The sequence below is a fragment of the Triplophysa dalaica genome, chromosome 13 (assembly GCF_015846415.1).
Source record: "Triplophysa dalaica isolate WHDGS20190420 chromosome 13, ASM1584641v1, whole genome shotgun sequence".
NCBI classification, from domain to species: domain Eukaryota; kingdom Metazoa; phylum Chordata; class Actinopteri; order Cypriniformes; family Nemacheilidae; genus Triplophysa; species Triplophysa dalaica.
This window is the reverse complement of record NC_079554.1, coordinates 7,794,668-8,057,999: the sequence shown is the minus strand read 5'-3', so window position 1 is coordinate 8,057,999 and position 263,332 is coordinate 7,794,668. Positions and strand designations below refer to the sequence as shown.

Here is a 263,332-nt window from a genome sequence, read left to right as displayed (position 1 = left end):
ATCTGTATTCTAGAGTCTTCGACCTTTCCAATGATATACAGTTTGTTATGCTTCGATTAGCACGATATTGACGCAAACTACGGAACGGATGACAGTTATCAGGCTACCATAATATCATATAGTACATAGACTATTCAAAAATTTCCTGTGCAGTTCCATGTGGTAAACACATAAAAACAAAACAAAAGTTGTTGAGTTTTTGTACCAATTGAAGACTCTGCCACAGGATTGTACAGTATTCAATATTCCTACACTTTTGTGCTGTATAAAACAGAAAGTATTATTTCAATTCATAATCAGATACATTCAGATCGTGTGTCATGATTGTTGTTGTACTGCAGCAGTTCCACATGAATACTGCAGGTAATGGGGAAACAAGCCTATAGGTTAAGCTTCAGAAATATATAGTAAAGGCAACATTTTTTGTAAAAATGGAATCAGCTTCTTATCCTTTACAAAAGTAGTGCACCATATGTATGGAAAGTATAAACTCAACTTATTTAGTGAGTGGTAAAATCTTATTTTTATTATTGGATTAGCGAGGTGTCATAAATGCATCACTTTTGGCAACGGTTTCAACATGTGTTTGTACAATTGATAAAACCTGAATTGTACCAACTGAACATTGGTCAATAAAACATCAATATAAATCAATATAACATTTTTGAATTGGAGAGGACTGACTGATAATTGTTTACAATGTAAGGTTCAAACTCATGTTATGTACGGTTACCGTTGCAAAAGCCTCATTCTAAACACTGATTCACACATTATACTACTCTAGGGCTATTTATGGTTTATTTGTTCAAATGGACAAAAATCCGGTCTTGGCCAACTTCAATCCACCGTTATCAGATATGCTGTCCACACTGTGTACTGTAATGTAATCTGTGTATGTTTATCATGACTGCTCAGTTGGGTAACTCTAAGTGGAAATTGATCATTAGCTCTGAACTGATCTGAGACCTGTCCGCCCAATCAAGAGCTGCGTATTTGTGATCTCAACAGCGGCACTCGTGCATGCTGATGACCTGTTAGAGCCAGTGTTTATCTTGGCATGTTAGCCATAAAAAGTCATGAGTCATTTCCTCCCTACAGGTAATAAACACTCCCACGTCTTACTCATCAGCATGTGCTCGGTGCACACACATATACACACTCATCCAATCTTCCTTTCGCTGGAATCGTTTACGGTTTCCAGTAAAATGGGACATGCGGTTAAATTCAGGGGGAAAAGACAAGTTCTGGCAAGGCGTTTGATGGGAATTTAAAAGGGAGAGAGAGAGCATCCTTATTCTGTAAGTCATTGTGAAGGTTAATGCGCTGGAGGGCAGAGATTAACGTTAGCGGTTGGAGAGATGAGGAAAGGAATGGGTTTGGTTAAGTGCTGGGAAAGCAAGACCAGGCCTGCACTTGATGAACTGACGCTGCTATTATGATGTACAAGACCGGTGAATACAGAAGATTTTCCATAAGCAACGTCCCTTGTTCCTAATAGGTTCAGAATTCTAGGCATGGCTGAGTGTTCCATTGCGTATACTGTACCTCTGTGTGTAATACTGAAACAGGTATTTCAGGAAATTCAGGAAGAGATGAGGAAACAAATATTCCACCCAAATGGACAAATTCTGCATTCATTTATACACACCCTCGTGTCATCCTAGGGTTTTTTGAATGACTTTGTTTATTCAGAAAAACAAGCCAATATGTTGTGAATGTCTAAAAAAGCACTTAAGAAATGCTTAAAAGTCAATGTCATTCATTTACGGTGCTCCAATACTGAGGCCATACATTAACTTTGTGTGATGAAAAGGCAGACACATTGATCAAAAATCGTAACTCTCTGTTGGAGCTTTGACGCAAGTTTTCATGTCGATAAAGCTGAAATCAGCATATGGGTTCAGAAAATTAGGAATATAACGGAAAACTTTTATAAACTACTTTCATGGTGGTTATTTTGTAATTTTCGACATTGAAGGAGCTGTTTACACGACAGTTTTTCACTAAAACCAGAAAACAATTTATGCAGTTTTGTGGTATTTCAATTTACAAATTTGTCTTCGTGAATGTGATAGTTTTTACAACATTGTTGTCATTCCAAAAAAATCCTTCGTATTTTTATTACATTTTTTTGTCACATAAATTACCCAAAGGGTGATGCGGTGGTCACACTACACTTTTTGTTATTCCATTGAATTCCTTGAATGCGAATGCGGTGAACAGAGAACGCAAGCTCCAACAAAAAAATCTGTCAAAGTGTGTTTGGACCAGCGATTTCATTTCACGTGACGACGTTTGATGGTGACAAATTCAGATTGATATGCTACACCATGACAGTTGAAGGAAATGCTAATAATAATAATGCACAATGCAATTTTGTACAATACAGCTTTGAAAATAACGAAAACAACAACAACAATGCCAATGCTTTGGAATCCATGATGTGTAAATAAAATTTCTTAATAAAAAATGTTTTTATCAAGGTTTTTCTAGTGTAGAAAATAGAACAGAAATAGTGTAGAAACTTTGCATTCAGAAACTCTAGTTTTGATGGCAGAATAACATTACTGAAATTCAGCCTAAAATTAGATTTTCCACACTGAAGAAAAAGGATTTTTGTTGCTTGTCCAATTTGATTAATTTAAATAAGTTACAGTAAATTAACATCATTTTTGTAAAATAAGGTCACGACATGATTTTTTCATGTTCAGTTCTGTCTTAATCCATTCATGTTAGCACTAAAAGATGTGTGTATAATTGTTACAACTAGGCAGATGATTTATATTTCCCAGCATTCCCAGTTATTGTCTTAATTAAGTGTTGTTTTGTTTGTTTTTCAGTGAAGTGTAGCACTTGTTACTGTATCTTTAAGATTTAGAGGAGTTTGTTTAACAAACATAAATTTGCCACCTTGAACATAATGAAATTATGCTGAGTAAACATAACTTTATAAAGTGCAACCGATGTACATTTTTTCATGTTAATCCAGCAGATTTTTCTTCAGTGCATGAACCATACTGTAGAAAGCCAAAAGCTTTTGGGAACAACAGAAATAATGAAAAAACATCAAAGATGATCCTTGGGTCATGATGTCAATTCAACCCGACACTGTGCCCTGATGTGACACGCGTTGTGTCTTTCATACACATAACGGGTAGTGTTTTGTAAGTTGTTTCCGGTGGTACGACATGTCACATCCTGTCTGTTTGCCGCTTGCACATACCGGCTCGATAAGACTCCTTTGTTTTCCCCTATTTCCCAAAACGCTTCAGAACGGGCACATCCTGGATGTGGGAAAATGCCACTCTCGGTCAGAAAACCGAGTAAACACGAAAAGAGAATAGGCCGGATTGACGGTAGTTCCTAAATCCTCAGTGTTTGGAAACAACTGCTGTTTATTTGACCCAAACATATACACATATCCACACAAACAAATACCCACGCAGGAAGACACTGGCTCTTGAGGATTAAGAAACTGGTCTCATCCGATTCCACTTAACAAAGGGACTCTGTCTCACACATTCAGCGTTTCCATCACAAACACATTAACACACTGAAGCGTGCATGTGTTTGTGGACGGTGCTGTTTGGGCTCTACCTAAACTTTAAAACACAGTTAATTTCATATGAAAATAAACAGTGGCTTTTAATTTGCAATGTTTGATCACATCAAAAGCTTTCCTTGTTTGCTTCAGTTGTTTTTCCCGAGTTACGCAACCTCATAACTCACAGGTCGTTCACTCAATAACAGTCCATAGATTGATGTACAAGGTCACGTACGTCAAGAGTATGCGGTCACAACAACAAAGACGCACAAAAACACCACAGAAGCCCCGACCTCATCTCTCATTGTTATTTTATTCCCGAACAGTGCAAACACAAGTATAAAAGATCTCGATATGAAATTTACATTCACATAGAACCATCGCAATAAATACATTGCAACCCCAAAAATAGCACAAATATTACAAATCGTCAATAAAATACTCTTGTCGTTAACTCTACAATATATTTAATACGTACAATAATTTTGACCCGTATCAAATATGAAAATATCTAATCAACATGAAAATCTATTCTATGGTTTTACTGTGCACACTTTATGCATTATTAAAGTTATTAATACATCATGAATGTTCATAACAACAGTAAGTTAGGCCACTGTAGTCAAAATAGGTCATATTAAGCCATATTAAATAAAACCATTTAGCTGTTTGGCTACATTTGTTGGATAGAATCTGAAATAGTCAGTGATACGATAAGCATTTTGGCATTTGGCATTCATATTGGTTGAATAAAAAAATCTACAGATGTGAAAGTCCAATGAGCAATTGACCTAAATACGCTAAAACTTTATAATTCTGTTCATGTGGGAAATGAATCTAAATGCGGCTAATATATTTTGAAACAAAGCGTTCCTGAATATGCAGTTTTACGTAAAAATAGAAATAAGAAATAGCCCATTTGTGAGAGCCAAATGTGGTTTGGTCAGTCCATATGAGAATAAAGCTCGAAAGAAAACCAAGTGCACACAAAGTTGTGCTATAAAAGAAGACGGTTTGATATGTCGGTTGGCACATATTCAAATACACGTTCTCTTTCAGACCCTGGATTAAAAAGGCAGTCACTTTAAGAGCTTGACAAAGGCGCCAATGCTACAAAACTCCCAAAAAGCTTTTCCCTAATGTCTCACAGCACCACGCATAGAACAGGTAAGCGGATAAGCCATCAAGAAAGACGATGATTCAAAAATGACGCTTCGTATCTTCAAGGCCATTAGGTTTTGGGCTCATGCGGTGCTACTGAAGCGTGTTTCGCAACATTTCTTCACCCTTGATTTTCTTTTTGCACTAGGCATGCATTAGAAACACAAATCGGTTATTAAACAGAGCTGACGTGACAGAATTACGGCATGCTGAGAGGGACATGCAGAACGGCATGCTTGAAGCCAAACGTCACTCCCTAGGCATCATGGGAAATCTATCAAAGAGACAGTAATAGCACACAAAGTAAATGAAAAGGAGAGCTCATATTCGTTTATTCAAATGAGGCTGTAGAGCAAGACGTCTGCATGCTCTTGAACCGAGACGTTCAGATAGCAGAACCTAAGACCTATAGAGCACATGACACATCCAGCACTAAAATATCATGCATGTTCAATTGCGTGTTAAAGATTGTTGCAAGCACAGTGAGAGATGTTGCCATTAATAGGAGATTCTGAAAGCGCCACTTAGAAACCGAAATATTTGAAGTAGAGAACAAATGCCCAGCTTGGTATTCTATTCAGGAATTTGATCACATACTGGAAGCCAATGATAATAAAATCCTGCACTGCCACTCGGCTTTGATCTTCTTGAGTGATTATAACAATATTTTTCATTCCTGACAGTTTATTAAACATTGTACTAATGTGAGATTAGTTTCATGTTGTCATGTTATTACTTGATAGGATAGTCCAGACGTCAAAAAGAGCAGTGGCAAGCGATCACAAATGTTTTCTCCAAGCCCGGTGCGTACACACACATCACCTACAGGAAAACTTTGCTTATTCAACCCACGCATAGATAAACATTTACCCACGTCACAGACTCTTTCTGTAAATGATTACAAAACAGGATAGTGTTTTTCTGTAATAATAAATCATTTTGGTGTCTGATTTAGCGTCAGTGTAAATGTTTAGTATTTTTGGCAGTCTCTCTCTATCGCCCATGGATGAACGACTAAAAAATTGAAACGCTGGAAATTCCATTTGTATGGCGTTCGAAAACCGCGTCTCTGTAAACAATTTATTCAAAACAAATCTCAATATGAGTAACCCTTTTTTTGTTTAGTTTTTTCAAAAACCCAACACAACCTTCTTCTCAACATTTCTTGATCTCGCAACACTCAAACTCACGTACAAAATACAGCGCTGTTTAAAATCTATGTTTGGTCCTCACTGCCCAAATTATTCATTGCCGTGGCATCTCTTGACATTTTCAGATAACACACACACGTTGTGTCTCCTCGGCTGGTGTGAAGCTGCCTTGCAGTAGATCGCATGCTCCGGTGTAGGAGACCCTGATATCCTATTGGTCTGGGGAAGACTCATTGAAACGCACACGCATACATGCGCACACAAAAAATACACACATGCTTATTATATACTTGCGTTGGGGGGTCTCTACATGGCACATTTTAGTTTTCTCTCCTCACTCCACCAGTGCAAAGACAGAGACCTCACCATCTCTTCTCCTTTTTTTTAATCCCAGTGCTCATTATTTTCTTCTCTTATAATCTTGCTCCATTCATTCTCTCTCCGTGCACCTGATTTACTAAAGGATCGGTCACCGAAGAACCAATCTCCATGGCGATCACACCTCCATCTCCACGTCGACGGACACGGAGGGCAGATAAAGAATGCTGTTTTTCGACGTTGTGCCAACTTGCCCGAGGGTGTTACTTTTTACCCCGAAAGTGCTGACGGTGGGCGCCGACCCCAGATTCGTCCGGATGCGCTCCAGGTTCTTGGACGTGTGGTGTGTGCTTTGTGAGGCTCGGCCCTCCAGAAAGTAGGTGAGCATCTGACCTTTGCCCTTGACGCTGACCTGGCCGCGACATAGGAAGCGATAATGACCAGAGAGTAGACGGAAGACATCCTCTGTCACCTAGAATCAGAAAAAAATATTACATTTAAAATTAAATAAAAAAATGATCTGAAAAGAATAATTCGTTAACACATGCAATCGTTTTTTTCATACTAACGTGGTATAAATATTTAATGCAAATAACGCAGCATCCATTTGTTTTGTCATCCTTTGTCTGGCGTTACATTATATAATCACGCTCCTCTTATTCATGTGAAGGCTTTTAAACCACTTAAGCACAAAGAGTTGTGAAAATGGGAGAGATGTCAGATCTGCATAGAGGGACAGCACTTAAAGGGGTTGCATTCTTAAACCTGTTGCTGTGACTCCTGTCACTGATGTCAACCAAAGAACCAAAGAAAAGAGGAATTCAATGTGTTTTTTGTTTAAGTGTTTGAGAACTTCATTCAATTTCATGATAGCTGAATGGCTATAATTAATGTTAAATAAATTTTTTAAATTGATTCAAGCTATTAAAGAAATGTACAGGTTTTCGCATTCGTATGGATATTAAATGTGACCCTGGTCTTATGGGTCAATTTTTTGAAGTTAAGATTCTTTCTATTCTTTCTAATACACCTTTCTATTGATGTATTAGTTGTTAGAATAGTAAAACATCTACAAAACTCTGGATTCTGATATTGGAAAAAAAAACTAAATATTGAGGAAATTTACTTTGAAGTTGTTAATCAGGGGCACTCTGGCAGGCCACAAAAAAATAGTTTTTATATATTTAATGTAGGACAAAATATCTTCATGAAACATGATCTTTACTTAATATCCTAATGATTTTGGGCAAAAAAGAAAAATCTATAATTTTGACCCATACAATGTATTTTTCTAAAAATGTTCCCGTGGTATTTAAGAATGGTTTTGTGATCCAGGGTCACAAATGTGAAATTATTAACATTTAAAAGTATATTTAAAAACATTAATGTTACCTGCGATTAATGATGATAAGTCACAGAAAAAAATGTGTGATTAAAGATATACATTTTTTTATGATTACATCACTACAAAAACAAATTAAAATCAAATTATTATAAGAGTTTAATTATTAATAATTATTTAAAAGATTCAAATATATGTTTATTTTGAAAGTATTTAGACTTATTTTAATCTCTGAAACGATATACAATAACATAAATATAATATTCATTATGAAATACAATACAAAATACAATATAAACAAGAAACTAAATAAAAATAATACTACATAAGTGATGACAGCAAAAATAGAAGTGAAAATGTTGTAAATAGTTTTTAGAGACATTAAAATGCCAACATCTGTAGAAACACACATTTGGGGTTGTTGTACCTGTATCTTGCCCTGAACTCCAGTGCTGTCCATTCTGCTTGCAACATTTACTGTGTTTCCCCAGATGTCATACTGAGGTCTGCGAGCTCCAATAACCCCGGCAACCACAGGACCCACATTAATACCTGATCAATGAATCAACAAATTGCATAAAAAATGTACCTTAAAGGTTTTAATAACATAACGCATATTACTATACTTGAACTGCATCATGTAACATACTTCCATGTGAAACTGAATTTTCTATTTGGATTGAAAAGACCACAGTAGAAGACCTAACACAAACCATAGCAACACGTGCAACCATCAAAGACACCCTAGAATTTATCACTTTGCAGGTAAAGAACCTTTAATTTCTAAAATTATAAAGATAATACAAATATAACTAACACATTTATATATATATATGTATATAGAATAAAAACATTAAATTAAAAACGATTAAGAAAAACATTTGTCTTTTTGGAATAATGTTCACTCAAAGGTAAAATAGGGTCAAGTCTACTTGTTCTGCACATCCTCAGTGCGTTTGCACATGTCACTTGTTTGTGTAGACATTTGTATAAAAGGTAAAATAGGGTCAAGTCCCCTTGTTCTGCACATGCTCAGTGCGTTTGCACATATCACTTGTTTGTGTAACTGTACATGTCAAATACGCAACCCTGTGCAAGACGTCATACTCAGGACATCCTATAGAACTTATGAACAAGGGATGTCCGGCACAAGGTGAACACTAACAGTCTGACGCTTTTCCTCCGCTCGTACACAAGCTCACATGCGCATGCTCGCCCACACAAACCCACCGATGACAGCTTCCTATTACAAGATCACTCACCGACTCTAAGCACAAAGTCATTGTAGGACTGATAGTTGATCGCGTCCAGAACGTCAAACATTTCGATGGTGAAATCAGCAACTGTGCACATGTGTGCGGAAATGGATTTCTTCACCTATTCAGGTGTAACAGAGATCAAACGGAAAGACAAAATAAATCATAAGCACTTCAACACTCGACAAGTTGTTAATGAGCATTGACTTCCAGAAGTGAGCAACAGTTTGTGACATTTTTCAGTGGAACACAAAAGGAGATGTTTTGCTTCTCTTTACCATATAACATGGGCATGAAACATAATAAATATGACCATGATGCCGCATTACTATTACGATGAAAGGCAGAAATGTAACACTCAATTAGTCAAGAAGTCCCGCCTTCTAGTAAAAAGCACCAATCGTCAATGAATAAAGACTGATGGTTCTCTGTGAGAGGTGGGCAGAGTCTTATCAGGTGCTTGGCAACCTGTGGGCATACGCAGTAGCTGAAGCGATCTCGATCTAAGGTTTTCAGCACAATTTGAGCTTAAGAAGTTATGGTGCAGTTGATGTCACGTTTAATTGTTGTTTATTGACATTTAAGCCAGTCATTTTTGAGAAAGGCCGTCTTACCCCATTCAAGTAGATAGGACTTTAGTTTCGTATGACTAAAACAGTTGCAAACAAGACTGATGATTGCGCCGACTTCCTTAAAGGGACTTTGAAATGGCCTGGCAATAATAAGGGTCTGGCAATAATTTCAAACGTCAATAACTTTATTTTAAAGCAGACCCTTGTAAAAAATAGGATTCTATTAAATGGAACCGAGAAGGTTCATCAAAACTTCTTCTGTGTGTCAGGGAAGAACATCACAAAGGTTTGGAGTAACATGAGGACAAGTAATCTTATTGGATATACTACTTTATCGTTGTAGCCACACACAGTTATGTCACAATTCTGCACTAAAATTAATAAAATTCATGCATTATTTACTCCCTCATGTCATTCCTAAACATATATTACTTTCTTTCGTCTGCAAAACACAAAATAAGATATTTTGAAGAATGTTGGTAACCAAAGAACATAAGTCCCATCGACTTCCATTATATGGACTCAAAACCACTCAGACACTTCTCAAAATATCTATATCTATATCGATCTATTTTCTGCTCCCCCAAAGAAAGAGTCATGAAATGACATAAGGATAAATAAATGATGACAGAATTTAAACTTTAACCTGAGAGGTGTGTTTTCTATTAAGTCATCTGTGATTTGGGACAGAACTTTTGTGTACCTTGGATCCTGTAGTTGGCACGAGTCCGACTGCAGCCATGTACGTGCTGCCGATAGTTTTGATCTTCTCTATGTCTCTGTAACATTCCTTATCCATCAGCTGCCTCAGGATAAAGAGAGAAATGATAAAGAAATAAAATATAAATGAGGCCCAGAGTAGGATTAAGTTAACTTGCACGCTGAGCCAAAACATACATTTCTCAGGTTGAAAAACAAGACACTCTCACCGCATCAAAGTCGGCGATGATCTCGTTGAGCAGCCGGAGGCATTCCACACCCATGTTGTTTCCATCCAGTTCAATGTAGAAGTCATTAAAGTTCGGAATGGAGGCGAACAGGACGCCCACCTGAGAATAAGACTGATAATACAGGTCCTGGAAGAGTAAAAGAGAAGAAAAAGTCATGAGACCCTTGACCCAAGAAATAAAAAACTTTTTTTTGGTAACCCAAACAGACCTCATGTCATTAATTTAAAGAGCACTGGTAACCAAAGAACACTGGACCCCATTGACTTCCATTATATAGACACAAAACACAATTTTTGTGATGAAATTTGAGACATTTCTCAGGATATCTTATTTTGTTTTCTACAGAAGAATGAGTCATACCGTATACAGGTTTTGAATGGCATTAGTGTGAATAATTAATGAGTTTTTATTTCTGAGTGAACCATCCCTTTAATGCACAGTATGATCAGTATGACTACTTGCCTTATAGGAAGACATGCATAAATTCTACAATCTTCTGAGTCTATATTTTGTTCCTTATAAACAAAAAAATGTACATGATCAAAAATAGAATTAAATTGGCGAATGAAATTTGCATACCGGACTCTGCCCCCGGATATCTGGGTATAGAAATGAGACGGCGTACTGCATTCTTCACCTTTAGTTCTGAGGAGCCTGAGAGCCTTTCACAACTGGTGCAGCGGGGCAGCACGCGTTGTGGCAAGAAGGACACAACTTTTCGTTCCCTCCTTCAGGCACGGTGACTGGCCAGAGCGTGTCAGACGTGAGCGCTACCACGAAATTGTCCAGGGGCCAGTAATGGAGGTTCCAGAGGTCTGGCCTGGGATGCCATAATGTGCCCTTCCCCTGAGAAATCAGGTCCATCGTCAGGGGAATCGGCCAGGGGGAGCTGTCGACAGGAGAATTAGCTCCAAGAACTAAGTCTGGTTGGGCCAGTACGGCGCAACTAGTAACACTTGATGCTCCTCTTCCCTGACCTTGCACAGGGTCTGTGCAATGAGGGTCCACTGTCTGGTTCAGGTTGCCTGGGATATGTGTGGCTTGCAGGGAGCGGATCACCTGCTGACTCCCCAGGAAGAGGCCTCGGGCGAGTCGTGTTATCAACCCTGGTGGTTGAAATACGCTACGGCTGCTGTGCTGTCCGTCCGGACCAGCAAGTGCTTGTCCTGCACGAGGGTGTAGCCTCTTCAGTGCAAGTAGCACAGCGAACAACTCTAGACAATTGATATGCCAACGCAGGCGGGGGCCCGTCCATCGTCCCGACACTTCGTGCCCGTAACACACTGCATCCCAACCCTGCAGGCAGGTGTCTGTCATCACCACGATGCGCCTCGTGACCTTCCCGTGAGGGACCTCTGTCCATAGAAAGGTCACTGAAGACCAAGGGGTTAGGGTGCATCGCCATAGAGGCGTAATGACCATACGCCTACTGCCGGTTTGGAACGCTCTCCAGGGAACTTGTTTCTGTGGCCAGTTTTGAAGCGGTTTCATGTGCATCAACCCGAGGGGTATCAACCCCGCCGAGGATGCCATATGTCCCAGGAGCCTCTGAAACTGTTTTAGGGGGACTGCTGACTGCCTGAATTGTTCCAGGGAGTTCAACACTGACTAAGTGCGCTCTGTAGTCAGTTGCGCTGTCATGGAGACAGAATTGTGTTCCATACCGAGAAAGAGAATGCTCTGCACAGGGGAGAGCTTGCTCTTTTCTCGGTTGACCTGAAGTCCCAATCGAACTAGGTCCCTGTGTGTACATAACAGATCTTGCGAGTGTGCCAAGATAAGCCAGTCGTCGAGATAGTTTTGTCGTGGCGGAGGTGGATATGCTTGATAGCCTCTGTCTGCTTCTTTACTGTCGAGAACTGTTCCTTGACAGTATCACCGAACAGCCCCCCTTGCAAGATGGGTGCGTCGAGAAGGCGGAACTTCTTGGCGTCAGTCATCTGTGCAAGGTTCGGCCAGAGGTGTCTCTCCTGGACCACAAGTGTGGACATCTTTCAACCCAGGGCCAGCGCGGTCAACTTGGTTGCCAGTGAGCGAAGTCGGTGGCGGTGCGGAGTTCCAGCATAAGCACTGAGTCAGCCTTACCCTCGTGGAGCTCTCTAAACCCTCTGGCCTGATGGAACCACAGGATGGCCGTAGCGCGGAAAGAGGGGGCAGCTTGGCCCACAGCAATGTAAGCTCACAACACCAGAGATGCCGAAATCCTAAATGCTTTGGACGGTTGAGAGTGGAAAGTCCCGAAGTCGATCATGTGTGAAGGCTCCGAAGAACAAAAGGTGAATGAATGCAGCACGTCGTCTCCCTTTTATACCTGAATATCCGGGGGCAGAGTCCAGCATGCAAATTTCATAGTCAAAGTTGATAGTTTCTTAAGGGTGAACCCCATCTGTCGCTTCGACACAACGTCGAGAGACCGACAGAAAGGGAACCACACTTACAAATACATGGTATCATATTTAAAGCTTTGTAGTTTTTCGACCTTAAATTAATATCTCTAAAATTATTTCAGCAGTAGAACAACTTTTAACCCAACTTATTCTACTGCTGCTGCTACCTGAGCGGCCTCACAGCGGCAACAACCACACTCTGTAAATTCTGTGTTTTGGTCGGTACCAACAGCCCCGACCATCCCTGCTTGCGGAAGAGTGTGAGATGGTTTCCAAGCAACGTTTCTCAATTCTCCGGTTCCATAAGGTTAGTAAATAATTCTAAGTGAATTGCTCTGCCTACGAGGAAGCTTATACAGCAACATAATTTAGAACACTGGTAACAGACAATTGCACTGTGAGCAAAAGTTAATGTCGATTTAATATATGTATGCAAATGCAAATCATAACAGAGGTTATTTACAAATAAGTGCAAGACACCATAACTGACTGCATAATACATAAGTGTGAAGTTGGGAAAATTATGGGTACACTACAAATGCACACTACAAATTAAAAGGTAAACAATTGTCTTTCCAAACCGTAACTGTACTTGGGTCGATTTTAAAATACAAATAAATCATACCTATTGCGGTTATTCCAACATTTAGAATGTGGTGTACACATAAATGCAGATTCAATTTTTTAATTAAATTTTTTAATTTTTTTAATCCTTACTATTTAAAGTGTCTAGAAACTAAGTTTTTGCATTTCTATAAGTTTTGGTTACTAATTCTCTCAAATTTTTGTTCTATAACTTTGTCTTCCTAAATTAAGAAAATTATCAAACTCATTTCCCTGAAAATCAAAAACAAGTGAATGTTATTTTTTTAAGATTTAAATCAGTTAAGCATGCTGTATCAGAGATTCATATTTCAGCCACAAATAATTTTTTATTTTTAAATGAATACAATTATTGATATTATTGGTTGAACCACATGTTAAGTGGTCGTTATATGTCCTTGACCCACTTAAACATCATGACGTTATAAAACAAGCAAAGGGAAAAGTAATGTTTGTATTTTGTGATTTTTTCTCCAGATTTTACTTCCCCGCGCCACTGTTTACAAAATGATTCTTCTCTCATAAGAGGAGGCTTGCTTCAGAACTTAGGATGTCTGATTGCATCAATTCCTGAGACGGATCTTAGGCAGGAAAAGAGGCAAGCAGCATGTGTTAAACATGGAGCAAAAACAAAACGTATGAACTGTGGAGCAGCGAGTGTGATCGTAATCATCCTATTTAAATTCTCACAATGCAGCTTGGCAGTGAGATCACAAAAGGGAGTGAGACAGCGAGGCTGAGCATTTACACTACGCACAATGCTATCTCATTCACATGATCAAAACATACAGTATCATCAAAGCATCTGTGCTGACCTCTCTCCTCCTTAACAGCTGGATCACAACAACATTGCCATGAAGTGGTGACTTTGAGTATTACAACTGCAAAAATAGTTATTATTTGACCACACCAATTTAAAAATTTAATTAAAAAAGTTGTACATATTCAATAGTGAACATCATTCTACATAAAACATGCTTTAATTGTTCATATTTGTTTAACTAACTTTAATTTATGACCTTATAGAACACCATTTCTGCTGATGAAACCAAGTCTGTGGGGGAAATACTATCCAGAAAACAACCACTGCAATCTTTTCACACAGTGAATTTAATGTTTTACCGTGTGGCTGTGTGAATGATGCATCATGTGGACAATAAACACTCTTGAGGTTATACCCAGAATTTTGTGAGTTACAGTATATATAAAATCTGACCATGTTTCTTGGGTTAGACATCAGGAAGTGTTGAGCTACATGTGCAGGCAGCAGGTTAAACAGAATCCTCTTATTGTCCAACTTCACTTTCTCCATATCATTTCTATCCTCCTCAGCCTAAAACACAAACAAAAAAATCACACTTTAATAATTACTGAATGGTGGCAGCAAGATAATATACATTTAGCAATAAGTTTAAACTAGGGTGTGATTTTTCATCCCTGATTATTTGTACTAAATATAACCACTAGAGGGCGATGTTATCAGTGAAATGACTGCCACTGCTAATGCTTATGCATATGGCCCAGATTCCTTTGACTTCTAAAAAACTCTAAATTCTGTGGAATGGAATTGTGCCCACAGTCTATTGTCTTCCTGGACAACTGACAAAAATAGTCATGACTCATCTTGCACTAGATAAAGTTTTGTCCACTAAAATGCTAGTGCCAGTTTCATGCTTCTTTGCTTACTTATATAAACGTTTTAAGCACCTCCAAATTTCATGCACTACAAAAAAATATTTCTTCGTATTTTTGTTTGTTTTACAATAAAATATCTAAAACAAATAAAATTTACTGAAGAAGCAAAGTGACCAAAATATTGACTTTTGTTTTCTGAAAGAAAATATAACAATTTTATTAAAGCGACCATTCCCGTGATGCGAATTTTCAAACTTTAGTTAGTGTGTAATGTTTCTGTTAGAGCATTAACAATATCTGCAAAATGATAAAGCTCAAAGTTCAATGCCAAGCGAGATATTGTCTTTAACAGAAGTAGCTTTTCAAGGACTATAGAGAACGGCTGGAATCGGACTACAGCCCTCTACTTGCCGGGTACATGATGTCAGTATTCCGAGTGCTTTTAACAACCTCCGCCCAAAGGAATACGGCAATAAAAGGGCGAGGCCTTTCTTGAGTAGTGTTTGGTTATCAGAGATTGTAAACATTTGACTGAGCTAGGCGCTAAACTGCCTTCACTTTCATCACAGTCCTACAGCTGGCAATAAGAATTCAGATACACATTCTAAGATAACCAACAGTGAAATAACAGCTTCCATGACTTTAATATCAGCTGTGAAAGCTGTTCTGTGTAATACACTGATATTGTGTGTGTGTGTGTGCGCATACCTCTAAAACACTTCTATGACACGTCCTTTGAAATGACTCCTAGCTTGTTTCATTATCCAACTGGGGTTCAACATAAAGAGGCAAATCTAACGCTTTTGTTATTAGTGTTAATTAATATAACCGGTCTGACCTAATCGGTCCGGCGTCATTTCTCTCGCCATAGCAGGAAGAAATTCGATCTCGGTCAAAGATTGATGTTTGCACATGCACCAGCAGACCTCCGTTACACTTCGATCGATCCACATGTGTTTAACTGATGAAGTGAAGTTGACGCTATTGTTACTGTTTATTGCTAAAAGCCAAAGTTTGAATACACCTGTATTGATAGTGGCACCGACCAATCACAACAGCCTGAGAAGCGGAAGCTGGCTGATATGGTATGGGTGGGACATCTTCAGACAAACGCTCTAAGCGGAGAACCAATCATGACAGACTGGGTCAGCTTTACCAATAAGAGCATTTCGGAAGGAGGGACTTTATATAGATATAAATCAAGTCATTTTGTCAGAAGAGGGACAGCGGTGAACAACAGACTTGAAGTATGTGAAATATAAAGCGTTTTTTGAAACTAGTAACATGATCATCCATTGTTAAACACTCAAAAAACACAATCAAAGCTTCAAAAACAGCGAGTTCTTGTAATAAACAACCGAAAATATCTGTCAATGGGCAAAGAAAAATCAAGTGTCAAATTTATTTACATTTCTTACCCAATTTGCAGATTTTTCTGCATGAACTCACTTAATTTTTTTTGTCAGAAAACAATATATTAATAAGAAAGTTTATTTTAATTTATGCAAAACAAGGAATTCTTCTTACTTTATTATTGTGCAGTAATCGCTTTGAAATATCCCACCCGAACGTCAATAAGAAATACGTCATCAGAGACTTGAGTATGCTGCTGTTCTATGTGAAACTAAACGTGCTGTGCAATGAGCATATAAAACTTTGTGAATTTTCTGCTGAGTTCTGCATGTCTTAAAAATGTGCTTAAAATCTCATGCATTTATCTGAAGACTCATTCATGTACACACAAGCACTCACTTGAGTGGCCCAGAGGTAGTCCAGTCTAAGTTTTAGATCCAGTTGTCTGCAGTGGAGCACTAGAGCTCCAGAAAACAACAGCATTGCCAGAACGGGGTCGTAGCCATGTGTGTGGAAGAATCCACCGCTGCATATAACACAAACATGCACACAAATATATGAAGAAACCCCCGATTATAAGCAGATGATAAAAATAAATTGTTGTGTTGAGTTCTACTCACCCCATGGCCTCTCGATAGCCACTGGTCTCCATGACGACAGTGTGGAGGATGTTGAGAAGGAGAAGCAGGAGTATCTTGGGTAGCGATGACACACGCAGGTACAGGGCCACAGACAGCGACACCATCACACATGATAAAAATATGTACGGAGTGTATTTACACACACCGGTGCCCACGGTGGTCCCGTTGACTTTGACGACTGTCACCATGGAGACATTGGAATTCCCCTCTAATGACCACGGCACACACCCCACCTGTGTAGAGACGGTAGCACATTGACATGTACAATTTTGCAAATACATTTAAATCAGTTACATTTTTATGATTGAATGTGTAATAAGGAAGTATATAATATATGCACCTTTTAATATTGTACTAAAGTTGATATTATATTATGACATTGTCAACACTAGGGCTGTCACAGTGATGGATTTTTACTACAAAGTTATCATTTTCAAAAGAATGAGTGATAACGATATTATTGTGATATCTATTGTTTTTTATCAGTCAAATTAATATTTGATTTAGTTTATTTTGTTGTTCTTTCTCTTTTGTGGTTAATGAATCATTCCAAATATGAGATTTTGTGAATATTGGTTATTGTGGCTCTAAAGTTAAATTGTTAAATGATGCAAAACAACCACATTTCTTAAAAGAATAATATCTGGAGTATATGGTGTAAAAAGAAACTTGGTTTAATGTATTAGGGTTTAAACTTAAATTACGTTTTTTTTTATTTAGTTGTAGAGCTGTATAAAGAAGACCACACATTCACCTAAACTGAGATTACAGTAGCAAATAGGATGAATTATTATTATTCAGATCTGATTTCAAGGATGTAAATTCAAAGGAGGTACTATGATGATCAGACAATGTCTTTACAAAAAATCACAGTTCCCCCCACAGACACCCCCCTCCCTTTTACTACAGTAAACACACACTCACCACACATCCCTGGGTCACGGAGTACATGAGCAACACCAGAAACCCACACAGAACCGTTCTGATCTGCAGGGTCAGACAGTCAGGAGAGCACTAAACAGACAGATATAAAGAGAACAGAACGAGCAGTAAGATATCAGCAAAAGTGCAGAGAGTAAAGATAACAAAAAAATATGTATACATTTACTAAAGAAAATTTTATTGACACTTCTCTCTACACAACGCATGAAGCTTGGCTTAGCTAAGATGTTGTGCAATTTTTAGGGAGTGCTGCGGTTGTAAGCACTTTATGGATTGTCAAAGTGTGTTTGCTTGAGTCCTTTCTAGTGTGTTTGCTGAGTCTATTTCTATTTGTGTACATAGGGTGTTTTGGTTGGTTGCCAGGACATTGTAATGTAGTTTGAAGGGTGTGCGGGTTAATTGTAAAAGTGTTGCATGTGGTTGCTAGGGCATTTTTAAATTATTGCCAGGGTGTTGTTATGTGGTGCTAGGGGAATTTATGTGATTGCAATGCAGTTACTCTGTAGTGGTTAGGGTCTTCTGGCTGTTTACTAGGAGTCTACTACGGCATTTCTAATCTCGACTGTGTCTAGGGTGTTTGGATGTTTGCCAAGGCATGATAATGTGGTTGCCAGGGTGTGCTGCGTGGTTTTTAGTGCATTCATTTTTGGTCCATTGGGTGTTGCTATGTGCTTACCAAGCCATTTTGAGTGTTTGCTAGTGTGTGCTGGGTGGTTGTTGGCGGATTACCTATGGGTGCTGATATATGGTTGGTTGTCAAGGCATTGTAATGTGGTTGCTAAGGTGTGCTGGGTGTGTTAGCGTTTTATTATATTGTTGCAAGGGCATGTAAAATTGTTGCCAGAGCGTTGTTATGTGGCTGCTAACGTGTTGCCATTTGGTGGGTAGGGTCCTCTGAGTGTTTAAAAGGTTGTTCTCAATAGTATAAAGGTGATGTGGGTGGTTATCAGGATATTGCGCTGTGGTTGCTAGGGTGTTTTAGATGGTTACTGTGGCATAAGTATAAGCAATAATATATGCATGCTTTCCTTTGCAAGCACAAGTAAATGAATGTTGTGAATTGTTAAATGAATCAACCAAAACTAAAGGTTTTGCAAAAGCACCTGCTGCCATGAAGCCTATGAGAGCACTGCTAAATAAAGCTAATAACAGAAAAGAATGGCTTTAATATCACCTTCAGTGTGAGTGTGTGTTTAATTGTGTGTTACCTGCACATGAGTGATGTGAAGGTACATCACACTTGCCATGTGAAAGCACAGGCACAAAACCAGCAGAATTATAACCAGAAGACCTCTACAGTAAGAGAGAGAGAGAGAGAGAGAGAGAGAGAGAGATGTTATATGTTAATAACTATGCAGAGTGTGTATTGTGCGCTGCAGTGACCTGAGCCTGTGTCTGGCAAATAAAGAAAAGTGTGTGTGTTCTATGAGTGCACTGTTACATGTTGTTGAGGCAGGTTTTGTGTGTCTTTTGTGATGTACGTACTGTGGAATGATGAGAAAATAGACGACTGTGAAAAATGAAGTGAGGATGAGGGAGATAACCACAGCGCCGATGAAGGCGTCATCATACACTTGCTGATACTGTGTAAGAGAAAGAGGCAGACAGAGACAATTTGATAGATCATAGCAATTATTCAGTCAGTTGTTAAACACGTCGATGAGTGTCTACTAACAATGTTCAACATCAATGGACAATTCAGTCATCTCTTATCATTAACTAGTGTCATTTCCGCTTGTCATTCAATTTGTGTGGGGGGCATGATGGACGTGCAAATGTCAATCAAAAATGATTTGTCTTGCTTTGGCTTTATAAATAATATAAACTATTACTACACTATTAATATAAAAAAAGTTTTTAACTCTTTATTTACAGTATATTATCATGGTTGAGTAGTTATGTTAAACAAAAGATTATACATAAAAGGCATTTGAAAAGAAATATAAACAAACAGTTCATGGTAAAGTTTAAATTGCTAAAGTGAAAGTTCACTCATAAATGAAGATTCTGTCATCGTTTACCTGTATTCACCCACCCATTTCAAACTTGTAAGACTTAGTTTTCCCCCCCAAAAAAACAAAAGAAGATATTTTGAAAAATGGAGGAAACCAGCACCCCTTCACTTGCATTGGTTTCATGTTCTTCCAATAAAAGTGAATGGGTGCTGTCGCTGTTTAGTTACCAACATTCTTCAAAATATCCTCTTTTGTGTTCTGTGGAAGAAGCAAAGTCACACAGGTTTGAGAAGCCAAGAGGGTGAGTAAATGATGACATAATTTAAATTTTTCAATGAACTATAATTTCAAATTAAAAAATAATTCTACTAAACATCAACCCCTAAGACATAAAAGTTTCTCTCTTAGGTGTCGCATGCAACGCGTGTTTGTGTCATTCCAACACATCCTGTGAGAGATTTGTGTGTCAGCTTCATTAGAGTAAAAAACCAGCATCCCCCTCTTCACAAGAGCCAGATGCAATGTCATTATACTCCCACAGAGAGCAAGGAAAAGCACCGCGCTCCTGCACGCATAAGCCTGTGTGTGAGAGAGACAGAGCCATAGAGATGCTGTGCGTATGACATATATTCCCAAATCATTACTGTTGCCCCCATTCTGTTAGGGTGGGCGGACATCTCACATGAATCGGCGATTGGAGAGATCGGAGAGCGGGAGAGAAAGAGAACTAGTGAGAAAAGAAAGAGAGAGAGGGAGATGTGGGAGAGAGAGGAGGTTGAAAGTGAGGAGACAGGAGTCACGAAGCACAACAGAACAATGCGGGGGACGAGGAATTCTTCATTCCATCTCTCTCGCATTTCGCCAAGTCACTGTAGCTACACGGAGGAGAATGGGGTTAGTTGTCACACTTTCTAAACCAGTCAGTTTTTCTCAACACAAGTTTTAATGCAGTCCAAAACATGTTAATTGAAGACATATTGACCTTTTGTAACATCTGTATGAATGTTGTCACATTATATGGGGTAAGTTGTGTCAATGGATAAGCTTATTGTGGGCTTTTTTATTATTGTATTATTGTGAGCTTTTTTATTATAAATGACACGGCAAAATCCAAAGTGTGCAAACAACATATGAATCAAATTTAAGTTTCAATTGCAGAATAAAAAAAAAAAAGACTGCTAGACCACATGAGTGCACAAGCTACATTCAACATGTGACTCTACCAAGACCTTATTGGTTGTGCCCCTGTGACAACTAGCCCCAGTCTCCCTTGTTTACCCACAATCCACCAGAGTGTGTATGTGTGTACCTACTCTCTGCTCTCTCTCTATGTTCCTGTATGTAAGGGTAATGAAGTTCAGGTCCGCTGTCTCGGACTCTGTCTGGCGGGCTTCTATAAGACGGCCAATGTAACGGTTCACTCTGGTTCCGGGTGAGTTCTGCACCATGCCAGCCGAAAATGAGGTGCGATTGCGAAGCTTCTCGGAAGCTGTCCGCAGCGCTCGTCTCTAGAAACCCATAGAAAAATGAAGTGAGTACTTCCAGTATACCACATTACAAACCCTGACACATTGCACCTTTTGCTTTGCCCACAGTAAATGTTTAAAGGTACAGTTCACCCAAAAATGAAAATTCTGTCTTCATTGACTTTCTCTCAAGTTGTTTCAATTCTGTATAAGTTTTTTTGTTCTGATAAACACAGAGAAAATAGAAGATTTTGAAGAATGCTTGCAACCAACAGTTCTTGTATGGAGCCAAAATAGGGTCATATATATTTGCAACAGAAAAAATATTTGCAAACAAAACATAAGTTTTGCAAATAAAAATAGGCTACTAAGCAAAAAAATGCATCTTCGCAAGAAAAAACAAGTTTAGTAAAAACAGCAGCAATAATTTTGCAACACATTTTTTCCTTCACATCGCTCCTTTAAATCCGCGTTTCAGCCAATCGCTCCCTTGCGACACTGTTTTCTCTTTGCTCTTCACTTTTCTTTGCGCCTCGCTTTGTGTCCCTGATTTGACGTGGGGGAGGAGACAAGAGATTGGGGCGTGTACAAGCGACCTGAACCTGCCTCCCCTTACGTTACGCCATCAGCGTAAACTGCTGTGCAGATTGACGCCTGGGCCACACATAATCTGTGTGCGGTATGTATGCGGTGCGTAGAGCAACACGTATGCAGTACAGATCCGTTATGCGCCATTGTGTTTCCACACATACTACGTTACTTTTGCTTGCAAGAGTCTTAGGAGTGATTCAGTCAACAATGGTTAAGTAACTTCCCAATGTTTGGAAGATTATTCAAAAAATAAAAGGTTTATGAAACGCTATTTTCGTCATTGTGATTCTTTCTTTTGTTTAGTGCGAGTTGTTGATAAAAGAAAGGCTATCACGTTTATCTTTTGCTATGAAGGTTGCGGAGAAGAACGAGATGCAGACTTTGGGATCACTTCACTCTATGAACCAGTGCAGAAGTCAACATGGATCATATTACCACATGCTTGTCACCTGATTGTCACTATCTGCGTGCACCTTCCCGATTAAATATAAACACTGTAGGATATTTGTACGACACAACATTTTAATCCGATGTATTGTTTTTACAACTCTTGTTTTGTTTTTATTGCTTAAAAAGGTAAAATAAAAAAGGTAGTAAACTTAATTTGTATGCATTTTTGGTGAAATTATTGCATTTTTATGTCAATTCGTGTTCGTGTTTTGGCCATGATACGTGTGCTGCTGTACAGCAAAAATAGACGCGATGCATAAACAATTGCTGCACTAACGCAACTCATCTGCAACGGACGTGCCTCACTGCATACGCGTGCTGTGTGAATGATCTAATCCGTTAACATGTGCAGTAAATGATGACAGAATTTTTACATTCATAAGAAGACCATCCATCCATCCATCCATCTTCTTCCGCTTCATCCTGCGCCGGGTCACGGGGGCAGCAGTCTAAGCAGGGATGCCCAGACTTCCCTCTCCCTAGAAACTTCCTCCAGCTCTTCCGGAGGGACAACGAGGCGTTCCCAGGTCAGCCGGGAGACATAGTCCCTCCAGCGTGTCCTAGGTCTTCCCCGGGGTCTCTTCCCGGTGGGACATGCCCAGAACACCTTCCCGGGAAGGCATCAAGGGGGCATCCGGAAAAGATGCCTGAGCCACCTCAGCTGGCCCCTCTCGATGTGAAGGAGTAGCGGCTCTACTCTGAGCTCCTCCCGAGTGACCGAGCTTCTATCTCTAAGGGATCGCCCAGCCACCCTGAGGAGAAAGCTCATTTCGGCCACCTGTATCCGGGATCTTGTCCTTTCGGTCATGACCCGCAGCTCATGACCATAGGTGAGAGTAGGAACGTAGATTGACCGGTAAATCGAGAGCTTCGCCTTTCGGCTCAGCTCATTCTTCACCACGACAGACCGGTAAAGCGACCGTATTACTGCAGAAGCTACACCAATTCGTCTGTCAATCTCCCGTTCCATCCTTCCCTCACTTGTGAACAAGAGCCCCAGATACTTGAACTCCTCCACTTGAGGCAGGAACATTCCACCAACCTGAAGTGGGCAACCCACCCTTTTCCGACTGAGAACCATGGCCTCGGATTTGGAGGTGCTGATTCTCATCCCAGCCGCTTCACACCCGGCTGCAAACCGTCCCAGTGCATGCTGAAGGTCCTGGTCTGATGGTGCCAGCACGACAACATCATCCGCAAAGAGCAGAGATGAAATCGTGTGGTCCCCAAACCCGACACCCTTCGGCCCCTGACTGCGCCTAGAAATTCTGTGCATAAAAATTATGAACAGAACCGGCGACAAAGGGCAGCCCTGCCGAAGTCCAACATGCACCAGGAACAAGTCTGACTCACTGCCGGCAATGCGAACCAAGCTCCTGCTCCGGTCGAATAGGGACCGGATAGCCCTTAGCAAAGGGTCCCGAATCCCATACTCCCAGAGCACCCTCCACAAGATGCCGTGAGGGACACAGTCGAATGTCTTCTCCAAATCCACAAAACACATGTGGATTGGTTGGTCAAACTCCCATGAACCCTCCAGCACCCTGGAGAGGGTATAGAGCTGGTACAGTGTTCCAAGACCAGGACGAAAACCACACTGTTCCTCCTGAATCCGAGGTTCTTCCATCGGCCGGATTCTCCTCTCCAGTACCCTGGCATAGACTTTCCCGGGAGGCTGAGAAGTGTGATCCCCGATAGTTGGAGCACACCCTCCTGTCCCCCTTCTTAAAAAGAGGGACCACCACCCCGGTCTGACAGTCCAAAGGCACTTTCCCCAACCACCATGCGGTGCTGCAGAGGCATGTCAGCCAAGACAGCCCCACAACATCCAGAGACTTGAGGTACTCAGGACGGATCTCATCCACCCCTTGTTTCTTGACTACCTCGGTGACTTCAGCCCGGGTGATGGACGAGTCCGCCTCCGAGCCCTCAGCCTCTGCTTCCTCAATGGAAGACGTGACGGCAGGATTAAGGAGATCCTTGAAGTATTCCTTCCACCACCCGATGATATCCCCGGTCGAGGTCAACAGCTGCCCCCCTCCACTGTAAACAGAGTTGGTAGGGCACTGCTTCCCCCTCCTGAGGCGCCGGGCGGTTTGCCAGAATCTCTTCAAGGCCGACCGACAGTCCTTCTCCATGGCCCCACGGAACTCCTCCCAGGCCCGAGTTTTTGCCTCCTCAACCACCCGGGCTGCAATCCGTTTGGCCTGTCGGTACCCGTCAGCTGATTCGGGAGTCCCACAAGCCAGCCAGGACCGATAGGACTTCTTCTTCAGCTTGACGGCATCCCTTACTTCCGGTGTCCACCACCGGGTTCGGGGATTGCCGCCTTGACAGGCACTGGAGACCTTACGGCCACTCTACATCTCTACATATCTCTACAGTACAGTATATCCTTTAATTTTTTCATACAGCATAAGAAAAACGTCTTATGGTGTTGTAAAAAACAAAAACCTAAAATACTACAAAAGCATTCCATAGGACTTGTGCACTGTATTTAATTGTCACGCTAGTTTAAAAACTGAGAGATGTGAAATGCTTTCAAAATGTCTTGTAAAGCAACACCCACATTACATTCAAATCGACACAGACCAACACATACATCTACATGGTGACAGATGGGTGTTTAACACATCTCAGCATATTTCTTCACACATGCGATTGTGATAAGATGTTTAATTATGCACTGATACAAGTCATAACACACTCGCAGAGTCACACACGAAGAGAACAGTAAATATGCAGTTGTGATTGAATCTCTGCGCAATCGTCCGCTCATCTCAACGCGGTGGATTTTATCGTTTGTCATGTTAATATTACCCCTTTTAAAAACACAGTGGTGGAAACAATGCAGCAATGACAATTTATCAGCGGCAACTGGAGGGTTGCGATGTCATGACACAGTGATATTCGTGACTTAGTTCATGAATACTGATGAGGTTATGCAAGCGCTGCTTTTGATCGCAAATGATCACACACCTTATCGTCATCCTCACAGGTCATGACGTTGGAGAATGGGATCTCAGCCTTGAACATCTTTCTGCAGTGCATGAGCTGCACCAGCAGGTAACAGACGGTCTTAAACTTCATCCTCTTCGCCGGCTTTATGTCTGATAGGATTAAACCTGGAAAAATCTGCAGAGAGAAAAAGAGAAAGAGTGAGATGCACATGAGGAAAAAGAAAAACTCACTGAATGTGCGAAGATAGCTGCAGTAACCATTGTTTGATAAAAGAGGAAGTGACTGAAAGAACTCATGTGCAGAAGAAGCTTCTAATCTATTTGTAAAGATCTCCAGATGGACTCGGAGGTGTGTAAAGCCTCCTGGATTCTGCATGAATCTTTTCATCGCATTATGTTGGTCTCTTAGATCTGGGAGATTCAATTAGATGAAATGCAAAACTCTATAAAAGACATCTCTCATGGGTCTTAAGTATGGCAAAACTAAGATGAAGATGCATGCTTCTGAAAACAGTTAAAGTTTTGAGGTCATCTACAGTATATGCTATTGTACTCCTAAAGATTGACTTAATTTGACTTAAATTTAAAGAGTTAATTTCCAAAATTTACATTTACATTTCCGCATTTAACTTACATTGCTTACATTTCCGCATCCGACTTACATTGCTTTTATCCTATACATTTTACATAGGTATTTGCAATCCCATGGTATCGAACCCACAACCTTGCTTTTTTTTTTTAATTATCATGTTTTTTATTTTGCATTACAATTATTTTAATCAAACTGAATTTGTTTTGTTTTGATTTAAGCTATTATAACAAAAAAATACAGCTAACTAACACAATAAAACGCAATAAAACACAACATCTTTAAAAAAATGGAGTTATCTCACTTTGGAAACTCTTCATCTGCATTTAAAATGTACAGATTTTCTATTTCAGTAAATTGATTCTATTTTTTCTAAGAAGAAAACGTCATACAGAAACTGTGAGCCCTGTGTCCTTAAAGATGACTGGTGTGATGACGATGTGTTTGTACCTTGCGTCTGTGCGAGGGCACGATGAAGTAAGTCTCAATGGCATGTTTGCTGAGGAAAGCGTGTCTCTCGTGGCCTAAGCCCGGCTCCACCTCGTAATCTCCATTCAGACATTCCAGTGTTGCCTTGGTGATATGAACCTTCCTGTTGAAGGAGGGTCAAATAATCACACACTCACCTATCTGCTTTATATGTGACTCGTGGCTGCGAAGAAATAACATGAAGTGTGTTTGATAGGTGGTTGATAATGTGCTGAATGACTGACCCAGGCAGACCTCCCGCCTCCATCATGTTGGCCAGTGTCACGTCATTTGACCAAACATCATATTGCCACTTGCGCAGGCCCAGAACGCCACACAGCACGCGGCCCGTATGCAGACCAACACGCATGTTGAGGTTCACTTCGGTTGCCTCTGCAACAGACCTGATATCATACACACACACATTCAAAATAAGGAGAGAGTTAGTTTTTTTGATATTTTGCTTTATTTCCTGTTTGCCCATGTAGACAGACATCTATTGCTTAGATGCTGTATTACAGAAAAACGATGATTATCAACTTAATTGCCAACCAATTGTAAAAAGACATCTGGAGTGTGATGCTATAAAGTGAGTGTAGATTGTTTTAGGTCAGTTTTGTATAGATGGAACAGTCTAGATTTGTCAAAATGCTAAAAAAAAGTAATGCTTGAGCACTGTATTAAAATCTTCAATAATATTGACTTTTGACTGTTTTCATAATCGACATTGTTGAGATCTTCTCTGAAACTCTAATTAAGACAACTGGGGTCATTTGACATTTCGGTGGTTTTTCTAAGATAAATATCTTAGACTCAGGACACCTAAAGGGATATGTCCCCCAAAAATATATATTTCTCTCATCATATATTCACTCTCATGTGGTTTAAAACCTGTATACGACTCTTTGTCAGTAGAAAACAAAGAAGTTATTTTAAGAAAAGTCTCCGTAGTTTGTGTGCAGACAGTGCAAGTCGATGGGGAAAATGTTGTGTGGTCCTTTATTTTCATTAATTTTTCTGTGTTCTGCAGAAGAAGGAGAGTCATAGGTTTGGAATGGTATGAGGCGGAATAAATGATAAAAATAATCTTCATTTTTAGGTGAACGATACCTTAAAGGAAAAATTTCCTTTCGCTCTCAATTTAATCCCATTGATGCCTGAGACATAAATTAAGTCCACCAAATAAAGACTTAAGAATTGTATTTAAACAAATAACATATTCAGTTATACAATGCTGGAACGTTGGGTCTTATTTTTCTGATGTTTGATAGCGTAAAACATATGATGCATTTCTATATTTCATAAAATGCCAAAAATCTGTGCCCCCCCCTAGATCCATCTGGCCCCCCAAGTATCAGTTTAAGATATAGACAACTTCAAATGACATAAAGAACATAGGTTCAAAGCTGGTCTAGAAGAACTTCCTGTTTCAGTTCTTTAACACTACACAAACGTTTGAACAAAACACAACCAAAAGACTATTTATAACTGATTTAAAATGTTGAACAAATATCTTTAAGATTTATTGAGATAATGTGTTTAAAATTTAAAATAATAATAAATATGTATAAATAACTATTGAAACCGGAAATGCTTCTGGATCTGTGTTTACATCTTGCGAAGTGGTCTATATTTCCTTCACGAAAACCATAGTCAGGTTGTTGTTTTTGTGTTCAAAAGCTTTTTACGCTCTTCTCATCTCCCTCTGTAATGCTACTGGATCTGATGATTGAAGAGAGAGAGAGTAAGAGCGAGAGAGGGAGAGAGAGATATGGCAGGAGGAATTTCTTCTCTGTGTGCTACCAACACTAAAGCAGTTGATCTACTCTAATGTGATATAGAAAGTGAGAGTGAGACAGATATACACAGAGTTTGTAAAAACCAGAGTTTTTGTGTGACTGTGTGTGTGCATGTGTGTGCGCGTGAGTGTGTGTGAATATTCCAACACCTGTGTGAGGTGATAAGAGACTGCAGCAGTGAAAGTCGCCTTAGAATTCAGAGCAGAGAAATGAATATAGTGGGGCAGGTCTTACACACACACACATTTAGACACAAATAAAACCGCTACAGACAGAGCTAAATACAGTCTGGTAAATGACCATAGCTGACTGCTGGCCAGCTCGGTAAGTTCTGTTAAAACAAAATGATTTTTTTCGTGTAGACACTTGCGGCATGATAACTATGAGAACTCACGTGATGGTGTCGATCATGTCCAGGCCCATCTCCACACAGCAGTGAGCGTGGTCTGCTTTAGGCTGGGTCAGGCCTGACACACAGTAATAACAGTCCCCCAAGATCTTAATCCTCCTGCAGTGGTTTTCCTGTCAATCGGACAAACAGAGCGTGATGGTTTATTTTAAAAAGACATACAAAGCGGATAAAAGGTGCTGGAGTTGAGAATATTCACAGGAATTAATGTCACACGTCGACTGAGTAGAAAATACTATTTTGTCACAATATCAGATTATCACAACAAAAGTCTATTATAGTCCACCAAAACTAAAACTACTCAAACATTGCTGTTCATTAAAACAAATAAAATTTTGTCCATTTTATTACTTGAAAAAAAGAGAAGTGAGGCACTGAAATAACTGAAAATAAATGATGTAAATTATGATAATTATAATAATAATATAACAATAATAAAATAAATAATACAAATGCAAAAACAAAAACAAAATTTTCACAAAATTGAACTACAATGAACCTGAAAATATAAAAATAAAAGTTATTTAAAAAAATAAAACTAAACCATGATAAGAGATATTTTGACCAAAAGAGTTCATCATGTTTTCACAATATCTTTTGAAAAGTCTTTAAAAATAAACAAATAGGGCCATCAATCATAAGAAGCACTTTGTCTGCCTAGCTTCTGTAGATGTAGCTGTAGTGAGCTTGCTATGTTTCCTTGAACTGGACTAGTAGCTGTTTGCTAGCAAAGGACTATTGAACTTCCTGCACTGTTCTCAAGGTAAGCTGTTGTTAGCACCTAGCCAGCTAGCTGGAGTTCCACCTAGCACTTTTAGTCACTTTGAAGGGTTGAGCTAGGTGGGCTCACCTGTGGAAAAATCACTGACCCGTTAAGCAATAAGAAAGCCTTTATTTTGTAGCACTGATTTATGAGGTGGCACCGGCAGCCCTGCTCGTGTGAAGACCGACGAGGTAAAGACCTGCGGTACCAGCACGACATTGCACGACATGCTAAGTTCTTCCAGGTCTATCCTTCTTTCCCCTAGTCTCCTTGTCTTTTTGTCTTGCTACTACTATGTGTTTCCAGTAGATTCAGACTGTCCACCGTAGACACACTTACTAATGTACAAAGCGGAAAACTCAGCACCATCTTCGTTCCCTCTGCACTAGCCCTCCACAGTCTGCTAGTCTGGCTAAAGGCCTCAGGAACTGCCAGTAATCTGTTAACAAGGCAGAGTTCATTCGCCAGTTAGTCCAACCTCAATGTTCTGGCACGTACTGAAAAGAAAACACTGCTACTCTATTGGCCCTCTCCACCAACTTCACCCACACTCCTCTTCCTTCTGGGTGCGGAGGTGGAACAGGTTTGCATATTTCCGACACCTGGAAATTCACTCCTCTGTATTTTTCTTTCAGAAAAAGGGAACTCCTCATTCGAATACCATCCAATTTCCATCACTCATAAATCAAAAATATATTTGATTGTAATCTATCGCCCTCCAGGTCAACTGGGAAACTTCTTAGAAGAGCTTGACATGCTTCTGTCCTCTATCCCTGAAGACGAAAAACCCTCCCACCCACTGAGAAGCACAACATCTAAATCTAGTTTTAAATTGTAACCGCACCCTTAGTAATATTCTAGTTACTCCCCTGCATGTCTCTGACCATTTCTTTATCAAATTTAATGTAATCTCACCACCCACCCCTAACACTGTTTCTTCGCGTCGTAATCTTCATGTCCCCTCTCCCAAATGCTTTTCATCCATGGTGTCTTCCTCCCTACCCAAACCTTCAACTCATCTCTCAACACTGAGAAAAGTAAAGATAGTCTCTGTCTTGACAATGTCTGCCCTCTCATCTCTAGGCCTGCATGTGCTACACAATCCTGCCTCTGGTTTTCTGAGCCTCTTCGTGACCATCGGACCAAGCTAAGGTCTGCGGAGAGGAAGTGCTGCAAGTCCAGATACCCTGCTGATCTCTCTAAGTATCAACACATTCTTAACTCATTTGCTACTGATACATCTGCAGCCAAAATCAAGTACTGTCAAAGCAAAATCCAAACTGCATTTAACCCGCGTCAACTTTTCTAATCCTTCTCCTCTCTTCTTTGTCCCCCTCCCCCCAATATTGCATAGTCTATCCTCTGCTCAAAACATCCCAGATCTCTCTCTTACCCCTTGCTGTACTCAACTCCCTTCTTTCTCTCCTCTTTTGGAGACTGATGTTTCCAAAATTCTCCTTTTCACCCAACCTGTCCCCTCGACCTAATCCCTTCGAACCACCTACAGGCTATCTCTCGGTCTCTCCTGCCTCAACTCACACACATTATAAACACCTCCATCACCCCTGGTACTGTCCCCACCTCATTTAAACAAGCCCTGGTAACACCTTTACTCAAGAAAACAACACTCGACCGCTCATTGGTATGCAACTATCGACTAATCTCACTCCTGCCCAACCTTTCCAAGGCCCTCGAGAGGGTAGTATTTAACCAACTCTCTGCCTATATCTCACAGAATGACCTATTGGATAGTCAGCAATCCGGCTTCAAGAAAGGACAATCTACAGAGACCGATCTCCTGAAAACCTACGGCAGGCAAGGGCTTAGTCCTTGTCATCTGTCCTTATCCTGATCTCACCAGCTGAAAACTGTAGTTCCTCAGGGATCAGTTCTTGTCCTTCTCCTCTTTTCAACAAATTCCACCTCCCTTGATCGAATTATTAAGGAACAGGGGTTCTCATACAATTTTTATGTAGATGATACGCAGCTGTATTTCTCTTTTCAGCCAACTGACCCCACCATCTCTGCCCGTATCTCTGTCTCTCTTCTGGACATCCCTTCTTGTATGGAAGACCCTCACCTACAACTCAACCTTTCTAAGACAGAACTTCTTGTTATACCAGCCAACCCATAAATTAAACACCACTTCAGCATTCACCTCGTATCCTTAAGTATAACACCCACCAAGTCTGCAAGGAACCTGGGAGTGATGTTTAACGGTCAGCTGAAATTCCCATCACAGCAACCACTCGAACATGCCGGTATGTGCACTACAATATCGGGAAGATCAGCTACTAGTCCAAGCTCTGGTCATATCAAGACTGGACTAGTCAATTCTCTTTTTCCAACCAATAGAGTCAAGTCCCTGCAAATCATCCAGAATGCAACAGCACGTCTGGTTTTTTACCAGCCTAAAAGAACCCATGTAACACCCCTCTGATTTCACTCCATTGGGTGCCAGTTGCCGCCCACATGAAGTTTAAATCACTGACACTGGCTTTTAGAACGGCAACGACAAATTCACCCCTAAACTTAACTCACTGTTTCAGGTCTACATCCCCTACCGTCATCCTTGATCGGGAAATGATCAATGCCTGGTTGTTCCATCACGATGAGGCACCAAATTGCTTGCAAAAACCTTTACTTATTCGGTTGTCTTGGGGTGAACTGTCAGCCTCTGCTTAAACTGCAGTAGCTTTAACAATTTTCAAAAAACAACTCAATATATACCTGTTCTGCATTTATTTGACTAACAAATAACTGTTTATTTTTTGTGTCTAGTAAAAAAATCTTCCCAGTTGTTTATTCTTTCCCTTGCTTTCTTCAGCCGTAATCCTCCTTGTTACATGGCCTAAACTATAGGTACTAATTTAGAGTGTTGACAAAATGTTATATGCTCTCCTACTTGTAAACCACTTTGGAGAAAAGCGTCTGCAAAATGAATAAATGTAATGTAAATGCAATCATAATCATCAATAAATTTGTTTAATTTAGGTTTTCTCTTTTTTGGTCAATAAGTCACACTCAAAATACAAATGTAGGGAGGAAGAGAGAGAGAGCGAGAGCAAGATTGTAACCTTGTGACTTAAGCCAACATATTAAACATGTTCTATTATTTTATTACTTTAGATCTTATCATATGTTCAGTTTTAACCCACATAATTAATCATGTTTTTATATCATGTTTATGTCAATACCTATATATTGTGATACCAATAGCATTAAATGCTTTTGTACAGTGCTAAAAATATGCAGATAAAACCCTTACACACACTTGACACACATACATTTTCAACAAATAACAGAAAACTTGAATATTTGAAGAGTTGAAGAGTTCATTTGCAAAAAGAGAGAGAGATGTTTTAACTTTTTTTTAAATCATGTTCCTTTATTGTGCATTCCAATTAATTAATTAACAGCTAACACGATAAAACACAAAAAATTAAAAACCCAATTTTAGATTTAACGGAGTTATCTCTTTTTTGGAAATAAACTTTTCATTAATTTAATTTATGAATAATTTTCCATTTGAGGTTCTCCTTGAATGTCCCAAAGAGAGATTTTGTCCTCACTTCTGTGGACATTTTCCCCCAGGCTGCAGTTTAGCCCATAGTCTCCTACCGGTGACTCCAACCATAGTCTCCTCCTGCCAATATATTATCAGGACTAGACCACCACATTGATTCAGCAAATACAATGAGACACTTTGACAAAAGAGAGCGATAAAAAAGGGAAGTGTAAAGAAGAAAGAGAAATACTCTACTGATCGATGACACTGTTTTATTAGAGATGCTCCATCTGGCAGCACAGGACCAGAGGAGACTGTGGGAAACCCCTGTCACAGCACACACACACACACACACCATCTGTGCCAGTCCGTTCCAACTGTTGCGTGAATTTAAAACTAATTTCAAATCTGGACAAAGTTTTGCTGTGACACTGCACAGAAAGTTGTGCTCTCACTATGTCAACCCTCAAACTTTAACTTTGCTGACATAACAAATTACAATCAGAGATGAAGATCCAACTAATTTGCAGTTGCTTAACAGCAGAGACGTCAGGATGCTTCTGTACATCTGAGGTAATTGCAACAATTACAGTCAGGATTATAATTTGCATTGTGATGGGCTGCTGAAATATTTACTGATGCATTTTATTTGATTCATAACTCTTATTTCTGGTCAAGGAAAGTTAAGCAAACCCATAAGACTTGAGTATTACATTTTGTTTCACATGTTCATTTGCCTATTCAGCAATAGCGAAACTAGTAACAGTGTACAAATTGAGAAAATAATCTTAATAGTCCATAAAAAATTACCTTACAAAAAATATAAAGCATAAAAAAATATAGCAGCGAATTCAAAACTATTATTTGCAAAAACGAAATTTAGAAAATTGTTAAGAAAAATAACAGTTTATTTGAAAATCATGTCACATTCTTGCATTTAAGTTTATTGATTTCATTATCAAAGTTATTTTTCTTCTCATTGTATAGTTTTCCGTTTTTTTTAAGTTTGCATTTATTTTTATTGGCACAAAAGTTATCCCATAGTTATCAGCCACATTGTCATAAAAAACTAGCTGTTTTATCTTGCATTGATGAGATTCATTTGAACATCGCCACCAATCCAAATGTGTGTTTGAATACAAAGTCCTTATTGTAAAATATTTATAATAATTTTCCAAATCTGATTACATTTATGCATTTGTCAGATGAGCTGGAGATCCGACCCACAGTCTAGGTATACATTTTATTAGTATGTGCCTCTGCCGGCATCCAACCAATTATTCTTGCACTGCTAATGCAAGGCCAAGTGAGCCACTTTGGAGTTTTAACATGGGCCAGTAAGCAACCACCAAGCAACCACCCAGAGTACTATAACAGGCACATATCACCACTCAAGCGCCCCAGAAGAACAACCTAGCAACCATAGAAATGTGTCATAAACATGCAGAACACCCTAACAACCACATATCATTGTGTTGATAATGTGTAGAACAAATTAGCAACCACAAAATAACTTAGTAAACACAGTCAGAAAACTTTTGCAACCACACATAAATGTGCTAAAAACATGCAGAACACACTTGCAACCACATATCATTATGCTAATCATTTAGAGAACAGCTTAGCAACCACATAGAAATGTGCTAAAAACACGCAGAACACATTAGCAAACACAAAAATGAGCAAAAACATGCAGAACACCTTAGCCACCAAATATCGCTGTGCTAATTTTATGCAGAACACATTAGCAACCACACAGTAATGTAAACCCAGTCAGCACACCTTAACAAACCCATAGAAATGAGCTAAACACAATATTATTACAAAACTGACAAAATCCTCCGTGGGTTTTGGTGTAAAAGCTCCAATAGTAATGTGTACTGTTTTAAAACTTTTTGGTCTTATCCCAGCTTTAGTTTTGTATTTTGGCTCTAAATTGTTTTTACCTGTATGTAACTATCCAAGACAAAAAAAAAACACACTGAAAATGCCTGTTGAATTTAGTCCACTGATACTTTTGGCCAGTAACGTTTCAAACTCAAGAGCCTTCTGTAGAGCACAGACGTGTTCTTTGATCATCAGCCCACTAATGAAGATTATCATGATAATAATAATATCCATCATGTACGTTACTACATGTGCCCACTGACACAAGCTTTCTAATGCGCTCGACTTCACTTTCTCACGAACACAAAGGGATTACTTACTGTTGCAAGCTCATCAAATTTTCCGAAGAGCTCGTTCAGCAGTTTGACCAGCTCCTGAGCTGTGCATTGTGAGGCCAGACTGGTAAATCCAACAATGTCTGCAAACAAGATGCTGAGGAGAAAAAAGAGCATCAGGCGATTTCCGCCAGAACTTTTGCATTATAACCCTACTTTCTATGGACAGGACACAATCCAAAGTTATTTATTTTATGAGTAACATGTTTTTAAGTGAACCTTTACCGTGTTAGCTAAATCAAGTAAAAAGAATAATAGGGCCAAGTCTCTTGTCCTGTTTTCATTCAAATTGAAATGATGAAAATGGTAAGGTCACAGAGAAGCCGAGATGAACTTGAATACTATTAAATTCAGAAGATTCAAATAGACCCGCTTGGAATTCTTGCTACCTCTTAGCACTAGGCCTGGATTGACCTCATCTGCTCTGTATTTTAGACAGTTGGTCATGGTAGTAAACTGCATGCATTATCTTTCACAAATACAACAGATTTTTGGAATGGGATGTGTTTGTGTGTGTGTATGTGTGTGTACGTGGTATTGTACAAACCCTACCGGCCATCTATCTCTCACTCTGTGTCTCTGCATGTGTGGGCAGTGCGGGTTAATTGAGCAGCTCTTGAGCTGATCGCTCTTGAGCTGCTCATGTTTTGGTCGGGAGCCAGATTCAGGAGCTCGCATAGCTCCTAAGAGTCGTTGACTCTTATTGACTCATTGATTCAGTATTCAGAGTCAGATTTGAGTGCAATTGAATTGACACTGTCTGCTTGGTTTACGATAACTATTGCTGTAATGCAGTGTTGAAACTCCAGACTGGGACTCGGTCTTGAACTCGGTCTCGAGACGCTATTTTAATGTTTTTGGTCCTGTCATGGACTTGTGTGCATTTTGACTCGGTCTCGACTCGTACTCGAACATGTTCGGAATTTGACTTATGGTCGAATCCACTCGAGTCCCATCAGAAATATTAAATACATTGAAAAGACGTGCCTTTTTGGGCCAATAATGTAGCTGTTTCTACGGCTTTGCAAGCAGGCGGCTCCTGATTGTCTAAAATTGGTGTCCAGTCTGTACAAAGTAAAAACTGGTTGACATTTCAAGTGAGTTAGACTAGTTTCAATTTACGCATTGAAATAAATAAAGTCTTTGAAAGTAACTGATTTAATTGATTTGAATGCAGTAAGAAAACAAGCCACAATTGAAACAAGGTTAAAAATGGATAATTTATTATGTTCATTGCATTGAATCAGTTTCACTGCTAAATCACCATTATTGTGATCATTTTTAACTTTAGTTGAGCTCTTAGCTCTCATGTTTTAATGTTAAATTAGGTTTCCTTTAGCCAAAACTATGTATTAAATTACATTATTTGTGCCAAAGAGTTGATTACTTCGAAATGGTAATTTATACATTTTGAAATTGTTTGGATCACAGTTTAAAATTGGGTTTGTTTTATTAATGTGTCAGCTCTGTGGATCTGTAGTTTGATATACTGTGATTTTTTTGGACTTAACATATTCACATCTGCTTAACCACTTTAACACACAAAGACATCAAGAATCTGCATATGAAACTCAACAATGACAATCAACAAAAGAATATGTCATGCTGCAATACATGGTGGGGATCAACATAGTACAAAACTCATTCATGACTTCCATAATGCATTGCAGTTGATCCCTTAATCTGAATTACTTTGACGATTGTCACCATAGTTTAGGCTTATATGATGGGTGTTGATGTCAGTGTGTGTGTGTGTGTGTGTGTCAGTGAAATATGTTTGTTTATTTTCTATTAATACTCGTGCATTGACTTGCCAGAGCACTCAGACCAGTCATCAAATGATCAATAATGTTTAAAACTACTACATTTTATTACAGCCTGACAATTTCAATGAAAAAAACCCCAACTTTAGTAATAGCATCTCTGTCTTTCTAAAACTGATCTTGAAGCAATTATCATTATTTTAATGGTTGCTTTGCTATCTTACTCCATTCAAATCATTCAACTCCAAGAGACTCATTTAATTTATTTCCATGTGAAAACTGAAAGTAGTCTGATAAACTCCAGATTTGAACCAGTTTTTAGATTTTACACAGGTCCCCTGTACGTCACTATCAGATATTCAGAAAACATCATAAAGGGCCAGTAAAGGGACATCTTTTCAACATTGAAAGATTCAGTAAAGACGTCTTTTGGACATTTCTTTGGTCAGGGGAAGCTCTACTTGTAATAAAATTACCTTTAAAACACTTACTTTGGGGCCCTGTTTTACCCTCAACTAAAAATATTTTAAAACTAACATCAGTCTTAGTAAATAAAACACAGTGTATATACCATGCTATATTTAATGCACTCTATGGGCTCGGTGCCAGATTTATTGTTTCCACTAAACATTTAACCTATTCTTGAAGATTTCTGCAGGTCTTGTTCAGACCTCTTGTCCTAGGACTCGGACTTGACCCTCTCTGGACTCGTTCTTGACTCGAACTCAAACTACTCTGGACTGGGTCTTGACTCGGACTCGAACGAGCTGGTCTCGACTACAACACTGCTGTAATGTAGCCCTGCTGCATCATCCATACAACATGTGTGTGTTTTGAACATGAATCACATGATTTAGTGTGAAAATTGTTTGAACTCTCTCTCTATACCTGACGTTGTCGTGCCGTTGGATGTATATCTTGTGGAAGATTCTTTCTGGTGGCTTTAGGAAGTCCTCCTTCATCTCCATGGCAACATTCCTGGGCAGCAGGCTCATTAAGAGGCGTTCCTGTTGAATATGTCCATTACATATTGTATTTGGATAAACATAGCAACTTTCTCAATGCTGCTCTGCAGTCAAGTGTAAAGTTTACAGAATAAAACCACAGTTTCTGATTGCATGTATGGTTCCAATTAAATTGTATTATTTTAGAATAATACAGTAGCCAACTTAAGCTTCTTTAACCCTCTGGTAGACTGAAACTTGTGGCACTGGCTATGTGAACACAAAGATCAATAAAGGATGTGATTCGAAAAGACTAAATGGTCCCTAAAATGTCATTTTTTGGAATGGGAATAGAAAAAATATGATATTGTAATCATTTTAATATAAGAATATTATAATCATGTATTATAATATTATAATTCATATAATAATAATATTGATAATAATTCTTGTATAAATCATACAAAAAACTACAAATCTAAAATATATTACAAATCTTAAATATTAAAGAAACATACTACTGAACAAAATTGTATTTTATTATAGGGTAAAGTGTATTTTACAAATGTCACTAAGTACTGTATGGTCTGACTTACAGTTTTTTCTTATCCTAAACACATTTTATCAATATATTACAGGCCTTAATGCAAAATTAATCATGTACATCACAGTTAATGTTATCTTTTTTGATATTTTATTTTATTTTTGATATTTTTGATATATTAACATATATGAAAAATATATACATAGGCGTTATGAATAAAATGGTACAATTGTTTTTAAAGTGAGTGAACTTTTATTTTGTAATAAAACCATATATAGCCTAAATATTTAATTTGCCCTTCGATATTTTTTACTTGAATTTCGCTTCCCTGAATTTACTGTGAGGCTGCTATTATACACTAAAATATTGTACGATGCAATATTGTGGAAAGCTCTACAGAAATCGATTTGAATTGAATATTACATTTTATATTATGATTTTACAAAAAAAGTTATGTTTTAGGTGTTTGACCCGGAGGACTATGAGTGTGACCCCCAAATAAGAAGAATCAGCGGGTTAAAGCAGAGAATCTTAATTGTCCTACAGTATTTATCAGCCCCGCTCCTGTCCAGAAGTCTTAAGCTCCACACTTAATCAAACACACCCGATCCAACAAATAATTATTTGGATAAGCTGTTTGTGTGAGATTGGAGCTTTTCACTGCTGGACAGTGGGTCTCCAGGAGCAGGATTAATATGGCCCGGCCTGGATTATACTGAAGCTCTGTACACTCTGAGCTTCCTCTTAATTAACTTTATGAGGTGCATATTTGGATGCTTTAACAACACTATAAAGAGGTTTTCATATAGCTCATTGGTTAGAGCATGGGACTAGCATCACCAAGGTCATGGGTTTGATCCCAGGAATTGCTCGTACTCTGAAACAAATGTCTAGTATAATGCAATCTTAATTGCTTTGGATAAAATCATCTGCCAAATGCATAAAATGTCAAATGTAAGATGAACACTTGTCAGCTGCCTTACCTTTACCGTCTGACACAGCTTATCCATTTTAAATATATTTTTAATTACAATTTACGGAATTCAGGGAATAGTGCAAGACCACTTGGATTTTGCTAGTTCCCTCATTGGGTTTAGCAATTTTTCTAAAGAGCTTTTGTCGTGGGAGAGTGAGAATCTCTAAGCATTCTTCTGTGGATCTGTTAGGTTTATATTAGGGCTTTTGCGAGGCCACTGAAGTACACTTTGAGACTTTCTAAAGCCTGAAGTGCTTTGGATCATGCTAAAAGGCTAATCTTAGCTCTCCTGGGAGACTTTGGGCACTGTTGAGCAGGTTTACCGACTTTGTTTCTTTTCATTATAGTTCCTGCCAGAAGTATCTCCACAATTTGCCGATGAAATTTAGCACCTGGAATTTAGTAGCTTTGGCACACCGTTTGGGTTACGTATGTTTTGATGCTTGTTTGACCATCTTAAATCACCGAAGGACCAGCACTTGACCCTCTTAAACCAGGACATGTTCATCTTAAACCAGCACAAACCAGCATATGCTGGTTTTTTCAACAGTGAATCTGGATTAAAAATGAAAAAGTAAATGTCCGTCTAACCAGACCAAACCTTTTTCTACTGGTTCCCACAAAAAATTCACAAGAACTCATCAGAGTAGACATTGCGCTTTTTTCACTACAAGGTTTAAACCAAGGTTCTATCTCATAAACAATAGTATATTTATATATTATTTTATATTCATAAACTTCACAGTACAACACATTGATATCCAGTAAAACCAGTGGCTCTCATCCACTCAATAAAACAAGGTTAACATTGTATAGCTTACAGTTAGTTGAAAACTGTCCACTTCTGTTGACTGTAAACTATTAATGCAATGAACTCTCTGATAACTGCAAATTGGGTAATCTCTGTGCGAGATCACAGTTCCAAGCGTTGGAGTTGGTTGGCATGGCAAAGGTAAGTTTCCGTGGAAACGCATACAGTCATTGCCAAGCCATGCGTTGCTAAAAGCAGGTGATAAATGCTTTCTCGATGAGCAAACCCCAACATGCCCAGCCACCTGTGTAAAAGCCCAACTGGTCAATTTGTCGCTAGAATTTGACAGTTGAGCTGAGAGTTTGTAGCATTAGCAGCACTGCCTCAAATTGCCTTAACTTTTGCACTGCCTGTTATACTGTTTATACTTTATTAAAAGCTATGAACATGTTTAACATCGGCTTCATATTTGGATGCCTTTGCAAGTGGACAAAGTATTGTAATAACTTTCTTTCACAGTTCGTTGAGGATTGTTAGCAATTAGCATTTGTCATGCTAATCTTGACAAAGTGATAGTTGAGCTCTTGAATTTTCTGTCTAATTGCATGTAATTTCTCTTCTTATACTTTATGGGAAAATATGTAACGGTTTCAGCTACCAGTCATTAAGCAACACAGGACAACCCCCCTTAAAACAATGAATGTATTCACATTTAATTAATTCTGTGTTTTTGAAAACTAGCGGTGTAAATGCAGTATCATGCAACAGTTTCAGTTACCAGTGCATAAATGTAGTGCATAAATACACTATTCTTAATGTCAGAGAAATTGTTTGAACAAGGAAATAACAAGATACAGCAAGAATTGTCTGGCCATGTGACGCACCCTATGAGGTGAACCTCTTCATGTAAAATAAAATAACTCTTATTAGGCTACTGATATAAATGTATTTTTAATTTCATGTCTCTATCTTTATGAGTTAAAAATTACTGAATGCACCCTAAAGGACTTACTGTACACTTATTTACCTCCATACTTATGAAATCAATACATCAGCCGTGAATGTGTATTAACGTTTACATTCGCATACTCAAGTTCCACATTAAAGATCTTCTGTTTATGCTGAATTTGAAGATAACAGACTAGTTCTCGTCACCCGCTGTGCACGCATGCGTATGAGTGAGAATGTATATATGTCAGGGAGAGAGTTGTGCGCTACAGATTGGTGTGATGTATAGAGTGGGTGGTGTTACCTTCTATTCAGGGAGTTTGTCGGGTGGGAGGTAGATGAGTCATGTGCAAACAATTATAACCAATTTCAGTCGCTAAGGAACTAGGGGGAAGTGTCCTCTTTGCTTTAGTTTGTATGTGTGTGTTTTGCATCTTATGCCCGTCCACTTCAGTACTTCAGTAATTATCGACTGCAATCTACCTAGAGCTCTGCGAGGGAGATAAGTTATGCTAATTTTGCTATTTGATTCACCTTCTTTGTCAATGATGTAACCAACAATGATAGCTAAAGATGGAGGAGAAATAAAGTTTGATAGTGCAGCTGGTTTGTTCTTCGGCTGGAAGAAAAAACTTTTAAGTGAAGTCGTGCAAATGAGATAAAAAAGGTTTTCCAGAAATGCTATCCTGCAAATATAATAACAGAGAGTATGAGAATCAGTTTTGCCTGATTCAAGTCTCTTGGAAGTTGATGGGAATTCGGATTTTTTAAACATATTTAATGTAACAAATAAATCTAGGCCCTGTACATCGTTCCAGAATAAGGATTTTTTTGGATTAAACTAAAGAAAACAATCAAATCACTTTAACAGAAAACAAACTGTACAGAACGAGTAGGGAGCCATTTATGCAGGATGTTTAAAGACCCAGTGAAATAAAAAATGACAATTCAAATTTTTTCATGAAATATTGCAGTGTTTATAGTACGTAGCTTATCAATGTGGGTCATTTTCTTTTTGAAATACAAGTAGACTTTTCTGCACTTAAAATCTGAAAGTGCAGTTCCGCCCTGAAACAACCATCTCAATGACGTAAATTAGATGGCTTGGATCCATTAACTGTCAGTTTGCTGGCAGCTTCATTTCAAAATCGTTGCAACAGATGTTTTACTCCTCCAATCAATTCAGAATGAAAAATGCAAGCCACGCCCACAAATGTTCTCCTTTGAAATTCCTTTTCACTCGGAAATGTGTCAGAATTCCATTCACGGGGACTTTAAGTGCAATGAAACAGAACAGAATAAGGGTCCTGACACATGCAGTACAATGTCCTGTGAGACAGTAAGTCATCATCAAAAATACTGTCAAAATTGATTGAATGGATTGCTGTGGACTGTAGTATAGGCGTATAGGCGTATACATCAATAAAACAACCACATATTGTCTATACTGCAATGTCTATTAAATGCTTTCTTTGGATACAAAAACTGTATGGATTAATTGTCTTCTTTGTTATTATTAATAAGTAATAATCAATTGCATAATATGTATTAATTTGATTAAAAATGTAATCGATTTAATTGATTTGTCTTTTCTCCAATCTGGGTAATTTAATATTGTTTCTTGGGTAGACTAAATGTACACATTACATTTACATTTAGGCATTTGGCAGACGCTTTTATCCAAAGTGACTTACATTGCTTTTTGTCCTATACATTTTACATAGGTATTTGCAATCCCCTGGGATTGAACCCACAACCTTGCATTGTTAACGCAATGCTCTTACCACTGAGCTACAGGAAAGTAAGTAAATAAGTACACAAATTTATTTTTATTTTATATATTTTTATATGAAACTAAATACAGCATTTGTTAAAAAAGACTCGACTGGATGATATTACTATTTTAAATGCCATTGATCTAGTGCCATCTCTGTGAAAAGGGGCAGGATATTCTTTAAACATTGGACACAATGTGACATACAGGCAGGCCAATATTGTTAAGCTGAAAACTGAATTAATAAAAAAAGTTGATGGCCTACAAAGCGTTGCCTTAGAATTATAAGGTTTTATCTGACACTTTAATAAAAACGGAGTTATTTACACATTCATATTCAGTGGTGATTTTTCATCATTTTAGTACTTTCTTTGAAAACATAAAGGTACAACCTCTAACTTGGTTGTATAAGGATCTACAGTATTTGTAAGTTGCACTCTTTTTATTTGTTTTCTTATTTTAAATTGAGTTCTTAAATTAAGCTTTAAAGGGCAAATAGTCAACAATTTAATTGATGGAGACTTAAATACAATTAATTACAATTTACAATGATATTTTACAATTTACCAAAACAATTGCATAGTATTTTAGCCTAACTTATTTACTTACTTATATACAAAGCCTTTTCACCTGTCCCACTTTCTGTGAAATAAAGTCCAAGGCTGGTAGCGTTGTTTCTTAGCATGCTACGAAGACAAGTTACACCTTTTCTAGGCGTGTTCCCTAAACTATACCTTATGGGTTTATTTTCCTACGTCCCACATTGCCAGGTGCTGTCTATTGCGGTGGTGCTGAATTGATGGATATCGATCCATCGACAATCAATTACTCGCAAACTAAATCCATCCATGGATATTGTTTAATTGTGAAATGAGTGTGCAAACTCAAAATCTCATGCCCAAATGTATCAACCCGTTACACTTACTGGCATTATGGTTTACTTCAATACAGTATAGTTCACACGTTTATTGTGCTTGGACACTGGATGCGCAAGCGGCAATAAAATATAATCAACATTATTAATCGTACTTACAATATCAAGGGCAACCAGTGAAAGTATGCCATACAATAAGGTATTTTGATAGTGAAATTTAACTTATTCATTCATGACGAGAAAATTAAAAAGTAAAGGGAGTGAATGTGTGTTGCTTGCCTCTTTTTTATTTAAACGGTGTTCCATAAGACAAGCCTACCTTTGATTATACCTGTGTTTGGGAACCCCTTAAGTTCGGAAGGTTGTCCGAAATATTATCATACTTTATGTTGCTAAAGTGTCATTATTTACTCAATAAAAGCACAGAACGAGGAACACATAATCAATAGCTTTCTAAAATTATAATTGCAGCATAAATTGTAGCCAGGTTGTCACAGAATAAATGCACCAAAATGCTCTGCGGATGGCGTCGTCTTTGATTTAGCAAAAACATTTGCTGTATCGCAGTTTGACTAAACTTTATACCTCAATCTTTGTCTTTAAATATACTCAAAATTCTTTGGGTTGCCATCTGATGCACAGATAAAATAATTTAAAAGCTAATAACCACCAATGTTAAGACAATTATATTCCTTGCATGAAAACACGTCAATGTACTTGTCTTTTTAACTTTTTTTTTTATTTGTATAGACTGCGATGTGGCCACAGTGGCCACACGCGGATGAACTCTTAACAGTGATAAGGTATAGCCAAGAGCGCTCCAGACCAACCTTCCGAACGTATGACTTACAGAAGGTATACTTAACTAAGAACGTTTCGGGAAACACATATTAACGATAAGATAAAGCTTAAGGTACAACTTAAGAACGAAGTAGCGTTAAGAAGGTTTCGGGAAACGCAGCGCAGGTTCTTACCTAAAATGAAAATCTGAACTATATGTTTTAGCACTGATTTTTAAGCTTGAAGAAAAAAACATTCAAAACAGTCTAAAATATGAAATAATAGTCATAGAAAGCATTTAATGTAACTTTTTTATACATGTCAACACATAAGGTCAATTACAACACGTATTTTACGGTTTAAAACCAATTATAAGTAAAGCGTGATCTTGAAATCCATTTAATGTTTAAGATTAACTAAGAAACTTATATTTCCAAGCAGAATGTGATTTTTCAGAATTAGTACGTTCTATCTGTGTTTGACCTTTTTCAAAAATCCCCATTTACAAATCTAATAGGAATTTGATATTTTACATTTACATTTTAAAATACATTTATGCTCTCTGTCTTTCTCTTGTATGAAAGATACTTTTGCCATATTATTGCTATATGTAATGCAAAAACTTGCACAGGCTCAATATCTCAAAACTGCTCAGATTGATCCATAATTCCATGGTGATGAATAATATTATATGTGTATATGTATGTGTACCACATGAAATCACTCACTTTTAACTCCAGCTCATAACTGTTGTTCTGTGTTGTACTGTATATGTGTTTGTGTGGATGTGTGTGTGCGTGTACATCTGTATGTGTATCTGCATATGCTAGTGTTTGCAGAGAAAGCTTGACCTTTAAGCTAGTCAGAGGGGAATGAAAGCAATCTTGCAAGGTAATTACCTGTCAAACTGCAACTTTAACTTGAGGTTGAAATGAAATACCTGATTATTTCATCAAAAACAATAGCTGCTTTGTGTTCGCCTGTTGTCCTTATGTACGTTTTTGCATTTGTTGTGTGATTCTGACCTGTTTTTCGTTTTCGTCCTCTAGTTGCAGGCGCTGTTGAATGCAGTTCCGGGCCTGTAGAAATGCCTTCCTCTGGGCACGCTCAGTAAGGACTCGCACAAACACGCCCGACAGATTTACACCGAACAGCAACACCGCATTCGCTACCAGCTACAAGGGAGAGAGAGAAAGATAACTGAGTCTTTGTGTGTGAGTGAGCAGAGGTCTTGACCATCTCTGTTTATTGGACCATGGAGAAAGATTCTGACATTTAAACAGCATTGTTGACTGAATATAAACTTCCGGTGATTGAAAGTGGCATTTTGTATGGCAGAGATTGTCAACTATGAGGTCATGACCCCAACGAGATCACTAGAAATGCATGATATTGTGGATTTAGCATAATATGTATAAAGTACGTTAAATGATTGTATTAAATATGAAACATCTCTTCAAATTAAAATATATGAAATATAGGCTATCATTCAAACAACGTGGATGTGAGTTTATTGTAACGCTAAAGGATTATGCATCCAAACATTATGCCATCTACTCATCATATGTCTTTCTAACAGTGGCGTCACTTTGTTTTGAAAAATGGTGGGGACAAAAAATAATACTTTAATAAATTGTTTCTGTAATAACTCGTCCATTGCATACTATGCTTTTTGACTCCAGCTCTCACGGTAAGGGGTTCCATTTGGGGGTTGTCATTTGGGGAAGATCAGTTGGCTGTTGCGTTGCATTACACTTAAAAAACAGTTTATTCCCATGACTTAAAATTGCCACTTGTTTGTTGGTTTACACGTTTTTGTGCTTGGACACTGGATGCACTAACAAGCGCTTCGAACCCGAATGATGCATGCATTTCATACTGGCCGCGTTTCTGGAGTCGCTGCTCTTAGTCTTCCACAAAAATAGCTTGAGTGTGAGCAATGGTAGACAGTGAGAAAGCAGCGCATCCTGTGTTTTCCACGACTTTTAGATGGTAATGGTTAATTAAGCCTATGCTTAATAACATTGTTTCAAACCTGTGTCCCGTTCTGTGGAATAATACAATATTTTTGGTTTAAAATATAATATCTTCTCAGTCCTTCTGAAACCTCGGATGTCTAGTTTCGCTGTTGTTCTGGGTTTAAAAATGTTTTCAATTATTTAATACTCTGTTGAAAAGCACTTTTTAAAAACGTATTGATTAGATATTGCAAAACCCAGTGACAAACATGGGTGACTAATAATAATAATATACGGCACACAAAAAATAATAAAATATGGACATACAAGGTTTCAGAAGGACACCATGTTGCTTTTAGATAAATACATTTTTGCTTATTTCTATTCTATTATTTCTATTTCGGTCCTACCAAAAATAAACAAAAACTTTATTTTTGTGAGTGGATGGCCTGCCACAGTGCCCCTGATTAACAACTTCAAAGGCAGTTTTTTCAATATTTACAATTTTTTGCACTCTCAGATTCCAGTGTTTTAATCGGTTGTATCGCAGCCAGATATTGTCCTATTCTAACAACTCATACATCAATAGAAAGCTTATTTATTCAGCTTTAGATTATGTAAGATCTAAATTTAAGAAAATTGACCCATAAGACTGGTTTGGCTGTAAGTGTCACATATACATTTTTACAGTGCAGCATAAAAATCTCTATGGAACTTCTAACGTGAAACGTGTTTGTATGTGTCCATGTAAACCCAGAAAGATAGTCAATTTTGACCATTTTGGGTCCCCATAAGGAAAACAGCTTATAAATCAAAGTAAATGATAAAAAAAAGTTTTGTGTGAGAGTTTAGTCTAAAAGTGAGGGTTTGTGGATTACATATACAGTTTGCATCCAACATGCTTGTTTGTATGGAGTTTATGGAGCAATAGTGTCCAGGACGGAAGTGGGCATTGTGACAGGCCTCGCATTTTCTTCAAACCATGGGGATATGGTAAACACCAGCGCAAAGACGGACACAATCCTCTGCGCTAGATAATGTGCAAATCTCTCTGGCTCAGCCCCTGTGAGAGAATCAGCAATTGCTTAGCTTTTAAGAGATGCCAATTCAAACAGCAGCCTATTAAGGGCTTTGTATTGTTCATTCATAGAACCACAGAAAATTTGATTACTCAAAATTATATCTACTGGTCCACGTATTCTTTTAACAAGTCCTTTGTGAAACAAAGTTGCTGGCCTTTTGCTGAATAGCTTAAGAGGATGAAGCCTTGGCATTATTAGAAATCCTCAGCAAGGTTACAAAGCTCATAAATGAGGTTACAAGGCTAATAAACCAAGTGGCCAGTTAGGTTAATGGGTATTGGTTATTGATTGGTAATTATTGATTGTCCACAATAAAGCCTTTCAGAGTTATATGAGAGACAGATATATGACTGAGCATCTTGTGTTTCAAATATGCGGTGTTGTATCAAGGTTGTGCTATGACAGTTTGTTTGAGATGTTGTGGAAAACTCAGCTTATGAACGATGGCACTTGTGTCAAGATGCGAAGTGTTCTTGAGATTTAGAGCACGATAATGAAATACTGTATATTCAATGTACTCCTGTGATGCCCCTGCTTTAATGTGAAGTGGTGTTTTGATGTTTTTAGGTGAGGTGATTTTAATGAGTGTATGTCTATCCAATCTGCTTAAGGTCTTTGAAGCATTTGATTAGATTGTAGGCACTCCATTAATCTTTTCAATAAAATCAAGGCTCAGCAGGTCATCATATCTAGTTCTGGTCCCACAGGTTTGGTTTCTCTGACTGAAGCTTTAATTGCTGTGTGAGTCTCGTTTGTCACAAACACCATTTAACACCCAGTGAGGAGGTATGGAAGTGAACGATGGGAAAGTGTCACAGTAAATCAGTGGCATATGGTTACATGCTGAAATATGTTAGGGTGCTCATTATTTTTATATTATTTTATGTTAAATGAAACTTTTGAGCATGCTTAGAACTATAACAATGGTATCTATGGTCCGAGAATTAATTTGTTTTTTGTTCAGCTTCAAGTTATTTGTGATAATTTCCCTATTCATTGTGGTTTTTGAGTTGCTGGACATTTTGCGTTATGGATGTTAACTAAAAATGCTCAGAGAGTGTTTTTGCTACGAATATATTGAACCATTTGTTTCTATTTTACTAAACCCAAAAAACTAGACAAACTAGACAAACTAGACAAAAAAGGACACGTTTTTTGGGAGACGACAAACTTTGTTTGGATTTCTGTGCATTAAAATGCATGAACCTGAAACAATAATACACATAGAACATTAAATAAGTAACTTCATTTTTATTTTAATGTGTCCATTTATGAGGAGTATGTACCGTTGTGGATGTGACAATCCTGAAAATGGCACTCACCTGACTATTAAAATTCATACACTACAAATAAAATAAATGCTTTTACAACTTGAAGAGAGTCCTCTTATGGGTTTTTCAACCACCAAATGTTGATATATGTGCTGTTAGCATAGAAAAAAACGTTGGTAATGGTAAGGTTGACATTTTCACCCAATTACCCGGTTACATTTAATGTGGGTTTTCTAGGAGCTGTCCATTCAGTGTGGTGCTGAAACCAAATTGTCCCTCGCGCTGCTCTTCACACTACCTTTGTGCACGTGCAATGCGCGCGCGGTGCGTTTATAATCTCCATACACGACGAAAGTTTTAGTGAGATGTACAAAATTATTCAAAATACAACAGGCTTACGGAAGAAAATTTACATGACAAAACTTACCGGTGTCCACATGTGAGGTTTCCGGGACGTTACCGACGTTGCTGTCACGATGAAATGGGACGCGGCCACCAGGATGGCAAACAAAACAGCCAAGAGCGTCCTTACCGGTAGCAGAGAGTATGCAACGAACGTAACAAGCATGAGCTGCCAAACACCCTGTTCAGGTGTTGTGCTCGGCGCATCGGGCCCCTGCGCGCTCATCGTCCCTTGAGGCGCGCTGTGACCCAGCGCGAGTGGAAACGGGCAACAGAGAAGCGCGAAGGTGAAGCTGAAAAGCAGCGCGAGCCGCGCGATTTGTTGCAGCTGCGTGACCTGTAGATATTTGACGTTGGTAACGATGAAGAGTGAGGTGAAAATGACGCAATGGACCGGGTGCGAGCCCTTGGACACGGTGAAGCGTGAACCGGCTGACAGGAGCTCAACCAGCGCCAGCGCCGACGCGGCGAGGATGAGGATGGCCAGCGCTTTGAGCGTGGCGGTCTGCTCGAGCTTCAGGTTGTACTTCTGGAAGAGAGTTTCGAGCTCCTTGCAGTCAAACTCGTCTTCGCACGTGACGGCCAAGAAGCGAGTTTTCCTCCGCCGTGTGCGGACTCTGGGTAACGGAACTTCCTCCATAGCGGGGCCATTCATACAGCCAGAGCCGTGCGCGTACTCTTCACAAACACCGCATGTCCAGCACTGTTCTTGTCAACAGACAGTTTACGGTACCCGAGATGGACTCGTGGAGACTGACTCCAGCGCGAGACTGTCCTGTATCTAATCCGCAGCGCGCACCACCATCCACAGGTTGGTGACTGTCGTGTGCTGCGCGGCGATGGAAAAAGCGCAGACGGCACTTTTCCCTCTATCTCTCTCTCTCCTCCCTCCTCAAGGCGGTCTCCAAGGAACAGACCACCCGTAGCGGCGGCGTTTGTTCGGCCCCAGAAAGAGGTTAACATCGACAACGCAGAGACGGGACTCCCCTCTCCGCATCCCACAGCTGCATCTCAGCACCGCGTCCGGATCACGCCTGCGCAATATCAGCCCGAGATTGACAAACCAGGCACGTCTCGCAGTCCTCAAAAAAGATAAGACAGCTCTGACGGGGGCGCATCTTCAATGGGGGGAAAAACGGCAAGCATATAGGACAGTCTCCGCGCGCGATGGTCTTGTTTATTAAATGAGCAAACGATGCTTTGCTTTTGACGTGTGTGTGACACTACATGTGGAATGAATAAAACAGAAATAACCCGGGAGTCTTCCCCGCCGAGCTGAAGCGCGGTTATAAATAGCATTCGGATGAGAGGCGCGCATCAGTGGCCTTTTAATTAAGCGCTTTAATTCCTTCTCAAGCCTTTGTTTGGAGTGCCGTTTGAGCTCGCGCCGAGTGCCGTTACCGATCCGACGGCGGAGCAGGTGTTGCGGATTACAGAACGCATTCATCTTTTATTCCCGCGCATCTGCAGCTAAATTGATTACCGCCGGGTGCCTAAGTGGATTTTTACGTTGGAACAATGAGGTTGAGGAGGTGTGCGTGCGTTTCCAGTGATGATGACTTTCTTGTATTCGTTTGGCTGGGGTTAATTGATCCGTTAAGAGAGCAGTAGGCCCGCTTGTACCCAAAACCAAAAATAGATAACAGATAACCCAGAAAAAGTCTGAGTAACATGGATGAGTATGCATCTAAAAGAGTCTTTTAAATCAGAAGCCTATGTTAACCCTTCTGGCTTTGAGGTCGCCCCTATTGTCCACAACAAGATTTGAAGGCCTCTTCATTTACAGCTTCCTGTAAAATATACATCATCATGGAAAGATGTACATTCATTACACAAAGAAGACATTTATCTGGTTAAAATGATTGTATGGTCTTATTTTAAATAAAATTCATCTTGAGACCCCCTCGGAAGGTTGCCGGGGCCCACTAGTGGGCCCTGGCCCCTTTGCAGAAACACATTTTTTAAACGAATCTCCTTTAATATCGCATACACTTAAAAGTCACAACAATGCTGTTATGATTGTAATAATTCCTCCATCCAGTAACATCTGTATTTTATAGCTTTGTTTATTCATGACTGTTTAGTATTTATTGTGTCCAACTTCTTCATGCTCAGTAGATATCTCACATAAGATGAGCTGACATTTAACATGTGGCTGTCAAAACGATCAGCATATGTCATTGTTAGCACCTCTGAGATCCTCATAAATGTGATAATTAAAGGATCAAATCAAATCAAGGTTTACAGTAAGTGGTTCACTACTGTTTTTCTTCCTTTGCAGGCTGGAGCGTACAACATCGTGCTTCCTTCACAACAGTCACACAAAGCTCAAGCAAACACTTTCTGTCATGCTGATTAGACCTGCGGGGGGCTTAGAAGTTATTTTAGTCCATCTCTCAAAATCTTTTTCAGTTCATGTATATTTTTGGGGCGTCTTGCTTGAACGGCCTGCTTTTGATTGTGCCACAGCATGCCGTCTATGCCCTTGATGGCCAGTAGAGCTGTTCCACTGCTCATCTCATTTGTCATCATAACCATCTAAAATGACCATAGGCTTTCAACATTGTGAATTTAACCTCAAACTCATTGGTTCCTTTATTTAATCTATTTTTAACTGCTCTCAATAACTGTCACAAATTCTTTTTCAATATCTGTAACTGTATTCTGTGTATTAACTTAATAATTTAACTCTATCTATATAATGATGGGTTCTTATTATTTGATTTATTTTGTTCACTGTACTGCACTTTTTTACTCTAGTGTGGCTCATTGTTTGCTATTGTCAAAACTTGATGTTTGAGTGGATGATTTTTTAAAGTGCGTTTACATGCAGAAAATAAACGGCTTTCTATCAAAACTTAACTTAAAAAGGAACCTGTTTTCAAGTGTTTACAATCGAAACCATATTTACACAGAAGTTAGGGACTTTCCGTGACGTCATCGTTGATAGTCTGTTTAGTTATTTTAATGCAGCGGGAAAACAGTCAGAAGCTGTATTTTTATATCTCTTCTCATGTCTGCAGTACCTGCATATGCAACAATAGTTCTTCATTTTGACGTTTCTACATCAACTGCATGATTCCAGAGCGGACTTTTATACATTATTTTACAATGACTTCCATTTGGGACGATTACTACTGCGCTTTCCTACAAAACTTAGAGAAAACCAGTAAAGGCGTTTACATGCAGCGCGGAATTGGATTAATGGGCAAAAAACTACCTCTGCTGATTGTTTTTTGCTTAAGTCGTTTATATGACCTTATATATATCAGCTTAATAAGCTTAATCGGCGTTAGACTGTGCATGTAAATGTGCACAGAGATTGTCACACAGAGACGATTTGTTGCTATCATGCTTTATGGGTCAGGAAATGCACTAGTACTTTTTTAAGTACTAAAAACAAAACACTCTTGCAAAAATATTATTTGGGGTCAATATTTTGGTTGTCAGTGGGGATGTGGTCAATTGGGCCCTGTGATGAGAATCTTTCCACAGCTGAGTAATTGGGGGCTGGCTTTCGTACTTTTGATTCCGTCCCGGGCCCAGTGAATTGAAGCGTCAACCTTGCATGACACACTGCAGGATTCTGCTTTTAAAAATCTTATAATGATGAAGCTTTTAATTTGATAAAATCTTACAATTGCAGTATAACCATAAACACAGGTTTTTCTTTTACCAACAGCTGCACAAATTAAAGGAAAAGAAGGATTGATGACATTGTAGATGAATTGTCAAGTAAACAGATGTTTCTGTTGCCGTATTCGATCAGAATTTCTCTAAAACACAACAACTTTTTTTAGTTTTTAGTGCATTATTGAGGCATTTGTCTGTGATGTTAAAACACTTTCATACAGGTGAGTGAGACTCAACTAATGCTCATGTCACTGTGCCAGTCTTAACAGCAGGAGCTAAAAATGGACAGATAAGCAAAGGGGTGGAGAAAGATGCAAAAAAGGAAGAAAGGGAAGAGAGCAAAAGAGAGAGAGAGGTCCCCTGCTTCTACACCATCCTGTTGTCAAAGATTAGCTTTTTATTGATCTACCTCTCACCTGCTCCCTCTCACTCTTTAAATTTCTCCCGTGCACACAGACACGCTCTCTTTGAGTACAGCTACCTACTGGTGGCAGGAGCCGTGCATTTTTAACACCTACACGCGTATGCTAACACATTTTTCCTTTTCATCTATATGTATTCCTCTCTGCCAGGGCCTTTGTGAGTGGAGAGACTAAGAATAGCAATCAATCAGATGAACACCTCAGAACATCTGCATCCGAAGGAGCTCCTCTGTGTGTGTGTTTGTTTGTGCATGCGTGCGTGTGCATCTCAGGAGTAAGAGAGACAGCAGAGAAATGAGAACAGACAGCTTTACACGCACCAGTCTCTTTGTATTATATTTGGAATGTAACAACACACATGCACACACACACATAGACCACAAGAAAACAGATACACACACAATGACAGCTTGCATTTTGGAACCTCCATTCCGTCTCCTGGTTGGTGGGCAGGGGTTGCGTTTCCATAGTAACTGAATAAGGGAGCTCCCTAGTCCCCTCCTATGTGAAGAAATGGTCTAAGTTTATTACATGCGCACACAGATAAACATTACGTAAAATGAGAGTTGAGGTGGGTAGAGTTGCAAAGTTTTGATGTAAAAGCCTGACACAGCCACTCAGCTTTACATTAGTCGTAATGAACTAAAAGTGGCAAACGTCTTTATTTCAGTATTCTGACATATTTCAGAGTAGAATGGAATGTCTAATTAAATTGTTGGTGTGGCTTGTGTTTTTCACTGTAAATTGAATGGATGCATAAAAACGGTTGGCAGCAGTCTGACAGTCGAAGGGGAGGAGTCAACTGATGTTCTGCCCCAGCCGTCTTACTGTCGTCACAAAGAAAGGATCGCCACTAGAGGGCGGAAGTGCATTTTTATGATTTTTAAGGTCCAGTTTGTAATTTTTTGGAGGATCTTTTGATAGAAATGCAACATCATATAAATATCTATGTCTTCAGATGTGTATAAAGTCCTTAGAAAATGACGCGTTATGTATTTTATTACCTTTTATTACCTTGCCATGTGGTTTTGGCCACGGTAAATGGACAAACTGCTCTACAGAACGTGTTTCGTAAATATGTTATCTCCTTCAGCAAAGAAATGAAAATCGTGATGACATGTTTATCCTTTGTCAGTTGCCGTAGTGCATCAAAAGGGAGGAGGAAGAGTGGAGTGAGCCGTTGGCTGCAATTTCCAACCTCACCACTAGATACCGCAAAGATCTCCAAATTGTCCCTTTAATCAAAGACTTTGAGGTTGCACAAAGTAAAAAAAAATAAGCTATTGGTTTTACCAGTTGCATACACACACATCAAACTAAATGAGTCACACTTTTACAGAATGTCACAACAATTTTAAAGGCACTTTAATAAAAGGATTAGATGAACCAGAAACTTCCCACTGATTTCCTATGACCAGACACGGGTCACTTCCTGTTCTGAAGCTGCGTTTCTGGAATGAGTCACACAGCGCTTGCCCTTTACCGAAACACACAAACTCAAAGCTATGTTTCACTACAAAGACACGCAATCTTTTACAAAAACATTTCAACCCAGGTGAACTTGATTGAGGATTAGTTTCATCGGCTCTTATGCGACGGGTTTGTGTGAATTTGTACTAGCACTTTACTCCTGGGACTCATTTCACTGTGAGTGTTGATTTGTGTTATTACGGACTTGCAGTCTCAAGAGAAAAAACAGCTAATCCTATCTGCGAACATCACAAATATGACCTTTAATCTTGCACTTTAGCCACCTACAAGCCACGGCTAACTCACAACAATGACTTTGAACACCTTAACTTTGAACTTTTCCAACGGGATTTGAAGATGAAAATATTTAATCTTTGTATATCCTCTGGTGCACAGTTTGTGAACACCATTGTACACTTACTGTACTGTTATAATGATTTCTTTATGAGCATCCGTGATTGCACTCCACTTTCCCTTCGAGTGGATCTCAAAAGAGTACTGAAGGACATATTGCCAGACATCAAACAATACTTCATTAAAGTTTCATTGGGTTCATCATTTAATTGGGTTGATGTGAAATGCACATGTTTAGTGGTGATGCGTTTCAGTCAGTTCAGATGGAGGATATTCCAACTTGACATCTCTTTTAAAGCCACACCATAGGACTTCTGCTCAAGGCTCCCCCATGTGGCTGATAAGCGCAATTGTCTGTTACCAGTGTTGTAAATAATATCCCTGTTTAAGCTTCCCAGTGGACAGCGCAATTGACATAAATTTGTTGACTAAGCGGATAGAACTGGCGAAAGCAGAAACATTGTTTGGAAACCATGTCGCAGTCTTCCGCAGATAGGGATGGGCAGGGCCATGCGTACCCACCCCAACACAGAACTTACGGGGTGTGGTTGTAACTGCTGTGAGGCTGCTCAGGTAGCAGCGGCAGTAGAATTCTTCCTAGTTATTCTACCACTGAAATCATTTTAGAGATATTATTTTAAGGTTGAAAAGCTACAAAGTGTGTCTTTAAGAACTTAACGTTAAGTCGATTGTGATAAATTCACGTAATGTAAGCACGACAGTTTTGACCAGACTTCATGTTGTTTCCAAGTGGACTGTTAAAGAATGCTCCTCGCATGTCTTTCGGAACTCAACTCCTGTCAAATTTAACCAATCAGAGGATGACTTTCAATCTGCTGAAGTGTTGTATGCATCAGACATCGGCCAACAGTGTGAAAAAAAATCAACAAATCCATTCACTAGGTGTAAATTAACCTATGATTGTTTGAAATAACCCATGGTTGAGTCAAATATGGACATTATCGTTAATTCAAGTTCATTCAAGTAATTCAAGTTTCATTTGTTTATACCCAATTGAACGACCAAAAATTTTAAAGTCAATAAAAGTACCTGCGGTGGTCATGCTGTGGAATTTCGGTACCATTCATCCAAGAGTCCTTCCTATAGAAAGAGCATGCAAAGATAACTTTAAGAGGTTTAATATCAAGATACAGGTCTGTTTTAACAGATGTCATAAACTGCTTTTGAGTGGAAACAGCTCATTGCTTAATTAACTGAATGCCCGTCTGCTAATCTTCAACCTGTTTGTCATTAAATATCCATTTTGGAGTGAGCTATATTTGGAGTTCACCACGAAAAAATTGATGATTTAAGAGGAGTCATGGGAATTTGTTAAATGCTCATTAAATTTTCGGCACAGCTCACTCATTTTTTATGATCTCACTCTCTGTCGACAATAAGTGTGTCCCAATTTCATACTCTTGCGTTAATCTATGCCATTTTTAGTGTGAGTTGTGTGTTTTCACTCAGATGATGGAATATGTATAGTAAAATGTATTAAAGCTAGCACTACCATTAGGTGCATTTTTTCTATAGTGAGAGGTTTGTTTCCCATCCCATGAAAAAGAAAAATAAGAGATGAGATTTCAAATGAGAAGAGTGTGCTTAGATTTTTGTTATCCTTTTTTGACGTTTTTTATGTATTTTTTAATCAAAGAAAAACATAAACTTCTTCTATTTATTTTTTACAATAAACCTAACAACATACCTAAGAAAAATATTATATGTATGATCGATTTTATAGCAATAATCAGCTACTTTTCTTTCTTCAAACTAGACCAATGTAAATCTGTATTACAAAGAATTCATGAGTTTCCAACATGCGTTTTCAGGTTTAGGCTCATAAAGGGCTCAAACAGTTAACATGTTAAAAAAAGTTTAAAAAAGATTTTTATGGGAAATTAACTTCCAATATAAATCTACGGCCAGAATAAAGATGTATTTTTTTATTCATTATCAAATCCTTGCCAGAGAGAAAATGAATTCAGTCAAAGAAAAAAGATGCTTTCTTTCATGCATTTTTTTTTTAAACGCATTAAAGAAAACAAAGCAAAACCGTTAAAGGAAATTGTGATGTAATCCCTAAAGAAATGTAAATAAATTTAATTCCCAGATTCTCGAGGTTCACAATAAACGGACAAGTTAAAACCCATCTGCAGTGGGATTTGGGATTAGAGGTGTCCTAATGGAGTGTCTGCTTCAAGCGGGAAGAAATCGTTGACTCCAGGTTTATCTTCAATAAGTGACAACAAGCGCACATCACTGAGATGATAATGAAAAGGGCAGCTGGGGTAAATATCTGTGAAAGGGCACTTTGGCATCAACAATTTCTCATATGGATTTAACTGACGGATATCTTTACTGCTCTGACGTTTGAAGTGAGAGCAGGTGCTCTCTAAAGTTATTCACTGTACTCAGCCGAAATATATCAGCTTTGTGACAATGCAAATGAATAAGTGGAGCATTTATTTGCCTTTTTTTGTTCAGTGCTTGAAGCAGCATTTACAATGGTGTTGTGACATTACCCACGGTGCTTTGCTCTCTGCAGGGCCCTCTGAACTGATGAAGGGGTATTAGCATAATTAGCTAAATGTTAGCTCCAAGATAGAATAATGGTCCATTAGTGTGGCCGACCAACAGCGCCGGTCTCATCTAGGCAAGGGAAGGGAGTCATAACATTTTTGGGCGGATTTCCAGACAGTCTAAATAGTCAGGAACAACACAGATCTCAGTTTCACAAACCTTAAAAACATAGTAACAGTTCTCAGTTTCTTTCAAATTTCTGTGAAAAATCTGTAACTTAATTGGTATTGTGTTAGCATTACATAGGTCTTGGGTTTGATTCAGAGTAAATGCCCATAGATAAAGCATGAAAGGACCGTAAGTAGTTATGGATAAAAACATCTGCCAAATGTAAATCTAATATCTCTGAATTTTTACCGTCAATTTATTATAAGGAATCCTGAAAGGATTTGTTCAAGAGTTAGACTACACCGATCGCTCTGTGTCATAACATTCAATTTATACTGCAAACGCAACTCAGCAAAAACATTTATTATCTGTGACACTGCAGATTCACTGTTTAGACAGAACAATTTAGTACAAAGTTCTGTACCTCAGCTGAGGAGTACAAGTTTTGCTCTAAACAAAGAACTAGAATGAAATGTCAAGCTTACCAACGTAATGAAAAAAAAAGTGAAAAGAAAAACTGTTCACAGTTCTTAACCCTAATCTAGGCTAAAGAGGATAGGATGATGACATGGAAACAGTTGGGGTGGTGAAACAAAGACTGTCTATAGAGGAATTGCTGGAAAAATGCTAAAGAAGCTAAAAAGAAAAGTCAAGGAGGACAGTGGTATGGGAGAGTGATTAAAATGATCAGAGCTACTGAGATTAAGACAGTAAGAGAGCAAAAGAGAGAGAGAGAGAGAGAGAGAGAGAGAGAGAGAAACGCCATCTGCACTCTGGATGTGAAATTGGTTTTTGGTCTATAAAGTCAGAATAAACTGTGAATATAGAACATTTGTGTTAATGTGGAGCTTGAGGGTTTGAGTGTGTGTGTGCATGTGTTTGTGTGTGCCTGTGTGTGTGTGTGTGAGCTTTGGTTTTGGTTCAAAATCCCACAGGGATTCAGTAATCCGTGCACAGCTCCGAGATTTGAGTCTCTAAGCAAAGCTTTTTTCTCTATTTATAAATCTCTTAATCTGCACAAAGGACCCCGTGAGACACACAAACCCGTGCAGAAATACAGTGTGTGTGTGTGTATTTGTATGTGTAATACAACAGTTTATGAATAAGCGTTGTTTTAGCTGTTATAAACACACACACACTGGTACACATTCAAACACACACACACGCGCAAGCACATGCATACATTTTTAGTACATTTGTTACGGCCCATTAAAATGGGTGCTATATGAACATCGGTGTTAACAGGATTCCAACCACAGCCGATAGATCAACAAGGACACCAAAAATACGTTTTCACAATTTATTAAAAGGAATGTAAAAATATAAATGGAGCAATGGCTTCCGGGAGGCCCAAGGCCAAAACAATAACAAAATAAAAAATAAGCAAATGACCTGTCTGACGAAACAAAACAAAAATTCTAATGAAATAACCTAACTCCCTTAGAAAAACAAATTTTGAAGGGAGATCAAATTAAATGGCAGACAACCCCTATGCTCCAGGACCATCAGTAAGAGGTGTGAAAAAAATAGTAAACACGGAAAACAAGAAAACTTCTCAAAGTAATAGAATAAGAATAAATTATCCTAAAATTAAATTAAATACCAATTTACCAATTTACCAATCAGGCTTCTGGATGGACAGCCAATCCCTGCACACACATACAAACAAAGCAAAGCACAAGAGAAAGCAGACATTGAGAATCGTAACTCACTCCTGAATTCAATACAAAATTGGGGTCATTTGAGTCACAGGTCTTTATCAGTTGAACATCTCATGAAGTGGCATTTATCATCAATTATTCTGTGTGTGCGCTTTTGCTTGACGCTCAGTGACAGTAGCTGTTACGTTAAAGCGCGATGAAGGTGACCTTCGGAGGGGCCTTGACCTTGCAACATGTGTCCTCTCAGCTAAAGCATTAAAGGGAAAGGTAGGACTGTGATAACATCAGATTTATCAAGGCCGAAAAAATCCACGGTAACAATATTATTACAATATTATGTTAAATATTGTTTTATGAACAAATAAGGTTAGAAATCAAACAAATGTTTAATTTTGTTTATTTAGTGTTTTCTCCCCCCCAAAAAACACTCTACAATTCGAGTGTAAAAATCAGAGAATGTCTAGAATGAACATCATGCACGTTATTATTATCAGGGTTATTGGCAATAGCGATATATTGTTGGGATGCAAAATTGAAGACAGCAGAAATTACAGACGTTTTTAGTTGCAAGTAAATAAATAACGTTTTGAAAACCAAGCTTAAAAATAAAAAAAAAATGTGATTTTTTTGGAAATAATACATGTTTCATTGTGTTTTTACATACTGTATACTAAAACAAGACAAAGCTACATACTATTGTGGTTTTATTCTTGATTTTGACAGCATTTGTGTTCTGTTTACAATAATATAAATATATTTTAGCAGCATTGTGATTGTAATCCCAGCAGATACATGTTGCAGTATTTCTAGTGTCTGCTGGGAACATAAATGTAAATGTAAGTGTAATGTAGGGCTATGCTACATTCATTGCTGGCTCATTGGAAGTGTTGCCAGTGGCTTGGGTTTCTCTGTCAGTTTGCTAAGCATGAACGAGCTGTTACGATTTTCCCCCAGAACGAGATCAGGACACATTTTGATCATTCTAAGCTAAAAATAACCTTTTTTTTCAAACCCTTTGCGCATATTAGCTTATGCTATCAGCTCAATATGCGATTTGACTGTCTGACTGAACAGATTATTCATTTTACATAACCATGTCAGAAGGAGTGAGATCAGACTCATTGTCCAAGTAGGGAACAAGAGGGAGAAATTTTCACACACACAGTATCATGGTGCCACATTTTCCATTGACTTCTGTTACTGAGCTAATGATATCTGGTATTCCCTTAACCGAAACCCCTAACAATTTCATCCAGTAGCTGAAACTGTAAGATTATGTTTTTCAAAATAATGCTCCTGCTCTTTTTACAGCCTAATCCCCCAAAAAAGAGCTCTCTTCCAGATTTTCAGTGATATCTTGGTAGCTGCTGGAAACAATTTCTTTCATTTCATGCTGTGATCATCACGCGCCCCATGCATCAGCGCGGGAGCATTCCTGGAGAAATTACACAAATTGCTCAATCCTCCAGTGTGCTCCAATATCATGTTGTGTTTCTTCCTGTCAGCCGATTCCCCTCCACATTAAGCTGGAAAACAGCTTGACCTTGTGTTGACTAGAAGCAGCCCCTCCCCTGCATTCTCTCTGACCCTTCTTGATGTCTGCAACATTTTATCTGAATCCCACACACTCTCCCACTCACCAGCTGCCCTGCCCCTCACCCATACAGAATCACCAGAGAATTTCAAATGCAACCTCACTTCCCCTCATAACTGGAGGAATATAGATATCTGGGGCAGTAGTTTTTACAATAACAAGTCTCTTTTTTTGTAGAGATGTAGCTTGAAAAAAACATCCCAACACATCACAGATTTGCCTGCACAGCTTTAAACAGCACATGAGTGAACTAAGGTAATATTAATGTGCACTCACATGAAATGTTCAAACGTTTTCTCACTGGAAGTATTGCTAAATGTTTTTTATAAGGATTGGTTCATTAAACAATAACACTTTTCAATAAGATTGTATGTGTTAAATACAATATGTAACATGATCTAACAATGAATGAGCAATAGAATTGTTTTGCTTTTTTTAGCTTTTTTCTTAATGTTAGTAAATTTCAAATGCTAAAGCAACACTTTGTAGTTTTTTGACGGTAAAATAATGTCTCTAAAATGATTTCAGTGGCAGAACAACACTTAACCAGATGAATTCTAATGCCGTTGCTACCTGACCAGCCTCATAGCAGCTACAACCACACTCTGTAAGTTCTGTGTTCGGGTCGGTGCACACAGACCAGTTCATCCCCCACCTGCGGAAGAGTGCCACATAATGTCAAAAGTCTGCTTTATTGTCAATTCTGCCACATGTACAGTACATACATATAGAGGATTGAAATCGCTCAGACCCATGGCGCACACAAATAACACTAACACAGATTAAAAAGATATAAAAAGATACAGATCAATACAGATTTTTATGCAGTATATATGTAAAATATTTACAAGCAGGGATATAAAAAAAAAGATAGGAAATGGCAGACAGAGTGCAAACAAGTGAAATATACAACAGTGCCGATGTGAGGTAGTTCAAAGAGTTTATTAGTCTGTTTAAAGTGACATAAAGAGTAGGCTTTGTTTAATCTGTGAGAAGAGGCAGTTGAAGAGGGGCAGACTGATGCTGAATAAGTGTTGTTTTAATGTAAACAGTTACAACTTTTGATTTTAAAATTGCTTAAGTAAATACTGAAATTAACATGAATTACTTAATACATGAGGTAGAATTGTTTATTGATAATTCATGTTGACTAAGGCATTAATCAATAAGGAGTTTATATGCAATACAAACGTTTTTATCAGAACGTTTTTATTGTTTTTTTCTAATAGTATAGTTGTATTTTTTTAGTTATTAGTAATGAATCAAAACAACTCAACTGCAATTTGATTAAGATTAATTGAAATGCACAGTAAAAACGCATTATTTTTTAAAATAGTTACAAACACTAACAAATACTACTTTATTGTAACCAAATAAACCATTTAAAAAATAATTTCAAATTCATACACAACATCAATGTTCTGTTTCTATAAATGCTTGAATAGATCACTATGTTTTTGATCTAATTAAATGTATAAAAGTGTCACATGTGTTTATCACTTTGAAAAAAAGAAGACTTCGTGTTTCAAAATTTTCTGTTTGTATATATGTTCTATTTTGTTTCATTCTGAGTACTATATAACCTTTCGCCCAAATTCCAACAAAAAATTAGATTTTTTTGGCAGAAAAACTAGTCAAATTGCAAAAAAGAAGCTATGTTTTCAGACCTCTAATACTGAGGTCTGAGCAAAAACAATCTTCATAATTTTGAACAACACAATACTACATGTGTTTATGTTAAAATAAATGTGATTATATAATCATTATAAAATAAAATAAAATCTGCCTAATTTTGAATGGCAGCTTTCTTTCAATCTCTCACGTTTCTGTCTTTGTCTCCCCTATGGTGTGATTTTATTCGAATTGAACAGTTTTTGCTATTATACAGAAATGCTGATTAAAGGCAAATTTGAAGTGGTCTCCTATTTTTTCCAGAGCTGTATATGCACTATTTCTAAAATGACTTCACAGAAAACATGTAACTGAGAAGTTTCTTCGATGGGGAATTTGGTGGCTGACAAAAAAGCTGCAAAGCGGCATGTTTCAGTGACTGGGAGCTGCAGTGAAATGTTGAGATGCCCTCCTGCTGTTACACAGAAGCCGCATGCGGCACACATCTCTTACCGAAATCCAATGTAAGCAACATTCCATTTCAGCACAGCAGTCCGTGCCCAGAATCGCATCTATTCTTAATCCTTTGCCATTTATTCCCACACAATACTGTAAATACTTCATAAACATATCTCTGAGAAAACGTCAAAGGATGAGGTCTTTCGACAACATTGCAATCTTTTTAGGCTGTTATGAGGGCACAATATTTATACTTTTAAGAAACAAATCTTTTATATTTAGCCACAGTGAGAGCTGTAGGCAGTTCCCGACATAAAGATTGATGGAGTTGACACACTCCCACCCCCTCAAAGGACTCCTCACAAGAAGCTTAGACATTGGCAACAGCCATGTTCCCAACTACTCATTTCAACGCCTGCAAGAATATTGGGATGGGTTCAAGTTCCCAGGTTCCCTCTCCATCCAGAACCCATTTCTTTCAGGAACACAACTTCTGAGCATATCGCAAAGAATCACACTTCACCAAGAATGCCTTAATAATGTCAACAGTCTGAACAGACACGTGACTGCGCGTGGAACCTTGTGAGCCTCGATGTATTCGGCATTGAAGAAACACGACCCAGATGTCTAACGACTCTTATTGATGCCGGCCTCAGTGATGACACCATTAGGGTGTCGCAGACACAGACCAGGGCTTCACTGGAGACGTTTGTGGAGGATGTTTTAGTCTAATGACCATTGACATGTCATTCCTTTTCTGACATTCAGGTCAAGTAGAATGAATGGAGGCATGAATGAATGAGGACTGAAGAAATTGGTAATATTCTGCTACACACTCTTAAAAATAAAGGTGCCAAAAGGGTTCTTTGCAGCAATGCCATAAAACATTTCTTGTTGCCCAATTAACTTTTTAGTCAAAGGTTCTTAAAAAGACTAATTTCATTTTTACTCTATGAAAGCCTGACAAAGCTAGAAACCCTTATTTCTAAAAGTCTATGCCCTGTGTTTAGTAACATTAAGAACCAAACAAAATGATCAATCCACCTATATGTGTAAGAACACCAGAGATAAGTACATAGAAAGATAGATAAGATACATATTAGTCAATTTAAAGACAACATATTATTAACATCATTAACATTTCTTTACATTTTCAGTTGAGTTAAACACGTTGAATAGACTTCATTGGTTTATTGAATCTTCTTGGTTACAGTAGAAGTACATTTCCAATTAATTCATCCGATTTGCAGATGCATTCAATCTATACTTTTTTATCAGAAGGTTGTGATATAAGTTCTTACTTATTAGTAAGTTTATTTATTTTTTTATTTAGCCTTGTTGTTCAAGCACTGTTGAGCTTGTGCAGAGGCAGCAGCTTTTGCCAGAGGGGAACTGGAATCCCCTGGTTGGGCCTGGGTTCTCCAGGTTTTTTTTCTCGATTGGAGTTTTGGGTTCCTCGCCACCGTTTGCACACTGTTTTGCACTATTTGCCTGGCCGAGGGGGCTGCTGTAGAATTCAGAAGATTAACAAAATTAAAATGGCATATAGGAATTTATAGTCCGTTTAATATTTACATTTACATGGCAGACGCTTTTATCCAAAACGACTTATATTGCTTTATCCTATACATAGGTATTTGCAAACCCCTGGGATTGAACCCACAACCTTGCGTCGTTAACCCAATGCGCTTAACACGGAGCTACATGAAAGCTAATTGACCCGTGGTTCTCTCTCCTTTATCTTAAATGTGTTCTTTCACTGTGTGTGCGTGTGAGCGAGTGTGTTTGCGTGTGTGCGTCTATATCGATGTGTGTATGTGTGCATATTGTGTGTATATTGTGTGTGTGGAGCATTTGTATGTGTGTCTTTTCACCTTTTTCTTGTTTTTACAGGTATATGACTTTAGTTGTTTTAATTGTAGTCAATATGTCTCATGTACAGCGGTTTTGTAACAATGAAAATTGTAAAAAGCGCTTTATAAATAAAGTTGAGTAGAGTTGAGTTGATAGTGAATACCTATATAGAAAATCACACCTTCCATTTGCACTTTGTGTCTTCAGAACCTAGTATCTGCAAACAAGCTATTTTGTGTTAATTTAACTCTTCACCCAGATCTCAGTCAAACTATTTTCTTTTACTGTCGAGCCAAACTCAAGCCAGGTTTCAGCCAAACTAATCAGTCAGCTTTCTTTTGGCTGACCAGACACATGCCGGAACTCTGCCTAATGCTGTTTATCACTGTGGAAAAAACAATGCCCGAATCAAGCCAGAAGTTTCAAATACGAGCCATATTTGGCCCTGAATTGGTTGTTTTCTTGTCTGGGTCAACAGCCTTCTATACATCATCAGGCTTCTCCTCGTCCATTAAATCTAATCCTCAATTATACAGGGACCTTTGCGATTAGCCAAATTCTCAAATTGGATGAAACCATTACCGTGTGAGAGGACACACCAAAACACTATGCGATTATGTAGTCCAATGTCGTAATGTAGTGGTTAGGACTCAGGGCTGGTAACCAGAAGGTTGCTGGTTCAATTATGGCTCTACAAATGATTTAAGGCACCATTATGGTACCCATGAGTGAAAAATTTGAATTCAGGATGTTGCTTAAAAATCTTTGGTGCTGTTCAATGGCAACAAAAAATACAGATAAGATCATTAGAAATCATAAATCGTTACCAGACCAAACATACCCCACCTACCACCACCATCCCTTCCTCTGACAAGCCCAGACCAGGAAGATGCTTGGATTGGTGTGAAATCGATATTTAATGGGAACACTCGTGTCTGTGTGTGTAGGATTGGTGATGTGCGTCTCAAAGGATTTTCGAGGCTAAGCGTATGTCAGGGGAGATATTTATTGTGCATGCGCGTGTGTACGCCGTTAAGCTCAGATTGGTGTGAAATTGTGGTTTAATGGACAGGAAATGGTGTGTGTTATTTTTGGAGCAGCCCTCTCTCATCGCCTCAGAAACTAATGAGACACGGCCTCTCCAGGAGACCGAACGCACACAGACGAACAGCTATCAGTTACACGCCTCAAACCTACACACTCATTTGTCATTTAGAAACAGAGATGTACCCCCCATTTCGCTGATATATACACTGTCACCAAAACATTTTTAGTTTCAGTGTTAGTCTTGGAAATTCCAACACACAAATGAACATGGTTACACACTTGTGAATCAAATAAAAAACTTAAAGTACTGCTTAAATCTGCATTGACATGAAAAGGTGAATTCAAACAGGTAAGAAATACAGTTGTAGCAGGAAATGTCAGAAATGATAGAGAGAACTTTGAAAGAGTTTGAACCCTTTCAATTCAATTTATTTATACAGAGCTTTTCACAATGTGAATTGTTCCGAAGCAGCTTTACAGGAGCAAATCAGAAAAAAAGAAAAACACAGAAAGGTAAAACACAGCACAGCGCATGTTGTTAATAGAACAAGCAAGTTCATTCTAATAAATAATATCTAATAAATAAGTCGATAGTTGCAGTCTCCTCGTGAGCAAGCCTACACTGCCCTGCTGTGGAGGGGAACCCAAACTCCAATGATGAATAATGAAAAAAAAAAAAAAACTTGAGAAACCAGGCTCAGCCGGGAGGGCAAGATCTCGTCTTACGTGTCATAGCTGCACTCAGCGACCCCGACCAAAAGTCACCGAGCAAATATCCACAAACAAGAGGGAGGGCCCACAACCTGCGACCGAGGAAGTCCCACTGGCAGAAACTGTGGAGGTCCAACCCGGTCCCACTCCGTGTTCAACACCAGAAAACAGAGGAACAACCATGGAAAAATAGTAATGGCAGAATGTAACTTTATTCCTCTGTTGGCCGAAATCGACCACAAAACAAGACCAAACTGGACCCACACAGCCCCAGCAAATGAAACCCACCCAACCACATCCAACAAGCCCCTTAACAAACCCACCCAGAAACCTCCAATCAGGGCCACTGAATGCAGCTATAACTTCAAACTGCTGCCTTGTGATGTAAGTTTAGCATTAAATACCAAGAATTGTAACCTTTGCTTTTGTTTGGGGATGGAATTGTCAGAGCTGGGATGGTCAGATGGTCGCCTTTCTCTGGGGTGGTGATGGAATTGCCTGAGATGGAGCTGGGATGGTCAGTCAGTCCGCAGGCTCTCGCAGGAGGATGGCAGGGATTTTCAGCTGTAGCCATCGCAATTGGGGATGGGCCCATGACGTTCATCTGGGCCTGGCGGAATCTCTCCCTACCTCGGGATGGGCATCCCGAGGAGGGGGCAGAAAGAGAATAAGTAGCGTAAATTGGGAGAGTGCGTCTTACCCTCGAATAGTATCAGGAAGGCTATTCCAGAGTTTAGGTGCTACATATGAGGAAGCTCTAACCCCTTTGGTGGATTTAGTTATTCTAGGTGTTATCAAAAGTATGGCGTTTTGAGATCTTAGAGAGCGTGATGGGCTGAAAGAAAGCTATGTTATGTAGGAAGGGGCTAAACCGTTTAAAATTAGGTCATAAAGGTGACCTCATGGCAAAGGGTCCATTTAGTCAGAAACCACACATACATACACTCTCACACTAGTGTTGTAGTACTCGAGACCAGTCTCAAGACCATTTTTTGATGGTCTTGGTAATGTCTCGGCTGTCATTGGTCTCTATTGTTTATTTTATAATTATTCAATAAACCTTAAGTTAATAAAGGACTAAGGTTTTAGACACAATTATCACTCGTTTCTGTTCTATTTTGACTCCATTTGACAAATCTACAACAAATCTGAACATTTGTGCAAACCTGAGCAACACACAGCTATTTTGCTATTGATTGTATAAAAAAAGCAATGAAACTAATTAAGTCATTGAATATTTTGTTTTGTTGAAGGTCACAGAATTTATCTTTGATATTTACTGTTTTTTTTGTTTAGTTGTTGGAATTTTTACCTGCAGAGAAATTGTAGGTGGTTGTTTAAACATGGAACATAAAAGGTCCTTCACATAAATTTCTGCACAATAAATCTCCCAAGTTACTTTTATCATAATTTTATTATGACTTTACATTTTTTTGTCTCTTTTGAATTAATTTTGGGAGTGCTGGTCAAGGCAGGTCTCTGCCTGCCTTGGTCTTGTCCTGGTCTCAGTTTTGGTGGTCTTGACTCCAACACTATCTCAGACACACTCAAAGTCACTCAAACTCATCATATCTCAATAAACTAGTCCAGATGTGATGTAAATATTAATTTTAAGAATTAAATTCTGGCCAAATTGCCAATCTTCATATCAATCAGAGGGCCCAAACATTTAAAGAAATAAAGACCAATAACATGAGCGCATAAACCATTCAAAGTCTGTTCATGTGCCCTCAGTTAAAGTGCTCTATGCAGTGGGTGTGAATGGTTTGATCATGTCTTGTTTCTTCCTAAATGACCTCAGTTTCATGGACTGCCAGCGCAGGAGGCAGTGTGATGCCACATGGACCTTCAAAATGATACCTGTCGAAAAAAATGAATTACTGAACATTCGAAAATAAAAATGTACAGTATTTACATTATCCATTATTATAAAATATAGATAAATTATTGATAATGTGTTGATTCTACACATGATATCGTTATTTGTTTTAAAATTTCAATAGATATTGCGATATTGTTGTTATGGCTATATCTAATGGCCACGATAATTGTGTAATGAAAATCTGATATTGTGACACCTAAAGCAGCAGTAAAATCTGTTTTGTAAAATTCACGGTTCACTGTAGGGATATTAAAAACATAATTGGTACAATTAAAAAAAAACATGAAAATTACTTTTAACACAGTGAAACAAATCAATAGCAACAAAAACGTGAGTTTTATTTTTGTACCTTTTTAAATGTTTGCAGTAATTGTAAACATTCATTTTATCAAAAACTATATAAAAGGAATAATTATTTGCATTGCTTTAAGATTTGGCTAAAATTAATTGTATTTGTGTCAAAATAAACAACCAAAAATTGTAAAGTAGAGGAAAACTGGATATGAATGTAAACTAAGGTCATACGTGTGTTAGACCAAAACTTAAATTTAAATGAATGAATTATTTTTTGCTATTTAATCTGTTAAAAGTGTTTAATGAGTGGCATCTATGTGACTAATATTGTGTGTATTTGTATATCTTACATAAAGTTCTTAGTGGCAGGTGTGCATTCCATGTTAAATTCAGCTACAGGCACACCTCTAGCTGCCACCTGCGGAGCAAACATGGCCGCTGGGTAAACTATGGAGGAGGTGCCCACCTAGAAACAAAAAAACCACGTCATACACACGCAGAATACACTTCAATGTGACAAGTTCCTCATAAAAAGGTGTCACCAAACACCTGAGAATTGACAATATTGTTTTGCATCACATATATTTAAGCAGACATGCTTACTTTTAAGCATTGAGGGAGCACTAGGTTGAAAGCTCACAAGGTTATTAGAAGCATAGCCTTAATAGATTGATGTACAGTATATATACTCACAACTAAACAGAGATCACACTTTTCCAGCTCCTGCTCAACGCTGGTGAGAATATCAGCGTCCAGAGTTTCTCCAAACCAAACCACATGAGGCCTTAGTAAACCATTACAACCCCTCCTCTCACATCTATAAACACAGATTACAAAAGTAACGCCTCTGAACAACTCACTCATAAACATCTGCTGTCCCCTGTTGGAAAAAGGTGTTACGATTCTCAATCACATCTCTATAAAGTCTTTTTGTATTGCACTATTAGATCTGAAGTGCTTTAGTGGCAGTGAGGGACATTTACGTTGCAAAAAAATCCTTAAAACCACGTGTGGTACTATAGCAGTCCTGATTTAGTATTACATGACTATTCCCCCCCCCCACTCTCAAAACTAAACAGGCTTACAGCATGTTTACATAATAAAACAAACTAACGGTCTGCATTCCAGCTGGATGTAATTTGATTTGTTGCGGCACTGGACACAATGATTTGTAGGCAGGGGTGGGCGGTTGTTGGTGGAAGCGAGCGGTCTGGGATTAAAACATATTATTAAACACAGTTCTCTGCTCTCTGTGCTGTTGGGAAGACCTGTATTTTGAACTGTCCAAATTTGCTACTAAAATCTGATTCAGAGTCTTCACAGAATTCAGCATATATATATATATTATAATATTTCAGGAGATCTAAAAATGTCCTTCATTCACAAAGTTATACTATAAAACCCGCCTCATGTGTTTGCTATTACAAATTGTAGCTAACTGGTCATGCTTTTAGCTACTACTAATTATGTAGTGTAAACTCATGTATTTAAGACATTTTATTATTTTTGAATCAAACACAAATAACAAGTACAGACAATGCTCAGAGTTGTCTTTAGGATCCTTTTGGGGCATATTTCGGAAAGTTTAAAAAGGAAATTCACTCCCAGAAAGATTGTTCAGCATTTCCAGTCGGATTGGGAGACAGTGAGTGTTGAAATATTTGCTTGTTGTTGAGCAAAATAAACAATTGTTTAAACAGTTCCATCTTGCAGCAAAAAAATATCATGTAAATGTCCAATTTTTTAAGTTTACCATTAAGAAATAAGGATATTGAGCTTTGAATATAAATATGAAATACATTATTTTGTGTGTCAAAAATGAAACCTACAAATAAAGCGATCATTACAAACTTTCTCAAGAACACCAAAGAAGATATTTTGAAGATAGGTAAACAAACAACACTGGACCCATTAAACACTGAAAAAAATAACTTGTATAATATACTTAATAAAATCCTTGTCACAATGTGCGCAAATTTTTTTTAAGTAAAATTTGCTGCTATAATTCAAGCAAAACCTGCTAACCTCAATAAAGTAAATTCTACTTATTAAATACATTTAGTTTTATTTAGAATATCAAGTAAATGTTATTTAAGGTAAACAAAATTGCGCTCAACTAAACATGTATCTAACTCAAACTTCACAGATCACTTACTTCATATTGAAAGGTACTATTTATTACAACATGTCAAGTAACAAGAGACTAGTGGTCTCTGTACTGGCATTAGCACAGTAACTGCTCAATAAGTGAAATTACACTGACTACTAGCATGCCTCCCTATGCTTAGGCACAAGCCCCGCTCTTCTGAACAATGGTAACAACTTAAAAACCCAAACTTAAAAATAATACCAAAACTCTCCTAAATCTCAAAGATAAATCAACAAAAACAAGTCTTTCTTTTTACCGAAAAATTTAAAATGACAGTTAATCTTGAAAATTAATCTCCCAATGCAGTCAGATACAAAGCATGCTAGAACTACAGATCAACAGCCGTGGTAGTTATATCTACAAAATGTATTTATGTTTTCTCAACACAAAATAAATAAGTAAACCTAATTTGACCAATTTAAATGGGTTAAACATCATAAAATTGAGTTGGATTTACTTTAAAATTTCTTCAATAAAAATTACTCAAACAAAACAATTAAAATCTAAACAAATAAAATGAGAACATTTCATTGCCAAGCTTTTTACGTTATTTTAAATACATTTTCTACATAATTAGAGTTTGTGTAATTATAATTTGTGTATGGTCACGAAACCAAAGACACAAAGAGAGATTTCTCAAAACAGCTTTTTTTGTGTGTGTGTTTCATGACTAATGATGACAGAAGTCAGGTTCAATTAGTTTCGTAACCATCATTTATTCTATCTCCATTAAAACAGACAGCACACTCACAAACCTGGGCAGGTGCTCCACTGGTATTCTAGCATCCTTGGCAATGGGGTCAGGTTCTCTGAGTATTAAAAAAAAAAACAGAGAACAAGTTGAGAGCAGTTGTAAATATTTTAAGTGGTTATAAAAGAAAGGTGACGTGTTTGTGTTACCCTTTCCCTTCCAGGGCAGGGCAGATTGGACTTTTATGGTTGGCCTTGACCTCTCCACAGCTCATGCAACGAGTTTTAAATAAACTACCTATAGAGAAAAGTGTGTCATTAAATAAAGGGAATAAATCTAAAAGAGATAATTAATATAAGAGATAAGATAACTACAATCCATATAGCAGCAGTCTGGCTCTATGAAGCTCAATTTTGAATCTTATTGGTTCTGAGACATGTGCCCAATGCCGGCATTATGAATTTATAAGGAGGGTGTGTAATGATGTAATGATCCAAATGTCTCCTTTTCTCACCGTGGATCTCATAGACATGTTTGGAACCAGAACGATGGTGCAGCTCATCAATATTCTGAGTTATGACCACAACAGAGCGCCCCTGCTTGCTAAGACGGGACTCACACTCCGCTATAGCCAGGTGTGCTGGGTTAGGCAACTTGCTTTGCATTACCTGCATGTTGAAATTAGTTATTAGTCACAAATTTATCACCATTCATCGGATTTACATGCAATTCTAAACTATTAGAACTAGACATTATTTATCGGCATATTTTTATTAAAGGCACAGATCACCCTAAAAAAATTTTTTGAATCATAAAATCATAATTTACATAACGTAAGTGTCTATTCAAAGTCAAATAATTTTTGTGAACTACAAACAGACCTTGAAATGTGACTTTTACATCTGTTTTCCATGCAATTACAGTGAATTGTGACTGACACTGTCTAGCACTTGTTTATTTTTTAAATCATGACATATTCCTTTCATATTAAATGTCCAGTATGTCAAATGTTCGACAAGTAAATTTTGTTGTAAATAAAAAATTACTTACGTCTGTCAAACAATTAATCGCATTTAGAATAAAAGTTTGTGTTTACATAGTATATGTCTGTGTACTGTGCATATTAATTTTGTATTATAAACGCATACACATACGTAGGAAATATTTACATGTATTTATTTATACTTACCAAGATTTTTTATTATATATACATTTTATTAATTTTTATAATTTTCTTAAAGATGTGTATGTATGTGTAATTGTGTATGCTTCTATAAATACAAAATTCATGAATTTTGACAGCCCTAAAATAAATGTGATATTGGTTATTTTAGATCAGCTACGCCCCCTTGTGGTTTCTGTTTTCCTTTTGCCACCAAAAATTAACCCTGACATTTCTGAATGTTTTAAGATTCCTTTACTGCAGTTTTAGGCTGGTTAATACTATGCAAAACATGCATAAACAAGTAATCAAACTTGCAATTCTCTTCCTGTTTTTCTTTTGTTTTTATGAATATGCAAAGGAGTTGCTTAGAGAAACAAACGGCATGATTTTGTGATCCAGTTATTCCATTGTCAGTAATGTGCCAGCTACCTCACGTCTGTAATGGTAGAACTCCCACACTAAAGACGGATCTCGAGAGAAGGCACTAGGAGTAGCCAAATCCTGTCAGAGAAAAAAGACACACGCTAACTTTCACTCAGTCAGGGTTTGACGTATCATATTTCATAACAGGTGTGAGTCTCAAACTGCCATGTCTATAGAACAGCTTGAGAAGAGTGAATAATGTATATGAAATATCAGAAATTATTTCTATTGTGATGGCAATAAATAAAAATACAATAACAGTGTAAATGGTGACTTCTATTTCTCTAAAAATGTATTACAAAACTGTCAAAGATCAATACACAACCCTACACAAGGTTCTTCCCATTTCTACTTTGGAAATTATGAAATATCTTAAAGGCAACCATAAAGTGAAAATGCTGTTATCATTTACTGACCCCTCTTGTCATTTCAAACCTGTATGACTTTCGTTCTTCTGCAGAACACAAAAGAAGATATTTTGAAGAAAGTTGGTAACCGAACAACGGTGGTACCCATTGACTTGCATTGGTTTTATACAACAGACGTGAAAGGAGCCTGCCATTGTTTGGTTGTTCAGTGAGTAAATGATAAGAGAATTTTCGTTTTTGGGTGAACTATAACTTTAAATAAGAATACAAACTACAAGAGTGTAAAGGTCAAACATTTGTTACATACTATTACATTACAAGTAAATATTTTTACTTCCGTTTGTATTGTGTGTGCAATCTACACTATATTGAAAATGTCTGTGTGTATGGGTGGTCCTGGCAAACCGAACAGTGTCTCAAACTAAAAGATGTTTATTTAAAAATGTGAAATTGCAAAACGGTTTAGGGTGAGGATTAGGCGATACAATATAAAGTGCGTACTTTAGATTATAAAATTCATTCATTATTTTTAAAAGTGCCAACAAAACATGGAGACCCAGCATGTGCGTATTACCTGTGCCTGCCATTTCCTCCAGTAGCCCCCCTGTCCCCTGAAAGTTGGTACTCCGCTCTCTGCACTAACTCCAGCCCCAGTAATGATAGCAATGTTCTTTGCTTTGGCAAACTCCTTCCGAAACTCTGCTAAATCTACACAACACACTTTGTGTGAGAACATATTGTAAACCCGACAATAAACGTCCCATCCATTAACATAACAGTACATCAACCCCCAGAATATATTCATCAATATAGTGCAAGCATTTTACTTGAGCTTGGTCTGGTCATGTCAGGGGCTCTCCAGGTTAGCCTTACTGGCCGGCAAAGATGAGAGGTCAGCCCCCTACACACCAACCGCCGCAAAATCATTTGGGATAAAGCTGCTAACCAATGAAATCTAAAATACAACAAATAATAAAGACAAAATGAAACACAATTTAACTCACCAGCTGACATGTGCAGCACGAAATGGTGTAACTATATCTCTTCCTTGTACTGTGAGCAGCTGCTTTTTTACTAGAAAAAGGGGGAGCCCAAAACTGTCTGAAGGGTTGGGAATATACTTCTTTCATTCATTTTAAGGAAACAAAACAGACTTTCATAAGTATTAACAAATACTTAAAATAACATATATAAATATTTAATAATTTAACAGTTGTACGATTGCAGACTTAAGATTTAATGTAAAGAATACATTAGTTTACACTGGCATGGTGTATTATTATTATTATAATTATAAGCTGTTCTTGTCTGGCTTTTTATCCTTACTAATATTTTCATCTACCAAGGCAGTCTTAAACAATAACATCTGAATATCATGACTAGGCCTTTTGCAGGACACAAACGTTACAAATATCGGAACCTTGAAGGACATTGTAAGAGTTTTCACAGCTTTGCAATGGGTGTAACTTCGCATGCTCTCGATTGATTGAGTATGCATTATATTTAAGCGAAATTACTGTAAAAACAATGAAAAGTCTGATAAGCAATTAAAATAAACTTTGATAAACAAGGTCAAAGAGGAACAGGACAGCAGCGGTTAGTGGACAATATGCTGGTTTGTTAATCGTTCAGAACACATGAAAGGAAGCTCTCACCTGCGTGCGCCGCTTGCTCATCCAGTACGGGGCTGGTTTTAGTTGACGGGGGCAGAAAATGAATCCTGTACTTACTTCATCCACTCAGATACTGCCATGAGTCATTTAAAGACCAGTGCGATGTCAACGCTTTGGGCAAAATTGCACGTACAACTAAATGAGAAAGAAATAGCCTAGACTGCGTCAAATGTTATGAATTAAAAACTTCTTATTACACAACCACAGTTTAACTCTAGGGGGCGCTAGGCGGCCCATGAAGCGAAATATTCCGTTTTAGCGGATTCTTTTTTTAAATTTCAAAGTTTTGAATAAGCAAAAATGCATGACAAATTATGATGTAAATATATTCGATAGATATCTCAATAAAGTAAAAGCATCTTAAACAGAGAATGGCTCCAAATGAACAGCGAAGAAACGTGACAGGAACGTTTCTGTTACGTTAACGTTACTTGTTCTGCTGTGCGTCTGGAAATCATTTCTGCTTATAAAACGTCACTGAGAGGTTAGAATACCGATTGCACTTAAAATAGTTAAAAGATATATTATTAGTTTTACAACATCCGGGCCGATGACCCCGCCCCTTACAAGATTATTTTATGTTATTTGCCGTTCTATGCATTTGTTCTATTAGAGAAGTACCCTCCCTGATTCTGCGCTCATTTAAAGTGAGAGCGCCCTTTAGTGGGCCAGAGACCAAATCACATACATTTTTATGTTTGTAAATATTTATAAATGTATTGATATATTTCAGGGTCTATTACTGTACAGCACCACCGTCCGGCCAAGCCCAATTATCCCACTTTTCTTTTTTTAACATAACTTTCCACAAAACGTGATGTTGCTGATTTATTCACATTTTAAAAATGCAAATTATATTTATAGTGTATGTGTCTTATACAATTATATTTGTGAGAACATGGTGAAATAGCCTGAGCAGGACACTTTTAAAAATAAAGGGACTAAAAATGTTTTTAAAGCAATGCCACATAGAATAACAATTTTCCCAGGGCTATTCAGTCAAAAGTCCTTATAAGAACCATTTCTTTCTTACCTTTCATATAGTCTTAAAACAACGCTTTTCCAAGACAAAGAACCTTAGGTGAAACAGGGAGGTTTGTTGGACATTAAAGGTTCTTTCTGCCATTGTGTATCATCTTCAGTTTTTAGGAAAAACCTCAATACACATATGTGTAAATGGCTTACTTCTGGGGGGAAATGGTCCCAAAAGGATGTTGAAGCAGAATCGTGTCCTGATTAAACCACTTTCACAAACCTCACACTTTTTGTCCATCCATTTCTTCATAAAATGAAGGATTTTATATATTTTATCTGTGTTCTATATGTTTTATCTAAGGGTTTATATCAATTGCATTTTCTGTGTGCTTTTTCATTGTGATTATTACTTATTACGGCTTACCTAATATAACATTGCATTATTTTACTATGTTGATTAGGGTCTCAGAGTTAAGGGAGAATATTAGTGCAAAATGGTATTTTCAACAGGATGTGGGGGTTGTGTGTGTGTGTGTGTGTGTGTGTGTGTGCAGCATTCCAGGCAGGAAAGGAGGACAGGAGAGTATGCTACACATCAACGCACATACCCATATAGCGTGGGGTCTAAGAAACAAAGTTTATGTGGAAACTGGGTGGGGGAAGTGTGTTATCTTGCAGGTAGTAAAAGAAGAAGGGAGTACGAAAATATCAGATGAAGCATCACTCCATTGGACACAAAGAAAGCAGCAAATGTGGAGGCGCTCAGGGGTTGGCCACGGTCCGAAGCAAGCTGGAAGATACACCCACACATACACATATAAAAATGTTGTAAACCATTGAGGCGGGGCAGAATCTCTGAAAGACATTGTGTCTGAGATTGTCCAGCGCGCTGTTTCTGATCAATAAACTTCAACATTTGTTAGAGTTATTTGAGCTGCCTTCCTCTTCAATTTTTGACCACGCAGGACTACAAAGTCCATCAATAACCTTATGCTTACATCCTCTTGAGAAAGAGGGACAAATGTGTTAATGGCCTTGAAATATTTGGTTATTTAGGCTACCAAGTACTTATCCATTACGTCTTAAAATTAACTTTGTTTTGTAAATTAAAAGAAACACATTGATGTAAGCTCTTGCCCTTTGCATTTGGAAACACATTCTGGCATTGGAGTTATGTGAAAAAAATTACTGAAGGATAGTCTGTTTAATAATGAAATGATTGTCTTTTCATTCGATGTGCACTACGAGAATGTTTTTGTTGTTTGTGTTATTAAAAAAGCATACACTCATAAGGGAGGGTCAAATCCAGAAATTACAGCTTGCACAGCTTGCATTAGTGTTGATGTGTCATGCCCACACGTGGACATGAACAGACATGCTCTGTCACATTAGTCTGGAGTTATTATTTTTCAGAAATGTTGCTTGTATTCTCAAATTGGCAAACCACTAAAATTTGAGTCAGAAATCACTTGAAGTATAGACAGACAGAAGGAAGAGAACAGCAACTTAAACAGACTAAAGTCTGGGATTTGTCTGAAACACGCCCACAGTTACACAAAACAATAAATTGGCTCCTCCCATTACAACTTCATATGCGAACACTAGACACAGAAGCACAACTCTCTCTCTCCCCCACATAACTGTGGTATAGTTTGTTTTGTTTTCTCTGTTTTTTAGCTCAAACTGTAAAATATGGCAGAAGAAGACACTGGTATTTATGTCAACCAGGAACAGTTCAGCTGTCCCATCTGCATGGACCTTCTGCGGGACCCCGTGACCATTCCTTGTGGACACAACTACTGCTTGGACTGCATTAAACGCTTCTGGGAACAAAAGAATCAGAGGAAAGTCTGCAGCTGTCCAGAGTGTAGACAGACCTTCTCCCCGAGACCCACTCTCAACAAAAACACACTTTTCGCTGACGTTGTTGAGAAGTTGAGACATACTGGAATCCGCTCCCATGCCATGCCTGGAGATAAGATCAATGAAGGCATTTCAAAAGAAAAGCAGGAACTCATCATGTATTGTGAGGTATGTCTCTCTTCCGAACTTAACTTGACAAAGTTTATATAAAACTTCATGATTACTTTCATGTCTTAAGCAAACATGTTGTGCGTAACAGATCAGTACTTTATGTACCAGATGGCTCCAAATAACATTTTGACTCACCTAAAAGCCACACCTAAAATGTATAAATGTCATTCAATTGAAATACATAATAATAATAACAATAAATATATTTATAATAAAAATAGCTTTCAATTTACTTTAATAGCAGAAGCGCACATTTTCAAGTGTCAGTTTGTTAAAATAGCACATATAGTACAGGGATGCCGAGGTGGACTGTATTTATACACTCAAGTTCATTTTTCTATGTCCAATATTTTCAAGAGTGTTTTTATTTATTTTACTTTAGTACATTATTACGCTTATAGCATAATTTAAGGTACTTTTTACTGTTAGCACATTCAAAATGTACTTTATTACTTTTATTGAAGTAACATTTTTGAGTAAAAGTAAGAAAGTAGGCTACTATCTTTAATATTAAGTATTAAAGGTAGAAAAACATAATTTTTATGAAATGTAGTGGAGCAAAAATTATGATATGCATTATAATGTAGCAAAGTAAAAAAAAATCAAAAGTAAAAACACTGATGAAGTACAGATATTTGTAAAAGTACTTATATAGAGTAAAATATATACGATATGTAAGTTCCTCGGTTTTACTTCATTCACTGATTTAATTAATTTACTAAAACCTTAAGACCAGTTAACTTAAAGTAAAGGCTAAAGTAAATTCTAGGCAAGTAAACTGCATGTTTGATGATCTGCTATCTAATGACATATACTTTGCTGGTTGGTCACGGTACATTATGTTTTGTCATTGTGCATAATTTCATGGTTTAAAGCAAGAGCTAAAGCAATCCCAGAGAAGATGCCAGCAAATAATAAGGGAGCGAGAGGAAGAGCTGCAGCATCTGAGTCAAGCCGTTGTCATTCTCAGAGTGAGTATAGAGTCCTAATGGAGAAAAGGTTTGTTTGGAGATTCGTTACATGTAGACTTTTACAGTCCTGGATTCATCATTTCTCAAACAGAGTTCTGCCCAGTCAGCAGTTAAGGAAACAGAGAGGATCTTCAGTCAGATGATTCAGTCTATCAAGTCTTTGTGTTCTGAGCTGACAGAGATGATAAATGTAAAGGAGCAAATGGAATTAGACGAGGCACATGGATTTATGGAGAAACTGGAGCAGGAGATCGTAGAGATGAAGAGAAGAGATGCCGAATATGACCAGCTTTCACACCTTGATGATAAGAGTCAGTTTCTAAAGGTAACATTGGTTGCGGTCACATGCATAAAGTACTTTTTTTGTTTCTTGCTGAAAGAGTTTGTTTTGTCTTTTCAGAGTTACGAGCCACTGCGTGGTCTGCCACGGTTGGAGATTCCTCCTGCAGTTCTGGTCAATCCAGACTTTTCTTTTGAGTTGGTGTCGAGAAAAGCGACAGATCTGAGTGATGATATTAAAGATCTGTGCCAGAAAAAATCTGAGAAATTAGCAAAGAATGGTGAGGCGATGTCTGAATATTCCACCTGTTGCACCAAAACAGCCCAAAGGTGTTTCCGGATATACAATTTTTACTCTTTTAATTCTACTATATATGAAGAGCATAGGTGGCCAAAAGTGATGTCCAATGGATATATTTGCCTTTTACTCAAATATTTTTAATTACAAAATGTATGTTCGGTGTTGGGATAATGTTGCATAGTGTAAACTTAAGATCAGCTTTGGGAAGAATTTAAGGGAAAAAAACATATGACACATGCACAAAGCATTTTTACTCAAGGGTCAAGAGAATGACTACATAAAATTGCTACGAATAAATAAACAAACATTAATAACAGCATGGTTCAATCTAACCCAAGGGCATTTCGAAAGCAAATGTTGTACAAATTTGAAAGAAAGTTTGAAAGAAATGGATGAAACTATTAAGAATGTACTGAATGATGTATTTCTTTTTTCAAATACTCATTAATATTTGTTTTTTTAGTACAAAACCTCAAATTTATTCCCACCCCTGAGCCCAAGGTCAGAGAGCAGTTTTTGGAATGTGAGTAATACAGACATGCCATCAAATGCAATCGAATACGCAAAAGCTATAAAATGATAATAAATTACTCAATATGTTTCTCTAAATATCAGATTCAGGTCCCCTGACTCTAGACCTTAACACGGCTCACAGAAACATCAGCGTTTGCAAGGAGAGTGGCGAGATGACATTCAGCAGAACAGCTCTGTCTGTTCCTGACCACCCAGAGAGATTTGATATCTATCACCAAGTCCTGTGCAGGGAGAGCGTATCTGGCCGCTGTTACTTCGAGGCCGAGTGGAGCGGCAAAGGTCCTGTCCAAATAGCAGTGTGCTATGAGGAGATCAGCAGAAAAGGAATTGGTGGCCTATGTGAATTTGGACACAATTTCCAGTCCTGGAGTTTGGTGTGCTCTGATGACTCTTATGCATTGTGGCACAGTGGAAAAGAGACCAGGATTTCCAAAATGCAAGTGTCTCGTAGGATTGGCGTTTATGTTGATTTCCACGTGGGGATTTTGGCATTTTACAGCATCACGGACACGATGATTTTAATTCACAGAATTCAAGTTACATTTAGCCAACCACTGTATCCTGGCTTCAGGATTACCACTGGGTCAAGTTTGAAACTTTGCTATCCACTTTAATTGCAGTTAAGTATGGAGTTTAATGGAGTTCGGTTGGAAGAGCATTGCTTTGAATTATGGGGAAAACACATTCACAGAAAATGTATAGATTAAATGCACTTCAAGTCACTTTAGATAGAATCATGGCTTATGCATAAATGTAGTGTAAATGCGTGCAGTTACTTTGGAAATACAGTACAAGGGCCTTTAAAATAAGCCCTTAAACACAGAACAGTAAACCCTTCAGCCACAACAATAAAGCTGACACTATAGCATCGATGTTTGTCTTATTGCTTTAATAAACCTACATAAAGTAGTAAAAATATGTCAATAAGCACTTTTTCAATACAATTTTATTGTATCAAGCAAACGTGGTCCAGCTAGAAGATATAGAAGACTTTTTTGTATTTATACAAGACCTAGTAATGTTATTGACATATCCAGTGTTTACTTTCAGATAAGCTGCAAGGTCAGATAAGCTGCAAACATCAAGAATGTTGAATTCACATATGAATATCCTTCATTTTATTTGGGGAAACATAAACATCCCATTCCGCTAAATTCTGTTAATTGGGCAACATTATTTCAAGTAACTGAATGCCAGTTTAATAAATTATAACAGTTAACATAAACTAATAATGTATATCATAAAATGTGTTTATTAATCGTCTTTTAGATTCATTTTCGACATATACTTAAAAACTTTTAAAATATGTATACATTTGCATTAGTTAAGAAATTATGAACTAACACTGAACTGTACAAACAAAGACTATTAAATGCAATGATTTTTCATTGCTAGTTCATTCTCCCTAATGCATACAGACATATTGTAAAGTGTTACCATGAATAGTTTCACATTTCTTACACTTAATGCTCATAAAGAGATGAAATGAGAATTGCAATGGCCTTTCGTTCAGAAAGAACACCTGCTAATGTTTCTTCATCTGCTTAAATCATTCCCGGGAGGGAATCAATTTTCAGATACTGATCCCTGGTCAGTAACACAGCATTAGTCCCAAAGATGCTCATGAGACATATGTTCTTAAGCGTATGCTATAGAGTTCATTCATTTCAATGCAGACATTAAATAAACAGTAAATACAAATATTAACATGGAGTCACTGCTAGTTCATTTGCATTTATAAAACACAGTCAATCCCTACTTACAGGGACAAAACTGAAGCTTCACCAGCGACGAAACAGACAGTTTTTGTAAGCCCTATAGACAACATTTCTATGCAAGGCACTAGTAGTACTTATGATTATGAACATACACAGAAACACAGAGAACAGCAGAATATGAGTAAAGTGACAACAGACGTTCTACAGCAAGGTGTAGCTACAACATCACATAACTGCGTGTCTTGTGTGAATAAATAATATTTTATATGACTAAAACATCACCAGGTGACCCACAAATAAAGGCAGAAACATAAGACATGTGTCCCATAGTACACACCCAGTTTGTCCCGTTTACTGTTGCTTGGCAACTGCTTACCTGCAAGGGCACAGCATGCAAAGTGGTTAAACGGGATATAAACTGATTCATGTTGAATCACTAGCTAGAAAGATCATTGTGATGCACACAGAATCAGATAAAGTAGAATTTACATGCGTTTCAACACCAAACCAAATGAAATATTAAATGTTTATTTTTTAAACCATATTTATGACCGACAGCAGGACACAAAACAGGCATTCATGGTTGTGCATTGATTGTATACTCATCTCAAAATACGTCTAAAATAATGTGTGAGGCAGCTGGGCGCGAGAATCTTATAACACGCGTGACTACATTCTGAGGTGAAATTAGAAGTGCAAATTAAGCATTTAAACACACAGGAAGACGAAAGGCCATTGACTATGCAGGGAGTCACTATAAAAATGGCATCAATCTGAAGTCAATGTTACAATGTGGACACGTAATGAGAGACTGTGCGTGAACATGCTCATGTGCATTTACACCCATCAAGAAAGGGTGAGGCTCAGTAAAGGCACAGTAACAAAAAATGGTGACACTTCTAAATCCTAAAAGATAACTACAAAGTAATAAATCCATATTAGTACCAGACTATATTGTTACACTGGACCATTATGACAGAATAACTACTACAATAATTATAAATTTAGCATGCAGTGCATCCCTGTGATCTCGCTGTGAACTGACCTTTATGATAAAACATTAAATTAGTGTTTAAAAAACAACTGCATCAAATCATTGAGTAATGCATTAATATATACTGAACATACCATATAACTTGGTTGTTTTGTGATAGAAAAAAATCATCAAATATCCCCTCTGCGTTTACAATTCTTTTTTGTTTCGATTTAAGTTTCTGATATCAACTCATTTCTCATTTACAGACTATGCAGGGTGTTACATCTCCCAATGTAAAAAAATCTAGAAACAATAATTATACATAACAGACATTAAACAAACACTTAAAAGACACAAACTGTTACAACAATGACCAGATTTGTCTGTAGATAATCCAGTACCTGAGAGCAGTTCATCAATGATGGATTTTGAGTGTTTTGCATTGCATTGTGGGGAGGAGCTGGAAGGCGATCATAGTGTGGTGAGGTTCTCCGCCAGGTAATATAGACTGTATCCATTACATATGATACAGCCATAGGTTACAAAGTGAGGAAAGCAGGTGGTACAACCGTAGACGGCCACTCAAACGTTTATACTTAGGGTCTGTCTCACAAAGCTTGGCATAAGCCTCCCGATTGGACGAGAGTCCGATGTCTTGACCTAACCCACAGGCCTGCTCAATCAAGTGCATGTCTGCCATAATTTCTGAGGTCATCTGACCGAACCACTGGGCATTCACTGCAGCTACAGTCACGCAGACAAAATAAATTAAGATCTGTAAAAAAATTATAATAATTAGCATTCTCTTACCCAGTACAGAAACATCTTACGCTTCATCTGTTAACAAGGACCGTCTATTTTTTTTAAGAGGTCACATAAGTCCTCCTACTTTTGGTTCCCTAAGATATGAGTAAGCAGAAGCATCATGAGTGGGCATTATGACACTTCACAACACAATGTTCCCTACCTGGAAGGCCTCTTTGTCATCCATCAGATCGCTGGGATGGTACATGGCAAAAATAGTGAGGTTAAAGAAAGCACAGGCAGAGCCTATATGCAGGTAGTACGGGAAGAGCCGGCTCTGGATGAAGCCAAACGTGTGCCTGTTTAGATGGTTGTCCATCACAAAGCCTGAATAAAACAACATAATAAACTTGGTGAACTCAAAAGGTGTTCCAGCTCACTTTTGAGCTTTGTTTAAGAAATAATTTATGTCATGCAAACAAAACAGTCCAACATCTGAAGGGGGGATTGCATTTTTTGGCGCCACAATCTTACCTGATATAAAGGTGACCCATATCTGCATTCCCCAGAAGGTGGAAAGAAACATGAGATGGAGGAGTTTAGCAGTGACAGGAGGCTCTCGGTCTGTAGTCATTTTCACCAGCCGGGCACACTCACTTCCACAATGCTGTTTAAAGGTGTAAAAAATGACAGATTATTTTGCTACATACCTTTAGCTTTGTTATTCATGCACCACTTAAATTTGCTGCAATATTACACAGATTTTACGTCAGGCAGCTGATGTGACAGACCTTGTGTTATAAACAAAAGAGGTGGAGACGCTTTCACCTAAATAAGTAAGAGGACATACCACAATGAACCTTACAAAATTACACATAATATAAACATTGTCTGTTAAACTGTCTGTATTGTATAAGTATTATGCGTTGGGAGAAGTAACAAGGAAAAAGTAGCGTTCATTGTGCAGGCGGTGTCATACGCCATGGGCTGTCAACTTAGTAACGTTACGCCTCCAACCCCGGAGTTCAAAAATAAAAATAACCATGGTTTCCCTATCATAACCATAGTGGTATTCGTAGAAGAACTACAGGAACCACAAATGTAAGCAACATTGCAGAAACCACCGTTTAAACATAATATCTGCACTATAACTATGCCACAAAAAACATGCATATCGTGATATAAAAAGCCATGTGAACTTTCTTAATCACGCACGCGCGTATAAAACCCAAATAAACTATTTCACTTATGAAACGCATGCGTAGCGACTTTCTTTCACAACACCGGAGAATGTGTCTAATAGTTGAAATAGCAGCTATTTATACAGTACACAGCCACGCGCACGTAAGAGGTCAATGGAGTTAGCATTCCCGTCCCGTCAGGTAAAGTTACACACTGGCTGTGTTATGAAATAAGTCATATTTTACAGCTAATGCTACATCCTGTCACATGCATAGTCACAGATCTACTCACCGGAAGGTCAGCCGTGATTGTAATTCGTCAGTGCCGGTGTTGTGAAGAAACCTAACTGTGGCCCAATTCGGGAGCTGCAACCTTCTAAGCCCTTAAAAACGAAGACTTGGTCTTCAAAGCAGCCTCAAAAGTCCAAGACGCTAACTGAAATGAGACGGTCTAACGTCAGCCTCGCGGAGGATTTCCTAAATGCGTCACCTGCTGCTCCTGTTGCGTGGTGACAGCCGAGACGCAGGAGAGACGTTTCGGACTTGTTTAAACAAATAAGGAGCCTGAAAATTTACATTTTATTTTTAGAGGACATCACACGTTTATGTAGATTCAAACAGCCCAACAGTATATTAAATTAAACAACCGTAGAAATGTAAAACACAATAAAATTGGGTCGATACCAGAGTATCGATAAACTTCATGACAATACTGTTGTCGATACTTGCGTTGTTTTATCTCTGTGTATTCGGGTGTTAAATGGCGAATAAGAGGCTGTTGCTGCAGCCTGTCATTTTCCATCCCTGTGGCAAGCCGAATTAGCTTTTAATCATTCTCAGGATGTGAATTTTTGATATAAACAAGTTTTTAATTTTTACTAGTAAAAATTATCAATCTTGATATCAACAATGACGTCATCAGTCGCAGAAATGTGTATTCTTAAAATCAAATATTGAATATTTTACTAGTAAAAAACAAAAATTAACTTGTTACTAGTAAGAATGTAAATTTCTGATATCAAGAATTCAATTTTCACTTGTTGAAATGCTCAGTCTTGATATCTGTAAATGAATTTTAACATGTTGCATTTTTTATTTCTGATATCAGGGAATAGATTTCAGATATCAATAAATCTGAGAGTAATTGTAGATAACTAAAATGGCTTTCTTACTAGTAACAATCACATTATTGATTTCAAGAATTAACATTGTCACCAGTGAAAATTTTATTATTGATATCAGATATTGGCATTTTTACATGTAGTAATTTAATTCTTGATATCAAGAATAGACATTATCACTAGAGACCACACTATTAATGATATCAAAAAGGAATGTCTTTTACTAGTAGGAATTGAATTTCTAATATCAGAAATAAGATTTTTGACATGTAATAAATTCATTATTGATATCTGAAATTGAAATTAAATGGAAGTCCATTGTGATATTTAACTAGTAAAAATGCATTTACAGATATCAAGAATACAACAAAAATGAACAACAACATTTAAATGTGAAATTGACCAACCCTGCACATGCTTACAGTTTGACGAATAGGCAAATCCTGTTCAAATGTCATGTAAATTTAAACCTTCAACTGCCTAAACACAGGATAGAAGTGAGGATTTGTGATTTCATATACCGAGAGAGTAAGTTAAATGCAATAACTGAGAGCATGTGACCTGAATATTGATCTCACTTGTCAGAAGATAAAAATTACAGGGACAAAGAATCTTTATTTCAATATCGCTAGATACAAATAAAATCAGTTTTAACGAATACTAATGTAACAAACAAATCATTTGGCAGTGGAAGAACTTCAGTAGAAGGATTTAAAGTTTTCAATGTGACAGAAAATGTGGACAATTGTACATGTTTGAGAAAATGAAAACTGAAGTGAGGACTAGCACAGAGAAGTTTTTTACGTCCCACAGTGCTTCAATATCTGGTAAACTTTGCCATAACATACATTTTTCAAGAGGGTTGTGCTAGCTAGACAAACAGGACAAACTAATATTGTTTAAATATCCGTTGAGAAGAAGCCAGAGGGTAAAAATATACGTTCCCTTTCTGTCTGTCTCTCGACGTTGTGTCCAGAATGACAGATGGGGTTCGCCCTTGAGAACCAATCAACTCTGACTGCTATAGAAAAGGCCAATGAAATTTGGCGAATTCAATTCGCAAGCCGGTCTCCGTCCCCGGATGTCCGGTAAAAGGAAGCGGGCGTGAAGCATTAATTTACCTTTTGTTCTTCGGAGCCTTCCCTCATGACTACGAACAAAACGAATTCAACGAATTCTTCTTCTACATTGCCAGATCTAATACGTAGAGCAGCGGATCATCCCTACCTGCAGCGACCTTCACCTGGGCGGTTCCGGAGGTGCCGAGATTTTTTCTAAAAAGGTCCTTTTCAGGACTGAGCAATCTCCAGTACGGCATGTCCCGCTGTTCTCTTGGGTGCGGTACTCTCATCGAGGAGGGGGATGGACACGATAGCTGCGTTGAGTGTCTGGGAATCCAGCAAACTGAGGCAACTTTCGTTGACACATCTTGCCTGCACAGCGGGTAGATGGTCATACAGAAGTTGCGGTCACGGGTGGCTGTCTTCCTATGGGAACCAGCCACCATTTCGTTGCTACCCGGGCCGTGACGTCGATCCCCGCCAGTGTTAGCAGCATTAGGGATGTGGGGACCTCTGCGAACGTAAACCCGCCAGCCAACTCCACTGGACTGTGCCGGGCAACCCGACCTCACGCCCTGGCGAGGCGTAGGGTCGTACACACACGACAGCTGCCACCACTCTCAAACCGACAGTGCGTGCAGCTGTCCCGCCAGGCAGGCAAAAAGGCGGAGCCAACCTTCCCTCCGGGGACCCCCGCGACATATGGTTAGCTCCACCAGCCGACGAACACTGGCTTCAGAGTCGAGTTCCGAGCAGTGCGTGGCACACCGGCTGCAGGCGCATGGTGACGACGCACCATAACCCCCTGGTCTTCCATGACCTTAAGACGGACTAAGGCCCCTCTGGGCAGGTTACGAGGAAAGTGGTGTTGACGACGTACACCTCCTTTCACCAGCTCCAGTTAGTAAGTGCCTTCGGTGTGAGAGTGAAAAAAACATTCTGTTCTGCAGCCTCCCGCGTTGATTGGCCGGACTCGTGACTTAGTCCCAAGAAATCAGAGTGGCAGTGGGCGGGCATTACTCTACGCAACAAACTAGAGTGACTTGTTCCGACTGCTCTCACTAAATCCTTGGCTGCATGAGAGCCAAATAGTGCATTTCAAAATTAAATGACTTTATCGGCAAATCGGCTTTGAAAATGACCGATATCGATTATCGCCTAAATCCTTAATATCGGCGCCGATAATCGGTCAGTTCGATAATCGGTCGACCACTAATTTATGTAGCCTGTTTGATTTAAAAAGTCAATAATAATATACAAATAAGATGAGAAAATATATCTTCATTCTTAGCATTACAAATAACATGACAAAGTTATATTTTCATTGTAAGAGATTTTTTTGCTATAGGACACATTGATTCGTCAACTACCCAATTAAAAAATCTTATATCAGACACAGATTCTTAACCATCGGTTTTGGTCCTTTATTATTAGGATTTTTTTATTTATCAGGTAGGACATTGAAAAATGAAATTAATATCTCTGTGTGGTTTCTAAAAGCTGTATAAAACCTTTGCCATTTTTCTAAATGTATATTATTTATTATGCTGTTGTTGTTATTATTATTATTATTTTTGTACATGTACCCTTTTTCTCTTACAGTGTCCAGCAGCTCTGTAAACCAAAGCTTATTTATTCTACAAAGCTCCAGAAACAAGTTTGTACTGAACACACCATTTGCTGAACAATGTCCTCTGGTTGGTCTAAGAGACGACATTTGAGAAAAATAGTACAAGCAACAGAGTCTGACATTTTGCTAAAGTTTCAGGAGACTATCAAACAGAATCGGTCAGACCAGTGATGTTTGACCGGGTCCTTCCAACCTCCACTCTACCCACTAAAGAGATCAGACCTCTGTTCAGACCTCAGCTATCAGCAGGGGAGCCAATAAGAGTTTACCGAACCTCACGACACTTGATACAACCGGCTGTGGAGATCAAACCCCTGCCTGCAGTTGAAGAGCTGTCTCTGGCTGACAGGATCTTTCCAGAGTTGGTGGCACCAGCTGGCGGGATGCAAACACTACCATCTGTGAAAGCACCGCTGCTGGTTCATGAAAACCCAACACCGTTATCAGATGAAGTGATATATCTGACAAGTTCTGCGTCCTTTCAGCCGTCAGAGGAACAGAAACTGATGATTCAAGTAGATCATCACAGCCAAAACCTTCCACGTTCTGACTTTAATCCTACGCCGGACACCTTACTGTTTGACTCGTCTCCACAAGTCGTCCTAGTGGATATTGAAATTGAAAACGAGTATGTGAACTATACTGGAAGGATGTTCGGTCCCGGTGAGATGAAGACTTCACATCATAAAGCACTGGTGGATGGGATAAAGCATCCACCCCTGAAAGCTGGAGTGAAGTGTTGGATGGAGAATGACAGTGAGGACCAGGAGCCAGTATCTTCCATCCAAGTGTACAAGAGGCAAGACATCCCTGATATACATGACAAACCAAGGGATCGAAAGATAAAATTGTTCCATGTAAATCCTTCCTGTCGACCCAAGACAGAGACTCACCAACTGAAGTCTTGTAAGAAGAGAAATGGACCGGATGTTCTCCACGAATGGGTTGAGCAAAAGATCAGGAAGAAAGAAGAGAAGAAAAGAGAAGATGTTACTGGAAAGACAGCAGCTGCATGAGTGATACCTATACGATCCAAAACTGCAACATCTGTTGGTCAACAAGCAAAACCACTTCAATAGTTCCGTCCATGACGAGGTTTACAGACTGTTTGATCTCCTGTCTACTGCCATCATTTGACCACGACATCAGAACCCCTTGTGGATGGAATACCCTTTGTGCATAAAAAAAACCCCTTGTGCATGAAAAACGACTCTGTTAACATTAACATTTAGGCATTTGGCAGACGCTTTCATCTGAAGCGACTTACATTGCATTATCCTATACATTTTACATACGCATTTGCAAAACCCTGGGATTGAACCCACAACCTTGCAATGCTCTTACCACTGAGCTACAGGAAAGCTTTATTGTCGTAACCTCGGTTCCCTCAGAAGCGGGAAGAAACTCTTCACCTTCCCACTTTACTGAAGTCTAATTGGATAACGCCAGTAAAAATAACTGGCCAATTGTCGCAAGACATCCAACAGCATGCAAATACTGATCAGCCCTTGGCCGTATAAATACGGCGCATTGCGACAATACATGCGACTACATGAGCGTGTAAACGCACCGGGCAAGCAGAATACAGCGGCACGAGCACACTGAAAACGCTTGCCCTTTAAATGTGAACCTGTAGACATTGCAAATCTCTAATTCGATCACGAAAATCAAGATTGTGCACTTCAATCAACACTTGCGAGGGGAAATAACAACCCCCCGAATCAAAGCAGATCGCTCTCGCACAGTATTGACTACACACGCAAGTGCTTCTATATGTGCGTGCGAGCAGCGATTCTTCACGTGCGCGAGTCATTTTGACTGTGTACTAAGGGGGGCGGGACACTGCGATTTTGTGACAACAAATGCCATTGGCGCTGCTCCTTTCTGGTACTCCCGTTGTGATTGGCAGTTACTGCCGCTCAAGTCGATGACCGAACAGGAGAGATGGCAGAGAATGATTTTTTTAATTGGGGGAAATCTAGTAAGATTCTAGGATCCAGTGATTCATATTAAGTAATTGCCTATTTTACATGTTGGCCCAAATGAATGAAAACGAACGAGTGCAGAAAGGAGATACACTGGTTTAATATGAAATATTTAAAACATTTATATGAAAGCACTTACGCTCAGCATTCAGCCATATCAAATGTGGACCAGTGGTCACCTTTTTGTAGATTAGCGAATAATATAAATGAGTAAAATGTATTATAATATATATATATATACAGACGAACAGTGGCGGATTTAGCAAATTGGGGGCCCAAGGCGAAGGTGTGTATGGGGCCCCACTATCCGATCTTTAAAAGAAAAATATTTACTTCAAAATGAAGATGGACAGCAGAGTACACACAAAGTGTACCACCACACAAACTAATAGTCACGATGGATCCCAATAGAGAATAAGGTTTAACACGTCTTTGCCAAAATGCCAGGAAAACTAGCACTGTTTATTATTTTTTTAAGATCAAATCAATAAAACATTTCAAAAAATCTACAAACAACCCTGTGTACAAGATGAATTGACATTACATTTTAGATTGAACATTTCTAACATTCTAGAAACAAACCTATGTACATGATATGGTGTGTGTGCGTGCATGTGTGTGAAAGAGAGCGACAGAGAGAGAGAGAGACAGAGAGAGAGAGCGAGAGAGCGAGAGAGAGAGAGAGAGAGAGAGAGAGAGAGAGAGAGATTGTTCTCCACATCACATGCTTCTGACATAGAGAGTCCTATGTGATGTCTTCTATCAGGTCTTCACACCAACATGATGTGCAGATGTAGGAGCTGTACCTGTAAAATAATAATAATAAAAAAACATTGTTACCAACTAACAATATGGTCTATGAACAAAATGAGTGTGGGCCAATGTTTTAGTCCAATAAAAGGTCAAGTCAAATATCTTAGCTATCCAGAAGTTAGTGATGGACTTCTTCTCTTATGAAGTGAGAGGATAACAAAAAACAACAGGATTTTTTTTATCGTTAAATGATTACCATCTCTCTTTTGTGTCTCTGTCCCTTCCTTTCTCTCTTCCTCATCCCTTTGTTTCTCTTCCTCCTCATGCCTGTTTTAACTCTTTATCTCCCTTGTCTTTCATTCTCTTCCTCTCCTTCTTTTTCTGTTCTCCTGCTCTTCTATATGACTGTGTTTGAGTGCTGCGTCTTCCATCTGCTTTTGACTCTGTCCCTTTCTCTCCTCTATCTCTTCCTCCTCATGCCTGTTTTTGCTCTCTCTCTCCCTTGTCTTTCTTTCTCTTCCTCTTCTTATTTTTCTGTTCTCCTCCTGCTCTTCTTTATGACTGTGTTTGAGTGCTGAGTGTTCCATCTGCTTTTGTCTCTGTCCCTTACTCTCCTCCCCCATCTTTTCCTCCTCATGCCTTTTTTTGTCTTTCTCATCATGTTCATACCAATCTTACTCTGCGAGCCTTGGCCTCAGCAAATCTTCGAACTATGGAGTCTGTATCAACAGTTTCCACTATCTCATGTTCGATGGAAATGACAGCCAGGGATGACAGTCTATCTTGGGACATAGAGGAACGCAGATATGTTTTCAGTCGTTTCAGTGTAGAGAAACTTCTCTCACCTGATGCAACTGTAACAGGAAGAGTAAGCAAGAGCCGCAGGGCTATGCTCAGATTTGGATAAAGATCTAGGATATTCTCTTTGTATATGTAGCTAAGAACTTCCAATGGTGATGAGATGTGTGGGGGGAAAGACCTAACAGCACCTGTAATTTCCATTTTTAGGTCCCCTGCATCCACATCCTCCATTGTCTTCTCAAACCTTCGGCAGCATTCATCTAGATTGCATGCCTGTACAGTGCTTTTCATTACATCAGTGGAGTAGAGAAATCCATACAACTTAAAAAAGTTCTCCATGTATGAGAATCTCTCCCTAGTCTTGACCAGGGCAGTATCAACTAGGTGTAAGAAAAACTCTCTTCTGAAATGTTCCTCTGCAGTTGAAGTAGTCTCCTCTCTGCCCTCATAGTCAAACTGCCTTTTTGTTTTTTTCTGCCGAACGTCTGGCCAGATCATCTCTACCTCAATCTTCTCTGCAATTTCCCTGGCATCTATTTTGGCGGCATTGAATCCGTGCTCCCTGAAATCTTGGAGGAAGTCTATGACTGCAGAGATTTCCCTCTTCATGGTCTCAATGCTCACTTTGGGGCCCTGTAGGATCTTACTAACTTTGTTGATAACGTACAAGACATTGTACTACACCACACAGCTTACCATAAATGGCCATTTCTTCAGTTCCTGGCAGAGGCTTGAAGCACTGGATGCACACTCTGAATCATTCTTTTCTGTGGCGAAGTCATGTAAAGCCTCCAGGGCATTCAAAATGTCTGGAGGCTTTTACAGCCTCCACACGGCATTCCCATCTGGTGGTTGACAAGGCCTTGATGGTAAAATCCTTCACATTCTCCTGGAGAGTGGCCCACCGTTGAACAGAGCCACTAAAAAGATTGTAGAGTCTCTGTAACACACCATAGAAGTTCAGAGATATTGTGGAGGATTTGGCAGCATCCCCAATGACCAGGTTCAGTGTGTGACTTCCACACGGGACACAGAGGGCTTTGGGGTTGAGGTCAAGGATCCTTTTTTTTACCCCCTGCTTCTTTCCCTGCATATTACTGCCGTTGTCATAAGATTGACCACGGCAGTCAGAGATATCCAGGAGCAGTGTTTCCAGATGTCCAAGGAAAAGTTCGAGTAGGCCTTTGCCAGTTGTTTCCTCTGCCAAAAGAAAGCCTATAAAATGCTTGTGGATGGATACACCTTTGTAGAGCTCACAATTAACTATGCGCAGGACCACAGACAGCTGTTCATTGTGGCTGATGTCAGGTGTGCAATCCATTATGACAGCATAATATTTTGCCCTCTTCACTTTTTCAACAATGGCATCAAGAGTGCTCTTTGCCACAAGTGCTATCAATTCATTCTGGATGTGCTTACTCAAATAAGTTTCTGACAGCTCTTTTTCTTGGATTCTTCTTAAATGTTCTTTCATGAAAGGGTCAAATTTTGCCATTAGCTGTACTTGTCCTAGGAAGTTTCCATTGCCATGCTCATACAATTTCTCTGTATGCCCACGAAAAGCAAGATTTCGCTCAGCTAGATGGGTAATAATGGCAAGCAATCTTTTTAAAATATTTCTCCATCTCTCAATTTCTGCCATCATTGCATTTTGGTTCAGCTGGTCAATTGCTGTGCCTGTATGAAGTCTTTGGGTAAGTGTGTGCCAGGACTCCATATAAGATACATGTTCCGCAGACCTCTCGTGCTGTTTCAGGTGAGCTCCGAGGTTTCTCCAATTGTTAAAACCGTCTGAACTTAAATGTGTGTTCCCCTCTCCAAAAAGGCAACAACAAAAGCACATAACACAGTCCCCTGATTCACTGTCTTTTCGCTTTTTTCTTTTATCTGAGCCGCTTGGGTAAGACCGTTTCATTTTCGCGTTTATTTTTGTCATGATTCGTCTCTGTTTGTGTACAAACCCAGTCCTGTCACTCTGTGTTTATCTTTCGCGCCGCGCAGCGCGCACGGTTACGGACGAGTCCATTTCATTGTGATAGAAGGGGGTGTATGTGTGTAGTGACAGATAAACATGAAACATTTTAACTACTACTTCAAAGTTTCAACGTATTTCTTAAGAATATTAATACAATTTACCATGCTTTGAAGTGTTCATGATGATAAGGGTTTTGTTTATTTTTTATTTTAAATTTTATAAAAATAAAAAATAAGGTTGGTTCGGGGCCCACCTATTATGACCGCTGGTAGGGGGCCCCAAGCAGCCGCCTACCTATGCCTCTATGTTAAGACCGCCTCTGCAGACGAAGGAATTCCTCAGCCGGAATAGGAAGCTGACTTTCACATGCTCAAATAGCTTGGTTTTCTTAAACAATTTTAAAACAATTTATTAAAAGTTAAAGTTTTATGGTTTATTAGACATGCTACAGACTGCAGTATCAGGGTTGATGTTAAAAATCCTTGCGTCTCATATTTTAAATGCAGGAGTGTGAAAACTCAAAATAACAGAGGTAGGCTGGTGCTCAGACCTCATTAAACTAGACACGCCAATACCTTGACTGTCACGTCCAAGTATGTGAACGCGAAACATCGAAAATGTTCAATTCTATTATTATATGCTACGTTATATTATAACATATTTTACAAGTCTATATTACTGGCTACAAAAAAGGAGACCACACCTGATAGAAAAGGCAATGCACACTCGCTATGGTTTAATGCTGAGCGGAAGTGCTTCCATATAAATTGGAATATTTATTTATTTAATTACCCAGTGTTTCTAGTAATTCTCCTTACTGCACTCATTTGTTTTACTGCATTTGGGCCAACCTATAAAATATAACTTAATGGGAATTCCTTAGATCCTATTTTTCCCAACTTCCTACCATCTCTCCTGTTCTGTCATAGACTTGAGACGGCAGTAAGTGCCAATCAATGGGAAGGCCAAAAAAGAGCAGGGCCAATTGTTGTCACAAAAACTCAGTGTCCCGCCACCTCAGTTCCAAAAGTCAAAGAATGGAAGAATAGGAAGAATAGTGGAAGAATAGAGTCGCTGCATAAACTTCCTTCGAATTTCGATATTAGAATGTGGAGGTTAAAGTTCCAGATGTTCCAGCTCCTGTGGGAAAAACATGGAGCGTTTGTTCGTTTCATTTCTCCAAGGATTCCTTTGTGAACAAGGCACAGGTTGACACTGAATTTGTGGAGAGTTTAAAATGAAAAAGCAGTGCTGCCTTCAATATTGGATCCGATATGAATGGCGCATCAATCTTATGTGAGTAAAAACATTTTTGTACTGTGTGTAACTATTGTTTTGTATGAGATCGCTTGACGTGCCCTGAGCACTTTTCGCACAAGATTAGTATTACCTGGGGACCTCTTGTCATTTGTATTAATTGCAGAGGTTGTCTGTGATCTTAAGGCTCTGCGAATGCCATCTCTGTGATTTGGTGGGCTAATTTTTCTAGGTTTTAAACACTCAACACACTTTAAACACACAAAATGGATGCTGTTTTGAAGTGTTTTGTTATTATTTCGGGTGCTGCGTGATATCCATGAGTCTCCCGTTTGTTTATTTATCATGGAAACTCGTAACATATGCTTTTAAAACACTCTCACAGAAAATTGATGTCATATTCCGATCGTTTTGCTCAGAGCTTAATGAAGTCGAACACGTCGCTTTCTGAACTGTCTCTCTCCCTTACACTTTAATCAAAAGCAAGGTCGGAAGACACAATCCCTGTTTCACGGGGGCATTTAGAGAATATTTTTACCTGAAATGAACTAGGAATGTGCTCAAAAATATGTTGCCTTTTCTTCCCTGACTAGGGTTCCGCACATACAGCTGACATAAAGGAAAAATCCAATCAATTGAAGTGTTTTCCTTGTTAATTTCTATCTTTTGCGATGTCCTAACAGCTGTGAAAAACAAACATTTCATAGCCAATATACACTTGAATATAAAACTAAATAATAACAACTGTATAAAATAACAAATAAGAGCTAGGTTGTGGGTTCGATCCCAGGGGACTGCACATACCCAAGTATAAATGTATAGGTTTATGTAAGCTGTTTTGGATAAAAGCGTCTGTCAAATGCGTAAATTTAAATGCTATTGAGAATTTGACGCCAGATGACGCTGTTGCCACAACGTATAACGAATGCCTCTCACTATGAACCAAGTCAGGACACTTTTGCCTGTCAAGTGATATGTTACAACTCATCGTTTTATATTACATTTACGAAATAAAACAAGATTTTCCTGTGTTTTACAGTGTATATTCATAACTAACGTTAATAAATCAAAGCTCGTTGGTCTGCAACTTTTAGACCATCTTTAGACAGAAAAATGCAATTTTACTGGTTGTTGACCTCGGTACCAAGGGTTTTCCATTTAAAAAAAGTTTTTTCTTAAAATCATGATTTTTAACCATTTCTAACCAACAGCGCAGAATCCTTGTTGAACACTTTATTTACACATTTATTTATTTATTTAAGCATCTTACAGCGTGCGAGGTGATGCAGATAAGATCGTCATCACGATGGTGTTACACTGTATAGGGAATAAGGAGAGCGTGTGCGCGCTTGTGACACTGAGTGACAGGCGCGCAACAGTGGGCTTCACGGCAGGCGTGCTTTTCTCGGCACAACACCGGCGCTCACCTATATTGCTTTGGACGGAGCTCTATGCTTATATCGGCAGGACAGCAGAAGCGTCTCCGCTGCTCGCTGTCAGTGGTGGCTTCGGAGTTAAGCAGGCTCTTCTAAAGCCATGGCCGAAGGTGGTGAAGGGGAAGATGAAATTCAACTCTTAAGAACTGTATGTATAAACACCCTTTTTTGTTGCAAAGAAAATCTTTCGTGTCCCTCAAAATTTGTTAGCACCAGCCTCCACTGGACTGCACTTTTATAAATTACATTTACGCATTTGGCAGGCGCTTTTATATTACATTTACGAAATTTCTGGTAAATTTACATTGCAGCATCCTATATATTTGTTTCAAAGTATGCGCAATCCCCTGAGATCGAACCCACAACCTTGGCGTTGTTAGCACCATGCTCTTACTACTGCCGTAGCTCACATTATACCTACATCATCTGGAAAATGTTGACCTATTGGAATTGTTAGGGTTTCTTGCATAGATTAATAATACATATCATAGTAATTAATAACAAAACACTCAAAATTAATTTAATTCTTTAATTTTACACAACACTTCTCAACATAGGAACCCTGGTCCACAAGGGGGCGCCAGCTGACTTCCAAGGGGGCCTCAAGATGATTTAAAATTAGACAAAACAATCACTGAAATACATAAAAAAACATACATTTAAGATATTTCTTATTATTTGGCCATTTTTATAATGAATAAACATTTTCCAGTTATTTTCCAGCGCCCATCATGTGCACCTTCTACAGAGGCACCATCGAGAGCCTTCTGACTGGCTGCATCACTGTGGGGAATGTCACCAGATACGCGTCCTGCCGCAAGACCCTCCAGAGCATAGTGAGAGCAGCTGAGAAGAACATTGGTGTCTCTCCCACCCCCAGGACATTTATGGAACCGGTCTCACCCGCAAAGCCCTCTGCATTGCAGGTGATCCATCCACATGAGACACAGCTTCTTCAGGCTGCTGCCATCAGGGAGGAGACTGCAGAGTCTCCAGGCCAAGACCAGCAGACTAAAGTAGAGCTTCATCCACCAAGCAGTCAGGAAGCTAAACTACCTCCCGACCCTGCCCCCCTCTCTTGCATCATGCACCACTGAACTTTGACCTCATCCGAAGGTCCCTCCACTCCCCACCCCTAACAACATACACTTACCCGCACTAGTCACATTATGCAGTATTTTACTGCTCACTACCTCATTCAGCATCGCTCTGCCCCTCTTCAACGGCCTCTTCTGACAGGTTAAACAAAGCCTGCTCTCTATGTCACTTTAAACAGACAAATAAGGTCATTGCACTACCTGTTGTATATTTCACTAGTTTGCACTCTATCTGGCATCTTCTTTTTATTTTATTTTTAAATATCCCTGCTTCTAATAGTTTTATATTACATATATATGTATAATCTGTATTTTTTATATATATATATTGTATTCTGTGTAGTGTTATTTGTATGCACTATGCAATTTCAATCCTTTATATGTATGTACATGTGGCAGAATTAACAATAAAGCAGACTTTGACATTGATCAAGCTCTAAAATATTTTCTGGGTAGAAATGTTTTGTTTTTATGTATGTACAGTGGGGGGACCTTTGAAGAAAATATGCAGGTTTTATACAATTTCTAACCTTTCTATTCTTCTGCTTATTAAAATAATAATGTAACTTTAGCTTTGTGACTATATGCTTATTGTTAGTTCCCTCCTTTGGATAAAATAAGTACACGTATGAATGTAAAGTAAGGATAAATGTAAAATGATATGTAAACAGAAAACTAAAATTAATACGCAACCTGATAAAGATGTTAATTAAAGTTGTAAATAATCACATGAGATATTGTCACCATTCACCCTGACAGTCTCTTCACTGGGCATGATCAAACTAGTGATTTAATTAATGCTCTTCATGTCATTGGTCTGTTGCTAATGGGTGTAAATGAGCACAGCACAAGGTATTTCTCTGAAGGGTTTACTCCACTGTCGTCCCACTGCTTTGGTTAACACGTCCAGTAACAATTACCAGGTGCAACTGAAGGAAAACAAAATTAGTGGGTCTTAGAAACACCAGGGACTTGATGAGAAATTGAAATGGCAAAAGGTGTTATAAATGTGGTTTAACATTTTGTGCATTAAAGGGATACTGCACCCAAAAGTGAAAATTCGGTCATCATTTACTCACTTTCGAGTTATTCCAAATCTGTATACACTTCTTAGTTCTGATGGACACTGAGAAAGATATTTGGTAGAATGCTTATAATCAGAAAGAATTTGCACCCCATTGACTCCCATAGTGGGAAAAAATACAATGGTAGTCAAAAGTTTGCTGTCTGACATTCTTCAAAATGTCTTTTGTTTTCAACAGAACAAAGAAATGTTTACAGATTTGGAACAACTCGAAAGGGAGAAAAAGACAGAATTTTCATTTTTGGGTGAAGTATTTACACAGTATGTACATTAATGGACTTAAGTCTTTTTAGGCTGCTTGTCATATGTCATATTTGTATCTGTAAAAAGCACATATACAGTACTGTAGTAAGAGCATTTGTCCATATACAGTAATGCTAACAGCGGTGATTTCACTCTGCACAGGTTACCAACATGATAAGTGGGATGTCAAAAAGCATCTCAGTGAATATTAATAACTGTGGTTAATGTTGCCATTATGACAAGATGTTCTCATGATGCAAAGATGCCAATAATAACAACATTAAATTGACTGCTGATTATAGTCTTAATGATCAAAATGTGCCGTTGTCATGTTACAGGGAGAGACTGTGAGCTGTTAATGTTCCTGTGGACCACAGAGCCTTTCCTCGGCCTCCAGACAGACCTTTTACAGGAAAGTGGTTGTGTTCTACAGACGGTGTTTCTCACCCCATAAATCGATTCACACACAGGCATTGTAAGCAGTTCCATTAAAACAGGAGAAAAATAATGTATATTGACTTTGCTGAATTTTTTATAGTGTAAGCATTGCACAAGTCAAAGACTACATGGCAAAAACATTTAGAGTTGTTTTATTCAAAGTCACAATTCTACATTTGTAGCGATGCACATTTAAAAATCTTTTTCTTTCTGGAAAATAGGGCAAAAATATTGGTGACACATCCTGAACTACACACTTTATTGTGCAATCAAATGCTCTCTAAAATGAGAACACCAGCCGACAAGATCATGAATACACCAAATCTGCTAAAACTGAAGTCAGGAAAATAATAAAAAAGTGCCCTCCCTACATACATGTAATGTAATGTATTATTGTGTAATGTAAAGTCTCATTTTACAGAAGAAAAAGCAACAATTCTATGTTGTTATTCTAAGTGTTAGATAGGTGAAATATACAGGGATATTCTCGACAGTGAGAGCTTTAATTTGATATATGACTCCGTTTGTGTCATATAAATATGAAATTAAATAGTATTTGTATGATTTTAAAGGGTGATGGGGAGGAATTAAGACATTTTTGTGTTCTCTTATGTAACAAATGCAAAATTGATGGAACTTAAAGAAAATAAATTGAGGTTCTAAGCCTTTAATAGATACCACATGTATAGTTTTGTGCTCCACGGCTTAAAGATTTGTTGATGCAATATATTGGTGGATTTGCAGGGACTGGCAGAGTTTAAGATGGAAATGTTAAATGTACAAGCTCACTGTGTCTCACTGGCACATCATTGGTTGTTTTGTTCTTGGACCTAAATATTCTGACAATGACGATAACTAACTCAATGTCATTCCCTTACAACATTACAACGACTCAAAGCAAATTCATAGTAAATACATTCATGAACACATAAATTGTGCCTGGGACATATTGAGTATAAGTGCTTTCATTTAAGTGTTTGAGCAGACCAAGAATCCCTATGTATGGTTAAGACGTGAGGTAGGCAACATTTAAATGTAGGAAAATAGAGAGCGTTTTACTATAAATGAATGATGACAATAATTATGACAATATGTAACAATTATATAAATCATCTATTAATGAAAAATATAATTTGTTGGTTAATAATGTCTTCGACATGTTAACAATAATATGGGCCTTTATTTTTGTTTAGACCACCAAAAATATTGATATGTGCAATGGGAGTGGTATTTATTAGTTTTTCATTGTACTTTAAATTTGACTTTAAAAGGATTCAATAATTTTCTATTATTCAAATGCTCATGTTTGGGGCAGATGACACAGATTCAGTGTCGTGCAGACTTGCAGATTTTGTTATAGACTTCAGGAAATGCATCTTTACAGTTAAGTTGGTCTCTGAGTTTATGATACAATGTGCCATCGAACATCTCCCAGAATTCCTGCCGATCCATGTAAACATCAGCATACAACATCTGGAATCTAGAAACACAGACAAGTGTTACACAGGGATGTGGGTTACAATGTGCAGATACTAAGATTAAAACTAACCCATGAACGTCTCTGACAAACTTCTCCAGCTGGCGCGTGGACGCTATGGCCTCAAAGTGCTTCACTTTGGGCTCACCATATGCTCCAATATCAACATACAATTCATCTACATCTCCTTTAGGATGCACCATTCCTGGCTGGCTTGGCAGCATGAATGGACAAAGCCAAAGGGGATACACCTACAAAACATAAACCAATTACTGTGTTACAAATTAAACTCGTAGAATCAAGTTATGGGGGTGGGGGAGTTGTGTGAGGGAATCCAGGAGCCCCCATAAGGCATTAGGGATCTCCCATTAAAAGTATGGGGTTCCAATATATCTTTTAATGAAGATAATCATGACATATCCAGTTATATCTAACGAATACTAAAAGTCATGAAACAAAAGTTTACATTTAAGATATACTTTATAAATGTTTGTTGAGTTTATTTCCAAAATTAATGAATAATATTTTTTTTAATTGTGCATTCCAATGATTATAAATCAAATTGTAGTTGGATTGTTTTGATTTAAGCCATAATAACAAAAATACAGCTAAGTTACACAATAAAACAAGATAACATAATAAAAGCAGAGTTTTTAATATAAATGATAATAAAATTTTTTCATAATTTTCAAATAATGGTATATGTCAATTTAGTAATTTAAAATGATCAGCATTGTTTATAAGATTCATAGACAAGAGTTTCCATTCTTTGTTCTACATGTAAGGGATATACAACAGCTAGCCGTGCATTAAATGGATTTAATGCATGACGTGGAAACCAAGAGCCACCCGACGTGAAATGGAGGGTTGTTGCCTCTGCAAAGTGCATTAAATTACTTTAATGCACGGCAAGCTGTGGTTTATTCTGCTTATACCATGGTCATTTGTCAAGTTAAAGCTGTTATTGATGAAAATTATAAACAATCATACTTAACTTGAAATCTGAAGCTGTTGTATGCTTTTAAATGTGTGCTAAAAAATGACCTCAAATAGACTACAGCTAACAAAAAGATGTTGTGATCAATTAGAAAACGTTGTAGTGGGAAAGCCTCTTCAGGTAACATCAACCACAGAACTTGTTTAACTCATAAATCGAAATCCTCTTTTGCAAAAACCCATTAGACATTCCAGAGGGAACTCATTAGCCTTCTAGCAGACATCATGAGTGAACAGCTCTATTGAAGGCCGAAAGGTCATATAATTGATCTTGATCAGGCCTTGATCATATAATTAAAACACTACGTCATATTTATCGTGTGTTTGTGTCTCACATGTATGTCCTCATGGAAGCGCAGAATGGAGCTTTTGACGTGCTTCATGGGAACCAGCATGTCCTGAACCACATGGTGCTGCTCGTAGAGTTTGCGGATGGTCTCTCCTTGAGTGAGCTTCAACAAAGAGATCTTAGGAGGGACCATCCAGCCGAACACGTAGCGGAACAACGGATTGTTTCCGAATGGAATGATGTCCTGAAAGCCAAAGAGAACATGGAGGATCAGCTTAAAAGTGAACGTTGGAATTTGACTTAAAGAAAATGGAAGATAAAACGGGAAAAAAATCCATATTAAGTGTGAGAGATGGTAAATGTGCAGACAAATCGATATGTTTACAATTATCACTGGAAGTGCTGACAGGCAAAGTGAGGGTGTAAGCAAATCATTTGTCAAGATCAAGAGAGTCTTGTTTGTAAGACAAAGCTTGTCTCTCATCCTCCCTATTTCCATCTAAGCTTTAGCTGCATCATTTCTTGAGTAATGTCCTTTACTGGCCAATGCACAGAGCAAGGTCTTCCTGTAGCTAATGGCATAATGTAAGGCTTTAGTGTATGTATTGCCTCAAAACTGTGTGTGTGTGTTTGAGTGAAAAAGAGAAGGGTTGAAAGTGAGTGAGAGACTGTCGGATTCGAATGGACGGAATAGATATTTGTCTCTTTAGCTCTGCATTATCGCACAAGTGAACAATGCCAAAGCTAATGGATGCTATCTGTTCGACTAAATGTCTCGAACTCTGAGCCTGATAAACTTAAAATCTACGCCACCGACCAAAAGCCAATTTTAAAGTTATAATCTGCAAAGGAAAGCAGTCTAAAAATAAGTATGTTATCGATATTTTTTACTTCAAACACAAACCATGGAGGACCATTTTTGGAACATATAACATCACTGTTAAAGACCTCACAGATGTGTTAAACACAGCGATAATTCAGTATAATGTTGCCCTATAATGTTGGGTGAATATACAGTATATAAGTATTTTCTGTATATAAACATGCATTAAAATTCTGGAAAATTCCATATAAATTGCAAACGGATTCCCTGCTCTAAACTTATTTATGTGTACCTCCACACTGATCTCCACACTGTCTATACCGTCCTTATAAACATTACATTATTACAATTATTTATTAACATTAATTAAGTACAACAATATTTGGAGATGTACGATCACACTGTAAGATGCTTAACATAAATATTTTAAACACAAATATGACAAACAAGACATCAATTATTTTAATTTGTGTTGTTGAGTGCAGGTGTCCAGATTCACTTACTTGTAATTCCCAGAAGATGCTGCGGGTGTGTCTGTGGTAGTAGTGCCTAAGTGGAATGTACTCCACTGCAACACGGTTCTCACTGAGGAAGCCCTGCACGTGCCTAAAGAACCACGGCTTGTAATAGTAACCTATACAATTAGTCTAACAGACGAGGAAAAAGACAGAAAATTTGAGATTATATTTATACAATGCCATTTTATCATTAACTTTCGGATAGAATTTAATAGTGTCCAATGTTTAACTGGTCCCACCATGCCAGGCTCTGCATCGTCTGTCATGATACCGGTCATGATCACGGCCTCGTCCCGAGAGTACTGCAGTCCCTCTACAAACTGGTTCTCCTTATTGGCTGATTGCTCTGCAAACTTTTTACAGATAGCGTCCAAGCCACGAACCGGTTCATAGCGTAGCTTCACCCATTTCCGAGCTGGAATTATCCGGATCTCCGCCGCAACCAGGAAACCAAGGGTACCGCAGGACCAGGGAACCGCATAGAACAAGTCAGAGTTTTCTTTCTGTGAGCAGCACAAACATGAAAAAACTGCTAACACAACCCTAATAAAACTTCATTAAAACATCAAATATTTAAGAGATCCAAGTTTTGTGTGATAAAAGTCAAGTAATTTGCTGAAGCTCAAGGGATGATAAACCATTGTGATTCAAACATAAAATAAGATATTCATATGCATTAGCTTTTTTGTACAGTAAGAGCTCCATAAAAGCTATAGTTCACCCACAAAAAGAAAATCCTGTCATCGTTAATTTAACCTCTTGTCACTTCAGAATTGCTTGGCTTTCTTCTTTAGAACAAAAAAAAAGATATTTAAAAGATTGTTGGGTGACCGTACAATGGCGGAACCCTTTGACTTGCACTGGTTTTGTGTCAACACAAAAGTCACTGGGTAAAAATAAAACTTATTTTGTGTTCTAAAGAATAAAAAAGTCATACATGTTTGAAATGACAAGAGGGTGAGTAAATGATGACTGAATTTTCACTTTTGGGTGAAATATCCCTTTAAGATTTTTTTATTTTAATGTTCTACAAAATAAAAAAAGAGCAAACGGTTTAAGATCAAGCAATTGTTATTTATGTATTAAATATAAGTGTTTAAAAAGGCATCTGATTTGAAAAAATTAAAATAAAATGTACTTTCTAATGTTTAACAACCGACCCACCTCTGTGCAATGAACCAGACTACCATCAGCCAACACCAGATCATAGGCCACACATATGTGCTGGAACAGACCATAGATATGAGATGAAGACTCAATTCCTGTACCCATAACCAACCCACCTGAAAGAAAAGACTTCTATATTAAAAATATCACTGCAAATGTAAAGGTATTTCAGACTGAACTTATGGAAAATTGTCAAATAGCCTTCCTCTTAAAGGGGTCATATGGTGCGAATACTTGTTTTTCTGTGTATTCGGTGTGTTATTAGTTGCCCATGCATGTATTAGACATGTAAAATTGCAAAAATCAAAGTGTCGGAACAAAAGATGCATTCTATCTAAAAGCAAATGCTCATCCAGACCTGCCTGAAACGCCTAGTTTAACCACACCTCCACAAATCTACATCAGTTCATGGTAGGATTTGACTAAGACCGCCCAAATGTATAAGCAAGTTTGGTGGGTGTACCAGTCAGTACAATTGCTTTGGAACCTGATGTTCCAAATATGGTAAGAGGCGTTACATTTCTGTTACACACTTGCAGTATTGGACCAATCACTATACACTGAATAACTGGCCAATCATAGCACACCTCACTTTTCAGAGCGATGAGTTTTTTTAAAAAATCTGCGCGTTTCAGAGAGGCGAGGCAAAGAGGAGATACAAACATGAACGGTTTGTGGAAGATAGCGTTTCAAAGCGTTTTTGAACTTGAAATCCTGTATACACATCGCATTACATCTAAAACAAACTATAATATTCATTTTAACCGTGTCATTTGACCCTATTAACATTGCAAATCTGTGGATTATGTATATGCCTTTTCAAAGAAATTTCTCCTTCATTTCTTTTATTACTCTCACAGTGTCTTGACCTCATAGTTCTACAATAGACACAGTTCCTCAAAAAAAGACAATTCTGCTAATAACTATACAGTTGTGGATAGTATGTTAAGACTAAGCCATGACAACATTTTTGGATAAACTAAGGAAACATTTGCTTGAACGGAATATCAAATACCTACTATATGGTAGTGTTTCATGGCAGTGTTTTACTATTAGAATGGGCAAACAAGTAAAAAAACAAGTTAATTTTAAAAGTATTTTGATTAATGGTCAGACAAAATAAGATACAAACTAGACGCAAATATAGCTGTAGAGTAATATGTGGAATGAGTTAAAAGTCCAAAAGATGACCTTTGAATACAGATGCACGATTCCAAAGTAGACTTCTAGAAATGAAACAGTCTGTTGCATAAAGTTTCCAAGATACAGCGTTCAATACATGCAGCCAAAAATATCTCATATTGTCCAACATACTACAAACAGAACATACCTTTCTTTTGTATTAGTACTAAACATTGTGTCTCTGTAGACACAAAATGAATTCCAAGGAGTGCCTGCGTAAAACATATCTCAGTCGGTAAGCAAGCTTTTCTGAGATCTATAAACACTTTTAGCAGTAGGACCCATATCCTTCCTAATCTAATTTGCCTCAATGAAACAGGGACTATGCTCATTCATAACTCAATAAGAAGCAGCCTCTGATGCACCACACACGACATACAATATCGATCAGGAGAAAATGTTACGCTCGATTTAAAGAAAGGGAATATCTGTAAGTGCTTAGAGACATTAAACAAATCTCCAGTGAGGCTTGCAATGGTGATACAGATCCAAGATGACGGTCCTTAACTAAATAGAAACAAGTATGTGCTGTAAAGTCTCCATTAGAAATGCATCAAAATTAATGCCACATAAAACTTGTGTCGTGATCTGGTTACAAACAAAAATAACATTAGGAGTTGTGCATTGGGAACTAAACTGAGAATGACAATTCAGTTCCTCAGTCTGAATAGAATTTGAGGTACCATGAAAGTGCACTATGCTGAATTTCTTCTCAGTGATTTCTAACACTTGAATTTAAAGTAGACAATTCTTATCTTTCGCAAAATCCTAAAAATAATACTAATTTTAAACAAAAGGCAGGTGTTACATTAAAGCAATCGTTCACCCAAAAATAATTCTGTCATCATTTACTCACCCTAATGTCATTTCAGACATGTATGACTTTGTTTCTTCTGCAGAACACATACGAAGATATTTGGAAGAATGTTGTTAATTGGTCCCCATTCACTAGCATTGGTTTTGAGTTCATACGATAGAAGTGAATGGGGGCCAGGGGTGTTCGATTACTAACTTTCTCCAAAATATCTTCTTTTGTGTTCTGCGGAAGAAAGAAAGTCACAAAGCTTTGAAATGACAAAAGGGTAAATAAATGTAATTTTTTAACTTATTTTGATAGAAACAAATGAATGTGTAAATGCATGTCCAATGCATGCTGCAAAGTAACCGCTGATTTGTTTCTCTCTGAAACCCACCAACTGTGAGGTCATCAAGCTCGGGCAACACAGGCAATGTCCAGCCAATAGAGTTCAGCAGATGAGTCACCTGACCCATGTTAGCTAAGGGTTCCACACGTACCACCTGAAAAATTGTTCGAGGTCATTTAAAAGCCCCCTTTGCCAGAAATTTTACTTTTAGATAAACACTTGCATAAACAATATGCAGTTGCACAGGCCAGAAAAACGTCCACTACCTGTCGTTTTGTGTCAACTTCGAGGATGTCCATCATGTTTATCATGATGTTTTTGTGCGTCTTCTTGTATTTTCCCACTCTGAGTGACACGGTCAGCCATCCAGGACGACCCGTACACATGTGTGTCTTCCCTCCCTCTTTTTTCCATTCCCGCACCTGGAAAACAAAAGTAACTAAGTAACTTTAGATAGTAACTAAGTGACCATGTCATTGTTTTCCAAGCCTTTCAATGTATGGGTTTTTTTCTTTCTATAAAAAATGCATGATGTTTTTATAAACTGCATATTATTTCACAGAAGATGCATCAGCATGATATTAAAAAAATTCTGTACAACAATTCAGAGTATTCTGGAACTACACTTGGCATACCATTATGACTTTACGATAGCTATAATGCGTTCACTTATATAATTCATCTCCGGATTCTTTTTTTAAATGGGGACTCTTACTCTACATCCTAACTTACAATAGATTAGACTACTAAAGGCTAAAGCAATGCATGTAAAGGTTGTGCTGTTACCTGTCTCTGGATGTCTCTGACTCGCTGGTCGTGCTGCTTTGGTGCTGAGCACATCTTAAAGATGACCCACGCGCGCAGGTAATAGTAGACATCAAAGATGACGGATAAGGGGAGGAGAAAGAGGCAAACGAAGATCCATCTCTGGTGTACTATCACGTACTCCAAGCCCTTCATTTTGATCCATACCAAAAACAGAACAGCTAGCCCACCCAAATAAAACAACGGATCCATGACGAGATCAAAAGTTGTATAGTTTGTTGCTTGGCTTCGATTTTCCAAATGCTTTTGTCTGCGTTTACAACGGCGGTAAATTACAATCAAAACGCATGCATGAATACGGTCCAGTAAGCTGTCGTTTTATGCGTTTTTTGCTATCTATGCCCGCAGAATATCCCACTCGCGCGCGCGCTATTTACCGTCTCTATTTTACACACTTTTTAGGAACGTGCCCAGGTAGTACTAGAAGGACTGCCCCTAACACGCGATTGGCTAGTTGTCCGTCAATTCAGATGACGCCAGAAGTTGCGTGCTGTCTATTCGTCCAATCACAGGAAAGAAACACCGTCACACCATTGACACAGTACCATGCGTTTATTATCATACAACAGTTGAGTAATGAGGCTAGTGCCTACATAACACACATCTGTTTTTGACACCTATGATCATGATGTACATGCAACTTGCATAATATGTGCAACTATTAAACTGGTACAATAATGATGGAGTCATTCATTTATATTAGCCCCAACGAATGCATTTATTCGCTTGATAATTGAAACCTGCCAATACATGCGTTTTTAGGTGTTGGCCATGTAAAAGAAAGTAAAAAGTATATTTTCCGTACACTTTATTTGAATCATATTTTTTATGTTATGCTAATAACTATTTGGCCTACAGACGGCTCTTGGGTGGGGCGTAAACTCTGATGCTCATTATGACTGTCAGCAGGGCAGCGGCGCTCACTTGACAGCTATCAGATCATACGGACCGAACCTGATGCACATGAGCACATCGCGAAGTTCTCCGCAGGCGCTGCGATCAGGACCTCCAGCAGGCTTCATTTGTGAGGGATTGTGAAGGTCCAGTTTTTTTTTCTTGTCACCGTTATTGCCTAAATCATTGGGCAATATGAAATCATTGCCAGTATGAGTGACATCCACAGGACATGCAATTTCCCTTAGAAGCGAAGCAAAACATTTCCGTTTGAGGAACTTTACAGCTCGATGTCATCCCGAAGCCGGACGATGCGCGTTAAACCCTTGAGATAGATAGCGGCATTAGCCGCCTTATTGCACGAGACTTGCACTATGCCTTCCCTACATCAGGGCGCTATTTTTATTGGGGTGTTTTTGATAGTGACCGGTGGCTCCACCGCTTTTCTAACTTCTAACCAAAGTAAACTTCAGGCGTTCAGTATGTGCTGCGTGGTGCTCGGGGCGGTGATGCTGATATTAGGACTCTTCTGGGCTATGAATGGAAAAAGAAACCCCGTGCCGTACAACGAAGAGTTCAGCCACGACTACAGCCAAGTCCTTTTCACCCCACCACCTGGAAGCCACTTTCCTGAATCTCAGTCCGTTTTTCTGCACGGGTAAGTGGACGTGGACTAGTGATACGCACTATAATGTTAAATGTCTGTGCTGTTATAGTAATGTTTCTCATAAAACAAAATTGGCATACATAAATTATAGTCTTAGAATAGCTGTTGTCAGCATATTGCATACTTAGGGCTTAGTCTTAAAGGATTTTCCATTTTAAAAATGTTGAGGGCAGTCAACAAAATGTAATGGGGAAGGTGCCAGCACCCTAAAAGCTGTTCCCTAATAGATAACACCCATTAGATGAATAAAACATGATGTATATGTTTTTTCAAGTCAGCACAAAATTCATCATAACACGTAAAATCATTAATGGAACTGATAGGAACATCCGTGGTGATAATTTTACTTTTCCATCCATATCCCTCTGGATTTGGACCATCTCGTTTCTGCTTGCCTTTTTCCCAACCTCAGATGTCATTAAAAATCACTTAGTGGAGAAGTCTAACAACTGCGGCCACTCAGTTGCGCTCTGCTCCAGATATTTGATACTGGAAGGACCTTTTGCGCCCTCCAGTGGTAAACCACTGTTCATCAAAGTCCCATTTACACATCCCCAGCATACTTGTCATATTCAACATCCTAATGTAAATCAAAGAGATTCATCCCAACATACAAAGTATTTGACTAACCAAATAATTTTGTATTTTTAAGGACTTTGCAGAGGCGAGGCGTGTACGGTGAGGACTTGGACTATCCTCCAATGGAGCCAGCATGCTTCAGTCCTACCATTCGGGGTCGGCCGCCTCACTGGGACTTGGAACCTCCTCCACCTTATGAGGTGGCCATCAAAACAACTACAAGCTCAACACGACTGAGACGCAGCTATTCTGACACACACCTGCTGACTGAACCCCTCTTCGGGCGCTCACGGGAGATCAGTTTTGAGGTTTAACATACAAAACAAAGACCAACGATCCACAAGTTGTCGAGCAGGTGTTCTGATCTTAAACCTGGTTTCATAGCCCTATTCATGCTGAAATGTAGGATTCTGTGACTTGTCAATTTAAATGTAGTGTTAATATAAAAGTGTAGCAGCACTTTGAAAACAAGTGATTCATCTTTTTTTTAACAACGTCATTTGTGAAAAAACACATCCTAGCTTCAAGGCATTTAAATATCTTATCACTTTAACTTAAAAACATTTTTTTGTGTGTATGTATGTGTGACACAGGCCACTGGAACAGAAGCGTTTACCTCTCATAGGATGCATTTGTCCTCCACTGCCACTTTTTTTCTAAAAAAAAGGGCATGGTATTTAAACATTTGTGTTAAACACGGTTCAGAACTGAGCTAGATCAGGGACATTGAAAAGTGTTTAGTTGGTTTATTTATTTATTTATTTTGGAGACTCTCAGGGTGAAACAATGTGTTACCTTTATTGGATATTTTCATTGAAGATAAGCACACAGTCGTTACAGTCTCAAAACGAAAATCACAAGCTTGGCCGACTTAAGAGTTCTGTTCCAAAGAGACGATTTATAAATAAGGCAAATATTGTGGTGCATGATAATGGTACCCCATCTCTGCTGAGAAAACCACATAGCCACACAGTGCATTACTTTGTTTTATGGGGAACTAATGCTCTCCTTATATTGTTTGAGACGCTACAAAACATGACTTTCGCTGTGGCCACTTCCTCTGACTCAACCATTATAATGATATTCATCTTTTAACAAGGGCACTTCTGGGTAATCCATTATCACATGCTTTGACCATATATGGTATGTTTACTTCAAACTGCAGAGACAATCAATGTGATGTTTGCATCAGTTTTGTTGGCATGCTAGAATATTTATTTGAGATGTTGTACTTTGTTTTTATATATTAAAATTAAATCCTAAACTCTAATTCACTTTTCTTGTTGTTTCCCATGAGCCATTTAATCAAAAAGATTGCATAAACTGTTGCACTCCAGTATAAAGTGAAAAAAGTTGAAAGAAAAACGTGAACAAAAATCATGTTCTCTGTTATTCAAACGTTCAGTCATATACAAAACAAGTATTTTGGTCAACATGTTTTGAATTTTATAAAATCAGTATATAAAAATTGCAAATAATTTTTTTATATGACGTTATAAAAAATCTTTAATAGATTTGTGAACTTGAATAACAGTATGTGGTGTTTGTATTAGGTTTGCAGGAGACAGAATTGTAATAATGATAAACATTAACCATTTTTTACTGTTATCCACCAATATGCCAGGACTGCTTATTCACTTTTGGGTGGGGGGGGACTTGTGGTGCAATAGCTTCCCACTCCCAGATAACTTCTCATAATATTTACACTTAATGCTTTGTTAGACCTCTGATGAAGCTGTGCCAGTACAAGTAGTAGTCAAATGGTTGTCTCAGGTGCTATTGTATTGTTATAAGACAACCACAATTTGTCAATCTTTTCTCTTTTAGTCTGTGACTCCTTTATTACAAAAAGAGTTTACGGACCCCTATTAGCTTGTCACCTTTTGGCATTTCACTCAGAAGCTGTACATATAGGAAATTGAATTATGATTGGTCCCATGATAGTCGTTCTCTGTACTGAAAATGCAGTGCTGCTTGAAAGAAGGGGTTGAAAAGCAGGGTTGAAAGCAGGGGAGGTTCTAGGATTTTATTCTTTGAGGGGGACTTTGATATTTATCTAAATAATAATTATTACATTTTCTCTACTTATTTTGTATTAAACTTTCCTTAAATTAATTGAATTATTTTTTTCTTGTACCTTTGATTTTCCATCAATCCATCCATTTTCTACCGCTTATCCGAACTACCTCGGGTCACGGGGAGCCTGCGCCTATCTCAGGAGTCATCGGGCATCAAGGCAGGATACACCCTGGATGGGGTGCCAACCCATCGCAGGGCACACACACTCACTCATTCACTCACGCACTCACACCCTACGGACAATTTTTTCCAGAGGTTGTCAATCAACCTACCATGCATGTCTTTGGACCAGGGGAGGAAACCGGAGTACCCGGAGGAAACCCCCGAGGCACGGGGAGAACATGCAAACTCCACACACACAAGTCGGAAGCGGGAATCGAACCCCCAACCCTGGAGGTGTGGCGAACGTGCTAACCACTAAGCCACCGTGCCCCCACATGCACGTACAGTTGTGTTCAAAATTATTCAACCCCCAATGCTGTAAATGGTTTTAGGGAATTTAGTGTACATTTGTAATTGTATTCAGAATGAAATCCTACAAGGACTTCTTAAAGAACCATTTGCAACTAAAATGACATCAATTAGTTTTGTAATACAGTAGGAAATGTTTCTTTTGTGAATTCTTCATTGACATAATTATTCAACCCCTTAAAGACTACCACTCTGAAGAACAGAGGTTCAATGAAGTGTTTTCAATCAGGTATTGAAATAACAGTATGATATCAGGGAGCAGCAATAAAGCCTAATAAGCACCAATTAGGCAGCTTTAAAATGACTGTGATACTCAGCTCCTTCTAGACATTTACTGGTGTGGTTACAAACATGGTGAGGTCAAGAGAATGGTCCAGGAAGACAAGAGAACAGGTGATTACTCTTCACAGGAAGGGCAATGGCTATAAGAAGATTGCAAAGATGTTAAACATACCAAGAGACACCATAGGAAGCATGATTCGCAAATTCAAGGCAAAGGGCACTGTTGAAACGCTACCTGGTCGTGGCAGAAAGATGATGCTGACTTCGACTGCTGTGCGCTACCTGAAGCTTAGAGTGGAGAAAAGTCCCCGTGTGACTGCTGAGGAACTGAGAAAAGATTTGTCAGATGTGGGTACTGAAGTTTCTGCTCAGACAATACGGCGCACCCTGTGTAATGAAGGCCTCCATGCCAGAACTCCCAGGCGCACCCCCTTGCTGTCCCCAAAGAATACGAAGAGTCGACTGCAGTATGCCAAAAGTCATGTAGACAAACCACAGAAGTTTTGGGATAGTGTTCTGTGGACTGATGAAACAAAATTAGAACTGTTTGGGCCCATGGGTCAACGCTATATTTGGAGGAGGAAGAACAAGGCCTATGAAGAAAAGAACACCATGATTCGCTTCAGTACCAGGAGATATTGGATGACAATGTGATGCAGTCCGTCACAAACCTGAGGCTTGGAAGACGTTGGACCTTTCAACAGGACAATGATCCCAAGCATACCTCCAAGTCCACTAGAGCATGGTTGCAGTTTAAAGGCTGGAACATTTTGAAGTGGCCATCGCAGTCACCAGACTTAAATCCGATTGAGAACCTCTGGTGGGACTTAAAGAAAGCAGTTGCAGTGCGCAAGCCTAAGAATGTGACTGAACTGGAGGCTTTTGCCCATGATGAATGGGCGAAGATACCCGTAGATCGCTGCAAGACACTTGTGTCAAGCTATGCTTTACGTTTAAAAGCTGTTATAACTGTAAAAGGATGTTGTACTAAGTACTAAGATTGAATGTCACTTGGGGGTTGAATAAAACTGATAATGATGTGAGCTCAGAAAAGACATTTGTGGTTATTTCATTATAAATGTTATGTTATATTTGTCTGACCTACACGTGCCTCTTTGATTTAATTGTAAGCAGGATGACTGAATGATCATAATCAATGTCAAACCGACCAAAACAATCAATTTCAGTGGGGGTTGAATAATTTTGAACACAACTGTACAATCAAAATGAAAAAGTTATCGATATTGATTTTTGGGCGACTGAGTGGGTGCCTTGTGTACACGTCTACATCGGACGCGACCGGCGCGACGCGACACGACAAAAGACATTAGAAACGCATTAGTACAACATATTATAATTTTTCCCTTTTTCCGCAATGAATGCGGCGCGACAATCCCACTAGCCGTGCGTTTTGTCACGTCGCGTTCGGTGCAGACACGTGTTGGCTTGCCAGGTTTGTGCTGCTTTTATACGGTTGCCGCGGGTTATTTTAGGTGGATATATTTTGTTTAGCAGCGCTCCTTTTTTAGGATAATATGGAAAATAATTACTGCAAAGCTGTGAAGAAATTTCGTGTAATGCTTTAAGGTAGCAGTATAATGTGTGTTCTAGGTATGGGCACATTTTTAAATCATTTACGGGGTTTTTGGGATCGTTTTGATTGGCTACTGTGCTGTTTTTGTTGCGAAGATCTGGCAACCCTGAATGGAGACGTTGTCGAAAGAGGCGGATCTACTACTAGATGCAAATGCAAGCAAAAAAAAACTACTAGAAAGCCAATGTACAAATCGCATATTTCAACACATAAATGTTTTATTCGTCTTCGCGTTGAAAAGTCTAGAATGGGAGTAACATTAGAGTCCGATTCGGCACCACCACGCCCAGGCAATACGTGATTTGATTTCCCTATCGATAAAGTGCCACAAACCTCCGCCCATCTACTCCAACACTTCCTCTTCGGTTTAACAAAAACCGCAACAGATGGCAAATCTTCCCACAACTCCAAGAGACGGGAAAGGTAGCCGGGATGCTTCTTTGCAAAATCACAATGTAGTTCACGAGGACAGGAACGCCTTCACGACCCTCCACAGATGTTCAACTTCACGTTCTCTTCAGACGGGACGCGGGGGACAGCGTGGACTACTATTGTGATGGTATAACCAGAAGGGACAATATGTCTTCCAAGAACAAATGGCCGGTTTTATTCGGGCTGTTACTTGTGATAGCTGGTGTGGTGCTCATTATAATAGGCAAACCATATTTTTTTTACGTTGGCTTGGCAGTAACGTGCCTGGGGGTCTTCACTTTTACCCTTGCATTGTGCCTGGCTTGCAAACCCAGTCACGTCACAGTACCGGGTCACTGCATTCTACACCCACGAACAGGGATCTGCTACACTCCACATCAAGCCCTTGCAGTGCAAAGGTAAGGCTTAAATAAATCATCCAAATATGAACACAGCTGTACCACTTGTATGTTTTTTTGAGACTAACTGAATTCATGCAAGAGTTCAAAGCTGATGTGTAAGCATTGACCAAAACCAGACAATTATTGTTGAATTGAAAGTCAAGACCCCCAAAATCAAATTCACTCACTAAAAAGTGCTATTAGTATGAAACAGCCACGTTTTATGCTGGTTCCTTCGTTGCCAGGCCACTGCTATCTGGTTGCTAAGGTCTAAATCTTTTTCTGTGTGTTCTCTGCAGCTGATATTATGTTCTGGATGGTAACTATGGTATTTACAAGTGGTTTCTTCCTGGTTTAAAAAGCTCACACCTGTCTCGTATACTCAACCTCTGACATGGTTCAGGTGTCTCCTTTAACGTACAGCAAAGCCTATAAAACATTTTCTTGTTTCTTTTCCACAAGATGAGTTTATCACTGAAGTAAAAACCCTGAATATATTAATATATATTTTATGATTGGTAAAATATATATTAAATGAAATACTATTGTAATTAATACATGGATTGGTGGTTTTGTATAGGCTATCTTTGGCTTTCAATTTGTAAAACAAGCTGGATCAGTGGGAGCTCTGTCTCTTCTAGGTCTGCTCTCAGTTTATAAACCAAAGTGATGCAGAAGAAACAAATGTTTTGATTATAGAAGTAGGTCAAGCAGTCTGTTTCCTGTCAGTAAATTATTGCTGTTACATTTCATTTTTTTGTAGGCCTAGAGCGAAAGCAAGGATGTAAAGTTTACATTTGACTTTTCATAACAAGTGAATCTTCTCCGAATTTTTTCAGCGATTTCAGTGCATATCGAAATAAAACTCAAACATGACCAACTTTTCTGTAAATTCTCACAAGACCAGGTAATCTGTGCAGTGTTGTATTGTTCGTGTTAGGCACCAAAAAATCAAAACAGACAATTCTTCTTATTTTTTTATATACAGGGCACCAACTCACAACTTGGTCGCAACCTTTTTTTACACTAAAGCCCTTCATAATGACCTCAGTTGATAAATCGGTATGTTCATTTGTAATTCTGTCTTTTAAAATAGTCGGCTTTAGACCACTTCATATTTGCGCTTTAACACGTGCGAGCCAAATAAATCCAAAATAAATGTTGTATTTGTTATTTTATACAGTTGTTATAATTTAGTTTTATATTCAAGTTATACATTGGGTATGAAATGATCTGTCAGATATATAACCTTTATTGCCCTCTTTGTTTAATTTTGCTGCTGGCCGTCTTTATTTTTACCACATAAAATTAAATTAAATTAGCTAGTTCAAGACTATAAAGTAACTCAGAACTAAATTATTGTAAACGTACCTTACACATTGTCATAAATGAACTTTATGTACTAAATCTTACTACCCACTCCTGTTAAATGGTCTAACACGCTTGTGTTCTGATGTGTTTTGAGTTACTGATTTGATGGGTTCAGTCAGAGAGTCTCGTGAGTTCAGTGTTTGACATTTGAGTTGTTTCAACCAAATGAATCTGTTCAGATGAGTCATTACATCGCAAATCAGACATTAGAAGACACTGCACTGTTTGAGCTTAGGACATCGCAATAGATAGAAGTTAACACGGAAAACCCATCACTGGATAGGATTTTTCCATTATGTCCTACATTCACACCGAGCTGTAGTTCAGGTAAAAATATTCTCTGAATGCTTGAAACATGGATTCTGTCTAACGACCTTGGCTTTTGTTTAAAGTGTGAGGGAGAGAGACAGTTCAGAAACTGAAGGGTTCGAGTTCATGCGCAGAACAATCGGAATATGACATCAATGTTTTGAAAGCATATGGAGCAATCTAGTGCCTTTATGCCGCTCGGTCTGCGAAACACCGAATGAAGTGTACACACACTTAAGTTTGGAGATGGAGGGAGTGCACGGGCTCTCTGCTCGCTCTTTCCTGCAATCATAAGCGTGTCATTCACCACTCATTAATCACATTAAATATTAAAATAAATATTTGGTGGGCAAAAATTAGTTTTATGCACTCGCACCAATGCGACCCTACGAAATTTTAACTTGCACGTTATTAAAATAACGTGAAAAGCATTTTGGTCACAGTCTAGAGCGCTGATATATAAAATATTTAGATTAATCTGTGCAGTTTTTTTTTTTATTAATGCTCCCTCAGATCATTCAAAAATATGAACTTCCGTTTCTTGTTGGCTTTAATTCTAAAGCTCTGTTTTCTCATTCTCATTCATCTTGTCTTTATTTCTTTAGATTTGTTAAGGAATTAAGTTTATCCAAACATCTCAAGAACTTATTTAACTCCCTTGCTCGAGTTAAGAAATTTCTACTTCTGTGTTATTTCTTTATTGTTTCCTTGTGACATTTTAATGTGGGAATGAACAGCATTAGACATGTTTATAACCTTAACATATACATTTGACAGTTTTTCTTTGTATCATTTCCCATGTCAAAATTGTTAACCATTTTCAAAACATAGATAATGTTTAAAGATTTGTTAAAGCAAGCTCGTGTTTTGTTAGAGTCCATCTTTTGTCAGAGATTTGAGCAGCTTTTTCTGATTTCATGATGTATAACATTAACATAAAGCAGTCAGCATTGTACACATGCCTAGAAAGAAGGAGAAGGGAGGACTTTAAAAGATTGGCAGGGATTATTGTTTTTTTATTTTATTTTTGTAACATGCTGAAGCCATCAAATCACTGCCTAACCCTCCCCCCCATCTCCCCACCCCTTGTGTTTGCAGAGCAGAGTACAGTAGTTTAATATAGGAATGGTAAACACAGCTCACATTGCTTTGTTTTTAAACTTAAAGCTGGATACATTTTTTTAGACATCAATAAAAGAAAAAGAGTATGATAAGGAGCGGGCTTCTATAAACTTTATTAATATATTCATTCATTCTATTTTATTAATGATTATTAAAAGTGACAAATGCTTAATTGGAAGGGTAAAGTAACATTAGAGGTGCTAAAGTTCACACAAACTCAAAGCTCTAGTATTGTTCATAAGAAAAGTGCTAGGAAAGAAAAGTGGGTGAGACATTGTGAGACAAAAGAGAGAAACAGCGGTTGTCCAATAGTAATGCAGTGTTTATTGAGATGAGAAGGGGGCTGAGCACTACACCCTGAGGTACTCATATACAATGGATTCTCTTTTGAAAGGGTCTACCTTTGAGGCCGAACTCAAAAAAGTGGACAGCAGTTTCTGAAAGGGGAGAATGCAGACAGGACCACTGGGTGGTTCGCAATGCCAAAGGGTACAGACTAAATCAATAAAATGAGAGTGAAGATGCTTAGGCCAGTTTTAACAGCCAATAGCAATACAATGTCTGCTGAATGTCTACTTTTAAATCTGACTTATTGCAGGTTGTTTGATGAAATAAAAGAAATCTGGTTTATGTCTACTAAATGAGTACATGCAATGTAACAAATGGAAAACTTTCAACAACATTCAATGTGTGTCTTAAGCAAGCATTCGTGAGTCATTGCTATTTCCTATTTTCCCAGGAGGCTGGACAGGATCCGCAGAGCTGCGGAAGAGAATCACAATGAAGTCCAGACGCTCCCATCATCAGGCACTAATCAACTGAGCCTGCCTGGAACCCCCCCTCCCTGGCAAATGGAACCTCCACCATCCTACGAGACTGTTATGAAGACTACAACAGCTATTGACCAATAATAAACAACCACTACAATATCTAAGGATATGAATTGGAAGAAGCTAATGCTAAGAGAGAACTGAATCTCAACAAGTTGTATAAGGACAAGTTTCCAGGTCTACTACTTTCCCTCCCGTCATCTTCGTTCTAAAAATGAGCGACGCCTGCTTGTTACATCACAGCGAGGCACCAAATTGCTTGCAAAACCCTCTACTCATTCGGTTCCCCTGTGGTGGAATGAACTGCCAGCCTCCACCCGAACTGCAGCATCCTTCACAACTTTAAAAAAACTGCTCAAAACATACCGGTTCTGAATTTTTTTGACTAACCAAAAACTGTCTGACTCAGTATCTGCCTATCTTGTTGTTGTTTATTCTCTCCTTTGCTTACTCCAGAGAGCATGGCCTTGTAAACTAACTGTACAGTTTAATGTGTTGACAAAAGGTTCATATGCTCGCTTTGGATAAAGGCGTCTGCCAAATGAATAAATGTAAATGTAAGGATAAAGGATTTCTTTTCATGATCTTCAGGGACTGTATTGCTGTATGTCTTGAAGATTATGGTGTGCCTTCATTGACGATTCATTGTTTTGTATTTTCTCTCTCAGTAATCGTTTCACCCACATTTTCCTGGGAAGATATTACAAAATGCTGCAGAATAACATCCAGGGAATGTTTTTGGAATGCATCTGATTCAAGTTTTACATCATATTTTGCACTTTTTGCTACTTGAGTAACCTGACTGAATTTGAACACACACCGCTCGCCTTGAAAAACCCAGGGAAAACATATACTGTAGGACTATTGAATGTTTTGGTTTTGGCAGTGCCAACCATTTATCTGCATGTATATTTTAAAGGGACCGTTATCTGTCATGTATATTCTACTATTACACACTTCACATTTGTCATGATGTCTTGTTGCTGTAAACAACAGCTTTACAGTTACATCTAACAATCTTAATAGATTACGTTCTTATTAGACCCCATTTTTTTTATTTTTTATTAGTAGGATTGAGGAAATGTGCTTTTTTCCTGTATGTTCCAGACACTGTCACTTTAAAAAGCTTGCCTATAAGTTTTGTCTGTGTGGTAAGGTATCTGTATTCAATGTATCTCACTGATTTATTTAGTCTTTTTTTTTGTTCAAGTGTATTTTATACCCTCAACATATAAAGATGACACAAAACAGTTTTTATTCTATTTTTAACTAAAACTATTCATTGACCAACTATTTTTGTATATTCAGTACTGTACTTTTACATTGTATAATGTTTTTGTGCTGCCTTGAGTTTCAGTTGGCTTTAAATTCAAAAACATTTTGCACGCATAGCAGGTGCCCCAGTCATGTAGCATGCTTATTGACTGGTAGCAAAAAATATACATAATTATGAGCACCGTTTACATAGCAACCATGTTTTTTTCCCGATTTATTACCATTTGTAATACCAAACAAATACAAGCAACATGGTTAAACTGTATTTACTATAATGAAACTATGGTTAAGGTTACTGTGTTTTACCATAAATATCATAGTTAAACTATGGGTAGTATTATAATTAGTGGTGGGCATAGATTAATTTTTTTAATCTAGATTAAAATGGCTAATTTGAATTCTGCCGAAGGCATTCAGAATATGTGTGCTACCCAAATAATGACTAAAAGTAAGTCTTTGAGAACGGGTTTCTCAAGCCAGGTGGCGCATTAGACCAGGGGCTCATCTCCTGTTTCCAAAATGCATCACAAACTGCTTGAGAAAGCTGTTCTACTATGATAATTGGTGATGAAAATTTAATTATGTTCAATAAGATGAACTTGTGTTTACTTCCGCATTAGCTAAGGGATGATTTCCGTTTAGGTGGTACTTGAGACTGGAAGAGCTCCTACAGTACATTTACATTTAGTCATTTAGCAGATCTCAATACAAAGTTACTGGTTTCAACTAAAGCTAGACCAGTACCTGTTGAGAGAAAGTGTTTTTTTTAAACCAATTCCGCATTGCACAAGGTGCAAACAACCTTAGTCTTGTCGATGTTTCTATTGGGAAGATTCTTAAAAATTAATATTCCCTGAAGCAAACCCGGCGGCTTCATAGCTGCATCCATGTTAGCACGTCACTTTTGATGCGGTAATTTCACAGTAACGTGATGTTGTGTTCAGACCAAACGCGAATGGCGTGTCAAGCGCGAGTGATTTATATGTTAATGCAAAGAGGCGATAGACCTACTTGCTGCGCGAATCACGCGAATGAAGCCCTGCTTATGAGATGATGAGCCGGCTTCTGCTTCCGCGAATGACGCGAGTTGAAAAATATCGTTCTCGCCGCGTACAGTGCAGTTAAGCTGGTATACATCCGCGCTAAAATATCAAGGTGAAAGTCATCATAGCTTGCGTAGTATAGTCCCAGCTGCCAACCCAACTTTGAGAATAGATTAACGGCGACATTTTTTTTAACGCGCGATAATAGTCTCACTGCGTTAACGGCGTTAACGCCGTTAACGGCCCACCACTAATTATAATAAAATGTGTTTATTTTTATCAGGGCTTTTTTTGAGCAGATCAGAAGTTAACACATGCAAATGTTTTAAAATGAATTGTTTACAGGAATTTCAATTTATATCAAGCATGCAATTTCTAACTTATTGATTCCAGATCCAGAATTGAAATTTATTTTCGATCCCAACTCTTAACTTAAGGTTTAAATTTTCTTGTCTACTCAATCATTAAGATTCCAGTATTCTTGGAAAGAGTGTATTACGATTGCTCAAGCGAGTGCAACTTCTGCCTAGGGGAAGGTCACCTGACCAATGCCCATTACAGGTTTAATGATCCGGATCTTGGTAACCAACTGGTCCTGTGCCCTGTCAGTCACTCTTCCTTTAGAAGAAGACCTTCACCTCTAAAGGAACAGCCTTAAAGCTCCAGACTTGCACAGGTGTTGAACCTCCGAGTCTACGTCCATGGCCGAGAACCAGCCGTACCGCTATGGGCTCATCGTTTTGGGGATGGCCCTGGTGGCGTTGGGTATGTTCATGATTTCTGTAGAGGAGCCACAGGTTTTTGCCACATTCTGTGCTATGGGAGTACTGCTGATGGGAATAGGAACAATTTGGTCGCTGTGTCAGTGTTACCCCAAGGTAAGGAGGGTCAGGGGGTAATTTATGGATTACTTGTATGGTTATACGGTGTATAAGTTAACAAGTGCTTTGTTTGTATTTGTGCCTTGATGTCAACCTTACTACTGACTCTTTGGTAGATTTCTTAAACTTGTGCATGCATTGCAAGTCTAGACATTTTATCAAATTAATGGTTCTTCAAAGATTCTCATGTTCAGTAAACCGCCTTTTTCCTGTATAATGTTTCAAGATTCGTTCCTGGTTTTCTTATGGTTCTGTTGCCGTTCAACTGTAAAGCCCTAACTTGTAATTCAACCCTTTAATGCTGAAAAATGGTAGTGGAATAGGTTAAGAGTGTAAAGTGTTGCATTCTGGGCTGTCCTCTAGGTGACTCTCATACTACCGGAGAAGGAAGTGCTCTGTGCAGCTGAAAGACAAGATCCATGTGCTGTTGAAAGCTTGGATGAAAAAAGGTCTGGTTAACATCTGTTAATAAGGCATTGCAATGCTCAAAATTAATGTATTCATTAAACAACTACTCTGCAGTTTCATTTTTGTTAAGTATATGCTTTTGTTTTTAAGAATGAATGGGTTTGGTTTACTGCACCCCCTCCTCTTATCCATTCTTTCTAACTCAATTTCTCCTTGGTCTGTCATTATGTTACATAGGGTGGGGGTCTGTGCATTTTGAGAGTCCATCAAGACTCATTACTTTCTCAGTCTAAAATCACTCTCGCCGTAACTAGGTTACGCAGTTGCTTAATTGAATCTTAGAAGCCAGAAAATGTGATTATGTTCTGTAGGATAAGAATATGTTTGTAAAATTATTGATGAGAAGGAGCTGAAACTTGAAAACTCAACAGCCATTTTGTGATATAAATCTGAATACATCATTGAACATACGCAAAAATTTCAGTAAATTTCAAGCACATCACCTTGATGTCTTGGTGGCCTCCCTTACAAAAATGTTTATTCAAGTACTATTATGATACTAAAAATAAAAAGTATACTTTGAGAAATATACTTACACTAATTAGAAAAACGTTGTTAACTTGTTGTGTACTTTTTCATTTAAAGTGCTTACAACACTACAATTTTTTTTCCAGATTTATTTTCAATAATGATTTTGTATTCTTCAATAGCACCATATCGGGTCAATACATGTTTATGTTCAGTAATTCTCTTTTGCAACCATTTAAAAGCCTGCCTTATTTTTTATTTTGTAGTTCAACAGAACAAGTAAAAGCTCCCCTGGCTGGATTCTGTGATGTTGAAAAAGTAGATATATCCGCAGATCCACAACTGCAAACAGAAGATAAAAACCAACACCGTGCTATTGTTCCTCACCCATCTCAAAGGTCTTCAGACAGAACCCTGGCCTCCTCCAGCACTCCACTGCCAGAGAGCCGAACTTTTGGACCTGCTGGCACTGACAGAGAGATGTATTATGGGAAAGTGGATGATTCATGTTATACATCTGATCTGGACAGTGAATAGTTGACATGTTCCACAAATATGCTACAAAATTTGGGGGTTTTATTTTTTTCAGTATATAGTCAGTGAAGGAAGGTGCTTTGACCTCAAGAAAATGTTTTTCGTCATCCTCAGGAGGTCAAAATAAAAGAAGCAGTTTTACTTTGTATTCATTTTATTTATAAATATTTTAGGATTCTTCTATTAGTGAGCATTAAATATAATTGGATAAAATAGTAAGAGTTTGATTTTTGTAAAATATTTTTGAAAAGCCAAAATGACAAATGTTGATAATAACAATCAGATTGAGCATAAATTAAATTGGGGCTACAACTCACACCAAATATTGGTTTAGTTATTTTATATGAATTTATATGATTCAATTAAAAGAAAAATATAAATGAGATTAATAGGGTGCCAAAATATCACATTTTAACAACATGGTTATGGTGGGCAAAATAATTTACGGTAGCAATATTACGATAATGAAACTGACTGATGATATGAGTCAAATTTATATTTGTTTTTGTTTATTTTGTGTTTTGTTTTTTGTTTGGTCAAATAATTATTTGGGCATATATTTAAAAGGGCGGTGAATAGTTTACAATATTATGATTTGTGTTGAACACAATATGATTATTGTGGTATTAGCCCATAATTGTGTATTCTGACACCCCTTAATAAAGGAATAGTTCACCTCAAAATAACTCCCCATCGACATTCCATAATTTTTATTCCTACTATGGGATGTCAATGGGGGCTTTTTTAAAGTGAACTGCTCCTTCAGTGTTGAAGTCGTGTACCTTTTCATACAGGCTTCGTTTATATTTGTCATTAACATGCGATCTCTGTGATCTGAACAAGCAGATGGGATTTACAGAGCGTTTACACTTGTCTTTTCAATGTGTATGTGGACAAAATCCAGATATAGGTAAATCTTTAAAAACTTTTTTAAAAATGAGGATTGTTCTGTTGTAAGGTAAATAAAGGTGATACATTTACAGGTGATCAAATACATGCACTGGTGACCTTTAATCTTGACACCATGCGAGTATAGTGAGACATGAGCGGTTTGGAATGTGGAGCTCAGAGATCTTTGTTTTGAAAGATTCTTCACAGAAGCTATGAGACAAGAGACCATATCAGATCAAACACTAAATACAACCATATATGGTTTCATGTCTGTTTGAAAATGACTTGATTTGTAGAATTGTTTTAGTTTAGCCACTTTTAGTTTTAGTGAGGAAAAACCTGCATCTTAGAACAAAACAATCCATCTCACCCCCAAAGTCCTGTAAATTATTCTACACAAACACACTTGTAAAAGGTGCTACAAAAGGTTTTTCACAGTAATGCCATAGAAAAAGCGTTTTTGCTCTGCAAAGAGCTCTTAATGATTTCTACAAAGAACATTTTGTGAAACAGAAAGTGTCATTAAATGTAGAGAACCCCATTATAGGCAGACACAGGGATGAAGGGGTTAACAAATAATTTATTTAAACACAAGACTCTACAAACGGCAAAACAAAAACCGACAAGGGGGAAAACACGAAACCAAAACTAGCCGACACAACATCACAAAGAACATGGAAGGTAATGTATCCACAGACAAGACTAGCACGGGCTAGACACGACACGACACGACACGACACGACACGACTAAGTATGATACAAAACGATCAAGCACAGGACGATGAAACATGAGGACTATTTAAAGGGGAGACAGACAAAGGATAATTAATAAGGACCAGGTGACAGAGATCAAACACTAAGGGAAGCTAACGAGACCAAAAGGGCGAGAAACACAGACGAGACTCGGAAAGAGGGTGAGAGGAGCTCTAAGGCCCAACTTCTCTTTCCACAAAGAACCTTAGGCTATGTCATGGCTCCGCCCCAAGACCAAGAATAGACAAGACAAGATGGCGGAACCATGCCAAGAAAGGATCTTCAGATGTTAAAGGTTCTATTAGCCAAAATCCTTTTGACCTATTGATTAAATGCTTTTAAGGATTTATTCCTGTCATTACAAAACAAATTCAAAGGGGTCATATGGCGTGAATACATGTTTCTGTGTCTTTGCTGTTTTATAAGTTGCCCATGCATGTATATTTCAGATAGAAATATTTCAAAAATTAAAATGTCAGAAAATGGAATGTATTCTATCTAATGCTCATCCAGACCTGCCTGAAACGCCTTGTGTAACAACAACCCCACAAATCTACGTCAATTCAAGGTTTGATTTGACTATGACCGACCAAAGGTATATGCAAGTGCCTGTCAGTACAATTGCTTTGGAACCTGATGTTCTAAATATGGTAAGAGGCGTTTTATTTCCGTAGCACTATTGCAGTATTCGACCAATCACTACGCACTGGTTAGCTGGCCATTCATAGCTTACCTCGCATTTCAGAACGATGAGCTTGTAAAAGATCTGTGCGTTTCAGAGAGGAGAGGCAAAGAGGAGATACAAACATGCACAGTATATGGAAAAAACTGCGTTTTTGAACCTTAAATCGTGTGTACACATAGCATTTTATCTAAAACAAATGATAATATTGGCTTCAGCCGTGTCATTTGACCCCTTTAAAATTATTTCACATTTTACGGATTCATTTTATGGATGACTACTGAAGAATGAAGAAAAGCACTAGAACTTTTTTTGAGTTTGAGTTTAAAAAGTTTCCCAAGTTTCCAAAAAAGTTACATTGTCCGTCCATATTTTAGTATTGATGACTTTATCATATAGCCTATTTTTCTTTATTGTTAATTCATGTTAGGTGCACATGTTAAAAGACTACATTATGAAACAATTGAATACAACACACAATATTTCTGGAGCAACATATACACATAAAAAAGCATGAACTGTTATAATAAATAACACATATTTTTTTGAGAGTGAATAGGCTATAGCAGCATAATAATATTATTTCTTTGTTAAAACACTTCAGTGGCTAAGTTAATATCACAAAAATAAACAGCTATATTAATTTAATAAAATAAAATAAAACGTATAACTTCTAAAAATAGAACCTTTAAAATAATTTAATAATTTAAGTGATTTTCTCAATTTGACACATTAAAAAAAGATTAAAATCCAACAGTTAATTTTTCTAAAATGTACGTATATAATTTTTATGTAAAGTTTGTTTAATGAAAATAAATAAGTATTCAATTAACAAGTTATATTTTTAATAATAACTGAATTATTTTAGTTATTCAGATTTACTTAATTTTTTACATAAATTTACACAAATTAAACAGTATATTGCATTGATTTCACAGCTTTAAAACAAAAATTGTTTCACCGAATAAAATAAGTAAATCACAGTTAAACTTAAGGCCTATAGGATTTTTTTCAGCTGACCTTCAATACCGCTCTCGAGCCAACAGAGGACGATGTGAGGCCACGATAAAAGCAGCCTAAAGACGTAAGTTCAATAAATGCGCACATATGATCTCCTATTTTGTGCTATAACATAATATCAAGATGTGAATATTGCATTACAGGTAGGCTATATGTAAACACCACCACGAAAATCTGGAGACATCCATAAGCCGTTACAAAACCTTATTGTTTACAAATAGGCCTACTATATATCTACATATGTTTATAGCATGTTTATATCCGGATGCAACAATTGTACATTGCATTCAAGGTATAGCTACACGTTGCATCTAAACCAGTGTGAACCCATGGTTGATAACCGAATATAACCAGAGTCACTCAACCAAAAAAACAATAAACTCGTGTTTTACAAGTTTCATTCAATATTTAAACATCATTGCGCAGGTCTGTGGGGTTGTTCTTAAGACATTTGTGTTGGCGCGATGAACTGTAATTTGAGCCTCTTTAGGAGTATTCATTGACAAGACATCGTTCGATATAGTGAAACGTCACCAAGCCCCACCTCACTCACAGTTTCACATTTGATAAGTGAAATGAGGCTAAATTTCCCACAAAATCGTTCTGCAATAGACGCCTGCGTCATCACATCTTCCCAAAAGGGAATTTTAAACTATTGCTTTATTTTTCGTGTAAAAGGCAAAAAGTGAGCTCAGAATGAGAGCAGTTGTGACTGCTTGCTGTTTAAGTTTTCTTCTGGGTCTAGTGGCTGTGGTTGAAGGTGATGAAGACTACACTGAGGATGAAGAGATGATCTTGTCTCTCATTCTGCAGGATGACAGTCAGCCTGAAGCAGACAGCGGACCCTCTGCCCAGTTTTACAGGTGCACTAAGGTAAGTTATAAAACTTCGACGTGCCATCAAACTAAATCCATTCTAAAATCTTTAAATGCATTGTTTTGCTAAATTTGTATAATATAAATATAATCGTATTTTTAGGATTATAGGAATAGTTTTATAACCGAACAGTTACACTTTTTACTGAGGATTTTGATTTTACCGCAATATCAAATAAATTGTCAGCTTTACCTCATGTAGACCTATAAAGAAAACGATTTAAAACTTATAAATCCATGTATTTATTGACCATATCAAACCCTTCGTAAATCAAGTACCCATGTTTTACACGCAGGACGCATGGCGCATGCCAGGACAGTATATTGTGGTGATGCGGAACGGAACGCACGTAAACCAGGTGGAGCGCACCGCGCGCAGACTCCGCGCAAAAGCAGCAAAACGCGGATACCTGATCGAAATCACGCATAGCTATTCTGGAGTATTCAACGGATTTCTAGTTAAGATGAGCAGTGATGTTCTTCACATGGTAATTAAGACACCTGCTCTCATTGTTGTGTTCATAGGCCTATATTAATTCGCTGATGAGCTTGATAGCTGACAAAAAACAAAACTTGAAAAAACAATCTATTGTAAAACGGGCATCTTTCATTCCATTGTCCTGTGTTTTTGGCAGGCAGTAAAGCTGCCTCATGTGGAATACATTGAAGAGGATTCCTCTATCTTTGCTCAGAGCATCCCCTGGAACCTGGAGCGCATCACTCAAAACAAGCACCAGACTGGAAAATACTCACCACCCAGTGAGATGTCTTTCACATTGTCGAACAAGTTTATTACCCAGAAAATAGTTTTACCCTGCTTTGTACCCCAAGACTTTAAAGTTTTATACCGGAGGATTCCTTCTCCATAGAAACATATATTTTTTTTAGAAAAATCAAGATGTAAGGATTCATTTTATTGTGCTTTTTATTATTAATATTAATATTTTTGTGCCTTGTAATGTCCACTTTGTATGGAAGACATTTGTATAGGAGACAGCAGCTTAGACTTTCTGGTAAACTTTCTAAGTCTGGCATTTGATGGAAAAGAAAGTCATATCATGTCACAAATGACTGCTATTCCATTTTCTTAACAAATTATATATTTTCAGTTTTATCTCCTGTTTGGCTATCGATTTTTATTAAGCATGCTTGTGTTTGTAGATGATGGTGCACAGGTGGGGGTATTTCTCATGGACACAAGTGTTCACTTAAGTCACCGTGAGATTGAGGGCAAAGTGATGGTGACAGACTTCAACAGTGTGCCAGAGGAGGATGGGGTCAGAGTTAACAGACAGGTTAGTAAATGTACATATTTTTAGAAAATAATCTCATCATTATATGCCCAATACTTCCTTTAGTCTTCTCCCCACAGGCTAGTCAGTGTGACAGTCATGGCACACACATAGCAGGCGTGGTAAGTGGGCGGGACTCAGGTGTGGCTCAGGGTACCAGTTTAAACAGCGTTCGAGTTTTGAACTGCCAAGGGAAGGGTACCGTGTCAGGAGCTTTGGCAGGTAAACAACTAAATTAATCAAATAAATAAACCAAACAAATCAAAGCTTCTATAAATTAATGAATGTTGATAGTATTACTTTTTTTCGAACTATCTGTTAAAGTGACACAACTCTGTTTCAGGTCTGGAGTACATACAGTCATCACTGACGGCCCAGCCCATCAGCCCTGTGATTCTGCTGCTGCCGTTTGCAGGAGGATTTAGTCGAACTCTCAACACCGCATGCAGAAAAATGGTTGAATCTGGGGCTATAGTTATTGCTGCAGCGGGTAACTACAAAGATGATGCTTGCCTATATTCACCAGCCTCTGAGCCTGAGGTACAAGTCTAAATTTCTCAGTAGGTCAAATATTTTAGAAAGGCCCTTATTGTCAATATAACCCCACGCTGACATCTGTTGGTACCCTGCTGCAGGTGATAACAGTTGGGGCTATTAATTTTGATGATCAGCCAGTGAACACGGGGACGACGGGCACTAATGTGGGCCGCTGTGTGGATGTTTTTGCACCTGGTGATGACATCATCAGTGCGTCCAGCGACTGCCCAACCTGTTTCACCACCAAGAGTGGAACGTCACAGGCAGTTGCACATGTTGCTGGTTAGCTTACACAAACTACACATATTATAAATATGACATCTGATCAATATCAATTTGTTCAGGTCGTCTTATTACGCACTTATTTTTCTCATTAAAAACATTAGAATAAAAAAAACTGTAATTCACCCATTTGAGATGACTATTTATTAGCTTGTTAATGAACCGATAAAATCTGTTTTTATTTTATCTGGGCTGAGTTGAATAATTTACATTGTTTCATGGACATCACATAAGTTATTTTTGGCTTCAAAGTGCACACTTATACAATTGCAACCTTAGCAGATACAGCACATCTGCACATACATGCTGCTACATCCATGATGCTAGGATTCCAAGGTGACTGACAAAATGGCCAATGCAACTTTTCATCTAACCTGTTTAATGTCTGTTCTCAGGTATAGCAGCGGTGCTCCTCAACCTTAATCCAAACTCCAGCTCAGCTGAGGTTCTGCAACAGCTTCTCTATTATTCAGTGAAAAAGGTCATGAATCCGGAGTCTCTACCCCAGAACCACCGTCTCACTACACCCAACATGGTGGTCGCCCTGCCCGATCCAACCTCAACACTTACAGGTCAGAGGTTCCAGATGGAAAAAGTTGTGCAGAGAAATAGGGGTTAAATAGATTAATGAACTGGTATTCAAGATTATGATGATACTATAATTATCTGATTGATATAGATTTGCAATAGTGTGCTGTTCTATTTACATATTAATTGTGAATTAATTATTCAAGATCTGCAAAACTTTTTTTGTTTTTTTGAACAGTTTATCCAGTTTTCTGCAAAGAAATGGAAATATGAATAATATTTTATTTTATTTGGAATCTTTATATATTTTTGTCAATTGTTCACAGAAGGAAACAAAATGTTCATGTTCATACCCATAAATGGTGAATTAGAAAAAGATATTTGTAAAAATATTTTTTCCAGAGCTGTATACCTTATACTGGTAACCAGTAGGTTGGCTTCAATTTCTTAGATAAACAGTTCACTATAAAGCTATGAAAATTCTTTCATATTTTTTCACCATCATGCCACACCAGATATACACTCACCTAAAGGATTATTAGGAACATCATACTAATACTGTGTTTGACCCCCTTTCGCCTTCAGAACTGCCTTAATTCTACATGGCATTGATTCAACAAGGTGCTGAAAGCATTCTTCAGAAATGTTGGCCCATATTGAGAGAATAGCATCTTGCAGTTGATGGAGATTTGTGGGATGCACGAAGCTCGCGTTCCACCACATCCCAAAGATGCTCTATTGGGTTGAGATCTGGTGACTGTGGGGGCCATTTTAGTACAGTGAACTCATTGTCATGTTCAAGAAACCAATTTTAAATGATTCAAGCTTTGTGACATGGTGCATTATCCTGCTGGAAGTAGCCATCAGAGGATGGGTACATGGTGGTCATAAAGGGATGGACATGGTCAGAAACAATGCTCAGGTAGGCCGTGGCATTTAAACGATGCCCAATTGGCACTAAGGGGCCTAAAGTGTGCCAAGAAAACATCCCCCACACCATTACACCACCACCATAATTGCATTAATGAGAAATTGAACAGGTGTTCCTAATAATCCTTTAGGTGAGTGTATATGACTTGGTTTTTCATGTAAACATAAATGATTGTGTATTAAAATGCCATATTTTGAGTTTAGTCAATGATCAATTTGTCACGTATCCATCGAAACATACAAATCAGGGGCCGGATTCACAAACATGGGCTATTAGAAGCAAACTAGGATGGACCCTTCAGGGACGTACCAGCCTAGTGGTGCCTAGACTCAAACCAAACCAGTGTTTGCACATTTATACCTTACCTTGCACGGCTGAGCTGTATGTGGAAAGGCTGTGGCAAGTGGCTATTCTGCCGTTTCAGAATGTAAAGGAGAGTACAAGATCTCAGCCCAGAAGAGAGGGACAAAGATGGTGAAACCTGGTTTGTCCCCCAGCATATGGTGAGCTATAATGGAAAGAATGGTGGTGGTGTTTGATTGCTCCTTCCAGTTCAATGGCCTCAGTTTAAACAAATCACTCCTCGCTGTCCCCACCTTGGGTTCATCACTACATTACAGCGACACGTAAAAGAACACAGGCAGCCCAATGGAGAAGGGGGCTTTGAATTGAGAAAATGGTTCAGCAAAGTACCAGCTGCCGTGCAACATCTTCCAAGTGAAGAAAGATTGGATGGCAGTGAACTCTGGTTCACCCACAAACCTCATACAACAGTATGAAACAATAAACAAGGCCAATTTATGGCACCTTTAAGAAGTGTGCGTGCATCGTACAAAATCACACACCCATCTACATTCTACTTCAGTAAAATTCATCAAAGATCAGAGTCAATTCTTTGGCCACCAGGATATATGTACCATATCCTACAGTCCTGTAGTCGAGTTATAGTTCCTATCACACGTATTTGGTTGTTTTACATGTGATGTGTATTGTAAATGTTGTGTTAACTGAACGTTAAGCGAACATCTGTATATTTTTGTTTATTGTTGCAGGGGAGGCTCTGCTCTGTCGCTCCGTGTGGTCTGAGAGGTCTGGGGTCATGGGTTTTGCGACAGCTGTGGCACGCTGTCGCCGCGGTGAAGAGATGATGAGCTGTTCCAGTTTCTCACTTAAGGGAGTACGAGCTGGAGAAAGAATGGAAGTGAGTATCAGACAGAGAGAGACAAACAGTATATCCAGTTTTTGCTCATCAGAGAATATCAGAAAAGCACACAATTGCTCTCTGACAGGAGAGAGATGGAAAGAAAGAGTGTATTGCCGTCAATGGAAATGGAGGGCAAGGTGTGTACGCTGTCGCTCGCTGCTGTACAGGCCATAATGCTCAATGCCAGATGATGGAGAGTCCACAGAAAGGAGAGCGTGCAGAATGTCTCAACGCAGATCATCAGCTCACAGGTGACAAACACCTTTTACACTTCATGCAGTGGCTATGACTTAATATTATTTATACTTTTATCTGGTTGTCGTTAAACATTTCAGTCAATTTTCCCCTTATAGGCTGCAGTTTTTTCTCTTCATCCGGAGATGTATCGGACTCTGATCGATCTCTGCATGGCAGCCGGAGGGCATGTCCAGCTAGTAGGGGTGTGACGTCCTACGCCTCTTGCTGCCATGCACCCTCTTTGGAGTGTCACGTGAAAGAACATGACTCAACGGGTTTGAGCACACAGGTGACTTATTCTTACAAGAAGTTTGCTTTCTTTCATTCATACAAAATAAAAGCGTCTAACAACATTTTATCAGTTACAATTTAAGGTTTGTTTGTCAAATCTCAGGTCATCTGTTCCATTGTGCTTTCATATCTCCATGACCCCAAAGTAATAATAAATATCCCCCTACATCAAATGTTTTTGAGCCGCAAATTAACTAAATTAATTTTGTTCTTTCTGAATGTATCCATGGCTATATTAAACAGCAGATTCTCCGGATAAATATCCAACAAAACAAATGTCATTGTCTTTATCATAGGAAAACATTTATGATCAATGCAGACAAAAACATTTATCTTAGCTCGCAATGACATTTTGCTCTAGTAGTCTCTTTTTGATCCTTTGCAACATTGCTCAATGAACAGAATCAGTGATAAAGCTAGTATCTGAATTTTTTCACAATCCCATGACACGTCAACAAAAGTAGAGCCCCAAGATACCCTTCTGGCCAAAGCAATTTTCTGACCTATATCAAAGCAGGACAACTTCATCTCATAGTATAGTTGTTCCCTTATGGCACCTCTCTCTGTCTTTCAGGTGGAGGTTTCATGTGATGATTCATGGACATTAACAGGCTGTCAGGCTCTCTCACGTGGTCCTTTCATTCACGGTGCATACGGCCTGGGAAACACTTGCGTAGTTGTAACATCAGGAGGGGATAGAAGTGCTGCGTCCATCGCCACCTGCTGCAGACACCGCCCCCTCCAGCGGGCTGATGTCATCACGACCTCTGAAGAGATCTCTGACGTCTGAGGGGATATATGTATGTTTGTACCAATTTCCTTCCTGCTGTCTGGACATAACCAAAGACAATTGAAATATAATATGAGGGTGTGAGGTACAGTATATCACAAATGGGGAGAGTTAAGACAGGAGGGAATACTATATGATTATTAGTCATAATATATTCCTTTGAACTATATACAGAAATTATTGAAGCGTTCGCTGTTAAGAAGGCTGTAATACATTGCATTTTTTTAAAACTTCCATTCAACCCTGTTACTAGCATTATTGCACAAAAATATATTTTCTTGCCTAAAAGTGAAAATACTGTTTCATAAATACAAACCGACATGTTGTGGTTACAATTACACGTTTGGCAGACAATTTTACAGTTCATGCAAGGCATACATTTTATCAGTATACGTTGGCCATATTGAGCTTAATTGAGGCTAAAAAGTGTAATCTTGTTATCTATTCTAGTGTATCTTGCTTGAAAATAACAAATGATGGTTAAAAAAAACTGCATTAAGACAGTTCCAAGTCGTGGTAACATGGTTGTAACAGGGTTGAAGTTACCTGCAGATTTATTTAGCAAGACCGTTTTCTTTGTTGCATGCACCTGTAGAATTATTTTTGTAAATATGTTTGACATGATCTGTTTTATACAAAGAAACACTTCATCAATCATAAAAAAAAAACTTGAAATTTGACACAGTAACTCGACACACAAAACCACACGGCATGTGAAATGTTGCGCATTCCAGTTTTATCCGTTTATATCAAAGGTTTTCGTTGTGAAACTCTGATGTACAAATTAAAATGTGGTTATAACATGCATGAACAGATTTCTTTACACATCATACAAACTCGCAGCATGAATCAAAGAGTCACCACTTAAAAACCCCTTTCTTCAACCCTGTCCTGACACCAAGCTTAAAAACACAAGCCTGATCAAAGATCTACTGTGAGGTTGGTACAGCTTCTCCAGGTGTAGGGAAAAGTAAGGGTTAACGTATAGTTTAAGCACACCGTGTCGCTCGAGTCACCCTACGAACTCCATACGATCGAAAACCAATGCAGGCAGTTGAGCTGAAATATGTGATTATGTGCATGTGCATAATTCAGCAAATAAAATAGAGGTGCCTTGTAGGAAGGCACTGATCTGATGAATTACCCCCTCAATCTTTATTAAACCCAGTCTTCAGGCATGTTAAAAAATCTCTGATGATCCTAAAACCCAAACCACCAATGAACCACAGTCGATTTCCAGTTGATTCGTTCAAAGGCAGTTGTAAATACTGCAGTGTTTTGCTGACGTTTAAAAGACCGACACCATGACAAAGAATCAAATAATCCCGCTGTAAAAAACAGCCTAAACCAATCTGGTGGTCTCCGGTCTGATCTTTGGGTGGTCTCCCATTTTGGCCAAGCTGACCTTCTAGGTCTCCTAGACGGATCAAGCTGTTTTATTCAGCCCATAGTCTCTCACACAACTCGTGGACAGACATGCAAAGCAGCAGAGCAAGAAAGCAACAACGTGAAAGTTGATGATCAAGTGAGCGGATAAATGTGAGGTAAAGATCAGCGCGTGGTTCACACTTTCAGCAAACGCTTGTGAGATGGCGTTGAGGTCTTTCCGCTGTAAACATTAAATGTCGCTAAGTGTCCTAATCTAAACTACTGTACATACGAAATAAGCAGCAAACGTAAGCTGAATCCATTGGCCGGCTTCGAACAGAGACGCACGAGGCGCTGCGTGTGTCCATTTCCTCAGCTGAGGCATCGCTAGATTCCAACTTGCTAGTGTGTGTGTTGCTTTAGTAACGGTGAGTGAGTTCAGGCGATGCACAGCGTGTCCAAATGTTTGACTAGAGGTCAGAACACAAGCAAGTGAGGGGGAAGAGTCGAATAAAGGCACTTTACTGCACTCCGAGATCTTCCCATCACTTTCCCTTCATCCTCTTTAAACCAGCTGGTTTCGCTGTTTCACCTCTCCAAAAAAAACCCCAGCTTGACTAGGACGAGATCCAGCTTAGTTTGCTTTAAGATATTTTTTTTATTGGCGCTATCCTTACCTCGTCCTTCAACTCGTCTCGGTTTGCATTGTGCACAAAGATGCAAGCATACAAACAAAACAAAATGATTTGGCAAAATAAACCCCTGAAAAGCATCTCCATGGTCAGTTCAGAGTCCCTTGCTTATGAATTGTACTACTTAGACAAGCACCTGTACCCTTCCGGACAACCACTTCAGAGCGACGCGTAACAGACAGACATAGTGAGAGACGCTTTGTGAATGATACAAGCAATAAACTGCCGATTGTTGCACATTTTACAGCACCGCACACAATAGTGTTTCTCTGCATTTCTCATATTTCTGTGTTGAGACGGTGCTTGCATATCTCTTGGGGTGCATCTTTGTTGATCTGCCACCATAAGGTAAGTTCAGATGTTCGCTGTAATATTTCTTTCCTGCATACAGATTGTGTCGTCTTGGGCCTGGTTTCCCTGCATGCTGTTAGATTTCCACCATTGTCACCATTGTCTCAAACTGAATTCAACTATAAAGTGCATTTAAAAAAATACCAGCGAGAAAGAAAAAAAATGTGTGATTTGACTCTCAAAGGCTTGGCAAGTTCCTCTTTGAACAAATTTGAGGCACCTCTCAAACAGATCCAGAACAAAAATCAGTAAAGGATTCTTAAAAATATTATTTTACATTTGAAATTACACGTATGGAACACATCTTTACATATCTCATGAATAGTATCTACTTAATTACATTGGCAAATACACGCTGACTTGATTTCCGTTAAAACGTCCCCTCTGGCACAGTTGCATCTGTGTAAAAATTTCAAAGGTAACCCTCCGTTTTAATTATGCCCCGTTTGTCTGACAGCAACATGAACTTTCGAGACCTGAACTTTAACTTTATCCCATCAGGCTTTAACCCGATGACCTCGGGAGATAAAAACTCGAGATTTTCGTGTCTGTTTGCAACTCCAGCGAGGTGACCTGAAGAGCGAGAGCTCGGATGGGCTCCTCTGTTGCTTCTGGTTGCAGGCGCTTTAATTCCAGTCCCGAGATCAAATGCTAGTATCTGATTGTCTCTTTGGAGCCTCAACATCTTTCTGTCGGAGGGAAACGTATGTGTTTCGCTGTGTAAAAACAATCGGGAGAGTTAAGGGTCCACGTCTTCCAAATCACTTCGAGAATCCCCCAACATCATTGGCGATTCTGATCCCTGAGAGAAAGAAAGAAACAGTTAACCACTAAAAGTTTTTACAAAGTAAAAGATTACAATGTAACTTATATGGTCCATTCCTACAGAATTGGAGCAAACTGCTGTCCCAGATAAAAAAACAACTAAACATTCAAGTATTCGAATCTTAGATCCTAAAATCTATTGAAACACACTATAATATTTAAAATATCAGTTACCTTAACAGATACTGTACATAAAATTATCATTTATTGGGTACTTAAATTAAAATACATTGTTTTCCCCCATTGTTATAAAAAAAATATTTATGTTACATTTTATTTATAAACGATTACAATTTTTGTAAAAAATAACATGTCACTACCTGGCACTACCGTGTATGTTTTAGTCCATTGGTTGACACTGATTTTAGATATACCGGTCAATTTTTTATCAAGAATTATTACCGTGTCCCTGTCTCTAATAACTACAAGTAGATCTGTCTTATCATTTTGAAGTAAATGTGTTAAAAAGTCTGAAAATCAGTGTGTTACTTTAAGGAACATCATCACCAAACATCTTTTTTGCAATAAAGCAAACACTTTTGGGTGTTATCCCGGAAAATGTAGTTTTTATGTGTGTACATCTGTTCAGAACTGTGCTTGCCAACCATGTGCGGATTAGCATCTTTGAGCTATGCTCAAAAGTATTCAAAAATTGTCACTACCAAGTCATGACCGAAACGTTTCGGTAGTGACAAAGGGGAACACTTAATCCTTTATATGGGGAAATTAATAAAAGTTAGTACAGCTATGCAAATAATTAGTATTTAAGTATGTTTTAGTAGTGGTATAGAATGTGAGGTGTAGATTTTCTATTAGAAATTTACTGTCATTTGTGTATCTGCTATATGTGCTGGCTGCGTATGTGCAACATAGTTAGTTATTTGTATTAATTTAAAATGATGAAGTCTGATTCTAAGAAAATTGTATTGAGAATTGTGATCACTTCCAAAAGATAACCATCGCTACTGAAAATGTCTGAAACATGGAATGTTTTGTCAAAAATAAAGTATATCAAAGTTACAACTTAGATGTTATGATTTTAGTGTTTGGTTAAATGTATATATAAACTAATGAATCCTCAACTTTGAAAGCAGTATGAAAAATGTAAAGACTTCTACAAAGAAAAATTTGATTAAAAATACAACAAATCTCAAATTACACTTGAAATATTGTTAAAATTTAACTTATTGTCCACATTATTGATTTACATGTGAAAACATTTTATAAAAATAGTTTTTTTCTAAGTAGATTTAACCAAAATCTTAATACGCAAATATAATACATTTAATTAAATGATATATTATTGTGTTTTGGTAATGACAAAATTTGGGGAGAGGAAATTTTTTCAAAAATTTCTGAAATTACAATATGAAAATTAACTGCACAATTACTAGAAATGTGTACCTTTGAAATTATAGACTTCAAGATGTTTCCAACTCTGATTTTGCACCAATTCTGTAGAATGGCCCATATATGACCTATACCAGTTGCTATTTTTTTCTTTAATTGCTACTGCCCAATTAAAATTGGCCTCATCTCTGATATATTTAACAATAGTGTTATATTATCATATTGCTAAACAAAATGGTTCAAGATGTAATACAATTTCCCTGAAATTTACAGTCCATCTGCATTGTTGTTTTTCGTATACTAGTATATAGATGACCACAAAGCTAGAAAACATCAACCAAAAAAATCGTAACTCTTTCACCGCCATTGACGAGTTATCTCGTCATTTAAAAAAAATGGTTCTCCGTCAAAGACGAGTTATTGCGGCAATCAGTGTTTGTACTGTTTGCACTGTACGTATATGTTTTAGCGGTTTTTAATGATTGTTATGAGCGTAATCTGGGTGGAATCTTTGACAAAAAACATTAATTATCTCAGCTGTTTAATCAAAATGATGCATTTTTGAAGAAACCTACCCACATCTACGGAGTGATAATAAACGACCCAATGAAGATAGAAGAATACGGTTTCTTTTGTTTAAAAGCTGAGACTCAGTTCTTTCATTTGACATGTTGTTTGTCCATATATTCTTTACAGAAAATGTACTGTGAGCCATTAAAGTTGGGTGAAAATGTTAAAAAACGCTGGCGTAGGCTGGCAACTTTTTTTGAAAAAGGCTGGCGGGGAATGAGTCTAATGTGTCATAAATGAAAGGTGAGAGAGAGGGATACCTGGCGAAGACTTCTGTCGGAGTTCTCATTGGCTGGACTGCCATCAGAACCATTACTGCTTCCAGACTGATCCTTCTCATTGAGTAAAGCTGTAGCATAAGCCAATGTGTCCTAAACAAACACAAACATCATTCACCTAATTTAGCACATGACTGTAATGAATGTACGGTCAGCCAGACTATATGTGCAGTAACTGTACCTGTGCTGAGATGGTGCGCTGGAAGGTTTTAGCTGTGGACGTCTCATTTGACACGTTACTTTGAGGCGTCCAGTAGTGTTCAGACATCTTAAAGAGAGAAGAGGAATTTAACTAGCTGTTGTTTCAGAACAAAAGTGTGTGTGTGTGGTCACAGTCACATTGGTTTAGTTATAGTTTGTGTCCTGATGAAAACTTCCTGAATACTAAATCAATAACAAGTTTTTTTAAAGTGTCTGTTACTACGTCTGTTCACAGACCAACAATTCATTATTCCGCTTTGTACCTTCTTCTGTAGCCACTGCACAGCCCAGCTCCAATGTCCCGAGAGCTCTTTAAAATAGTCTTTAGCTGGGGAACATCTAATAGAGAAAGAGAAAAAACACTTAACACACCACAATATATCAGAAACATTATATATCAAGATTCACTTCACACCAGTGACCATATTGGTATTAAAATCAAAACCAGTCTCAGTCTGAAAAGGTGATTTTGGAGATAATATTTTCTACAGTATCTCAAAAATTTGAATGTTAATCTTATTTAGTCAAAAACACTACAGTACAGTATATAGCAACAAAAACATCCACATTCAATTTGTAAACAACTGTTTGTCTCTGTACACTGAAAATATTTCCCAGTCCAATTTGGCATGCAATGACAAAATATTGATTTGTATAATGTCCGTCTCTTATTTTATTTTAATCTTCTACACTTACTTCTGAGCCAGTGTGACCAAGAACTTGACACACTGGTAGCAACGGCTGCTGTCCACGTTGTTGCTCTGATGCATTAACGCTGTAAATTAAAAAAGCATATCAAGTGTTTACAAAATATATTCTACCATGCTGTCCTTTATAATAAGACAAGACCGACAAGAGACATGTGAGACGGTTCTTACCCAGAAGCCCCTTTTCAGTTTCAAATGCATGTTTGAGTCGCTGGGATTGCAGAGGATCCTCTATCATCTAGATGTTGAGAGAAAAATCTATGTTACATCATGTAACCCAGCAATTCCCAAACTTTTTCATTCCAGGATCCATCTAGACATGTATTATCTATCTTCAGACCCAGCAAAATATTTTGAAATGGAAATATATGGAGAAAATACACAACCTATGAGTTTTTATTTTCCTTAAATAGAATAAATGAAATTTAAGCTGCAATACCAAACTATCTAATGGTAAAATATCAAAGTTATTATTATTGCCAGTCATTAACTGGACTGAACTGCATTTTTGTGTGTCTTTCAAAAGACAACTGACTTTCCACGACCCACCTCATGCCACTGTGCGACCCACAAGAGGTTCTCGATCCACAGTTTGAAAACCCCTGATGTAACCCACCCAACAAAATAACAACACCAGCATTTAAATGGGATATATATTTTTTTAGTTTTTAAAGTACACATACTTTTACTTTTTTCACGCCTATGATGTCATGATACAACAGAAAAAAAGAATATCTCTTACCAGGATCTCCAGAAGGAGCTGAAAGACGTTCTTCAGCTCATGAGGAGGAGCTGTCTCCAGATGGTTCTACAATTCACATGAAAACAAGAGTTGTTTGTAGTTTTCCGACAGTACACATTTTAGAGGTTTAAAGGGACAGTTCACCCAAAAATTAAATGATGTCATCATTTACTCACACTCAGGTTGACCTTAACCTGTATAAATATCTTTGTTCTGCTAAACACAAAGAAAGATATTTGGAAGTATGTCAGTAACGTAAGCAGGTCTCATAGTACTGTGACAGTAGGGAAAATAAATGTATCAATAGGGGATGAGATCTGTTTGTTTACTAACATTCTTACAAACATCTTCGTTTGTGTTTAGCAGAACAAGGACATTTAAACAGATTTGGTACAATCTGAGGGTGAATAAATGATGGGTGTACTATTCCTTTAGATTGCAGTTTTTGTCAGGGTACGAACCTTGAGTAACTGCAAAACTTCCTGTGTGAAAGGCTCATTACAGAAGGAGCAATATGTTATCATCTCTATGAGGAACGACAGAGGGCCTGACAGCTCACGCATGGCAAACATCACCTGAAACATATTTGAATAAGGTGAAGAGACTGAGCGGTCAAAGAGTGAGAGAGAAAGAGAGACAGACAGTTTACCTCCATGAGATATGTCTGACCCTCAGATTTGAAGAGCAATGTGTTGATGTCTGAATCTAGAGGCAGGAGAGGAGAAGATGAAGCCACCAGTCCTGAAGAACTTTGCTTAAACACTCCTTGGGCTGAAAACAGAAACAACACCTCATGATTTCTTTGAAAATTTTGAGTTCACAAGCTGCTTAGAAGTTAATATAAATAAAGTTCTTAGAAATCGCTTAAGTAAAGTCAAGTCAAGATTATTTATATAGTGCTTTTTACAACATTCATTGTTACATAGCAGCTGTACATTAAACATATTGACTATAAGCAAAATATTAAAAGTTATAAAAGTAAAAACAAAAAAGGTGAAAACACAGAAAACAGACACACACCGATTCAACACCCCACACACACAGACGCGCACACACATGCACACACACAGATAGTGGTCATCACTGAAAAGCACATATTTAAGATAAAGTGCAGATAAACACAGGTCAAATATTAAACAGACTATAAATTCCTATATGAAATATTAATTTTAAGTAAAACTTAAAAATGATAATTCTAACTAACAAAAAAACGAACTAACACAAATATTAGACGGACAGATGTAGTGTCTTCTGGTTGAAGTGCGCAAAACCCTATTTTTCACAGTCGAAACAAAAACTAAACTCAAATCACCAGAGTGTCTGTAAACCAGCTGCTCACTATAGAAACGGCTGAACTCTGCTCTGTGTGTGTATATGAGCACAAACATCTCTGTACGTTCTTACCCTCCGTCTTCTGAGACGCGAGGTCCGTGTGGAGCACAATCAGGGCCAATGTGTTGTGAAGATGCAGGAACTCACGAGCCTGTGCAGAACTCCAGCGACGATGCTGAAAAACACAGTGTGTCGGACCGTACTGAGTGCTAAACGCTTAAATCAGAGAACATACAGAAGACAAAAACGTTTGTCACGTGTCAACATCCGGTGTCTGCAGTACCTGGTTGCTTTGTCGGTTGGATCCCAGCAGGAATACAATCATCCGGCGATAGGCTGAATGTTTCAGCAGCAGCTGACACGGCCCAGTACCCTGAAAGTAGAAAGAAGCATCAAAAATGAAAAAAAAATGATAGAAGCATCAAGAATGACAAGCATTCCTGTATTAAATATTCAGACATTAAGTGAACCACCCAGTGCACATGAGAGGCTTGATCTTCTCACCCTCTGTGCAAAGTTACTGAAGAGGCTGAAGTACTGCGAGCAGTTCTTGCAATTGTCTGGGACGTCTTTATCCAAAAGAGAGAGCAACATGTCTAACAGACAGTCCAGTCCTGGATCCTGGAAATACAGAGCGCTCTCCAGCGTCTTCTCCAGGACGGTGGCCACCACGACACGAACCTCCCGCACACTGCATTCCAACAGACAGATCCTGCAGAGAGAGAATTATAAAATACAATTAAACACATAATTAAAACATGTAGGTTTTCTTAATAAAAAGACACATTTTCTCCATAATTTTTTTTATGTTGTCATCATAACTTGTTTCTTTAAAGCTTTCCATAGTACCCATAAAACTACAATATTGATGTTCCAGAGATGTTCCATCTTTAACTTAACATCCCCACTAAATAAACTACATGCATTCCATATCAGCTTACACAATTCAATATTCGACCTATATTCTTATTTCCACAATTAACTCCAAAGTGAAACAAACATTTGAAAACTCTTGTAGTACAGCCACGGATAATTAAAACACCTTTCCAAAGGATCATTTAATAGGCATTTCTGGATGTATTGTGGCCATACCAGTCCCATATCTGTTAAGTTTCAACAAAATCAAACCTCACGAGTGGCATAAAGTCATTCAATACCAATGTGAAAGACTGAAAGCATGATAAAACACATGACAAATGATAAAAATCAAGGTTTTTACATGAAAATATATCTTTTGAACTTATACATGTATAAGGGTCAATGACGTGACATGTATTTTTTGTGTCCAAATTCATTATTTTCCTAAAAAGAATTTGAATAAATACATGTCATATATCAAATGGATCTACAATATGTCCTTTATAAGAAACCCTTTTCATTTTATTGAAATTCAATAGATTTTTTGAATTTTGGTGTTTGAAAGACCAAAAATGTCAGGTGGTGCGACTGTCCGAACATACAAACAGAGAACAAAACTGAGAAATAAATGTTAATTTTCTCAATAAAATTCTTAATAAAATATTTTGGCATGATTTTATGTTAAATTTCTTATATATGAGGGGAAAAATACTCAGTGCTAAATACATTAAATGTATATTATTTTAAATTAATATATGGTCACACCACCTGACATTTTCTGGGTGGTAAAATCAGAAATCTTGTTTAATAATGAATTAATGCTCCCTAAAATGCTGTAAACCCAATATAAATCAACACAATACATTTTTTTGGACATAAAAATACATTTTCAAACTGTTTTGCTGGAAATATTTTTTTTTTCTTCTTGAAAATCTTATTTGTCATTGACCCATAAATATTATTGTTAAATTGTTTAAAAGTGAACTTTCCCATTCTATGCAGTATCTGAGATCTGAAAAATACAGAGCATCTTTGCTATAATGACGCATTTTCATTTTCTGCAAATAAATGCAAATAGAAACAATATTTGTATTTGAAATTTGGTAGAAAATTGTTAGTAAGATGAAAGAATAAAACAAAAGTTATCATTTGACTTTAACGCATACCTATACATTTTGAACTGGTCTCTTAATTTTTTTCGTGGCTGTATTTGTTGGATATTGGCACACCTGAGCTACTTGGGAGGTTTGTGGAAACTCGTTTTGCAGAGCCAGATGTATTAATCCCATCAGTGGAAAAGTGTTAGTCAACATACGACTCCAAGTCTCCATCGATAAGGAAACAACTGCTGTGTTTATTGGAAATTTGTCAGGCCTCGATAATAAAAACAATCTGGAACATTTCCTGGCTTTGGTTGAGGTGAGGTGTGATAACCAGCCCTACCGTCCGATACGAACCGCCCAATCATGTAGCAGGGCAGTAGACCTCCCTACCACCCCATATTACCTCACCGTTCCCCTAACCGCCACCTTAAACTCTTACAATAAACAGGCCAGTTATCCATAGCATCAACACACATTAACCTTCCCAGCGGCCCACCTTTCATGTTGACACAAAGCAGTTGTACCAGTATCTCACACATGTGCTATAGATTTTCAGCTAAGTGCTGGTGGTAATATGATTATTATGAGCACCCACATAAGGACACGCACAACTGTTGGTGTTTGAGGGCTGAGCACTAGCTAAAACAAAAGTGAGTTAAAATCTGAATAACGTTGAACCGATTTACGGCTTTCCATGCAACTCACTTGTATGGACTCATAAGGATTTGGTGCTTTTGTTAGGGAACTGTATTGGACAGCTTGTTTGTGGAATACAACCGAAAAAAAGTATTTGTTTAATGATTCAGGCAAGTTAAATGTGGATCTTGATATCTTTCTTACTCACTTGATGATCTCACGGCCTTCAGGTGACACCAGGTACTGTACCATCCACTGGCACGCTTCACTGCTCTTGGACAACAGGACATCCACAGTAGCGATCCACTCCTCTGTGTCCACCCTGAGAGAGAGGAAACATGTCACACTTTTGGTATCATATGTACAGAGAAGAGAACCGATAGAGGATAGTAATTTTTATGGTCCGCATTAATTGATAAAATGGCTGAGAGTATAGTTTTAGAAAAGTAAAACAATTCAATATGTAAAAATAGTACTTCAATATAATTATTAGAGATTATTATAAGATAACAATATAAACAATGATCAATTCTGTTCAAAATAAACTATTAACAAATTAAAAACATCTTTATTAAAGTAATTGAAAAAATAGTATTTAGAATTGTATTTATTTATTTTAAATTTACAAGTTCTGAGTATCCGATTTGTAAGTCATTTTGGATCATGTGCTAAATGCCTAAATGCAAATGATCTGTGGATAAATACTGAATGATATCAAAAATTGAAAATCAAAAGTTTTTTGCAAACTATCGCAACGCTCTATTTCTTTCCACTTACGACTTCTTTAGATGAAATATTTTAAGATGAAATGATTAATCAATTAACCAAATAAAGAAAACTAGGTGACAAATGATAAAAAATGTATTAAAAACAAAGCAGCAGCTTCACACCTGAGTTTCTTTTTGGTGCGCAGGTATGTGTGGAAGAGAAACTGGACGGCGAGCTGCAGGCTGGTTTTTGCCATTGCTTGATATGATGGATGCTTTAACTTAGTCTGTGAAAAAAAATTAAATTGAAGCGCTCAGTGTTTATAAAGACAAGAAAACAGCTCACAAAAGGTGCAGTTATCGGAAAAAGAAAAGACATGGAATCTAAATAACTTACAGCATTGACAGAGGCCAGAGACATTGTGAAGCTAAAGTAATCGCTGTTGTACACGTCTCTGTTCTTCATGAACTTCAGATTTTCATCTCTCACCATCTACAAAGCCAAGAATTGGAAGATTTACATTTCTAGAACACCTTCACAATAAGAGACACGTCAGCTGAGGAGATATTGTCTTTTGATATTTTCAATGGAAACAGAAAAAGAAATCCAATTAAAAATGTGTTTTCTTTATGATGCCAAGGACCCCCAAATATGATTAACCTTTTGTGAGGACCCCCCTTTCTAAAATATATATCAATCTTAATTTTTTTCTGTGAAAAGAAATGTTCAAAATTTGTTAGATAAATAGTTAATAGGACATTATAAAGACAACAACTTGTTTCTAAACCTAAATAGTTGGCAATAATATCACAAGTCCGATAAAAGAAACTATAGTGAGAAAAACTCACTAGAAAGATGCAAATATAAACAATTCTGAAACTATCCATAGCAAAACACTGGACTTCTAGCGTTTTTTTTGCTTCATATATTTTGCAACAATCTGTGGGGTCCCCTGGGGGTCCCCTGTCCCAAATTTGAAAACCCCTGTTCTAAATGATGAACACGTCAGGTAAATAAAAGAGTAGATTCAATTTTTTAAGCTAAGGGATGACTTGACATTATGCTATATTATATAATGCTATTTTGAAAGCATTAGCACAGAACAAAAACACAAAATCTACTGAACCAAAAACATTTATTTAAGTCGATACAACTTTTTATTAACAAGCTATTAAACTGTACCTGATAAATCCTTGCAGGCATCTTCTCCACAAACAGTCCCTTCTTTTCTCCTTTCTTGACCAAGCGTGTGAGCAGGGTGAGCCGGTCGTTGTTGGCTCTGGGTGGCCGTGGAGAGGACTGGGGTGAGATCTCTGGAGAGGAAGGTGCTGACCTGAGGGGAAGCATTTAGAACATTTATGAATGTGTACGTGAAACATCCACGTAGCGGGAGATGGTGAGTAACTCACAACGACAGATCTTCTGCTTCTTGCCTCATGATGCTCACACGGCTCTTCTTGGGGAGCACCGGAGAGTTCTGGTCACTGATCCGCTGGTAGAACAGCATGTAAGCGTTCCAGTAGCGCCGCCGGACGTCTGGGTAGGGGTTAGCTAAAGTAGGCAAAGACATTGGAGCATTGAAATATAATAATTTAACAGGAACTACAGTTTGCTTTAATAGCCAACGTGGCACTGGTCGGGAAAGCTTTGTGTGTACATGTATTGAAACCTATGTTAATTTAAGGGGGAATAGAGAGATTGACTCACACTGATCATAAACTTTTGGTCTGTACTCTCCCCCAAAACACTCGTACTCCATGGTCTCATCGTTCATGTCGAACTCCTCCACAACGTTGTCATTAAACTTGTACCACCGTCCTCTTGCGCTACCCACAAAAGAAAAGGATGTTATTGCTCAGCTCATTGTGGTCACCCAAATTCCTTCAATCCCTGCCAGAATGCCCTGGATTTAAAATGCATCGTGCTGCCAAGCATCTGGGATAGTTTAAAGTTTTCATGAAAAACACATTGGCCAAGAACAGAAGCAAAGCCCCCCCCCCCCCTAGACCCATAAATACACATGTAATCACACACAAAGAGGCAAATAGACTTCCCACTTATATAAAGCCCATGTTTTAGATATCATGGTTTCTGTATATAAACTCTTTATCAAGAAAACAGATTGTGTGAAACTATAACTGTATTGTTTAAACACAAGGCATCTGGGATTTTTATTCACATGACTTATACAACATCAATGTGTGCAGATAAAAAGTAGTGATAGGTACGAGGTTTGTGTAAACCACTAACCCCAAGGTAACATTCAATACACAGCTTGTCCTCATCCTATTCTAAAGACATGGATGACGCCTCAATTTATCCTGTTTGTGGAGGTGAGGTGTGCTGTTATTTTATTAAGTATCAGACAGGTTTGTAAATTATTATAGAAGTTCATTTAGAAACAAACCAGTGCCATATCAAATGACTAGTGCACGTGTTGGATCGCTTGAACACACAACTAACTACCAACACTCCATTAAAGAAAACACACAGCAACACCCTAGCAACCACACACAACACTCTAGAAAAGAAAACAAAGGTACTCCTAACAACTACCCCAAAAAACAAGGAAAACTAAGAAACATAAAACACCCTAGTAACTTCACCAGCAAACTAAGAAAATAACGTCCTAGCAACACAACAGCAAAAACATGGCGATCCCCCAGTAAATTACTCAACATCGCAGAAAAGGAACAATTCACAGCAACACCCTAGCAACCACTCAAAACAACCCAGAAAAGAAAACACAGCAAGACGAGCTCGAGCAACCTACCAAACTCCCCCAGGAAAGAACCTTCACCCAGGAATCTACTCAACACCCCAGCAAAGAAAATAACCTAGAAACACCCTAGCAACCACCCACCTCAGCCTAGTTAAGAAAAATATCTAATCTCAAATATCTAACAGAAGTAGAAATCCCACACACAGTCCCTTACCGGCGGTCTTTAATGAATGAATAATAGTGTCCTGCGTGGGCTTGTCCGCTATGCACAACCACTCCCACCAGCTCATAATTCTCAGAGATGGTGACCTTCTTCCGAGGTGATCCGCCGGACCCGGCCTCACCCCCTCTGCCATTGTCTCCGTGATCAACGCTCGAGTCCTGACGAGCCATTCCTGACACTGTATACGGCTCCATGTTCAGCACCCAGGGAAACTTTAACCACACAGAGTAAACACAACCGGTTGTAAGTTGCAGATCTAAACTATATCCTGCATGTTGCCATAACCATCAGTTGTGAGCAGCACACAAAAAGAACATTTTATGGCATTTTAGACCAATAGACAAGGCTACCGCTAATGCTGATGGGTAAATGCTTACTCTGATCTGCTCATCGTATTTGATGGACCGGCCACTTTCCCAGTCAAAGCCGAAGCGCATGAGGTGGATGACCAGCACACTGGGCAGCGATTTTATACAGGTCCGCTTGACAGTGATTCGCTACGACACAAAAAGTGTCAGCACATGAACATATAACTGCATTTCCATATCGTTCATTGTGGAAGTTAACTATACCTTCTCTTTACACTTCTCGCAGTAATAGGCATTACTCCCGTCCAAAACCTCTCCTCTGACAAACTGATCCAGCGAGATCTCCAAACTCTGACAGGACGTCACTCCCAGATTCAAAGCCATGAAAGTCTCCTCACGCTCATACCTGCAAAGCAAACGCAAATGTCACCAAAGAACAGTAAACAATTATAGGTTCCTCCAAGAGCTTTATGCTTACCTGTGTGGGCAGTCTTTGCATATCTTCTGATCGGAGAAAATTCCCTGGAATGTGTTTTTAAAGATCTGCTCTCGGCCGATTTTCTAAAGGATCCAGAATAAACGTCAGAAACTTCTGCGTGTTCAAACATGCTTGGTGTTGAGGATATAAGAGTGATGTGAGCTTTACCTTCAGATGTTCATCAAGCTGGTCAACAAGACTGGTGAAGAACTCATAGGCGTCCTGCTGTTCACGGACGAATAGCTCTTTATTCCACATCTTAAAGATCTGTGTCAAGAAACAACAACCATCTGATGAGATAAATGTGATCGGGACAGTAGATGGGCAAAGCGGACGTATGATGTCTTCGCTCTTTTTTAAGTATTATTCATATTAAAGGTATAAACTGAAGCTTCGCTTTGAGAGGAATTTAAAAAGTCGTAGCAAAACGATGATGGATCTCACCTTCCAGAAGTTCTCCGGTATGTAGTACTGCAGTTTGCTCTCCATCAAGTGGCCAAACAGAGATTGAACCTGGCAAAACACACTCTCCTCTGGATTTTCTGTGTCATCTTCAATGGACAAGACAGCCTAAGACACGTACAAAACCGCTTGTTTGTCAAAACTCTTCATTTCAGTTCCACCACACCATACAACACTTTTTCCATCCATTCTATCCTTCTTCACTTTTTTCAAGCTTATGGTGTCACCTAGTGGAGAGCTAGTGTTGTACACTAACAGTGAAGTGCAGTGTGTACCTCAGGCAGTCCAGGCTGCATGTAGAGCTGCTGAAAGACAGCGTTCATGTAGCATGTGGCACCTCCGTTCTTCAGCCCCACAAAACCAGACACAGACCGACTGTCTACAGGTGGAAGATACTGACAACACACGCACAATTACGAAGGCATTACACAATATTGCAGAGTAATTCTTATGGGTTTATGAGGGTACTTACGTCAAACTCTTTGGTGAGGGAGGGGTCAGACTGATGGTGCATGGACAGCAGTTCTTTAGTGATGAGCTGCATGTTGGTGAGAGAGCTGTCGGACAACATGACCAGCACCTCATACGCCGCCAGACGACTGCTGACTGTACTGCACCTGACACACACACACAGACAGACAGAACATGTGTTAAACTTTACAACTTCTCTTCTTTCTTTTGATCACTTTCTTTTCATTCAATTTTGAAAACCATGTGCTCTGTACAGTCTTGTTTGTGTGTAGCTAAACTGTAATTAAGCTATTTTCTCCCGAATAAATGTATGAATATTTGCCCAAACACCTTAAGTTAAGTGCAAATTAAATGGATAAACAGACAGGGATTAATAAAGAGACAGACAGAATTAAAAAGAGAGACAGAGAATAGAGAAACAGACAGAGAGAGGCAGACAGACGGATAAAGGAATTGATAGAAAGACAGACAGAGATTAAAAGACAGAAAGAGAGATAGAAATAGAGGGGTGATCGAGAGAGGCAGACAGACAGATTTATTAAGAAATGGATAGAGACAGAAAGGGATTAAGAAAGAGACAGAAAGAATTGAACAGAGAGACAAAAAAGACAGAGAGACAAAAAAGGGATAGATAGAGAGAGAGGCAGACAGACAGATGGATAAAGAAATGGATAGAGACAGACACAATTAAACAGATTGAGTTAGAGACAGAGAAACAGACAGAATAATTAAGAGAGACAGACAGACAGAAAATAGATAGACAAACAAACAAACAAACGAACAGAAAGACGGAGAGAGATGGATATAGAGAGGCAGACAAACGGACGGATAAAGAAATAAATAGAGAGACAGACAGGGATGAATAAAAAGACATACAAAATAAATAGAGAGACAGACAGACAGACTGAAATTAGAGAGACACACAGAAAGACAGATGGATAAAGAAATGGATAGAGAGACACAGGGATCAATAAAGAGACAGACAGAGGATAGAAAGACTGACAAACAGATAGAGAGATGTATAAAGAGATAGACTTAGTCTGATAAACAGAGATGAATAGAGAGACACACAGAGATGTAAATACGTATAAATACTCTGAAACAGATAGGAAGACAGAAACAAATAAAAAAACAGACAGCTGACAGCTAGGGAGAAAGAGAGAGAGAGAGAGAGAGAGAGAGAGAAGGGTATGCAGACTGTGTGCAAATGTGTTTTTGTTTAATCTCACTTTGGGTGAAAGTCATGTATAGATGCTGTAGTGCTAGATGAGCTGTCACTGTTCAGGATGATTCGAGATGCTCTAAACAGGAAGTCGTCTAGCAGCTGCAGGATCAGAGACGGGCCTGCAGCACATAACAGATATTACATTTACATTTACGCATTTGGCAGACGCTTTTATCCAAAGCTACTTACATTTCTTTATTCTAAACATTTAACACAGGTATTTGCAATCCCCTGGGATTGAACCCACAATTTTACGTTGTTAACGCAATATTAAAAACAGTTTTATTCCACGGCTCCATGTGCACATCTTTATAAGAGTAAATAAATGTGAATCTGACCGAACTGCTCTTTCTCATTTCCGCACAGCGAAAGCAGCGTTTTGATGAGGTGTAGATGTCCGGCCAGCAGGATGTTATCTGCTTCACTGGTCTCCAACTCACTGGTCCAAGTGGGCTCGAAATTATCCAGCCAGCTGATCTCGTCCTCCAGCATGACCGCCGGGCTGATCTGAAGCTGCTCCATCTCTGACGCTGAGGAAACGAAAGATGCAACACAGCCGAGCAACACAAACAGAGATTAAAATTAAGCAAAACAAACGCTGCCTTAAAGTTACATCGATACATTAAAGACATGAAAAATCTAAATTATTTTTTATAAATCACTTTAAGGGGCTTTTTCGTGAAGTAATGTGGACACTCACTGGTCAGGTCATCCAGGAGTTGGCACCTCAGGTCAAAATACTCTGTGCACTGCGAAAGCAACCTAAAAACATAATCATCATTATATCTCAATAGATATTCATACATTTCATTTATAATTTGAGTTATTTGTGGTCCTTAGCATTTGCGTTTGTTGTGCCTGACCTTTGGTTAATGCCCCTCATGATGCTGGTGGGGGACCAGAGAGGAAGTTGGGCCGTCAGAACCACCTTAAGAAGGAAGAGGTTGGGCTTCTGGAGATCTGGGTATGCCGAAGTGTCCGACTGACTCAGGGTGTATAGCTGATCACACGCCACATGACGGATCTGTGTGTGGGTATAAGACACAACAAAAATGTAATTTCTGGTCTTTGATGTCATACGGTAGTTTAATATCACAGTTTGTAACATCGTAAGAATACAAGAGAGCTACTGACCTCACAACTGGACGACCCCAGCAGAATATCAATGATGAAATCGTTCACAGAGGGCAAAGAGTAAAACGAACCTTAAAATAAATGCACAAAATTAATTGAAGTGTATCATGGATAATGCAATGTGTGGGTCAGTCTTGTGAAAATACAGACATCTGACATCAGTTCAGCTCAAATTTGGACACATTTGACCACATTTATACTTTAGACTTTAGATAAAACTAACCTTTAACCTGTAGCCTGAAACTTACACACTTCACATTAGTTATTTCATAATTATAAAATATGTAACAAATAATTTATTTATTATGCATCTTATTGTGTGATTTCTATAGACTCTATAGATTTCTATAGACATAATTAAAAAGAGTAGAATATAGCACTAAAGCAGCAGAAGTGTTCTATGTTACTTACAGAGTTGTTGGGAGCGAAGCTGAAGGCACGTGACGAGTAAAGAAAGCGCCTCTCGTGCGATGATGGTGTCTTTGATGGACACAGACAGTTGTTTGACGCATATCCCCGCCTGTAGGGACGTGACCTCGCCTTCACTCCCAGAACTGCAGTTACTGCCTGCAACACAGATGCATGACAACATTGTGAAGGATGCAGAGGGTTAAAGGCAATACTTCAGTATCGATAAGGACCTCACCTGTGCTGCTAACCCTGCTACGTACGCCCAGCGGTAGAAGAGAATTGGTGGTCTCTCTTATTGGCTGACTGCTACCGACTAGGTCCAATCGGCCGGCGGCTGCTGCCCAGGTGAGCCGCATGAAACACGCTACCGTGGATGTGAAGTCTCCAACCTCCATTGTCTAAAATGACAGATCACTAACGTCAAGAGATCTCTCAAAAAGTTATTTTAATTAAAAAAAAGTATTGGGACTGTGACCTACCTGTATGGCGACACGGGCAGCCGGTATGATTTCCTCAACTCGTATCGAGGATCTGTCGGACATAGACACTTGGCGGTAGGAGGACTTTTCTGGAGTTCCACAGACGGAGAGTTGACGCCCGCTCTGCCGCCCGGCGTTGCGGAATGGCCGAGAAGACAGAGTATCTAGACCCTCCTTGCTCAACTCCTCATCAAGGATACTGGGCATGGCCTGCCCTACCAGCAGAAACCTAAAGGTGGCGACAAAGAGCCTGCCTCAAAATGACTTGTCAACACTAAATGTTCTTTGCGAATGTTCATATCCACAAAAACCTTGTTTTTCCTAAAAGAAAGCAGCATCCATAGAGAATGAAAAACTTTTAAATTAAAATCATAAGATGTATAACAAGACCTGGCCAACTGCAGGCAGATGGAATAGACACCCTGTCTGGTCTCATAGTCCACCTCAGAGGGGATTGAGTCTCTCTGCATGACGTTCACCACCAGACTATGTAAGGAAGAGTAAAATAACTGAATCATACACCACCAGGAAGAGGAACAGAAGGGAGTTGTGGGTAAAAAGCAGACCGCTACCTGAGACCTCCAGCTTTGAGAAAGTTCTCGCAGAAAGATTTGACACTGGTTTTTGCCATTTCATCATCGGATGTTGGCATCAGTTTGGAGCTTAACACCTGTGGGAAAGGAAAGTGGTTTGTACATGCGTGTAGAATATGTGTCAACAGCAGACACTGAACAATCATGCCGTGTGTGGTTTTATGATGAATTGTGTATTACTAGTGGTGGCACTCAATTGAATCGTACTTAATTCTAAAACTGTAGCATCGAAGAAAGAGAAGCATTATGCACCTCTAAATTATAAAGCACTCTGAATGTAGACATGCCCGGAGCGGATGAACGAAAGAGAGACTCCAGGATGGACGCTGCACTCTGCTGGTGCTGCTGTTTACTGGACAGAGATGGAGACTTTGAGGCCTGAGAACCTGAGCCGAGTGTAAACAGAGTTTTCTGTAGAGAGAGAGTGTGTCATATTAGCTATCTGGCAGATCACATTGTCCTCTGTGTCCACCGTACAAAAAACAAACACAGTCACATGATTTCTGTTATTGCTTCCAAAATGCTGAATCATTCAGATGCTCAGACTGAACTGCTTGTTTTATGCATTTTTTTGTACCATTTACCATATTATGCAGCCGGAGAAAATGCATAGGTATGCGTTTGGGAAAAATTATGTTTTTTATTCATTCTGTGAGGGTAACAAAGTTTTACCCTCAAAAACAAAGTTTTGACCAAATTCCAATAAACATTTACTTTCTATTTGCATTTATGTCCAGAAAATGAAAACTGGAGGAACAGGTCAAACTAACAGAAAAGTTGCTCTGTAAATTGTCAGATCTCAAATAGTGCAAAAGAAACAAGTTCATGTTCACTTTTAAGCATTACAACAGTAATATTTGTACATGTATTTAGGAAAAGTTCAAAAATATTTTTCTATTTGATAACCTCGACTTTTATCAAAGTTTTTGTCTTATCATGCTGTCTGTCTTTCACATTGCTGTAGGATGACTTTGTGTCACTCTAAAGGTTTTGATTTGATCCAGTGGACTGGAATGGCCACAATAAATATAGAAATGCTGATTTAAAATGAAAATGTGTCTCTTTTTTACGCGGTTTTGTATAATAAATGTAGAAAAGTAAACTAAAAAGCCATAAAATAATTTAAATCAAAGTATGAGAATTATGTAGTGACCAAAAACATCTAAACAAAAATAAATTGTTTAAAAATTCTCTGAACAAACATTAAGAGCATCAAAAACAACCTCAATATGATTTGTCCAAACATTTGACTTGAATAGGAACTAATAAAACTGACTGAAAAGTCTGAACTTCATTTGGAAGCAGATTTATACATATATCCTTTGAGTAACCAGTGCAGATTTTTAACCACTAGGCCACACCCATCAAGGCTGTTTATACAGGCCTAAGTATGGAAGTGGTGTTCAGGTGATACCTGGTGACTCCAGACGCTGGACTCTTTTGGCACAAAGTTATCGAGGGCATCCTGCACTTCCGGGTCAGTCGGGATGAGCAGCAACAACTTCCTCACACGTAAAGTTATTCTGAAAACACGTTCACACAATTGTTATTATTTAACTAAAATAACGTAGAAAACAAACAATATACATCATGATGAGGAGAAAGAGATAAAAAGATTTTCACCTGGGTTCCTCTAGGTTGGCCAGCTGATAAAGCATCTCAAAGACGTTACACACCAGTGCCATCACGACACCAGGAAGCGATTTCTCCTGCAACGACACAGCGACAATGTAGATACACATACTGTTTGTGTATTTAAGATATTGAGCACAATCAGTGTGTCCGTGTACCTGTTCGAGAGCGTACGCCGAGTTAAAGACCCCGCTGCTGCTGGAGCTTGCAGAGGCCGAGCTGTCCGCTGAGCTGCCCGATGGAGTTCCTGTTCCTGAGCTCTTCACTGTCAAACTCTGCTCATCAGAGAACCCCAGCTGGTTTAACAGCTTCTGGTCACGATTCATCGTCAGCTGAACGCAATAAAACGATACACAAAGTTCTGGTGAGTACGAAGTGTGATTTTCAATGGCCAATATTGATATGTATATGTGAGCATATGTGAAAATGCAAATATTGTGATTTTGCCCTCTTGCCATTTTATTGACAGTGGAACAAATAGGGAGAATAAGTAGTAAAAGGGTCAGAGATGAGTTTGGCACATGAACGATTGAGCTGGATGCCAGTTTGTGTTGAACTCACCATGCTATCATTGGCAAATATCTGCACATTGTCCACCGGACAGCTGAGCTGCTCTGCAATCTTCCATCTGATGCTGCCTATAGTCTCATTGCTGTGGGCCTACACACACACACAGATGCGTAAGTACATTTTTTGCATTCATATAAGGCAAAGCAAATCCCAGTCAGAGTCAACAAACACCAAGCAGATCCCTGTGTTTGTAACTATTACGTTTAGTGCACACTGGCTGGCCAGACATCATACATCAATGCATTTCAATGCTCCAAATATGGAAAATGTTTATCAAGACAGCGCTTTCTACTTACAACTTGTCATAAGTGCCTGTTTGTGTGTGTCGTGACAGCCAGAATGAAGTGTTTTGTTTTTAGCAAATATGTGCAACGCTACCTCCAAGGTGAATGTGTCTTTGGTAGATTCGTATGTGACGTGAAGTGTAACAGGATGGCCGTGGAAAGATGCTCCATGAGGTAGAATGGTCCGAGGAACTGAATACAAGTCCTGAAACAGAAAACGTGTCATGTATCTTTGTGTGTCAACCAGTGTTGGGAAAGCTACTTTGAAACTCTACACTACTTTTCATTATGTGTAGTCAATATCATTGTTAGTTTCTTACAGTTTATTTAACCAGTTATTTTTCAGAGTAGACGACCAAACTGATTTTAATGGCTTTTCATTTTAATACCCAACTAAAAGATGATAATGTTCATTTGGGTATCAGCTCTCACCTCTATTGTGATAACATAGCGTTCTGCCAACAGCAGAAGTCTCTCAATGATCACCAGCTTACTGGACCTGAGTAAAAAGATGGTTATGCATTTGGTAACTTATGACCCCAGGCACATAAAAACACAAATCTAATCCCAGTGTACTCTATACACATCTTCAACTAACATTAATTAACTAGCAATAAAAAACTACCAAAACATGTTTTTACTTTATCGGAAAAATATATTGTTCGACAAAGATGGACTTAATAGGACCGCTTCACATTTAGCGTCTTTTCCGCGGCTATATTCGTTACTTTAAATGTAGGCGCACGCAAATGTTGGCGACGCCCATGCGGTGTGCACATTTTCCTAGGGATGGAAGATGGAAATAGTTCCATTTTTTCGCAGTGCCGCATGTCATTTGAAGAAAGAGAGAGGTGCAGCTTGCGCTCTTTTCCGCATGGTTTTAGAAGCAAAATGTGAATCATGCCTTTGAGTCCAGTATGTTATAACAGACTATCTGAGGTGCATTTTGAAGCATTTAAATATTTTGTCTTGCTGTTTTTGCCAGAAACAAACTTCTCTTTCAAATGAACCAACATTTTTACAAGAATGCATTTAGCTTTTTGCATTTTGTAAATGCAATTTTAAAGACTTGCCTTTGTTGATTTTAACTGATAAATGCTTGTTTATTTGTCAGCAAAAGTCTGACAGATGGGGTGTAACGATATGCTCTGCTCACGATTCAATACGATGCACAATACTGGGTTCATGGTAACGGTTGCATCACGATATATTTGCAAAAATAAAATAATTAAAATTTTACCCTCAAACTATTTTTTGTTACATTTGTTATTTTGCTAAAGAATTGACAACATTTAAGGTTAAATTCAACCATTTTGTGTAAAATAAAATAAACTTAATAAATCTGTCATTGAAAAACAAAACTGAAATTTAACAAAATATATTTCATTTAAAAATATATTGCCATAGCTCTACGATACACATCTTAATATCTCCACGATACATACTGTCTCTTAATGTTTTTGTAATGCGATATGCTACACTTCGATATATTGTTTCAACCCTACTGACAGATGACGCAAAACACCTGTGGCACGCTGAATGTTTTGCTGATAAGCTAGCATGCATTTCTCGGTGCAGGTAACAGAGATAGCGTAAAACTATTAATTTATACTGTCAGCATCATAACAATACAAATCGGCTTAAGAATTGGCAAAGATACATTTTATGCCCAAAAATCCACTTAACAACAAAACCAGTCCTCATACCTGGATGGAGATTGTACAGATGTAGCGACTGTTGGCATAGCAGTGGCAGTCAGCATCTTGGTTGCCCGGGTAACAGCATGTGTGAGGGTCGGTCCACCCAGCGCAGAGCTAGCAGCCTGTGTGTCGTGAAGAGATTTAAATTAATCATCACAAGAAAAAAAAAAAACATGACATTTCCTATTTTAACACACACCTCCAATCTCTTATAGCAGTCAGCAATAAACTTCTTGTGTAAGGAAACGGAATCCTACGAGAAAAGAAACCGATTATTTATTATTGATAAAACATTGCAAAAATGTGAATATGTGAGAAATTGTTGGAAGGATTGACAACTGACTTTTTTCATTTTGGGGTTGAGGTTTATATAACTGTAGGTGATGATGAGCTGTATGGCTTCATTGGCGATGTCCTCATCCGGAGACTCCATCGCGATTCTCCATATGAAATCCATCCCCGCCAGATCCAACCTCTCCACACACTAACACACAGAATATATGCCATAATTCATCTTGTGTGAATAAACACATTATGACAGTACGGATGTGGACACACACATACTTCTAATAAAGCCAACAGCTTCTCATTTGACAAGCATTTACAGTAAAATGGAGCTTGGTTCTGTTCATGTATGAGAATTCCCAAGTGCACAAAGTGAGGTCCATAAGAAAAAACAACTCGAACAAACTTTGTCCGGCATACACAAGCCCAGACCTGAACCCGACTAATCACTTTTTTGATGAACTGGAACACATCACACAACACCCGTGCCCGACCACAATGATGCTCGTGTCTAAATGTGTGAAAATCACCACAGACATGTTCAGCATCCAGAGAAAAGCTTCTCAAAAGAGTGAAAACAAACTCTATATTTACATGATTTTTTTTAAATACAATCTTCAACAAACATATATTGGTGTCATTTTTGGTGTAAACATTCTTTGGTCATGTATAATAAACAGGATAACATGTAGTATCTATGCAATGAACAATTTCCACATCATTGGTGCTGTGAAGCGGCAGAGAAGATCATACCAGTTGGGTTCCCTGCCGTTTGAGACGGTGGTCACTAAGGTTCACGTTCTCAAAGAAGGTCTTGAAAAGGTTAAACCCTGAAAACCAACAACAAACTCTCAGAAAAAAAACCTCACACACACTACAGTTATAATAGGCCGTTTCTCTTTGATAGTAAAATTAGGCAAGTAAGCATAGTGAAATATGTATATTTTGGGATGAACCTCTCACCGTTCATCGTGATCTCATAAGGCTCGAGCTTAAGGATCTTCTCTTTAAAAAGCTGCTGTTGAACATCACTCTCCAGATCATGTTGTCCTTTAGTGAACCATTCGAAACACATCTAGAGACGAGAGGGATGAAAACCAAGTAAATCCACAAGTAACCAAGCATTCAATAAAGATCTGGATTTTGAAACTTGAATGTGTATGGTATAAAAAAATCTCCGGAACCTCTCGATCAAGTTCGCACACATCCATGCCAGACACCAAACATTCCCAGATCTCTTTGGCTCTATTCCAGACTAGGTACAGACTGGCCTCTTGAAGGAAGAACGCGAGGAACTTCAAGTGAGCCTCCAAATACTGAAAAAATATAAAGATGCAATTTAAATGCGTGATGATTTTTTAAAAATAATAACCAAATGTGATTCCAGACTTACTTATATATATTTTTTTACAATTCTTTTGTATTCAAATACAAATGATGTCTACATGTGATTGAAATGGATAAGTGAAGGATAGTGCAGCAAAAGCCAATAGGCTAAATTATAAGATATTTTTATTTGCATCTTTAAATGTTAAAAAAGCAATTATAAATACTGAATAGATGTTTTTTTAATAGGCAGTGTATACAAAAACTGAGATGATGGAAGTGTTGTAACCCACCTCCTGATAGGAGTATCGCCCATCCACAAGCGTGGACCCCGACAGACCATTGGATCCAGAGACGGACACGGCCAAACGATGGCAGGACACCAGTGACCCTGTGATCAACTTCACAATCTCAAAGTTTTTCTTAAGGTCCTGGATTATACTCTGATACAAAAATTGTAAGAAAAAGAATCAATCCAGGTTATTAAAACCTTCAAAATAAAAAAGCAGCAAAAATTTGTAGATTAAATAATTGTAGATTGCAAGTATTGAATTATACAATTTATTGTGATAATTGATTTACACAATATTGTTACCATGATTAATTCAAAACACTACAATAATTCTAGATAACATATCTTACAATAATGAGTATCTTACTTTCTATCAATTAATCAAGATTCAGAATAATCTAACACAACAACCAATGCAAATGGAGAGCAAGTTGAAACAAAACCTATGATGGGACGAATGTATATATTTTTTAAGCATGCTCAAAGTCCAAGTGAAATAAAAATTTACAATTCCTATTTTTTCCATGAAATATTGCAGCAATGATCATAAATAGCTTATTAATGTTGGTTATTCTGTATTTAAAATTCATATGCCCTCATGATCTTCAGTTAAAATCTGAAAAAGCACTTCCGCCCTAAATCCACTTAATGCAACAAGCCAGTCCCACGGATCTGACTCGAAACAACAAGGATTTAGTGAGAGCCAGTGACTATACCGCTTTGTCCGATCATCCCTTAACTCCTCCCCTTCAACTGTCAATCTGCTGCCAGTTATATTTCAATGGCTCTTTTTATACAGCCAATAAATTTGCGTCCCAAGTCACGCCCACAAGTCACGCAACTTCCGGTTCATTGGGACTTTAATGCAAATCAATAAATGACAGCAGCTAAGTGTGAAAGTGTTGCTATTGAGTACAGTGAATACAGCAACATAAATACAACAAAATATTATCATAATACCATTTATTGTGAGGTGAAAACTAATGCGACACATGCCCCAAGTGAAGCTCTTCTATGCATAGTAAGCACTTACCTTGTCCTGTTTCTGATAGGTCTGTTTGATAAAGGATCGAGTAATCTCATGAAGTTGTCGTAAAGCTGGAACCACCCACACAGTCTGAGGGTTACTCTGCTGAGACGACTGCAAAGCACACAAATACAATTAAAAGTAAATCATACAGTGAATTTCGACCACAATACAGACTGTTCATTCATATCTTGAGTACCCATATATAAACCCAGGCTTTGGTTAGTATCTCTAATTTCCAAAACTTTCAAATCGTCCACCAGACTGAATGTCAACCTTTTGTAAATCATATCCATATTGTTGAATTTTTACAACCCTTCCCCTTGATTTAAGTTGCAATCATCAGTTTTCAAATCACATTCTTGCGAGATTGAGAGTTATGATTGGTCAGTGACAAACTAAAGGGGTGGGTCTTCTCTTACTTTAGCCAATGAGCTCGGTTTCTTCCTGCCCCAGGTGCCAGTAAGAAAAGAGACCTGTGTCTCGCTGGGAGACTTTGAATCCTCCTGTATTTGTATCTAAAGACATAAACTTCAGTTGTATTCAGTGAGCGCCACTAAAGGTTTATATGCCAACGTAGAGACGGCACGCTGCACCCAAACCGCACCAGAGGCCGAAGCACAAAGACTAAGCAAAGTGAATCTGTGTGTGGGTGCAGGGATGAGATGCTGAAACTAGAGAGTCAAAAATATATTGCAGCAAAAGACAGAACAACACCTTTGTAGTCCCAGATCAGTTCTCAAAATAGCCCGATGCACAGACTTCAGCCGGCAAGCTCGAAAGGGTGTGTGATTTCATTTCTGCACAAGTATGTGTGTGTGTGAATTCTGTGTATGCTCTCCATAACCTTTTGAATATAGATTTTCGGGAAAGCGTGCAAGGCAGAACAGAGAGATGTGTGCGAGAATGAGAGACCCTCATTCCAATTCAGACCACGAGAAGCAAGCCAGACAGACTTTCCATTGTAAAAGAAAAAAAATGATACACTGACACAAAACTACGGCAGAAGGTCATAGAATGCTATATCATACTAATATTTGTTCATCTTAATATGAATTCACAACATATATGTATTACATACCAGGAACAAAACATATTTTACACAGTAGTATGTCAAAGTCTTAAATAATGAGGTTAGTAGTTCCTAAAAATGTTTAGTGTAACTAGGAGCTCACACTGTAGGATTCTTTGATCTCACGAGTTCAGGAGCATTATGGGAATTATGGCATCAGCTTACCTTCTTGATGTCCTCGATGCATTTGATGATGTAGTTCTCTTGACGGTTTCTTTAACGGCGTATGCGTCACTGAGGATGGTGAGATGTTCCTCAAGAGCCTGCTGTACCAGTGTAGTGGGAAGGGTGGGGAGATGGGCCAATTCCCACAATACCTCCAACACCTGACACACGACGCAATAGCAGGCACCCAAAGTATTGAAAAGAGCCGTTTTATATTGTAAGATAAGTTACCTCGTCATTACTAACTTATAACTGTTGCTATTAACTAACATTACGATAGATTAATAAGTGCTAGTAAAAACGAATTATTAGTTCTTGTTAGTTAATGCGTTTACTAATGTTAACAACTACAACAATACTGTAACAAAAAAAAACATAAAATAGAATTGTCACAATAATCAATTGATTATCTAATAATAATAATAATAATAATCTAATAAATAATCAATTGATTGTGACTATTTTATCTAAACGCAAATGAGACATGTTTTTTTATTCTAATAAGGTAATTTGTATTAAATATAGCAATGCCACAAAATGAGCATTTTTGAGTCTCTGAGCACTGTCTAGTTGGTCAAATGATGATCATTTACACATTTAAGCACATTAAAAGAAAAATACAAATGTATTGTGTAGACTTTGTTTCTAGACATACTTTGAAAATATATCTGTCACATTTTAGTCAGGCATATTATTAGCAGCTAGGCAGATAGTTTAGAGTAATGCAGTGCAACTTTCCGATGCTATACTTAAAACACACCTTTCCTGTGGTGGCCTCGGATCGAGCTTCTCTGCCAATCCGTCCAATCAGACTCAAAAGCTTTTGTCTGACACGATCGCTCTCCACCTCCCAGCTCTGAAACCATATAACACAGTCAGAAAACCGATTTTACTGTAATAATAAACCTGAAGTGTGTCATTTCTCCAGTGTTAAAATACTTTATTTACCTATCCTACCTTAAACAGAGATTATTTTGGTTGATTTTTACGAAGAGGGTAAACCCTGTGGCTCTATCAAAACCCTCATAAACCTGACAAATCAACATTGGCTAAACCAATAGCATTCGTTTGGTATGAGACCATGTGTTTGTTTCTGACCAATCGAGGGTGGGGACTGTGCTTGAAGACCTGTTTCAAAACTATTATTACTTTGCAATGTTTAGCATCACCGTTAGACCCTGAAATAACACACTTCTGCTTTAAGAAGACGACTAAGGTGATCTTACTTTCTGTATGAGGACGAAGAGGTGGCTGAGCTGATCGAAGTTGAACTTGACAGCGGCAGCAGCGATGATGGTGTGGATGTTCTCGATCACAGTGGACGACTGACCAGCCTGAATTGAGGAAAGCCACATGTTTTACAAGTCACATCGCATAGGATTGTTTGTGAAAAACGGTAAATATAAATTTAGGGGCAGATCCTCTGGCTCATAAAAAAATATATATATACAGTTGTTCATATATTAGGTTATTTATCACTTCCTAATAGAGACCCTCTTTAAATGTTTAATTTAAAATGATCCTCATGGATTATATGTTCCACACAGAGGAGCCTTTTAACCCCCATTGTGCCTTAATATTTCATTTATCTAGTAAAATATATATATTTTTCATGATACATGTGTACCAACAATTTTTGCTTTCTTTCTCAATAGTCAATAAACATTATGTTCTTCAATATAAGAAAACACAAATAATGGTACACATATCTTATCAATTATACATAGTATACTGTACATATTAAGAATTTAGTTATTTGGTATTTGTCGCCATGCAGTTCTGTTACTCTTGGCTTATGACACAAAATCTTTAAAGATCATTAGAGAATAACACAGAAGCAATGAAACGGAGGCCTTGTATAGTTATTTTAGTATGTTGGAAATTGGAAACATTGTTTTTGCAACTATGGTCTAATACTGGTATAAACATGACATCTCAGTACACTTCTAGAAAGTGGTTGTTGCCTTGTGTGTTTTCCTGCATTGTGTATTTCTCCACACAAGATTCCTCCCCGCCTCAATCTGCTTTTTGCTGACATCAAACACGCCCAGGTCAGATGGTAACATCTGATGAATATCTAGAAAACAGCTCACCTGTATTTTCCATATTTTGGAGAGTTCATCCAAGGAGAGCTTACTGCCCAACAGCTCAATGATTCCCTTTATTCTGTCACAGTACTGGGCCTGGTCAATGTTTCCTAGAAAGAAAGAGCGAAAAATGTTACCAAAGCAGAGAGGCGAAGAAAATTGTAGTATAGATTAGAAAGCAAAATAGGAAAAGAAACAAAGACATAAAAGGGAAAAAAAGGGAAAGTGTCAAAAGAGAAAATGCTGTGAGGTGGTGATCTAAAATGTAACAAAGAGACGACACAAATTTGTGGGTGAGTCGCTTACGGCACAAAGCAACAGTTTGTCTGGCTGTGAATCATTTAACACCTTGATACTACACTCAGTGTGAACACACGCAAATCTTACACTTTATTTACCAACTTAGTAGTTCGTTTGGATTTTCAAAAAAATGTTATGATTAGCCCTGAGATCCTCTTACCTTCCAAAGCTATTGAGAGCACAGAGTTTTCTACCAGCCAGTCCAGCAGTCTATCAGTGTCAATGGCATTCTTCACAGTCTTAGAAACGGTGCTTTCCTCAATGAGTTTGGTAACCTTACAGAGAACGGAGCAGTCAAATTGAGACAAGCATTAAGGGATGAATTTATACTCTTAAGCTCTACTGGACATGGACAGGAATATGAACCTCTTTAAGTGAGTTCATCTTGGCACTGAAGTGGGGGGTCTTGAGCATTCGCAGGAGGATGTCCAGCCGTAGATCATCAACCACGTTCACCAGCTCCCGTTGGAAACGCATGCAGAGGAGCTTAATAGCCGACAAGAGCTCGGGAATACTCACCAATCGCTGCGAGAAGGAAAAGAACAAACATTTAAAACTGAATTTTAATAGTTATACACTTTGGTAATTCATGTGTTGTAACCAAACAAACACTGCTAAATCATTGAAGGCATGTCATTTCTGCAGCCCTAACATTTTCACTAGGCTCACGATGCGATTCCGATTTCTAGACACGATTTTATCCACTTTTTTTAATGAGCTGCGGCAAATAAAAAATGAACAGCTAGATAAAAAATAAATAAAAAAATATCACTAGAGCGCCTAGCATCAGGTGTCTGCTCAATCACGAGCTCAGGCTCGCACATGCTTTCAGGCTCTCACTCTGCCCAACTAAACACCAAATAACAAGCAAATGGTAACGCAGACACGAGCGGAAGGAGGATCACTGCACCTTATCGATGATGTTTAATTAACAAATTTCGAGATGACCACGAGCAGATAACCCACTCGGCTGGTCCGCTTTCAGCAATCCCAGCATCTATCTTATCAGCTCAAGAGAGAACCACTACAAATAGACAAAGCAGTCTGTGTTCACACTTGACTTCTCTTTTAAAGCTGCTAGCGTGTGTTTAAAATTATAATCCCATGTAGTAAACCGTGTTTCAAAAAAATTCCTGATCGCTTTTTTAAAACGCCAGCGTCAGCGTCTTTTTCTGCATCTCAGAGTGTATTTTGAGGTTGAAAAAAGTTCAACTATTCAGAAAAACCTTTTCACAGCTAACCAATGACAGAGACCTGTCTTTCGATAACAACATGCAAGGAACGTGATTGGTCGAGAATGCTCAATCTCGAAAAGCTAGTTGAAGCATAGTATTCTATAAATGTAAGTTAACTCAATAACTTTGATTGCATCTCTATCGAGAATTTTTTATTGTAGTATTTAAATATGTGATGGATATAACGTAGACGCTCTCTGTTTATAATTAAAATAGATTTCTGTTGCGCTGCCTTTGAAGCCTGTCTCTCGAAGCTGCCTCAGCGCAAAAATGCTATCTATGAAAATTGTCGGCTGCTATTTGTAACCACAAAGCGCTCTGGATTCGGGCTGATTCCGGGCCCGGAGCCTTCTCCCCGGACATGGGGAGAGTACTCAGAGTTCGGAAGAAACCTTTTCCTGGACAGCACGCCAAATACGCATACCTTCCTGCTCATGAATGATCTATTTATGAATATCGCGCGTGTTTGAATTTGAGCGATTCGAGTGGGTGTGGCTTCAGTGCCAAAAGTCAGAACACGTATTTCAATGTCACTTTACTAGGACTTTAAAGAAATATCAGCATATCCACATTTAAGGTCTCGACCGACACATATTATAATCGATTTTCAACTGGCTCATGGTGAATCATTATAGCCTTACCAAAGAGAACTTAAAAAACAATTTGGCAGATGCAACAGGGACGTGATTATAGTACTAAGTCAGATTTTTATTCTATGACACCTTCAATAGATCCTCCAAAAAGTTAGACACGCCGCCTTTAAACAACTGCTCAATGTTTGAGAATGCTTATTGCATCTGTTTAGCACCATAAGCTTGCACAAGAAAAGTATCTTACCACTAAAAAAATTAACAAACCACCATAAAACCTAATGAAGAAATGTGTGTGGTTTATGGATGTCTTACCTTGTCTTTTAGGTCTTTTTCCTCAAGATTCTGCACATAAGTTATCATCTTATGGATGACTGGGTCCAGCATGGGCTACAAAATACAACAAAATCCATAACACGTCAAGTTTGCAGTGGCTGTGACACTGAGCCACAGTTCCAAATTCACAACTCAGTGCAGTCGAAAGTATCGTATGTGAAATAACTCTGCAGTCTTTCAGCACTGTGAAGCAATCATCAACAAATAAGGGTTTTTAATCCGACACTGCTGACATGTAGAGAGGTGTGAGGTGAGAGTAGATCCATTATGCAAACACTCACTTGCACCAGGTTGGAGTTGAGGTATTCTGCACACACACCGAGCGGCTGAACCAGAGCTGATACACACTGAGGAAGCACATACAGACAAACACGTTACTTTGATCAAAGGCTGAGCAAGCAAAAATGATTTAAAACTAAATTTGGTTAGAACGGTCCAGTTAAGGGGGGTTCACACCCCGAATTAAGCAATTTGAGCAAATAAATTACATACAAAGTAAATGCGAAGACGCGAATAGACGCAAACTCGCTGCAGGTGAAGCGAATGAAGCGAAACTGGCAGCGTGATTGCTGGGAGCGCGCGTCAATCTCGTTGTAGTTGAAAATATTTGTCATATTGTGTCACTCAAAGGAAAATAACGAACTTTTCCCGTGAGTAATGAAGAGCGTGGACAAGGTGTGAACCCAGCAAGTCCCTGTTAAATTACAGAGAATAATAAATGACTTCATTTTAAATAAGTGAACGAATAAATGACAGAATTGGTTATCCTTTAAAGGGATACTTCACCCAAAAATGAAAATGGTGACATCATCACCTTCGAGTTGTTCCAAATCTGTATACATTTCTTTGTTCTGATGAACAAAGAGAAAGATATTTGGAAGAATCCTTTTAATCAAACAGATCTTGGCCCCCATTGACTCCCATAGTATGATTTTTTTAATATAATTGTTTTGTTCTGTTCTGTTCAACACAAAGAAGACATTTTGAAGAATGTAGGACAGTTCTAGGGCACTTCTGACTTCCACTATATTTTTTCCTACTGTAGATCTGTCTGTTTATAAGCATTCTTCCTATCTTTTCTGTGTTCATCAGAACAAAGAAATTTACACAGATTTGGAACAACTCGATGGTGAGCAAATGATGACAGAATTTTCATTTTGAGGTGAAGTATCCCTTTAAAACGGATCCCTAACTACAAACTCTGGGTTTTAACAACATTTACACAACATCCTATGGGGTCTCTCTCCCTTCTTCTCTTTAGAGCTGTCCGCCAGCACAGAGACAGCACTTCTGAATCAGTCCACTGTTCAGAATCCAATGACTTCTCCATTAGAAAAAGAGTGAATGAAGTCTAGTCAGTGGAGGCGAGACTCTCTCTCTTGTTTCCTCACTATAATGACAACAACACCTCAATACAGATTAAATGGCTACTGTAGCTGAATCCCATCATGCTGTAACCGAAACAAATAACTAACAGCCTGAGCACCGGGAAGGAATTTCCCTCGCCTCCGATTTCCTGTTCCTGTGTTCAAGCTATTAATATGCAAATCCTAAATCAAAGCATCTTTTCCCTGTCGCCAGCTCTATCTCTCAGCCCTGGCACCCAGAACATGCTAATGCTCACCTTCAAAAGACATGCCGGCGGAACCGAGCACAAGGCGGCCTCACATCTCCAAGACAAGGAAGAGTTTTGTGTTTATACGCTTGCTTTAAGGGAGGAGCAGACAACCTGTTCGCTCGTTCATCCAACCATCCACCTGTCTGTCTGTCTATTTATCTAGGCTGGGTGATACTGTAATATTTCTCAGCCTTATGATAATATTTGATATTTACATTCCTATTCATGTACCTGCTCCAAAATCGCTTAAAAGTCTTTTTAGCCAATTAAAGACAATGTAAATAGTGAAACACAGTAAAATATAGCTAAAATACTAAACAATCCGGATATTTCTCATCTATTGTTTTGTGCATACTGAGGTTTCGGACATTTTTTTCATGACTCGATACTTATTGTCACGTACTATGTAGTATGGAAGTACACGATTTCGAACGCAAGGAAAGACTTGTCACTGTTTTTACTCAATAAACCACATCATTCAGGAGCATTTTTGTGACCAGTGATGCAAATTTCAACCCATCCATTTGTTCAATCTATTCATCATCATCATTAAACTCAATCACTTTTCTTGTTTTTTAAACCCTAACAACATCTGAAGGCTTGATGAGATCGTATTGGTTGATGAAGGCTGTGTTAATAATTAGCCTTGATGCTCTTGGGGTTTTTCACCTATAGGAAGGAGGCGTCTCTCATCTCTCTCTCTCTCTTCATCTCTCCATCTCACTCAGTGCAGTGTAGGATGGCCTGTGACGTTGAAAAAACACTTCCGAGCTCTTAAGCACTCCACTATAATAAAATCTCTGAACTCGTTCAACTCTCTCTATCTTTTTTTTAGTCTGAACATCTTACTCATGCTTCATGTCTTCTTAACAGTCTCTTGATCTGAAAGGACATTATAAAGCCATTCATTTTTCTGCCTTTCTTTCGGAGCTGGGGTTTGAGCTCCGAAAGTAGCTAGCTATCAGCCCATGACCGTTGTGCCCATTGTGGATTTTCTCTGTAATTAAATCATGCCGCCATTCTATGAGGACTTCATGTTAAAGTTCATGTAATGCCGTGGCCTCACCACAAGATAATTGGGTTGATTTCTCCACTTCTGAAAATCCTAGGTAAAGTCCTGATTTTCTTAAACGGTTCTACAGATGATCTTATCATATTTTCCTGTGGTGTGATGTGTCTTAAGAGTAATTGAACCTGATTCGGAAGAACATTGGAGCCGCCACAATCGCAAATTGTGAATATTCAACATGTTAATGAGCAGAAACCCCACAGGACAAAAGCACAAGAACTTTGTTGATTGTCACATGGAAAGATAGAAAATATCAAATCAGAAAGCGAGCTGACAAATGCATAACACGCATTCCAAACACTATCATTGCAATTACGAATAATATTTATAAAAAATGTCAGGTTAAGAGCTAGTGACAGACACATGGATCCGCTGTATCAAAATAGTGTGCTAATGCTATAATGTAGAACAGAATAACTGGGTTAGTGGAGCGGGTGGACCAGCAATTTTTTACCAAACAGTCTGAATATTATTTTTCAAAATGGAGAAATCATAAATTCAACAATATTTGAAAGTTGTTATAAAATGATATCTAGTGCTGTGCCACCTTAAATACTTCAGAAAATGCTGCGTGAAGAATTTCTTAAAGATAAATACTATTTGTAGAATCACATAAAAGGTCATTTGCACACATGTTTGTATTGTTTACATTGAACACATATATAATTAACATACAGTGAAATAATAAAAAAATCTGAAGTCTAAGAGATTTTGCAAGATTTCCTGTGTTTCTATTAAAATCTCTTTGTGTGTGATGTGTTTTCTTCATCACATCACGGGGCACCACACATGATAGGACCAAAACGATTAAATCTAGAATTTTTGTTGTCATGTTTGTGGTCTCTCACAGTTTTAAACTCTTATAAGATTCAAGAAATCTTTAGGTGAGGTCAAGCCTTTAAAAAAATGTTTGAAGTCTTACCCCTATCTCGATCTCTTCCTGGTTGAGCTTGCACTGAATGGCAGTGAAACCTCCCATTTCTCCAAACTGTAAATAACAGCAATATTCCATAAGACATATCAAACAAAATATATATTAGTCAGATGTGTGGTGTGCGATGGAATATAGAGGAGTCACAAAAACAATAAAATGTATTTCATTGCATTAGATTAACATTTACGCGTGTGGCAGATGCATCAAGATAGAAAACATCAAGTAGTATCTGCAAAGAAATGATGCTTGAGCTTTTCTCAGAACTACCTTCCCTCATTTTTACAAGTGTTTTGAAGGATGTAGGTCATGTTAAGTGGATGAATTAAATAACTTTCGTTCAGATTTACACAGATTGCTAATCACAAAATTGAAGTTCTTCACATTACCCAGCAAGTTTTGATGCATTCAAACACTTTATGTATTAATTTCGAACAATGTTTCTTGTACTAACATTGAAACCTAAAACTTGTTTAGAAATGATTTATGTGGAATCTTGTGGTATTTCTTCAAAATATATGTCACTTGGTTTGACATTTTGTCAAATGACCGAAAACCAAATATATTTGTAAGCGTTCTAGAGTTTGAAGGTCACTTTAACTCATGCACAGAATGTGTGAGTGTGGAAATTCTTACCCGATTCACTAAGTCCACCAACCAGCCGTGAGGCTCCTTTCCAATCAAAAAACAAAGACAAACAACCAATGGTTAATCCTGTAATACATTCATTAACACATACTTTCATCTTGCACACAAACACTAGTTCATTCTAGCAAATAATACCACAAATCATCGTGAATTTGCTCTGACTACCTTGATACATAGTTTAAAACTCCTAAAACATTTTGTTTCTATTGCCACCAAATCACAGTGGTTAACGGACCACTATCAGCTTAATAGTCAAACAGATTATTGGTAAAAAATAAGGTCATTCTGGTAGGCTTTCTTCTGCTTTGTCACTATGTTCAACCTGCAATCTACAAAACCAGTTTTTCTGAACTTTAGGCTGTATTGTTGAAACAGCACACAAACAGCACATGTTATTTCAGAATACCTTCTGGTAGCTGGAGCTTGGAGATACAGCAAACATGTTGTCCTCTCCAAACACCTCAGCCCAGTTCCTCTGACACGCCTTCATCCGATTCTTAAAGTGATACTCATTGTCAGGGTTACAAGCCTGTCAATCAACAACACAGGGAAAAAGTTATTAAAGCAATAGTTCACTCAAAAATTCTGTTTTGTTTCACGCTCGCTCATGTTGCTTCAAACACGCATGCTGTTAATTTTCCAGACAGGAAAAGTTTTTGACCGTATTTCAAAAATACGTAGGAGATCTGTTAATAAAACAATAAACGTTTTGGTGAAAAATTCTACATAAAAAATCTGTAGCTATACAGCTATAAGTTTTTTACAGTGTAAGGTACCTAATTTGACCTATACAGCATTTAATATTTTGCAAGCAAATGTGTACCATAGTAAGAACTCCCAAGAGGCCGATGGGTATGGGGTCCAGTTTGACTCTCTCAGCGACGAGTTCCACCAGCAGCATCAGCATGTTGTAAATGCCCTCATGAATCTCTGTTCCCCATTTGTGCACGGCACTTGACGTCAGCAACTACAAGACAACAAAACAACTTAATAATTACCGTTATTACACATCTTTATGTTTTTAACTCCTGCAAGTCAGTGTCATTTCTAGGGCTGTGACGGTGGTTGTGACAACCGCACCACCGGGGTGGTGAAACGCCATGACGGTGGCAAACTGCTGACGAATATAGGTGTAATAAATATGAAAGTTGCGATGACGATTGCTAATTGTAGCCTTTCAGTTATGGATGAGGCGCGCGCAGGTTTTGCCGCGATTGTGGAGAGACAACTAATTATTTGCGCTCCTGTGCACATCTTCTGAACGCGCATTTAGTGCAGCTTTACACATTTTAATCAACAATGTAAACACGTAAATTTCCCATCAACGAGTAGGAAAAAGTATCAATTTTATTGCAATCTGAATAGGGAAGCCAAGGTATGTTTAAACAGTTTGTTTCAAATGTAATTGTGAATGCCTTTAAGGATTACGCAACTGACTGAAGTCACCACTGCAACAAGAGCTTTTTTATTAAATATTTAACCTTCTTACATCATTTGAGTTTTCATTATTTACTGATGTTTATTTAAATGTTTTATATGCTGTAGTGTGCCGTCTCATTTATGGATTAGCGTGTTAAACATTGACGGATATATCATCCTCATTTATTTCAGATATCATATTTCTATTTCAAGTATCTTACTTTTTAACAATTTCAAGTATTTAAATATGTTATATATTTCTCTTCCGCTCGTTATGTGGTTGCTACACGCAAATATAATAATGTAAATATAATTTATATAAATAAGCAATATTTCTCAACCACCCCACAACCGCGGTTTATTTGTCCATTACCACAGCGGTGTAAAAACGGCACCGTCACAGCCATACCCATTTCATCAATTACATGCCTGAATATCACAACACACAAACCTTCTTGAAGGCCTCAGGCATACATCTGTCAATGAACCTCTTGCAATTCTCATCTGCATCAGCCAAGCCTAGAAAGAAAAAGGATTAAAGATGTTTCTTTTTAGGGCTGAAACGATCCCTTGAGTAACTTGAGAAATTCGAATACAAAAAATCATTGATGCACTTTTTTTGCATGAAACAATGGTGTCATCACCTCTATGCTATTGCAATTGGCTTTAGGAGGAAATTCCATTAGTATTAGTAAACACATAAATGTGCTTAAGTGAGAATCCCATCAAGTCACACACACATGCGCACGTACACATATAACATACATACACATAAGTACTCACCCATTCTGGCCAGACAGCTGGAGGCGATGAGACACTTCCCGAGAGATTCCTCTCTCTTGTATGGGATGGACCAGTGGTCAGTGAACACTCTGCTTTCCAACTCATACAGATTAGTGGTTGGAAACTCCATACTGTTCCCAGAACAGTTCCCATTTTCATCATTACTTCTCTATCAGAGAGAGAACGAAAAAAAGTTACAGAATATGATCACTCACCCTAACTTCATTTGTTCTTTTAAATGAAATGTTTAAATGCTTTGAACAGACAGAACGAAAGAGACAGGAAACCACTGGTGTTATGTGAACCTGCATACTCTATGTTCACTAACCACTGCGCCACAGCCCCAACCTTACAGCGGTCTCATTTGATTATTAAGATCCCTCCTTTTATATTATAGAATTTCTTTTATAGCTACACTAAAGGGTATTCATGGCACTTTACATCCTAATACCAACAAAAACTTTACAAAAATATCATTCAATACACAATTACTCAACAACGCTTATTATAACAGTGAAATAAAGTTGGTAACCCAACAGCAGAGGCACCCATTCACTTTTATTGTATGGACACAAAACCAATGCAAGTGAATGGGAACCGTCGCTGTTCAACAATATTCTTAAAATATCTTATTTTGTGTTCTCATACAAGAAATTCATTCAGGAGAAGGTGAGTAAATAATGATAGAATTTTTATTTTTGATTGAACTACTGTATCCCTTTAGTGAAAAAACTTCATTAGTCTAATTTATGAAATGGATTGTGGAAGATGTAATTTAACATTGAGGAAATACAAATTTTGATATTGTTGTATGTAAGAATCTACTGCCATTATAGTCCTCAAATGTCAGACATTTTCAATTTAACAGTAGTAAAACAGTCGTTTGTGCTTGAAATGCCACTACATTAAACCAACGCTACTTAATTTAACCTTCATAGAAACCCCAAAACATTATTTTGGATTACAATACAATCTTTAATACGACCACTTATTTATTCATTCTACCAAACAAAGATCAGGGTGGACGATGACCAATATATAAAATACAAGACTTAAATAAAACAATTGCAGTAGAACAAACACCAAAACATGCCAATCCATTTCACACAATATTTGCCCAAAAATCCCTTATGTTCATTTTTAATTGGCCAAAAATAAGCAAATTAATTGGGATGCCCACTTAAATTGAACAAATAGGACAAAATAAAGCTGAATGTTCCTCATTTTAAGATTTGACAAGTACAATGTGTAAAAATTTCATTTGACTTATTTACTAGGCTTGTTGTGATATTCAGTGTCACCGTTGATTCATGGTGTCCACCCACAACCCAACTACATCACTTGTCCACCGCGGCAACAACCCCCACCGGCATTTTGAATTTTTATAAATCACTTAGTTTAGTTTAAGCTGCCATTTTTTGGCTGTTTTCGAAGCTTTCATTATGTTTTTTTGCATGTTTTACAATGGATGCTCATTTTTCTAGTTTCAATAAACGCTTTATATTTAACCTAATTCAAGTCTATTGTTCACCATTGTCCCTATTCTAACAAAACGATTGGATTTTTCTGGTTTCTAAAAACTCCCTCTTTCCGGAACGCTCTTATTGGTAAAGCTGACCCAGTCTGTCATGATTGGTTCCCCCGCTTAGCGCGTGTGTCTGAAGATGTCCCACCCATACCATATCAGCGAGCTTCCGCTTCACAGCTGTTGTGATTGGTCGTTCCCCTCTCAGTGCACGTGTATTCCCAAGCTTTGGCAATAAAAAGTAACAATGGCGTCAACTTCACTTCATCAAATAAAAACACGTGGATATATTGAAGTGGATACTGAATGAAGGTATGCTTGTGCATATGCAAACTTCAATCTTTGTTAGAGATCACAATTTCTTTTCTACTATGGTGAGGGAAATAACACCGGGCGTCAGACCGGTTATATTAATTACACTAATAAAATATGCATTAATATTGGAACTAAATATATTAAAATAATAAAAAAAAGGGAAGACTAGGTTTAAAGTTGTTCCACAAGAGGGATAGACACCAACTGAACGAGACAAAGCTGCCGATGTAAGTAATGTTTATCAACAGTCTGAATTGAAGGAAAATGTCCAGTATATATAGGAAGATCACATTAGCATATGATATTGAAGGGAATGAAGGCAATAACGGCTAAAAAGATCATACTAGTTATGATCTCACGTTGTGTTAGTATAACTTACTTGTCAATGACAAGTGCTAAAATCAACGTTATTCCGCTGAGATCTGCAGGTGCCCATTCTACTACTATGTACTACTAGGATGCACTTTTTGCTGTGCTGTTTTTTGTCTCAGGACGAATGATTTGAGACCTTTAAAACAGCAAAAAAATTGCCATGGCAGTACTACATGTGTGTTGTGTTGACACGCCGGATGGAAGAGGGGTGGGGTGCGCAGTAACTCATTATATTTAAAAAAAAACATTCTCCAAAACGGGTTACTGTGAGCTAAGCTTCTTTTGACATGGCAAAAAGGTTTTGTTTAAACAGCCATTGAGTGTTTTTAAGCAAAATATGTTACGGTCCTTCGCCTCTCACCCGCGAATTACGTCTTTGGGCCAGGGGCACTGATAGATAAGAGAATGGTTGAAAGAGGGCAGACGAAAAAAAATAATGCCTGAATGTGCCGTTTGCGCAATATAACATTTCTGCACCTTCAATTTATAATACGCAAAAATGCCAGGAAAAATTGTCGCAAAATGCGACCATTCAATTGCAGACTAGATCCCTGAAAGATCAAAAGCAAGATTTAGTTAGATGGACGCATTTTCGACCACCCCGCAGCAAACTCCCCATCCGGTGTCACCAGTATTACTGGTGTTTTACACCATCCCAATTATCTATATCTTCTGTATCACATTCACAGCTAATTCTGCAATCTGGCACCAGTCCACATTTGTCTTTGAACGCGAAAGGAAATATGCTTGGCTGTTGATTTCTAAAAACCATTTATCTCATTATTTATCTAACCATTACATAACACAACTTTAAATAGGCAGTTATTTGAATGGGTCTGGTGCACATGCTGTATTAGATTACATTGCAAAAACCTGCACACTGTGCAAACAGGAAACAGTTCTGACAGAAGAATATTAGTATACAAGACATATGTTTACCCTTGAGTTAGAATAAGTGAATGTACAATCAGAGAGAGAAAAATGGAGGTCACCTTCTCTCTCTCTCCCTCGGGGAATGTTGCATGTGGTGTTCACTAGACCCAGAAGCCATTTTCTAACTAAGGGATTGGTTGTGGTCGGGGTGATTGGCTCCCTGTGGGCAGGGTCTTAAGTTCAGGGGTTAAATTAAGGCTCTTCTGACCTCTGTGAACTTCATCTGTTACTGATTACATATTACAGAGACATACTGAGAGCAGGTTGAGCTTGAATGAAGAGCAGCGCACATGATACGGACATTTCAAGATGTTCGTTTCATATCATTTAAAACCATAACGTCATGTTTCAAAACAGTGGTTACAGGCTTCTGTTCTGTTTTACTTTTACTAACACTGGATTTTACCATTGTGGTCTATGCCTGGTCGGACTGGGAAGCAAATTCGATAAAACTTTGTATTGTGCGAGTTCTGGGGGGAGATGAACATCTGTTTTTCGTAAATATAGCGGTAATACATAATCAATCCAGCAATAAAAACATCACACTTTTCCACTTATCTGAAACAACCGGTCAGGTGGTGTAACCTTCCTACAGTAAAACAAATTTTAGAACGCGACCTATCACGTGTGCAAACCGATTGTCTGTGGCTGTGCAATGCATTGCTTATTATAACGTTGTAAATAACATTAAGTTTCTTGGACTGACCGATCAAATCGCTTTATAAGACGCAAATCATTATGAGCCGCAGGAATTCTTTCATATTGAAAAGCAGCGTTTTGGACGTTTAAAGATGTGGCGTCTCAGGAAGACGTGCATTTAAAGCACACCGTTCTAAAAGTCTCTACACTTATTTGAAATGTTAAGGCGGGCCAGGTAAAGATGATTGACGGGCCGGCAATTGACTAGCCCTGCGTTAAATGCGTACGTGTCCGAGTCACTAAAGCCTTTTCATTACAAGGATTCGCATACGTAATAAGTCCGCCACTGGTCGCGGTGGTGCGGCCGTTTTGGACTTTGACAGAATGTCCTACTGGTCAGTCCATGGTCTATGACCTCTATTACATTTAAATAATTGTACTGATCTGATAATGTTTATATCTTATAGAATTGTGGCTAAATTGGTAGAACATTGCGTTACCAGCACAAGTCATGGCTTTAATCTTCAGGGAACTGAGAAAAGAGGGGTAAAAATATTCAGCATATGTTACATCCGTAGCAACAGCAGCAACGGTTTCCACCAGCAGTCGTGTGCCTTATTAAGATTCTAAATCAAATTGAATGTAACCTAATACAGGTGGCATTCACAGCCGTCTCTCTCGGTCAAACCCCACTGATTTAAGGCCATTCCTTACTAACAAAATACAGACGACTTTAAAATCCACTAGGCTATACAGTTTAATAAACATAAATCAATTATCCTGATGCAATTAAAACGTAATTACGAAGTTAAAAATTGACAGTTGAATCCTTCCACACACCTGAAATCGATACATAACCCAAGCTTGTTTTCAAGATATTTTTATTAAATAAATACATAAAACTATTTTGACTGAATTAAAGCTTAAAGTGAACAAGCCTACCAAAATACCGAACATTTATACTTATACGTATATTCAACTTTTTTTATAATAAAATTTGCAATAAAAATGTCTGTGATTTAAACAAGAAAAATGTATATAGGTATATAGTCTCAATTGGTTTTTGGACTCCACATGCTGCGTGACTATCTATCATATAATGAATAATTGGTATGTAATGGCAGCTTGGAGACATTAAACTGCTGTAGAGGTGATTCAAAGAACTGTGTGCTTCTGTTGACTGAGTCTGACAGCTTCTATGTTGAGGAGGGAAAAGCAACAGGAACAAATCACTTATTCTGTTCTCTGGTAGTGGCAACCACCTGCACTGTGTGGGTCTTAGAGAAGAGAAAGTGTCCATGTGTGAGAAGAGAGAGAGAGACACAGAAATAGAGACAGCGGAAGTCAAGCGGAGTTCTATTTTAACATTTTAGTCACAGAATTGCTGTATACTATCAGAATGCTAGAAAATGTCTGATGTGAATTACAATCCACACACGCGTTTCATTCACATACAGCCACAGAACCCACAATTAATAAAAATAGACCTTATGACCTATTCATCAATGAAAATTAAATGTTGACGGGAAAAGCTAATCAGATTCCACTTGTCACATCAATGGGATCATTTACATTGGTGTCTGCTCAATTCAACTGAAACACTGTGTTAGCCTCAGGCGGTTGGCTCAGGAAATGAGGTGACAGATCTTTTGGCTGCGAAGTAAAAATAGGCTCTGTGCGATAGTTAAACAGCAAAATACTGTAATTTGAATAAATATTTTCTGTTTTTCGCTGTGCTGTCCTTAGGTCTGTGTTTACATTTGCAAACATTAGTTTTTTTCAAACATTACATACTGGTTTTGCAAAATACAGTTAAGTTTAAGTTTCATATATGTTTAATAAAATATGTTAAATTGAAGTCACTTTTCTGGTGTTGAAAAACACAAAAATTATTTTATTAGATCATTTTTGTGGTGGGGTCATTTATGTTTAATTGAAGTAAAACTCTACTCGGCCAGCTGAAATAAAATTTAAGTCCATGCAAGTCCATGGTTTAAAACAACTATATCTTTGACCCTAAATTGCAAAGCTCCATTGCAAAAAAGTCCTTTAAGATGTTACAGTGGATAAGAACTAGGGATGCACTGATATGTTCATTTTGGCTGATAGCGATAACAGATATTTCTTTAACATTGGAAGCCGATTTGCGATATATTGGCGGATATACTGCATTTAAATAGTAATATAAAATTCCCTAAGACTGAAACAAAAGGCAAAAAGTGGAAAACTACACTGACTGCAGAAAACAAAGTAACCATTATCATACAATACATATTTTTTCCCCTTAAAATCATGTACGAAGCCTCCTTTAGACTAGGAAATGATTATTTAACCTTTAATGGTTTCGGGTATATATATTTTTTAATAAACAAATCATACATGTTCTTCTAGAGCAACCCAGAAAAAATTCTTAATAGCCACAAGTCTATCAGGTATCAGTCAAGAGTCAGAAAGCATTCAGAGAGCAGTCTTATTCAAACAATACCTGCAAAATAAAAAAGTTCAAAGTTCAGTGCCAAGCGATAAATTGTCTCTAACAGAATTTGCTTTTCAAGGACTACAGAAAACGGCTAGATCGGACTACAGACCTCAACTTTCTGGGAACATGCACTGTAAAAAATGCCTGTGAAATTAACAGTAAAATCCTGTTGTTTTCACACAAAAAACCTGTTATCAGAAAGTGTCTGTAACAAATACGGAGAAAAACTGTAAAATTGTCTGTAAAATTAACAGCAAAAATTCCATTGTTTTTACGGAAAAACCCTGTAAAAAATGCTGTTTCTCTTCACAGAGAAAATACGGAAAACATTGTCAAATTCTCTAGGAAATAAACAGTTAAATTCCAAAGTTTTCAAGGAGTTTTTTTTCAACTCCACAAACACTTTTATCACCTTCACTTACAGACACCACTGTCACTTTATTTCTGTTGCACGTCTACAAAAGTTCTAATTGAATATTAACACAAGTTTACATGTCGATGGTTTTGTTGAGTCACCATTATGGTGATGAGTGTTTGCTTTAGTTGTGGTCTTGACCCTTTGCTTTCCATGGGAAGAAGTCTTTGCCCAGTTTTGATATCTGTGTGGGGAAACAGACACCGAAACAGCAGGGTAAAAAGTTCAGAAAAAGCTAACGCATTAACTTCTTTAGATTGGAGAGGAAGTACATGTTTGAGAGTTTAAGTAGTGCTTTAATGTTTTTTGTCGTCCACATCTATGATTTTTTATGAGATAAAATAATATACTGAATATCTTCAATGGCAAATCTGGTACATGATAAATGTTCTAGCAGACATCAAGAATATAACAGTTTGTCTCAACAATGGTGACAACAGAAAAAAAACACTTAAGATAAACGCAATTCATTCTGGGTATCATCAAAGCACAAAACTCATCAATGACTCCCAGCATGCATTGCGGCTGTAAGCTTTTCATTTGTTAGTCACCACTGTTGAGATTCATACTCTGATTCTTGATATATGAGTCAAAGACCAAATGCAAGCTTTTTAACGGTTCAAATACTTTTTATATTGACAATTGGAGGAAATGTGAATTTTAAATGTAAATCCATTGAGACATTTGTAACAAAAAAACATTAATAATTAAACAACATCCCAGAAAAAGCTTTTGAATAGATCTAAAGACATTTTCATTTGATGTGATTTGCTGCAAAACTATGTTTTATATAAAACAATGTCATAGCAGCCCAAAGATAACTGTAAACTTATTTATGACTGCTGAAAGAGGCCAACTAAAGCAAACCCGGATCACAAAAACGGTGACTTTGAATACACCAATAAAGCATCAAGTCATAGCTGTTATGCTGCAGTCCCTGTGAAGCAGAAGTGATGATCGTCTTCAGTATTCTGACGTATTTACAAGATGAATAGTGGGTGTGGCTCATGTTTTCTACTGTGAATTGATTGGATGAATAAAAACAGGATGTTCCTGTAATTTTACGGTAGTTTACTGGCAACCACAGCTGCCGGTATTTTTCTGTAAAAACTAAGGAATTTATATTTTCTCTTTTCTTTTCATATATTAAATGTTTTGTGGGTCACCACTATGCTGAAGAGTGGAGTCTGTGTTTAACTCAATGTCAGCAACGAGATGCAGATGTCATGCTGCATGTTGCCTTGTTTAAAAGTGACTTTGATGTTTTAATAAAGAATTACAAAGAAATAAATTAAGTAAATGTTATGTTTTCACTTTTATGCATTTGGACCAAGTTTTCTTTGTAAATAAAGAAATGCTGTTGATATAAAATACTAAAATGTATTAAGTTCATTCACAGCTTGAAGTTTGTGCCCTGAAGTTTTAAACTGCAAGACTGTTTACGTTCTTTTCCTGTATTTTTTACAGAATTTTACTGGCAACCACAGCTGCCGGTATTTTCCCGTAAAATTTACGGAACATTTTTTACAGTGTGATGTCACCATTCCGAGTGCTTTTAATAACCTCCGCCCAAAGGAATATGCAAAACAGGTGTGAGATCTTCCTTAGAGAAGAGGAAGAGCCGCTGGAGAAGGGTTTGGTTATCAGAGATTGTAAACATTTGACTGAGGAAGCGCTAAACTACTTTCACTTTCATCACAGTCCTACAGCTGGTAATAAGCATACAGATACACATTCTAAGATAACCAACAGTGAAATAACAGCTTCCATGACTTTAATATCGGCTGTGAAAGTTGTTCTGTGTAATACACTGATATTTTGTGTGTGTGTGCACATACCACTGTCTAAAACACTTCTATGAAACGTCCTCTGAAATCCTGCTTGCAGTCTGCTTGTTTTATTATCCAACTCTCTTATAGTGATAACCGGTCTGACGCCATTAGGTCCGGTGTCATTTACCTCACCATAGTAGAAAAACTAGGGATGCACCGATCCGATACTCTGGATCGGAATTGAGGCCGATCCGGGTCTTTTTTGCTGGATCGGGTATCGGACTGACGGGTTCTCTTTAGTCCGATCCGTTGCGATACCCGTGGATGTTACTATAAAGCTTCATAAAGGACTAACTATCAGGAAATTACCATAAACGTTGTCATGCACTGTTTTCGATGTCATGTATTTCGATAGCTTTATGCGAGGAATAAACCAATATAGCATAATTAAAAACTCTGACCTCCGCTGGTGCGGTCATCTGTCAATCTCAATCCAGCATGCGTGAGTCCGGGAACAGTCAGGATCTTTCTCGGTCCAATGTTTTCAATATTCTTAATAATCACTAGATAATAGAGGGTGGTTTTGTTTAAAACACATTTTGCCGGAGACGGTACTCGCTGAGTGTAATGTTATTAGATTCAAGCACTGGAAGCGGTCTATGTTATGCGTCATTCATACATAACTTTAAACTTTAGGATGGATTCAATTTTCTATGATTTAAACACATAACATATATATTCTCTTTGTGTTATAACTGTTTTGAACTTGGGAAGCAAAGATCCCCGCGACAACAGGATCATCTCTATCCGGGATGCTCGTGAGTGAAGCGGGTGCTTTAAGCGCATCATTCTGCGTCCAATGCGCATGACTTTAAATAACGTAGAAGCGAATGTATTAAGCGCATCATTTTGTGTCCAGGATGTGCATGAGCGAGTTTGGACACTTTTATAATGTGATAGCTTTGTGTAATAAACAGAGATTTATTTGTTAAATATTTTGTAAGTATCTGTGCTTTATGAGACCACATTTTTGTTTTGTTTGTATTTTTAAGTTTAATACAGCACTTAATTACATTTAAAAAAAATCATACTTTTAAGTAAAAATACTTAAGTAAAGGAAAATGGTAGATTTTAATGTACTCATGGATTTAAAGTAAAAAAAAAAACAATTTATTTATGGACTGTAGTGGAATAAGTATGATGTGATTCATACTGTAGGAAAGCACAGATAGGAAAGTACTGTAGGAAAGTACAGATAGTTTAAAATGTACTTGAAAGCAAACATGCTTAACTATTCATCTCTGGCAATAAAAGTTAAAATATGCAAGTCTACTTTGATCATGAAAAACAGTGCTAGTATCGGATCAGAATCGGAATCGGCCGATACGCAGAATTCAGATATCGAAATCGGATCGGAAAGGAAAAAGTAGTATCGGTGCATCCCTAAGAAAAACACGATCTCTAACATAGATTGACATTTGCATATACACTAGCAGAACTCCATTACACTCAGATCGATCTGCATGTTTTTAACTGATGAAGTGAAGTTGACGCCAATGTTACTGTTTATTGCTAAAAGCCAAAGCTTATGAATTCACGTGCACTGAGAGGGGGACCGACCAATCACAAAAGCTTGATGAGTGGAACTCGCTAATATGGCATGTGTGGGACATCTTCACACACACACTCTTTGCCAGTCAGAGCATTTCGGAAGGCGGGACTTTGAAGAAACCGAAAGAAATCCAGTCGTTTCATGAGAAGAAAGACAGCGGTGGACGATAGACTTGAAATATGTTTTTGAAACCAGAAACATTGAACATCCATTGCTAAACACCCAAAAAACACAATCAAAGCTACGAAAACAGGGAAAAAACCGGGCATTTAATACTTTTAGAATATCTTAATTTCACTCTGTTTAAATTAAAACGTATGTCGCACAAAAACATAGCTGAACGCATTGCGTTAATGACATTTCCATCAAAAAAAGCAATTAAATACAAAAAATATTCCAATAATTTGTAAAATTGTTATAATGATTATTTGTGCAACACAATTATCTTTATGTTGATCTTTATGAATTATGTTTTATTTTTAAAATCATTATTGCCATAAAAAGGTATCTATTAAAATAAACATGCATTTAAACACCCTTATGTCCCACGCCCACAATTCCATGTGTTTTATGGGGATTCACTGGTGGTGACAGAGGTCATTTTGACGAGCAAACAATCTGTACAACAATGCACTTTAAGAAAACTTTCAGGCAATTTTTCAGTTTTATTATCCGTTTGTAAATGTGATATGTTGTGAACAAACAGGATGAATCCTGGGCTGGTGTTGATTTAAAAAGAAGAGATAGAGAGATAGTGCTCAGGGGCCTCTGGTCTTTGGGGCATGCTGAGGTCACATGGCACATTCCAAACCTGTTGCCATGGTACAAATTGGGTGATGTGTGTATGTAGGGCCCATGTTGCCAGCAAAACATGCCACCTCTGAGGGTTTAAACCTCCCCAATGTCATTTTAACTCATTAGCCCTGATACCCCCTTGTCTATATGTGTCTATGATCTGTGTTAAGGTGGACTGAAGTGTTTGTTTCCGACATCGGGTGATATGAAACGCTTTCTTTTTTTAGGTTGATTCCTCTCTGTGATTGTGATTAAGCCTGTTGTGATTTGAGTATGTTGTTCGTTGTTATCTGCTATATTGCGCAGTGCTGGCCGAAATACTGGTAACTGGAGACCCTGCCTGCTACCCCAGAACAGGGCTGCACGCTTTATTTATAGTACTGACGCATGGTTCTTGCAACCAATGACATGCAGAAACACGTGAAATGTGTCAAGGAACATGCAACGAGATGTCTCTAGGCTTTCCAAGTCTTTCCAGTAAACTTTGGGCACTTTACAGATCATTAATAACAGAAAAACTGATCAAACACACCATTGAATCTTGTAAGAAATTGTATTTTGCGTATTAACCAATGAAAACTACATATTTGTTCAGCATCATTTTTAATATTTGTGTAGGGATGCGATTCGTTATTCCCAGATAACAAAACTCTTAAAACTAATAACGCACAATAAACTTGATGCAGCAAATAATTTTGACAGGTTATATTGACAAATTAACTGAAAATATATATTTTATTAACATATATAACATTATATTTACAATTGATGCAACCAAATAGCCTATTCGTGACATATGGACTGCATCCGGTTAACATTTTTTTTTTGATTTGTCTATTTTTTTTTTTATATAGAAAGTAGCCGTGTAATAATCACTTTGGCTGGGATTATTTCTGCAATAAGAACCGGCTGCATGTACATTATCAATGACATATTGTTGCAGTTTGATTACATTTTTAAATTTGCTAAAAAAACCTATGGTTAAAGATGAATGTATGGACTTTGGAGTTGAAATTCGAACTAGAGATTGGCTCAAAAATGTACTCAATTTTATTTTTAAGAGTTAAAATGTGTTGATTTGTGTGCATGAGACACATTTAGTGTTGGGAGATTCCACACAGGCCTGAATATCCCTAGTCAGTATGTGGATGGCTATCAGGAGGAACACCACCAATCCAAAACACTTATGCCTGAGAGACATTACACAAACACTGAGCTTTGTCAAACCAGCATGTCATCCATCAAGATATCTCGGCTGGAAGTCAGCTCTTTTACGGTCAGAAGAGACATCTCAAAAAGGGCGGATGAAAAAGGGGTTGTAATTTAAATGACATTGGATTTCCTTTGTCATAAGAGCCACATTGGCATTTCTAAATGAAGCAATTACAAACTGGGAAAGAATCAAATGCTGCCACATAACATTTTCATCCAATCTTTGCTCCAAGATCCCATCGGATCACATCTGACTGAGCACTCCAGGTTATGCCTTGTTATTCAGATTCAACGAAAAGCCTTGTAAATATTTAGTAGCGTGACATGGTTTTGCAGTTCTTAAAATAGTGTCGCCAACAACAAGCTATTTTCAAAGTGCCCTGGTATAGCGTGTCAATATGCAAAACTGTTTTTATCACATTGTTTCGAACATACAATTTTGCAGCAAATGAACTGAGATGTTCAATCTGAATGTTCAGATTAGTGCAACTAAAATATTCTCTTAATATAAAGTAATTTGGTGTCGTTGTAATGTAATGGTTCGGACACAATAGTATATCATTATTTAACTTTTATACAATATTAAAAATTCACTTAGTTGAGTAGTACCTGTTGCCTGTACCTGGACTTCTATATATTATAGTTTGTATCTTGAATGACAAGCTTCAATTTCAAAGCCTCCTCAACATTCAGTGGCTGGAATAGTGTTAATAATATCGTCCTCTATATTAAAGAAGATTAAAGCAAGCAAAATCCTCAAATCTGAAAGTACTGGTAAGCACGAGCATCCGAAATCACAGAGCAGTCCTCAAAAACCACAGGACTCTGACTGGGGTTGACAAACAGGTCAAAAGAGTCATGAGAGAAATGGCCAAAGAGACATTGCAACCGTTGGGCAACAATCACAAAGCGTCTTGAGCTCATTGCATATCCCATTGCACTTGTCCACATACGATGTGTACAAAACTCAAGCTTGCAAAACCAAATAGGTTTATTATTACTACATGTATCGTTAACTGTGCATCTGACGTTTTTGTTCAACCCAGCACTACAGACTTAACATTGCTCAATCCAGGGCATCATCTTCCCCTCCCTGTCAACTGACTTCACAAAAGAAACAATAACAGATCTCTCAAATGTAAAGATATTTAATTCCACTAAACGTAAATGATCAGCCACACATTTCCTGCAACCGGTTTAGCAGCACCCAGTTACGCAATACCGACCACCGGCTTAATAGAAAGCCACAGACTTAATTATTGATCCCAAATATATTTTTCACTTTATACAAACATATAAAATCAGAAGAGACATTAACACAACTCATCTTATACATTTAACTTAAAGGAGTCTACAACACCCATCCCCCCAATATCCTACAACTTAACCAGAAACATAACACAAAATGTCTTTATTTAACTATTAACTAGCGTTTGTCGCAAACAAGACTGCTTGAAGAGAAAATGTCTTGTAACATCAGGCCTAAACCTCATCAGGTGTTATGCACAACAGGTATTGCAAATCCACGTTAAAGGCGTGTGCGCGCCTTTCCCTCCGGTTTTTGACAGCCCCGGCGGTTCCGCCTTTACAAGCCGTGCAAATAACCTCGTATGCATCTGTATTACAATCATACCTCACTTTCCACGACATCGTGATACGCAGGCGGAGGATCAAACCCCCCGGTCCCCGTGCGCCCGCTGTTCTCGCCTTCCCCGCTGAGACCGGAGCCCGGGGAAGGGCCGCTCTCCATCGGCTCGTAGCCGTATCCGAGTCCCGGGCTTTCGTTGGTGAGCAGCGCGACAGCCTCGTTGATGTCGTTTTTGGCCAAGCGCAGGGCTTTCCGGATGGCTACCGGGTCTGCGAAGCCCATGCATAAGAGCGTGGTCATATGCTGCTCCTCCTCTGTCTCCATCATGGAAGTGTGTCTATGGTCGGGGCTTCAGTAAGGGGGCACATAGCACAGGCATCTGGCTGTGCATGCCGCCATGTTTACAGACGCTGGTGCTGCTAGTATCCTGTCACGATGGATTCCCGTCACAGTCAGAGAGCAGCAGAGCGGGCCACACCAGGCCTGGGTGAAGCCGGAGAATCTCGCTGTTCTCTGGGTGGGTGTTGAGCGGACAGTTTTTCAAAATAAAGGCCCCACATCTCAACCATAAAGGGATGATTCCCTCAATGATAAAAATTCTGTCATAATGTAATCACCTTCGAAATCTGTATACATTTCTTTGTTCTCATGAACACAGAGAAATATATTTTTGGGTGAATTATCCCCCTGATATAAAAATATGATTGATATTTATGAAGACACAACTAAACATCACTGTAATTAAATTTTAATAATAATATTATAAAAATGGTATAAACCATAACTATCACGCAAAAGTTTTATTTACACATTACATTGTAACATTGTAAACATGCTTTGGTTTCGTTTTGTTCTGTTTACAAAGCAGAGAGTGAATGAAAGATATCCCTTACAACCTTAATACATAAACGACATATATAAATGCAATACAAATAATCATAAGAATGAATAATAAATAAATGCGATTAAATGTGTCTTTTTAAAATATTTAATTAATCCAGTCCAAATTGACCCATGTTTTCAGAATTAGGTCGAATTTTGAATTAAATTCAAGGTTCAAAATTTTTTGTTACGCACACAGTAACTGTGTCATTCAATATTTTGAAAAGCAATCAGACCGGAAACACATTTACTAGTGACTTACTGTTTTTAGCTTCACTTATTTTAAATTTACAGAGTTGCCCATAGATTTGCCTGGCCCACGTCACGCGTCCCCACCCATATCCCTAGGTAAGAAATACATGTGTAATGTTAATTATATGTACAGTAATGATATACAATTACATTTAGCCCTTAAAATAATGTTGAAAAAAACTCTTAATTTTTCCACAACGCCTTAAAACTGTTTGGATGCGATAAAAAAAGCTTGAATTAAAAAGGGTAAAAAGAGGAAATAAGGAATCACGTGAAACTAGTTGTGGTCATGTGATCATGTGAGAGGAAAATGGCTGCTACGGGGGAGGAGGCCGCTGCGATGGACAACATCAGTAGAGTAACTGCACCTCCGACCGACCTGAACCTCTCAACTGAGCCCGATCCGAGGAGGGATGCGGGTGGGACTGAGATCAAGGCGCCTGCACCAAAAAGATCCAGCAATAACAGTGAGTTACACCTGTAAATAAGTTGCTGTAAACTGCACCTTCGTCGACTCTAGCGTTTCATATAGACATTATTCATGGTGCGTTTATTACGTACTCAGCGATCTGTTTGTGACTGTGTGACATGTAAATTGACAAATAGCATGTTCCTTTTGGGAAAAAATTCGACATTGTAAAAGTTAACATTACAAATGTCAAAATGAACCATAAGCTGTAGTTTTTCATAATAATAATAATAATAATTATAATAATAATAAAATCACTGCACAAATTCTTGATGTTCTTTGTTACTTTTGGGCCTTATTCCAGTGGGATTTAATGTTGTGCATCATTGGATACCGTCTGCCAAATAACATCCCACCAGTACAAGACTTTACCAGTTGAGACCCACAGAGAATATTAGAGTTTCCTTCAAAATCAACACAGTGCCCATTCATACATAATCCAGTAGAGTCTGATGTTTCAACTGTTTTTGCTTCAGCAGGATTACTGTGTACAGTTATAGTATCATAGTGTTGTGCCTGTATTAAACTCCTAGACGGGAAATATGGGCTTCATGGGTTCAAAAATCCTGTCTTAGTAAGCAAATAACCAATGTTTTGGGTGTGCTTTCTGTAACAGATGATGGAGGTGTGGAAACAGCAGAAGAGGCTACTGAGCCTGCTGAACCAGACATCAATGAGCTCTGCAGAGACATGTTTGAGAAGATGGCAGTATTTTTACAAGGAGAGCTTACTGGTAATGTTAACACACTGTCAGAGCCTTCATGGAGCTAAATTAAAAAACTTTAATTTGATTATAAACTCATAAACACACATTTGCTACGTCTATATCCATGGTAATGGTTTTATACTGGACCTTTATAAATCATTATGTGCTGTAACCAATATAACGTGCAACTTCAAGAAGACCGTAGATAGCTTGTAATGCTTAACATAAATAATTAACAAAAACAAAGATCATTAAAAGCAGTACAAGTATTCTTCATTGTTAATTTACATTAGCTAATGCATTAACAAATACAACCTTGTTGTAAAGGCAAAAAAACTATACTATAATACTAAAAAAACTGCAGTTTATTTGATATAACAAGTAACACATTTATGTAACGTTCAACACAATCAGCATTATCTAAGTTTGGTAATATGTAGAATAGGACTCTTAGAACCTTTATATATTTTCCTGTTTGCTCAGCCACCTGTGAAGACTATACACTTCTGGAGAACATGAACAAGCTCTCCAGTCTAAAGTACATGGAGATGAAGGACATATCAATCAACATCAGCCGCAATCTGCAAGACCTCAATCAGAAATGTGAGACATATTTGACTATGGCACTAATACATGAATTTAATGCTAGTAGTGTACATGACGTATTTCAAAAGCAGTTTGTCTGTTCAGTACACTTAAATTAGATTTAGTCTTTTCATTTTGTTTTATTTACATCATTGGGATAAAAGGTACTCATTCGGGAAAGTGAAATTCCAAATTTTCTTATTGCACTTGATTTTTGTTTTAGATGCCAGTTTGCAGCCCTACTTGGATCAGATTAACCAGATCGAGGAGCAGGTAACATCTCTGGAACAGGCTGCTTATAAACTAGACACATATTCAAAGAAACTGGGTACGTATATACTGCCTTTAATACATGAATGTACTGCAGTGTTATAATCTATGTATTTATTAATCTTTTACTATTTTAAATAGCTTTATAACCAATTATATGTATGTATGTTTGACCTCATAAAAATCTAGGGACGCATGTAACCATTTGTATTAATAAATATTTTCATACCATAAGACCTATAATTACAAAGAAAAAGGTGTTAAAGAGAATTCTCTAAAACTATGTTTTAAGGCACATTATAATTGCCCCAATATTTAGTGATTAAAAAAAGAATGGCATCATAGATTATTTTAATATGATAAACATATCACTTTAAATTCCTAACAAACCTTAAATGACGCCATCAGAGTATTCATTTTAAGATTGCTACCATGTAGCAATCACCAGATATTTGTGCAGCTTCATTATTCTTTCAGTATTGTTTTTGATGCTGTAACAGTCTGCATATGAAGAGTTGGTTCCAAAATGTGATAACTCGGTAAAAAAAAATCTAAATATGTTATCATGTTTTGTTGTGTTAGTTAGATCTATTTTGTTAGTTACTGTGGCTTAAATCAAAACAAACAAACTGCAGTGTGACAGATATTAATTCGAAGGCACAATAAAAATACGATTTTTTAATTTATTTAAAAACAGTAATCTCATTTTGGAACCAAACTCTTCACATATCTATTTAAAGCATTTTTTCATGCTGTAACATTTTTCTTTTTTTGTATTTTTCTTTATTCACAGAGGCCAAGTTTAAGAAACTGGAGAAGCGGTGAATGTGTGTTATGTGTGCACGCATGTGTATGTATTGCCTGAGTGAGACCTATGCACTCTCAAGAAGTTGAGAACAAGATTGTCATAACCTATAGGTGGTATTGGACTGTGCATAAAGTACTGTTAGGTACAGAATTCACATATCAAATTTGGGTTTGAAAAAATCCAAACAAAGTGGCTAAGTGCAGGAGAAATAAGCTGGACATGCTTGCAGGAATCATTAAAATATGTTCTTACTAAACCATATACTCCAAACCAACTCCTTTTATCAATAGATTCTTAGGGTTTCAAAAGGCATGAATTACATGTAAATACAGTATATATATAAATGCTTGTTATCAGTTGCTAACAAGAGTTGAAATGTTTGTGAAATAGTTCGTAATTTTTTTATTTGTTTGCTGTTAGAAAAGCAAACATTTCGTAAGCTCCTTTGTATCGCTGTTTAATTATTTTCAAAAGCATATTCACTAAAAATGTCAATTTGTGATGTTTTTTTTTAATAAAAAGCAATCAAAAAAATGATGTGGACATTCATATACAGTATATATTATTAAGGAAATATATAGAAATATGTATAGCCAGGATTGTTGGCAGACAGTGACAGCTGATATTTATATGTTATGGATGGCTAGCAAATGTATTTCGTATTTAAGTTCAGTTTAAGCATACAAATGAAAAATTGGATTCATGCTATTTAAAACATCTCTCTTTACATCCACCAGAGGGCAGTCTAAGTCCACACATCTTATAGTCTGACTAAACCTTTAACCTGATTTTGTCAGTAAGGCACATGGACAGATTCAGAGCCATGTATGGTGAGGTGCTCATCTGCAGAGATAGTGTGTGTTCAGTCTCCAATGTCAAACTACTAAATAATCAACACAGACCATTTTGTGCACAGTTTTGTACCAAACGTGTAGGAGAGAACTGTTTTGATTTTCCATCATTCAATCATTTTAAAACCTCCAACTCTCATGAAAGTTGTATAAAGCAGAGCGATACTCGACATTTGACAATGCAACATGATATCATTTTGATACAAAATGTGAATAAATTGTTGATTTTTGACCACACGCACTTGCCTGTTTATAACGTCACAGGGACATATACTCACTCCCTTCATATATTTACTCTATAAACTCAAACATACTTGACACATAAACACAAAGACATTGAGTCAAGATGTCTCCTCTCACTGGTGGCAGCAGGTCTAGGTTTAACAGTCTGTACGTTTTAAAGAACGCTTATGAAAGTCTATGGGAGAGCTACAGTACCAAGTAAGGTATTACTTTGGTGCTTTTTCTGGTTAATATCAATAAAATACTTGTTTGATTAAAAGTTTTTTATCAGTAGATTTGAATGTATTATTTAACTGCATATGGTTCTGTAATCATGTTTATTTGTTAAAAATAATTCAATCACAAAAATGTATCACAATGAATGTCCTGCACTTGACTGCGTAACAGACTTGTGCTTGAGAACTCTGTTGCAACTCTGTTGCATCCTGACCTTTAGTGATTTCAAATTACACATCTAGTCCGTGGAGATCAATTTACTGGAACAAATGTTTGTGGGGGGCAAACTTAGCTTGCTTTTGGGAACAAATTCCCCCCGTGAGACTAAAGATAAATCTTTGGGTCGTATTGCAAATTATATTTATTTAAAAAAAATTTTATTAAAAAAAAATATATTGTGATTACAGTTGAGGATTCCAAAAACAATTCTTAGCTGTTGTTTTCGATTACCTTTCGATTCCTTGTTTTACAAAAAAATAGTTATTAAAAACCAAATTGTTTCTATTCAATATGTTAATCTTGTCCTCCGATTCAAATGTATTGTAATATAATAAATACGAATTTTTCGCTTTTTTATTTATCAGCTGTTTACAAAATAAAGCACATCTCAAAATTTCTTGAGATAAAAAAAAACACAGCAAAAGCAGGTCAACTTGAAATGGGTGCCCAACAAAAATCAAATCAAATGAAAATATTTACAAAATCTTTATTTATAAATTTGTCAAATTACATGAGAAACCATTTTTTTCAAGTTACTCGAAGTATACGCAAAAAATACTTGAGGAAGATAGATTGGCAGGTAAATTGTATTAAAGACAGCATGTTAAAGTCAAATTTTTTCTTGTTGTATTGCTCCTTCTAGTATTCTCCAGCCTTTGAAATCGCCTCTGGATTACCAACACCTCTGCATTGACTAATTTATTCTTTTTGGGATCAACATATAACATACAAGCTGGGTATAACTTAAATGCAAGAAACAGTAGACTACTCAAGCACAATGACACATAAACCTACACTTATAAGGGGCTTATACATCCGATTCAGTGGTGAGGGATGCTCATTGGTCAGATACCCCACCTCCCCCTGCTCCATTCCTCAGTGCTTAATTTGTTTCAAGTTTTTAAAACAGAACATAAAGATACACTCAACAGAGTCTTTCACAAACATCTGGCATGTATCAGCAATTACAGTAATATACTTTTTTAGCTGATTTGCTTTCTTCCGACTCTGTTTTAGTTCCTCTGCGTACACCTTCCTAAACAAACCTGAAGTTGGGGGTAAATCCAGGCCAGAGATGCAGAGGTCATAGCTATAGTCATTTGTATAGATGTGGATATATTTCTCCCCTAATCACTTTTTTTGACAAGGCTAATTATGAGCCCCAGTTAGAGCGGGCACTTAGTGTTGAGTGGTGCTAATGTCATACCTGCCTCCGGGGCTTTTATTCAAGCTAACCTGCTTTTCTTAACCACACACTGCTTTGAATTACTGCCAAAACTGGACTTCTGGTATTGCCCAGAACAAGCAGTTAGAGTAACACATTAAAACTCCTATTTGCTTAACACTAATGGGTTGACACATATGTGGGATATAATACTAGCTAAGACCTTTTCAGTCATATACTGTAGCACAAAAATGACCCATTATAGTCTTAAAAGCAAATTACACAATGTCAAATGAATTTGAAAGTCTAATCCTGCAGTGTGCTTTTTGATCTCCGTAAACATACAACTCCAATTGTATGTTAATACTGACACATTCGATGTCAAGGATTATTTCAGTGCACATTTTGTGTATATACCGGTGGTTCTCAAACCTTTTTTAATCGCTTTGTTGCCCCCCAAATAAAGACTTGTGATCAAAAACATAGAATTTCATTTAAACCCAAAAATTATACAATCCTGGAACAGTTTTTCTGGATGGTGGTCTTCTTTTTCTGACGTTTGATTGCACAAAATTTATTGTACATTTCTATATTTCTTAAAATGCCACAAAATGAAACCCCCCTGGATCCATTTTACGGCCCCCAGTTTGAGAACCACTGGCGTATACTATCCAAACTGCATTGCAGTGAAAAAAAGAGATGATTTATCTCCAAGAAGAGCCACACTGTGTTGTTAATGGCTTGTTGCCCGATTCGGCCGCAGAAAACACATTAGCGGACCACAAATGAGACATGCATGAACTCCCCTAACCTCAATAGATTTTTCACCAATGGGCTCAGAACAAACAGAGAGCTCGTAGAGTCGTGTGGCCTTCACGAATCATTCCCAATCTTTATTTCTAGTCATTTTTTATCACTTTACAAACGATTCGTTTCACTTGAACTTTAAATAGAATACTCGTGCTCTGCTAGCGGCATCTTAATGCACTTGTTTCATATTGCCACAGTTTTACAAACAGACAAAGTTTATTAATTATGTATGTAGAGGACAGCCACCCATGACCGCTGGTTTCCATCATGTTCCATCAAAAGTATTTTGGTTGTTTTGCACCAACACACGTTTGGCTCCCTTTGCCGGTCTCAGTTGTATGACTCACCGTCCGACAGTTGTGTTTAATTTGGGACATGTGTGTGTTCCTAACAATATGCTGTCCGTTCTTTCATCAGATTCAGTTGTGGCCTTGAAGCTCAAGAGATTGTTGAGCAATCTGCTTTTTCCCTATAACTCAAAAGAGCCGGTAAACAGAATCAGTGCGCAAATGCGAAGATAAGCCCCTGAAATACCTTCAAACAAAAATACAGTTGTTAGCAAAAGTCAAGAGTAATTAACATGCGCAAAAAACACTACAGCACGTAGACTTAAAGAAAACATTGAAATTGAGATCCAAGATAGGCTTTCTTTTGATGAGAAGGAAGGCGCGATTAGAAACTCTTTGGAATTGTGCGGCTGAGCGTTTGAATCTGTGGTGAAAGAAATTCCTGCGTTTCCTCTGGGGACGCTGAACCCTTGGAGACCGCAGGAGACTGCCGGTGCTGAAGTAAATAAACATACATAAATCTAAGTCCTTCTCTAGGGAGGCGTGAGGAATTGTACTGCAAAGGCTGTTTGCAGGCATTGCATGTGTTTGTGTGTGATTTGGGTGATTGGAAATTGTCTTTGAACAGACCTAAACAGACTTTGCTATAACCTCATTAGAAATATTAAAAGGATTCTGCGTACGATTCTTGTATGAATTTTATTGTTCTTATGAACACTTAAATAAAGAAACTTGGAAAATGTTAACAACTGACATTTCTGTAATATCATTGATTAACATTGAACACAAAATGAGATATTTGGAAGAATTTAGGAAAGTAAACATTTCTGGGCACATTTTATTTCCATTTCAACTGGTTGTCAACGATGTCCTAGAAAAGTCTATTTTTCCGAGCATCTTTAATAGTAGGTTCGAAGTAATTCATGACAGAAATTTCATTTTTGGGTGGAGAATTCCTTAAAAGTATTAAAATTTAACTAAATCTGCTATTATGTAGCTCACTACAGTAAAAGGCATTTGTGAAGACCAACGAATAGCAGTCCCCTAGTACTGACCCGCAGTTGGAGAGCCCTTCAGCAGGAGGGAACGGATTATCAGAGAGGATATTGAGATACTTTAGTCCAGAACCCAAATGCTCTTTACACTAATAAGAAGCAGATCATCCTGAAGTTCTTCAGCGGTTCGGTCAACGCCCCCCCCCCCACACACACAAGCAACCCGGTACGCATCAGATTGAATGTACAGGGTTGAGGATACGGGCTCCGTGATCTTCTGCAGTAAAACACCAGAGCTGCAGGGGGTTTATAACGCAACACTCCCACCAGGCTAGAGTAACCAAAACCAGCTGCCGCGATTAGCTGGGATGCCCCTAACAGCGCAAGAGCATTATTTATGCTTTTAGTTTATTAACTATTTTTTTTATCTCTGTCTCCCTTCCATCTCTACGTCCATTTGTCTCTTGAGAGTGATATGGAATACTCAGGCTTTCTCTGCTACACATTACCGATAAATGAGCGAGCATGTTTCTTGAACCTCGGGAGAACACGCAGAGGGTTCCATTCATGAATGATAAAAATTGGAAGAGACTCGTGAAACACACATGCATAGTACACGCAAACATGAAATGGTTTCGGTTGGCGTAGAAAGTGTATGTTAGCATGAAAACTTCTCAATCTTGGCCTGGACAGAATCGGCTGCATATTTTCTGTGTATATTTTGAAGAATGAACAGTCAAAATTACTTCTTTTGCCACAACAACCTTTAGACATCTCTTCGTGTTGGCAATAAAACGTAGTAACATCAATTCATCAAAGTGAATTGTGGGATTGCCCATCAACGCCCATCACCACAGACACCTCTACTGAGCATCTGGTCGGCCTTCTTATGTTGTCCATTCTATTGATCTTCACAGTTTCAGAGTTCATTGTGTTTAGAAAGTTTTGTGCTGCTAACAAACATATAGCTGCTAGTAAATCTCCTTCAAACAATGGCTGCCACGACAAACGTATCTCAGAGGGAAGACGCAAGCTGCCCTCTCAGGGCACAGAATAGCCTTTCATGGGGTGTAAATCAAGTCTTCAGCCACATACCCATGGTTGCTCAATGAGCCATAATGGCAGCTGTTCAGTTCCCACATAAACAGACAGGAAAGGTTGTTTACTTATGCAGATGAACCCCAATGAGGGGAGAAGGTATGGTGACGCCCTAAGCATCTAGCCTTCTACAATCTGCTTTGAAAATGAGACACATTCTTTTATTTATAAAGGCATCTGCTAGCCAATTCTCACACCGGGCATTGGAGTCAGGGCTGGCCCGTGGCATAGGCGACATACGCAGTTGCCTAGGGCGCTTAATGACAGGAGGGGCGCCAGACGAGAGCGCAAAAACGCGACATGTGAACAGCTTCTTGCATCATGACGGGATTATGATTAATTATGATTGATAATATTAACGCATTAATTATGCACGTGGAACAGAGACCAGCTTCAAATGGGAATTTCAAGAAATGCCCCCATAACTTTGACTTTTGACTGTGGCTTTGTGGTTAAAGTGCCTGCTTCCCATTCTGTACTCATTGTCTGGTTTTAGTTTGAATCCCACTCGGAGCAGCTTGCTTGTTTAAAACCATTTTACTGGTAACACTGACACTGCGTGCTGTTTTTGACTGCTTTAAACTAAGGGAAGTGCAAAAAGTGTTTAATGGCACAGTGACTAGGCCATGTCATTTATTTAAGACAAACCAAAACAATACAATAAGCACATTTTTGTGTCCCTACAGCATTTGCGAAGAGCTTTACAAAATTAAAAAAAAAACTTCTCATTGACCTCTAACTTTTAACTAGAGTATTATTGGGAAAGTTTTATTTTATTTTCAGCGTTATTAGTAATTAGAAACATTTTTATTACAAATCTTTTGTAGATTTATGTTGGATGTAAATATGAATTTTCCTATAAAAAAAGTAAATTTTCTGATATTTGTATCTATTTATTTTGTATAGTAGAGACACTGTATAGGACACCAACAGAGGCAGGGCCGGCCCTGATTGGAGGACATATTGCGACAAACCCTGGTAAGTCCACCACAATTTTAAATTTGACAGGATACAGAACATGTAGTTGTAACGGTCCTGTCTGCCACTTTGTGTTCCCTGCCAGCTTTCCCTGTGTTTTCACTCCATAGACCTTTATTCACCGCAACTTTAGTTATTGACTCCATTACCCAGAACTCTGTGCACTCACTCATTATTTCTGATTCTGATCTTGTTGTTTCATGTCTCCGAGATACTTTCATCCACTCCCTTGGATGTCATAAGTTATACCCATTGATGTTATTCTATTTCATGTTCCTTCTGGATGTTATTCTGTTTTGTGTTTCCTGTGGATGTTTTAAGCTTTACGTGGATGTTCCCTAAGTTTCCTTATAAAGTGGATTTGATTTAAGTTGGTGGTCATCGTGTTTGTCTGTGTAATCAAAGTGTACATGATATGAATATGCTCAACGACACATTTTAGGTACATTTCTGGAAATTTCTACTTTAAAATGTCCCAAAATTCATGTGTGATTACGAGTTGGAGCATTCAAATATTTACATAAACATGTACAATATATGAATATTTATATATACAATTGTGTCCAAATTTACCACATCAAACGCTAACTGCCTTTCATCTTGATGGATGGCACAATTATTAAACCTCATTAAAAAGGCACAATATTTTTGTCACATTATGACATTTTGGTCAATATGGAGTTATTCACATATTTCCTTTCTGTGACAATTTACTTAATTATGTGATGTTTTTTTTCTTATTATGTACATTTGGAGACTTTTTTTTTAAAGTCAAAGGGAATGCAAAAACTTTAAAGTTTGTTATCTCAAAACTGCTCCGATTGCATATAGAGTGTGTAATATGTTCATTATAATTCCAAGGCGACAATGTAATTTTAGCTGCTTTGCAAAAGAAAAACAAAGGCATAGCTTGATGATGCCGTGAAGGAGTGAAGAATGATGGGAGCTGTTGTCATTAATTCCACTGTTGAAAGAAATCAATCAATCATATGAAACTGCCAAATCAGGTACATGGATAACAAAGTTTTATAACCTTTAAGATATAGTGTCTGTTGTAAACAGGTTTTGTTTCTTGCCAAAAGCAAGTTTCTCAACTGGTAGGTCGCAAGACCGCATGATTGGGTCACTGCGTGTAGTCAAAGTAACAATATCAACCACAAGAAAAGTTATTATAAAAGTTTCTATGATGTGAGACTTTTATTTCGAAAGATGTGCGTGAAAGCTGTTGACAGATGTTGCTTTGCTGAGTCCCGGACATACTATACGTCCTAAATAGTATTCGAAAATCGAATTATTATGTCCCAAATCCTAGTATGCTGAAATGATTATTCTCAAAGGGCCAGGATCGAAGTGTGAATCCATTGATACTTATCGGTTGAAATTAACCACAATTTACCGCGAGAGAAATTATGTGTTGCTCCACTGCATTGATAAAATTAAATATGCTTCCCTAAATTAACAAATCTAAGTATAAAGTAAACATTACATATGAAATCATGAATAAACAAATACTTAAATGCACATTTAACACATTTTCTTCAATTTACTTAATGTTATAACTTGTTTTTAAAATAAATGACTTTTATTTTTCCGGTTAGCCGTAAAGGGGTATTCGATGGAAGCTTCCTCTTTGGAAACGCGGACGCTGAAAACTCCACACAAAAGCGCTGTGCAACCATGCTTCTCTTTCACTCATAAATACGCAAAACAATCAGAGTACAAATACATTGCGGAAATCATATGGCCCTAGATATCACACATACGTCGAGCAAACTTCGGCCAATCGGACATCATTCAGGGATGGAAAATGACAGGTAGCAGCCTCTAATTCGCCATTTAACACCCGAATACACAGAGATAAAAACAACGCAAACAATATAGTTTGTCATGAAGCATATCGATACTCTGGTATCGACCCAATTACAGTTGTGTTCAAAATTATTCAACCCCCACTGAAATTGATTGTTTTGGTCGGTTTGACATTGATTATGATCATTCAGTCATCCTGCTTACAATTAAATCAAAGAGGCACGTGTAGGTCAGACAAATATAACATAACATTTATAATGAAATAACCACAAATGTCTTTTCTGAGCTCACATCATTATCAGTTTTATTCAACCCCCAAGTGACATTCAATCTTAGTACTTGGTACAACATCCTTTTACAGTTATAACTGCTTTTAAACGTGAAGCATAGCTTGACACAAGTGTCTTGCAGCGATCTACGGGTATCTTCGCCCATTCATCATGGGCAAAAGCCTCCAGTTCAGTCACATTCTTAGGCTTGCGCACTGCAACTGCTTTCTTTAAGTCCCACCAGAGGTTCTCAATCGGATTTAAGTCTGTTGACTGCGATGGCCACTTCAAAATGTTCCAACCTTTAATCTGCAACCATGCACTAGTGGACTTGGAGGTATGCTTGGGATCATTGTCCTGTTGAAATGGTCCAACGTCTTCCAAGCCTCAGGTTTGTGACGGACTGCATCACATTGTCATCCAATATCTCCTGGTACTGAAGAGAATTCATGTTACCTTGCACACGCTGAAGCTTCCCAGTACCTGCAGAAGCAAAACAGCCCCAAAGCATGATTGAACCCCCGCCATGCTTCACAGTAGGCAAGGTGTTCTTGCCTTGTTCTTCCTCCTCCAAACATAGCGTTGATCCATGGGCCCAAACAGTTCTAATTTTGTTTCATCAGTCCACAGAACACTATCCCAAAACTTCTGTGGTTTGTCCACATGACTTTTGGCATACTGCAGTCGACTCTTCTTATTCTTTGGGGACAGCAAGGGGGTGCGCCTGGGAGTTCTGGCATGGTTTACGCAGGGTGCGCCGTATTGTCTGAGCAGAAACTTCAGTACCCACATCTGACAAATCTTTTCTCAGTTCCTCAGCAGTCACACGGGGAATTTTCTCCACTCTCCACTCCACTCGCATCTTCTTTCTGCCACGACCAGGTAGCGTTTCAACAGTGCCCTTTGCCTTGAATTTGTGAATGATGCTTCCTATGGTGTCTCTTATGTTTAACATCTTTGCAATCTTCTTATAGCCATTGCCCTTCCTGTGAAGAGTAATCACCTGTTCTCTTGTCTTCCTGGACCATTCTCTTAACCTCACCATGTTTGTAACCACACCAGTAAATGTCTAGAAGGAGCTGAGTATCACAGTCATTTTAAAGCTGCCTAATTGGTGCTTATTAGGCTTTATTGCTGCTCCCTGATATCCACAGGTGTTTTCAATACCTGATTGAAAACACTTCATTGAACCTCTGTTCTTCAGAGTGGTAGTCTTTAAGGGGTTGAATAGTTATGTCAATGAAGAATTCACAAAAGAAACATTTACTACTGTATTACAAAACTAATTTATGTCATTTTAATTGCATATGGTTCTTTAAGAAGTCCTTGTAGGATTTCATTCTGAATAGAATTACAAATGTACACTAAATTCCCTAAAACCATTTACAGCATTGGGGGTTGAATAATTTTGAACACAACTGTATGTACCGGTCTAAAAAAGTACCAGTTCTCGGTCTCCGACCCTATTTGGGACTGTAGTTTGAGGCTGTTCATTCATCATTATTACATATATTAGTCACTATTTTTTAGTATTAGTACTAGTTTTATATATGTATATATGTGTATATGTATGTATGCGTATGTATGAGAACAACTTGCCTACAGGACCTGATTCACCATAAGATTTTAGGGCTCCCCCCTTCGAAAACTCAAATAAAGGAGATAAGATGAAAACATAGTTCATTCTTACAGGAAATCAGTAATGCAGGCCAAAACACTGCAGGCATGTAACTGTGAGCAAAGGCTGCTCGGGAGGTTTAGTGAGTGTCAGGTTCCTGCCTCGGTGCCAGCAGTGGACGGCTCAGTAGTATTGTGTCTGGATGAAGGTCTCCCAGGAGAACTAAGTCTCAGAGGAGGCTCCTCACCATCTCATGACTTTATCACATATGCTGATTTATGTGCCTCTATTAAGGCCAGGTTTTATTTGCTGACATAGGTATTATGAAACAATGAGGGGCAGTCGAAAAGTGACTGGCACGCAAGCGCTAGAGTAGATCAATCCAGTTCCCTTAAAAGTATATGAGTCATTGCAGGTTTAGAATGATTGCATTGTGATAAAATGCTTGAATAGGTTTTATGAAGGCTGAATAACAACACTTGAACCAGACCTCGAGGAAGTATATTAAAGTTGGTATTGACATACCCTACATTTGCAAACAGAGCCCTTATTAAATAAACGTTCACGGAAATAGGGGTACAAACAGAAATGCCCCCCAAAAACTGAACAACAGAAAAGTCCCACAGGAAGGAAATATCAGCACACCATAAAACTGTTTGCCCAGTAAAAAGAGAACAGGAATTAACTGTTGTTTTGGTCACATTCATCGCAAAGAACTCTGAAAGAGAAAAGTTTGGACATTTTGTGAAAATTTTGTGACCACTGATTGATGTTTCATTACTTCACAGCTGATACTCGCTGACCTTACCATCCCAACAAACCAAGCACTGTTTGTAAGCATTTGTTTATCTGCCGTCATAGCGACATCCCACTTTCTACCAACTGAGAGTAATTATTCAGCAAAAAAACATCAACTACAGGCAGCAAATGTGGAAAATTCATTTGAAACATTAAAAGCAAAACTTTTATCGAAATCTCATTTAAGATAAACAATTAAGGGTTAGTCAAAAACATCAATTGTTCCTAGTCATGATGTCACTTTTGAGTACAGTCTACACATGGAGGTGATCTGACCTGATGTTCAGCCAAATATAAATGGAGACTTTCCCTTTTACCCTCTGAATGAAGTGATGAGGATACTGAGATAAAAAATACATCAATTTTGACTCGTTGTAGCCAATTCCTGCATGCGTTTTAATAGTTTATCTTACATTTAAAGCCTGGGTACTCTATGTCATGTAAGGGAATTTAGTATTTACTGTAAGATTCAGTGCCAAATACATAGTGGTATTGAAGACAATGTAAATGTAACAGAGAACCGGGGGATGATTGGTCAGATAAGTCTTGTGGACTCTGTTTCTCAATGACGCATGAGAAGAAATGCTGGGAATTTTAGGAATATGTCTCCAAACCCAAACAATCTACCACACATGGACACACACATGCAGCCACAAATGCAATAATAAACAACTATCAAAATAACAAACTGAACGTTTGAATGTTTATTTATTAAACAAATGAGTTTTAATTAATCATATGTTGTCATTCCATAAAATAGGAATTATACTATTTTTCACACAATAATAGTTTGTTGTGACACCAATTTCTTAACAGAGTGAGTCTGTACTTAATTCTGTAAATAACAACCCAAATTTCAGTGTTCTTCTCTCACAAAATAGTTGTATGGCTTCATAAAACTGACAATTGCCCAAATCAAATGAATCTTGATCATGGTTCTTTTGGGTCCATTTGTTTACGCTTTAAACTGATCTGTGGAGGTTTTCTCAATTTCTCCAAGACAAAAATAACAAAAAACAGGTTTGAACAAACGGGAAATGAATGAAAATGACAGAATTGCGTTTGAATGCAGCGTTGAGCTGTAGATGCTATGCACACAAACAGATGCAGTTACAAAAGCCAGAAAAATATTTTCAAGCACTCAGTAAACAGTCTTCATATATGAAAGCCAATTGTGGTGAACTGCAATATGAGAGAATTCTGTGGAAGTTGACAATATTCCACATGTACCCCACTGGGGATTCAAACCCAGTTTTAAGCAGAAATTCCTTGGATGAGACCACCCATCACATCATTCCCAGGCTTGTCTTCCCACAATGCTGAACATTGATTTTCTGCTGCACTGAGCTTGTTCATATTCGACTATTGACTGATATGTTTATGCTTTACCATTCCAAGAAAAGGGGCACCTGATCATGGCCATCTTAAACAAATTGTAGTTCCCTATGTAACAGTAGAACGGGATCTGCGTTGCAACATCTACTGTATATTCCCCAGTGTTTCTCCACATTATCATTAAACTACAATCAGTTCATTTTGTACATTGCTGCAAGAAAACATTGTAGTTGGGCATTTAGCTCAAATTTAACACATTGCAAACCTTGAAATTGAATGTTTATTTGTTGAGAACTGTTCAGCCAAGGCCAGAGGATGGTCCTATAAATTGGCGATCACACAGAACGCACTTTTTCTGTTTGAAAACCTTTTTTTGTTTCCTAAGCAACAACCGAAACCACTGTAATGTCAATCAAGGAATATTGCGCGAGCTCTGTCATATTAGGAGAAACTTTAAAACGGGGACAAGCAGAGGGTGTTGCATCGGACCCTGCTCGGTCAACCCATGTCAGCCAACAGAAGTTTCTCCTCCATAATTGCAGTCTCCGGACGTTTCAAGCAACTGTAAAGTTCCGTTACACAACGGAATCCCTGCCACTCCACTCATTTGGATTGGACAATGGTAAAATTGCGCATGACGTGGAGTGCTTTTCTGCTCAGAGTTGAGTTTTTTAATTCCAGGCGCTCAGAGCGTGGCACAGCCGGCTGGCAAAACATGAGGCGCCTGTCGCGCATAAGCAGCGTGCAAGACTCCCTGCCAAATGAAAACAATTCAAAAGAGGCGCGTCTAACAGTAAAAAACCTGTTCTGTCTAAGGCTCCTTAAAATCTTTCGGATTAAGTGTTGTATATGGTTTGCATTGAGACTTTATATCAACGGCACAAATCAATTTGGCAGCAAGTAACAACAGTTCAGATTTGTTCACACTACAAAGCATCTGCCCACAGAGAAAGACGTGAAATAAATACATCTTTTCAGGGGGTATTCTCAGAATTATGACATTATTATTAAATTAGTGTTGCATAATAGACTGTGGTGTCAGTTTATTGAATCCCACACTCTTTGCAAACCAAAAGGGAGCTTTTCGGTTAAGGCCACTGGACTCCACACAGAGTATTAAAAAATGATACAAAATCTGGCTTAGCTTGCTTTTACGATGTGATTTTTGCCTCACATGACCAGAAGTCACATGCAAACAGTAAAAATGTGCTTGAATAGAAGCCCCTGACGGGATATTTTATAAGGTGGAGTCGATTTATGAAGCAAAGTCACTTAAGCTCAAAAAAGTTGTGTTTCACAATCTTTGTGTGCAAATGCATTAAATAAATATGTATGCATGTTTTATTACATTGTTATAACATGTATATTATGTATATGTTGTGAATTTGTAACGAGAATCCTGAAGGACACAGTGTCATGTGATTTATACACTGTTGTTAACATAATCATCTTACTTTTACACATGCGAATGGAAGAGATTTTATTTTATGCCACTTGCAGATATTCTTGGCTCCTTTTATATAAACATCAGGCTTTTGAAAATGTTTGAAATTTGGTTTGAAACTTAAGTGAAAGCAAGTGGCTTTGAGGGCTGGAAAATCTTCACGTTACACAAGGATAATTGGTTTAACCATATCAACTAAAATAAATGTGTACATCTTATTGACTATTTACTTTACAGTATATAAAGTCTTTATCTGCATCATATTCAATATCACAATAAGACACCAGGCAAACGACCTCATCATAGCACCCGTAACATCCACCTCTCCTGTATGAAGAGTATTTGTGGAGAGGTTGAGTTACGGAGAGCCCACAGAAAAGGTCAAATTCAGTTTCTCAAGTATTCGCACTGAAATTTAACTTTCATAAATGTGGTTCCAATTACTCACAAATTGTTGGCTCTGCTGTTGTTTTTTCTCTTTAACCATCAGATGTGCACTTAGTCATGTAACAGACTTTTGTTGAAGAGAAACTGCAATTGTCATTAAACAGGATTTTCTGGCTTGACAATCTTGTTCAACAGAATGAGACTTTCAGACTTTATTGATGTTGCACTTCAGCCCTCCAACAAGCATCAAAGCAGGAAAACACCTGGAGAAATGCATAAAAAACAACCCTAAAATTCAGAAACTCGGGGTAGAGAGGGCATCTCCAAGTGACCCAAAATGCCTTGACAGCTGTGCACACACACACACACAGCAGTCCAGTAATGTTTCATCTCCATTGTGCATTATTCAGCATTGCTGTTTTTTCCCTTTATTTTGGTAAAAACAGAAATGTTCAAGAAACTTATTGAATTAAAATGAGGAAAACTTTTCCATGATATAAAAATCAAATTTTTTAAAACTTTTTGAATAGATTTGTTTAGTCTAGTTCAGCAGTTCTACATTCAATGAAAATGGAAAGACAGGCGTGGGATTCAAATTCATGTGGCCTGCACTACATAATGCATCATAATACTACATAGTGTCATTTCACAGAACATCTGCTATATATTTTTTATTTCATTCAAAATGATTAGAATCTATACAGTATTTATGTCTAATATTAAATTAACTAAATATCAAAAGGTCAATTTCTGTCTGCCAATATTAAGCTGCTTGTAGACAATCGACAGGCTTTGAAATGGTGTTATGGCCAATGGATATTATTCACTGTATTTCTAATGTAAACAGACAAAGAAATCTCCATTTCACAAACTTTAAATGGTATGAAACACATAAGTCTTGATGTGACAAAAGCTACTAGAATCGCATCGCATTAGTTCATTTTAATTACATTGAAATATTAAGAACATAAGAAGCAAATAATGACCAAAATAAAGTCCAAAACAAACTACAGTGTGTTTCTTTTCCCAGTATGAAAGTCTTTTTCCTTTGATTTACATGCATGGGATTTAAAGTCCTACACCTGGTTTTGCTATTTTCTTCTAAACCCCAGTTACAGAGTGTCCAGCTATAGTATATGGTACCACTCCAAAACACCAAGATACTAAGATTTCAGCTGGAAACGACAACAAACGTCTTTTGTGGTACAGTATGATTTTTTTCAGATGGGAATATTGTAAGATAGAACTTGTACAGATTTCACATCCAGTTGTTATGGAGGCAGATGGTGGGGTGAAGTATTGGCTTATGTGGGACCAACGCTTCTTCCTGTGGGCTTTTAGTAATGTACTAGCAACAATAACTCTGTTATATACACCCACTGTGAATGAATCCATTTCAGGATGAGCACAGTCACATACAGTATACTATGAGATTTGAGAATACATTGTAGTTTACTGTGAAGAAACCAACAAAGACGGACGAAGACGAACCTGTTTTTGTTTTATAACCGTTCTCTTTTTCAACAGAATTGGTTTTGGAAACTGATTTTAATTTCTTTTGATGTTCTCTATTCAATAGAGATATCTTCTCTATGAACCAAACCGGTCAGCTAGTTCCCAAGATTAAGTAGAAAAACTGCTAAAATTCTTGGAAAGGTATAAAATAGTTGCTTTCGGGAATCATTAATCAGCATCTGAACTAGAATGATCACATATCTAAAAATATTTCAGGTTAATACAAACCATGTCATGCTATTAATTCAGTTTCTTGGATGAAGTACTCCTTGTTAAGATGCTTGTTAGTGAATGTTGGTCTAAAACAATATTATTTTACGGCTGGAAGAAATGGTGATTGCAGATGAAAGACTTTGGATCCCATCTATATAAACAGAGTAACAACAGAGCACACTGTTTTGGATACGGCTTGTGTTTTTGTTTGTGTCTGTGCACTTGGCCAATCTGATAATGATGGAGTTTTCTTTGTTTAAATCCCCCAGGTACGGTTATAGGAAGTGAAAATGAATGATAGATTTATGTGCTCTCAGAATAACCAAACAAAATATAGTTTACTTGCACATAACGCTTCTTTAAGGAGTTTAGAGAAAACTAACATGGATTGAATAAGTAAGAGAATCAGTAGCGAAGGAAAACAAAACAAACATTTGGGTTAAGATTATTATTAATATTAATGTTTTATTTTTATTCTTTTTAATTTAAATTAATTATTTTATTTTCTGTGTTATAAAAACAGTCAATTAAATAATTATTAACACATTCATTAAATTTATATTTTTATATAAGTGGGCAAAAGACCCACAGTCCAGTCCAGCAAATAGAGAGTTACAAATACAATAGAAATGAAAATTAGAAAAATAAAAGGGAAGATACAAGGCCAGCATGAAAGCCTGGTTCCTCTGCTTTCCCCTCAGTCAGCCCACAGAGACAATGGACCAAAAAAAATGGCTGTCCACTCACACGCCTCAGGGATGCTGGGACACGGCGCAACAGCTCAACACAATTGCATGTTGTGTAACCATAACATAATACCACAGATTTGCTCATGTTGACACACTGTAGTGGCCGAGGGTCAAGGAGACTTCTGTATTGTCAAAGTTGTGTTCAGACAATTGCCATCTATTTTGGATCTTGGAATAAACTGGCAGCAATTATTGATGACAATTTTGAAGCTCTCGTTTGGTTGACATGATCATACAGAATGAAGGCGTAACATTTTGAGAGCCTTCCGAAACCAAACTGATTCTGCTTCTACTTCTGCCTGCAAATCAAAATGAAGGATTTTCTGCCTCATCAATCATGTCTCTATTGTATTTGCCGAGGCACAGCGCCATACCACATTTCTACTTCAGCAAAATTTCACATGCATGTTTGACATGGAAATAAAAACCCTTTGTCAAGTTTTTTTCTGTTCAAACATTGCACAATCATTCTTCTCCATGCATATCCATAGAATTAACAGATTAAACACATTCTGCTCCATCCCTTACCAAAATTACTTTCCTTCATCACCTGTTCATCAAAATTCAATTTTTTTAAAGATTTGCATGGTTTATATTCATACAACACTCATAAAACTGAAATATCAGCCTGGACATTTTAGGATAACCACTAAACGTACCTTATATGGTAGAATCCAGGACTGGGTCATAAAGCTGTTCAAGTAAAACAAGGAAAAACAAGTTAATCCGCCAACAACAGTGTTTGATTTAAACCAGGGTTTAGCTCCTTAGCATGTTCCTGATAATGATATTTGATATGCTTTCATAAACATTGTTTGCTTGTTTATGAGAACTAATTACATTGTTCTGCAATGTTCTGTGATTAAAGCTGCGCTGAGGTTGTGGGTCACTCAGTGGTGAAGTCATCTGATTTACCAGCTTTTTGCAATTACGTCCTGACATGCATTCATGTAGAAGAATTTACACATTCTCTTATTTGACTAAACAAGTCATTTGACCTTAAAGCAACTAGGCACTCGACCTGACCATTACCGGGGTTTTACAATAGGTAAGGTAAACCTCCTTTACTCATTATAATGCATGGATCCAAGTAGCATAAAGTCTTGAATTAAATATTTAATCGATTTAGCCCAGTTATATATATATATATATATATATATGTATATATACTTTTTTTAAAATAAAATAAAACACTGAAAACATACAAACAGCAAATGTAATGTAATAATTAAAATGCTCTAATCATAAACAGAAAACAAATTTACTTACTAAATTAGCCTTTCCATGCCATTCATACCAGGAATTAATACAAATATTTTCCCTTTAAACACTGCATGTGAAAACCCAGTAAGTACTGTATATACCAATACTGTAATACCAATGATGCCAGCAGTGGATATCTTTGACTGTATATAATGTGAAACAAGTACTGTTTTCTGATAAGTCCACCTTAACTTGTCTTTCTCATGTCTGAGAGAGTTGCGTTGTGCAGAATCCCCAAAGAAGTGATGAGAAATCCGGTTCTTTTCTTTGAACCGGATCTTTCGGACTTAATGACCTCACTCGCCATGACAGAGTGGTGTGATGATGAACACGAAAGTGAAGCTGAACATCTCCTATGATACAACATCCCTCAAAGTGATTCAGCAATATTTACTGTAGATTTGGTGACAAATTGAATATTATTGAGCTACTTGGGGTGTTTTGGAGGACTGAGTCAGGAAACGCTTTTCTCAGCAAGGGTCACATAGAGACCACTCCCCTCTTCTGCAAGTTTTATTTGACCCACAAACTAATAATGCTGTACGGGCCACTAAAGAAGGCCCTACACCATACTTATAAGTAAATGTGGTCTACAAACAATAAATTACAGTGTAAAACCAGATACTTTAGTTTGTTGTCCAACCATGTACAGAGATATTAACCAAAACTTAATTTTTGACGAAATGCCTCAAAACTTCATTTACATTTGTCCTTGGTACATCTACAGTACAACTTGAATAAAAGGAGCTGGGTAGAGGTTACTTTAACATTGTCAATATCCATTTTATTTCATAGACTGAAGGCACCCTGGATGCTCCTCAGTATGTTTGGTATAATATCTACTTGAAGCACACACCGGAAGGCTGCTTTGATGTTAGGCATCTCTTTTGTCTTCACATGCAGCATGTTTTAGGAAGACTCCAACCACTGGGTGAATCCAACATGCCCCATAAAAAAACTACAACACACACAAATATACACCATGGGCTTCAAAAAAGAGCATAGAGGGAACCACTCCATTCATTTCGTCCAAGGAAATTTTAGAAAGACAAATATTATTTTTTACCTACAGTGAATTATCGATGAAAGAAAAAAGCACTGTAGACTGAGGCCAGTTTTTTTGTATATTAGCTCTTGTTCATTGTCTGTTCATTAGCAAAAGCAAAATTTGAGTTAAGCTCGCCATTCATTCTTTCAAAATGCACTAAAGCTTTTCACTTTTTTGAATAAACAAACATGACTATCTCATACACTTCGAAAGCCAATAAAAAGTCCAAAAGCCGATAATTCACAACATCAGACCCACTGTTACACAAGCTTTTACGCAATACAATAATCTCTGCCAAAAACTCAATACAGTCCCAACTTTAGAGTTATAGTCCCCCGGGATCTATAAAGTAAAGCCTGTCTGATTTCGTATCAGTGTGGATTATGCTGAAGTTGTCAGGCGGAAACAGATTGATTTAACCCTTTCACGCACAGAGATCACTACAGCGAACAAAATATCCTTTTCTTGCATGTGCATTGGTTTTAATAGTTTCACATCAACCACTACAGAGGACTCTAGTGCATTATACTATAATGCCAACTAGTGACAAGCCGTTGTATGAGGAACCCAATGTGTTTTTGGACAACAGCATCTCATGATAACCTATGACCATACAGCAGAATGTTTCAGTTGCAATGAAATCCAACTGTCTTTTCTGTTCAACCTATGAGAATAATAAAAGATCATTTCAGAATGCTATTGGATATTACTAAGCAGCTGTCTGGGGGGCTACAACCACCCCACAAGCAAATCCAAAAGCCAGCATATTGAATGACATGTGAGACCCAAAATACAGAGCCTCTGCGCTGTAATGCCATTACTCATACTGTTAGACAAGCCCAGAATATTTCAACACCTCATGTTTTAAAGACCCCAAGAAACATGTACAATGGCATGTAGTTAAAAGACCATCACAATTTTCTGCAACACCAGATATATGTGTACGTCATAATGATATGTCTGACTTCATTTTTCAAGAACGTGTCACTTTTAACAACTTCTTTTTGTCCTGGCCTAATAAAATGCCTTAACAAGTACAAGGCCAAGCATATGTCTTGCACATTTTGTGGTAGAAAGAACTTTTTTTCTTAATATTCTGTTGCCATATTTCATAATAAACAATGAAATATATCATACACACATATTAATCATTTTGCATTAATATCATACAAATGAAAAATCAAAATGTTCAAACAAAAAATATTTTTGATAATAATTGAATAAAATATGAGCATAGGCCTACATGCAATCATCTTATCCTCTCGCAGCCCTTTCTGAAGAATAACAAAGCTGATACATTCTGTTGGTGTAAAGTTACTTAATTACTCACGAGCGCACACACACACACACACACACACACACACATGCACACACAATTTTACTCTTTCTACGAAAGCTGGGGTAGGTTTCAGAAGGGATGTAGAAGACAGAGTGGAATAATATTTGACATAATTAGCAGGAGAGGATAAACGAAACCCCACCTGGTCTCTCTGCACAGCAGCTATTGACTCCTTGCTTGCAGTGGAACTCTGGGATACACTCATGCTTGGCTCTGAACGGCCACTGAGGTTGAAGGAACAGTGCCATAATACACATGTAAGAGTTTGCAAGGAACAGAACCGGCTGGTGAAAGGTTAGGGGTGAGGTTTTGGAAAGAGTGGGTAAACATGAGGTGACCATTTTGGTGTCCAAACTCTGATGAAACATGAAAAAGGAGACATGTTTCGTATTGTTGAACCATTCTCTGAGTGTAATTCCTCACACAATAAAGAAAGCAAAGACAATAAAAGAAAAAAAAGTGTACACTGTAAAAAAGACGTTTTTGTCTTTTTCTTAATGCCTTGATTCATTTAAGTAGCTTATCTAAACTAGATAAAAAAACAACGTTTAACTTAAACAAAATATTTCGTACTATTCTGACACAAATGTATGAATTATCATAAATAATATTTATGAAAATGAATTAAGTTAAAATGACAAAATTTTGACTGTAATTTTATTTAACTAAACTCAATTCTTTCAGTATCTTATTTTTACTTATTTTTTAGTCTTGGTATGTATAAATCAAACTTATGCAGGCCAAAATGAGCAAGAAGAGACCAATCTCATAACTGGTATAAGCACAGTTACAGTCACTGGTGACACAAAAGTGAAAAATATGTCAAACTCTTCTAGATATCAAATATAAGAACATGAAACTATATATTAAATATATATAATATAAATATATATAAATAACTATATTCTTTTGCTATGTTTTGATATTTCAAATAAATTAATCTTGAGCAGAGACATTTAAGACAAATAAAATGTTAGTGTCCTGTTATTTTTTAGGGCCACTCAAAAGTCACACACAGAATCAGAATCATGTTTTTATATGAAAGTGAAAAAGAAAAGTCCAGCTGGTCCCGTCTTAAAAAGCGTGACATCATTATGCAACAATTGGTAGAGTCCTTTACTTTTCTGTATCATTGGGACTGTTTTTGAGAACTTTTTAAGGCTGACAAGGACTGGGAATATTTAGGTGTCCTTGAAAGTAAGCATCTTGGCGCGTGTGAAGTTGCTTTTAGAATTGAATGACTGTTGTTGTTTAGGATGATTTAAGTCCTATTTGATCATCGGCCCTTCATACAAACTGATATGGTTAGGATGAATTAATTTTGCACGATTGGATGACATCATCTGAACTTGCCATTCTTTGACTTTGTTTAATTTACACCACTGCTGATGCCCACAGCAGGGGACTCAGGTTTAAGGCCAGGCCTCTGTCTCCTGATGAATAACCTGATTCGTTCTACCTCAGATATGGCACACCAGCCATAAATTCAACAACGTTAACCTGAACCAGATGCAAGCACCATAACTGAGCCCCAGACCTGGGTAAGTCTACTTTCCGTGCAGTCTTGGAGTAGTCTGTTTGTAATTTGGCCCATATCTCACCAATCACTTATATCTAGGGTGAATGGCATTTGTAGCCATGCACGTGTTTCTTGTTGCAATCTCTAACAATGAACCTGATGTGCAAATGCAACGTATATATCTGATTCAAAACTGAAGCTTGAACTTCAAAAGAAAAATTGTGTTTTTAAACTGCATGGGATACTGTAGCATAAGAACGGATGTAACCAAGGGAAGCTACTTTTTTACCAAAAAGCTGAATAATCAAGAGCATATTTTTGGACAGTGATATGTATCCTCTGTTTTGAATTTATTTATTTGTTTTCAGATATTTCCTTTGGGGCTGTTCCAGATCAGGCTGAAAAGCCCGAACAGACCCCATGCTAGGTGAAACTTAACACAGGAGAAATCGGTAAATGTTTAGTTTATTCTTAAGACAACATATCCAGAAGAAGGAAATCATAAGTTATCTGATGGTCCTGAGGCATAATCTTCCTCTGCTGTTTTGCAAATATCTTTTTACAATTCCTTAAGTATATTTTCTTGGATAAGCTGCCCACAAATATTTACAAAAATCATTTTAAACTCTTAGCCCTTAGTTTATGTATACATTTTTTGCAACTTTCAAACAGTAGTTGGTTAAATGTCCAGTTTTAAATCTGGGTAAAAATAAATATATCAGATGCACATAAAACTAAATTCCTAAATCTAAATTCTTTTAATTGCTCCGTCAAACAAACAGTTGTTGAGGTTAAATAAAATGTGCAACATTGCTTGCGTCCCAGAAACTGTTTACATCTCATCCTCAATGCACCGCAGTGTTGACATATCATTTGCAGGAAATGTAATCGTCGTTCACGTCAAACTCCAAGAAATCTCCATATTTTCTGAATTCAAAACAGAATTCATTGTACGGCTAAATAACACGCAATTAAAGTTTTACCAGCAGCGGTCGGAATGTGTGCAGAACAGGAGCAGAGGTCATCTGGATACATTTGGAGAAAATAATGGCTTTCCACAAATATTAAACAAACACCATGTAAAACACAAAAACAAACCATGACACGAGGGGTGATTTCAACACGCCACACATTTCTCAATCTGGGACATATACTGTCACACGATAGGTCGTCTTCATAGGCCGGTGGATGTGTAATATGAAATCTGAAATACTTGGCCCAGTAATCAAAGGGATGGTCTATCTAAAGTCTGTATCGAATACCAAAGCAAGGGTGCCGAGAGTAACTGAGATTTGACAGGGGACCGCTGCGAGATGCTTGCTGACAGTTTTAATATGCTCATTTTAATGTACATGCAGCAAAAGGATGCAAATCTTTTGAATTTATCTCAATATTCCCAAACGTGATTGAAATGAGTGAGACAACATTTTTGTTGCTCTTGAACTTTTAGACTCTACATACAGCCTTTTCAGAACCTTATAATGGATCTAAAATATTCTCCAGATAAACTGACACCATCATTAGTCACCAGTTAAAGAAGAAGCAATGAAACACTATCTCTCGTGATCTAAGACCAGATGAATGTGTTCATGCACCATTTTTAAGACCTAATATGGTTGACTTAAACAGGTGGCAGGAATGGTTAAGGAAGCCATTTTAGTTGTAAATGACTTTACGCTTGAGAGCAGGGTAAAAACGACCATTCCGCAAATGGCTAGCAAATTGAAAAAAAATACTTTTTCAAGCACATTTGGATTAGTTTTATAAATGTATGTTTAATTTATAAAACTGGGATTATTTGGTTATATTTGTTTTTATTGCATTGTGCAGCATCATATACTGAACTTTACACACTAAACAAGAATTTTTAAACTTAACGTGTCAGGATGTGATTTTATTCCTCATGTTTTATATGTATGGCTTTGATGAAAGAATATTCCGGACATATCTGTTTCTAGACACCACCTGCGAGCTCAGAAGGAAGAAAACCATGGGCAGTTTAAATAAACTTCTGATGGTAAATTTGAAACAAGTTAAAGTAAGAATAAAAACTAGCCATGACAGATGACTGAATCACTTTATTTTCAAAGATGACTAAAATTATTTTTCACCTTACACAGGTTAAATTTGTCACGTTACAAGTGTTCTTTTAAGATTTTGTTTGAGGGTCAGAACATGCTGACAGGACTCTGAACCGGTTCAAGAAACAAAAAAAGGAAACGGAAAGAAATTAAATTTGTCCAGGACACGGAAAAATTATGTTTAATTGTTGAACAGAAACACAATTTCTTAAACCCCAAAGTGATTTAATTCACTCTATGCATGGCCACTTCCGCGTTCAGGCTCAGTTGTTATTTAGCTTTCATAACAGTTTTTCATTGATTCTCTGTTCAGAATTTTTGGGCGGGGCCAAAACGGGGATCGATGACGCAATGGACCGTCCGAGCATGCATGGCCCCTCCGCTATCACTAGAACACCTGGCATCAGGTGGCTGCTTAATCAAAAGCTCAGGGTTGTAAGCAGGTGCGACCTATAGGGGGGAAAAGTTAGGATAATTCCAAGGGCCTATGACTGACAGGGGCCCCAAAAAAGGGTAAAAACTAATATAAATATATTAAACCATCATCATTCAGTATATATATTTATATAATTAATGATCTCTTTGTTTTTGGCAGTAAAAGTAAAAAATCCCCATTGAACAAAATGTAAACATCCATATTGACCGACCATCTACACGAAATGGTGTGGTCCTGCCTTAGCGCTCTGAGTGACGGTGTTTAGTTGCAGTCAGTAGATGCGCCAAAACTACAGTGACCGCATTGTTGCCTAGTAACGTTAAATCAAAATCTGATTTTCAAAAAAGGAAAGAGAGAAAAGAGAGAGCGGAAAGACAAAGGAAAGGGTGTCAAACTGTACCCAGTTTTTCACCAAGAAAGGTGGGTAGCCTATAGTCTGTGAGTGGTATTAACCTGTTGGCTTAATGTCCTTAGTGAAGTAAGGTAGCTATCTACAGACTAGTGTTAGCCTACATTTAATCACCACTTAATCAGTGCAGGGAAACGTTTAGCACTTTAATAACCCTGGTGTGGAAATTCAATTTTAAATGTCCACTTTATCTTCTTGTTGGCATATATGTGCAGCTAAGTTAAAAAAATCAGCTGTTTTCATTGTTTTGAGAGGATTATGCTAATTTATTTTGATGGAAAAGATAATATATATTTAAGTTTGTTCGTTTTTCTTTTTTTAAATCTTTCATTAATAATTATAATGAGATAAATTTCCATTTTATCAAATTTTATAATAAAAATACATTGAGACTATAAAAAACAGCCTTCAGCACGTTTTTATGGTTGCTTTTAATCTTGCATCAAATAGTGAACTGCATACTAGACTTGCATGCATGCCTTTAATTAGAGTTATGTATAGCTTTTGATGCGACATTTAGGTTCTAGAGATGTGGTGACAACAGCTGCGCAGAGGGGGCCCAATTTGATTTTTTGTCATGGGGCCCAAAATTCCTGGCGGTGCCTCGGGTTGTAAGCACTCATGCACATGCATTCAGGCTCTATCACGCTCTCTATCTGACCAACTAAACAAATCTTACACCAAATAACAAGCAATTGGTAACGCATGCACGAATGGATGGAGTAGAAAAACGTGAATGGAAGGATGATCAACGCGCATTGCTTTTAATTCAAATCCTCCCATAAAACGTATTTAAATAATTCACATATAGCCTACTGGGCTGGGGACTCAACGTTGGTAGAGTGACTCAAGAGGGCGTGGCTTCAGCGCCAACAGCGGACATGCCCCCAGTGTTTGAGACTAGACAGTTCTCCTTAATTTTCCAAGATTTTTATAACTTATTATCTTTACTTGGATGTTTTTTTTCTCCATTCAAATTTGGCTGTGTGGTGAATATCACACTTTTCTGTTGAGTGACAGACTCGGAATACATATTTTAATTTTACTTTAAGCAGCCTTTAAGGGGCCATTCACATTTCACGTCTTTTGGGTGGGCATATTCGTTATTTTAAATGTAGACAAATGAGAAGAGCTCTCAAATAGGGAGCGATCGTGATGCGAATGCAGTGCGACGCTCCTGTTTTTCTAGGTGCGTCGGCGCGGCATCGAGATAAAAATATTTCAACTCTACAGAGTGCTGCGCACCCACCGCAAGTCATCTGACAAGAAAAAGCAGCGTGGGCCGCGCGGTTTTAGACGCAAAATGTGAATCGCCCCTAAGGTAGCAAAATATTTTTGTCCTTGAGATTCACCTTAGAGGAAGAAATGCTTAGAGAAACAGCCAAGGCCTATTTTAAGAGGTGTCAAGCTGTATTCAGTTACAAGTTCAATATGACTTCGGAATAACAATCATGCGTTTCATTCTTTCATTCAATATACTTAATTACAGTTCAGGGTATTTAAATGATGTTATTGTTAAAGATTAACCATAACAATGTCCTTAAAATTAAATTTGACAGAAAGGATTGGATTAGACAGATGAATTGTCAAACAAATCCTTTGAGAGTCAGTCAAGAAGTAAGGTAACAACAATTGCCTATTATTAGAAAATGGAAATGTTTTAACACCGTGTACGTAAACTTGTTGTTGGACACTACATTAGACAAAGTGGGACCTTAAAAATCACAAATTATTTACTCTTCAAAAACGTTGTATCAAAATCCAATTGGGATACAACGGTTGTGCTCTCATTATGATTACATTCAACAGTCATCTTGAAACAGAGCAGCTCTGGATGAAGCGCTCTTGAAAATAAAGACACCCCATTCATCTGATTTAAGGATCTGAATATAAAAGGAATGCACTCCCTATGATGGTCAGATTTGCATTTTTATGGTATTTTGGACATACCAGTGCACAACAGTGGATCATTTACATATCTCAGTTCTGCCAAAATGTGGGTTGGATGATACAAAACTGAAAAGATGATTCAATTCATAAAATATTTTATGGGATCACTCCCTTATTACTAGGTTCTCTAACATCTCTGCAGAGCTCAACAACAGCGACGAGGCATTGCGCTGAAGATACGTCATTGAGGTCGATCTGTTTGTGTTGCATGCATTTGTTTTGACTGTTCTTCCTGGTTGTGGAAGAACCTACTTAAGATACCAAACAGACGTCATTGACTGCTGGACCCAGTGGCTTTCTGGAGTCCACACATGAGAGGAGTGACAGACAAACAGATAATTTTGACACAAGAAATAGATCTGTTTGGATTTTAAGCAGGACCCTACATATTTGGGCTTCGGTTTTGATAAGATTAAGCAAAACACCCAAATTACCAAATGTTGTATACTTTCAGCCAATGTTTAACAAAATGATATGTACTTAAGCAGAGCAACTACAATGTTACACTTTAAGGTTTGTGTGCTCATATATACAACTTTATATGTGACTGTGATCTGTGATTATTAATTAAGGTGTTAAAAGCATGTTGGGGATAGTACATTTTTAAAACTTGTAATCTTTACCATTTACACAGTTGTATTTAAACCAACAGTGTGCTCTGTAAGCAGATATTTCTTTGGCCTCTGTGTGGTTGAGTGGAATTTACAGGGATTATTGTTATTTTTGGTAAACCTATGCCTACAGTAACACATTATGATAGACCTACACATAAACGCACTAATAAAAACATCATGCAGGGCCTGTAAAAAAACACTGCATCTGATTTCCACTCAACACTGGTGCCTTTAGGAAGTTGTAAAATAGCGCAACACAAAGAGGACATGGTCCAATTCACTACTGATGTAATAAGAGGCAACGGTTAGGGTCATTTTAAAAGAAATCTATGTAAAACTGATGTTTGGTTTATAAAGAATGTGTCTGAGTTGAGCACACTTTGGCGAAGGAAACTCATAATGTGTTTTAACCTCTGATACTGACCTACTAACATCCGGTGAGCCAAACTGTAAAAGTTACCAAATCATTCATCATATATCTGCTGTAATGTCAAATGTGTTTTCACACCTGCTTTTAAAGATGTGTCTCTGGCTATGTATACTAATCCGGATACATATGAAAACACTTAAGCAGACAATGAGTTGGATGTTGTTATTTATTAAACAATATCAGCAACTATGGTTATTACTATCACAGTATTTGATAATACCAATATATTGAGAATCCTCTAAAACAAATAAAAAAATACGGGACCACTTCTTATTGAGTTGAATAAGTCACTTGACTCCATCACTAAAAATGTCTAATATGTTTCATTCCTTTAAAAAGATTGTTTGACTAATTGGTTACTCTAAATAAAAACAATTACTGTAAATAGATAAAAAGTAAATATTTGTTTTTATAAATTATACTGTGTAAATTAATTTTAAATAATTGTAAACAACAACATATTTGAGGGTTCGGTTGTTTAGATGTCTAGTTATTTTCTCATTCAATGACTGTGAATGTATGAAATAAATACACTGTACCTCAATAAAAATAGTGAAATGTATGGATCGGTTTCATTGCAACATTTAGTTGATGACCAAAACTATAAACAGTTCTACAACTATTTTACGCTATTTGTTCGTTTTTTTAGTTTTTGTTCATAAAATTAAGTAAAAAAGATGTTTGTTTGACATTTCAATTTAGTTATACATGTTCTGTTTGTATCTTATTGTAATGTTTGTGTGCTCCAAAAACTAAAGCTGGAGGTGCTTCTGGACAAGTGTTGTAAACAACTTGTAAATTGGTCTATTAAAGGAACAGATCACCCTAAAAGGAAAAATTCTGTCATCATCTACTCACCCTCAAGTTGTTCCAAATCTGTATACATTTCTTTGTTCTGATGAACACAGAGAAAGTAATTTGAAAGAATACTTGTAACCAAATTGTTATTGGCCGCCATTACAGTAGGACAAATTGCTTTATACATTTCTTTGTTAATTTGAACACAGGATATTTTGAAGAATGTAAAGCAAACACTTCTAGGGCACCTTTGAATACCCTTGTCATTTTTCCTACTATGGTAATCAACTGTGGCCAAGAACTGTTTGGTTTCACGCATTCTTCCATTTAAAGCTGTACTTCATCATATTTGATTATACATGTTAATATAATGTATTTGTATTTCAGCATTAATTGAAACACTGATTTCTTTGTTTACTTTCAATATTATTTTCCAGTTGTTCTCATACTGTAAGTCTATTAATAGTCCAGTTTTTATCCCATATGAATAACCCTAAACTTAAGATATTTTTGTGAATGAGATGGGACTCAACTCCGGGGAAGTCGGTGAGGCCAACAGACCGGAACGTCCCTTGAAGTCTGGTAACTTGCATGGGAACCTGTAGGTGCGACGAGACGGCGAGACTGGAAAGCAAAGCCCGTAACAGAGCGGATGCCGGCAGTGGACTGCCAATTAGCCTCTGGCTGAGAGTCAAGTGGGGTGCAGAGATTGTCGGCAGGAGAGTCCTGTGGCAAATAGACTGGGGCGGGGGTAGAGACATGGTAGAGACACGCACAAGGTAAACTGTCATCACAAACACACAAGGGAAAACAACAGAAGTTGGCCAATTTGTCCGAGGACATAACCTCCCAGTGCTGCTACTGAGCATCCTGGAAGGGGGCTCGCCTAGTATCTGGTAATAGTCTGCGATCAGCGACCGCTCCAGAATGTCACGGGCAGGAACCCAGCACCTTTCCTCTGTACCATAACCTTCCCAGTCCACAAGATATTGGAAACCCCTGCCATGACGACAAACGTCCAAGAGTCTCTTGGAAACCAGAGAGCCATCAAGAAAGACGGTTGGGAGGGGCGGGACGATCGCTGGAGGGGTTAAGATGGGACGAGAACATGAGTTTGAGGGTTCCAGAGCAGCGAGTTCGTCAGCTATAGCGCAATCAAGACCCTCTAAGAGGAGTACACGCAGGGCGGGCTCATTCCAGTCCCACGATGCTGCCAGCATGCGAAAGTGGATGGCGAAGTCTGTGACTGAAGTCTTACATTGAGAGAGCTGAGATAACAGGGCTACCGCCTCGTCCCCCCAGGCTGAGCGAACAAAGTGATTCGCCACCTCCAGCCGGAAAGTCTCGAAAGAAGCAAAGCAAGGTGCCTTGGCGTTCCAGACCGCCACGTCCTACTCCCAAGCTTTGTCGGTAAGAAGAGTCTTAACGTATGCCACCTTCACTACTCCACTGTGACATAACGGCGTGGCAGGAGGGAGAAGTCCAGTGCGCACTGTGAAAGGAGCGCCTCACAGGCAGTGGGATCTCCGTCATACGCCGGTGGATTGTTTTCATAAGGTATGACACAGGCCAAAAGAGCATTAACATGAGGGCTGAGAGCACCGATCTCTTGAGCGGTGACGTTAAGCCGCGAAGTCGGCTGCCCAAGCATGGTGCCTTGTTACTGCAACGCCGAATGGAGGGGGTTGAATTGGGCCTCAAGTGTGGGGGAAGTAAATGAAAGGAGGAAAACACACCAATGACAGTGAATAGGCAGATGGTCCAGATCAGGCACGGAGCACTCCAAAACAGCACCCGACGGACACGGGCTGTAGGGCAGCACAGTGAGGCCGACAGACCGAAACGTGTCATGACTGGGGAAGGAATGAGGTTCGGAGACTCAAATGCGGGAAATAAGGTCTTTATTGAATATAGTCCACAACAATCACCAGACAACTTGGTCTCGATACCCGGAACCAGGTTTGTCCGTGGGGAGAAGGCTCCACCCAACGGCACTCACGGTGAGAATCAGTAGAATCAATAAGAATCCGAACTGGAACCCTTGAGTCCTCCGAGGCGAAAGCTCAGCAGGGAGAAGCCTCTATCCGCTGGCAGAATCCGAATGGCTGTGGAAATACGTTGTGAAGCAATGCCGGGAAGTGAAGATAGCAGAGGTCTGAGACACCAGCGAGCACTGAAGAGCACTGAGGACAATAACAGAGAGAGCAAATGCACTGGAGCAATACGAAAACTCCTTTAACAAATTAGGGTAATAACTAAGATAAGACTAGAACACGCTAGACTGTGACAGTCAGAACTGGCAATAACACGCCATGGTCTGACACAAGACGAGAGAACAAGAGGGATTAAATAGCGGAGATCTAACAGCGGGAAATAACTAACAGATGACTAATAATAATTGAAAGTGACCTATTCGCAGGTATGGTGACCCATACCAGAAATGTGACCTCCTATTTTAACCCATCCAGTGAGTAGTGAATACACGCACAGCAAGTGCTGAAAACACGTACACATGGAGCAATGGGCAGCTATCACTGCAGTGCTCGGGGAGCAAGTAGGGGTAAGGTGCCTTGCTCAAGGGCCCCTCAATCGTTACCCGCCGGCCAGGAGGATGGAACCGGCGACCTTCTGATCACGAGTCCGACTCTCTAACCATTAGGCCACGATTGCCCTAATAATAAGGAACCAGGGGAGACTACTAAACGGGACAAGCTACAGGAGCGGCGCTGATGAGGTGATAGAAACCCGGTGAGGGGAAAGCCTGACGGGGAGACACGGGGTGGGGCGAGTGACGTAGACACCAAACACCTGAAGAGCTGTCAGAACGTCTCTCCATGAGTTCTACAAAACAAGCGTTCACACAAGTCACAAAACCCACGACAAGAACGTCCCTTTAAGTCCTGTAACTGCCGTGGGAACCCGTGGGTGCGACGTGACTGGAAAGCGAAGCCCGGAACAGAGAGGATACCGGCAGCAAACTGGCTCAAAGTCAAGTGGGGTGCAAAGATCGTAGGCAGGAGAGTCCAGCGGCAAATAATTTGACGAGAGCGGGAGAAAACACAGCAAGCTATAGCGTTGGAGTCCAAGACAAATAAGTAGAAAGGGACCTGAATCCTGGGTAATTGCATTAGGCTGAGACAAGACTGAGACTGTGACTAGACTAGAGCAATATTAAGAGGTTTAAAAAGTACATTAAACGAGCTGACAAATGACAAAATAAGTGTGCTAAAATAAGGGAGAATGTAATTGCTAACATGGGTCAGGTGAGAATTAAACGTGGAGCCAGAGAAAAACACACAAGGGAAAACAACAGAAGTTGGCCGATCAGACTGAGTACATGACAGATATCGAGTAGATTTAACCCTATGGTTGTAAAACGTGCATAAATCAATATTTTCTCTTGGTCATGCAGTATGTGCTCCATTTTACAAATTTACAGTAAAGATAGATGTTCAGCTCTTTATGAACTATTTCACAGGTTGAGTAGCTTGAGTCTCTAAAGTCCCATAAAAAATTCACTCATAATTTGACAGCATCAATATAAAATAGAAAGCAGATGAAAAATTTTGTTCATACCTCTCACATGTTTCTTCGGAAAAAAAACCTTAAAATGTCAAGTGAGGTTTCAGAATATATCTAAAAAACTTCTGAAATTGGCTCAAATCTGCCAAAAATCTGCAATCAAATGTCAAAGACTGTAATATAAAATTTAAAATATGTTTTCGAATGCAGGGCTAAGCTTTTGAGCTATGTTATCAACATTCATTTTATAGCTTTGTACTCCTGTTTGTCAAAAACTTGTCTTCTTTTGTATTTCATTATATTTCTGTTGAGGAAACATTTAAAACAGATATGATGAGAGTTGAGAAGATTATCATCATAGCATTAAAAAAATTCTAGGGGTGTTGTTTTTGTCCTATATTTCACTCTTTTCTAAGATTATAAGAAAATGAAAGAACTGCAGCTGTGTTTGGACACATGAATCATAAAACAAGATCTTCACAAAGCCACATGTTTGACCCATGTTTCCCATGATTGACGTGTGTTTAAGTTCAGAAGAGGAAGTCAAAAGGACAAACTAAACTTTCTTTGGTTATATTCGCTATATTTATAAAACCATGTCTCGACATTGCGTCAGTTTTGCGACGGAAAACAAACAATAACGGAATTATGTAACTTTTTAGTAAACACAACAGTATTGCAATATTTAGATCTTTGACCCATGAGACTCAGGGTCAAAGTTTGTTTTGTTATCTTTGCCATTGATTTCTACTCTTTTTGCACAGAGCAATTGCATTTTCAATCCCCTAGTCATAACTAAATCTTTATGTTTTTTTAAGTTTTCAAGCATCGTTTATATATTATTCATGCTTAATAATCAATTTTCCATACAATCAATTAGTCCATACAGTTTTGTATTCCATTCCAAGTCTTCAAAGGCCATACAATAATTTAGGAACAGACATCATGACAGTGTGACATTTGATCATGGGAAAAACAAGTATAAGAGATGCTTAATATCATTGATGTCATAATTGATGTCTGAATTATTATGTGATTATTTATATTATTTATTTGAGTACATTTATCTAAATTCCTATCTGCAAATCACATACAACCACTGTATTACACACCTTAAGTGTTACATAAAGGTTTGTAGTCATAATGTTATTTTTCACTTTTCTGTGAGCTAATCTTTCATATAATAACCACCATGTACCCATGGGTTTCTGGAGAACCACAATTTATATACAGCTGTGAGACATTAACAGGAACACGTTTCATTCATAAACACACTCGGTCAACTGTGTTCTCAGGATTAGAGACTATATCATCATCTCATAAGAGAACTCGGTGGCCCCTGCAGAATAGCATTCCAGGGAAACATATGTATTTATAAAGAACAAGACTATGACAGACACAGGGTGTGTGCTTGCCTTGAGCTCACCCTGTCTATCCCCCCGTGTGACGTTTTCTGTTTTCCTGCCATTGTCCGTTGGCTGAGCACGGACATTCTAAAATTGGCATTTTGTTTGAAAGTTAATTCAACGGTGTAGCTTCCTTTCATTGCCAGTAGTGTTTTACAATTATTACGTCTTTAAAATAAGTCAACCAAACAGGAACCTGCGCGGATAAAAATTAGGATGCTCAGAGTGGGTGGACGTCTTCCTCCAGGGTTATATTTATACACCATGGAAGATCTAGTTTCACAACATCCCATATTTATTTGTGGGAAATCGTGGCGGACGTACCCCCCTGTGTAATAAGACCTTGATGCTAAATACCCTTTAAAGGTTCCCGTGGGAACAGATATTGCCTTGGCGCTTTATTTACATCATGATGTAATGTTTGTACAGGCTGACTGTAATACATAATGAACTTACTGCAGTTCTTAATTTCATTGCAGTCGTTCTAACCTGGCAATGACATGTTGCCAGATGGATTTTAGTTTAGTGGTGAGGATGTTAGTGATTTCCAGGTGAATGAGATGTTTCCAGAAAGTAAAAGGAGAACAATACGACTTGTAGTGGCTCTCAGAAGTTGGAAAAGCTCTGACATCCGGAGCTAAACACAGATTGTCTGGCCAGGTCTGCCGCAGGCTTTCACACTTGGAAAGAGAAGTTCCTTGATGAAAGGCGGTAGTGGAAAAATTCAAGCCTGGACTACACACATATCCTGTCATCTCATAATGTCTTGTTCTGTAAAAAAAAGATAAACTGATGCCTGTTTGGCTAAGACGTTTTTACAAAGCCTGATATCCGAGGTAGCAGAGTAATAGAGGCTAACAATGGTACCATAATATGTGCCATGATAACTACAATTTAATGTAAACTTTGTTATGCAATTAAAGGCAAAAAATATTTAAAATTGGGGCTCTGGATTTGAAATTTTAACAATAACATCAATGACGCACTTTAAGGATGCATCATATTTAATAATTAAATTATGCTATGAATGGGATAGGAGAAACATGATCCAACCCAATACGCAATGAGAATGTATTAGAAGTATATTACTACTACTACTACTAATGCTAATAATAATAATACAGATAATAGCAATAATGATCAAAATAGTTATTATTACTATTTATATATGCTACAGGGGCTCTGGATTAAACATTTTAACGATAAAAGCAATGAAAAAGTTAGATGATGCATCATAATTAAATAATTATTTTATGCTGATGATTATTATTATTAACATATATGATTTTCAATAATATTAATAATAATAATAACTGACAAAAAGATTTGAATGCTTCATACCATGTTTAAAGGAGAGATCTGTTAACAATTTATTGTAACTATACTGTAACTGTTCTAACTACGGTAGTTTGGTGGAAACTATGGAAACAATGATACATTTTGTTTTCGGTTTACAGACAATAATTCAGACAGACAAATTTTCCACGTATTTACATACAAACCCATTGGGACAGAGAAAATCGTGGTGCGTACAGGGGTGAAGAGGAAGAGCAAATTGGGAAAACTGTAAAACAAATTCCAGTTTTCCTGATTCGTGTTCAGGAGTGCTCCTGCTATCGGCATTCCATCCGACCCCCATGCTCCCAGAAATTTCCTGCCTACTCCCGGCCCATCCGCTCCCTGGCATGATCCAACTGTTGCTCAGGCAGATCCAGACTGGGAGAAAGCGGAAATTCAATTTCCAGACGACCAGAGCCCCCACCCTGCTCCCAAAGAAAGGGGCATCAGTGCGAATCTCACGCTATTAAAAGATGACCTGAAGTGTTCATGTGCGTGTCTCAATAAGTGCGAAGGATGCTTGGAATGTTCATTCATACATGTTCATCCAGCTGGACAGTGCCAGCAGTCAGTATGGCACCACACACACTAGATTGGAAATCCCTTCCTTTGGAGATTAAACTGTTTATCGGCAATACAGAGTATATAAATAAAGTTGTGTCAGCGCTTCACACATTTGTCATCATCACTGAAGACAAATTGATATATAGTTTTGGGAAACTATCAGCCTATTTTGCTTTGGTTATTTCCTTGATATTTACCAAGGTTATAAAAATATCTACAGTGGTGTCATGAAACTTCCCTTCCTGAGCAAAGTTACATGAATTCATTGAGCAGAAGTTTTTATTCAAAGAAGTTTAAATACTCATTGCAGATATCAGTTTTGTCACATCATATTTAAAAATTTACTTTGACATACATAAACACACACACACACACACACACACACGCACACACACACACACACACACAAATAGAGATAACATTTGATAATAAGCCAACCCGAAAAAGACCTCCAAGTCTCATTACAACTATCCCTGATATTTATTAAGGGATTCACCCTAAAAGGAAAATTCTGTTATCATTTATTCACCCACATGTCATTTTAAATCTGAATGACTTTCTTTCTTCTGCAGAACACAAAAAGAAATATTTTAAACAATGCTTGTTTAGCCAAACAACGGTGATACCCATTGACTTGCATTGAGTTTCTGTTCATACAGCAGGAGGACTGGGAACCATCATTGTTCGGTCAAACCGTTTTAACATGAAAGTGATTAAATTATGACAGAATTTTTCGTTTTTGGGTGAGTTATGATTTGTAAGCTCTCTATATTCTGGATCTATATTGCGATTTTTTATAACATGGCAGATTACTTTATCTACATATACTTATGAATCACTTTCCCGCTCATTCTCCTTTACAACTCCTTCCTGGTGGGACATTCTTTTCAACTCAGTCCAGTCAACCACATATCTCACAACATTAAAAAAACTACTCAAAATCTATCTCTTCTGTGAATACTTGACAGGCAAATATAAAAAAAACTCTCTTTTTCTCAACAGGTATTGTTCTGGCTTTTGTGGAAACTATTAACTTGGTATTAGTTGTATTATTGCTCCTGTATGACATATGGCTTTATTGCTCCCTGAACTCTCTGTAAGTCACTTTGGATATATGATTAAATGTAAATGTAACTGTTTTGATTTTAAACATTTCCAAGAAATCCATTTCAGTTAGAAATTAAGGATACGGTTTTCAACACAATTTATTTGTACTTGCTCAATATTTGATTTTTTAACCAAATGTTTTCACTGGTATTAGGGGCCGTTTACACAAGACTGTTTTCAACTCAAAACGCAGAAAAAAGTATACATCTTCGTTGTTCGTTTGAACAAAAAACGACATTTTGGGGGACTGAAAAAGTAAACTTTTGTAGACGGGTTTCAAAGTGCAACTTTTTGAAAACGCCGCCTTTTTCGAGACGGAACTTTCGGATGACGTCACGCACATGTGTATTCGCGCGAGTATAGCCAAACAATAGGGTGGCTTCCCCTACTTTGAGCTCTCGCTGCTCGACTATGTATTAACGTTCCCCAGCAAAATGTGGATTTGCTGCACCAATAAGACCAGCGGTGACGCACTGTTTACATTCAACAGGCTTAAAACACACATATATGTCGACCAACGGTTCTAAAAAGCACATTTGCCTTAGAACTGTGCATATGTATGTGCATATGCACGTCCTGTTTCTTTACACAACAACATTGTGGCCTGGAATGAGTACTACAGCATTTTTATCCGTTTTCCTGGATCCATGTTTATGCAGACAGTTTTGATAACGCTGTCATGTGTACGTGAAACTTTTCAAAAACGCAAAGGAAAATGTTTTCGCTGTGTAAACGTGGCATTAGTCGGAAGTTTTGTACCTTTCAAAGAAGTACATTTACATTTAGTCATTTAGCTGACGCTTTTATCTAAAGTGACTTAAAAATGAGGTAAACAATGGAAGCAATTGGAACAACATAAGGACAACAAAAAGCATAAGTGCAGTAAAATTGGTCTCATATAGCCTACCACAGTATACAAAGCTTTAGATTTTTTTTAAGGAAAGAAAGAGTAGAAAAGAAAAAGAAGTCAGGACTAAACGGTCAGGTGTTTACAGAAGAGATGTGTTTCCATCCGATTCTTTAAGATGGCTACAGTATCTGCTGATCTTGTAGCAGTGGAATTAACCAAATTAACTAAGTATCTTTAAAAAAATATGAAAATGCCATACATACATTCATTAATAATATCTGTTTTGTGTTGATTTTAGAACAAGGATTTCCCATGGTAGGATTTTGATAAGACTGGCCACATCAACATCCTGTGTCCGACTCTAATGTTCCACAAAAGCAGATCGTAAGCATATTTTTACATTCCTCTTATGACAAGAACCTGCTTTTAGTACAAATTTGACTAATCAGAAATTGTTTTAAAGCAAATTGTTTGCAGTCTTGTCGAAAAAAAGGATCAAAATAACGTGTTTAATATTTATTCCTCTTTGATTGTCCAGAATGATCAAAGAATTTTGAGTTATGTTTTTGGTAAGAGGCAGAGAACGGTTTGTCTTCATCTCTTTCAGCAGAAGGAACCCAGATTTATAGAGGAGGAAAGAGGGGATAAAGTGGGGCTAGCAAAAAAGAAAAGGAAGAATAAAGTTCCGGATAATATTCTTACCAGATGCTGTTTCGAGTGTTTCTTTTTGAGTCTTGGAATGGTGATGTTTGTTTGTCTTGATCTGGGTCCAAACGCCCAATGTCAAACAGGTCTTCCAGAACCAGGTAGATTTCTGCTCAGGAAATTAGCTGGAGAACATGCACAGTTTACAAGGATCTTATGTTCAGCATTCACATAAATATTGGACAAATGTTTGCACACTGTGATCCTGTGGTTAATAATGGCATTGGAGTTAAAAATCAATAAGCAGTTTACAGTTTTTGTCCCTTGGTTAAACACATATTGCTATACCTCTCCGGGGTTACAGGGGTCTGGTTTTCTTCTACCACGTTTAATTGATGCTCCCAATGCATGGTTTCCACCTGGTGGTTAAACTATTTACTGCTGCAAAAAAATGGAACGCACATCTGCAACTGCACGTACTTTGTAACAATTCCGCGGTGTGTACAGTACGAGTATACTATAACAAAATTTGCGTCACATGCACTGTACGCTGTCCCTCACGTACGTGTATAAAGGGAACTATACTTCAGCCTTTATTGGTAATCAAGAATTATTTGACAGCTTAGTGTTTATTAGAATATACAACTTAAAAGAATGTATATAGAGCAAAATGCAACAATGAGCTTGAGGATTTTTTTTAAATAAAACATTACACTACTGTAAAGTAATCGTTAATCTCTGAAAGTAAATGAAATAAATGATCTTACAAGACCAAAGTTAGGACGACCAAAACCAAAGAACAATATGAACTGGCCACGCAACACAATACAGTACATAACTGCATAAATAACATTTACATTCAGGCATTTAGTAGATGCTTTTATCCAAAACGACATACAGAGCAGGTAAAGGAAACAATACAGTAAAGCCATTTGTCAATAGGAGGCTATAAAAAATATGACATCCTATGCCGATTTGGCTCAATATTGTAAAAGTATACTATAGCAGATTTTCTTTAATTAGTCATCTCCGATTTCTGCAGAAATATAGAACAGGTTAAAAAGGCTACATACTCAAATTTGTAACCTTGACAAACACAGGTTTACATGCTAAGGTTTGCTGGACAAAGAATAATGAAATTTCTGTCATACAAAGTGTATACTGTAAGTATACCGTATGTTTAAAGTAAGTAGTATTTAAACCCTGCAGATGATTCTAGGATGCACAGATAGCTGTGCTCCTATTGATTGTCATGATTCTGTCTCTCTATGTCATGTCTTTCTTGATCTTGTGGCAGAGTCATGACAAAGTCTTTGGCTTTGTGTGGAGAGAAACATATTATTGGCGATCATGACTTATTAGTGTTCTCTCCGGTCTCGTCTTTGGCCCCGCCCCTCTTGTTCCTCGTATAGCTTTCCACCTGTATCCCATTACCAACACCTGCCCATTGTTATACTCCTTTGTTAGTCTCCCTATATAATGCCCTTGTGTTTTCTGTCCTTTGCTAGTTCATTGCGTCTTGTTCCTGCCGGTTGTAGATTCCAAGTCAAGTTAAGTCTAATCAGTGTAAATTCTTCTCAACTGTTGCTTTTTCCAGTTTTAGTTAGATTACGTTACGTTATTTGTCTGTCTTATAATTTCCCTGTCATTATTGTTTTACCCCCCGTGGGCCTTTGTTTTCTCTTTTATAATAAATCCTTGTGTGTGTTTACCCATTTACTGCTGCCTGCAATTGGGTTCTTACCTGTGATTCACAACAATTGATATTATCCTGAGATTCTGATTGGTGTGTCATCAGTTTTGCTACTGAACGTTTACTGATGGATAAATGTGTGCTATTTAAGGTTTACATCTTCAGTTCATTATATTGTGTTTATCGTTTCTGAATGAGAACATGATTAAACCTTTGCAAATTGAGGATGTATTGTTCTGAGAATGTGTTCATAGGTGTCAGAAAATTGTTTCAAGAATCGTGTCAGCAATTGAGAAAAAAATGTAATAACTATGTGAAGAACTATTTGTTGGGTCCTAATATTATCCTTTATTTGGAAAAAATTATAATATTATAAATACTTTTCCTAAACTTTGACTTCCTGTATTTTCAACCAATCTCGTCTATTCCTAAGTAAGCATACCTTAAACTCACCATTCTCATGTTTCCTCTAGTTTATATACCACAGAAATCATTGTAATAATTGAGATCATGTAACATTCCTCTGTTATAGCTGCCTATTAACATCTCTCTCGTTCTCTCTCTTTTTCACCCATTGCTCACATTCTAACAAAGTGTTACACAACTGTTAGAACCTCTGAAATCATTCTCTCATGTTTACCCTTATGGACATGTTTCCCAGCATGGGCAGATTAACTCTTAAGATAACGCAATATGTGTGTATTAAATTTCCTTTTTCCACTTTCACATCATATGCCAAAGGCAGCAGGGTCCAGGGGCTCCTGTGAGGCATGAAGAGACCAAACTGAGAGTCAAAATCTCCTTCAAACCCCACTGGCCCCTGCTACAGTTCCCTCACATCATTGAATTTCAGTTTCTCCTGCAGTACGCACACAATCTTACACTGTCACTCACTGATCAAAGCTGTAAAAACTGTCATTTTATGGAATGTTACCTTTTTATTTATATAAAATATCTGTAGTAGGTTATTGAAATGCAGTAAAATGGTCAAATTCGGTGTAAAATAACATGAAAAACGTTATTTTTGTACTCTGGTGCCCCAGTTGATGGAATATTACAGATTTTTATGGGATTAAACAATTTTGTATATGCTAGCAATAGCAAACTGAAATCTAACGGTGAGGTAGCAAATTGCAACCAACCGCAGGGAGACCACCCCTTCCCTCTTCAAAGCACTACAGTGGTTGACACATGACAAATATGTCATCATGTTTTCGCTTCTTTGCTGAAAGAGGTAATGTAACACGCTCTGTAGTACAGTTTGTTTGTTTAGCGATACTGTGGAAACATGATGAATTCCATGTAACCTGCGATCCGTGTAAATAAATAGCTCATTCTAAGGTAATAAAAACATAATCCTTCATAATGTAAGGTTTACACATCTGATGACATAGTTATGTATATTCCTGTATATTGTATTTCTGTCAATAAATCCAAATTAATATCACACATTGCAAATTTAAAGTCCAAGTGAACCGGAATTTCGAGTGAAATGGAATGTTACGGGGGCACGGTGGCTTAGTGGTTAGCACATTCGCCTCACACCTCCAGGGTTGGGGGTTCGATTCCCGCTTCCGACTTGTGTGTGTGGAGTTTGCATGTTCTCCCCGTGCCAAAGAAACAGGGTATATGTACACGTGATGATCCTTCCATGTTCTGTTCCCTTGCATATACCCCACTGGCAGCAGACTGACTGTTGAACGGATGCTCCGCCCAAGCCGTCTAACTAACGTCATCCAAGATGGATCGTCATTACAGGAGGGAAATCCATTTTCAGATTTAACTAAAGATAAAGAACCACATTGATATTTACAATAAAAGCTGCAATATTTTCTGAAAAAATAGGCATTGTAATGTCACTCCATTATGGACATATTTGGAAATATAACATCAAAATACTACTGGTTTCCTATCTCAATTAACTACTGTGACTACAACTTAAATGTCTCACTGTAATTTATTTCCTTATGTTGTTTTAAGGTTGGGCGGCAGTTGTTTTAACTACAAAAGATTGAAAAGTCATCCTCATGTTGTTTTTAGTCTTAATGTCTTGATAAAGACAACGAGTGTGGATCAAGAGGGCAAACTTACAGATTTAATTTTGTGGCAACTCCTTATTGACAACACTCAAAAATGTACCCTGTGCCAAGCCCTGCCCACCCAACCTAGTCTTCTGTTTGTATTAAAGATAAGCTAAAACACATAAGAGTAGTCAACTGACGTCAAGCTGGCCTTACATCATGTCTGTCAGGACATCCTGCAGGTGTGGTTGGTGCACCTGAACTGTCATCCTGCCCACAGGGTCCTTAAGTTCAACATCCAGAAGTGGGTGGTTCACCACAGACCTTATTATCCATCAAATTCTTAACAATACTTTAATAGTGTAGTATGAATGACCTGTACTTTTTAAAGTGGTCATATGGCTTGAATACATGTTTTTCTGTGACTTTGGTGTGTTATTAGTTGCCCATGCATGTATTAGACACGCAAAATTGCGAAAATGAAAGTGTCGGAACAAAAGATGCATTCTATATAAAAGCGAATGTTCACCCAGACCTGCCTGAAACGCCTCGTGTAACCACACCCCCACAAATCTACGTCAGCTCGTGGTATGAGTTGAATAAGACCGCCCAAATGAATACAATAGGGAGGCAAGGGAGATGGACCGAGCGGTTGGTTGCAATTCACAACCTCACCGATAGATGCCGCTAAAATTACACAATGGTCCTTTAATGTAACAATAGCATGTGGTGATATCTCAGTGATAATGAATGGTTAAACTTTAATAAATGAATTCATGTATAAGCTTTTAAGAAGCCATTTTGGTCTGCTGGTCAACATCTGTAACTGTATCCTCACGCAATAGACATCCGGAAGAAATCCTATGTAATGCAGTAATAAATACAGTATATTCAAACACATACAGTTTTAATTCACAACAGCGGTCGATTCTTAACCAGAAACAGTCCCCTGTGTGAAATCTCTATAAGCACTTCTAATCCAAACAAAAAACTTTTTTTCACAACCAGCCAACTTCTGTTTGATTCACATGACTCACGCTGCTGGAACCAATCAGCTCTCAGAGGCTTTGAAAGGATGTTGTGATGATCACCACATATGTCCCACTTCTAGAAGTCTGGAAGTCAACATGCGTTCAAACAGGAATATTGCTAGAATAACAGTTCTTACTTTCTCTCGGCTTCAATGGTATCATGACAGAGTAACAATTATTATCATCATTACGTTTGATGTATTATGCATCTATTTAAGCAATAGCGATTTTTCATCAGAAGTTTTTAATTATTAAGTTTTTAATTACCATTATTTTGGGAATTTCGCTACCAGTTTGTGATTAATACAAAGGATTTTCTGTTTAAATGTTGTGTATAAAAACTGTGCAACTGATTTGTTCATTTGGCCTGTGTAACGTGTTTGCATTTGTTGCCATTTTCCAGTTCACATCTTTCACCATCAAATCCAAATATGCTCCACATAAGCCCCCAGAACCCAGTGTAAACATTTGCAGCGGACCCCCTAAGATTCACTCTACGCACCATATCTGTGTGTTTGACTATGATCTCTGTGTGTGAAAATGCTTTCAGAGTGTCTGTTTCTAAATAAATGTTTAAAAAAGCCTGTGTATACATGTTTGTGTGCACGCTAAGGCTCGCTCGTGCGTGGACGGTCGAAATATCTACCAGTCTGCACATTGTGGGCTCGGCTCCCCCGGCTTGTTGATTGACATGCTTGAGCGGGGGTCTGTCCTCTCACACATGGTTTATGTTAGTGGGGGCAGTGAAGATGGACCCTCCCCCTCATATTTACAGGTTATATACCGTGTACGTAAACAGTGCAGAACCGTTATCTGACCCTGACGTCTCTATGCACCCTCAGGCTGATGTTTGTATTGGTTATTAGCATGAATTGGAGAATGCATGAGGTCTAGAGCAGGGTCAGTGCATGCTGAGGGCAAACATCATGATTGATGTCCGACCATTAGTCATATAATCACACTACTGGATCCTATTTTATGGTTGCACAATCATTTGTTGTTTGGTACAACAGCTGTCGGCTGTGATTATCATGTGATTGAAGTCATTGGGCAGTAATCACAGTCGACAGGAAAGTTATATTGCTCAAAGGTTGCTCGTTTGGAGCTCAGAAGACTTCATGTTAAATGTATTGGTTAAGTTTGTCTCTGTTGTCTCAGATTTGAACAAAAACTCAATTTAAATATTGAATATTGTGATCTCAGATAGTCTTTGTACACAGCTTTATTAGGAATTTACTTCAAACAATACTTCGAAGTTACCAAAACAAGTACTGTTAAAAATTAAAAAAATAAAGTAGGCCTATATAAAAAAATACATAAAAAGGAACATATTTCATTTATACATATACAGTATATACACGTTTATATATATATATATGTATATATATACGTAACATATATACGCTTAAAGTGCAAAAACAATATAAAAAGTTATGTCCAAAAGTATGATATCACAAATCACCTTGAACCTGTATGAATTCCTTTTTTCTGCTGAACACAGAGAAAGATATTTGGATTAATGTTAGCAAATTAGATTTCTGGGGCACCATAGACAAAAAGAGAAGACATTTTTAAGAATTTATGAAAACAAACAATTCTTGAGCACATTTGACTGTGAGCTCCAGAAATCTCAGTTGCTGACATTCTTCTAAATATCTTTGTGTTCAACAAAACAAATACTTTTTACACGGTTGGACCTACTTGAGGGTGAGTAAATCATGACAGAATTAAATTCTCCCTGTCAGTGCTTCCTGCCATTCCTCACTTTGGAGTTAGGGAAGGGTTCCGAGCCCCACCTGTCCCCAATCGCCCCAACAAAATTGTTATAAACTTTGTCCACAGACTGTCTTGGTTTTGTCTGCTGGTGCATATCCTGTTTTCTTTTCATTGCATGTCACATACTTATCCATTCATTGCCAACTTTTATACCCGCTACCGCCTACCGCCTCTCCACATCAGTTTTTGTGACGCTTCAATTAACATCACAACGTTTTAATCATTCTCGAAGGTTTCTATGGTTCCATGTGAAATTTTCTTCACAGTCTGATGTTGTTTTCTGTAAGGCTTATATTTAAATGTGCCGTTGTTTTGTTTTGAGAGTATGGTCAATAGTTAAAGGAATTACTCAAAATGACCCAATTTCCTCCCGTTTGTCCCGCACCACTGGTCATGTCTCTATTCCCCACACTTTGAGAAATTCTGCTTTAAGTAAAGTTACAAGACTTATAAAAAAAGTCCTATAAAAATTACTAAACTATTAGTTTACTTAGATGACAATTCAAAGTGTACTTTCATAAACCACAAATGTGGATTAGTAAATTATCAGTATACCTTAAAGTTCACTTGTCAACGTTTAAATTGTCTTGCTTAAAAGTATGCTTAAAAGTACACTTCTGCTAACTTAAAACTACAAGATTCTAGTACATAGTCATTTGAGTACACAAACTAAACAAAGTATGCATAAAAATATTTGAACTATACTTAAGATGAACATGAAGTATAGATGGTTTAAGCGGCAACAACAACTTAACTTCCGGCGGATCTCTGTAAAGAATCTAGAACTGTTAAGTATAACATATGTTACACCTGGCTCAAAGATTTGACATAAAGGGAGACAACATGGTGGAATCCATAAAGAAATAAAATGTTAACAACAAAGTACAACCAAAACAATAATCAAATGAATCAATAAACACAATCAATATGAAACATATCTAAACAAATGCTAAACAAAACATACCAAGTTTTGAATGTGGCTCTGGCAAAACTGCTCCGGTAACAAATGAGCAGCCACCCCGACGAACTCTCGGACCAGGTTTAAGTAACCATGATGAGCATCAGGTGCGCTCCAATCAGAGAACCTATGACAAAGGTAAAGAAACCAACACACCCAACAAACACAACTCAATCCTAACACATACCATAAATGAGTAATATCAATTTATAATTATTATTTTTTAAGGGTCTTTATAGAGGTGACAATTGACCGTTCGCAAAGCTGCCCCCTTTTGCTTTGTCCGATATGAGCCAAAGCGCTCGCACTGTAAAGAACATTTAGCATGAAATATTCATTTGGAGGGGGGAAATTACGTGTATTTTTAGCCAAAAGCAATAAGCATTTGAAGTATATATTCAGGATGTGAAAGTGACTCGGAATAAAATGAACAAAATAATGCTATAGCCTAACGTAATGTGTCGGGTATAACGACATAACATCTGGATAGACGTTTTTCACTCTAAAAAAGATGGTGATATATTGTGCTAAAAGTGGTTCTTTGCTTGTAATCATAGGGGAACCACTGTTAGTCCTATACCACCATATCATGGTGCTTCAGTGGTTCTTCAGAGGTTCTTTGGGGTGACGGCAGGGCTGTAGTCAAGTCCACCTTTGTCGATTCTAAGACCAAGTTAAGTCTAAGTCCAAGACCAGGACTAGTTGAGACCGAGTCAAGACAGAGTCTAAAGAGGTTCGAGCCAAAAACAATTCGAAGTCCAAGTCAAGACGGAATCCAAATGAAACGGTCAAGATAGAGACAGAAAATAAAAATCCTATAAAGACCACATACTTTATTTGTAATGATCAAAAAGCTGATCAAATTAGGTTTTTATTTTACTTAGGGTATAGCAATTTCACCGAAGTCACATTAAGCCGAAGTGCAACTTCAGATTTTCAGTCATTTAACAAGAGTGTAACAACCACACTCTTGGCTGCCAATTGAAAATTTGCCCATTCCCCACTTGTTGACTTCTCAATGTTAACTGCATTAAAAAATGTAGAAGTTTCAACAAACCATCATTATTGTGATCAGTTGCTTTATTTGGGGTGTTGAATCTTATGTTTTCTACACGCTAAAGCACGATTGCTGAGGCAATGAAAACTAAGATCCATTGGAATCAGCCGAGAATGATTGTAGTCTTTGTCTAGTTACCTAAAAAATTGCTATCATGAGTGCATTGTGTTATCATTGTGTGATAATACATTGTGAGATTAAAGCAGTAGTATGGCTTATTATACATTTAGGCATTTGGGAGACACTTTTATCCAAAGCGCCTTACATTACATTACCCTATACGTTTTAGCTCTTTAGTTTGTGCAATCCCATGGGTTCAAAGCAACAACCTTTGCATTGTAAGCACCATGCTCTAACCACTGAGGTACAGGAAAGCTCTTTGAATTGACAGAAAAGCACACACAAAAAAAACTTTAAATTGGTGAATCAATCAGACATCAAGAATAAGTGAATGAAACTCAACAATAGTGACAATAAACAAAAGAAAGCTTCATGCTGCAAGGCATACTGGGTAACATCAAAACTCATTCATGACTACCAGCATGCATTGCAGTTCCTATGTTTATCTGAATTAGTTCAATGGTTGTCACTATTGTTCAGGGTTTGTATATGATGATTGCTGATATCAGGAAAACTTTCATTTTTTGGCACAGTCTCTTAGCGTTGTGAACCAGAACACTCAAATCAGTCATCAACTTCATTTAGTGTTATTTATCATCTTTTTGACAGTTTGACACTCATCACAAAAAGTAACCTACTCCAAGAGGAAATAGAATTAACATAATGAAAGTGCAAACATATACAGTATGCTTCATCAATGGTTTGTTTGGAAGGAGAATCAACTCCACACGAAGTTTCAATTGAGATATTACTGACATATCTGATGAGAATGATACATAGCTAAAAGACACAACTAAGATGTTAACAAGGTCTCACCTGGGATTTTTTTCCTATGGGTTTCATTCTGATGCAGATATCAGTCACAAACACAGAAGTGTGCACCTACAGGGAGAGATCCACGGCCACTCTTACGGCCTTCAATTCCCATGGAATAACAAACAGAGGGTCTGTGGGGCCGTGCTGTCTATGATTTAGTGGGGCCAGTCCAACAGAAGGGCCCTCCAGGGGAAGCACAACTCTGCCAAGCCATGCTTTAAACCGCTTTATACCCCAGAGCACAACACTACTATAGCTCAAGGCCAAAAACATGACACACTGCATATGCAGAATTTCAGATGCTGGGAAATAAATTTCAACAAGATTCACTATGCAACATTTTTGAATTACAGCCATGAACATTACTAAGCATTCTCTTACCCATTGCATCAATGAATTTATCCAAGCATGACCAATCTGATAAAAATGGACCCCAGTGATGTAATCTGTGCACCTGTGGGTTACAAATTTTAACAGAGAGGTTAATGCTATTATATATTTGAGGTGTAAAGATGCCATAATAAATCCATGTTAAATGTGTAGTAAATACTAACTTCTGCAGACAGAGAGAGAGAGAGAGAGAGAGAGAAAGAGAGATTCTGCCTGAAATGTACATTTGATATATATTTTTTTATTTTCTATATTTCATTTGTTTATTTACATATACTTAATTTTATATTTCATTCAATATTTTAGCTCTGACTTAGCACCTTATTTTAATTTTACTTTAATGTTTGTACTTATTTCAATGTATTTTGTTTTATGTTCAATGCTTTGACAATATTGTAAGAACACACAATCATGCAATAATGTACCTTGATATTGAAAATTGAGAGAGAGAGAGAGAGAGAGAGAGAGAGTCCTCAGTGCTTTCACATCCCATGGAGTGTTTTTCCTCTGGCTAGTTTCTCACTCCAATCCTCAGGTGCTTACACTGGTTACCAGTAACTTTCAGAATCAACTTCAAAGTATTATTAACTGACTATAAATCACTCAATGGTCCATGACCTAAATACATTTCAGATGTGCTTATTGATTAAAAACCAAACAGACTTCTCAGATCATTAGGATCAAGTCAGTTAGAGATAACAAGGGTTCACTCCAAACAAGATGAGTCAGCCTTTAGCTACTACACCATCCATAGCTGGAATCTGCTTCCAGACACCACGGCTGTCACCAACAGTAGCTACTTTTAAATCCAGATTAAAAACACACTTGTTTAGCTTTGCATTTACTCAACTCAACTCAACTTTATTTATATAGCGCTTTTTATAATTTCCATTGTTACAAAGCAGCTGTACGTGAGACATATTGACTTTAAGCAAAACAACTATAGTCATATACCTGTAAAAACAAGAAAAAGGTGAAAACACAGAAGACAGACATACCCACGTACAAATGCTCCACACACACAATATGCACACATACTTACACACATCGACATAAACACAAAACAGTATCCAAACGGTGGCGAGGAACCCAAAACTCCAATAGAGAAAGAAACACTCAGGAGAACCCAGGCCCAACCAGGGGATTCCAGTTCCCCTCTGGCAAAAGCTGCTGCCTCTGCACAAGTTCGACAGTGCTTGTACGACAAGGCTACATAAAAAATAAAAAAAATACTAATAAGGTAAATTATAGATTTAAGATTAGCCATAGAATATTACAGTGTCTGACATCGTGCTTGCGAGCTCACACACCTCTTTAATATTATCCTTGGTGATCTCCGATTGACGGAGTCTAACATCATTTGTGCCGACGTGAATAACAATCTTACTGAATTTACGATTAGCCTTATCCACCACATTTAAATTTGACTTGATGTCAGGAGCTATAGCTCCTGGTAAACATTTGACTATTGTGGCGGGTGCCTCTATGTGTCAGGTCCCGGGTCTGAGCACTTGGTTGTGTTGTTATTTGTTGATCACGTGGTGCGGCTTACTACTCACCATGTGCTCTGTGTCTTCTTTTTTAACTCCGCCCTCTTGTTTCGCTTTCACCCGCTCATTAGTGTTTGACTAATCCTCTCCTTACCTGGTTTCACTTTGGTTATTCCACTTCACCTCTTGATTACTCATCAAGCTCTGATTTCTCCCCTACATCACCCCTGGTTATTCTCTGTCCTGTCTCGGTTCGTTAATGTTGGTTGCGTGTTATTCACACGACTTCTAGTATTTGGATAGTCTTGCTAATCACACTTTTTGTCTAGGCTCCGGCTGTTATATGTTTGCACGGTGCCTGCCTTTTGCCTACCTTCAGTTCCGGCACAATCCTTGTTCGAGTGACCCTCGCTGTGGAGACTTACCTCTTGGGCATTGTAATTCCATAGATCCATTGAAGATTCACCTTGTTCCTGTCTAGTGGGGATCCTCCTAGCATCTGACCCTGCGGAGTAGCTTCTGGTATCTTGTCTTGCAGTACCCTGCCTAGTATTCCGCCTTGCGGAGATTCGTCTAGGACCTTGTCGTGTGGAAACCCTCCTTGTTCTCTATCCAACGGATACTCATCTTGCATTCTGCCTCACAGAATTTGTGTTGTGAGGACTATTGTGTGAATCATTGTCTGGAGTCTATCCTTTGGATTTAACTCTGTCTCTCGGAATTATAAGTGTGTTTCTCTGTTCGCTATTGTGAGATATTATTGTGAATTCCACCCATGGCAGTGTACTTTCATTATCTCCCCCCTGGTCGATTCGGCCGAGCCCTCGAGCCCTTTTCCCCTTAGTTTCCCTTACCTGTGTTGCCTATTAACCTCTCGGAGGGGATTATTGTAGGATCTTTGTGGCTCATGAAACCTTTTTTGAAATAAAACCTTTAATCCTGCATTTGACTCTGAGACTAATTTTGACTCATCACATTGATTGGACCCCAGGTTGGCTGACTCCTGGCTCCAATTAGCTCTTGGAGAAGTCATTAGCCTAGGGTTTCACATACTTTTCCACCCTGAACTATGAATGTTTACATGTTGTGTACAATAAAAACATGAAAACGTATAATGTTTGTGCGGAATTAGTTTAAGCAGACTGTGTTTCTCTAATGTTGTGACTTAGATGAAGATCAGACCACATTTTATGACCAATTTATGAAGAAATCCAAGTAAGCCCAAAGGGTTCACATACTTTTTCTTTCAACTGTATATCAAATGCACTTCTATTTCTAATTAATTTTTCTTTTGCTCTTTTTATATGTACACTCACAATTTGAATCAATTTTACTGTTTTATTGTTTCTTAAAATCAAGTATATTTAAGTAATAAATAATCAAGTAATAAAGTATTTGTGATCTTATATCATCTGCATTCTAAAGATACGTCTTATTTCCTCTGTCAATCATTTTATGTAAAGCGCATTGAATTGCCCTTGTGTATGAAATGTGCTATATAAATAAAATTGCCTTGCCTAGTTTCCTAGATGAGCATGGTAGGTGCTTAAGTGCACAAATATCTGATGCTGTGATGGGTTCAACTGGATTTAGTTTATGAGTGATGAATGGACAAGTATGGGAATCACATGTAAATCTAAGCAAAATCTCTCTAGGGTAATTGTGGCAATACTGAGGAGGACAGCCATAAAAGGTATGTGTAGTTGACACATAAAAGGTAAATGGTGCGACAGCAAAGATTTAGAAAAAAATAAATGTTATTCAATTGTAAATATTAATAATATTAAATAATAGAATATTAACCGTCTAATATTACTGTTTACCATAGGACACATATATGGTATATTCGTCAACTACAGGTCAATTGATAAGGGTCAGAATCCTTCCTTCAAATGAAAATATGCCCATTTCCTCACAGCTTCCCAATGAAAGATCTCTCACAGATGCTCTAAGTTAAAAACACACACAAATCATCTTTTATAGTTTCACGAGGCATCAAATTCTCATTTGCACCACTGTCCCACTTCAAAACTTCCTCTATATCCACCATCCATCAACGGTTCACCTACCCGCAGTCCACGCATACTCAAATACAAATTTCATTAAAAAGCATTTGTTTTGAGTTAAGTAGCATACAATTTCGTAGAAGGTCGAAGGTTGTCCTCATGCAATAAATCAAAGATTCACAAATCCTGTTAAGTAAACCCGTGTTTGTGTAACTTAGAATTTCAAAGTGTACTATGACGGAAAGGCAGATATGATCTGTCAGTCATTGATGCGGTGAATGAGAGCTTTCATCGTGTGAATTAATCAGACATCAACAAACCCTGACTCACTCATCTCCTTCCCTAGCAAAGACGCCTAACAAATTTTGGCTCATAAACATGTTTTCAAAAGCCAGTGAGAATCCATCCTGGATTCTCTTCAAAGCCTCAGATTAGCTTTTATGAGTTACATATCTATTTTCCTGTCAGCTTCTAAATCTTTAAGTGCCTTTTCAAAAGATGTTTTAGATTGTCACCACAGTGATAATCTCTGTGCACGGTTTCATCAAAGAGCAATTTATTCTGTGAAGGGCATTCGGTGGACACTGGCCTGGTATGTCTTAAAGGGTCATTCGGTCAAAAAGCATGTAGTTTAGACGCTGAAGAGACTAGAAGAGAACAAGTTGTGACACTAAACAGAGACATCTATCAATGTGCTAGGGTCCATTCCATTTTCTACCGCTTATCCGAACTACCTCGGGTCACAGGGAGCCTGCGCCTATCTCAGGAGTCATCGGGCACCAAGGCAGGATACACCCTGGATGGAGTGCCAACCCATCGCAGGGCACACACACTCACTCATTCACTCACGCACTCACACCCTACGGACAATTTTTCCAGAGATGCCATTCAACCTACCATGCATGTTTTTAGACCAGGGGAGGAAACCGGAGTACCCAGAGGAAACCCCCGAGGCACGGGGAGAACATGCAAACTCCACACACACAAGTCGGAAGCGGGAATCGAACCCCCAACCACTAAGCCAACGTGCCCTGTGCTAGGGTCGTTAGGGAAATTTAATTTGAGTATGCTTTATAGAAATGAAGAACTAAGTACTTTGCCATTTTCAAGTTCACAGTTTGAAAGATGTAGAACAATTGCATAATCTGATGGAGTGCTTGTCATTTGTTAAATTGAGGTCATTTCCTAAAGATGAATCTTTGCAGAATTTTCCCCATGTAACGAAACCAGCTGTTTTCATTAGGTAACTGAGCAGCAGAGTGGACCAGACAGAGAATTATTGCCAATAATTTAAGATATTAGCCACAGATATGCTCAGTGTTGACCAGGTTAGAAATAACAATGCTGCTGGATTAATGACTGATGTGAAGCTTTTTTGTAACAAACAGAAGACATGCAAAACCATGTGATTAATGGTTTAACCCTTAATAGAAAAATGGTAACTAACGCAAATGCTCTGATATGGTCATTATAAATAGAAATTTATTATCGCCATGTTAGATGTGCATGCATTTACCTGCTGTGCATTTTTACGGTATCAAGGACATTTTTAAATCAAACTCTTCTTTAAAAACCTTTTTACTTCTATGCAATGCTCCACCAATTAAGAAGACCTGGTAATTTCAATTAGGGACATTATATGGGAACTTTTCTATGTACATTGAATATTGATATGTCATATCGCTGCTGTCTTTTTGAACCCTTGTATCTCCATATTTTGTGATTTTTAATTTTGCCATAAATCATCTTTATTAGTCACTCTGGGTTCTGCAAATATCTAACCAATAAAAGTATTAAAAAGTGTGTGTAAACTTCAACAAAACAATATTAGAGAAAAAAAGTATTTTTTCCATTTCATGAAAAAAAGTGAATTTGGAAGTCTGAGGTTTTGGAATGATAGTAGCGATATTGTATATCAAAATATTACAATATCGCTATTATTTGATTGAGGTAATGTATTATAAAGGTGTATTGTAAATTAATCATAAACATATAAGTGTATAAAAAAAAAAAATTCACGGACATTTTCTTATATTTTGATATTCCACGTATAATGTAAAAAAACTGTAATTTTATGGTATTTTACTTGTTATACAGATTTTCCATGTATTTTTGAAATACAGATTTTTTTTACGGTTTATTCTGGTGCCCCAGCACCAAAGGTTTTTACAGGATTATTTTATAACAATGTTTACCATACTATCATTGAATTGTTTTATCCAGTTACAGGATCTACACTACTGTATACTGTATTTCATCCATAAAACAGTCAACATATATGGCATGTTAAATTTTTGTGTATTCTACGCGTGATCCTTTCTCCTGTCAGTGATCGACATGACCTCTGGAATTTTCCAATTGACATTAAGGGTCATGAATGAACGTAAAGAAATGATAACATAAATGTGCTAACTAAATTGATTTCATGTACGTGTGCTGTTTCATAGCCTCAGGATATATCCATTATATGCACCACCTCTATTTCCAAATTCACTTCCCCAATTTCAACATATCAAGGAGGAAATATTGCCTATTTAAAGTGAAATATGTTTTATTCCAGCACTGCTATGACCATACGTGCTAAATATGTCATATGTTTGGAAATAAACTCCCTCTCTCAAGTTACTGTAAATATACAAGTTATCTACTACATACAGTATATTACTCACATTATAAAGCATTCTTATGAATGAAGCAAAGCAAAACCTCAGTGAAAAACTTCTACTACCCATACTACTAAACTTCTGAAATGATTCTGCAGTAAGGTGGTCAACTGACACAGACACACATTGCACACATTTGTAGTAGACAGAATTGTAACCCTAAACCTCAGTGTGCCATTTCTATAGACTCTAAAGCACTGGTTATTTGGACATTCCCGTCTAATTAGCACTCTAACTTTCAAGAGCACACACGCGCACACACAGTTTATTACCATTAGAAATTCTTCCCCCTATTAAACGTCTGCTGACTCCTCCCTGTAGTTTATTGGTTTAAGTCCGAGCGCATTAGACGTATTTATTGGGAATGGTTGTGTTTGAAGGGTGACCTGAATGAGATTCTCGTGGGCCCTGTTGCTCTCTGGGGTGCTTCTGGACCACCATTTACGCCCTGGGAGTTGTTTTAACTCCCCTGAACAGCCGTCTTGAAACGCAGGAGCCTCACATTTCCAAAAGAGCTTGTTAGAGTGTGTGTGTATACATGAGTGCTGGCACGAAGGAATGTAGGTACACATTCTCATTTTACCTCATTGGTCTTCCGTGTGGATTTATTGCACTTCCTCAATATGCGGCACTGATACAAATGTAATAAAAAGGGGCACGGTCGGTGCTATATCTTTCTGGGCAGTTCACTGACATGGTGCGGGGCAGCACCTCAGGCAACTCAAATTCGAGTTCCGGCTTGAGTTGTTTCTGGCTCTTATTTACTGACATTTTTTTCTGTAGTATAAAAATGATAAGAAACAAACAAACAAACAAATGTTATTTGAGAAAGTTATAGTTTGACTGAATAGAAGAGATTGGGAAATGTAGGTTTGATATAGTGTACAAGAAAAGAGAAGTATAAGTCAATCGAAGGTACATTCTTTGTAAAGATCTGAACAAACTTTATGGTTTACAAAAGGTTCTTTGAGGAGAACAAATAATTCAGATTATAAAAAAGCAAGAAAGGGATGGTACTTTAAAGAACCGTTGACTGAATGGTTCTTCGAGGAACCAAAAATGGTTCTTCTATGGCATCGCTGTGAAGAAAATACTAATTTATGATTTATTTATATCATTGCGACTGTCGAGTATATTATGTTATATTCCATTTATGCCTTTAGGTCGGGTTATCATTAGAAACCACAGGTGCAGTGTAACTCAATCTGTTCCCAAACATACAGCTATTGGTCCCCAAAAGAGTAACAGCCTTTTCTGAACCTGTCTCACTAATCAAATTTATTTAAGTTTTTTTTTTTTTTTGTGCTAGCCTGAGGGAAGAGGGAACATGACCTTCTTATGACATAATAGGAATAAATCTCTTTAATTCTCTTCGTGTTTTAACAAGGTTTGCATTACATCATCCAACGACCTATCAGATGGTTTGGTCCTGTGAGAGTCATTGACCTACAACTTCCCTCATTCAGACTCTCAGTCAATGAGAATTAACACTAGCGACAGGGGACTCCTTAAACACACACAAACATTCTTATGGGGTGACATCCCATTTTACATCTTGTTTTAAAAAATGGCCCATAATAGCTCAGTGGACCCGTAAAGCATTTGGCACACTTAAAACAGTGTGAATTTTATTAATTTGGATGCATTCAGCAACACAATATCAAACCAATGGCATCTGTGATTTTTATTTTTTATTTTTTATTATTTAAAAGTAGTTTAGTGCTTACATTTAATCAATGAGTCTGAATTCATTTTAATTGATTTATGGAATAAGTTGCCTTCATGATCCAGAAAGTTTTATACATTTAGAGTTTAATCTGAAAATGTACAAATACCTTTGGTATTTATTTTTAAACAGTAGATTTATTGTTTATAATTTAACACAAAAAATGTCTATTATTGTGAAATGTTTATTTGTAAAGAGTGTGTCTGCTATCTTTCTTTAAAATGGTTTATTTTGGTGCAATGGCATTTAAACTTATATTTTGCTTAAATGTTCAGATATTTCTGGGGTCACCTTATAAGATAATTTTAACCACCAAAACATACCTAACTTAAAGGTTCTACGTGTAATTTTTTTGTAGGATCTATTGCCAGAAACACCCTGAAAAAATTATAATCGTTACACTTTTGTTTTTGCCCCCATTTTTCATGAGCTGAACTCAAAGATCTAAGATCTATGTACATGTATGTACAAGAATGTTTATTGCTCTCAAATATTGTTCACAAATCTGTCTAAATCTGTGTTAGTGAACAATTAGACAGCATGATTATTGCACAGGTGTTCCTTAGGCTGCCCACAATAAAAGGCCAGTCTAAAATGTGCAGAGGTGTATAAAGTCCTTACAATGAAGCATTATGTTTTTCTTACCTTAGAATAAGCTATTTCTATCTGCATGCACAGCGAGTCTCTTAAAAAATAAAAGTGCTTAAAAGGTTATTCACAGCGATGCCATAGAAGGACAAAGAACCATTCAGTCAAAGGTTCTTTAAAGAACCATCTCTTTGGTACCTTTTTATACTATGTAGAACCTTTTTTCCCCGACAAGGACATTTTTGTCAAACAAAAAGGTTCTTCATGTGTTAAAGGTTTTTTATGGAATGTTTTATACAAAAAGGTTCTTCTATGGCATTGTGAAGCACCTTTACATTAAAGTGTACATGGAATTCGCCATGTTGCTTCTACAGTATTCATGTAACATTAAAAAAAAAGATTAAGATTTAGGCAATGCCAATTTAGGTTTAATAGCTTTATCTGCATATTAAAGATTCTAAAAGGAATAGGAAATAGGCAACAAGAGAGAGAGAGAGAGAGCAACATTTCCTGATTTCCTGCAAAAACTTAGATTTTGTTACCAAAATCTAAAGTTGTCCATATTCAACTTGACATTCAGAAAAGTTAATTTATAACAAAAACTAGTTTGGTATAATAACACTGTTATAACACTATAATAACATTATTATACCAGTTACACTTAAAAGGGAGTCAATTTATTCATAGACAGCATCCTTAATGCTTATATCCACGGCATTGCAAAACATCTTGACATTGTCCTGACACCACAAAAGCTCATTAGTATGTAATTCACACAGATGTAGGTCACTGGGATCCTTGAAGACCCCCTAATTTGAGGCCTTTGAATCCATCAACATCTATCCAAACATTTCTCTCTCTAAACATCGCATGCTTCCTGAGCTCAATTTCTTCATGTCCCCCTCTTTGCTTTTAAAGCATGGTATGATCTGTTATCCTAACCTTAAACTTTAAATATACACTGATGTTTTCAAATATTCAGATATGACCATGCACTGTATACTAAGCTGGCTGAGGAAAGAAACATTAGTTCCTTCTGTGACACACCAATATCTTAGAGAGCCAGCTGCAGTATGTCAACCATTCTCGAATCAGGCTAAACCAAACACCTGTGATCCAAACAATGGCTGGTTGGGATTAACATGAATAACAGTGTAATGTGTAAAACAAGAAGGGCAGTCTTTCCGACATCCTGCAGAGATGGAGAACACACTCTAACACACAGGGCAGACACTTTGGCCGGCATTACAAAAGCAGATAGAGCCGGCGTTGATAGGCTTATAAAGAGCTCAGTCTGTTTGGTGTCTTGGCCAAAACACTTTTAGTCTCTTGTGCCCAATTGGGATTCACATCTAGTCATGTATGTTTGTACTTGAAGTGTTTCAAGATGCGAGGCAGTTATTAACCTCCCTTCAAGATATTCCCCATGACTAGTGCTAAGCAAACACAAGAAGTGTGTTATAAAGGCCATTAATGAAATGATACCACCATGCAAAGATGCAAACTTGTTGTCTGTTCATTTGCCCAAATGATGTTTGTAATGCAAAACATACAATTCACTTACACAACTTTAAACTAAAGACTGTTTCTACCTCAGGCTGAAGCTTGCTGTAAGAGACAGGGAACCATGTTTTTGTAAGAAGATATATGTGTGAGGCTAAAGCAGGGTTCTTCTCTGTGTTTTGGGTCTGAAGACTTCTCCAGAAAGAGGCATACGAGGTGAAAACGGCAGGAAAAATTCCACAGAGACATTATTATTTATGATTTCTCCACCATACATCTTTAAAAGTATAACATGCAGACATTAACATCTGAAGACTTCTAAGAGGATAAAAAATGTAGGGAGTTTTTCTATAAAAATGAAAGTATAAATAAATAAATACTTAGATTTTCTTTTAATATAATGTATAAACGATCATTTGAAATCATACAAACAAATAGCTGCCCAATCCACCCTTAATAAAAGCTCTTTCTGCTCAAGGAATCTACCAATGCAGAGGTGCTCAAACATTTATGCATTTGTTTTTTTTCTAAAGCAATACTGCATAGTATTTTACACTCAGTTTGTTGTAAAATTGTTCTAAATGTAAAGATTGATTTAAGTAATGACTCTAAAAGTGAAATCTTTGGAAAAAAATGTTTTAGCTGTTTTACGTTTTAGTACATTCACCCACTTTAAACTGGATATGATGGCTCTCTAGAGTGGAATGTCAGTTTGACCAGATTAATGGCTAAAACAGAGATATTTCTCAATGATAAATGCAAACAGAAGCACTGTGCCCTTTGTGCACACAAACTAAACACACTGTCCAATACTCCATGGGGCCTTTTGTCCAGTATCCAGTGAACCTGATCATAGTGCTCACTTATTCTTGCAGGGAGGGGGAAAAAGCGTTATGAGGGAAATGAACATGTCTGTCTAAAGTATGTGGAAAGGATTTAGCCATAAAGCAGGTTCAGTGTAGCAGATAGTAGTTTTCCATGTCTGTGGTCCTTGGGGAAACATGTTAAAAGCCCCAAGCTGGGGGCCGATCTTGCCATAGACTGAAAACAATATCAGTTCAATTCTCCAGATCATTTCTTGGATTTTAATAGAGCCAAATTAAATAGAGGGACAGACAGATTGATCGGTTGTTTTCAGATATCACTATTGTGCTTTGGTAACATATGAAAGATTAATGACATTTTCACAAATCAAAATTTCTAGAGATCTGAATAATAACTAGGGTTGGGTATTGAGTTGGGTATCGAGTTGTATCTGTCTGCCAGGACCTGCTACAAGTACCTTATCTCATACGCACATGCCATTATCGTTACCATCGGGCATCGGCACTATAAACGCAGCAAACTTTCAAAAGTTTGTTTAAACTTTGTGTAAAAAGGTAGGAAGTACCTCTTATATGATGAAACGCATCATTAATCTGAAGAAATGCACCGTGTTTAAGTCTCTCAGCCTCGAGTCCTGCTGCTACCAGGGTTTTTCCTGGCTCAAAATGAGGCGGAGGTGATAGTGATCACATTTAAATACAATCGGGAAGCTACAGGACAACATGTTCAAGTTTATTTTAAATTATATTAACTTGAATTAATCATTCAATCACTTTTTAAAAATGAATTAATTCAGTATTTTATTCAGAAATAATTGTTAAGCTAATGGACGATCTAGCAACTGCATGTTATATATTTTATGTTGTATTTTTGTGTTATACTTTAAAAGTTTGGGTTTGTAATTGCTTCTGATTATTCCTTAATGGAAGTGTTATTTCATTTTTTGATGAAGTGTCACAGTTAAAAGTTACAGCTTACTGGTAATAGCCTAAATGTGGTACGAATAAAAGGTAAAAACTGTTTTCTTTAAGTATTTGCTATTTTTTCTCTCCCCTCAAAAATGTTTGGAATCGAAACAGAGAATCGATAAGAACCGGATTCGATAAGCAAAATCGGAACCGGAATCGCTCAAATTAAAACGATACCCAACCCTAATAATAACATAAGCTCTATGATAAATGCTCAGGCACCTGTATTCTTTGGCGTAATTTTAAGTTATCCACAATATTTATCCACATACATTATTGAAAACTGTGATGTTTTTTCTAAATGCTTTGTCATTATAATTTTTGCCGATGAAATAGGATACTGGGATACATTTTGGATGATTTACAATAACAAATGAATGTTTTCGCTTGGACTTTGATTGTTCTGGCAGAATCAGTAAAATCAAACACCATGCTTATTTAGCAGGATTGATGGATATATTGTTAACAGTAATGGTTACATTATCAGTTTGGAAACGATCAGCACATGCTGATACCATCACATCATCATTGTCCTCATTGTGTAACACATTTCCAATTCAACACACATTTCACATAAAAACATCCCAAATCCCAACTCTGATTTGGCAACATTCGCACATTTCAACACCCCCGTCCAATTCACTCACAAACACACACGCACACACACACAAGTTCACTTCACTGAAACAAATACACAGGAAGCCACAGAATGTTCTTTCACCCATCCATACGCACACAGTCATAAACATCAATGTAGTGAAAGATTAATAAACATAATGCTGCTTATTGCTACAGTACATAACATTTCATAAAGAAAAGGCAGTGTTGTACACTTTTTGACCACTTTAAAGGAGTAAACTGGTGCTTCTTGTTCTTTTTTATGTATATATGTATATATGCATGCATATACTGTATATACTGTTTAAAAGGCTTTAAAAGGAATTGGTTTCAAAATGACTATAAAAAGCATCATAGAAGAGCTCATTCGTTTTAAACCATTCAACTGCTTGACAAACACACGTTAACAAGAAACATAGACAAATACAAAATGGTATGGTTCTGAAAAAGCAACAGCATATACCTAACTCCATGCTGACACACATCTACATATGCTACTCGCTACAGGGTGAAAACTATCTTGGGAAATTTGTAAATCTTTAGCATTTGTAAACCCATTCACACACGTACACATGCAGTTGGCTGCCGCACTTTAGTGTGTGAGACGTGCCTTACGTTGTGCACAGCTGTGCTAAGTTTACGGGTCTGATGCTGAGGCACACCTGTCAGCTGCAGTAAAATGAATCATGGAATTTCTAATGACCTTAAAACACATACCATTCAATCCAAGTTATAATAAAAAAATTATTGGACAGGAAATGTTATCACATGCAGAGCCACGCACAAGTCAATACTGAAATGGTGCATTTAGACTGAATTCAACCACTCTCCTTGTCACATTTAATCAGTCACACACAGGGGTCAAATGTCAGATACTAAAGTAAAATTTGAGTTTTTTGTTCATCTTATTGTGCATGTCATGAACCCTTATATCTACTTATTGGATCACATTTTGCTCATTATGTAAAACAGTCTCAGCTATTAATTCTGCACATGTTGTGTTAGGTCTTAAATGGACAGCTTTTTTAAATTAGAATTATGTCATCATTATGTCATCATGCCTTCATTTCCTCTTTTACTTGAAACAAACAGCCTCAGTCATCATTTACTTTTATTATATTGAAAAAAACCAACTTCAATAATCATCCAAATTCCTCTCTTCTTGTGTTAAAGGCGAAGTTCTTGAGTAACAGCGGCCACAAGCGTTGTATTATAATATATAATCTATAGATTTGCAATGAATCGATCAGTCCAAACACGACGGTGGCCTCCAGTCATTGTTTATCTTGAACCTCTTTAATTTTGTACTCGTCCAGATATTTGAGAGAGCGACAGCGATTCGGGGCTGAAACTGGAAAGCGAGCGAGAGCGCGTTTTAATCTTTTGCTCAATGATGAATACATTTTCATTTAATCCGCGAGTCACATGTTTTTGCATTCAATGTTGTGAATGTAAATGTATTTTGATTAACTTTATTTAATTCCTTAGACAAAATATTTAAAAAAAGGGACAATATACAGCAGTGATAGTAGTTTTAATTGAATAAATGTCTACACTGTAAAAAATTACACAGATATTTCCTCAAAAAAATTAAGGTAACAGTATTACACAAAACATTTTTAAGTACTTTAAAGCATTTTTAAAGCAATATTTCACTAATAAATCAAGTAAAATTACCAAAAAAATTTAAGCACATCACATGAAAAACCTTCAAAAATCAAGAAAAAATACTAATTTGACCATTAGAGTTGACTTATTCATCTCTTTAAACTTCAGTTTAACTTTTATTATTTTTTAAAACATATGTTGTTTAGAACATAAAAGTAACCTAAAAAGGTTGACTCAGTAAAGACATCAGCAGTATTACTGTTTACTGTGTAAAAAAAACATGGCATGAGCTCTCTCACAATCTAAGCACAAGCACCACTCTTCTGAAAGATGTTAACCAAATATACATATAAATATACTAATAAATCGTAAAGACACCTGAACAATAAACACTATCAAGCCTTTCTTTTTCTATTAAAGCACATAAAACACAAATTTTTCACAAAAATGACTCTCCTAATGCTGTTGCACGCAGAGCATTCTGGGAACTCTAAATTCACTGCTCAGTTAGGGAAATTGTCTTCAAGAATTCATGTAGTTTCACCACAAATTAATTAAGTTTAAGTGGGTTGAACATGATAAAATTAAGTTGAATTCACTCAATTATTTGTGCATTTAGAATTCTGAGAAATTTCTATAATCTTTACAAAAATTTTCGATGAAAAAACAAGAACATCATTTTATTAAGTAAAGTTTACTCAATTAATTAAATGAAATCTACTACGACACAGAATCAATTTTTACAGTGTATGAATAAACGTGTAAGGCATTGAAAAGCATAAACAAGTTTGTGTGTTGAAGGAATACCCAGCAAAAACAGGTTTTTATTAAACCTTGCAGTTGTATGCAAAATCCACTAATTGATGCCAAAGATAACAGATATTAAAAAGTAAAGAGAAAAGAGAAAAAATGCAACACTCAATATGACAGCTATAGTGAATAAACTCCTACCTCTCAGTAAAAAGAGTAAATCGTCAACCATTCAAGACAGTGGGGAAAGGGCTCTGTAAAAAGTCTTGTGAGGCGCTTGCTAACCTGTGCGTATGCAAAGGAGCTGAAGCAATATTGGGAAATGTTTCTTTTCCCAAATTTGAACTTGGTTCAGTTACAGTTTTATTGTTAGACTGAAATGCATGTATGTTGTTTAATTGCCAGCTATTTTTGAGATATCGATCTTCCCCATTCGAGTAAATAGGACTGTAGACTTGCTATGATTAAAATAGCTATAATGGCTATTGCAGAGCAAGTGTTGCAAACTTGGCTGCCAAGTGGCGCAATTTCCCTAAAGGGACCTTGATGCAAAATTTGCCAGCACACCTCATGGTACGCACCCATGCGGTGGGGGAGATAAGGAAACAAGATTACCAACTCTAAAAACAGACAGGATGAAGACAACATATTTGAAGAATACAGCAAGAAGAGCAGCTGCCGACACACAAAACGTCTTGGTTACGTATGTAACCTCAGTTCCCTGATGGAGGGAACGAGACGTTGTGTCGAGAACGACAGATGGGGTTCGCCCTTGAGAACCAATCAACTCTGACTACTATAGAAAAGGCCAATGAAATTTGGCGAATGCAATTTGCATGCCGGGCTCCGCCCCCGGAAATCCGGTATAAAAGGAGGCCGGCGTGCAGCATTCACTTACCTTTGTTCTGAAGAGCCTGAGACCTCTCAAACTGCAGCAGAATACGATACGTGTTCGTGGCATAAGGGACACAACGTCTCGTTCCCTCCATCAGGGAACTGAGGTTACATACGTAACCAAGACGTTCCCTTTCTGTCGGTCTCTCGACGTTGTGTCGAGAACGACAGATGGGGTTGCCTATGGAAAACGCCACAACGCTGTATCGCGTCACAATCTCTAGCGAAGCGACGGTAACAAGCCTGGGCGTGTCATCTCGAAGCTTTCGTGAGACTGTAACCTTCCAGTGTGGTGGTCGGGGGGTTCCAGAGCTTTCTTGGAGAAAGATGGGTACAGCCCTGACCGGTAACTTTCACGGACGGGGCCTTAGCTCTCTATAGGCGAGAGGCCGTCCAGATCATTTTACACCGGGTAAGCGCGACTCTTAATCAGAGAAGCGCTACAGAGGCCACCTCCTACCCGTGGGGAGGAATATGGTGGATATAGGTATGGTCTCGTCCTTGGAGGAGAACGCATGGAACGTGCGGACTGAGTAGTTAACCGCGAGGTGGAGGCCCACCTGGGGAAGCTCATGGGTTACCAGGAGTGGGAACCATTCTCATGAGGATACATCAGACGGAACAGCCCACGGAGGGGGTGTTACAGACGTCCGGTAGCACTAGGTCCGGTTAGAGCTATCTGTGATAGCTCACATGGTATCCCGGCCTAAGGGGGAAGGCTGCTCTGCCCAGCCAGCCCCCAGGGGGTGCTTGTTTGGTGATGGATGGAATGCCTATTCTTAACCAGTGTCTGGGTAAGAAGGGAGGCTGGTGAGGTACCAGTTTCTTAGCGATGTGTTCGGGTAAGAAGAAAAGGTAAATAGCACACTGACCCAACCTGTTAGAGGGTGGAAAGGTGCTTTCGCAGGCATACGCCCCCCCGGATGCCAGTCCTACATGTCGCCACGCAGGACGTGGGCTGACACCGGGTTTATGCGAAGGTTGTTAACCCTTGCGAAGGTGTTTGGGCATAGCCCAACCCGCAGCTCTACAGATGTCTGCTAGAGAGGCGCTTCTGCCAGTGTCCAGGAGGTGGCTAAACTCCGTGTGGAGTGAGCCCTCACTGCCAATGGGCATGGGAGATTCTGAGATCGGAATGCCGTCGTAACGGCGTCCACGACCCAGTGCGCCAGCCTCTGTTTGGAGACAGCCTTCCCCTTCTGCTGTCCTCCAACAGACACGGAGCTGGTCAGAGCTTCAGAGCTCTGCGTGCGGTCCAGTACGTACTGGACACAACACTAATCGGGTTGGGTCTTCCTCCCCTATGGGGAGCGCCTGCAAGTTCACCACTTGGCCCCGGAGGGAGTAGTGGGAACTTCTTGGGCACGCATCCGGGCCTGGGTCTCAAGATAACGTGAGAGTTTCCAGGGCCGAGTTTAAGGCAATCCAGGGACACGGAGGATGCTCGGTGTTCCCCTACCCTCTTGAAGGAAGTGAGCGCCGTCAGGAGGGCCGTCTTACTCTATGAGGAAGATCGGAACCTCCGAGGGGCTCTTTGGGGGGCCCTGAGGCTCCCCAGGACCACTTAGGGTCCCAAGAGGGTATGGAGCGGAGATGAGGCGGATTCCGCCCTCTCGCTGCTTAGAAAGCTGGTGACCAGGTCGTGTTGCCCTAGAAACTTTCCACCGACTGAGTCGTGATGAGTGGCAATAGCGACTACATACACTTTCAGTGTGGAAGGGAGATGTTAGTCTCCAGTCTCGTGAGAAGGGGAACACAATCCTGATCAAGCACCTCAGTGGGTCTTTCTCGTTGAGAAAGACACCAGGACGAGAAGAGGCACCGTCTAGAGGCGTGTAACCGCCTAGTAGATGGGGCCCTAGCCTGGGTGATGGTCTCAGCCGTATAGGGGGAGTAGCCATCTTAGGATCTTCTCGTCCCGTCTAGAGACCAGACATGGGTGTTCCAGAGGTCTGATCTGGGATGCCAGAACGTGTCCTTTCCCTGAGAGAGCAGGTCCTCTGTCAGGCGAATGGTTCAGGGGGAGTCGCTGTCCAGAGCATCGGCTCTGAGGCCAAGTGCGGTTAGACCGGTGTGGTGTAACCAATAACACTTGGTGCTCCTGCTCCCTGACCTTGCACAGAGTCTGTACAAGAAGGCTCCTGGGGGGGGGAAGGTGTGCTTCCGCCCATCCCGCGGCCAGCTGTGCGCAAGGATATCCGTGCCGAGGGCAGGGACTATCAAGCGGGCAAATGGTGGTGTTACGGGAGGTGAACAGGTTTTACCTGGGCCTACCCGAACAGCCTCCAAATGAGCTGGACTGCACGGGGGTGGAGTCGCCACTCTCCACGAGGCATAAACTGGCGAGAAAGCACGTCGGCTGTCTAGTTCAGTTTGCCCGGGGTGTGTGGCCTGCAGGAAACGAGTCACCTGTTGACTCCACCGGAGGAGGCGTCGAGCAAGTTGTGTTTAGCTGCTGTGTGCGAACGCCACCCTGACGATCTGTATTCGCTACAGCTATAGTGCTGTCCTCGGAACAGCACGTGCATGTCTCGCACGAGAGGCCGTAGCCTGCTCAGTGCAAGTAGCATAGCCCACAACTCTTGGCAATTGATATGCCAGCGCAGGCGGGGGTTCGTCCAACACCCCACCTGCGTGCCCGTTGCACACTACACCGCACCCCTGCAGGGAGACTTCAGTCGTCACCACGACCTGCCTCATAACCTGCTCAGAGGGACCTGAGTCCGTCGAAAAAGTCATAAAGACTAGGGGTTATGGTGCGTCGGCAGCAGGGCGGCATCACCATGCGCCTGCTGCCGGTGTGCCACGCTCTCCTCGGAACTCGACTCTGAAACCAGTGTTGGAGCGGTGTCATGTGCATCAACTCGAGGGGTATTAGCCCGCGAGGACGCCATGTGTCCCAGGAGCCTCTGAATTGTTTCAGGGGGACCGCTGTCTGCCTAAAATGTTCATTTCAGACAGTTCAACACTGGTTGGGCACAACTGCGGACAGGTGTGCCGACATGGTGACAGAGTTGAGTTCCATACCGAGAAAGAGGATGCTCTGCACTGGGGAGAGCTTGCCCCTCTCTTGGTTGACCTGGAGTCCCAATCGACCTAGGTGCCGGAGCACCAGGTCCCTTTGTGTACATAACAGATCTCGCGAGTGTGCCAAGATAGGCCAGTCGCTGAGATAGTTTAGTACCCGCTCGCCTTCCTCCTCTCAGGGAGAAAGGGCGGTCAGGGACAGACCGAAAGGGAGGACTCTGTACTGATATGCCCGCCTCTCGCACGCGAACCGTGGGAACGGCCGGTGTCGAGGAGGATCGAGACATGAAAGTAAGCGTCCTTCAGGTCGATTGCCACGAACCAATCCTGACACCTCATAGATGTCAGGACGCGCCTCTGTGAGAGCACCCTGAATGGCAGCTTGTGAAGGTGCTCTGTTCAGGGTACGCAGCCTTTGGGGGCAACCCGCCGTCTTTCTTGGGAACGATGAAGTGCGGGTGGTGACCCACTGAACATCTTGGTTTTGAGGGACGAACTCGATGCCTGTTTTGCCAGAAGGGTGGTGACCTCTACCCGAAGTACGGAGGCGTCCCTGCCTCTGACAGAGGGAGAGATGATGCCCCGAAACTTGGGTGAGTCTCTGGCGAACTGGATCGAGTAACCAAGACGGACCGCCCTCATTAGCCAGCGAGACAGTGTGGGCAGCTCTCGAGCTCCCAGGGACTGTGACAGGGTGACCAAGGGGACGGTCTGCTTCATCATTCCCACGGGGGGTGGTTCGTCGGCTGGCAGAGCTAACCATGTCGCGGGGAGTCCCCGGAGGGAAGGTTTTTGCTCCGCCTGCTTACCTGCCTGGCGGGACAACGGCACGCACTGTCGGTTTGAGAGTGGTGACGGCTGTCGTATGTGTACGACCTCACGCCTCGCCAGGGTGTGAGGTCGGTTCGCCGAGCACAGTCCAGTGGAGTGTGCGATCGGCTGCAAGTAAACCCGGGGAGAACAGAAAACTCAGTGAGTAAGTGGGCGCCAAGCCCTAACAAGGGCCCGGCTTTGGTGACGAGGCAGGAGTCGTCCCGTACCGACCGATCAGAGCCGTGGCTGTGAAGGTTCGGGCCCGATGTTGTTCTCCCTGGGGTCTTCCCGTCAGTGTCCCTTCTCGCGAGGAGGTTGCTGACGGGGTGGAGGTTTCCCCCTCGACCTCTGCTTCCGGGGTGCCGCCTGTGGGGGCACAGGAACCGGAGCCGATGTCGAAAGGGTCCTGGGTTGCAGGGAAGCAGACGTCACGTGAGATCTCGGAGGCCTGTAGGCGGCCGAGTCGCGGCGTGAAAAAAATGTGGTTAATTGCCACTGTCTGCTTCGCCGTCAAAAAACTGCTGAGCGCAGTCCTCGACGGTGTTACCAACAACCCACCCTGCGAGATGAGTGCATCAAGAAAGCGGACTTCCTTGCTGTCACTCTTCTGCACAAGGTATAGCCGGGGGTGTCTCTCCTGGACCACTACCGTGGACATCGTCCGACCCAGGGCCCGTGCCGCCGCCTTAGTCGCCCGTAGAGCGCTGTCAGCGGTGGCACGGAGATCCTGCATTATACCCGGGTCGGCCTTACCCTCGTGGAGCCCTCTCAACGCCCTGGCCTGGCGGACCTGCAGGATGGCCAAGGCATAGAGAGAGGAGGCAGCCTGGCCCGCAACCTCGCAAGCTTTCGACACCAGTGATGCCGAAGTCTTACGTGCTTTGGACGGTAGGAGTGGTCGATCCCCCCCCAGGTGGTAGCCGTCCGCGGCACAGGTGCACCGCAGGCGGACGTTCCACCCGGGGGATCTCGACGCAGTCCTTGGCTGCCTCACCATCGAGGGAAGTAAGGGAGCCGGAGCTGGTTTCACTGGAACGGTCCGTGAGTGGAGCGTTCCAAGTTTTACACAGCTCCTCATGCACCTCCGGGAAAAACATGGCACCCGGGGTGGGCGCGGTTTGCACCGCGCACCGACCTCGGGAACCACGTATCCCCGGGTTAGCACGGATGACATCACTTCTGCTTCCTCCTGAACTCGACCGCTGGGGGTGGAGTTTGGATTCGGCAGAGTCGGATGCCAGTCTCCCTCCGATGCTGCGAGCGACATCTCATCTACGTCACACATCGTTTCCGAGTGTGTGCGTGAGGATCCGGACGGTATGCCACCGCCGGTTGGGGAACGTTCAGAAGAGCGAATCGGGGTGCGATCGGCCCGTGAGCACTTGGCTGGCGGGTTTACGTTCGCAGAGTTCCCCGTATCACTAACGCTGCTAACGTGGGTGGTCATCGGGGCCGTAGCCACAGATGTCACAGCCCGGGTAGCAGACGAAATGGTGGCTGGTTCCCGTAGGAAGACAGCCACCCGTGACCGCAACTTCTGAATGACAATCTGCCCGCAGTGCAGGCAGATGTGTCAACGAACGCTGCTTCAGTGTGCTGGACGCCCAGACACCTAATGCAGCGATCGTGTCCATCCCCCTCCTCGATGAGGGTGCCGCACCCAAGAGAACAGCGGGACATGCCGCGCTGGAGAATGCTCAGTCAGTCCTGAAAAGGACTTTTAGAAAAAATCTCTAACACCTCCGGAACCGCCGAGACGCCCAGGGGAAGGTCGCTGCAGGAAGGGACGATCCGCTGTAACACGTCGTAGCACCAGCGTGTAGTTGTAGAGGATTGAATCCTGAGTTGTACTCATGAGCGATGGCTCTGAAGAACAAAAGGTAAGTGAATGCTGCACGCCGGCCTCCTTTTATACCGGATTTCCGGGGGCGGAGCCCGGCATGCAAATTGCATTCGCCAAATTTCATTGGCCTTTTCTATAGTAGTCAGAGTTGATTGGTTCTCAAGGGCGAACCCCATCTGTCGTTCTCGACACAACGTCGAGAGACCGACAGAAAGGGAACTAGTTCTTAATGTTGGATAGGCCAAAGTCTGCAAAAAAAAAGAGAGTTCTCAACGTATTGAGCCAAGCCAAACACGAGCAGAGCACTGAGCTCATCTTTGAGAAATGTATTATACAGCACTTCTAGTCCTCTAATCTCACTGGATAAATTAGACAAAGTTTTGATACAGAATAAACACACAGTGCTGCATGTCATATCCAGTCTCACCTCCTTCACCCTATGTGTCCATGTCATAACCAGTATGTTGTGTTTGGATAGAGTACATGTTTTATGGCCGCTTAGAAGCGAGTGAAGCTTACTTGAATCATTTCATAAATTACTTTTTCTCACTCACTAGTTCAACCTTCTTCTCACCTCTTGACCAGTCCACAGGAAATTCTTCCCCCACCGTAGTGTATGATCAGCTATTAGAGGGGATGAGATTTTAAAAAGTCCTTCTGTAAGAAATTTCAGCCTTCAAAGTGTATAAAGGGGAAATGAAAAAAAAGCAAAGGTATGTTGGATGTGGTTAATCCTGTTTCTAAAGAACTCTCGTTCTATTTGCTGTTTTTGGCATGCAGGCTGAAAACTTTTCAGCAACAGAAGGTGCAGATGAAAAGAGAGAGACCCCCACACTTTTGGACCCCCTTCATGTTACCTGGTGCGTATATTAACACCACCTTAGATGAACTAATAGCTGGTGAATGAACTCAATAAACCTTTGGGGTGCTTTAATGTTGAATGTCTCAATGTTTGGAAATATTATTCAATTAAGAAGGGACCACGACGATGGCCAATAAAAGTAATGCTGTGATTTCAGTCTTTTGAAAGCTTTCAGCTGCTTTGATTGTTGTACAAACTAACATTTCTCTGATATTTAATTCATTTTTGGACGTTCCATTAGACAATGTTCTTCTTCGGCTCCAGTAATCTTGAAGAATTGGGAACAAGTCGTATGTACCGTGGTATATTTTTATCCAAAATGGCATGCTGTGGCTTTTAATCAAGTCATGACATCGTTTTTCTATTTTTCAATTCTACTTTCTCTTCATGAGCTCATTGTGACTGGACAGTAAATTGTTGGATTCAGCACTTAACACATGTAAAAGGGACCACCATGATTTACTGTATTGATCTGTGTTGTGTCAGATGCTTTCTGATATTTGGAATGAGTCATATTTGCAACTCAGTTTGAATAAATGGTCTTTTTGATCTGGGAATGAGGTTTGCCCAACAGAGTCACATTTTTAATATTAATAAATAAATACAATCTATATCACTTTGGTAAATCTGTAATCGTTTTTTCGTATTAATGCCATGCATACATTTTTCTGTTATTATCAAAGAGATGAATGAATCTTGCAGACAACATACAGTATGTAGGGTAGTCAAATGGATGTCAGAGATCTTATACTGGTGAGTACTGTCATCGGTGTACATACATACCGTGCTTCCCATCCGTTGTGCTATTCCCTTTCCAGTTACAAAGCTTATTTTAAAAGATGACTGAAAATGTGATACTTCATGACATTACCCCCTTAAATGCCACCCTGATATACCGGACCAATTAAATGTCAGGAATGTGAATTAGCTCTGCAATAAACCACTGCAAGCTGATTCACACATACATCTTTTGTATCACCGACCCCACAAATGCATTTCTGAACAAAAAGAGCATCACTGAGTGGTGAAAGAACCAACCACATTAGGACTTCAAATGCAAAACAGAGGCAGTAATCACCAATGTAACAACTCTATCAATGCCCTTCTGAAAAGGCCAACACAGTTTTATAGAAGCGTTTCATTGTTTTTTTTTCAAAGCCAAAACTCAAAAACAAAAAACCCTCGTGAAACATTCCCAATTGTCATCATTGCTTTCAAATGAGAGATCTGGAGGTTCCTGCTGGTTCAAAGAAGACTTTTTACAGGCTTGTATAATGAATTCTTCTGTTTTTTGGACAAACCGAGAAGACTCCTAAATCGTTAGACAACAAAAGGAAAATATCTGTAGTGGAGGGGTAAAGTACAGAACTCAGCATTTTTGAGGAAGTTCTCTTAAGTGTTCGCAGCTGGGGGCGAACCACAAGAACCCCTCGAGAAACAAGAGACGTCTCTGGATGAACTGTGAGGAGAGAGAGGAGAAA

The 263,332-nt window shown here is 38.3% G+C and overlaps 11 protein-coding genes across 14 annotated transcripts; 6 read left to right on the top strand and 5 right to left on the bottom strand.

Annotated features, from left to right (window-relative positions):
* Positions 1 to 3,849: 3,849 nt before the first annotated feature.
* Positions 3,850 to 50,158, bottom strand: adcy1a (adenylate cyclase 1a). Its single transcript, XM_056765433.1, has 20 exons — positions 49,128 to 50,158; positions 45,415 to 45,564; positions 37,687 to 37,805; positions 35,021 to 35,132; positions 28,528 to 28,655; positions 26,580 to 26,738; positions 26,317 to 26,458; positions 25,297 to 25,452; positions 21,124 to 21,318; positions 19,341 to 19,438; positions 19,064 to 19,148; positions 17,838 to 17,927; positions 16,893 to 17,146; positions 16,672 to 16,798; positions 14,501 to 14,617; positions 10,274 to 10,420; positions 10,048 to 10,146; positions 8,779 to 8,893; positions 7,944 to 8,068; positions 3,850 to 6,646 (listed from the first exon to the last, which is right to left on the bottom strand). Exons 1-20 carry the CDS (start codon positions 49,755 to 49,757, stop codon positions 6,353 to 6,355), a joined length of 3,342 nt encoding a protein of 1,113 aa, XP_056621411.1. The 5' UTR covers positions 49,758 to 50,158; the 3' UTR covers positions 3,850 to 6,352.
* A 17,846-nt stretch (positions 50,159 to 68,004) lies between these two features.
* Positions 68,005 to 75,389, bottom strand: sirt5 (sirtuin 5). Of its 4 annotated transcripts, none has more exons than XM_056765178.1 (11): positions 75,237 to 75,389; positions 74,586 to 74,704; positions 74,409 to 74,482; positions 74,156 to 74,289; positions 73,220 to 73,291; positions 72,140 to 72,293; positions 71,835 to 71,922; positions 71,690 to 71,743; positions 69,479 to 69,602; positions 69,136 to 69,251; positions 68,005 to 68,469 (listed from the first exon to the last, which is right to left on the bottom strand). In XM_056765178.1, the coding sequence occupies exons 1-11, from the start codon at positions 75,255 to 75,257 to the stop codon at positions 68,397 to 68,399; spliced, it is 1,029 nt and encodes a 342-aa protein (XP_056621156.1). In that variant the 5' UTR covers positions 75,258 to 75,389; the 3' UTR covers positions 68,005 to 68,396. The 4 variants fall into 4 exon arrangements, with proteins under 4 accessions (XP_056621156.1, XP_056621157.1, XP_056621159.1 ...); XM_056765179.1 differs by having other exon boundaries at positions 74,586 to 74,701; XM_056765181.1 differs by having other exon boundaries at positions 74,586 to 74,655; positions 75,237 to 75,368.
* A 2,441-nt stretch (positions 75,390 to 77,830) lies between these two features.
* Positions 77,831 to 81,218, top strand: ftr85 (finTRIM family, member 85). The gene is made up of 6 exons (XM_056765028.1): positions 77,831 to 78,260; positions 79,139 to 79,234; positions 79,326 to 79,559; positions 79,635 to 79,794; positions 80,278 to 80,337; positions 80,430 to 81,218. The coding sequence occupies exons 1-6, from the start codon at positions 77,922 to 77,924 to the stop codon at positions 80,960 to 80,962; spliced, it is 1,422 nt and encodes a 473-aa protein (XP_056621006.1). The 5' UTR covers positions 77,831 to 77,921; the 3' UTR covers positions 80,963 to 81,218.
* A 1,355-nt stretch (positions 81,219 to 82,573) lies between these two features.
* Positions 82,574 to 85,234, bottom strand: si:ch211-121a2.4 (transmembrane protein 205). The gene is given in 5 exon segments (XM_056765029.1): positions 82,574 to 83,573; positions 83,575 to 83,817; positions 84,010 to 84,173; positions 84,321 to 84,453; positions 84,578 to 85,234. Coding segments are annotated over 4 exon segments (567 nt in total). The 5' UTR covers positions 84,421 to 84,453; positions 84,578 to 85,234; the 3' UTR covers positions 82,574 to 83,513.
* A 14,684-nt stretch (positions 85,235 to 99,918) lies between these two features.
* Positions 99,919 to 108,692, bottom strand: dhcr24 (24-dehydrocholesterol reductase). The gene is made up of 9 exons (XM_056764416.1): positions 108,232 to 108,692; positions 107,712 to 107,867; positions 107,494 to 107,599; positions 105,116 to 105,234; positions 104,191 to 104,454; positions 103,937 to 104,080; positions 102,657 to 102,854; positions 101,398 to 101,576; positions 99,919 to 101,328 (listed from the first exon to the last, which is right to left on the bottom strand). Exons 1-9 carry the CDS (start codon positions 108,460 to 108,462, stop codon positions 101,175 to 101,177), a joined length of 1,551 nt encoding a protein of 516 aa, XP_056620394.1. The 5' UTR covers positions 108,463 to 108,692; the 3' UTR covers positions 99,919 to 101,174.
* Positions 108,693 to 109,211: 519 nt separating this feature from the next.
* Positions 109,212 to 111,601, top strand: si:dkeyp-51f12.2 (uncharacterized protein LOC100151460 homolog). Its single transcript, XM_056764886.1, has 2 exons — positions 109,212 to 109,822; positions 110,484 to 111,601. Exons 1-2 carry the CDS (start codon positions 109,539 to 109,541, stop codon positions 110,722 to 110,724), a joined length of 525 nt encoding a protein of 174 aa, XP_056620864.1. The 5' UTR covers positions 109,212 to 109,538; the 3' UTR covers positions 110,725 to 111,601.
* Positions 111,602 to 115,083: 3,482 nt separating this feature from the next.
* Positions 115,084 to 120,573, top strand: si:dkeyp-51f12.3 (uncharacterized protein LOC107988041 homolog). The gene is made up of 3 exons (XM_056764798.1): positions 115,084 to 115,089; positions 115,296 to 115,666; positions 119,190 to 120,573. Exons 1-3 carry the CDS (start codon positions 115,084 to 115,086, stop codon positions 119,359 to 119,361), a joined length of 549 nt encoding a protein of 182 aa, XP_056620776.1. The 3' UTR covers positions 119,362 to 120,573.
* Positions 120,574 to 122,212: 1,639 nt separating this feature from the next.
* bsnd (barttin CLCNK type accessory subunit beta) lies at positions 122,213 to 124,090 on the top strand. Its single transcript, XM_056765021.1, has 3 exons — positions 122,213 to 122,476; positions 122,843 to 122,928; positions 123,682 to 124,090. Exons 1-3 carry the CDS (start codon positions 122,300 to 122,302, stop codon positions 123,950 to 123,952), a joined length of 534 nt encoding a protein of 177 aa, XP_056620999.1. The 5' UTR covers positions 122,213 to 122,299; the 3' UTR covers positions 123,953 to 124,090.
* Positions 124,091 to 127,871: 3,781 nt separating this feature from the next.
* On the top strand, positions 127,872 to 135,067 carry pcsk9 (proprotein convertase subtilisin/kexin type 9). Its single transcript, XM_056763903.1, has 12 exons — positions 127,872 to 128,168; positions 128,467 to 128,658; positions 128,806 to 128,929; positions 129,332 to 129,465; positions 129,543 to 129,684; positions 129,806 to 130,002; positions 130,098 to 130,281; positions 130,677 to 130,853; positions 132,793 to 132,941; positions 133,030 to 133,195; positions 133,298 to 133,470; positions 134,047 to 135,067. The coding sequence occupies exons 1-12, from the start codon at positions 127,992 to 127,994 to the stop codon at positions 134,260 to 134,262; spliced, it is 2,031 nt and encodes a 676-aa protein (XP_056619881.1). The 5' UTR covers positions 127,872 to 127,991; the 3' UTR covers positions 134,263 to 135,067.
* Positions 134,977 to 188,007, bottom strand: usp24 (ubiquitin specific peptidase 24). Its single transcript, XM_056763902.1, is given in 68 exon segments — positions 134,977 to 137,475; positions 139,679 to 139,789; positions 139,878 to 139,964; positions 140,161 to 140,236; positions 140,594 to 140,672; positions 140,776 to 140,842; positions 141,347 to 141,412; positions 141,808 to 141,921; positions 141,996 to 142,117; positions 142,751 to 142,853; positions 142,962 to 143,051; positions 143,183 to 143,390; positions 145,484 to 145,597; positions 146,166 to 146,269; positions 146,380 to 146,475; positions 147,166 to 147,316; positions 147,393 to 147,534; positions 147,691 to 147,809; positions 148,920 to 149,140; positions 149,306 to 149,425; positions 149,501 to 149,642; positions 149,715 to 149,797; positions 149,883 to 149,981; positions 150,159 to 150,284; positions 150,452 to 150,571; positions 150,649 to 150,793; positions 151,877 to 151,991; positions 152,211 to 152,402; positions 152,573 to 152,634; positions 152,736 to 152,896; positions 153,007 to 153,077; positions 153,418 to 153,573; positions 153,653 to 153,815; positions 153,897 to 154,125; positions 154,287 to 154,382; positions 154,469 to 154,566; positions 154,742 to 154,900; positions 155,904 to 156,012; positions 156,113 to 156,198; positions 156,280 to 156,453; positions 156,683 to 156,781; positions 157,070 to 157,180; positions 157,408 to 157,474; positions 158,682 to 158,797; positions 158,875 to 158,928; positions 159,019 to 159,159; positions 159,714 to 159,790; positions 159,924 to 160,035; positions 160,145 to 160,276; positions 160,580 to 160,729; positions 161,612 to 161,719; positions 162,028 to 162,123; positions 162,843 to 162,880; positions 162,883 to 163,003; positions 163,603 to 163,698; positions 164,069 to 164,176; positions 164,936 to 165,039; positions 165,390 to 165,504; positions 165,596 to 165,754; positions 167,370 to 167,444; positions 167,672 to 167,737; positions 171,000 to 171,065; positions 171,645 to 171,680; positions 172,063 to 172,185; positions 172,480 to 172,623; positions 173,527 to 173,594; positions 173,859 to 174,027; positions 187,561 to 188,007. Coding segments are annotated over 68 exon segments (7,872 nt in total). The 5' UTR covers positions 187,843 to 188,007; the 3' UTR covers positions 134,977 to 137,412.
* An 837-nt stretch (positions 188,008 to 188,844) lies between these two features.
* Positions 188,845 to 192,509, top strand: bloc1s2 (biogenesis of lysosomal organelles complex-1, subunit 2). Its single transcript, XM_056764546.1, has 5 exons — positions 188,845 to 189,116; positions 189,735 to 189,851; positions 190,308 to 190,427; positions 190,633 to 190,737; positions 191,473 to 192,509. Exons 1-5 carry the CDS (start codon positions 188,960 to 188,962, stop codon positions 191,502 to 191,504), a joined length of 531 nt encoding a protein of 176 aa, XP_056620524.1. The 5' UTR covers positions 188,845 to 188,959; the 3' UTR covers positions 191,505 to 192,509.
* Positions 192,510 to 263,332: the final 70,823 nt, after the last annotated feature.

What these genes read in the sequence shown, in the direction of transcription:
- ftr85 (XM_056765028.1), top strand. Translation starts at nt 77,922, where the DNA reads ATGGCAGAAGAAGACACTGGTATTTATGTCAACCAGGAACAGTTCAGC. An exon ending in AACTCATCATGTATTGTGAG is followed by an intron (nt 78,261 to 79,138) that starts GTATGTCTCTCT and finishes CATGGTTTAAAG; the next exon opens with CAAGAGCTAAAGCAATCCCA. An exon ending in AAGCCGTTGTCATTCTCAGA is followed by an intron (nt 79,235 to 79,325) that starts GTGAGTATAGAG and finishes TTTCTCAAACAG; the next exon opens with AGTTCTGCCCAGTCAGCAGT.
- si:dkeyp-51f12.3 (XM_056764798.1), top strand. An exon ending in CAAGCCCTTGCAGTGCAAAG is followed by an intron (nt 115,667 to 119,189) that starts GTAAGGCTTAAA and finishes CTATTTTCCCAG; the next exon opens with GAGGCTGGACAGGATCCGCA.
- dhcr24 (XM_056764416.1), bottom strand. Translation starts at nt 108,462, where the DNA reads ATGGATCCGTTGTTTTATTTGGGTGGGCTAGCTGTTCTGTTTTTGGTA. An exon ending in TCAGAGACATCCAGAGACAG is followed by an intron (nt 107,868 to 108,231) that starts GTAACAGCACAA and finishes TTTGTTTTCCAG; the next exon opens with GTGCGGGAATGGAAAAAAGA. An exon ending in GCATCTTCTGGGAATTACAA is followed by an intron (nt 102,855 to 103,936) that starts GTAAGTGAATCT and finishes TTTGGCTTTCAG; the next exon opens with GACATCATTCCATTCGGAAA.
- sirt5 (XM_056765178.1), bottom strand. Translation starts at nt 75,257, where the DNA reads ATGAGCAAGCGGCGCACGCAG. An exon ending in ACATGTCTATGAGATCCACG is followed by an intron (nt 71,923 to 72,139) that starts GTGAGAAAAGGA and finishes TTTTCTCTATAG; the next exon opens with GTAGTTTATTTAAAACTCGT. An exon ending in AGTGTGATCTCTGTTTAGTT is followed by an intron (nt 69,252 to 69,478) that starts GTGAGTATATAT and finishes TTTTGTTTCTAG; the next exon opens with GTGGGCACCTCCTCCATAGT.
- bloc1s2 (XM_056764546.1), top strand. Translation starts at nt 188,960, where the DNA reads ATGGCTGCTACGGGGGAGGAGGCCGCTGCGATGGACAACATCAGTAGA. An exon ending in AAAAAGATCCAGCAATAACA is followed by an intron (nt 189,117 to 189,734) that starts GTGAGTTACACC and finishes TTTCTGTAACAG; the next exon opens with ATGATGGAGGTGTGGAAACA. An exon ending in TTTACAAGGAGAGCTTACTG is followed by an intron (nt 189,852 to 190,307) that starts GTAATGTTAACA and finishes CTGTTTGCTCAG; the next exon opens with CCACCTGTGAAGACTATACA.
- pcsk9 (XM_056763903.1), top strand. Translation starts at nt 127,992, where the DNA reads ATGAGAGCAGTTGTGACTGCTTGCTGTTTAAGTTTTCTTCTGGGTCTA. An exon ending in TGGAAAATACTCACCACCCA is followed by an intron (nt 128,930 to 129,331) that starts GTGAGATGTCTT and finishes TTGTGTTTGTAG; the next exon opens with ATGATGGTGCACAGGTGGGG. An exon ending in GGGTCAGAGTTAACAGACAG is followed by an intron (nt 129,466 to 129,542) that starts GTTAGTAAATGT and finishes TTCTCCCCACAG; the next exon opens with GCTAGTCAGTGTGACAGTCA.
- adcy1a (XM_056765433.1), bottom strand. Translation starts at nt 49,757, where the DNA reads ATGAATGGCCCCGCTATGGAGGAAGTTCCGTTACCCAGAGTCCGCACA. An exon ending in CAACGGCACGACAACGTCAG is followed by an intron (nt 35,133 to 37,686) that starts GTATAGAGAGAG and finishes TTTTCTCCTCAG; the next exon opens with CATCTTGTTTGCAGACATTG. An exon ending in GAGGCGGGAGGTCTGCCTGG is followed by an intron (nt 26,459 to 26,579) that starts GTCAGTCATTCA and finishes CTCCTTCAACAG; the next exon opens with GAAGGTTCATATCACCAAGG.
- bsnd (XM_056765021.1), top strand. Translation starts at nt 122,300, where the DNA reads ATGGCCGAGAACCAGCCGTACCGCTATGGGCTCATCGTTTTGGGGATG. An exon ending in TGTGTCAGTGTTACCCCAAG is followed by an intron (nt 122,477 to 122,842) that starts GTAAGGAGGGTC and finishes GCTGTCCTCTAG; the next exon opens with GTGACTCTCATACTACCGGA. An exon ending in GAAAGCTTGGATGAAAAAAG is followed by an intron (nt 122,929 to 123,681) that starts GTCTGGTTAACA and finishes TTTATTTTGTAG; the next exon opens with TTCAACAGAACAAGTAAAAG.
- si:dkeyp-51f12.2 (XM_056764886.1), top strand. Translation starts at nt 109,539, where the DNA reads ATGCCTTCCCTACATCAGGGCGCTATTTTTATTGGGGTGTTTTTGATA. An exon ending in CAGTCCGTTTTTCTGCACGG is followed by an intron (nt 109,823 to 110,483) that starts GTAAGTGGACGT and finishes TGTATTTTTAAG; the next exon opens with GACTTTGCAGAGGCGAGGCG.